The sequence below is a fragment of the Trichosurus vulpecula genome, chromosome 4, assembly GCF_011100635.1.
Source record: "Trichosurus vulpecula isolate mTriVul1 chromosome 4, mTriVul1.pri, whole genome shotgun sequence".
Taxonomy (NCBI): domain Eukaryota; kingdom Metazoa; phylum Chordata; class Mammalia; order Diprotodontia; family Phalangeridae; genus Trichosurus; species Trichosurus vulpecula.
In genome coordinates this window covers 40,505,935-40,794,292 of record NC_050576.1, presented here as the reverse complement: position 1 = coordinate 40,794,292, position 288,358 = coordinate 40,505,935, and the positions used below count along the sequence as shown (strand labels likewise).

The 288,358-nt window shown below is 38.6% G+C and overlaps 1 protein-coding gene across 2 annotated transcripts; it reads left to right on the top strand.

Moving 5' to 3' along the window:
* Positions 1–93,576: 93,576 nt before the first annotated feature.
* PKN2 (protein kinase N2) lies at positions 93,577–261,428 on the top strand. 2 transcript variants are annotated; one of them, XM_036754897.1, is made up of 22 exons: positions 93,577–94,053; positions 159,587–159,887; positions 173,629–173,783; positions 184,510–184,627; positions 185,188–185,333; positions 185,425–185,638; positions 196,984–197,169; positions 206,062–206,171; positions 217,801–217,944; positions 218,278–218,353; positions 218,651–218,825; positions 219,063–219,189; positions 220,080–220,210; positions 220,312–220,387; positions 220,542–220,633; positions 233,697–233,873; positions 235,719–235,781; positions 236,889–236,965; positions 242,432–242,574; positions 257,791–257,898; positions 258,586–258,666; positions 258,758–261,428. In XM_036754897.1, the coding sequence occupies exons 1-22, from the start codon at positions 94,006–94,008 to the stop codon at positions 258,959–258,961; spliced, it is 2,952 nt and encodes a 983-aa protein (XP_036610792.1). In that variant the 5' UTR covers positions 93,577–94,005; the 3' UTR covers positions 258,962–261,428. The 2 variants fall into 2 exon arrangements, with proteins under 2 accessions (XP_036610792.1, XP_036610793.1); XM_036754898.1 differs by lacking the exon at positions 93,577–94,053 and adding an exon at positions 152,793–152,816.
* Positions 261,429–288,358: the final 26,930 nt, after the last annotated feature.

Here is a 288,358-nt window from a genome sequence, read left to right as displayed (position 1 = left end):
AGAGACTATTAAACTATTAAAAAGGGCAAGGGACTAGTCCCCTTTGGTCTATGTTTCCCTAGAGCGTAGCACAGCATCTGGCACATTCTAGGCACTTAATAAGTCTTGATGATTGAGTGCCAGAAAGTTTAGGTCCGAACTATAATAATTTGCTCATATCAGGTGCCTGATAACATCTACTTTTTCTTCTTCCTGATATTATCTCTGTTCTGTACTGTGTTAACTCAAGAGGAGATTGTTAACAAATAAAACATTGGATTATAGGATTATAACTCTCAGCAGGCCATCTAGTCTAATCTCTTCATCTTACAGAGGAAAAGGTTATGTGGTTTGTCCAGGTCACATAAGTAGGGAGCAGCATAGATACGATTCAAATTTGGGTCCCTTGACTCAAAATCCAGCTCTCTAGAACAAAAACAATCAGTTAATTAACTAGCATTTTAAGTACCTACTGGGTGCCAGGCAATATACTAGGTATGGGGGATACAACAAAAGGCAAAAGACAATCCCTGCTCTCAAAGGGGTCACAACTATGCACAAACAAGAAAGATTCAGAATAAAATGGAGATGATTAACATAGGGAAGGGAATGGTATCAAGCAGGATCAGGTATGATTTCCTGTAGAAGGAGGGATTTAGCTGAGAAAATAGGTAAAAGAGAGGCAGCAAAGAATTCCAAGCATCAAGGACTTCCATGAATACACCTGGAGTCAAAAGAACGAGTGTCTTGCCATGTTCAAGAAACACCAAGGAGACCAGTGTCACTGAAGCACAGATTATGCTGGGGGTAGGAGGGGAGGAGAGATATAAGAAGACCAGAAAGGTAGGAAGGGCCCTACTTATAAAAGTCTTTATATGCCAGACAATTTTATATTTGATCCTTCGGACAACAGGGAGCCAATGAAGGGAGTTGCAGGGGCCTACTGTCTTTCAACAGGGTCTACCTGGGGAACCTTTGGTCTCAAGGCCACATGTGGCCCTCTGGGTCCTCAAGTGTGGCCCTTTCACTGAATCCAAACTTAACAGAACAAATCCCCTTAATAAAAGCATTTGTTCTGTAAAACGTAGACTCAGTCAAAAGTCTGTACCCAAGGACCTAGAAGGCCACAGTGGCCTTGGTGCCACAGGTTCCCCACCCCTGGACCCTATCTCTCTAAGATTCTTTCTTCTAGTCCACCATATGACAAGACTTCTTTTGCTTCTAGGCTAAACCCAACTTTAGCTCCCCAGGCCTTGTTGGACTGGCTGAAGAGAGAACCCATAAACCCATAGGTTGTGTAAGATTAGAGCTGTGAGAAATAACTTTTTATCTGAGAATAATTCTCAACACCCATTCAGTGACATCGCATATCTCCAGTATCTCAAAGGTGTCATAAGATTCTTAAGTTAAAATTGTTTTTTATTCATTAATATAGATTTGCTATAGGATACCTTTTTTAAAAGGAGGAAGACATTGTAGTATCAAATTAATAACAACAGGGTCTCCCATCTCAAAGAAGTTTAAAATACCCTAGTCCCCCTCCCTGGGATGATGGGAGGAAACCACAATGATTAAAAAAAGACACTGCTTTTTGTAGCTGCTTGATCTGGCCTTCATGAATAGAGCTGTATTTGCTTCTGAAATCTGATTACAATCATTACAAGCTTACCGTCCCCTTATGAGTTTCTTTTTCTAAATGGCTTTTCAAGGATTCATAGAATCATAAAATCATCTAATCTCATCATTGAAAGTTTTCCAATCTCTATGTGAGAAACAAGGGGTTAGTAGCAAAGACAGAGGCCTCCTCCAGTGATAAGGTTTAGGGCAAAGGGAAGTGATCAGTGAAGGAAATTCTCGGGAAACTTATTTCCAACACCATGATAGGGTTAGATAGTCTATAAATGAAGTGAACAAATAGTCCTGGGTGAGAAACTAGAGATTACAAAAAAGCAGAGGCTATCGCATGAGTCCAGGGTGGGATTCAGAAAAGTGGGTCAAATGCTTCAGAAGAGTGTCCCTACAGGACAAGCTTCCCCTCTCTACTTCCTTCTGAGCATATAGATTACTGGCCTCTGCTTAACCAACCTCCCCTGCCTGCTGTGATTATCCAGGGGTCTGACACGAGAGTTTTGAGCTAATCAAATGCCACCCCTTCCATTCTCATTCCCTCCTAAGAGTGAAATGATATCCAGTTCCAAATGTGTTCTGTATGGCTTGAACATTTCCCAGCTATGAACATTTTTACCATCTTGTGGTTTGAGGATCTGAAAACTAAATTTTAGAAACCATGAAGACTTATGATGTGCCCCAGTCCACTATTAAATTACTAGCGCCCTATTCCCTATTGTGGATTTACTTTTCTCCTGTAAATCAAATAGTATGATCATAGTATGGGGTGAGGGGAAGTTGGGCTGTGGGTGTGGGTGTGGGTGTGAGTATGGGTGTTGCTAGTTGGTAACCACAAACACTGAAGTCCTGCTTTTCAGTTAATGGTTGGGGGTAACATACTAGGGGACCTCAAAATACCAAACCATTATAGTATGCTGCCTATCTCACTCTGATTCTCACTCTGAAGGAAAGAAAATATATTGAATATACAATTAAAATATTTTATGCTATTTTAGAAATACTTTTGCTTCAGTGGAAAGCATTTATCTCCTGGTATTGATAATCAAATGGTCATTGAACAAAGTTGTCTCTGATGTTACATTTTCAAATAATCTTATGTGGATGTAAAGTCTTTGGTGGGAGACATCACGCTAGGGAAGGATCTCCAAGGCAAGGGGTCCCAAACTTTGTTCAGTCACTGTACCCATTGGTTTTTAGTATACATTCACATGCCCTCTATTCCATATGGAAATAAGAGCTTACCAGGCATCTGAACACAAATTTTTGGTCATTCCCTAAGTCACTGCTTCCTCAACCTCCACTATCAGCTACTGTCAATTCAGAGGTCTGACAGAGGGCATGTAAAAATAAAAGAAAAAGACTAATTTTTCATAAAGAAAACTTTAATCAGTACATAACAACAATTTTTAGTATCATGAAGGAAGAAAACAGGCATTTATTAATTTACCTACTATGTGCCAGACACTATGCTAAGAACTTTATAACTATTATTTCATTTAATCCTCACAACAACCCTCAGAGATAGGTGCTATTATTAGGCAAATTTTACAGTTAAGAAAACTGAGGTAAACAGAAGTTAAGTGACTTGTCCAGGGACACACAACAAATAAGTTTGTGAAGCTGTATTTGAATGCAGGTCTTCCTGGCTCCAGGCTCAGAACTCTATCCACTGTGCCACCAAGCCACTTCTAGGCAGTTATCATAACTGTCATAAAGTTATTCTGTCTTCAATCCATTATTTTTTTTCACTAGCAGGACTACTTCTTGATTATTTCAATAGGATAATACTGTTATTTACCAAATGTTCTCCATATCCCCTTGACAAGCTTCTCCTTGCTCCCTGGGGAGGGGGAATGTGGGAAGACAACAACCTCACTTGAATCAACAAGCTGCCCCTGTAAATATTGTCCAAGTTGAGAAGCAATAAGTACAGTGCAGAATTACATTCTCAGTACCTTTCAACCAACTCTGAGACTATAAAGAGGTGATTTGATATAAAATATTATATGTAAAAGTCTGCCTCCTTCATTCTCAAGTCTTTATCAAGGATGCATGTGATATCTGTGTAAATTATTCTCATGAAGATTTTGGAGATGAGAAAATTAGCACTTGGATTGGTAGTTATGAAAGTTTTCTTGGGCACCTAATTTTGGTAATAAAGTCCATGATTTTTCCAAATATTTATTATTCTCCCCTTTTTCAGGTTATCTTGTGAACTTATCTCTCAATACTAGCATGGACTTACTCTTTCTATGCTTGGTCTAGTCTGCCTGGTGTATTTTCTTTAATGTTATTTCTTCTTTCTTACTGAGGAGACTGCCCCTTGAAAACTGTGATATTTTATTCTGGATGAGGTGGTTCAATCATCATTGATGGAAAAAAGAGTTTGTGCTTGAAATCATCACATCTTTGGCATGTTTTATTTGTTCATCTCCCTCCACTCAATGCCATTCTCAATGCCTTCATTTTGCTTAATTGGGTTTCTCATCAAGCTTTCTGTAAACATACTTTTTCTCTTCACTTCTCATTGGTCTTTGGGGCAATAATATTCATATTATTCTATTATTCTTCTCTATAAGATATTACAAACAAATTTATATTCTAAACCATTGTTGCCCTTTGCTGCATTATCTCTCCAGTTGGAAATGATGTTGAATGTTTGTTAACTGAGGCGGTGCTTTCTAGGCTTTTTTTGGTTTTCATTGTAATAATTGATTTATATAGGTTAAACTTAGGAAATTGTAATAGTTGGTGTCAATGACCGTTCTTTTATCCATTTCTCTTTTTTCAGCATCAACAGCTTATTTAAATAGGTTAGGATGAAGTCATCTCTATTGTGTCTGTCCTGTATCATCATACCATGTCATCATCTCAATAATTTTATTCTTTGTTCAGATTTAGTGTTGATTTTAACCTTTCCCATAACAAGTTGGTTTGCTCTATGAGGCCGCTAGGTGGTGCAGTGGATAGAGTTTTGAGCCTGGAATTAGGAACAGCTGAATGTAAATCCAGCCTCAGGTTACTGGTTATGTGACCTTGGGCAAGTCACTTAACTTTGTCAGTTTCAGTTTCCTCATATATAAAACAGGGATCAAATGAGATAATGTTTAAAAAGCTCATGGCACATAATAAGCATTACACAAATGTTAGTTATTATGATGGGGCAGCTAAGTGGCATAATGGATACAGCAAATATATATTCAAATCTGAACTCAGACACACATTAGCTGCATGACCCTGGACTTAACCTCAGTTTGCCTCAGTTTCCTCAGTTGTATAATGAGGATAATAATAGTAGCTACCTCCCCAGGAGGTTGTGAGGATGGAACGAGATAATATTTGTAAAAGCACTTAGCACAATGCCTGTCACTTAAGTGTTACATAAATGTTAGTTATTATTATCATTAATATTATTAGCTCAGAGGTTATGTGACATACCCAAGGTCACACAGCAAGTTAATGCCAGAACTGGCCTCCTGACTCCAATTCCAGTGCCTTTAGACCCCTCCTCTCAGATGCTGACCCTGCACGTGGGCTCCAAGTGGGAACACCCTGGGAGACCAACTTTGAGGAATGTGAGAATTCTTCAAAGCCAAAAGTGTGTTAGTGAACATCAGCCCTACCTCAGTGGTCAGCAGAAGCAAAATCAGGAGGAGCTAATTATGTTATTGTGTGAGTTGTCGGCGGCACAATGGAGAGAGTGCTGGATTTTGAATTGGAGGACATGAGTCCAAATCCACTCCTGCTACTTACTACTACCCAGGTAACTTTGGGCATCACCTATTCAGTCCTCAGACTCTGCCCAAAACCTATAATTCTACTGTAACAGTCTTTCTGGTCAAACTCTAACCTGGCATGACCCCAGGGTGTTACTCTAGCATCCTGTGAGATCATACAAGTTTATTTCCCTCCAGACTCCAAAGTGGGGCTCAGGGCCTAACCTCCAAGGGTACACAGCCCACCAAATCTCCCCACGTTAGCCAATCTTGAGGCTTATTTCCAACACAACCATGCCTAATCTAATATGCCGACACTCCTCCATTCCATAGGCTCCCTCTGCTGTGCAAACTTCCTCTGATATTGACCCCTCAGAGCAGTCATAACTGTCATTCAGGCACCCACATTATAGCTATGTTAGTGCTATTAGGAAAATGCCCCCACCCCACCCTTAAATCACCTCCTAACTTTGGCAGGCACCCCTGGAAGGGTGGGCTCTGGGTGCTCCAGGGAAGTGGCTGGTGAGTAAGAGCCTGCCTACTCTCATTTTATTTTGGATGAGACCAAGTGAGTCACAAAGTATGTGCAGAAATGGATGGCTTGTAATTCACACTGTATCTCTCATCACATTTCATGTCCCTTAAAACCGATCTCTCTTCCAAAGTTCTCTATTACTATTGAGGAAATGGTAATAATAGCTAAAATTGATAGCACTGACTACATGCCAGGCACTGTGCGAAGCGCTTTACAATCATTATCTTTATAGATCCTTTCAACAACCCCAGGAGGCAGGTGCTACTATGATCCCCGTTTTATAGCTGAGGAAACTGAGGCAAGCCAGAGTTAAGTGGCTCACTGAGGTTCGTGCAGCTGGTAAATGTCTGAAGCCAGATTGGAACTCAGGTCTTCAGACTCAGCAGTGCTCTACCCACTGCACCACCTAACTGCCCCCATCATCTCTCCACTCACCCAGCTTCGCAAGCTCAGTGTAGTCTGATTCCTCATCTTTCCACCTCATATCCATCCAATCAGCTGCCAAATTTGGTCATTTCTGCCTTCTTGTCTTTTGTGTCTGTACCACTCTCCCTATTCACACAGGCACCCCACCCTTAGCCTTTGGACTTCAATATGACCCTAATTGACCCCCTTGGCTCATGTCTCTCCCCTCTCCAATCCATCCTCTCCTGCCAAAGCTATTTTCCTATATCCTAGATCAGATCATGGAATTTTCCTGCTCAACAGTCTTCAATGGCTCCCTACTGACTCTAGGATAAATACTCATCTTCATCTCATCTTTTTCTGATGCCTTTTTTGGTGTGTATTGTAATGTACATAGTGACCAGCACGGTAGTAGATTTATATAATATATATGTATTATATATATAATATATATGTGTATATAACTACATACAGGCATAGAAGAAATGCATGCTCAAATTTTCCTTACTGATAGGGCGACACCAGTTTAAAAAGCTTGGAGACCTCCCCCCTTGTTGGTCAGTCACTTTTCAGTCATGTCTGACTCTTTGTGACACCATCTAGGATTTTCTTGGCAAAGATTCTGGAGCAGTTTGCCATTTCCTTCTTTGGCGTATTTGACAGATGAGGAAACTGAGGCAAACAGGGTTAAGTGACTTGTCTAGGGTCACACAGGCTAGTAAGTGTCTGAGGTCAGATGTATACTCAGGAAGATGAGTGTTCCTGACTTCAAGCCTGGTGCTCTATCCACTGCACCTCCTGCTGCCCCTAGGTGACTAGATACCCCTGATATTCCTAAATGCCAATCCCTAAAATATCTGTGTACACCATCACTGCCTCTAGAGAGTTCAGGATGGGCAATGTAAAGATGGGCAAAGTAATGGCTGCTCCTTGAGAGAATCTAGGACAACAAATATTTCTTAGGCACCTACTACCATTGAGGCAATGAGGTGGCTCAATGGTTAGAGAGCTGTGCCTGGAGTCAGGATAGGCCTGAGTTCAAATCTGACCTCATACACTTACCAGCTGTGTGGTCCTGGGCAAGTCACTTAACTTCCATTTCATTTTCCTCAACCATAAAAGGAAGGAATTGCTGCAGTAAAAGACACTGAGGTCCCCTTCCATTCCAGATCTATGATCTTACAATTTCACGGCACCAGACAGTAGCTTTTCAAAGCCACTGAAACCCAACATGCTGGCAGCAGAGTGAGGAGGCATTGGATAGAGTTGTAAGCAAAGAAGAGTCTTCCTCCCTTAAAGCCTCCAACCCCATACTGAGCACACACACACACACACACACACACACACACACACCACACCACACCACACCACCACCACCACCACCAGCAACAGCAGCACCACCATCACCACCAATGCCACCAACACCAGCAGTACCAGCACCACCACCACCAGCACCAGCACCACCACCAGTACCACCAGCACCAACAACAGCACCACCACCAGCAGCACTAGCAGCAGTACCACCAGCACCAGCACCACCACCACCACCACCATCACCACCACCACTACCACCACCCAGCACACTGTCTCTGAATGTGAGTCATCCTAAGGAGGGAAGGAAAGGAGATATGTTATCACTCCTTGTTTAGCTAGTTCAGGGTCTGGGGAGAGGGAATGAAAGGTTTCTGTTTTGTTTTGTATTTCGAGAAAGAATGATTGCCTACTCTGTGACCTGGTTGTGCTGGAATCCCAGAAACTCTGGGTGGGACTCCAAAGTAGGCAGACTTTGAACCACAAGTAAAGCAGCAAACCTGGACCTGAAATTCCTGAGAGAGGGTGTCACCCAGGAAAGAGGGTTACCAAGGGAAGTTGCCAAGAGTTCAAACCCAGAAACTAAACAGTACCTGCCCTGTGTCCTCTATGAGAGGTGTACGTCTTTTCTTTAAACATTGCCTTGCTCAGAATCTTCTGCCTGATCCAGAGAAAGAGAGGCTGGCAGGGACTGGAAAGGCCATTTCATCCTGTTCACTGGTCAATAAGCATTTATTAAGCAAATAGAGGGCAGGGCCCAGAGTCAGGAAGACTTGAGTTTTATCTACAATCTCAGACATTTACTAGCTGTGTGACCCTGGACAAGTCACTTAATCCTGTTTGCCTCAGTTTCCTCTTCTGTAAAATGATCTGGAGAAGAGCTTGGTAACTCACTCCAGTATCTCTGCCAAGAAAACCCCAAGTTGGGTCAGGAAGAGTTGGATACGACTGAAACAACTGAACAACAAAACAAAAGCACCTACTATGTGTCAGGCACTATGCTAAGTACTGGGGATACAAAGAAAGATCAAAAATACTTGACTTTTAAAACCCTTCATAATTTGAGTCCTTCCTACCTTTCCATTCTTCTTACGCCCTACTGTCTTCCACATAATCTTCGATTCTCTGACACTGGCCTCCTGGCTCTCGCTTAAACATAACCCTCCTTTTCCTGACTCACTGGCTGTCCTGTCATTCCTGGCATGTTTTCCCTCCTCCCACCTCTTAGCTTCCCTGGCTTCTTTCAAGTCCCAGGTAAAGCCCCCATCGTCTTCTGTAAGACTTTCCCAGGCCTTAAGGCTGGCACCTTCACTCTGAGATTATCTCTAATTTATCCCGTCTACGACTTGTTTTTACATAGTTGTGTTCATGTCGTCTCCCTCATCAGACTGTGAGCTTCTACCTGGGGCTAAGGGTTGGTTGGTTTGTTTTGCTTCTATTTTGTATCTGTATACTTGGTACTTTTGTCTGACTCATAGTGCTTAATAAAAGCTTACTGACTTCACTTGAAATCCTTATTCAGTCGATTTTTCATTGTATCCGACTCTTCATGACCTCATTTGGGGTCTTCTTGCCAAAGATACTGGAGTGCTTTGCCATTTCCTTCTCCAGCTCATTTGACAGATAAGGAAACTGAGGCAAATAGGGTTAAGTGACTTGCCCAGGGCCACATAGCTACTAAGTGTCTGAGGCCAGATTTGAACTCAGGAAGATGAGTCTTTCTGACTCCAGGCCTGGCATTCTATCCACAGCTCCACCTAGCTGAAATCTTGTCCATCATTTAAGACTCAATTCTGGTACTACCTCCCTATCTCATCACAGATCTTTCCCTCATCCCCGTTCTAGCTAGAAATAGTCTTGGCCACCTGCAAAAACAAAACAAACAAATAAACAAAAACCAGAGCTTTCTATTTCTAACTCTTTAAAAGTATCACATTCTATCTTGAATTAATAGCTTGTGTGTGTAGTTATGTGGATACGTGTGGATATGTGTGTACATCCATATGTATATATACATATATGTGTGTGTATATCCTCTCCTAGATTGAGAGTTCATTGAGAGCAGGGACTGTGTCTTATCGACACTGCTATTCCCCATAGCCCACTTAGAACAAAGCCCTTGACAAATATTTCTTTGATGAAAGAAGGCATAAATGAATGAATGGTAGGCAAGTTGATGGACGAAATGATGAAGGCAGTGCAACAAATATGAGAGTGGGATGACCCTGAGTCACTATCACAAAGCTCCCTCTATGACTGGCTCCCTCTAAAATTGACTCAACGTCATTCCTGAACACAAAGAAAAAATAGAGCTAGGAGGGACTTTGGAAGTCATTGAGCCTATAGGTGTCATGGCGGCTGGCCACAAGAAGCCAGTAGGGTGTGGCCCAAACTGGACCAAATGTAATTAGGAAATGTTTTTAAAAATAAATAAAAATACAATACAACCTAGATAATGTTAATTTGTGGTTTTCTAAATCAACGTGCACCTATAGGTTTCCATTTCTATGTGGGTTTGACACCAGTAGTTCAGCCCAATCTCCTCATTTCACAAATGAGAAAACTGAGGCCCCAGATCTTTCACTTACTATTTTTTCCCCTGTGGTCCAGATCTGGGATTTCATCAGATCACATTCTCTAGATTGTAACCTAGAATTTTAGAGATACCTAGGTGCACTGAGTGATTGAGTGAGTTGCCCAAAATCACACAGAAAGCATGGGTCAAGGTAGGACTCAAACCCTGGTCTTCTTAAGTATGCTGCCTCCTTCATTGACTTGCCCCACTTCAAAATCTTCAAATAATGAAATTTCCAAATAAGGAATTAAAGTTATTTTAAAACAATATTTTTAAAAGCAATAATAATATTAAGCGATAACAATAAATATAACTTTTCAGGCCTTACCTTATTTCTTTCTGGTTTTTTTTTTCTATTTCTGTTTCTTCTTTGTGTTCAGGAATGAGTTTAGGAGGGACCCAATGGAGCCACTGTGATGGTGACTCAGAGTTATCACTCTTCCCTCAAACTTGCCACACTACCTTCATTGGAGGCCGCTAGGTGGTACAGTGACTAGAGTACTGGGCCTGGAGTCAGGAAGACCTGAGTTCAAATCAAAACCTCAGACATTCACTAGCTGTGTGACCCTGGGCAAGTCACTTAACTCTGTTTGCCTTAGTTTCCCCATCTGTAAAATGGGGAGGATAATAATAGTGCCTACCTCCCACGGTTGGTGTAAAGATCAAAAGAGATATTATTTGTAAGGTGCTTAGCACAATAGCCATCACATAGTAGGTACATTATACCTGTTAGATGTAATTTGACAATTTACATTTCTTTTGAAAAAACTCATGTTCTCTCATTGCAGGGTGGAAGTGACCCTGGTTCTCCAAAGAAAGGGCATGCAAACACTGGCAGATTTTATACGATGCAAAGGCTCCAAATACAAGCCTTCAGAAGAATGCTACTAGAAGAATGCCTCCCCTTAAAAAAAATTAACATGTTTTTACTTAATGTATATTTTTGCATACACTTATATGTGTGCAAAGCCAGTGTTTAGCCCAGCGCCTGGTATTTAGCAGGTGTTTGACAGATGTTTATTAGTGGATTGATTGACTGCTATGCAGTTTCCTGTGCTAGAATGTAAGGTCCCTGAAGGCAGGGATTGCTTTATTTTTGCGTTTGTACCCTTAACATCTAGCTGAGTGCCTGGACCAAGCAGACTCTTCATTCATTAAGCACTTAATAAGTAGCTGCTGACTGACTAGCTGTCTGGTGCCTAAACACTTGCCCAGCTAAGTCTGCAGATTGATGAATTGACAGGTTGGCCGAACAGTGATGAATTTTTCAGACTCAGCAACTCTCGGAGACCATAGAGAGCCTGCTGCCTGCATCAGCTGCCCACAAAATTACAGACCCTGAAAGTATTGAAATCAGTCACATGATTAGTGTTTTCTTCCCCTAATTTTATTGATGTGTAGGTTTGGGGGTTTTGTAGTTTTTTTTAACAAGAAAGTTTTCTTCTGCTGTTGGAGAATGACAAAGTTCCTGGCATAGAAAAGGCCTTGAGGAATTATGATAATAACACATTTACAGCAAGCGTTCTCAAAAAGTGTTTTCCTCGAATCCCTATGAGATAGCTAGGGCAAATATCTAATCCCATTTTACAGAAAAAGAAACTGAGGCTCTCTGAGCTCCCACATCTTGCCCAGATTGGCATCACTGGTAAGTACTTGGAACAGGATTTGAACCCAGGTGCCCTAGCTCTGAGTTCATCACACTGCCTTTCAATCATCCTGACCTTGCGGCTCATCTCCCCAGGTTCAGTGAGCATTCCACTTAACACCGTCTCACAGGAGATGAGGAGCTGTGTTATTTTTAAAGACCTCCAAATGAGAGGCTTCTTCTAGCTCGCTCAATAACCATCCCGTGCTTAACAACCCTCCCTGTCAAGAACTCCTTCCATGTATATAACCTAAATCTCTCATGTCACAGCTGAAATCTGTTTCCTCTTTTCATTTCTCAGTTGATATTGAGAACAGCAGTTCAGCGTCCTCTGGACAGGAGTCCTTCATAGCCAGTGTGAATGTGAAGTAATGAGGCAGATTGTCCCACGCGGCCTTGTAATAGCCTTGGGCCCTTTCTTCGCCAGCCTGATTTGTAATCCCGGATTCTACCACTTAATCATGTCTATGGCTCTTCTCTGTGTCCTACAGCTCAAGTGGAGGATTTTATTTAAAAATCTCAGCTCAAGTTCCCTACATGGGCACAGGGAGTAAAGACACTTCCCAGTCCTGGGATGGCTCCCCAGGTGCCCCTTTCTTTTATGTCCTGCTTCCACTGCCCAGAATTCATTAGATTCAATTTAATAAACATTGATTAAGCAGCTCCTTAGAGGTCATCGCATCCAACCTTAATTTTTTACCGATAAGGAAAATGAAGAAACTAGGTGAAGTAATATTGCCACCATCTTGATACAGGCCCTCATCACCTCATACCTGGACTACTGAAATAGTTTGCTGGTTGGTCTCCCTGCCACAAGTCTCTCCCTACTCCAGCCTCCCCTCCAACCAACTGTCAAAATGTTCTTACTAAAGTTCTTACACATCACCTCTACTGCCACCACCACCATTCAAGAAACTCCAATGGCTCCCTGTTATCTCAAGGAACAAATATAAAATCCTCTTTCACTTTTTAAGTCCTTTATAACCTGGAGCTTTCCTACCTTTCCAGTCTTTTTACACCTCCTCCTTGGTCTGACTTTGCACAGCTCTGCCTCACTTAAATCCAATTCACATACAAGTCATGACATCATTCTGCGAAGTCCTTGGGTGCTCTGGGAAACAAAGGATGAACAACAACCCATGTACTCTTATCATACAGTGAAATTAGCCTCCCTACTGTTTCTCATACAAGACACTCCATATCTGGGCACTGGCCACGTTCTCTGGCTGCCCTCATGCCTGAAATGCTCTCCCTCCTCCTCTCTGCCTCCCAGCTTCCTCCAAGTCTCATCTAACACCCACCTTCTGCAATTAGCCTTTCCTGATCCACTTTAATAGTGTTACCTTCCCTCTGCTTGTTACCCCCAACTTATTGTTTATATCTTATTTGTACCTGGTTTTTTATATTCTACCTCTCCCATTAAATTGTGAGCTTCTTGAGGGCAGGAACTGGGTTTTTTTGCCTTTCTTTGTATCTCTATAGGCAATTCAACAAGCATCTATTAAGTATCTACTATGTGCCAGGCACTGTGCTAAGTACTGAAGACACAAAGAAAGGCCTACAGAGTAGGAGTTTAATAAATGCTTGTTGACTGACTGACTTATCCGATGCCACACATGCACAGGAAGGGACAGAGCTGAGATCTGAACCCAGGTCCTCCAACCTAAGGCTTGGGAGAACGAAGACAGAAACTCCTGCAAGGCTTACATTCTACTGGGGGTTAGCTGAAGGCATGAGAGGACAAGCAAGTACACAAATAAATAAAATACCTGATAAAATGACAGGGAAGAGAGAGTATTAATAACTGGGAAGACAGGGAAATATTTTACATAGGAGTTGGCACCTGAGCTGAGTCCTAAAGGAAGCTAGGGATTCTGAGGGGAAAATGTGGGGAGAGCATACATTTCTGGCATGGAGGAGGGGGAGACAACCTGTGCAAAAACACAGAGATTAAAAATAGAATATTAAGCTCAAAAGACAGCTAGGAGGCCAATTTGGCAAGAATATAAAATGCACTAAAGTGAAATGAGTCTAAAAAAGATAATCCAAAGAAGGGTTTGCATGTTTGCCCTATAGGGATTAAGGAGCCATGGAAGCTTTGTGAGCAGAAGGGTGACAGGGTCAGACTGTGTATAAGGAAGATTAATTTGGAAGCTATATCGGAGGTCAATCAGAGAAGGGCAAGACTGGAAGCAGGGAGAGCATTGAGAAAACTATAGCCATAGTCCAAGTAAGAGGTGATGAGGACCCAACCTAAAACAGTATTTGTATGAGTGGAGAAAAGGGGAGACTCTCTGCTGAATACCATTCTCCCATCACCACCACCTGCTAGGCATCTCCACCTGGATGTCCCATAGGCATCTCAAACTCAAGATACCCAAAACAGAACTCATGATCTTACACATACCCCCCCCAACACACACATACACACACACACACACACACACACACACACACACACACACACACACGCCTTTTGCACCTAGACTTTTTTTTTTCTGTCACTATCATCTTTCCAGGCCCCTGGGTTTGCAACCTGGGAATCATTCCTGGCTCTTCTCTTTTCCTCACCATTCGTATCGAATCAGTTGCCAATTTTTATTGATTCTGTTTCCATGTTTCTCATATGCATTCCCTTCACTCTATTACACATGACTGCCACTACCTGGTCCAGGAGTTCTTTACACCTCACCTGAACCATTGTCACATCTTTCTAATTTCTCTCTGCCTCCATTTTCTTTCTGCTACAACCTCTGCACAGCTACTAAATCAATATTCCTTTTTTTCTTTCATTTACTTAATTTTAACATTTAGGATTTTTTTATTTTGATTTCCAAGTTCTCCTCTCCCTCTCACCCACTGAGAAAGGCAATCACAGGAGAGGCAGAGCCAAGATGGTGGAGAGGAGAGAAAGGCAGTCAATGTATAAATCAATATTCCTAAGGAACAGATCTGACCATGTCACTCCATTGCACAAAAAGCTCCAGTGGCTATCTTTTACCTTTAGGATCAAATACATAAACCTATGTTTAACCCTTCAAAGTTTGGATCCAACCATATCTTTCTTTGAATATCTCATATCATCCCCTGGCACACACTTTATGTTTCAGGCAAACTGTATGGTCTTTCCACCTTTGATATTCTGCCTTCCACTTCCATGACTTTGAACACATTGAAATCCCTACAAGGTTCAGTTCAAGCTGTTTCCTGTATTGGTCTTTTTGGTGTCACCTTGGTTGATAGCCCTTTTCTTAATCCCCTGAGTTAATTTGTTATATATTTTATATTTACTTTTATGGACACATGTTCTCTCCCCATAGAATGTAAGCTCCAGGAGGGTAGGGATTGTTTCATTTTTGCCTTTGTACCCATTGCATCTAGTACAGGAACTGACGTGTAATAGTTGCTATGCCTGTTGGATAGAATTCAGTTTCTGTTTATAACCTCGGCACCCCTTTTCTAAGCCTTCCTAAAGGCAGGCTGTCTTAGATGTCTATTGGTGGAAGTTCCAAGCATAAAAACTATAGATGTCCCTAGACAGAACTGAAGATGCCTACCTATGGGCATAACCCAGCTGAAACCTCTTCTTGAAAATCAGTCATTGAGAAAACATCAGCTTCTGGACCAGGCATCTGGAGAACACATGGTGGGAATTAATCCACTGAGCTTTGAAATTCTGCCCTGGGGCTGAGCTATCCTGATTGTGAGTAGGTGAAAGCAAACTCGGAGTGTGCAAAAGCCAACTCCGAAGGGGAAAGCTGATTATTAAATTTTCAATGTGACATTTACACCTCCTAGATGAGCAAGCACAATAATAATTCAGGGCTTGATTTATTGTTTTGTTGATTGTGTAGCCTTAAGAAAGTGATGCAGATTAAACTTAAAAGTGTGTTCATTCCTGGGGTAAACACAAGTAACCTAGCATATTTAGCCTCATTTCTCATCCAATCATTGGCTATTTGTTTCCACCTTTCTTTGAGAACAGATCAGTACTGCCATTGATTCTATAAAGTATCACAACTAATTGCCTTCCACTGACTGAGTATCCGTATGATTCCTCCAGACCAAAATTTCCTTTCCTGGCCACAACTCCCCAATATTGGTTGCCTCTATGAGAATAGAAGTTCCTATTTTTGTATTTGTGTCCCCAACATCTAGCACGGTACTCAGCATACAGTAGGAGCTTAATAAATGTTTTTTTCATTCATTCATTCGTTAAGAAATAACAGTCATTCTTTATAAAAATAATGCTGTAATAATTACTTATACTGGCAATAACATTTATAACTTTTGCACCTAGATATTCACAATTAGCAAATATTTCTTTAAGAGTTTTTCTAGAGAATTGAGTTATGATATGCCTGGGTCTGGACCTTATACCAAAAAGGAGTTTTTGCCTTTATCTGGTTCCTTAAGTGACTATCTTTAAAAAAAAAAATTTAAAACTATTTATTCATCAGAGTCATAGTCTAAAGTTTTGAAGCAATTCATACATTTATCCCTTTGCTCTTTTAGGGTGGTTCCTATTGGCTAGACAACTTAAGATACTCAGGCTTTCTATAAAATCTTTATGGCTTAGGTCCATTTTCGATTCTCTTTGCTCTTCTCGCATCATTTACTGAGAGAATAAAACTTATCCTTACTGTGTTTCAAGTTCTGTTCAATGCTCTCTCCTCCTGACTGAGTTATCTAAAAGTTAACTGGGTAGCTGAAATCTCTCTCCCATCTCCCTGGATTGAGAGATTAGACCTTGTTCCACTTCATCTTCTCTGACTTCCTGATTTGGAGATCTGTCACATCCCCCTGCTGTGAGATCCTTTATTCTCTTCTCCTTTTATCTTTACCCAGAGACTTTTAAGAATTTTCCTTTGTTCCTCCTATTTCCATAGTGACTTTGGCGCTTGAATATCCTCCTATCGCCTTCTCTGGCAGACCTTACACGGGGATTTTACAGGAGTTTAGTTTGAATCGAAAATGAGAGATGGGCTACTTAATAATTAGTGCAAAAGTCGTCCTAGACATCTCCCTAGCTGACCATACTATATACCCTTCTGTATTCATTATTTTCACTATGCTTTTCATATCATTGTGTTTCTCAAAGACTAAACTAGTCAGTTTCTTGTAAAAAAAAAAAGAATCTCGAGTCATATTCATTTCTGATGCCTTTGACTTTGATTTATTTTTCATCCAATATCTTTATTGTTTTTGCCTACGCTTCTACAACTCTTGGTCTTTTCTATGATAATTACTGAGTTTTTCTGTGCCCTCATTACTCCAATCCCCTCTGACCAAATTTCAGCTTTCTTTTTTTCTCCAAAGAACAGGTAGCAATCCCTTATCCCTACAACCAATCAATCAACAAACATGTATTAAAGCTAACTATGGAGCTGGCTTTGTGCCAAGCCCTGGGGGCACTGTACTAAGCACCGGGACAAACAGCGGGCAAAAGACTGAACTCTCTGAAGCAAAAGTTGGGACACATCTTTCTCAGAGTTTCCTTAGATTCCTTCCATTTCTTCTGGCACGAGCCTTTCATAGGCCCAGCTGCCACCATTCAGTATTCACCTCACAGCAGTCCTAAAAGAATGCAATGGAGGACAAGGCAGAAAAATGTTAGGCAAGAAGATAGGGGGCCCCAATAACTGAAGACAGGAGAGAGAAACTTCAATTTTTTAAAATATAGCTATTTGAGTCAAAGAAAGGAAACAGGAAGCATTTTGTCCCGCTTCAGTCAATAAACAAATTCAAGGCCATTAGTCTATTCAAGCTACTATTTGGTTACTGGGTAAACAAAGAGATGTGTAGGAGTGAATTGGATGCCTGCCTTCTGGGAGCTTATAATCTAATTAGAGAGAGAATAAATATTTAGGATTGTGAATTTTTATGGAAGGGACTTAGAGGCCACTGAATATAACTCCCTCATTTTACAGATAAAGAAACTGAGGCAGAGAAACATGAAGTGACTTGCCCAGGGTTATGCAGCTAATAATTGTTTGAGGCAGGATTTGAATCCAGACTTCCTGATTCCAAGTCCAGTGCTCTATCCACCACATAATGCTACTTTGTATCATTCATTAAAAGATAACTGACAATACTTCCACATTCCAAGGATCTGTGATTTCATTGACATGGGGATTTCATCCAGAGATACAGATCAAAAAACTACTCTCTGACTAGGTGGACGATCTTTGGTAATTGCTGGGGATGAAAAAAGATACGTCATACAATCAACATGGAGACTGGATTGGCTCAGGGAGACTAAAGACCTGGTTCTTGACATCAGTTCCTGGACACCTGAGCAATTGCCAGTGCCCTCACTCATGACTGGCTGATGAAAAAGAATGGGCGACACAGGCAATTAAGTCAATTGAAGATGCATGTCCTTGTGGAATATCCTTCTCCTGCTATGGTGAAGTAAATCTTCTTTGGTTAACTGTTGGATGATTTTCTTCTAATAGTGGACATAAACTACCAGGTGACTGGCCTGAGTCAGGTCTAGTCCAGAATAGCAGTCCTGAGGTCAGTTCATTGTTGGGCCTATACTCAAAGCCTTTACCAGTGGCTTGGTATAACCCAAAAGAGCTTTTTTGTGCCCTTTTAGAGCAACCATCAAGAGACTAGGGGTCACCTTCTGCCATGATGAGGCATCGGAGGACTTTGTTTCGATTTAAGATTCAAAGAAGCATAAGACAAGTGCCAAAGGAAGCAGAACAAAGTCTTTAGGAGGATTTCAGGGAGAGGAAACAACATTGTGAACTGGAAAGTTTGGGAAGGATTTGAGGAATGAAGACTTGAACCAAGGCTTAGAGGGTAGATGGAATTCACAAAAAGGAATACTTCCCCTGTGGGTAAAATAATCACATCTCTTCTTACAAATCCCAAACCTATCTCTGCAGCCTCAGCCTCTCTCCAGGGAAACAGTACATTTTTCCAAATGACTGTTCAATTTCTCCAACTGGATAGCCTGCCAGTGCCTCAAATTCAACATCATCTCCCTCCAAAATAGCTACCTTTCTCACCAAGTTCCCTCTTTCTGTTGATGACAATAGCCAAGCTTCATAGCCAATCAGGTTTAAAACCTGGAGGTCATCTTTAACTCCTCATCCTAATCCCCTCCATCAATTGCCAAATCCTACCTATTCTACCTTTCCGTTATCTTTCTTCCTTCTCATTCCCATTGCCTCATTCATGCTCTCATGATCTCTTTAACGATCACAATAAATAACCTTCTAGGATGTCTATCAACCTTAAAATCCTGTCCTCTCCAATCCACTTTTCATTCTACTGCCAAAATGAATTTAATTAATATTATTACTATATTATGGTATAATATAGTAATAATAATAATTTATATTAATGAATCCAAAATTTAGGGAACACACTTGACCATCTCATTCTTTCACTTAAAAGTGTTCAGTAGTTTCCCATTGAATCTTGACATTCAAGGGCTGTTCTTCCTCCATAAACTAGCTCCATCCTCTCCTACCTTTCCAAACTACTCAGCATCACATAATCTATACTCCAGCCAGATTGAACCACTCACCACCCTATAACCCAACATCCCCTATTCTTAACCTTCCAACTGCCATCTTGGAAAACTATGCTACACTTTAAAGTTGTAAAGGACCTCAGAGGCCATTTAGTCCAATCTGTGCCTGACAAAGAATCCTCTCCTTGACATCCCAACAAATGGTCATCGCTTTGCTTGAAGGTCTTTAGTGAGAGGAAACCCACCCACTATTACACAAGGCAACCCACTTCCCTTTTGAATAGTCCTAACTGTTAGAAACATTTCCCTAAATCAAGCCTTGATTTGCCCCTTGTAACTTCCACCTTTGTTCCAAAATATGCCTTCTAGGTTATGCCAAACAAATATGAAGCCTCTTCCATATAACCATCCTTCAAAGGCTTGAAGATCACTATAACATTACCCTGAACCTTCTCTTTTCTAGGCTAATGACATGACCACCTTGGACCAAGAGTCAGGAGACTTGCATAAAAGTACAAACTCTGACCTAATTGGCTGTTTTTCTGTGGTAAGGACTGCAGCCTCTCTGCGTCTCAATTTTGTCATCTATAAAAAGGTGGTCAACAAAAATTAACCTAGCCTACCTCCATGGGATTGCTGTCTTTGTAAACCTTAGAGTGCTATAAAGATGTGAGCCATCATTGTTACAGGAAAATAGTTTGAGCCCATATTTTGAAGTGCCTTCAGTGTAAGGAAGGGCTTGAATTCAATGCACAGTGAAGCGCCTACTGTGTGCAATTGTAGGGAGCATAGATTTTTTTTTTTGTAGGCAGTGGAAACTCACTGATAGTTTTTCAAGGGACTGATATTATCAAAGCTGCAATTTGGTAAGGCTAATTTCTCTGTACCGTGCAAGATGAATTGAAGGGAGAATAGACTAAAGTCAGAGAGATCAATTGGGAGACTATTATAGTCATCTCAGCAAGAAATGATAAGGGACTAAACCAGAATAGCAGTGAGAAAGCAAAGGAAGGTACAGGTTTATAATAACTAAGTCCTTGAACACTCTGGGAACTTGGGCTCTGGAGCTCCTAGACACTTTTCCCAAGTTCATTGTGGCCATTATGGATGATCAGTCATGCAAATCACAGCTTAAGCCCCCATCCAGTAGAGCACTCTTTATTACCAGGCTATGCAATAGACACTAATTCAATAGCAAAGACAAAGGGGAAAAAAACATTTAATTAAGACTTCAAAACAACAATGTAATTAGGAATGTAAATAACAAGATGAATCCTTCTCAGCCACCAGACAGTCACTTAAATGGATGGAATGCTACCTCTCCTGAAGTGGTGATTGGAATAGAAAATTCCCAGAGAAAATTTGAGTAGTTAAAGTCCATTGCTCCCTCTCTCTTCTCATATTTTCAGGGGCCATTATGGAGATCTGCAAACTTTTCAGGACAAGTAGAATTGGTTGAAGCCTCTCTGCCTTTGGTTCCAGGACTCCTCGGTTCCAGGATCCATGATTTCTTCACTACAGGTTCTCCCTCCATTGGTATATGTCCTAATTCCCTATAACTTTTTAGATATTCAAAAATAACTGTGGCTGAAAAAATTCATCACCCTGAAGTCAACCTGGTGATGAAACTCTCTAAACTCAGATAGGGGAGTCCTCAGGCAACATCCAGTCCTCAATCTATCACTAGAACTGTACTTAAAGATCTTATAGGCAATTGGATGGCACAATGGATAGAGCACTGGACCTAGAGTCAGGAAGGCCAAAGTTCAAATCCAGCCTCACACATTTACTAGCTGTGTGACCTTAGGCAAGTGACCCAATCTTTGTCTGCCTCAATTTCCCCAAATGTAAACAAAAATATAAACACCTACTTCCCAGGGTTGTTGTGAGGATCAAAATGAAATAATATTTGTAAAGCACTTAACTCAGCACCTGGCGTATAGTAGCCAATTAATAAATGCTTGTTTCCTTCCTCCCTTCCTTCTTTCCTTTCCAATTTAGTATGACCATCCAGAGGTAGTGATCCACTTAGTCTAGCTTTCAAGAACTCAGGACTGCTCTTGACGAAGCTTTGGCCAAAAAACGCTACTATGACTTTGATAATAGAAGTCAGAGTAACCAGAAGGAAAGAAGGTATATGGAAGCCAAGTAAAATAACCAATGAGGCACTGAAGGAAGACTTTATTGGAGGTGAGAGATATTATAAAGCAAAAATCAAGAGGTCTGAATGAATTAACTTATTCATTCCTTCCTTTAATAGACATTTTTCCAGTATATTCTGTCTGTAGAGTATTCTTCTAGGAGACTATATACCAACATTGGCATATATACATATATATTCACACACATATATATGTGTATATATATAATATTATATTACGTTTTTGTTTATATTTATCATAAACCTGTATCTTATTTGTTTATTATATTGTTTATTATTTTATTTTTATTACATATATTAATAGAATATACATTATATATTTATATTTAATATATCTTCTTAATAAAACAGAAATATAGAAGATATGTTTTATATATACATATGTATATACACACATGCATATATATAGCATATGCATAGTAAGTAGGGGCTGGATGTGAGAGATGCTGTTAAGGTAGAAAAGAACAGAATTTGGCAACTGATCATGTCCATCAGCGCAATCGACAAGCCTTTATTTAGCAGTTTTTGTATGAATCAGACGCTGTGCTAAGCTCTAAGAGTATAGAGAAAAAGTAGAAATAATCCATGACTGATGAGGCCGAGGTGGCAAACCTAAGAGACCAGAAGGATGGTGGCTCCCAAGAAATAAGAACATTCAGGCTTGGAGGGGGTGGGGAAGATAATAAGTTCTATTTAGGACATGTTGACTTTGGGTTATCTGTGAGATTCCCAGTTTGAAATGTCACTATTCAGTTAGTGATACCAGATTGCAGCCTTGTAGCTGGGGAGGGAAGTTACTTCACTTTCATTCTATTTGTTGTTAAGCAATATAATTACCAGATCCAGCTGAGAATAGAACTCAGATTTCAAAAAATAAAAGAATCTCCAAATTGGAAGTGATGGCAGAAACCTCTAAACCAGAAACCTCTGGTTCTAAACCTCTGTCTGAAGTATGAATCCCCTTTACAGAAATCCTGACAAGTGGCCGTCTTGTCTCTGCTCGGAGACCTCCAGCACCAGCAAACATATGACTTCTGGGTGGGCAGTGTGTTCTCTTTTGGGATAGCTGTGATTGTAAAGAAGTCCTTCTCTGTACTGATCTGAAATCTGCCTCCCTGTGGCAAAATAAGGAAAATTCCTCTTCTCTGTGACAGTAGAGTGTATTAGAAAGAACATGGAATCTACAGTTAAGAGAGCCGAGGGATTGAATCTTGCCTGGATAAAGCCACCATCTATGTGGCCAGAGACCTGTATGAGTTTCAGTTTTCTCATCTGCAAAATGGGGGTAATAACGGCTGTAGTAAATCACCCAGGGTTGTTATGTGGCTCAAAGGTTAATAGGACTATAGACATAGGGCTAGAATGGAGCTTAGTCCAACTCAACCTTGTTTCACAGATGAGGAAATGAGGTATCTTAGGCCAAGTACTTTCAAAACATAAACTGCCATACAAATAGTAGCTGCTATAATTATTATGATACCATTTCAAGTATTTATAGTCAGGGGTCTTGTCTCCTATCAGCCTTCTCTCCTTTTAGGCCAAATAAATATTCCTAGTTCCTTCAGATGGCGTGGCTTTGAGTTCCATGATCTTCCCGGTAATCTTTCTCTGGATAAACCCTAGTTTTTAAAAGATTCTTCCTGAAATGGGACTCCCAATGCTGACTCCAGATGTGGTCTGACCAGGGCAGAGTTAGAAGCATTGACACCTGCTTCCTTCTCCTATTAATTTTTAGTATAAGTCTGCATTAGATTTTCTTTTGGCTGTGGCTGCAAACTCTTAACATCACATTGGGATTTTCAGAATCCTAGTGAATGATTTATCTTGATGTCAACCCCTTAAAATTTAGGGCTCGTATTTCAGGTCCCAGGAAATAATAATTCCTGGAGACAAGTGCCTCTCTTCCCCTGGACAAGTCACATGGCTCCAGGCGGTCTCAGCTTTCTCATCTGCAAAATGAAGGCATTCAGACCAAATGATCACTAAAGTTCCTTTAGGCCAGGACTTGTTTTTTGTATCATGGACCCTTTGGGCAGTCTGGTGAAGCTAGAGGACCCATTCTCAGAATAATGCATCGAAATGTATAAAAACAATACATAGGGTTACAAAGGAATCCAAAGGTTAATGAAAATAGAGGTGTAATTTTTCTGATTCAAATTCACAGAACCCCTAAAATTTATCTAGGAATCCCAGGTTAAGAAACCCTACTTAAACCTCTAAATCCTATGTTCTTATCCTAAATGCGGAAGGAATCCAATACATAATGGAATTTCAAGGATATATTCTTTCAATTTAACAAACATTTATAAAACACTTATTACATGCAAGCCTTCCCAAAGGATACAAAAATGAAACAAGACATAATATTTGCCTTCAAGCAGCTTATAACCAAATGGAGGAGAGAAAATAACTGAACAGCTAACTAGAAGAAAGGGCAGAATATGAAGTCTGTAATTTGGGAGTAGGCACAGGGTTTCTCCCATCTGACTAACTAGTTAGGGTTTGTTGAGACAGAAATTGATCCAAAGGGACTATGTAATTTCTACATAAGGCAATCAGTAGCCACTTGAAGCATGAATGTGATCCCTTGCTAAAATGCTAGGCTGTATTTGGAAGGAGGGGAGTGGGCCAGCTTCAGTGATTATCCCACCCCCACTTAGAGTAAGTGATGAGATGCTATGCCCTGATACATTTATCAGTTAAGAACCCATGCAGATTATTTACTAGGTATGACTAAGGCCTAGACCCCTCATTAGGTTTGCTATGTACTCTCTTCAGATTGGCTGAGATATTTGGTCAGAGCTCTCTGGAACCTGTTTAAACCCATTCCACTAGCTGGAACTGAAGAGAGGAACAAGTTGCTCCTGCTTTGTTTCCAAGAGGACCAATGATATCACGAGTTGATGTCTTGACTTCCACATGAACTGGATTTAAATGAGGCAGAACTGCACAAAGCGTCAGGCTTTCTCTCTCCCCCAGAGTCATCAAAGCCCAGTAGTAAGACAAAAGTCAGGATAACTGGCGATGGTCCTGCATGCAGTGGATGACCTTGGCTTCTTCTACACCTGACCAAGCAGTTCTTTGCAGTGTCTGCATCAGGAGCTAAGAATCGACTGGATGAGATGAACAAAAGAAGATCCAAAGCTCTGTAAGGATCCCAGAAGAATAGCTACCCCATGCCTAAGGGGGACATTTTGAGGAATCCATAAAAGGATTTCCAGGAACTCTTAGTGACCCCTTGCCACACATGCTCTTTCAACTGGAGTCTACTTTCCCCTGAATTCTGGTGGGAGAGTGGGTCCCAGACTTTTTGGAAGATATTTGTGCCAACTGCCCTTATTATACCACCTTAGAAAATGTACTTTTAAAAAAAACCATTATATTATCCAACTGACTGATAATCACAGCAGGAAGCACACAGATGGGAGCTTGTGGGGTGCTGGCATTAAAAAAAAGCTTCCAACCCTTCATGGCTTATCCTAGAGCCCTGACTAGAGCCCTAAGGGGATATAGAAACCATATTCTTTTTTAAATATATTTTCATTTATTTTGTTAAACATTTCCCAATTACATGTAAAAAAAATTAATGTTCATCTTTGAAAATTTGTAGTTCCAAATTCTTTCCCTCCATCCCATTCCTCCCCGCTCCTTGAGGAGGCAAGCATTTTGATATCAATTATACATGTGAAGTCATGCAAAACATATTTCCATATTAACCATATTGTAAAAGAAAACAGAAAAAAATAAGAAAAATTTAAAAAGTTTTAAAAATCTGCTTCAATCTGCATTCAGATTTCATCAGTTCTCTCTCTGGAGGTAGATAGCATTTTTCACTGTGGGTCCTCTATACTTGTCTTGTATCATTGTGTTGATCAGAAAAGCTAAGTTAGAAGCCATATTCTTGAGACCCAACACATCAGTGGGAGTGGAATTTGGAAGAATAGCTTTGAAGCATTATGATTTTTTAATTTATTTTTTATTTTTAGTTTAATAAATATTTATTTCCATAAGCCACATACTGTGTATGATGTTCTCCTGCTTCTGCTCCCCTCACTCAGCATCAGTTCATATAAGTCTTTCCAGGTTGTAATGAAGTCCATTAGCTCCTCATTTCTTATAGCACAATAGTATTCCATTATATTCATATACCACAATTTGTTTAGCCATTCCCCAATTGATGGGCATCCCCTTGATTTCCAATTCTTTACCACCACAAAAAGAGCTGCTATAAATATTTTTGTACATACTGGTCCATTTCCCACTTGCATGATCTCTTTGGGATACAGCCCTAGAAATGTTATTGCTGGGTCAAAGGGTATGCACATTTTTATAGCCATTTGGGCATAGTTCCAAGTAAGCATTATGATTTTTAAAGAGGTAGTTTCTGAGCATTTAGAAAGAAAAGCCAACATGGGTTTAAGAAGTCATGCCAGAATATGATGTAAATACAGCATATGTGCAATTCACCAAGTTATTTGACAGGGTCTCACAAACAATATCAGAATATGGATGAATTTGAGCTGAATAGTATTTGACCAAATACTGAACAGAGTAGACGACTAGACTGAAAGAATATTGATCAGGGTCGACCCTCAGGAAGGTCTATGATAGAGTGCTGCAGAGTTCTACACTCTGCTCAACATTTTTATTCATGACCTATATGAAAGAACAAGTGGCATGCTTATCAAGTTTGTAGATGACACAAAGTTACGATATCATATTAAAAGACAAGTTGGCCCAGAAGTTTTAGTGTGGTTTTATGCATTAAAAATGTGATTCCAAGAAGGGGTCCATAGACTTCCCTAGAAGGGACCCATCACACACACACACACACACACACACACACACACACACACAAACACAAGATTAAGAACTGAATTAGAGGAACTGGCGACTAGAAAAGAGAAGACTTAATAAGAAAATATTAACTATCTTCTAAAATTTTAAGGGCTGGCTTATGGAAATAAATATTCATTTAAAGTGACAGACAAATATTATCTCTTTTGAACTTCAAAACAACCCTGAGAAGTGCTATTTTATCCCTGTTTCTCAGTTGAGGAAGCTGAGGCTGACAGAGGCCAAGTATCTGAGGCCAGATTGAAAGTATACAAGGGTATTAGGAAGTTTCATATATCTGTTTGTTTTTCATTTTTAAATGTTTCTTTCGGTCCCTGCCTACCCAGCACTTGCTGGAATGAGTTGGAAGATAGCAAAAGTCCCATGTCTTTAAGAAGAATGGAGTGAACTAAACAATTCCTAAGATGCCTTTTAATTCAGAAATTCTATGGTCCCATGTCTCATAGGGGAAGGCAATGCAGACAGAGTAGCTAAAGAGTTGGCCTTGGAGCCAGAAAGACCCAGCTTCTGGTACAAACCAGGACCTCGGACAGATCGCTTAACCATTTGGCTTCTCAGGCAACCCTTTAAGACAGCTCCACACAGTCTACATTAGTGGAGGGCATTTCCAAAACAATAAAATCATGAATGCAGGCTGGCAGAGGGAGAAGAGGGAATGAGAAATTAGTAGGATGATGGTGATGTCAAGGGTAACATTCACGGGGAGGGGAAGAGATTGGGAGGCTGGAAGAATAGCTCTGTTTTGGACACATTCATTGAGTTTGACTTACTGGTGGAAGGAATATCCAGATGGAGATAGTCAACCTGATAGAAGATGAGATATATGGGCCTGGAGCTCAGGGGAGAAGGCAAGGTTGAAGATATAGATTTAGGAGTCATCTGCATGAAGGTGATGATGGAGAAGATATCACCAAAGAGGAAAAATATATACCAAAGCAATAGAGAGAGCTAATGGTAGCACTCTGAAAGAAAAGCTATTAACAGATGGTCTTTCTTAGTTGTATTGTAATAGAAAAGAAGGGCAGCTGGATGGCACAGTGGATAAAGTGCCAGGCCTGGAGTCAGAAAGACCTAAGTTCAAATCTGACTTCAGACATTTACTAACTGTGTGACCCTGAGCAAGTCACTTAACCTTGTTTGCCTCAGTTTCCTCATCTGTAAAATTGTAGACGGAAATGGCAACCCACTCCAGTATCTTTGTCAAGGAAACACCAAATGGGGTCACAAAGAGTCAGACATGACTGAAACAACTGAATGACAATAGAAAAAAAATATTGCCTTTGGAACATTAGTGAAAGGAAATTTGTGGTGGGGAGGAAATGAGAGCTTAATAAGATGCCACTTAGGAAAAATGAAGAGTATCACATTGCATCCAACCAGCCGGGGTGTGCTGGAGCTGGTGCATATGGACTCTCTAGATCTGATTGTTAAATTTTTTAGGGTGAGCATGCATACCTTGGAAATTAGAAAATGCTATAAATCAGGGCTTGATTTATTGTTTTGTTGACTGTCTAGAGCCACCACGGGTAGAGAAACAGTCATCGAGGCCACGTGTGCCCCCCCAGGTCCCCAAGTGGGGTCCTTTGATTGATTCAGTCAAAATTCAAGTTCCCCACCCCTGAGTCTTAAAAAAACAATAGAGAAAATGTGAATAATGAAGATTAAATTTAAAAGTATGTTGGGAGAGGAGCCGCTAGGTGGCATAGTGGATAAAATACCAGCCCTGGAATCAGAAGAACCTGAGTTCAAATTTGACCTCACACCCTGAGCAAGTCATTTATCCTAGATTTCTTCAAAAACAAAAAAAGCGTGTTGAGAGTATACTTTTCCCCCCAGAGAGTTGGCCATTAAGTATTTATTAGCACATCACTGGACCCAATTCAAACAGAAGCCCTTTAGGGTTCTCTCATTCTCTAGCTAAATTGTTAGAGAGGCATCCTGGCATACTGGAAAACAAGTGGATCTGACCCATAATCAATGACCCTGGGTTTGAATCCTTCCTCTGTTACTCCCTAGCCATGTGACATTAACTGTGTCTCTCAATCTTTCTGGGCTTCATTTTCCTCACCCATCAAATGAAGGGGTGTCCCAGGGGATACAGCTCCATGACTCCCACATTGAGCATGTGGTTAAAGTAATAGGGATGGTCATTCACTTCAGGTGAAATGTTCCCCTTCCTAATTTGACAAGACATGTCATTTAGTTGACGCTTGTCTGGTTCAGATTCTCAGGATCAGCAGAACCCTCTCTAAGGTAGTGTAACAACTGACCTGGCTATCTGTCAGCCGCTGGCATATCAATATCCATCCCATGGCTCAGCAATGCCAATGACCCAACTGGGCTTCTGATGGGTGGGATTCTTAGCCTGGAGAGCAATCCTGGTGAGAGATTCAGCAGGATGTGTGTGGTCGGAGAACCTGGAAAGAGGATTTTTTTAAACAAAACTATCTCCTTTCCCCAGGTGCATTTTTCACCCATTAATTCTAGCACTGGCCTAAATCTCTTTGTTACCTGAAAATAAAATCATCTATTCAACTCAACTTTCAAATGAAATAGTGCTTTAAAATTTGCAAAGTTCTGTACATGTATTATATTATTTGATCATTCCAACAACCCTGGGAGGTAGGCATTATTATCATAATAGTTATTATTAGCCTCATTTTACAGATGGGCAAACTGTAAACTATATTATATTATTATAGCTATTATGATACCCATTTTACAGTGAGCAAACTGAGGCAGACAGGTTAAATGATTTGGCAAAGGGGTATATAGTTTGTATCAGAAGCAGGATTCAAACCTAGGTTATCCTGCCTCCAGGAAGGAACAAGAATTTATTTGTTTTTGTTGAATCGTTTTCAGTCATGTCTGACTCTTCATGACCCCATTTGGAGTTTTCTTGGCAGAGATGCTGGAGTGGCTTGCCATTTTCTTCTCCAGCTCATTCAACAGATGAGGAAACTGAGGCAAATAGGGTGAAGTGACTTGTTCAGGGTCACATAGCTAGTAAGTGTCTGAGGCCAGATTTGAACTAAGGAAGATGAGTCTTCCTGACTCCAGAACTGGCACTCTCTCCACTGTACCACCTAGCTGCCCAAGAATTTATTAAGCACCTACTATGTTCTAAGAGTTTTATAAGCGGTATCTCATTTAATCCAGGAACAGCACTTGCCAAGACACCACATTGTCTCTCATATATGTATGCAGCACCAGAGCCCAGGAGAGAGGTCACCATCGAGCCCCAATGAGGGGATTTGGATACTGGTGAGCTGACCCCCAAACAGCAAAGCAAGCTAACTTAGGGCTTCTCATCTTGCAAGAAAACAACAGGTGTTTGTACCCAGAGACCTTTAAAGGCAAAGGGCTCATTTCACAATGATGAGCCACTTGGGCCCTACCAAAGCGGGATAGAATTGCTGACCTTCCTTTTAGCTCCAAATCTACAATGCTATTAAAAAAATTAAAGGAAACCCGATTAAAATCATTTCTGACTTCCTAATTCTCCTTTCCCCATCTGCACTTTTCATCCACTAATTCTAACACTGGCCTAAATCTTCTTATTGCCTGAAAACAAAATAATCCACCCACTTCAGCTCTTAAATGAAATATGGCTTCTAAATGTCCATATTAAATGCCAAAGTGGATTGAGGAAGAAACCACCATTGTGCCATTAAAATGTGATTTGGCAGGGGACCTCTTGATAAACCAACTCCAGGTCTCTAAGTGATCGTTTTCATTTTCCTTCTACAAAAATGAACATTTCCGATTTACTTAAGTAGAACAACGTTAAGATATAAATAAAGAGCTGTTTCTAACTCGAATACTATCTTTTGATAGAACAAAATCAGCTTCCCGCAGTCATACAACTCTTCACCACTGGGTGGCGGAGCTAAATTCTAAAATGCAACCAGGCCAGTTCTTAGGTGGATTTGTTCAAAAGTTACTGATTGCAAACTTCAGCACATTATTTGCCAAATCCTTTTTTTTTTCTTTATGGGATATCTGGAAATATTTTATAGACTCCAGCAGAGACCAGTTAGTTGGAAAGTGACATTATGAATAGTATTATCTAATCCATCCAAATAGGTAAAGTTTAGTTGAGGCTGAGATTAAATTTTGGAAAGTGACCAAACAGATAGTTGACCTCGTTCCACCCACCTCATACATATATATGTCTGTATATGTATATGTGTATATGACAATACTAAAGAAAATCTAACTATTTTAACTAGATTGCAGTAGCCTTAGGAAGCTACAGTCAGATTCTTTCTAATAAGAGCTAACATTTCTATGGCCCTTTAGAATTAACAAAGCTTGGGCAGAACCAGGAGAACATCGTACACGGTAACAGCCATACTGTGAAATGACTGACCTCGATAGACTTAGCTCTTCTCAGGAATGCAAGATCTAAGACAGCTCCAGAAGACTCAGGATGGAAAATGCTATCCACATCCACAGAAAGAACTCTGGAGTCTGAATGCAGATGGAAGCATACCATTTGCTCTTTTTTGTTGTTTTTTTGTTTCTTCTTTCTCGTGAAGGAAACTCCCTTTACCATTGCAGGTTGGCACTTTCCCTACAACTAAGAAGCAGTGAGAGGTTCAGTGACTCACCCAGGAGTTCTAATTCTTCTTTACATCATGACTAATGTGAAAATACGTTTAATATGAATGTATAAGTACAGCCTATATCAGATTGCACACCATCTTGGCAAGGAGGGAGGAGAGGGTGGGAGAGAAAGTCCAAAACTCAAAATCTCATGAAAGTGAATGTTAAAAACTAAAAATAAATTAATTATAAAGTTAGCAAAGCACTTTACAAATATTAATTCATTTGATCCTTACAACAACCTTGCAAAGTAGGTGGTATTGTTATCCTTATTTTAAGAAAGAGGAGGGGGAAACTGCAGTAAACAGAATTTATTTGCCCAGGGTTACATGGTTACTAAGTGTGTAAAGGTGAATTTAAGCTCAGGTCTTCCTGATTCCAGGTCTAGCTTTCTAGCTATTACACCAACTAACCACCTGGTAGTTCCTACGTGGAACTCAAAATCTAGGTTACGGCCTCATACATTCTGGGCGCTTAATAAATACCTGTTGAATTGAATCGCACTCAATTCAGCTATCTGGCAACCTCACTACCAAGGAAGATAGCTGAGTACCAGGAAGTTGGGGGGAAAAGACCACTGAGCAACTAAAATGAATGACATAAAAGCCAATATATTTTATTTAGTTTTCACTCCAAACTTTTGACTCTTTGTATACACACAGCTCTAACAAGCTTAGTGACCTACAGTTATCCCTTCCACATCTCTGGGGTTAGGAGTGTAGAGACCTGGGATCTGGAAAATCCTCGTAAAATATTTTGGCCCTCCCTTCCTGCCAGAGAAGTCTGAATTTTTTCTTTTTCTTTTATGGAGTTTTTACAGTAGCTTATCGTAAAATTTACATATATATTTACATATAAAATATATATATTATGCATTACTAAGTTTCTAAACTTTTTGTGCCATCTGCGGCTTCCGCAAAACTCCCCAAAAACTCCCATTTAACTTCTTATGCCAACCCACAATATATCAAAACCATGATGAGGAAAGTCGTGATGTGAAGGGTTAACTGTAGTTTCTAAGCCCATAGCATGATGCAGTTAGCAAATCAGAAGAGAAAGTAGAGCTAGTATATCACTCATTTCCATTTTTCTTTGCTGTGAGTTCCAGCCTTGGGTAGTGGAAAGAGCCCTAGCATTCAGATATGATAGTGGTAAAATGTGCAGATGGCAACCTCGAGGCAAGGGAGGGAAGAGAGGGAAAAAATGATAAAAAGTAAACACAAGAACTTAACAAATATAGTAATCTAGGACTGTGGTAAATACTCCTCCACACCTCCTTGGGTGTGTTAGTGTTCAAAATCATCATCTTCAAGAAAATATTACATTAAGAACCAGCTATTTCTGTTTAGGCAGCTAGATGGTGCAATGGATAGAGAGCCGAGCCTGGAGTCAGGAAAACTCATCTAACTGAGTTCAATTCTGGCTTCAGACACTCACTAGCTGTGAGACCCTGGATGAGTCACTTGACCCTATCTGCCTCAGTTTCCTCATCTGTCAAATGACCTGAAGAAGGAAATGGCAAAGCACTCCAGTGTCTTTGTCAAGAAAATTCCAAATGGGGCCATGAAGAGTCAGACATGACTGAAACAACTGAACAACAAAAATTTCTATTGAAGAAAGTAGGGTGTACATGATATATTTCAGAAGAATTTCTTTCAATGTTTTTAAAGCTACCTAAAAAAACTTGCCCATCATCATCAACAACAACAAACATTTATTAAGCACTTGTTGTTGTTGTTTGGTCATGTCCGGCTCTTCGTGACCCTGGGGACCACACTGTCCATGGTGCTTTCTTGGCAAAGATACTAGAATTTGCCATTTCATTCTCCAGTGGATTACAGAAAACAGGTTAAGTGACTTGCCCAGGATCTCACAGCTAGTAAGTATCTGAGGTCTGATTTGAACTCAGATCTTCCTGACTCTAGGCTCAGCACTCTATGTACCACCTAACTTCCTCTTAAGCACCTACTATGTGGCAGGCACTGTGCTAAGCACTAGAGATACAAAGAAAGTAACTCACTGCACAAATATCATATGTCATATGAGAATGACTTATAGCCCAAAGGATTGATAGGATCACAAATGTAGAACTGGAAACAACCTTACAGGCCATCTAGTCTAAACCCCTCATTTTACAAATGAAGAAGCTGAAGCCACAAGCAGTAAAGTGACTTGGCTCTAAAGTCAGTCAGTCAGCCAACAAGCATTTAGTAAGCACCTACTATGTGCCAGGCACTGTGCTAAACTCTGGAGATATTTTAAAAGGCCCCTCAAAATAGTCACATGCTTCACAGTTGGCAGGCAGGATTTGAAACCAGTGCCTCTGCATCCTATCTTCCTTGGTTACCTTCAAGTTCCAGCTAAAATTTCACCTTCTACAAGAACCTTTGCCCGATCCCTCCTTAATTCTAGTGTCTTCCCTCTCTCTATTGGTTATTTCCAATTTCTCAGGCATTTATCTTGTTTGTATGATATGTTTTGCATGCTGTCTCCCCTATTTGACTGTAAGCTCCTTGAGGACAAGAACTGTTTTTTGCCTTAACTTTGTATCCCTAGTGCTTAGCACGGTGCCTAGCACATAGTAGGCTCTTAATAAATGTTTATTGACTGACCGAATAATGCTGTCTCCCCATTAGACTGTAAGCTCCTTGAGAGCAAGGCCTGTCTTTTGTCTTTCTTTGGATCCCTAGCATTCAGCACAACGCCTGGCTCATAGCAGACTCTTAATAAAATATTTATTGACTGCCTTCAAATCTAGAAGAATTCTTCTTTAAGGAAAAAAAACTATATTGAATACATGACAGATCCATCTTTATTCACAAAAAAAGGAAGGAAAACCAGAAGGAAGTTTAGTTGGCCAAATAAGGAAGTAAACAAAGTAATGATTCCAAACAAGGGAATGTTTAGAAATCAGAAAGTAGGGCAGGTGGCCAAGAATACAGAGAAGTCACAAGTTAAATCAGAAAAGCCAGTGAACAAAAGGAATGACAATTTGCAAAAGACATAAAGTTAAATAGAAAACAAAACCTTTCACTTTTATCAGATAAAGGACAATGAGCTAATAACAAAAAACAACAAAAATACTTGTTTTTAAAATAAACAGAACTGAGACCTAGGAACAGGCATGGGGCATCAGCCAAGGAGACCCAGCCTGGAGGGTTGGCAGTCCTTGGTTTCCCCTTCTTGTCCCCCGTAAGTGGCAGGCTGTCTCAGTTTAAGTCCCAGATTAGGTCTGTCGGCTTCTGCCAAAGCACAGGAAGTCATGCTCCCTCCCTGAAAAATAGGCAACTCAAAACAAAGGCAGGAAGAAGTAGACAAATTGCAAAGAAGTCAATTGCATCTGCAGACCTGAGGTCAGATTCAGCATCTCCCATAAGGCAGCATGGTGCATTTAATACAGAGCTGGCCCTAGAGTCCTGCCTCTGACTCAGACTGACCATGTGATCCTGGATGAGTCACTGAACTTCTCACTGCTTCTCAGTTGTAGGGAAGGTGCCAATCTGCGTTGGAAAAGGGAGTTTCCTTACCTGGGAGTTTCTACTATAAGTGAAATCACATGTCCAGTCCCTATCACCTATCATAAATTCTAACAATATTGGGTCACTTAATTATCTATAGCAAATGTTCTTAACCTATGACACATGGACTTTTAAATATTTTGATAAACCATATTTCAATATCATTAGTTTCTTTTGTCATCCTATGTATTTTATTTTATGCATTTAAAAACATGATTCAGAGAAAGGTTCTGTTAGCTTCACCAGACTTCCAAAAGGGCCCATTGCACAAAATAAAGATTAAGATCTATAGAAATAGTTGCTATTAAGTTGTTGCTTGGGATGAATAAGGCTTAAATGAATTAACATTGATTCATTTTTTTGTATCAACTCACATGGATAGGATCTGTTTTTCACGCCTTCTTGATGAAAACTGAATTTACAGCAATGGTATATTTGAAGAATTGGTTTTAGTTTCAAGGTCTCTCAGTGATTGTTTAAAGATTACATATGAAGAAAGATGGTATCTGTATCCAGAGAAAGAACTGATAAATATAAATATGTATAGAATAATTATATATTCTATACATGTGTGTATGTATATACATATATATATATACATATCTGTGTCTAATAGTAGCCATCTCTAGGGTGGAGTAGTGGGGAGAGAGAGGAGGAGAGAAGAAAAAAAAAGAAATTTACATGATAATTTTATTATATATTTAAAAGGAATACCAAGTTGTACATAACAGATTTCATGTACAATCATCTTTTTTATTATACTATGTTATGGATATGCTTGTTTTATTCCATAACTTAAAAATAAAATAAAAAATAATTCTAAAAAAAAAGATTATACTGCAAGAATATGCAGAGCACAAGGGATGAGCCAAGATGGCACTGGCTCTGAGCACAAAATAAAAAGTCAGATCTTTCTGTGATGGTGAGGAAACTGAGATCCAGGCCCTTGGCTTACTTGCCCAAAATCATTTAGAGGATATAGGAAATTCCTACTATGAGGACACTCACCAAATAAAGTCTCACCAAATCTGAATGACACATACCCTGCTACTGAACCATGGCCTCTACCAGAAGTTGGAAATTTATAGTCCCCAGAAATTCTCACAAAGCCAGAGATGACCAGATTTGATGGTGATGACTTCATTAAGTTCTTACAATCCATCTACCCTGACTTGCAAACAGAAACTAAGATTCAGTGCTGGCAAAAATCTCCAATGTCTGAGGGTCCATCTGAGTTCTGTCAATTATCCAACAACAGATTGGTGGTGAGTATGGTGGAGCTTAGTAAGCAGCAGATAGATAGAACCTTAAATTCACTTCGGGAACTACACCAAGCCAGGTCTAAGCTTCTGATTTCTATTACAGCAACAGCATTGAGCTGGCTATCTTGGAACTTTTAAAGTACCACCAGAGGGTGCTGAATATTGATACTGACACTCACTATAAAGATGATATGGAAGAGACTCTATACTACAGATCTGAACGCTATAGTTGCCATTTGTAAGGACAGAGTACAATTCCTCAGGAAGCGGCTAGGCAGGACATCGGGGCAGGCAAAGGTAAATATGTGATGGGATTACTAATGAGTCTCACAAAGTTGTCTTCGAGCTGGTAATATCCAAGGTGACGAGCCCCTTTAGCCAATAGTCTTGTCGGTGTGGTTCTGATTCCCCATCTGAGGACCAATTATGTTGTTTTAACCTGATCATCAAAGGTCACACCAATTATGTGGAGTTTGTTAAGAGCTTCAATCTACCTATCCTGACATGTCCACCATGTACTGGGGGCAGCTGGTTAATAGAGTGAATAATGAATAGACCACTGAGCCCAGAGTCATGATGAACTGAGTTCAAATCTGGGCTCAGACTCTTACTAGCTGTGTGACTATGGGCAAATCACTTAACCTCTGTTTGCCTCAGTTTCCCATCTGTAAAATGGGAGGGTAATAATGGCAACCTACTTTCCACTGTTGTTTTAAGGATCAAATGAGATAACATATATAAAGCGCTTTGCAAACTTTAAAGCACCATATAAATACTGGCTATCACCATCATCCTGACTGGAATAAAGCAATGGAAAGGTAGGCCTTTTTCAAAAGGAACAGAGTAGATAGATGGCACAGTAGAATAGTATTGAAATTTAAGACCAAGTATTCACATGAGGAAATCCAGGGCCTGAGAGGGGAATCACGATGGAAAGCATATTGAGGAGGAAGAAGGGAGAGACAGAAGCCATGTCATCACAGAAATATATAACAGGGTGTCCCAAAAGTCTTAGTGCAGTTTTAGTCTATTAAAGTCTAAAGCTGCATGAAACTTTATACAAACCACATGGACAGAAGGAGGAATCAGATAAGGAATTCATGAAATTCAGGAAACAGATCAAAAGCCTGGTCCTACCCAGAAGATTTCAAATATTGGTCATGAGCTGGAGCTCCCTCTCAAAAGCAAATTGCCTAAGAAATTCATGATTGGCCCTAATGATGCGCTCAGTTCTCCAAGTAACAAGGACATAATGGAGGAAGTAGCCAAGGGAACTGCTCTTCTGGGCTTAATTCTAACCATCAAGGAAGAACTAGTTACTAAGACAGATGTGATTGGGAACTTTAAGGACCATTCATCACTGTATCATACAAAGCATGTCAGAGAAGAAAGAAGCCAAGTATATTCATAATCAAATGTGTACCTGAGATTATGGGAGAATGAATCTCAAAAGATTCAGAGAAAGAATGGGTAGGATCCCATGGCCTAGAATTCTACGGGGGAAATTGGCTCAAGAGATCTCAAGGATGATATCCTGAAGACTCAAAAACAAACACTTCAAATGAGAAATAAAAAGGTGCAATTGTATAAAGAGATGCTGTTTGTCCTTCATTTTCAAAGGGGACCAATGACATTATGGGGTGATGTCTTTGTGCATAAATTGGATTTAAGTGAGGCAGAATTGCACAGAATTGTCAACCTAACTCTCTCTTCCACAATCACTGAAGTCCAGTGGCAAGACAAAAGTCAAGATGACTGGTAATGGCCTGGGATGCAGTGCGTTACCTTAGCGTCTTGCTATCTGACCAAGTTCTAAGCACTCCAGGGTGTGGCCACTGCCCAGGCTACAGCTTCTTGGAGCCACAGGTGAGGGTTGAGTACCAGGTAGACACCAAAGGTAGATAAGCAGCCCTGAAAAGGGCTCAGCAACCTTCACACCAGAGGTGCTACTCCTCCTTCTGTGTAAAAAGATAGACATACCAGGAATTCATTGACCAAATTACATCTTTAAAAGACATGCACAGAAGCAAGAGTAGGTAACAAATATAAAAGAATGACAGCATCATCAGAAGTGTGAAATCTCAAAATGAGACTTATTGCCATTTGACTGAATGGTGCTTTTTTTTCAACCACAGCCACTCTCAAAGATCATCTGAGTATACCCAGAATGAAGATGTAGGACCCTCATTTTCATGCTTTGAGCTAGTTTACACGCCCAATCCTATTCTCACACCGACAGGTATGAGTTCCTGGAGAGGCGCCACAAACACACAACTACTCCTTACTACTATTATCTCCCATAGCACTAAGAGCAAGCTTGATGAGAAAGAGATACATTCCTAGTACTTGACACTAAAGCTCCTGAGCCCCAACTGGTGTGCTTCCCATTTGCACAAAATAGGTCACCATGACACTATTAAATCTTAATCATTAAACATTTAATAATAAGGCATTAACATTAGGCACAATAACATTAAACAATAAGGCAGAAACAAAAATAATTATTACATTTATTCATTAGAAGTCAAACACAGAAATAAGTATGCCTTTTATTGAATAGAAAGCAAAAGTATGAATAATCAAAACATTACAATTTACTCATAAACTTGGGTCACCAATGCATACATGATCCATGAGGGAGAGTGGTCACACACTTATAGAAATCAAGCAGAGAAACACATAATTGTGAACACCCAGGTGCTCAAGGCAACTTGCAACTCTGAACTATAGGCATTGATGTCTTTGGTCCTTTCAGGAACAATCTGTACCATATGAAGCTGCTTCTCCACTAGCTGCTCCCCTTGTGGTCTTCATCATTCTCCTATTGGGCAAAGCCATTCCCCTTCTCATCTTGATCCAATAAAGCAGTGACAAGATCTTTCCACTCACAGATATCCTGAACAGAGTTCTGATAAAATATGTTATGCCCTTTCCCTTAAGCCAGAGAACTGCCATGCTTTTCAGATCTGCAAATAGCAGGGGATTCTGCTTTATACAATTGTATCCAATCCTCTTTTCACAGCAAAACACATATTACAACAAAATGGATGCAAAGCCTGCCTTTCCCCCTCTGTTTCTCTCTATGAAACCAGACAAGGCGGTACAAAAGAACAAAGCACCCCTGAGAAGGTTCCCCTTTTTCAGCTGTAGATGACACTGGGGGGTAATGACCCCAATAATTCTGCATAAAGCAGTAAGATTCAGCTTTCAGCCAGTGAGTTTCCAGAAGCTATTCAGGCCTTTCTCCATCCTAACAGCAAAGTTTATTCTCCTGTTTCTTCTTTCTATCTCTTCTTTAAGCTTCCTCTATGGCTTCTATTGGAACTTTCTGGTATTAAGTGACTCACCTTTACCTCATGAGATAAAACTCAAGAATCCATCATTCTATGAGATAGGAACCCAATAATTTTTATATATTCTTCCCAGAATTTCCAAACAGTTATTTGATTTATTTTTTCAATTATAAGCTTCAAAACTCTAAAAAAAACACTCCAATGCAAATTAACTGATGAACCAAAATGCTCTGTAGTTTTCATTACTTCAGTCATTACTCTCCCTTCTAGCAGGTCCTCTAAATATATTCATGTAAGAAGCAGTTTTCTATCCAGTTCTCAGGACAATAATTGTCTCTCCTCATAGTTTATCTGAGAGATTGTTTCTTCCCAAGTAGATTTTATCAGTTTCCCATACACAAATGTTCCTTTTTTGGCCCTCTCAGCAGTCAGACAGTTCATATATGAAAGGAGCAGTGCCTCATGTAAGTCATAAGGATTATGAGTTGCTCTTGGTGGAAAGAAAGTACTTAGAGCAAAGCTCCTCAGAGGACTGAGGTAAGCAGAAGCAGAGTGATTAGCAAATATTGGCTGAGGGAGTGTGATTCAGTGCATGTGAATGGAGGGAAAGAGGTAAGAAGTATGAAGGTAAATTTTGGTCCTCTGGATTCATATCCCTGGAGAGTCTTGGAACATGGAGAATAGGCAATGGGACTGAAAGAAGGCTGTCATACTCACCTGAAATTAAATATGTGCTAAGACCTCAAATCCTACCTTTTCAGGGACCCTTTCCCAATCCCTCCAAACTCCAGCTACTAATGTCACCCTCTCTCAAAGTGCCTTTCATTTTTTCTGTATTTATCTTGTATTTACCTATTATAGGGCATGGGTTCCCCATATAGGTTATGTGTATGTCCACCTGGGTTGGCTAAATGTGGTTTACAGGAATTTGTAAGTAAATAACTCTATAATCTCACCCCCAAAAATGCTAGTCTATGGGAAATGATTTTTCAGTCTAAAGCACTTTCCTATGGCTTAACAGGGAAGGAGTGCTCCAAGCTATTTTGGAAGACCTGACTCTCTTCCCACCGAATGCTAGTTACACAAAAACCATCACAAATAGTGAATACCAAATAACCGCACTTATAGCAAACAGAAATAAGAGAAGTTATACAGATCAGTATGTGCCAGACAGTACACAGAGTGAATAAGTTTTACCCCTGGGCACAAGATATCTCAGCTCAACCAAAAGAGAGGGCCCCCATCTCACCCAATGGTAAATTCCTATAAGTCTCTAGTATAGCAAACTGGAAATTGGGAATTTGTCAAGGTACTAACCCCTGTATGTTTATTTCTCCTCAAAGCTTCCTCTCCCTCCAACAGCCTCTCCATAAAGATATCCTGGAACACCATGTGTCCTCTCTCCTCCCCCAAACTCTCACCAACATAGGCATGGAGCATTAAGTAGCAGGTCTTTACGCAGAAGCTGTATGACCAATTGTGAGGCAAAGGATTCAACAAATACAGGTTGAACAATATGGTTTTTTCTTCCATCCCAGAGATTCCAATGTAACATCTTTCTATGGCAAAAAAAAAAAAAGTTAGAGGCCCAATGAAGTGAGTGATGGAATGCTGCAATTGTTTTTATCTCGACAAAGCTTTCAAGTTAGTAGTATTCATAGTAGGCAAGTGAAAGGTCTACAGTTCTTTGATATAAACAGGTGTACGTACATCTACTTGACTAAAGAGTCATAGCCTGGGGAGGTTATCGATGGATTAATGTCAAGTGGTTGGGCATCAAACAAGTGGTACTCTTGCAAAGGCTGGCTCTTTGCCCAGTGTGAAACAATCTCATTGAGAAGCTAGATGATGGAATAGAGTGCAGGCTGACTAAGATGCAACCAGCTGAACTATGAAAACAATGTAGACAAGAGATCAAAATCTGAGCAGGTAACTGAGGGTGAATGGGGGAGAAAAGAAATAAGAATGCCCTATGAGAATAGATTCAGGTGGGCTGAAAGCTGAGCATCAATACATTTGATAATAATAACGATTAACATAAAGGACCTACTGTGTGCTAAGCATTTTATACTTATTAACTCATTTTTGATCCTCACAACAACCCTGGGAGGTAGGTACTGCTATTATCTCCATTTTAGAGTTGAGGAAACTCAGGCAAGCAGAAGTCAAGTGAGTTGCCCGGGGTCACATAGCTAGTAAGTGTCTGAGGTTGGATTTGAACTCAGGTCTTCCTGACTTCAGGTGCTCTATCCATTGTGCCATCTACCTAAGTGCTACAAATGCTAAAGACAACATAAAGGGCTTTCTAAATTTTGTTAAAAGAAAGGACAAGATTAAAAAAAGGTTAGGTGTCCATGGAAACGTGATAAGAAAGCAGAGAAAGAAGACAGAATCTTATTTTGCTTGTTTTCTGTGCCAGGGATAGTGATCCACAGTGTAAAAAGTTTAGAACAAAGAATGATTAACTGAAAACTAGGTCCCGCAAAAAGTTAGGAGTTGATGAGAGCACCTTGATACCCTCAGCTAGCTCATATGTGGTTGAATTATATCCTAGCTTGATGAAAGAATTTTTAGCCTGGATTGTAGAACAACAATCCTTTGAGGAGTCATGATAACCAAAAGCACTATTGTATCAGAAATGACAACAATTTCAATTTTCTTTAATGAGATTAACCCTTCATTCCTGATAAAGTTATAGAATGCTTAGAGAAGGAGGAGAAGATGGAGGAGAGTCTAAGAATCAGCATGGGTTGGTTAAGAACAAGTTATACTAAACTAATCTCATTTATTTTTTTAGACAGCATTGCTAGGGTAGTAGGAAAGAGGGATACCTTGTACATAACACACATTTGATGAAGTCTCTCAGAGCAAATTCCTCATGAACAAGACAAAGAAATGTGACTTGTAGAATAGTATAGTTAGATTGGGTTAGCACTAAGTTATCTAACACAAGTCAAAGAGTATTGATTAATAGAACAGTGTTACCTAGGAATGAGTTCTCCTAAGAGTTTCTCAGGGATCTTTTTTTAGCCCTATTCTGTTCTACATAACTTAGATGAAAACATGGGCAACATGTGTTTCTCATATTCAGGTGGCACAAAGTTAGGAGGGAAAGCTGACTTCCTGAATAACAGAATTGGGATTGAAAAAAATCTCAACAGTCGAGAACAGTAGGCTGAAGAATATAAGATGAACTACAGTTTAATGAATAAATGTAAATTGTTCACTTGGGTTCAAAAAATCAACTGTATGGGTACAGGTTAAAGGAAACATGTCTAGAAAGCAGTTGGCGGGGAGAGGGGGGTGGAGAAGAACTAAGAGTAAACTGCAAGCTCAAAGTAAATCATCAGCATGATTTAGCTGCCCAAAAGTTAGGCTACATTAATGGAAATATTGTTGTTCATTCTTCATTTTTGAAAAGGACCAGTGACATCATGGGATCATGTCTTGCATGAACTGGATTTAAGAGAGGCAGGGTCGCAAAGTCATCAGCCTCTTTATCTTTTCCAGAGTCATTGAAATCCAGCGGCAGGACTAAAGTCAGGATCACTGGCAATGGCCTGGGTTGTAGTGAATGACCTTAGCATCTTTGATATCTTACCAACCTCTAAGTGCTCCACAGCATCTCCTTCAGCCACCTTCATAGCCATGGAAACAAATTGTTCTTAACTACCCATTCTGCCAGGAATGCATGTGTCAGACATTCCTTTAACTTACCAGTTTAAGGTCTATCAGTTACCCTCATCCTGGTTTAGCTCGTCTGCTGAGATGGTTTTACTGGGGTGTGAACACTGCACATGCTCCAGCTTCTTGTAGCCACAGGTGAGAGTTGAGTAACAGATGGACACCAAAGATGGACAAGCAGCCCTGAAAAGAGCTCAGCAAGCCTTCACACCAGAGGTGCTGGTTCTCCCTGAACACCCAGATGGAGGTATAATGTTGAGAATAAGAAAGGTGACAGCCCTCTTGTATTCAGACCTAGTCAGAGCACATCTGGAGGACCATGCACACAATTCTGGGTGCCACATTTCAGAAAGAACATTTATGAGACAAACATCTAAAAGAGGTTGACAAAGATGGTGAAGGAACCAAAAACCACACCATATGAAAATCACTTGAAGGAAGTGAGGATGTTTCACCTAGAAAAAGAGAGCACATGGGAGCCTTAAACTATTTTAAGATTTGAAATGCAGTAGAATTACACTGCTTTACCCCAAAAGACAGAATTAGAACCAACTGGTGGATGCTATAGGGAAGAAGATTTGAACTTAGAATAAGGAAAAACTTTTTAACAATTTGAAATGTCCCAAGATGGAAGCAGCTGCCTCTTAGGATTGTGAGTTGCTCATCATACAGAATGTCAAGTAGCATCTGGATAATCATTTGTTGAGAGTATGTTAGAAGGGATTCACAAAATCTTCTATAAACTCACCCAAAGTAAAGTCAGCAGAGCCAGGAAAACAACTTGGGAGAGAACAACCACCACAAAACAATTGGAGATCTATGTTGTTTGGCCCCAAGGAAAAGATATAAGAAGATGAGAGGTGGGATAGAGGAAGGTGGGAAAGTCCGCAGCTGTGGATAATTGCATAGAACATCAGATTTTTTCAATGTATTGATCAGTTTTGAGGATTTTTTTCCTCTTTTTTCTCTCTAAAGATTCTTTATTATAAGGGATGGCTCTTTGGAAGGGAGAGGTGGTAAAATACAGAGGGAAATATAGATAACATAAAAATAAAATATATCAATATGACTATTAAAATTTTATTGTAAAAAAAATAAAGGATTCATGATTTGGCTAGGGATTGAAAGAACCGACCTAATTCTATATGCTACTATAGTAACAGGATGACAAACTGTTTTCCATTTCCACTGAGGGCAGAGTCAGTGATGCACCCTTGCCCCCAAAGCAGATGGCAAATCCAATATTATTCATTCAACAAAAACCATTCTTCACACATAAGGATGAACAATAGAAGGAGCTTTCAAACACACTTGGACCAACAAATGGAAAAAAAATGGATGGAGGATGGAAAAATAATAATAATGGGAAATTATTTAGTGCTTTATAATTTATAAAACACTACATAAAATCTTATTTAATTCTTACAACAACCCTATGAAGTGGGTACTACAGGTATTATGATACCCATTGTCAGTCAATAAGCATTTATTAAGTACCTCTATATGCCAGGTGCTGTGCTAATTGCTAAAGATACAGGAAGAGACAAAAGACAGTCCCTACCTTCAAGGTAGAGTGCATCTAGGCGGTGCAGTGGATAGAGTACCGTAGGGCCTGGAGTCAGGAAAACCTGAGTTCAAATTCAGCCTCAGATACTTGGTTGCTATGTGACCCTGGGCAAGTCACTTCACTCTGTTTACCTCAGTTTCCTCATCTGTAAAATGAGCTGGAGAAGGAAATGGCAAACTACTCCAGTATCTTTGCCAAAAAAACCCCAAATAAACAACTGAATGACAACACCTTCAAGGCACTCACAATCAAATGGATCTGGAAGCTGAAATTCAGAAAGTTTAAGGGACTTAGTCATAGAACAGAGTTACAAGTCAGTGTTTTCCAGATTGTTGTCAAGGACCCCTGGAGAGCCATGGAGTAGTTTCATTTATAAGGGGTGTTTGTTTATTTCATATGTTTGTTTTGAGGCTATTCTCCCTCTTTTGCCCAGACTGGAAGCATGGCAGCCAGTTACAGCTTGGCTGTAATCCCACTGCTGTTCGGCAGAGAAGCTTTAAACTTGCTCTGTTTTTCTGACCTGGGACATTTCTACCCTCCCTTGACAGCCTAGTGGTCTCCGGTTCCTAGGGGATTATCATATATTGCTGCTGGATTTAATGTGAACAGCTAAACAGCTTTAGATCTACTTCAGCACAAAACTCCGAAACTCAAGAAATCCTTCAGCCTCAACCTCCTCAGTAGCAAGGACTGACTACAGGTCTAATCTATCATCCCCATCCTGACCAGGGAGTTCTTATAAAAGGTCTAAGAATCCACATGTTCACCAAGCACTGTCATTTTGTTTTTATTTAGCACCAACATTCTATAGACTGAGGACATTTCTCACATGTACATGTATTTCCATTTTCAAATATATGTAGATGCTGTTGTGACTAATAAGATACAAATTAATTTTAAAGTGTCATTAAATTTATGTGTAGCCATCATCAACATATATTTTCTCAATGGTACTAACAGTACAACTCCTGTCATGCAGAGGTCCTCATAGAATCAGTTAAGTCAGTAGGCATTTATTAAGCAACTAGTACATGCCAGGCATTGTGCTAAGTGCTAGGGATACAAAAAGAGTCAAAAGACAGTCCTTGCCATAAGGTGCTCACAATCTAATGGGGGAGATGATAGGCAAACATAAAGGAAAAATACATAAAGGAAAAATAGGAAATAATTAGCAGTGGGAAGGCACTAGGATTAAGAAGAGTTGGGAAAGGCTTCCTGTAGAAGATGGGAATTTAGTTGGGACTTGAAGGAAGCCAGGGAAGCCAAGAGGTAGAAATGAGGAAGAAGAACTTTTCAGGCATGGGGGACAGTCATTAAAAATGCCTGGAGCCAAGAGATGAAGTGTCTTGTTTGTGGAACAGCAAGGAAGCCAAAGTCATGGGACTGAAGGTACATGGTGTGGAATGAGGTATAAGAACGTTGGACAGGTAAAAGGGTTCAGGTTACTAAGGACTTTGAATGCTAAACAGGGGGTTTTGTATTTGCTCCTGGAGGTGATAGGGGGCCACTGGAGTTGATTGAGTAGGGGCTATGGGTGACATGGCTGGACCTATACTTTAGGGAAATCACTTTGGCAGCTGAATGGAGAATGGACTGGAGTGGGGGGAGAATTGAGGCAAGGAGACCCACTAGCAGCTATTGCAGTGGTCTCAGAGTGTAATGATGAGTCAGAGGAGAGAAGAGGGAGTCTTCAGTAGATGTTACAAAAGTAGGATGAAGAGGAACAGGTAATAGATTGGATGGGGGTGTTGAGAAATAGTGAGGAATTGAGGGTGACACCAGGGTTACAAACTGGGGGATTAGGAAAATGGTAGTGCCCTTGACAGGAATAGGGAAGGTAAGATGGGGGAAGGGAGGAGAAGAGAAAAGGGAAGGGAGGGTTCAGGAGGAAAGATAAGGAGTTCTGTTTTGGATATGTTGAGTTTAAGATGTCTACTGGACATTCCGTTTGAGATATCTGAAAAACAGTTGGAGATGAAAGATTGGAAGCCAGCAAAGAGAGTGGGGCAAGGTAGTTAGATTTGAGAATCATCAGCATATATCCATAGAAGCTGATGAGATTACCAAGTGAAGTAGTATAGAGAAAATGAGAACATCAGTATCTTGAGAGTTAGGATAAATTCATTCTTCGCATTTGTATCTCCAGCCCCAGCACAGTGCCCAGCACATAGTAGGTACTTAATAAGAGCTTACTGATCTATTGAACCTCTGGTATAAACAGTTAATCCCATACACAGAGTGTGGATCTTCAGTTTATATACCTTTGATTATCTCTTGTCCAGGGGTACTGGGAGGCTCAAATGAGATAATGGATGTAAAGCAATTTGCAGACCTTAAGCACTATATAAATGCCAGTTACTATTATTACTGTCATTATTATTATTATTATTAGCCTATGGTCACCAGACTTCCTATCTGGTGATGACTTCGTTAGAGCAATATAGGGGTATGCTGGTAATTGTTTAACAACCAGCATCTCTGGAAAGAAAGAAAAAATTGTAGGCAAAAAACATTATAAGTTTAATCTGCATTATTAGCACTTTCTTAAGTCTAAACAATCAACAAACCAATAAAGGAAATCCAAATTTGTGGCAATCACCAATTTCTGAGGCGCAAATGTTCACACTGGAAATTCGATGTTCACCTGGCCCACCCAGCTGGAGATGGGTCAAGCATGCCCCTGTCCCTCTTTGTCCTAAGGATCTCCCTGCAGGCCACTATCTAGAGTGTTTGATTAGAGGAATGGCCTATGGGAAGGCAAGTGTTTTTAACCTTCTTCATGTTAGGGAACTCTTTGCAAAGCTGGGAAAACCAATGGACCCTTTCTCATTATAATGTTTTTAAATGTATAAAATACATAGGATTACAAAGGAAACCAATTATATTGAAATAAAGATACAATTTTCCCCATCCAAGTTTATGGATGCCCTGAAATCTATGCAGTACCCCTTGGGGGTCCATGGATCCCTTATTAAGAACCCCTGCTAAGAGTTGTGGTGGGGGGAGGAAGGTGAATAGAAGCAACTATTGAAAAGGATCTTTGCTTTTTTAAGCAGGAGTGGTTGACACAATCAGGTTGATGTGGGAGGGTAATCATTTGCTAACTTTGTAGAGTAAAAATTTTAATTTGATTTGGGAAATAATTGGCAGCTACTGTAGAATTCGAAGAAAGGGATTCAAAGATTCTAACAAACAAAAAAATCCCATTGCCCAAATCAGAAAAATGAATTCATTCTCCTATATTGGTCAGTTTCTTGGAATTTCTTCTTCCTCTTTCTTTTTTTCTAGCATCCCATGATTTGGGGTCTCACAGTGAGAGGTTAGCCAGAAAGCTAGGAAGGCCAGTCACCGGATTTACAGCTGGAAGGGGCATTAGAGACAATTCAATCCACTTCCTTGTTTGACTTGTAGGGAAGGAAGGAAGTGATGTTTTGCATTTGAAAGAATATAACACAAAAGCTAGAAAGATTTCTCTTGCCAACAGATATGCATATTAAAGGCTGGAATGTAGACCAAAAATCTCCAGTGTAATGACTTTGATTTCTTCACTTAACTTTCCTTCCTGTTCAACTCCATTTCCACACCAATCAGAGAAGATTTAGGGAGCAAAGTGGGCTCCAGGTTCCATTTAGCTCCTGTGGGTACTTTTGGGAGAGTTCCCAAAATGGATTTTGCAGGACGTAGGCTTCTCATAAGATGTTGATCATCAACCAAGAAACATTTTAATCACATAGTTAACTTGGATGAGAAACTTTGAATCAGCACCTGACACAAGCAGGTAAAAGAATATACAAAGTCTTAGCGTAGAGGCATTTGGGATGGTTTTTGTTCAGATGCCCTTAGCGAGGTGTGATGCCTCATAGGCTTCCTTATGGATTAAATAGAATGAGCCTGACCTTGTGGATAGAAACTTTAAAAGTCTCTGTACATAAGCAGATGGGAGCTGAGATGACAATCAGATGATCCTGAAGAGACAGAGCCCAGAAGCTGGTAGAAGAGAGAAACTCAACAACCAACCACAAGACCAACAAAACATCCTGAGAAAATCCTGAGACCAACTGAGGTGTGCTCAACTGCGACCCTGGGTCTAATAAAGTACAGACAGAAACACAACTTGAAGTTAGAAAATTCCTTTTAATTATTGGCAAACCTCTGATTTTCAATCTGCATTCCCTCGAAACTTTTTGGTGATTCCACCCAATAAAACTGCTGTGTGGGTCTAGGGCAACGGAGGCTTCCCTCAGCCCTTTTAAAGCTTTTAGTGACAAGAGAGAGAGGCCTCTGTCTTTGGTCCTTTGTTCTAAATTCATGCCATTATTATTCAAGCTGCCTGTGACAGAATCAATTTTTTTTTCTTTAACATTCTTGACAGTGATAAAACCTCCAAGCTTTCTCTACAAATGTCTCACAATCATACTGTCTCATTAGATTCAAAAGTTCTGCTAAAATAGAAGCAGAGATTGCAGCATTCACTGTATCTTCTGCTTTTTTGTGACACAGTTTTCTATTGATAATAGACTACCCTAAATTTGGACTATTAAGCTTAAATATTTTTTAAAACAAGTGCAGGGGCCTTAACCATAGATACGACTTTTTATAGTTGATGAAAAATAATGTGATGTTTTGATGTGTTCAATTAAGTCTAAAATTGGTTGGTCTTTGAATCATGAAATTTAGAACATAAATATACATACTTCTGAAAGTAAAATGAAAATTGGGTTTAGATAAAAGCAAGTTTCTAGCATTTCTAAATACGATGCAAATTTAAAAAATAAAAACTATCTCCACAAGAAAATAAAGCTACAAAGCACAAGACCCTAATACATTGGACATTTGACAAAAATTTGTTATTGATTTAAATTGGATTTTGTTTCTGTGGGCAACTCAATAATTCAATTTAGCAAATATTCATTAAGTGACTACTGTGGGCGAACCACTCCAGTATCTTTGGCATGAAGAGTCAGACATGATCAATCAACCAAATACTAACAACAACATCGTGTGAGGCACTGGGGTAAATAGTAAGGATATAAAGGTTAAAAATGGTAGCCAAGATGACTGAGCAGAAAGAATGTCAGGGGAATGGATTTTTCCCCAAATGCTTTTAACAATCATGAAATACCACTGAAATACCACCTTCCTCATCCCACCAAGAATGATGAGGGAAGAGGCCACAATAGAAAGACCAAGAAGCAAAAAAAAAAAAAAAAAAACCAGAGAGAAGGGGAAAGGTCTTAACTATAGCTGCCATGTGGTCTGCAGGCTAGCCTGGAAGCCTAGTGCTATGGGGTGGAACCTCAAAACTGGACTTCCTCACACTAAGGTTGGACCTAGATCTCAGGTATTGCTTCCTTGATCACCTTCATTCATTCCCTCCCATTGCTTAGCTAGATAAAAAGAAAGGGCATGAAAGGAAACTTTGCCCAGTCGGCCCCACCCTGGTCTGAGCTCTTCAGCCTAGGATGCCCAATGACTAGCCTCTGAAAAGCTCTATCTATGAAAGGCCAAAACAAAAATTCCTCACCAGGAGGACAGCTTTCTGGTGATGTGTCTCTCCATAGCTAGGTTGATACTTGGAAATGAGACTTAGTCTGTTTCCAAGGGCCATACCTGAAACCTTTCTAACATGGTAGAATCTTCATAGCTTACACTTCACTGACATAAACTTCAAGAACCCAAGGTCAACTTCACACCAATACACTTGGAACAATAACAAAAAAAATAGAAAAGTTTCATATCAATTTCAAAAGACAGAAGTTATTTATATTATATTTTTAGATAATAATGCAATAAAATTAGGAAAAAAATAATCCATCAGGGGATGGTAGAAATGGTATGTGCACAAATATAAAACAGGCAGATAATAATGGGGACAAAGTCAAGATGCAGATAAAGTGCACACAGAAAATTTAAGATCAAATGAGATAACAGGTATAGGTCTTAGCCATCCTTAAAGCACTATATAAATGCTATTATTACGGGAGAAAAATGAAGGCTATGCAAAGAAGGTAGCACCTGGACTAACCAGTACAGATAAGGATTCTGAAAGGCAAAGGAAGGAAGGAGTTTAGCACTAGGCATGGAATAAGTGCTTAATAAAAGCTTATGACTAATGTTTGCTTAGTTGGGCTGGGGAGAGTAGAAATTGGGTGTCCCTGGAACGGTACTAATGACAAAGTGATAACAAGAGGGGAAGAATTTGGAGCTTCTCCGAGGCCTCAAGGCAGTTTTTTATGAAGTTGGTACATAAAATGTATGAGCAAGAATGGAAAAGGATTAAAAAAAAATTTACCTGAAAACAGGAAAAATTGTGTAGTGACCAGTATAGGGTACACAACATTCATCTATATGCCACAGCCAAGTAGTTATTATTTAAGTTCAAATGTAGGCTGGGTACTTTAAAAGACAACATAAGCTACAAGAACATTTCATTGATCTCCCAGTTATCAGGGAGAATCAAATATGTCTCCTTTTTAACTGTAAAAGGACTTCACTATAAAAATGGGGAGGAGGAGGAGGAGGAGGAGGAGGAGGAGGAGGAGGAGGAGGAGGAGGAGGAGGAGAGGAGGAGGAGGAGGAGGAGAAGGAGAAGGAGAAGGAGAAGGAGAAGGAGAAGGAGAGAAGGAGAAGGAGAAGAGAAGAAGAAGAAGAAGAAGAAGAAGAAGAAGAAGAAGAAGAAGAAGAAGAAGAAGAAGAAGAAGAAGAAGAAGAAGAAGAAGAAGAAGAAGAAGAAGAAGAAGAAGAAGAAGAAGGAGGAGGAGGAGGAGGAGGAGGAGGAGGAAGGGGGGAGGGGGAGGAGGGGGAGGAGGATGAAAAGGACAAAGAGGATGAAGAGGATAATGAGGAGGAAAAAGAGGAGGAGTAGGAGGAAGTGGAAGAAAAAGAAAGGAAAGAAGAAGAAAGAAAGAAAGAAAGAAAGAAAGAAAGAAATAAAGAAAGAAAGAAATAAAGAAACAAAGAAACAAAGAAAGAAAGAAAGGAGGAAGGAAGGAAGGAGGGGAGGGAGGGAGGAAGAAAGGAAGGATTTCAATTTGTTTCAAGAGGTTGGAGAATATAAGAAGATCACACAGAAGAGAAAGGAAAGGAAAGTTGAGTATTTGTAGCTAAGTAATAGATATGAGTTTCTTCCCCAATAGAAGGAAACTGGATCCTTAGAGGAGGAAGCAACCCCCTGTCCTCCAAGGAATAATGAGGTAGATCCACAGTGCCATCATCTGAGGCATTATCCAGTAAGGGTCAGAGTAAGATGAGATAAGTAGTGATCATTGACTCCCTGATTTACAGATACTGAGGCTGTTATTGGCTGACCTGGTTAGAACACACCAGGAAATATTGTTTCCAGTTCTGTGTCCCACACTGTAAAAAAATAAAAATAAAAATAAAAGGACACTGATAAGCCAGAGAGAGCCCAAGGATACAATGAAGAGAGTAAAGGTCATACCATATTATGTATGTCTCAGAGTCCTATTGTGTTATCAGATGCTTGTAGATACTAGATACCATCTAGCCACTCCCAAGAGGTGATAATCAAAAGAACATCTTGGAGGGCTAAGCACTGAGTTCCTCCCAACACATTCCTTTTTTAGAGGGTAGCAACTAGACTTTTGGGGGACTCACTCCATTCTGCATCTGCTGCCCTGCCTGGTTGCAATTCCACGGAACAAGATACCACCTGATCTCCCCCATTCCCACCCCTCACTTGTATATTGTCTCCTCCCATTAAATTGTTAGCCCCTCGAGGGCAGTAACTGTTTTTCTTTTTATTAATTATATGCTCAGGGGCAGCAAAGTGCTACAGTAGACACATTACCAGTCCTGGAGTCAAGAGGACTTGTCTTCCTGAGTTCAAATATGGCCTCAGACACTTACTACCTGTGTGATCTTGGCCAAGTCACTTAACCTTTTTTGCCTCCATTCCTCATCTGTAAAATGAGCTGGAGAAGGATATGACAAACCACTCCAATATTGTTGCCAAGAAAACCCCAAATGGGGTCACAAAAGTTAGACATGACTGAAAAACAAGTGAACAGCATCCTCATTGTAGTGCCTAGCACATAGTCTGCATTTAATAAAGGTTTATTAGACTGGAACATCTGAGCTAGGATATGGGACAGGGTTTCTCCTATTGAGAGTAAGTAAATTAGACATGTCTCAGTTCTCTGCAACCACCAGGGGCCCAGACCCTAGTCCTCTTGGTAGTGATGACCTAGACCCAGACTAGCCACCCCCTGCCACTTGCTCAGGAGAGAAAATCAAACAAGCCTGCTGGAGTCACAGGCCCAGCTGCCTTTGCTACTGGAAAGGATGCCTTATGGTTAGCAAACTGTCTCCTTCTCATCTTTGAATCCCTGTGACTCAGAGTTGAGCGCTATCTAGGTGAAAGCTCCTATGTGCTTGGGAGCTCTTCTCCCAAGTCCGTATCCCATTCTATCCCTCCCCTCCCAGTGGGCTTCTATAACCCCTGGTCTTTTGTAAACAAACTGCCCTTTGGATTGGAGCTTCTCTTCTTGTAGGCCATCTTTTCATCTTGTAATCATAGAAACCTGGCTCCCTAAGAGTAAGACACGGCATCCCTGGGTCTCCTTTTCAGTACTGAATGTACCTTATTTCAAACACCCATACACACACAGGTGCAAACATGTGCCTGGAGGAGGCCTAGGAACATTCCTTGACCCTCCTGGCCACACCCTTCCTTTGTTGCCATCACTCAGCAACTTCACCTCCTTGAAGGTTCACTCCATCCAATATACCATCCTATCCAGAGAATAATCTATTGACCCCCAGGTTATTTCCCTTCCTTTCTCAAGGACATAAGTATGCAATTTGCATTCTTCTCCAACCCAATCCCAACCTTTAAAACTTTAGGACTTCAGTATAAATAATGATGCCACCTCAGAAATCCTGGCTTCCCATTTCATCAACTTCCTCAACTCCCATTCGGGTTTGGACCCAGTGTAGCACCCTGGTGTGTCATCCAATGTGGTACTCAAACTGGGACTGGCTCACTTTGTCCCAACTTGGCACCTACACTGGCAGTTCTGGGAGAGTTTTCCCAAAGGTGAGGGCCAGTCATTCTATAATTCACACTGAGGGTCTGTAGGGTTAATGGAATATGAAGGTCTTCCCTGTCCATTAATAGGCCCATGTGACCATACCCTACCAATCATGGACTTTTTTGACATCCTGTGCCGAGGCTACCCACGTGGGTTCTCATGCCTTTTCACAGTGTGCTTACGTGCCTCTCTGAGCCAATCAGGTACATGCACATGGGCTCTCATGCCTTTGTGTGTTTGGGCTCTAGCCAATCAGGTACCATGTAGAACTGTTTTTATAGAGAGCCAGCATTGGGAGAGCTGGCATTGAGAGAGCAGGCCTTAAAAGAACCAGAATTGAGAAGGTGAGCTGGCATTGTGAAGAAGAGGAAGAAGAAGGGAAGCCTGGGGTACTGAGCCTTGGGCTTTGAGAAGGCAGCAGCAGCAACAGGGGAAACTCGCTGAAGGGGTGGAGACTAGCCAAAGGGCAGGAACTCCCTGGAGGGAGACCCTGCCCACCGGAAGGATGATTAGCTTCAGACCTTCTTAAGAGCTGTCATCCAGGAGCCTCTCTCAGGGCTGTGAAAGTGAATTAAGATGAATTAAGAAATTGAATTAAGTTCTGGAGGGCTGGTAATCTGCGTAAATACTCTGGATGCCCCGTTAAGCTTTTTTGTCCGGTATCTTCATAATGATGTTTTATTTGGTCTTAGTGTACAAAGTAAATATTATACTGGTTCAGTTTTAAGTGAAGAGTACTTATTATACCTTATGATTAGATCCTTAAAATATATGTGTATATTCATAGCAGTTGCTCATATCCCATTGGCGATACAGGGTCCTAAGGATAACCCTGGTATTTGGGGATTGACGGATGGAGAAGATAGACTACTAACCCCTGTAGCTCCTGAGCCCCCACCAGTGTGTGTCCCATTGATATAACTCAGTCATATTGACACTATTGGTGGCTAAACATGACACATTTATCAAAAAAAAAAAAGACAAAACCGAGAATAATTATAAAGTTATTAGAAGATAGAAGCAAAAAAAATTTAAAAAGCAAAATATAATAGCCTACTCATAAACCTGAGTCACATCAGGGTCCCTAACTCAAGTTGAAAAACCTCAAATTAACCCTTTTATCAAGTGTAGCATGAACAATTATACAATTTTCCCATTGTCCCCAAATTGTGTTTTGATTCATAGTTTCTCAGCTATATCCTTCAAAACTCTGAAAATAGCTAGAATATGCAAATAAGTTGGTGAACGCTAATGCCAATAATGTGATGTAGCCATTCCCACCTTCAGGCAATGCCTCTGAGCTGCTTTCAAACAGGTCCTCTAAGTACATTTATCCGAAGAGCTCTTCTGTCAAGTCCTCAGAGCCATCCCAAGCTGCTTGGCTCATACGATAGCCTTTCCTGACCCTTTCAAAACTAAAATGTCCACATACAAAGACCATATCTTATGTATCCTAATCCCCTCATTATACTGATGGGAAACTAAGACCCAGAAAAATGAAACAACCCGCCCAAAGTCACATAGATAGTGAGGGTCAGAGCCAGGGTTCAAATCTAGTTTTGAAAACTGAGATTGAATATTGAATGTCACATCCCACCTTACATGTACAAGAAACCAAATTCAGGGAAGGCAGAACTACCCTCACAGTTCTCTTACAGTTACAGAAAGCACCTATGGCTATGCTTAATTATATACAAAATATCCTGCAAATGCTTGTCTGGAAAAGGAATGAAGTAGTAATTATTAATTATGACTTATGAATGTAATTAGAAATGAACAATTAGAAAAAGTTTAATAATAAAGGATCCATCTCAAAAGTGACACATAAGGGTACGAAAACAAGTCCTTAGTCCTTTATATGCCAATGATCCAAGTATTATGTTCCTACTAGTGAAAATTATTGCTCATAAAAGACAAAAGAATTAAAAGGTCAGACTGTGTTTATTGTTTCTTTAACATGACTATCATTTTTTAAAAACTTCATTGTAAAAATAGTTCCATGTTACATGGATTTGGCTATAACATGGGTCAAATTATGTTCCTCCAGCATATATTTGCCCAGTAGAAAGCAAATGCTAAACTTTTAAAATAAGAAACAAATAATCAACCAAGAGATCTTGTACTCTCTATGCTTTTTTTTACATTCTTTTTTTTTATTTGATCTTTTTTTTTCCTTTTCTTTTTTTTTTTTTGGAGGGGGGAAGGCAGGGCAATTGGGGTTAAGTGACTTGCCCAAGGTCACACAGCTAGGAAGTGTGTCAAGTATCTGAGGTCAGATTTGAACTCAGGTCCTCCTGACTCCAGGGCCGGTGCTCTACTCACTGCGCCACCTAGCTGCCCCCATTCTCTATGCTTTTTAGGCAATTGTGTGACTTATGAAGATGGGGTCTATTGAATAGCATTGATGAAACCCTTTTCATACTTTCATTAAGAATACCTTCAACAAGGGAATATGCATATATATATATGCATATATATATGTTTATGTATATATATAAGTGAATGTGTATGTATGCATGTATCTATGTGTATATGTATGTATGTGTATGTATGTGTATATATATATATATGTAAAAGAAAGAGAGCAGACACAGGGTGAGTTGAGGATGAAGGGAAGATAGCTAAAAGAAATAAAATGAAATTAAGGGATGAGAGAGTAACTTACTGAGAGAGGGAGATAGGGAGAGATAGAATGGGGTGGATTATCTCCCATAAAGGTGGCAAGAGGAAGCAGTTCTATGGGAGGAGGGGAGAGGGCAGGTGAGGGGGGAATGAGTGAACCTTGCTCTCATCAGATTTGGCCTGAGGGGGAATACCATACATACTCAGTTGGGTATCTTACCCCACAGGAAAGAAGAGGGAGGAAGATAAAAAAAAAAATAAAAGGCAGGGGGATGATGGAGTGGAGGGCAGATGGGGGTGGAGGTAATCAAAACAAACACTTTGGAAAGGGGACAGGGTAAAGGAAGAAAATTCAATAAAGCGGGATGGGTTGGGAAGGAGCAAAATGTAGTTAGCCTTTCACAACATGAATATTGTGGAAGGGTTATACATAATAATACATGTGTGGCCTAGGTTGAATTGCTCAACTTCTCAGGGAGGGTGGGTGGGAAGGGAAGAGGGAAAGGAATTTGGAACTCAAAGTTTTAAAATCAGATATTCAAAAACAAAAAAACTTTTTGTATGCAACTAAAAAATAAGATACACAGGCAATGGGGCGTAGAAATTTATCTTGCCCTACAAGAAAGGAAGGGAAAAGGGGATGAGAGGGGAGGGGGGTGATAGAGGGGAGGGCTGACTGGGGAACAGGGCAACCAGAATATACGCCATCTTGGAGTGGGGGGGGAGGGCAGAAATGGGGAGAAAATTTGTAATTCAAACTGTTGTGAAAATCAATGCTGAAAACCAAATATGTTAAATAAATAAATTGCATTAAAAAAAAAAAAGAATACCTTCAACATATTTGTAATTCATTTTCATAAAGCTTAGCTAAAGATAAGAAAATAGTCCATGGGTCAGATGCTATTGGTTTCTTCCCATCTACCTTTTCTGGAGAAATAATACTGTGTTGTTTTTTTCAATCATTTTGTATCTTGCTCTTATTTAGGTATCTTGAAAAATCCATCCTTCCATTTTTTTCTTCATAATTGCATTAAATGGAGGTCCTGTCCTACTGAGGAATTCTGTGACTGTCTGGTATATTCAATACAGATTTCTTCTGCATATGATTTATCTTGTCCTTTAGGTCTTTCTATCTCCATTTCCTTTGGTGCCATTTCCTCTTCCTCATATAACCACATTTTTGTCCATGTCTTTCTATAAATCCTCTATAGAAGAACATTCCACCTACTGGACGTCTTCTAGGTATTTTAGTATTTGCAGAGGCTGAAACAACACTCAGACTGCCTGCCTGTTATCTGTTGTTCGTGCTACACAACTGACCCATCTCTTTTTCTGGTCACACCTATTGCACAAACACATTTTTTAGGTTTCTTAAAGAGTTTCCCAATGTACAAATTATGAGACTTTTGTAAAGCTTCCAAGCCCACGTCTTTTTGTAGAAGGTGAAGAGAGTGGACAGACCAGTTCAAGGACAGAGCCCTGAGGCACTCCATTAAAGATAGGCATAGTTTCTACTTCGGGCCAGAGGTCAAATCAAAAACTAAAGTGTCCTGCCTATGGTTAGGAAGAGAGCAGGCTAGATTGTCTTTACCTTTAGGAAATTGCTAAGGCCTTTTAATAAGCCCACCTTTTTTTTTTTCTGAAACAAATCCCCATCTTTATAACACCAATATTTTACAGATGACATAGGTCCATGAGTATAGTCTCTGGAGAAATGAAAATGAGAATCACACAGAAGGCAATGAAGAGAGGCATGGAGAGAATAACTAGGCTATGATACATTATATGCAGAAATGGAGTAAAAAATGTTTTGATCAGACATTGGAGGTGGTTCCATGGTGAATGCAAAGTATAGCCATTCAATAGATAACCTATGTGTTATATTAGTATCCTCTCGACTTCATCAGAAAACAGGAAAGGGTCCTGGCATGTTGAGGGAAGTTCCTTTAGTGAGTTTATGGGAGGATATGGACAAGAGTCACACAGAATGAACAGGTCTAGATGCTGTGTGTTTCGCATGGCTGGAGGAAATAACCGTAGCAATGAAATCATAAATCCATTTGAGGATAGACCTCAATTTAGGCACATGTAAAATATCATATTATTCTAGCACTATCTGGATTAACGAGAAGTCCTTTCTAGTCCCATGGTTCTATGATTATCACAAATATCTATAAACAGTTTCTTAAATACAGTAAAATGAACCTTTTCACTAAGTTAAAATACCATAAAGGAGCAGCTAGGTGGCGCAGTGAGTAGAGCATTGGCCCCGGAGTCAGGAGGACCTGAGTTCAAATGCAAACACTTGACACACTGGCTGTGTGACCTTGGGCAAGTCGCTTGACCCCAATTGCCCTGCCTTCCCCCCCTCCAAAAAAAAAAAAAACCAAAGTACCATAAAAGTAAGAGAGAAAATGTGTTGAGCTGGACACATGTCAAGCTGGATTTTCTTTAAAGTCTAAACTGTGAAATATGATCTTCAGTCTGTATGTCTTGCTTCATCAAGTAGTTCAAGTAATTTCTAGCTATGGGAGAGGGGAGAGTGTCAGACAGAAAAGAGAATGATAGTGTATTGAATAAAGTATTTTGCCATCCACACATTATGCTATTTCCCATGATGATCCCATCAGCTTCATGGATTCAATTATCATGTCTAAACTGATTCTCTCTACTTATGCAGCCCTAACCTCTCTGATGATCCCCAGTCCTGCAGCTCCAACTGTCTATTAGACATCTTGAACTGGATGTCCTATAGACACCTGAAACTCAACATGTCCAAAACTGACTTATCATCTTTCCCTCCTAAACCCTTCCCCTCTTTCTAATTTTCTTATTACTGTCAAGGGCACTACCATCTTCCTAGTCACCGAGACTCAAAATCTAGATGCCATCCTTGACTCCTTGCTTTCACCTCCCCATGTCTAATTATTTGCCAAGTCCTCTCATTTCTACCTTCATAACATCTATCCTATTTGTACCCTTCTCTCCTCTGACAAGGACACCACCTTGGTAGAAGTCTTTATCACCTTACAACTGGTCTCTTGAAATAGTCTTCTGGTTGGTATCCCTGCCCTATCTCTCTTCAGTTCTGTCCATTCTCAACTGTCAAAGTGATCTTCCTAAAGATCGAGTCTAACCATGTCGTGTCTCTCCCCTTCAATAAATTCCAGTGATTACCTGTCACCTCCAGGATCAAATACAAAATCCTCTAGAATTCAGAGATCTTTATAACCTGGTCCCCTCCTACACTTTCAGTCTTCTTAAATCTTTCTCTTCTCTGTGTACTCTTGATTCCAGTGACACTGGTCTCCTTGCTGTTCCTCACACAATACACTCCATCTCTGAACTCTATGTGTTTTTATTCTCTCCCTCTTCATCTCTGTTCTCTAGCTTCTTTGGTTTTGTCTCAGAAAAAGTCTTATTTTCTTCAAGAAACCTTCCCCATCTCCCTTAATGTTAGTGACTTCCCTCTGGGATTATCTTCGATTTATCCTGTCTATATTTTATTTGTTCATAGTTGTTCATATATTGTGTCTCCCTATTAAATTGTGAGTGCCTTGAAACCAGGTACTGTTTTTTTCTGGCCTTTCTTTGTCTCTTTGTGCATAGCACAATACCTGGCACACGTTGTTGTTGTTCAGTCTTTTTGGTCATGTCCAACACTTTGTGACCTCATTTGGGATATTCGTGGCAAAGATAGTGGACTGGCTTGCCATTTCTTTCTCCAGCTTAATTTATAGATGAAGAAACTGAGGCAAACAAGGGTGAACTGAATTGCCTAGAGTCACACAGCTAGTACCCGAGGCCACATTTGAACTCATGTCTTTCTCACTCAGGGCACTTTGTTCTGTCCACTGGGCTACCTAGCTGGCACATAGTAATGTCTCAATAAATACTTGTTAACTGACTAAGGTTGCATCCACTTTTTGTCTACAAACTACCTCAGGCCAACGCCACATCAAGAGGAAAGGTGAATTATTATGTAGAAAATCTTGGTCAGCCCACTTCAGACCTTTTGTAAGAATGTCTTAGTCTTCTATTAACAATTTCTCAGGCTACCTACAACAACATAAACTATATATGGATAACAGGTCAGATCCTTAATGTCTTTAGTTGGATTTGCTTTTAAAAAATATTCATGTCTTCTAACCTCTTTACTTTGAAAAGAAAAGCAAATTAGTCAAGTCATTGTAAGGGAATGTATCTAACGTTGTTGAGCATTTGAGTCACAAAGAAAGGCCAAAATTGTGCTCAACTTTTCATATGAGAAACAAAAGTGCCAGTGAAAAATGATTCATTCAAAAAATGCAGTGTGGAAAATTTTAGTCTTCATCAACAACCAATTAGAACAGGGGGAAAAATGTTTCGAAGGTTAATCATTTTAAGAATTTGGTTCAAAAGTAAAAAATTGAAGTAATATGCTGTATAAAATCCATTAAATGCACAAAAGAGTACAATAAATTATGTTGCTCATTACTTTAATAAGCTACATCTGAGACACTAAGGCCAGGGGTTGAAAAATGAAAAATCAAAGTTAATTCGTTGGCTATACTATATGCATGATGTCCAAAAACCCCAGGCTCACAGATTAACCATAGAATAGAATAACATTTTTGCATTGTATAGACAATATATTGCTTACAAAATACCCATCTATACTTTCTAGTCTTGAAGACACCAGTGACTTTTAAAGGACAAAGGAAAAAAAATCACATAATCATATGAAATCACACAAATAATCATACAAAAATCCTACAATAATCCACTTACTGTTTAAATAAATGTTTATGATTTATGGACTATGCAATATGTTTTAAGGTGTATATTTTACTTATCTAGTTCCAGAATGTTGGGAACCATGAATTTTCACCAAATTACAAATTTAATTTTGGTTTTTGTAGCTAGCAAGAAACATTATTACAGTAGTAATAGTACAAGTAGTAGTAGCAGCAGCACCAGCAGCAGCAGCAGCAGCAGCAGTAGTAGTAGTAGTAGTAGTAGTAGTAGTAGAAATAAACCACAAGTTTTTATGAGCAGACTCTGTACAGAGAATTCTTTTTTTCAAATGTGTCTCTGACCCAAATGGCAGGAAAACTTCTTTCTAAAGTGAATAATTCAAATGTAATCTGCACCAGAATGAGAAAACGTGATGTGCAGAAAGGAAATACTTGAGAGAGGAAGCAGGTTTGGTGACATTTGTGAAGATAGTATTTGAAGCAAAAAGATACGGGAGAAAATTTTTAATGCAAAGCAGATAAAAACCATCTACTAGGATTACGTTAAAAAAGACATCTTTAATTTATCGCTATCTATATAGAGGCCAGTAATGTGGCCAGTTTATTAAAAACTCAGAAATAATCATGTTAATGATTTTCTCTCTCTCTCTCTCTTTTTTAAGTTTTGATTCAAATTGCTCCTAACTTTCCATTCTTAACATGGAAAGTATCTTTCTCTCCCACAAGTGAAATCATGTGAAAACTCTTGAATAGCTTCCCCACCCCACCCCAATTTCAAGTCAATAGATTAAGTGTCTACATTTGTTTGGGACTAAGTCACAGCTGTCTAAATTGCTTCAGAAATGTGTAGCAGATCGCTTTATACCAGGATAACACAGTTTGAATCATAGTTTCTTGAATATATCTTGCTGAGAGCTTATCTCATTCAAATGATGAAGGCAGCTGAAGCATAGTATTTGAATCATCTACATTTTGCTCTAATAAAAGAGGGCTTTAGGAAGCTCTATTTGAGATAGAAGGGAAAGAAATGAAGCAATTGAAATGCAGATCTGATATTTTCGACCACTCATTTGCTTGTGTGTATGAACATGTGCGAGTGAGTGCCGCGATAAGAGACTTTAAAAATAAAATTTCATTTGGTGGGAACTCGTACTTAAACTGTGAAAGCAATACACAGATCATATGAATTACCAGCAATAAAAATAAAAATGCAAATGAATGTTAATAGTCCCTTCCAAAATAGTAACATTAATAGGAAGCCCTTCATAAGACTCTTTATAAAGCAACACGATTTTAACTAGATAGTTTTATATTTTATAAGTACTTAAAACTAGCAGTGCTTATTTTCAACTAGAGAATATATGCCTCCCAAGTGTCTAGAGGAAGCTAGATGGCGCAGTGGAGTCAGGAAGACCTGAGTTCAAATTCTGACTCCAACATTTACCAGATGTGATCCTGGGCAAGTCACCTAAGCTTCATCTGCCTCAGTTTCTTGCCTATAGAATGAGGATAACAATATACCACCTACCTCCCAGTGTCAACAAGCATTTCTTAAGTACCTATTATGTGCTGGGCATTGTACTAAGTTTGGAGAGATACAAAGAAAGGCAAAAAATAGTCTCTGTTCTCAAGAGCTCACAGTTTATTGGGAGAGACACCATGCAAACAACTGTGTACAATCAAGGTATAGGCAGAATGAATAGGAGATAATCTCTGAGGTAAGGCACCAAGATTAAAGAGGATTGGGAAATACTTCTTACAGTTTATTTGAGACTTGAAGGAAGCCAGGGAGCGCAGCTAGGTGGTGCAGTGGATAGAGACCCAGGCCTGGAGTCAAGAAGACTCATCTTCCTGAGTTTAAAGACACTTACTAGCTGTGTGACCCTGGGCAAATCACTTAACCCTGTTTGCCTCAGTTCTTTATTTTTAAAATGAGCTAGAGAAGGAAATGGCAACCATAGGGAGGGCAGGAGGTAGGGAGGATAATAAGAAAGAGCATTATAGACTTGGAGGAAAGCCAGTGAAAAATGCACAATGGAGTGTCTTGTGAAAGGAACAGCAAGGAGTATATTGTCACACATGATCAAAGGATTTAAATAAGGTATAAGAAGAGTGGAAATGTAGGAGAGGGCTAGGTTACAAAGGGCTCTGAAAGTCAAACATGGGATTTTATATTTGATCCCAAAGGTGATTGGGAGCCACTGGAGTTTATTGAAGAGGGCAGTAACATGGTCAGACTTCTGCTTCAGAAAGTTCAATTTGAAAGTTGACTGGGGGATGGACAGGAACAAGGAGAGACCTAAGGCAGAGATGCTAACCAGAAGGCTTTTGCTATAGTTCTAGGCATGGGGTGATGAGGGCAAACTTCTTATCTCCACGTTCTACTTTTTCCCCAAAACTTCTCCATGGTCATGTCTTGATAGCTCATCAGTAGTCAAAACTGTTCTCTCTGAAAACACAACTTATCCCTAAACCACCTCTACTTTTAGTCATTCCTACTGAGGGAGAACAGACAATAAATATTTATTAAGTGCCAGGCACTGTATTAAGTGCTGAGGATACAAAGAAAGGCTCAAGAAACTCACAATTGAATGGGGAAGGTAACAGATTAAAAAAAAAAGGAGGGGGAGATTACCAGCAGAGGGGTATGACAACATCCTGCAGCTGAAATGACCTGAGGAGGTGAGAGAGTTTCAGCATTTATTTCAGTTTGCAGAATGATGTTCCTAGAGATGATGAAATCCAGGAGAGTAGCCAGTAGCAAAGGATGAGAATTCCCTGGCTTCCCTCCATAAATGGCAGAGGATCTAGGAGGACTTTTCTAATGTCTAGTCAGAAGGAGAGAGGAGCCCCAAGAGCAGGGGGTGCTGAGGAGGTGAGAGTTTCCAAGCTAATTTCAAATAAATCAAAGAATCCCAGAGAAAGAAAGGATCTTGGAGGTTATTTAGTTCAACTCCTATTATACTACGTGTTATACTGTGCTATGGTTTCCTTTTCTTCCGTACCATGAATTGTAAGAGCAATTTACAAAATTAAGAGGAACCGAACAAAAAATCTACCCTGCACTATCTCTGAAAAGTCCTTCAGCTTCCACTTGAAAACTTCCAATAAAAAAGAACCCACTCCCTCCTGAATCATCCCCTTTCACTTCTGGACAGCCTGAATTGTATGAAAGTTTTTCCTCACTTCAAACTTAAACCTTCCTCACTGCCACTTCTACTCATCCATTGTAGTTCTGCCCCATGGAGACAATTAGAACAAACCTGATTCCTCTTCCATGCTACAACTCTTCAAAAACTCAAAGACAGCTATCATATCTTTTTTAAATTTAGTCTTCTTGAGGTTAAAAGTTTCCGAAGCCTTTGACAGACATTTACATGGCATGATCTAAATGTCCCTCCTTATCCTGGTTGCCCTCTCCAAGATGTGCTCCAGTTTTTCAGTCCTTCCTAGAATGAGGCAGCTAGGTAGTGCCAGATAGAGTACCAGGCACTGCACCACCTAGTTGCCCATCTCCATTATATATCAGTCTTTTTTTAACCTTGTATATGTCATCTTTTTAGTTAAAGCTCTTTAATCACACACACACACACACACACACACACAGACACACACACCTTTTGGGATCCTAACTCTGTCATTCATTGAGTTCCTTCATCCCTCCCAGCTTTGTATATTCTGAAAGTGTAATGGGCAGGTCAACAATACCTTCATCCAGGTCACTGATTAAAAAGAAAACAACACAACAACAACAACAAAAACTCCTGCTATTTAAGCATGAACCCAGGTCGGATCCCTGTGCCACTCCACTAGAGAACACACTCAAAGCTGGCAATGATGTATTAATGACTACCTTTTGAGGCTAGTCACTCAAGCAATTTCAGATTCCTCTAAGTGTACTCTCATCTAGCCCATCTCTCTCCATCTTGTCCATCAGGGTGGCATAAGGGATATTGTCCTTTTCTTCATTCTCATCTTCCTCTTTCAAAAATGTTGCTATTGCTTTCTCCTGTCTTTCAGATACTATTTCCTCTCTTGACTTTAATGACAATACTTTATTTTGGTTTTCCTCCTACTCTGACTACTCTTTATCTATCTTGTTTGCTGTATTATTCATCTCCTATAAGCTAAGCATGGGTGATTCCCAAGGCACTGTCCATAAGCTTCCTATCCTCTTTCTTTACAGACTCTTGTCATCTTTGATTTAATTAATGCCCATAGATTCAATGATCATCTCTACACAAATGACTTCCAAATCTATGTAGCTAACCCTAATCCTTCTTCTGATCTTATGTCCATTACCAATTTTCTTCCATGTATTATCAACCTGGATATTCCATCAGAATCTCAAATTCAATGTGTCAAATATAGAATATGCCTTCCCCATCTCCTGTACCCATACCTCCTGAACCTAAACATTCCTATTTTTATTGAGGGCATGATTATTCTCCCAGTCACTCAAATTTTAAATCCCAGAGTCACCCTCGACTCTTTCCCTCACTTCCCTATTGCTGATCGGTTGCGTCTGTTCTATCTCCACAATATTTCCCACATCTGTCCACTTCTCTACACTCACTATGCCAGTACCCAAGTTCAGATCCTCATTAATTTTTATCCGAACTATTATAATAACCTACTAGGTGGTTCCCCTAACTCTAGTCACTGTCTCTCCAATTCATCCTTCAAACAATTTCCAAAATAATCTTCCTAAGGCATAGATCTGACCATGTCACTTCCAAGCTCAAATATTACCTCTCGGATAGACTGTTTCACTGTTTTCTTACCTTCCCACCCAGCACCTTAGTACAAGTGCATTGAACATAGGAGGCCCTTAATAATGTTTGCTGTCTACTAAGTTTGTCCGAAAGAGATTTGGAAAAAAAAAAAAACAAGGACCTATATGTACAAAAATGTTTATAGCAGCTCTTTTTGAGGTGGCTAAGAATTGGAAATGAGGGGATACCCATCAACTGGGGAATGGCTGAAAAAATTGTAGTCTACGATTATGATGAAGTACTATCATGCTATAAGAAATGACAAACAGAATGCTTTCAGAAAAACCTGGAAAGACTTACATGAATTGCTGAAAACACTGTATGCAGTAACAAAAAGGATTGTACAATGAGCAACTGTGAATGATCTAGCTATTCTCAACAATACAAAGATCTGAGACAATTCTGAAAACCTATGACGAAAAATGCTATCCACTCCAAGATAAAGAACTCTTGCAATCTGAATGCAGATCAAACCATACTGGGTTTTGTTTTGTTTTGTTTTTACTTCATTTTTCTTTAGGTTTTTTGGTCTATGTTTTCTTTCGCAACATGACTAATATGGAAATATGTTTTGCATGACTACATGTGTATAACCTGTATCAAATTGCTTGCCTTCTCAATGAGGGGGAAAAAAGAGGGAGGGTGGGAAAGAATTTGGAACTCAAAACTATTTTTTATTAAAAGGTTAAAAAATTGTTCTTACATGTAGTTAGAAAAAAATAAAATATTAAACATTTTAAAAAATGTTTGTTGTATTTATTTGAAATGCTAAATGATTTGCTCAAATCTAGATAGACTAGGTCAATAGCCTTTCCTGATCTACCAGTCTCTCAATCTTGCCAAAAGAGGAAATGAGTTTAGTTTGCCATTGCTTTATGATGCTACCCCCCACCCACGTAGTAATCACTACTTTCCTTTCAAAATACTCGCCAGCCATCCCTTTGAGAATACAACCTAGAATATTGCAGGGAATAAAAGTTAGACTCACTAGCCTAGAGTTTGGAGAACGCACTCCATTTCTTTTCAGAAATTGAAACATTCACTCATCTCTGGTCCTTCAGCACCTCTTTCATTCTCCACAGGTTTTTCAGGTTCAAGTCTACAAATCCTTCCACCAGTTCTTTCAGGACCCTGGAGCCTGATGATTTGAACTCATTAGAGATAGGCAGGTGCTTTCTATCACCTTTGGTTTTATCTCTCCATTAATGATTTTTTAATCTATTTTGAGTCAGAAGATCATTCTCCTCAGTAGAGAAAAATACTCAAAATAAGAGTTCAATAGCTCTTCCTTGAGAGTTTCACATCCCTCTTAGATTGATTTGCCCCATAGGGAATGATCCACATGGAGAAATTTAGATCATGTGAAAACAAAAGATATCAATAAAAATTTAATTTTATAAAACATCTCCAGCTCATTTTATTACCCATACGATGATCATTTATATATAGATGACTGAGGTCATGGGTTTTATTCATGATTTTCCTTAGATACTATCTCTTCTTATAAATTAATGATTCTTCTTACTGATAATTTTCTTCCTCTATTGTGGCTACTATTTTTCATAATATCTGGTTTCATATTTTCTCCCTCCTTTTCAGTTCAAAGTCCTTTCGACCAGATTTACAAGAATACATCCAAATATATTTTTTTCTTGTCCTTATTAGTCATAATCCAGTTCTACTCTGGGAGCGTTCATATTCTGGATAAATTCACCCCGGCTTTTATAATTAATGCTAGATGTTGACCAACCATAGCCAGAAAGATCAGGTGCATCAATATCATCAATTACGGCAAGAATTTTTTCTACATTTTAAATAATTTTCAGTAATTTACTACAATTTCTCTAATCTGTGCAAACACACTTAAAATACAAATGATTACATGGAGATACTATAATTTTACTTTGAAACAAAAATTTTCATACCATAATTCTAGTAATTGACACGGCTACACCCTTTGAGGTAGTCTTCAATTACAGTCTTTTTTATTTGTTCTAGAATTTTCCCAGGGATGAAATTCAAATTCACTGATTTTTTTTTCTTTTTTAAGAATCTGTTCTCTTCCCTCTTTTTGAAAACCAGGATATCATTTGTCCTCCAACCTTGTGGTACCTCTCTTGTTTTCCCCAATCCTTCAAGTATCACTGATATTGGGCTCATCAAGCACATCTACTGGTTCTTTCAGTACCTGAAGGTATATTTCATTGGGCCAAGTAGCTCAAATTCAACAAAGATAACTAGAAGTTGTTTTTTACTATTCCCAAACTTATTCTAATGGGGCAGCTAGGTGACACAGTGCAGGGTGCAGGGCTTAGAATCAAGAAGACCTGAGTTCAAATCCAGCCTTGGATGATTTCTAGATGTGTGACCTTGGGTAAGTCGCTTAACCAGTTTGCCTCAATTTTCTCATCTGTAAAATGGGCATAATGAAAGCACCTGCTTCCCAGAGCTGTTTTGAGGATCAAATGAGAGAGTAACTATAAAGTATTTAGCACAGTACCTGGCACATACTAAGCACAATATAAATCTTGGTATTATTGTTATTATTATTAACACTTTTTCTTTCTCTCCCCCCTTCCTTGGAACACAATAAGTTGGTTCTTTCTTAAAGAGTTCAGCTAAACCCCTTATGGTAATGATTCTTATCCTGGAGTCAATAAATTTCGGGGGTTTTTTATTTAATACATTTTAATAACTGGATTTCAAAAGAATTGATTTCTTTTGTATTCCTGTGTATTTTATTTTATGCATTTAAAAACATTATTCCAAGAAGGGGCGGATAAGCTTTTACCGTAATTCCAAAAGGGTCCATGACACTAATAAGCTTAAGAACTCTTGCTCAATAGGAGAGGTCACATATTGATTACAGTTACAAATATTCTATACTACTCCTTTTTCTTTCTCTTCTCTACTTTAAAATTCTTCCATTCTGCCACCTCCAGACACAGGTTTGGATTTCTCTCTGCCTTTCCAGATTGTTTTTCATTTTTTTGTTTTCCCTTTGAAGCACTTCTCCCATCATTTGAAGGAACTATTCATTCTCTCTGATAACCTAGAGAGACACATTCCTCTAGGCCCTTCCCTTAGTAGAGAGAACCACCTGAACTTTAAATATATATAGCTGTTTTTTGTCCCTGGCAAAAACACAAAATTAGAACATTCTCTTCAGGCCATTATAAAATACTGTTTGCCCTCTATATTTGCTGGATACAAGATTCTCTGTCTTTTTTCACTCATATTGGTTGCTCTTGTGAGTAATTAACATGGCAAAACTGTCATGGCGAACTGCCTGTTTGCTTCATTTGTTCATCCCACTGGGAGCCCAGTAGCTAATGGCTTTTGAGTAAGATCTCATTTATAGAAGACTTCCTGTCTTTTTTTAAAATATGATGCTAGCTTGCTCAACTGCCTTCGATCATTAATAATCAGACTCCAATTAAGGCCCTGATATAAGGAGAAGCTGCCTTTAGGTGCTGTCTGTAAGAAATAATAGCTTTTCGAACCCAGTTGGGACATTATGAATATTTGGTTATGCCTTTCAGGTTACCTAACACGCCTACAACCTTGACTATCTCTCAGCAACTGAATCTGGTAACATGATCTAGGACTTCTGTGAAGGTGGAAGATTTAACCAGTCTTTCACATTTCATCAATAAGTCAGTAAGCATGTACATAAGCTCCTACATGACTACTGTGCCAGGCTCTAGAGATACAAAGACTAAAAAAGATCCAGTACCTGCCCTTAAGAAGCTTACGTTCTAGTAGACAGAGACAGTAAGTGACCTTGAGAAAATGCTTGCCTAAGCCAGAGTGCCTGGGGCACTTGCCCCTCTGCCCTTTCTCAGCAATGAAGTTTAGGCCGGGTTTAGTCTTGGGGAGCCTAGCCTCTCATGGGGGTAAAGGGTGGGGGTTACCTTTTCTCAAGTTCATTGGCTTATAAAGTCCTCTATCCCAGAATCCTGGGGATTTTTCCAACTCTAATAAATTAGATTATGATCCATATAAAAGCTTCCACTAAAAACAAGTAGTAAAAAACAGTACTCGAGTTAGAAGAATGTTAGGTATGGGATAGGGAATTTATCCTTACATATACGGCTAAACATCTTTAAAAAAAAAAAAACCTAAGAAGCACATATTAATGAAACAAAATTTAGGAACTTAACTCATAACTACCGTTATAATCTGCTGGGACGTTAATATTTAAACCTAATGAAATTTTTAAGCATGATGAGATTTTTGCGAAACATCTAATCAGATATTTTACATTTTAGTAAGTCTCTTAATAAATTAGCATTTATTAAGTTAATAAGGACAGCTAAGTGGCAGGACGGATACAGCACTAGGCCTGGAGTCAGGAAGAATTGAGTTCAAATCTGGCCTAAGATACTCACTGGCTATGTGACCCTAGGGAAGTCACTTCACCCTATATGCCTCAGTTTCCTCATCTGTAAAATGAGCTGGAGAAGGAAATGACAAACCACTCTGGTATCTCTTCCAAGAAAACTTCAAATGGAGTCATGAAGAGTCAGACATGACTGAACAACAACAAAGTTAATAAACTAATATTTAAGTGTTTTGTATGTGCCGTGCACTGTGCTAAGCAGTGGAGGTACCACGCTAAGGCCATTTATCTCTCTATGCTCAGCCACTTCTCCGGGCGTTTCAGAGGATACTACCGTTGTCCCTCCAGGAGTTTTTGCTGTCACGATCACAGACTCGGAGCTTTCGAATTCATAACGTCATCTTGTGGATATCTCCATCCCAAAGCTGCTGTTCAGTGACCTACTCAGAAAATAAGACACAAAAGAGGCGCCCAGCATCCTATACCCAGGCTCAGGATCGCCTCGGTGTGACACGTGCCCAGCCCCGCAAGCAGGCTCGGTGGGAGACAGGAACGATCAATGGCTCCTTCGCTGGCCCGACTCTCAGAGAAACAGTCCTTGCACACGTCCAGCCAGAAAGGAAGCAAATGATGGGAGGGTGGACAGATGCCTTTGGTGTATCCACTCAGCTCAGTGGAAAAGAGTGTTGTTCTTAGAATCAGAAGACCTGAGTTCAAATCCCAAATTAGAAATTAATAGCCAAGGTGAGTCATTTCACAGTTCTCAGCCCTAGTTTTTCTCATCATAGAGCAAGAATAAATAGCGCCTACTTTAAGGATTTGTCATAAGGATCAGTGAGACAAGATATGTACAGCACAAGACAAAACTTGAAGCCATGACATAAGTGCTATTATAATTATTAGCTCCTCTAGCTTAATAGTCAGAGAATTCTTCACCATTTCAGAGTGGGAACCCTGGATTCCTGAGCCATACATAGCTAGAAGCCATCCCCAAAGGTCCCAGTGGACCAGGACCAATAAAAGTGACACTGAGCATGCTTTAGGCAGGGTACAAAGAGGGAATGAGCCCCACTGTATAAAGATAGGTAAAACATGAAAAATAAATATACAGGATTTAGGGGAAGGGGGAGCTGGCAGCTGGGATGATCAGGAAATGCCACATGGAGGAGGAGTATTGGAGCTGATCTATTCAGGAAACTAGAGCTTCTCCAAGGTAGCAGTAAGGAGGGTGTATATGTCCAGACAGGGACCAGTCATTGTAAAGGCACAAAGATGGGTGAAAGACAACTCTGTACGAGAAACCATAGCGTGTCTAGTAGACTGCCAAGTATGTGAAGCAGAGTAATACATAAGACTGGAAAGGTAGATCATTGTTAGGTTGTAAAGGGCCTTAAATACCAAACAGAGGAGGCTGTATTTGATCCTGGAGGTCATAGGGAACCACTAGAGTTTATTGAGCTAGAGAGAGAAATGGTTACACCTATGTTTGAACAATATCACTTTGGTAGCTGTGTGGACGATGGATGGGTGTGGGGCAAGATTTGAGGCAGGGAAAACCAACTTAGCAGGCTATGTCAATAGCCTGGGTTAGAGATGATAAGGACCTGAATCAGGGTGGCATCTGTGTGAACAGAAATAAGGGGACAGTGGTAAAAGATATTGTAGAGGTCCACAAGACTTGGCAATCGACTGCAATTTTGGAGGGGGAATGGGTTAAGATGATTGCACATTAAGAAGCTGGGTGGTGCTGTGAGGATGGTGGCACCCTTGATAGAATTTCTGGAAGTTCAGAAAAGGAGTAGGCTTAGAGTGAGGACAGGCTCATGTTTTGGACATGTTAAGTTTAGATGCCTATAGGCTATCCATTTCAAAACATCCAGTAGGTAGTTGGCAATATGGTCCTAAAGCTCAGAAAGAGAATAGAGCTGGTTATGTAGATCTAGGAGTCTTTCCTACTTCCCAGCAGTATATCCCCTTTAATTCCAATTGCGATGATAGAAACAACTCACTTTTGGGTGGGTGAGACCTAGAGACAAAAATGAAGAAAGAGAAATTGTGGATTTCGAATAGAAACAGAGGCAGTTGGGGTTATTTGGTTGATTGGAAGAGATAAGGCCTTAAAGAAGGCAGTTGCTATAATTTGACTTATTGACCCAGAAGACAGCCTAGGAGGCACCCATCCTAACCTGCAGTTTTTGTCAGAAGTATCCAGAAATACCCTTAACCAACTTCACCAGAGGACTGAGACAAGAGTAGATCGTGTAATAGGGGAAGGCCATCAGTACCACAGCTAGAGACAGGTACAGAACCAAAGAATTAAGCCTGGTCAGCGCCATGCCTATGAAAAGCAATAGAATAGGTAGGTCTAATTTTCACTCTGAGTAGCTGAGAGATTTAAGCAGTAGAAAATTAACTAGCTACAACTGTAAAATCTCTTAGCATATTTGGTGATTGGCAAAGCCAGAGAGCCAGGTGGGCTTCCGAGGCTCAGGAAGGGCATGGGTGCATTTTATTGACTCCACTGAAAACCTCTCCATTGTGGTTATGTCTGAATGTATCTTTCCTACCATTCTGAGACTTAAAAAGCTGGCCAGAGGAACACTGTTCTATGTATGTAATTTCCCTCCCACTTAGACATCTCATATATCATAAAGGCAGGTTGGTTAGTTTCAGTTGTTTTTCAGTTATATCTGACTCTTTGTGACCCCATTTGGGGATTTCTTGATAAAGATACTAGAGTGGTTTGCCATTTCCTTCTCCAGTCATTTTATAGATAAGGAAACTGAGGCAAATGGGGTTAAGTGACTTGCCCAGGCTCACACAGCTGAAGGTGGATTTGAACTCAGGTCCTCCTGAATCCAGGGCCTATGCTCTAACCACTGCAGTCACCTAACTGCCCTAAGTAGATTGTAGCCTGGTTGTAAAGTGTTCTAAATACCAAATGAATGAGTTTGTATTTGATCTTAGAGATAATTGGGAACACTAGAGTATGGAGCAGGAAAGGTAACATTCCCATGGTTTTTATCTTCCCTGGTGGCTGCAGGCATAATGAAACAACCTAAATTGGGTTTCTGATAAGGGCCCCTATTCTATAATTCTTGCAGCATGTTTTATTTTCAATCAAATCAATCAGCATTTATTAAGTGTCTACTATGTGCCAGTTACTGAGGTTACAGAGACAAAAATGGAATCTTTTCTGCCCTCAAAAAGCTTACATTCTAGCAGGGGAGAAAATTCATACACTTGTAAGTATATGTAAAAAGGAAAGAATCTTAAGAGTTGGCGTGGTGTGGTGAAAATCTGGGGGCATGTTTAAGAGCCCCATATGTAACAGAGAAGAGGTTGTATTTAGGAGTCATCATTTGCCAAGAGGTAGTAATTGCAACCACCAGCACCAATTTCAGATTGCCCAGGGAGAGAAGTAGTGTTAAAAATAGAAAAAAAAAAGCCAAGTACTCAGCCTTAGGGGTAAGCCCACATTTGGAATGAGGAAGAGAGGTGGAAAGATAAGCACATGGTCATGAAGACTATGATGTTATAGAAGGCGTGACAGGAGATTTAGGAGAATGAAAAGAATTCACTGTTACGGAATCCCAAGGAGGAGAGAACATAAAAAAAGAAGCAGTGGTTGACAATATCAAATGCAGCTTTAAAAAAAAGTCAAGGAGAATGAGGATTGAAAAAAGTGCCATGGATCTGGTGATAAGGAGATCAGCAAGCTCCTTAGCGGCAAGACTACATCCAACCTGGGATGTGGGGGGTGTTCAGGAAGGACCAGCACCTCTGGTGTGAGCCCTTTTCAGGGCTGCTCATCCACCTTTGGCGTCCACCTGATTCAACTCTCACCTGTATGAACAGCAGCTAAACCACAATAAACAATCTCAGCAGAGGGGCTAAACCAGGATGAGGGTAACCAATGGGCTTCAAACTGGTCAGTGAGTTAGGAGGATATTGTCCACAAGCATGTGAAGACTTCTCCCAGCAGAATGGGCAGATGAGAGCATGTTGTTCCCACAGCCATGAAAGCTGTTAGAGCTTGGTCAGGCATCAAAGACACCAAGGTCATCCGCTACATCCTGGGTCATCGCCCAGTTGTCTTGACTTTTGTCTTGTCCCTGGACTTCAATGGCTCTGGAAGAGAGAGTGAGGCCGATGACTTAGTGCAGCTCTGCATCACTGAAGTCCAATTCTCACACGAGTCAATACCACCCGTGGTATCACTGGTCGTCTCTGAAAATGAATGCTGAACAACAACATCCAACTTGTTTTCAAATCCCTGCCATGTCTCCTTCTATATCTCTTGTATGTGACCTATTTCCACAATCACGGTGCTCTTATTCTGCTTCAGGCTCTTATGACTTCTCCTGTGCTAGTGTAATAGCTAGCGTTGCTATGGCCTCTTGAAAGTGAGGGCTTTGCATATGCTAATTCATTGGATCCTCGCAATAACACTGGGAGGTAGATGCTACTATCCCTATTTTACAGATGGGGAAACTAAGGCAGACTGTAATTTGCCCAGCGTCACACAGTTAGTACGTAAGGCAGGATTTAAACTCACATCTTCTAGACTCCAAGTTTCATGCTCTATCTACTGTGCCACTTAGGTACCTAAATGCCTTTTAACTGATCTTTCTGCTTTTTTAGACCCTCCCCTCTCAAGTCATCATTCACGCAGTCTGACCATGTCCTTCTGGTTGAATGAATGAATGAAAAGTGAAAAGTGCATTATCATGTACAAAGCATTATGTTAGTCACTGAGGTTAAAAAATAGAAAAGTGAGACAGTTCTGACTTTCAAGGAACTCACCTTCTAATAGAGAGACAACACACATTGATACGGATTTTTCTCTGGTACCCACTGAAAGACAAAGTTGTTATATTTGGTCCCCCTCCTCACAATTTGCCAGTATCCTAAGGAGATTGGGAGGTCATCTCCTTTCTGCCATTGACTAGAATCCCACCGATTGTGTTTTCCCCCTTCTCATTTTTATGAGGCACAATGATTAGCAAACACAGATTAGCTTTTACAAAGGAATATTTACTTCAAAGTTGTGACAGAAGCAAAAAAAAATTACTCCAATACCTGAGTGGTATAATCCACATCCCCACCATAGGACTCTGGGGAGGGATTAGATTCATTGCTTAACTCAGTTCCTACATAGCATTAGTCCCACCTAGTTCAAGGCCAAATTCTCATTGAGCTGGTGGCCTCAATCATTGCTTCTCAAAGCTTCCTTGCAACATTCAGCCTGAAATCTTAGCCTGCATGATTCCCATGGCTTGAGATTCTAGGCTGAGGACTTCATTCCTTGCACCTAGAACTAGAAAGGACAAACAAAAGAAAACCAAAACTCCACGCCCATTTTTTAGGGTGGTGATGGGGTGGGGGTAGGGGTGTCACATGGCCTAAAGGGAGAGGGTGATTGCTGTCAGGCCCTGCCCTCTTATCTCATATCACTTGCTGTAACTGAATAAGTCATTCACCCACCCCTAGAAGAAAACACCAAAAAAGAGAGCTATGTTTAGTCAGATAGCTTGAAAGACACCTTCAGTTCTAGCTATGTAGATAACGGAAAAAGTGTGCTCCCAACCACGAGGTAGGCCAATGCAGTATGGCCACACATGTACCAGTTCCGCAGTCTCTCAGGAGCAAGTTCCAAGCATCTCCTATGTGGGTGACACCACTGTGTATGGCCTGGAAACATTCTAACCTGTGCATAGGTTTCAACTGAAAGTCAGAAGGAAAGGCCTCATGGTCCTCTGGGTATCTCAGCAAAGCATACATCTTTTTTAGTATCATTTCTGTTGAAATCATATCTGATTCTGATGTTGAACCATTTGACAGTGCCAATTACTTTGATAGTAAGAACTTTTCTTTTGGGCTCTTAGTAGCTGTGGCTACTAAGGGGGCTGTACTACCTGCAGAAGCCAAGTCCAGGTCACATCTTCACAAGAGTTGCTCCCTGAGGTTATGATTGTGGTAGCTGGGCTGGAAGCAGGACTGGAAGTGTAGGGGATGCCATTTCCACTGAGGTCCCTATTGCCAGTAGGATAAAATAGTAATTCCTTAGGTTGGCATTTTAGGCTCCCCATAATCTAGCTCCAACCTACCTGCTTTCATACTGCCCTCCTGCATTTGGCAACAAGATAGCTAAAAGCAGTAACAACAAGCATTTATTATCTACTATGCGCTAGGCACTGGGCAAAGCACTACGGATACAAAAAGAAAGTCCCAAAAAGTCCCTAAAAAATAGAGAGCTACATCAATGGAACAGACTAGACAAGGGAGAATCAGATACAAAACAGTCCCTACCCCCAAGGAGCTTACAATTTAATTCATTCTATATTCTAGCCAATCTTGGGTACTATATGTAGCCTGTGTGCTCTGCCCCAGTCTCCCAGAGCCAGACCTGTTCATTAGCCCCTTGGGGCTCCAAGCCATCCTAAGGGCTTGAAGGATTTTGTTTTCTCTATTGCCATCAGCTTGAGCCCCCGCTGGCTGAGTTACCCAACACTGTTAGGTACTAGTAACCAGTGCTCCTTTTCCATTTAACCACTTAACATCAATTAGCTTTTACAAAGAGAAGTGCTATTAATTTCTCAAGATTTATTTTGTTGCCTGTAACTTTGCTAGAGCTATTAATTATCTCAATTAGTATTTTTACTGATTCCCTAGGATTTTCCAAGTATACCATCATATTGTTAGCACACGGGGTTAGTTTTATCTCTTTTTTACGTATCTTTATGTCTTTAATTTCTTTCACTTGTATTATTACTGTTGCCAGTTTTTCCAGAATGATATTAAATAATAGTGGGGAGAATGGGCATCCCAAGAAGTAATAACAGGAAGGGAAATCCCATTGCACACAGCTACAAAAAACACAAAATATCTGGGAATCAACTTCCAAAAGCACACAAAAGACTTATTTATTTAGATTAAATTATAAAGTGCTCCTTAAAGAAATAAAGAACAACTTAAATAGCTGGAAGAATATTCAGTGCTCATGGGTAGGCTGGCAAGCTTGCCAATATGATAAAAATGATAATACTATCAAAGTTAATTTATACTTTTAATGCTATACCAATCAAATTATTAAGAGGTTACTTTATAGAACTTGGTAAAATAATAACAAAATTCATTTGTAAAAACAAAAGATCTAGAACATCAAGGAAAATGAAGAAGAGAAGTAGAGATAAAAGGGGAATAGTGTTTCTTGACTTCAAACTATATTATAAAGCAGCATTCATCAAAACTATCTGGTATTGGTTAAAAAATAGAGAGCTAGATCAATGCAACAGACTAGACAAGGGAGAATCAGAAACACTAGACTTCAATAATCCAATGTTTGATAAAGTAGAAAACATAAATTACCTGGGGAAACATTCTTTATTTGGCAAAAAAACTGGGAAAACTGGAAAGCTGTCTGGCAAAAATTTGGCTTAGACCAACAACTCGTGCCATATTCCATAATATATCCTAACTGAATATGCAACCTTAATGTTAATGATCACACTAAAAAAATCAGAAGAGAAACAAATCATATACCTCTCACAACTATGTGTAGAAGATATATCTTAATCAATCAAGAGATAGAGGTAGTGACAAAAGATAAAATAGATAACTTAATTACTTGAAACTGAAAAGGTTTTTTCACAGAAAACAATAATGCATCTAGGATAAGAAATAAAGTGGCTAAATGGGAAAAAAAACATCTTGATATTAAATTTCTATGATAAAGGTTTGGTATCCATAGCCATTCTTAAATAAATATGTGATCAAAGGATGTGAACAAATAGTTCTCATATGAAAAACTGCAAAATGTTCACAACCACCTGAAAAAATACTCCAAATCATTAATAAGAGAAATGTAAGTTAAAACAACACCTCACACCCTGAAAATTGGCAAAAATGACAAAATGGTGATAGTCAATGTTGGAGGGGGAATAATAGACACACTAATACATTGTTGATGGAACTGTGAAATGGTACCTACCACCTTTTTGGAGAGCGATTTGGAATTATGCAAAGAAAGTGACTAAAAAATCCATATCCTTTGAACCAGAGATTCCATTCCTGGGCTTATGCCCCAAGGAAGCCAATGCTAAGAAAAGAGTCCCCATATACACTAAAATATTTATAGTTGCACCTTTTGTGATAACAAAAAATTGGAAACAAACTAGATTAACATCTTTTCGGGAATGGCTAAACAAATTGTGACACATGAATGCAATGGAACACTACTGTGCTTTAAGAAGTGGTGGATGTGATGAATACTGAAAAGCATGAAAAGATCTGCATGAAATGATGCAGAATGAAGTAAGCAGAGCCAGAGAACAGCATTCACAGTAGCTAGAATGATGTAAATGGAAGAACAATCTCACACCAAAAAGAAAAAAGTGAATGTAAAAAATTATAAAGATCAATTATTACTTAAACGAAGAAATATGAGAAGCCATCGCCAACCCACTCCTTTGAGAAAGTGGGAAGTCTATAGATATTAGATGTTGTACATGTTTTTGGCCTTTTTCAATGAACTCATTATTCATGCTGATTTTTTCCTCTTTAAGAAACATTATTTGTTATATGGGATGGATCTCTGGGAAGGGGAGAGAGGAAAAATAATGATGATGACTTTGATAATGTAAAAACTAGAACACATCAATAAAAGCTTTTTAAAAAAAATACACAAGATTGATAGATCCTAAGCCAAGGCTACTTGATCTACAACATTGATGAGATTAGGGATAGGTATGATAGCATTATTCAGCTCCCGTGTAGTCCACTGTAAGCTACCAGTTGCTATCTGTCTTCCTCACAGGTAATAGAAAGTTGTTGTAAAGGAGTCTGACATAATGAAGTATGCCAGCATCCTTCATCTTTACCACTACAGAAGAAATATCTTTTATCCCCTAGGGGACCCAATATTGTATGATGTTAACTACAGGAGATGATTGGGTAACTCTAATGGTTTCCATTTGGCCCTATCCCCAGTAACATGCCTAGAGCCTATACAAATACTGAACTTATAGGTCCCCTTCCCTCCATGGACTACTCTCTATAGACTCTCCTGAATGATCCAAGTGGGGCAGCCTTGGGTGGAGCTGGAGGGCCACTATTGTCCTAGTACTTAAATTCCCTCTACAGTTTTACTAGCACCCCATGGGTTGGCCATTAATTGCTTTCTTTCCATTCCCAGGTGTCAGGAACTACACTCAAACTTCTTTTCTGGTGATGGTCTCATCTGTCTCTGCCCACCTAGGAGGGCAGAGATAGACTCTACTGGGCCTCCCTTCCCAAAAATCCTATTTGCATTGACAATAGTTTTTAGCCAAGCCACAGCTATCCTTGCTTAGAGCTCAAATTTTGCCAATCGATGGTACAGCCACAACTGTGGCCATACAGTTAGGTGGTACTGCAGATCCATAGCTAAAGTCTGAAGCTATTCAGGTGGGGCTCCTCCTAGGAGTGGGGCTCCATCCAGAAGGTGTGATCGAATTACCCCCAAAACTGTCTGAGCTTAGCCTGTGGCAAGCCTTGGGGTAGGGGAAGGCAAGAATCAAACCCATTTTCTTTAGAAACTTTAGCTTCTCTCTTGCAGATCCCATCTGTAAACTGGTTTTTAGAGGAATACAAAGCAGAGTATGAATAACTCTCCATTTCAGCCATCTAAAAAGGAACAAACAGATACCCACTCTGGAGGTTTTGACAAATTTAGATGGATCTGAAAAAGCTCACCTTCAGAGAGTCCCTCGGACCAAAGCAGAAAGCCTCTCAGCACTGGTTCTCTTAAACCAACCATCAGAAGTCATTGGCCCAGGGACTCCTTCGGTTTCTGTTTGAACTTCTGCAACCACCTCAGCTCCTTGGTGGAAAGTGTCCATCCACAGCCTACTCCCTCTGGGCAGGGAGTCACCTCCCTCCTCCTCTGAACAGTAGGAAAGGCCCAGGGGCTTAACCCACACCGTGGGAGTCCCTAAGTCTGTCCCTAGTCTTCTCTCTCCTCCAGTCTCATGACTCCTATCTCAGCAGGAATCATAACCTCTGGGTCAGAGCTCATAGCATGGGGTTCTAGCCGCATTCCTTCAATCCTCACCCCCAACAGGAGAAATCTCATCACTTGGCAGTCACCGGCTCCATCAGCTGTCCTTCTGCTTTCATTGTATGGTCCCTGAAACCTAAGAGCTCTTTCTCTAGCTGCTGAATATGCTATTGCAGTTTTCTTTCAGCCTGACTATGATGGCAGCCCAATTTTTGCAGCACAGTCAGCAACAGCTGAGGAATGTTGGCCTTGGCTCATTATTTATCTTCATGGGCAGCCTCCCCCAGCATCCACAGAGCTATTCCATCTGCCCGAGAGGGAAGTGGGTCCCTAATCTCCATACAAGATCAGGAAGTCATTGTCAATAGGAAGCCAGCCAATGCCCCATCATGAGACTAAGTTAACCTCCTCTTCTGTATTTGCAGGACTTTCCCCCTGACTTAACCACGACATGAGCCACAAGGTCATCTTGTCCCAAATTGCTGACTCTGCCAAATGTTGTAGGTGTGGCTCTAGCTAGCACCTTTTAGCTTCGATATTAGGACAAAATGAGGCACTTGTAAGTCACTGAACATTTAACAATGGAAGTATCCTTTGCCCTCACATAGCAAGAATATGTGCTTAATTTCTCTTGATGCATCCCTCCTTGTCTTCATCTGGAAATGCATCTGGTCAGCAAGAGCTCAGGGTTTGGTGACTTGAGACGCTGCCAATGTGGGACTGGGACCTGTGTCAGGAAAACCCTGGTCCTGTCACAAAAGGGGTCTAAGCACCAGAGCACAGCAGAAATAACAACAGCTAAAAGTTAGACCAAGGTTGACAGGAGTTTTGAATCTCTCCACAGCCAATCAGAGAGCTTCTCCTTCATTGCATGATCATCTTGTCAGAACCAATTAAAGAATAGAATAGAATAGAAGGATGCTTCATAGACTAACCAAAGCATTTGCCTTATATGTTATCATGACTTTTCAAGAAGTGGGCCACCAGCTTCTCCACAGGGAGAGACACCATCTGAGGCACCCTGAGCATGAGCTAGACCCCACTTCCTCCCATTACATATATATCACATAATCTTGCCCACGATTCTCCCACCTATACATACAGAGGCCCTCCTCTTCTTGGAATATACTACCTCCACATCTCTACCTATCAAAAACTTTCTCTTCCTTCAATGCCCTTTTCAGATGTGACCTCTTCCATGAGGCCTTCCATAATGCTAACCACCTGAAAGTGATCTCCCTCTCTTCAGATTTTTCTATAGCACTTTGCCTTGATCTCTTCATCGCCTTTATCCCATTCCACCTTTATTATACTTAGTTATGAAGAATATGTTCCCTTCATTAGTGTGCAAGACTCCTGAGGGCAGGGACTGTTATTTTTCATCTTTGCTAGAGACTTGCATAATTCCTTGAGAATTCTCATTGCCGTTGAATCGTTTCAGTCGCGTCTGAATCTCTGCGACTCCATTTGGGGTTCCTTGGCAAAGATACTGGAGTGGTTTGCCATTTCCTTCTCCAGCTCATGTTACAGATGAGGAAACTGAGGCATATAGGGTGAAGTGACTTGCTCAGAGTCACACAGCTAGTGAGTATCTCAGGCTGGATTTTAACTCAAGTCTTCATGACTCCAGACTAGGTGCTCTACCCACGGAGCCACCTCGCTGCCCCTTTGAGGATAGTAGATTCTTAATGTTTGCTGAATGTTCATCCTGGTATATCTCATAGCAAGTATCATTCGCCTCACATATGGAATGTAATGATAGTATCCTGGTGACATCTTCTTCTCAAAATATAATACATGGATCTTGCCCTCTAGTAGCTTACAGCCTAGTTAGAAAAACAAAAATTATAGGCATAAAATATCAGCAAATGATACAAGATAGTATATATTTAAGAACTAAATCATGTAGTATGGATTCTAAGCTACAGAGGCAACTAGATAGCACAGTGCATGGGTGCCAGGCCTGGAGTCAGGAATACCTGAATTCAAATGTGGCCTCAGAAACCTACTAGCTATGTGACCCTGGGCAAGTCGCTTAACTTTTGTATGCCTCTGTTTCCTCATCTATAAAATGAGGGAATTGTACTAAATGATATTGACTTCCTCTCCATATCTATGATGCCTTATCTATTGGAGAATGGCTATTAGTCAGATAACCAATTTCTGGGCCTCAGTTCCATTACTTGTAAAATTATGGAGGTGGACCAGATGATCACTAAAGTTCCTTCCAGCTCTAAATCTATGATCTAATAGCAAATGTTAAAAAAAAAAAACTGGGAAGGAATACAGAAGCCTAGGAGTCAGATTTCCCTTATTCACATGCCATAAAACCTTACTAATTCAGAATAATCAGAACAATATGAATTCGTGAAAAGTCTGAATTATGGGAAATGTTTCTTCAACAAAGATTTATTATACTAAATTAATAGAAAATGCAATGAACGAATTGTCAAGCAGAGTTTCCTACTGGACTTAACTTTCTTAAATGATTCAACAGATCTGTGATTTCATAATGGTGCTATGTCCTCCCCCAAATCACACTTTTTGCAGTTATATTTGTGAGTTGCAAGTGGCCAAAAAATTTCACCACCGGGTGGCCACCATTGCTGCTCTCTCAGCTCACAGTAGCAGCATAAAGTGGACTTTTGAAAAATCATTGACCTTTGTTAGAAGAGCTGGAGGGCTCCCTTTTCGGACATCTTGGACAACTCATATACCTCTCTTGGTTTCCCCATTGCAAAATAGGGACAATATAGTACTTGTACCATTCACTTCCAAAGATTGTTGTCTGAGGATTGTGCTTGAGAAATTTTTAAAATCTATATGAATTATTATTAAACAGATCACAACCCCGTACTCACAACTTCTCCAGCTTCATATGCCTGCCAGACCTAATATTCTGCTAGCACAACCTAAAAATACTTAAGGCCAGGGTCAAAAGATGCATGAGTCAGACATCAATATAAACTTTAAACAGTCCACGAATGAATGAATAGGCATTTAAGTACCTCCTCCTCCTCCTCCTCCTCCTCCACCTCTTCCTGCTCCTGCTCCTCCTCCTCCTCCTCCCCCTGGGGTTCTTAGGGGACAGCAGCAAAGCAAATGGTAATACATCTTTTAAAAGGTAATTTCCATGAATAAAACCATGTCATCTCTGATAATGAACCACTTACAGGGCTAAGAAATTCAGAATAAAGAACAGACTTTTCTGGGTCTTCAGTAGCTGTGGTTCCTGAGGAATTGGGAGTGGGAAGGGGTGCTGCAGCATCTACAGAGGCATAGACGGTTGCTTCCCTGGACTCCAGCTTTGGGGATCAGGCTGGGAGTGCAGGCAGTGATCCAGGAAGTGCTGCTGTTGCCAGGGATCTTGGGCTTACCTGACCTTCAGTGACAGTTCATTGGAGGTTGAGATAGTGATGGTAGGAGGGGGAGATGTCCTACAGTTTATAAACAGCACTCCTTAGGACTCTATGTAGAAACAGATGGGCTGAGCATAGAGTCACAGATTTTCAGAGGCCAGCTAGTTCAATCTGTATCTGTGTTCCATAGACAACATCCTTGACAGATGGTTGTCCAGCCTCTGAGACTCAAACACTTACTAGCTGTGTGACCTTGGGCAAGTCACTTAACCTCTGCCTCAGTTTCCTCAACTGCAAAATGGAGATAGTAATAGTTCCTAACTCCCAGGGTTGTTGTGAGGATCAAATGAGATAATATTTGTACAGGGCTTAGCAGAGTGCCTAGAACAGAGTGATGCACAAATGCGAGCTATTATTATATTTTTACTTGATGACCTCCAATAGAGAGGAATCTACTACCTCCTGAGACAGCCCATTCTAATAGCTAACATTTCTCTTGCCCTCAGGCTAAACATCCCTATTTCCTTCAACTGACCACATTATACAGCATAGTCCACAATTCCCTCACCATCCTATTGCCTTGCTCCTCCAGTTTGTCAGTGTTCTCCCTAAAATGCCACACCTGGAATTTAACATGGATCTGACCAAGACAGACCATAATATACCTCAATGCATTACCTTTCAGTACACCACATCCCACTGTTGCCTCATGCCGAATTTGTGGTAGACTCAGTTTTCTAGATGTGCTTCCATGAAAACTGTTCTCTAGCCAAGGCTTCCACATTCCTGTCCAGTGGAAGGGAAAATAACCACCAAATGGAGTTAATGTCACAGGCATTTTCCCACTTACTAGTTATGAGAATCTCTGGTTCTACTCTGTGAGCCTAGACCAAAGTTTCTGATACCTCTTCCAGCCTGGATTCTGGTGTTTATATTGCTTTAATGGGATTTAACACCCTGCCTCTAAGCTATTATGGTTCCAATTTTGGCTTTATAACATGATTCTCAGGATCATTTTGGAAGCAGAAGGGGTGAAAAGCCTTTACAATCCCACTCCTTTTCAATTTTTTTTTGTTATCTGAACTTCCACGTTCCCCAGGGCCAAGCAATGTTACTCCTACATACAGTAGGCATTTAATAAATGTCCGTGTGTTATTAATAGAGGTACTTTTTTGATAGAGGTAGAAGGTGGCAAGAAATTGTGGCTATTGGAGGGAAGGGATGTTATTTTAGCAAGGGAAACATGACATTGGTTTCTATCTTATTGACTGTCTCAGTAGATGAGAGTGTAGGTCTAGAACAATAGGTTCAATTTGCTACATCCTAGGTATGGCCTGGGTGATTTTATCTCTTGCATTCCTGATGTTGGTTTCTTTCACTGACATCCTCTTCAAATGCCTCATCATGGCATAGAGATGATCCCAAGTTATCAAAGGCTTAGCCAACAGAATGTGAGCTTTAACTGGTTCTATGAAGTTGGAATGTGAGCCTTGGGTGTGAGCCTGGTGTCTGGCTGAGAGTGAGCCTAGTTAAGTTCATAGAGGTTAATTGCTCCTAGATTCACTAGCAAGTTATGAGAGCTTGTATTGGTGAAATGGGTCCCCCTCCTCACACACACACACACACACACACACACACACACACACATCAGTGACATCATAGACACTCCAAACATTGAAGACATGTTTCTGTGTTTGGGCTTAGCAACCTGACTCTGCCGTCTCCTGCGTTATTGGCCTTTCTCCCTATCCTGCTGCCTTACCCTGATCTCATTGGTCCTATCTCAAGGCTGGTGACTAGGCCTGGATTACGGATTATTTCCTTTGCTTGATGATTTTGTTTAGCATTCTGAACCCTTGACTGCACCCAGGTTCTGACTAATTCTGTCATAGCAGCCCAGCAGGAAAAACTTGAGTCCCTTCTCCTGACAGTTGGCATGCAAATGATGCTGCTATTCATGTAAAGTATTATTACTGTCAATAATAACTTTTGATCATAATATTATGATGACCAAACTTTGACCTCTTATTAAACACTTGAGAATTTTTTTGACCTTTTATTAAGCTAGACCTTCCCTTTTGCACTCTTGCTCACTCTATTAATTTACTTAGAATTTTTTCCAGGAAGAAATATTGCCAAAACACAGCCCAAAGACTTATTTTCATACATCCAATTAGCGGAGGGAAACATCACAATCATGGATAAGTACATAGAAAACATATGCAAAGTAAAGACAGTAGTTTCCAGGAAGAAGATACCTTCCAATAATCAAGAATTGGGAAGTAGAAATGCCCCTATTACTCCATAGTTATGGTGTATGTGATTTTCATCAAAACTTCCTCACACTCAAGAGGAAAATGCCTTGAGCACTACATTTTCAGTTATCTGAATGCGGATTAGCGTGGATTACCTACACAAATATTCATCAGAGGTGGTTTGCAACCTGCCCCCTAGGCAGCTCCTGGCTCACCTTCCAATGGAGTTGGGGTGAAGATGTCAGTACTGGATTTGCCAGCTCATTCCAATATTAATCTGCTGTCAAAAATTATGTTATGCATGTCAAAGACAAAAAGGGGGTGTTTCTATTATTTGCCTGTCTGCTCTCCTTCATTTTTCAAATAACTAAGAATGCAACTCCAAGTTAAGCCTATTAATATTTTTTCTCTGAAACTTTTAGTATTAGCAAGGGAACGAAAAATAAAAGCCTTCATTCATTACTGATTATAATCTAAATAATTGTTCTGTTATTCATCTTTCCTGCCTCCTAAAAGCTTCCCCAATAAGCAGGAAAACAAGCTGATAAAGCCTAAACGTTCAAGGTCTTTAGTCAATAAATCAGTCAATAAAAATTTATTAATTATCTAATATGTGCCAAGCACTGTGCTGAGCACTAAAGATACAAAAAAGGGCAAAAGACAGTCTCTGCCCTGAAACAACTTAGATTCTTTAACTTCTTAATGAATCCTAGAAGAAACCTTGCAACTTTTTTCTTACTCAAAAATAGAAAAACTTGAAAGGAACTTAGTTGTGGATTTGTCAAAGTAGGTACTTAACACAACTAACCTAAGTGAACAGGACCTGGGTTTTCTTAGAAAGTTCTACCAGGACTGATGTGGATGCCTCTCGTCCTTCCTCTGCTAATCCTGTTTTTCCCCCTAAACAGAGATGATGAGCAGGATGGTGGCTTTCACCTAAACCCTCTGGGTTGTATGTTCCAAATATTCCATATTTGCAGTTACTGAGTAAGCCTCTATTTCACTTGGACTGTTAATAGGGCTTTTGGACAGTGCTTCCTCACTCAGCATAATTGGAATGATTTATCCACAATTATATTTACAATTATAAAACCCAAAAAGTTCTTTACTATTTTTATGTTTATGTATGATTTATGTTCATATGGGATGGCATATAAAATAAAAATTATTACAAAGTTTGGAAGTATTTTGTGCTAGAAAGGCCTATAGAGATCATGTAGCCTAGTCCCTTAATTTTACAGAAGAAATAACAGGCCAAGAAAGGCTAAATAACCCCTCTAAGACATCATAGGAATTAGTGGCAAAGGTCAGTTTCAAATTCAGGTCTTGTGAGCTCAAATCCCAATAGCCTTCTGTATCTGCTATGTAGTTTTATTCTATGGGAGGCAGAAATATATGGAGGGACTACTAGGTTTGAAATGCAAATTAAATATGAATTGTTTTATAAATTGATAGGAGGCAGCGGGGGAAAGTGAACAGGGAGTGAATCTTGGCACTATCACCAATTAGCTGTGTCCTTGGCCTGTGCTTAACCCCTCTGGCATCATTTTCTTTCTCTAAAACAAGGGGCTTGGACTAGATGATTTTTAAGTTTCCTTCCAACGATGAAATTTCTGGCTATCCCCTGAGCCTGGAACTCTCTCTTCATCTTCATCTCCTGACTTCCCTGGCTTCCTTCAAATCACAGCTAAAACTCTGGCTTCTGCAAGAAGCCTTTCCCAATCCCCCTTAATGGTAGTGCCTTCCCTTTACTGATAATCTCTCATTTTACATATGTGTGTGTGTGTATATGTATATGTATGTGTATATGTATATGTATGTGTATGGGTATATGTATATATTTTTTTTCTTTGTCCATAGTTGTTTGCACATTGTCTCCCCCTCCCAACCCCAACCCCACCCTAATTGGACTATGAACTCCTTGAGAGCAGGAACTGTCTTTTGCCACTTTTTGTATCCCCAAGGCACAATGCCTGGTACAAAGTAAGTGCTTAATACATTTATTTATTGATTGACTGGCACATAGAAGATACATAAATGCTAATTGACTGACTATAATTCTAGAATCTATATATTTCAAATTTTTAAATCTACTTTTAAAAGATATTTCACCAAATATCTTCCTTGTATGACAGAAGACTGGGACCAAAGAGGGTCTAGTGTTTGGAGAATGCTTGGATTTACTCTTCTTAGTAGGTTTTACAGAGTATGCCCAGATATTCCCTGATTTCAATCCACATGAAATTTTGGGAGCCAATTCCCAGCTATAGGTGTCTGAGGGATTGGAATGGTGTCATGATGAAAAGTCTTCGGACAATTCCATCTCTGGAAATTCTTCTCTTTCATGGTGGTGAGGTAAGAACTTTTGTGCATTGACAGGATGAGCTAAGGGCAACCGACCTTGTTAACTTTGAAAGGTCCTAAGAGCCATCAGAGGTCCTATGGGGAACCTGATTCTATAGCCAAGTCCAATACTGGCTGAAATAGGAAAGCATCTGCGGGCCTCCAACTATTGTTGTGACTTCTGATTTCCCAGATGGAACTTCAGGATCTCCTAAACTTACAAGTTTGCTGCCTCATCTCAGGATGAGCATTTTCCCAAGATCAGGAAAGAGTAAACAAACAAAATGTGCACTCTCAGCCACAAAGTGGATGGGTAGGAGATGATGACCATCATTCAGCACACACCAGTTCTTGACATACTCGAGGCCCGGAAGAAGAAGTGACTAAGAGATCAGCAGGTCATCCTTTTTGTAGGAGAAATCAATTCTAGTTAAGCACCTCATGAGTCAATTAGAAGACTTCCTTATCACACCCAGCAATTCCTCAATCACTCATGGCTGGAAACCAGCCCTCAAAGTTCCACTTGTCAGATTGGAATATCTACACATTCTCTGTATAACCTACCAAGAAGGGCAAATTCATATATACCCTATAGACTGGGCCCTCACTGGCCAGTTCCCCTTAGAACAAGAATACATTTGAATTTGTACAACATTAAAGTGCTTTCACGTAAATTATCTCATTTGATCACCACAAAAGCCTTGTAATATAGGCAGAATAGGCAATATAGTCCCTATTTCACTGATGAGAAAACTAAGACGGTTCAATAACTTGTCCAGGGTCACAGCTGGTAATAATACTTACAATTGACATTTATATAGTGTTTTAAGGTTTGCAAAGCACTTTATATTTATAATCTAATTTGATTAGTGGCAAAGCTTAAACCTGGGTTTTCTACCTGCCAGTGTGAAACTCCTAAATTTCTTAGTTATCATGGCAAGTAAATTAGATGATGCATTTTTCTCAGTGAATCTCTACTCAAATAGCATCTAACACCACCGTAACAAATACCCTAACAAATCAGACCCTATCATTGTGCTGTAACCTAATAAATGCCTGTACTTATCCTACAGAGAACTTAGTAGCTGTGTGATCCTGGGCAAGTCACTTAAATGCTTTGCCTTAATCCACCAGAGAAGGAAATGGCAAACCACTCCAATATCTTTGCCAAGAAAACCCCATGAGCAAGTATTGGGTGTGCTGTGGCTCATGGGGTCAGGAAAAGTAGCACACAACTGAACAACTACAACAACAAAAGTTAACCACTGCCCCCCATCAGCTTTCTATGAAAACAGCCTGGTGTAGTAGATAGAATAGAGACTTGTATTCAAATGTTGCCTCTAACATATACCTAGTCAAGATAAATTTTTCAGTGTCCCAGGAAACGCTTTAGGAGTGTAAATTGCAGACAAGTTGCTCTTTGTAGAGGGTGCTTTTAAATTTGTTTTTATGATTTTTATTGGTTTTTTTTCTGTATCACTTTCCTTTCCCAATAAATCTATTTTGTTCTACAACCCAGAGAGCCATCCCTTATAACAAAGAAGTTTAAGGGGGTGGGAGGAGGAGAAACAGTTTTATAAATAAAGTGTTCCGCATCCATAGTGCCCCATCTCAGCAAAGAAGGCAGGGATCATCATTCTTATACCTCTTCTTCTAGGCCAAGCTTCTTCATTACAATTATATATTGGTTCTGTTGATCTTTCCCTTTACATGGTTGTATTCAATGAGTATAGTATTTCTGGTTCTGTTTATTTCATTTTGCATCAGTTCATATCTTCCTATGCTTCTCTGTATTCTTATTTTAAACTAAATGTATTAAAAGCACATATGCCATAATTTCATCATTTCCTAATTGATGCATATCTTTGTTTCCAGTTCTTTGCTACTACAAAAATATTTCTACGTGTGTGTGTGTGTGTGTGTGTGTGTGTGTGTGTGTGTAATCTTTGACCTCCTTAGGGTATGTGACTAACAATAGAATTTCTAGGTCAAAGGGTATGTACATTTGTCACTTTCTTAGCATAATTCCAAATTCCTTCCTAGGGTGGTTGGACTAGTTCTCAGATCCATGAAGAACTCCGTTCCAGTGAAATAATAGGTTCTGACTGAGGGGAGAAAAAGAATGCAAGCTCTTTGTGACCAGTGACTGTTTCTCTTTAGTCCTCTTATTCTTGGTGCCTAGCAAGGTGGCTGGCCCATAGTAGAGACTTATTAAATTAATTAATTTACATGCCCTTTGAACACAAAATATAACTGAAACAAAAGAACTAACAAAAGACTGACCAACAATGTGTAGTGGATTTAGCATCAAAGGATCTAGGTTCCAATCTCCATTTTGTCTGTCATTTCCTGGGAAACCAGGGAAGTCACTTTACCTCTATGGGCCTCAGTTTCCTTATATATAAAATGTTCTAGTAAATCAGGGGTCAGCAAACTCTGTCCAAGGACCAAATAGGACCTGCCCCATTTGAGACAAGAATGGTTTCTACATTTTTAAATAAATGTAAATTGAACCCTGTATTAGATGACCTCTAAGACTCCCAAATTGAACATGGAACCAAAGTACCTGAGTTTGAATCCTAGAGGATCTGGGCTTTATTCCCTGTGCATCTTGAGTAAGTCAGTTCAGTCTTCTAAGATCTCAGTTTTCTTCTCTATAAAATGAAGGGGGTTTGACTAGATGGCCTATAAAACTCTTAGTTTGAAATCTGTAATTCTATGAAAGCAAAATATCAGTTTTGAATGTAAGAACTCATCAATTTAATCTGCCTTTTTTAAAAAAAGAACCTCTCAAAACAGAAAACAGTTTACAGTACAAAGAAAAGTTGTTTCTCTGCTATTTGCCATTTCTGACATCTTTTTATTTTCATAATTCAAAAACCAAAGGCAAGTAATTATTAAGGACTATGTGCCAGCAAAGACAAAAAAGAAACCATCCCTGCTCTAAAGGAGCTCAGATTCTATGATGGGGAGACATTATGCAAACACCTAACAAAACCAGTCATCATTTCTAGAGTGCTTTGCAAAGCATGTTTATCTCATTTGAGCTTTTCATCAACCCTGTGAGGCAGGTGCTATTATTCTCTCTACTTTAGAGATGAGGCCAAGGGCACTTATGGAACTTGCTCAGAATTTCAACTTAAGCCTTCCTGACTTCAAGTCCACCACTTTACCCACTGTGCACCTGGATGCCAAATACATAAAACACACACACACACACACACACACACACACACACACACACACCATAGAGGTGTCTCAAAAGTGTTAGTAGTTTTAAACTGCATTAAGACTTTTGGAATACTATGTGTGAATACCATGTGTACTGTGTATACCAAATATATATATATATGAATATATATATATGAAATGAATACAAATACCACATATATGTATGCATGTATGTGCATATTAAACATCTATAAAATGAATAGAAATGCCTTATATATGGAGTGTATATGTATATGCCATATATATATATACAAAAGAGATACAAATACCCTATATATACCAAATATGTATACATAAAAACAAACACAAACATCCTATATATACCACATATAGTGAATAAATACCCCATATAAACCACATATATAAAATATGTATGTATGAGTACAAATGCCTTGTTATAGGTGCCATATTTTATATACATAAAGTGGTATATATGTATATACATATATAAACACAAAATGAATACAGATACCATATATGCAATGAATACCCTATATTTACCATTTACATACACCAAATATATGAGTACAAACACCCTGTCATACATGCTTCTTTAAACATAATATCATACATGCATTTATGTACATGCATATATGTAGCTATGTATAAAATGCAAAATGAATACAAAGCAATAGCATATATACCACAGAGAATATCCTATATATTGCATATATACACATCTCAAATATATACATATATGTAATGAATATAAATGCTACCATATATGCAATATTATATCTCTATAAACAAGACGGTATATGTGAATACATGCATATTTACATATAGCATGTATATGAAATGTATACAAATACTATATATACATATAATATATACAGAGCAAATATACTACATATACCGCATATATTAAATATATATGCATGAATACACTGTTATATATGCCATGATTTATATACACAAACAAAATATATATGTATATACACATCTATGTAAAAAATACAAAATACTTATGAATACCATATGTACAGTGAACAAATATCCTATATATGCCATATATGTAAAATATGACTACAAACACCTTGTCAAATATGCCATTTTTCATGCAATGCTATAGATGTAATATGTACATGCGTATAAAAATACAAAATGAATATAAAGTAAAACCCTATCTATATCACATGTATAAACAAATATTCTATATGCTATTATATAATGAATAAAATTCTGTCGTATGTTTCATAAACATGATTTTACATATGCATATGTGTATATGCATTTTTACATATAGCTATATATAAAATACAAAATGAATACAAAAGTAATAATACCACATATAGAGTGAACAAATAACCTATGTATTACAAATGTATACATATAAATGAATAAAATGCCATCATATATGCCATGTTACATATATATGTGTGTGTGTGCATACATACATGCACACGAGATAGCCATACTTACATAGGTGTATTTGTACATGTGTATATACATATGGCTATGTATAAAAACACAAAATAAGTACAAATACCAAAAATATACACAAACTACAGTGTCAAAAATACCCTATATACAATATATGATGACTATAAATACCCTGTCATATATGTCATGTTCCACACACATATAAACAAGATATATAGACATGCACATATACATATAGCTGGGTAAAAAAATTAATGAAGTAATTCCATATATATACACTGTAGAGAAAATACCCTATATATACCATTTATATATGCATATACATAATGAATAAAATACAGTCATATACGGCATGTTTCATAGTTGTTGTTTAGTCCTATCCTACTCTTCATTACTCTATTTGGGGTTTTCTTGGCAAAAATACGGGAGTGGTTTCTTAGCTCATTTTACAGATGGGGAAACAGGAAAACGGTAAAGTGACTTGCCCAGGGTCACGCAGTTAGGCAGCCTCCGGGGCCACATTTGAACTCGAGCCTTCCAGACTGTCCCTGGGCTCTAATTAAACACGTTACCTAGGCATGTATGTTACGTACATGCACATATACAAATAACTATGTATACAAGCACAGAATGAATACAAAGTAACTTGGAGGGGGCAGTAGCAGCATAGGTGGGGGAGGGGGATGATAGGGACAGGGCCTCTAGTGGGCGGTGGCCGTTCTCTGCTTTAGGACGCTGGCGTCCAGAGGTGGAGGAGGCTCCAAGCAGGGTCTGTGCGCGCTCTCGGGGCCTGGCCGGGTTGGTGCTAGGATCTCATCCGTAAAATGGGTCCAACAGCAGGCCGTCCCGGAGAGGGTGACGTGGGTGAAGCGCTTCGTGGACCTCAAAGCGCTACATAAATGCTAGCTGCCCCGGCTGCGGGATCTCTTCGGTGAGCCCGAGTAGGCCCCGCCCTCGACCCTCCAGCTCCCGGGCTCGCCACGCTACAGGCCGTTAAAGGTGGAGACGAGGGGGGCGTGTCATCCCCTGGGCGTCTCTTCCTCCTCCCGCCTCCCTCCGGAAGCCCCGCCCCACTCCGGGTCCCGCCCCAGCCGGCCGGGAGGTGTCGGCCCCGTCACGTGCCCCGGCAGCCGCCAAGCGAGGGCGCTTTTGCGACGCGCTGACAGCCAAATGGTGCGACAGGAGGAGCGGCTGCCGCGGCCGCAGCGCCCCGCACCGAGAGACCTGAGGCGCCTCCTGCCTTAGCTCTGAGGAGGAGGAGGAGGAGGAGGAGGTAGAGGAGGTAGAGGTGGAGGTGGAGGTGGGGGAGCAGCAGCAGCAGCACCGGCAGCGGCGGGAGCTGCAGAAGCTGCAGGAGCGGCGGCGGCGCCGGGGCCGAGCTGAGCGCAGCTTCGGCGGCGGCCGCCACCCCGACTGACCGTCCCCCCCACTTCCCCCCCGCCCCAGCTGCCGCCGCCGGGCCCTCCGCGGCCGGCCGGGCTGCCTCTCAGATGCGGCGGGCGGAATAAGCGCCTCGAGTCGGGGCCGCCCCTCCATGAAGCCTTCCTCGCCTTAGCACGCCGGCCGCCTCTCCTCGCCCTCCTCCCTCCGCGAGCGGCGGCGGCGGCGGCGTCCGGGCCCCGAGCCGAGCGCCATGGCGTCCAACACGGAGCGGGGGGAGATCCTGCTCACCGAGCTGCAGGTAAGCGAGGCCGCGCCCGCCCGTCCGGCCTCAGCTCGGCCCCGCTCCCCGCCCCCCCGCTGGGCACAAAGAGCGCCCCCCGCCCGCGCAACCCCGCGGGGAGCCGGGGGGCGTCCCGCTTGTTTCTGGCGCCAGGCCCTCGGAGGACGGGCGATCCCAGCCCGCTGCCTGCTCGGGCGGGAGACGGCTCCCGAGCAGGAGGACAAGGAGGAGGAGGAGGATTGTTTTCCGCGAGCGGGGACGCCCGGCCCGGCCCGACCCGGTCCGATCCGGAAGCTCGGGTGCTGGTGCTGCTCAGACTTTCATTTTCCCTCACGTTTGTCTGAGCCACGGGGAGAGAGCGGGGAAGGCAGGGGTTGTTTACTAACCGGGGAGGGGGAACCACTACTCACTGCAAAGGGTGCGAGCAGAAGCTGGAGCCTGGCTCAGGAAGCCATGCCTAGATCCCCCAATTTGTCCTCTCTCCATCGCTTGTTTGTCTGCCGGCTCCCACTGGAGACTGAGAGCTCCTCGAGGGCAGGGACTCTTGAGCCTTTCTTTGTGCGGCCCTCGCTTAGCACCTAGTAGGCGCTCCATCAATGCTTATTGACTGAAAAATCAACAGACTGAAGTCTGTCCAAAGCCTAAGTCGCTCAGTCAGCTAGCGTGGATTAAGCACCCTGCGTGTCAATCAAGTGACACTTATTAAGCGCCTATTTTGTGTGTTAAGTGTGCTGGGAAAGCGTACCTGATTAAGCCCCAGTGTTGTTCTTTTTCATTCTATACTAACTAGTTGGTGATGGAGGTGACTTTTGTTGTTTAGACCTCATTCACAGGGTTTTTAGTGTTCAGGCCTTTTTAAGTGTCTTGGACCTCTTTGGCAGCCTGGTGAAGCCAGTTGGACCCCTTCTCAGGATAATTAAATTTGTTCATTTATTTGTTTTAAACATTCACGACTTATAATTTTGAGTTCCAAATTGTCTCACTCCCTACGGCTTCTCCTCCACCTTTGAGGCAATACGATAGAATAATATTTTTTAAATGCATAAAATAAAATACAGAAGATTATAAAGGAAACAACTTTTTGGCAGTCTGGTAAAGACAGTAGAACTCTTTCTCAGGATAATCTCTTTAAATTTTATTATTTATTTATTTCTAATGTTCATTCAAAAAAAATTGAGTTCCAAATTCTCTACCTTACCCATTGAGAAAGCAAGCAGTATGATAGGATAATACTTTTAAATGAATAAAATACAGAGGATTATAAAGGAAAGCACACCCGTTGGCAGTATAGTAAAGCCAATGGGATCCCTTTTCGGGATAACTCCTTAAAAATACTTTATTTTTAGCATTTTGTTTTTCATTTTGAGTTCCAAATTCTCTCCCTCCTTCCAGTCCCTCCCCCACCCGTTGAGAAAGCAAGCCGTATAATAGGATAGTATTTTAAATTGCATAAAATAAAATACAGAGGATTATAAAAGAAACTAAAGGTTAGTGAAAGTAAAGATGTATTTTTTTCCACCCAAGTTCACGACCCCCTGATATCTCTCTCCAGTGGTATACAAACCAAACTTCTGGGTTGACTTCTACATCATTCCAGTGTCCTTAACTTGTTTGCATCTAGATTGAAAGTATGTTGCATTTTTGCTGTAAGATGACTATTCATTTGAACCTCTCTTAGGTTACAGAGGATTGGGGGTGGGAAGGTGGAGGAGAGAAATTATGTACAACTTGTGTGTAAGGTTAAATTTTTATGCCTAATCCAATAGCTGACTTAGAAGAAGCAAATAAGAAATATTATTTTGATGCTATTAGGATCTTATGTTTTTAAAATTAAGAACTACAAAAGTGGGTATAAATTCTGACTAAGCTTAAACAAATGTAACTTTTCCTATATAGTATGTACCAGGATGAACACTTATTAAGAGGTATTGATTTACTACTTGGATTCTCCATTTTTTTTCCCCTAAAAGAAGAAATGCAACAAAATGCTTTTAGGTAATGCTGCTGTAGTTTAGACTTTGTAACATTGATAATGTTTCTGCATGGTAAATACCAGTTTTTAGAAGCTCTCTCTTGTATACCTTGAGTGCATTTCGCCTACACTGAACTGATAGACATTTTTCTATATGTATTTCAAGAAATGGCAATATGTAGTGAAATTTTGAAGATAAAAATGGGTTGAAGAATAAACAGTGAGGAAGATATGGAGTACATGAGCTAATTTAGCATTAATGTTTAAAGTTTTGAAACCTTAAGAAAAGTTGTACTTTTAAGTCCTGAGTGAAAAAGATATTAAAATATTACAGGAATATATCTTTTGTAAATAAGAGGACTAAAGTGTTCTTATTTTATTATTAGGAAAATGTACTGAATTTACATTTGTATACTACTCCTAATTAGAAAGTCTTTATAAATATAAAAACTTGAAAAGGGAAACCAGAAGGAAAATCCAGTACTTTGTCTTGAAGTTTATCTACATATATATGCATATACATATGTATATGCATATATATGTATATGTATTGCTCTTTAATGCTCTTCTTTCAAATTAAACATTGTCTCCAAAAGAGACAAGATTGATGAATGGCATCATTATTTTCTTGATTGTGTCCTTGTGTATCAGGTATGCTTTTTTTTGGATATTTTGCTTTAATATGTAATTAGTTTACTAATCTTTATTAGTTGGAGTGTGGGAACACTGATTCGGTATTGTGTCTTAAATTTAGTAGCAATAGGATGTCTTAATTTTTGCCATGTTCCTCTTTTCACATTTTTGAATTATTATTATTCACAAATTATATTATAACCAGAAATTTAGTGGATTTTGTTTTACGTCAAATTATTTTAATTTATTGGATTAATTTTAATTGGAATTGGAAAATTGTTTACTTTTAAGGGCCCCAGATACAAAATACTGAAGAAGAGTGATGTGTTTAGGGACCATTGTAATAATGTGAAGTTATATGGAAAAGGAGATGGGACTGGACTTGTGGTTTCATTGGTGTAGGGAACTCCCAGATCAAGAAATTCAGTTTAGCAAGGCAAGTTAGGATCTTTTCTGCATCTTAGCATCTGAGAGCTGCTTGGATCACTGAGAGGTTCATTGACTTGCCCAGTCACACAGCAGGGGGTGGGGGTGGGGTGTCTGAGGCAGGACTTGAACTTAGCACTTCCTGGCTCTCAGGTCAGCCCCACTGTCCACTGTGCCATGATGCTTCTCATCATTACAATAGCTAATGCTTATAATCACATTTTAAAGTTTGAGAAATGTTTTGGGCACATTCTTGGATTTGATATTTAAAGCAACTGTGATTTAGGATACTACATTATTAGTATTGAATATTACATTGTTAGTAGTAGTCCCATTTTACTGATATGGAAATTGAGGCAAATAGAGATTGCAACTTCTCCATAGTCAGATAGCTAGTAAATGTTAAAAGTCAAGATTAAACTGAGGTCCATCATTTTTTCTAATACAAGATGCTGCTATTGCTATTATTTCTTTGCCATTTGGGAGATAAATGTTTAAATATATAGGTTATATGGCAAGTTTAAAAGCACTTTTTAAAAGACAAGTGTTTTTTTTTTTTTCTTAATTAGGAAATGTGATTTACTGTTTGACATATCCCATCTCAAGTATACTTGGGTTCATTTATATGAAGTATGAAATAGCAAATGTTGCTGTTACCTCATTTCAAAGTTAACATGTTTTATATTTAGAAACATTGCAAGTTCTTGTGGCTAATAGCCTGTAAGATCAGAATATAAGTTTTTAGCTATAGGAACCTAGTCATTCTTTAGTCTTTGAGTATGAATTGGTTTTGTTAAAGAACATAAGAACATCTTGGCATTGGTTATGGAAAGAAAGACTTGAGAGAATCTGTGATGGTAGTATTTCCTGCTTTACCAGTTGCAGTCATGGACAGTATAAACCAATACATCTAATTTTGCTTGTAATACTGGAAACCTACTCAGCTTACCAGGAAGCAGGAATAAAGAAAATTCATTGGTTAATGATTCAGACTTTTAGGCAGAACTTTTGCTTCAGTAAAAACGGTCATAATCAACAATTTTAGTTTATAAGATTAGTTTCTAATTCATTGTACATTGCTCTTGTTTATTTAAAGTATAGTCATGACACTTGTTTGTGAGATAAGTGACACTAAGGGGTCATTTTTAGGTACACTGGATTAGTAAAAGTTGATGAATCATTAAATCAAAGTGTGTGCTATTTGTAGTTTTGTAGGCAGAGAGAACTGAACATTGAGCAGCTTGCTTAACAAGGTTATAGGTTTTGGTCACTGTAATTTTTATGTTTTCCATCCACGTACCTAATAAAGCCTTTGCCTTGTTGTGCAGTTATTCACTTGTGTCCAATTCTGCATGACCCCGTGGACTTTGTCCATGGGGTTTTCTTGACAAAGAGACTGAAGTGGTTGTCATTTCCTTCTTCATTGTGTCCCCATTTTTATAGATGAGGAACTAAGGCAAATGGCTAAGTGGCTTGCCCAGCCCAGGGTCACACAGCTAGACACACAGTCTGAGGTTGGATTTGAACTCAGATCTGGCTAACTCCAGGCCTGGTGTTCTATCCACTGCACCTTCTAGCTGCCCCAGACCTTTGCCCTATGAGTCCTAATTTCATTTTCCAGTCCAGTTTACTTTGGGCAAGGCTTCATATAAAATCGAAGACTGAGACTGAGGTAATTACCTTGGCAGTTGAGTAATTTGTTTCTTTCTTGAACTACAGAGATGATTTTTTAAGCTTCCCAAAATATGTGGGCTGATAAATGGTTTTTCACAGTAACCTCCATGTTTTGTAGAATTTGTAAATATCTGTGCTAAAAAATTTAACCTTGAATCAAATATTAATATACATATTAAAACATGTAACAGATTATTGTCATAAGAAATGTTTCTAATTCTAGATTGGTAGCTGTGTTAACAGTGATTTATTGCTCTGGTTATGCTGAACTTTTCTTAAGGAAATAGTCTAATACGTCTAATTCAATCTAATTTTTCTTCAGTCCTCATTCATATTGGAATTCTCAAAAATGAAGGATGAAGAATACCAATTCTGAAAGTTCTGGCTAAATCATTTAGAACCGTGATGTTTCTCTAAAACAGTTTTGTAGACTAGTCTCCATTCAAAATAGAAAAACACATTAACATTCTTAAAGACATCTTGGACTTAGTATTGAAGAGCTGCAATATTCTGTATTGTGTCTTTTAAGAAAATAGACTTTTATATCCTTTACATTGCAGATTTGCTTGATTTCTGGGGCATAGTGACTACTTTTACTTTATTTTAAGCTTGTTTTAGGATTGTAATTAAAATATGACAAATACCTTACATTATTTTCCTCAGTCTACACTATCCTTACTAGTTTCCCCCCTTACCCTTCCAAATCCCCAAAGTGTCTTCTTTTTTTCATACTCTTCCAGAGTTTGCAATCATTATAAAATAACTAATTAATGTTTTGATCATTTGACTGAAAGTTGTTGGGGTGGCAAATAGAAGTTGTGTTGTAAAAAGGGTTTTTGGAATGTGATGGCAGGAAAGGAGTTAGTTTTGGCAGTTTAGAATTATGTGAAGCTAGTCTTTCTCATTCTCTCCCTCTCTCTCCCTCCCCCTCTCCCTCTCCCCCCCTCTCTCCCCCCCCTTCCCCTCTCTCTCCCCCTCTCATTCCCCCCACCCCTTCCCCACCCCCTTTCCCAAAATGGAACTATCCATAGGTGACAGTACTGGATCTTCGGGTAGTATTAGGTGAGTGGTCTCCTTTAGAACGATGGTCTCAAACTCAAGATAAAAAGGGATCCCTCTGGCCACTGTATATTGACTTTAAAAACCACACATTTACATTATATATGTTGTATTATGCTATTATTTATTTTGTTAAGCATTTCCCAATTACTGGCTGCACTTAGCAGTTTTGCTGTGAGTTTTCACAGTGGTAGTGGGTGGGTATGATATTTGACTTTTCTGTATAGGATTTGTTTTTTTTTTTTCTTTTGATTTCTTTGGTTTTGGAACAATGATTTAAGATACTCAGAAACAAAATGAGACTACAGTATATAAAATTGTGAACTAAGCAAGCTGTTGCCTGGCCGTCAAGGCTTTTCATAATCTGCCTTCTCCTTTCTTATCCATCCTTTCTCAGTTTACTCCTCTCTGTAATTTCCACCACCACCAAACTGGACAACTCTGTGCTTTCACATCTCCACATCTATGATTTTTGTTGTTCAGTTGGGTCTGACTCTTTGATTAGCCTATTCTTTATTTCTTTAACGTTCTCCTTCCTTGTCTATTTTTCAATAAATTCCGTTCATTCCTTAAAAGTCTCTTTAAGTGCAAGGTGCTGTTTTAGGCATCTTGAACTCAAAGATAAGAACAAAGCTTTCTGCTCTCTAGTCACTTCAAATTCAATACCTGTTGCTCTGGGAGACTTTTCCTGGTTCTGCCAGGTTGGGAAAGTCTCCTCCTTCTCCCAACCTTTGTCTTTTAGTTTTCTAATACACAACATTACATGATAGTTGTTTTGTTACTTTATTCTGCTCATAATGTAAATGCTTTTGATGGCAGAAGATCATTTTTTGTACCTTCTGCAGTACTTGAGTCCTCTGTGTGCAGTAGGCATTCAATATATGTTTGTGGATTGATTGATAATATTTCCAGCAGTGAGTCTTTGGCATCCTTTTAACTTTGAGTACTTGATAGTGTTATTCTAAAGTACTATTGATCATTAAGATGACTTATTTATAAAATATATTTTATCAAACCAAAGCATATCAATAAACACCAAATATTTGAGTGCCTGTTGTGTATGCTTTAATCCAGAGGTTCTTAACCTTTTTTTTGTATGGTGGATCCCTTTGGCAGTCTAGTGAAGTTTACAGACCCCTTATCAGAATAATGTCTTTAAATGAATAAAATATGTGAGTACAAAGGAAGCCATAGGTTCATGAAAATAAAAATGTAAAATTTCCCTCCATTCAAGGCCATAGACCCCGTGAAATCTATCCCTGGCCCTAGGGTCTATAACCTAACTTTTCCAAAAAGTTAAATAGAAAAGGGAATAACTTTTTTTTTTCTTGTAACACTACAAATGTTTCAGTTTTACTTCTGTTTCTACCTTTCAATCATGATAGCACAAGTCTAGGGAGTAGGGCAGGTAGGAGCTCCTGAGTATCTACTTCAAGCCTTGGCATATGATTCCTTGAAGACCTGCCCTGCCTTATTTTCTTGTGATCATTTTTATGCAGTGAATGATAGAAATTACTTAGGCGCAAAGATCATTGTAAAGATCAGTGTCACATGCAGTACATTATTGCTGTAAGCATAAATGGCATTTGTTTATAGAAAATTAATGTTGCATCACTTCCTAGTAAAATGTACTGTCTCAAACAGTTGTCACACGTCTGGTCTTTTGGAAAAACATCTTTAATTCAACTACTGTATAACAGAACCATATGACACTTAATATAATTAACTTTCATTACACAACCGAATCCAAACCTGGCAGCAAAATTAGAAGGCAGTCCATTCTTTAAAAAAAAAAAACAAACTTAAAAGCTTTTTCAATTGAGAAAAGGTTATGCTTTTAAGAAAACCATGCTAATGCTTTGAAAGTAGAAATGTGTGTCTTCGTCTCACTGAAGTTGTAAGCTAATGAAACACTATTTGAAGTTAACTCAATTATCATATTGTTTTTATAGTCCTCATAAAAATAAATTTGTGCAGGATTGTATATTAAGCATTTCATAGCTTAATGTCCTTAAAGAGAGTAATAAACAAGGACTCCTGAGAATGTATTTGTTAAACATACCTTTGAAATTAAATATTGCCTTCTTTCCAATATAACAGAGTTACTGAACAGGAAAGTACTTAATAGACTCCATGTTTGTATTTTTAATAAATTAGCCTTAAATTTATTTGTCTAAAAAGCTCAGGACTTAGTTTCTTCAAAATATTGTTTATTTCTGAAAGAACTTAATGGACTCAGGTATTTTTTTTCCCAAATTTTAGCAATATCCTTTTGGGAGATGCAGGACTTAACTTGAATAGCACTTTCTTCAGGAGGCTTTTTGTGGGCCCTCTGGCTGCTGTTTTCCCTCTAAGGTTCCCTTCCTTTAAGTTTCTTGAGGGCAGGAACTATTTTTCCTTTTTCTTTGTATTCCCAGCACAGTGTCTGGTACAGAGTAGGCCCTTGTAAATGTTTATTGATGGGTTAAAAAAAAAATTGTCACCTTATACATATTGTAGCCACTCTACAATTTGAATAGTATTTTATTTTTTCCCCAATTATATATCAAGAAAATTTTTAGCATTCATTTTTACAAGATTTTGAATTCTAAATTTTTCTCCCTCCCCTCTTCTGAAAATGCTTATATAGTTTATACATGTGCTATCATGTAAAACTTACTTCCATACTTGTCACAGTTGTGGAAGAAGAAATAGATCAAAAGAAAAAAAAAACACGAGAAAGAAGAAAATGAAAAAATATACTTTAATCTGCATTCAGAGTCTATTAGTTCTTTATCCGGATATGGATAGCATTTTCCTTCGTGAGTCCCTTGTGCTTGTCTTGGATCATTGTGTTGCTGAGAAGACCTGAGTCATTCATAGTTGATCATCACACAATGTTGCTGATATTATATACAATGTTTTCCTGGTTCTGCTCTTTTCACTTTGTATCAGTTCATACAAGTCTTTCCGGGTAAATCTGCCTCTTCATTTCTTATTGTGCAATAGTATTCCATTACATTCATATACCACAGCTTGTTTAGCCATTTCCCAATTGATGAACATCCCCTCAATTTCCATTATTTTGCTACTACAAATAGAGCTGCTATAAATATTTTTGCACATGTTGGTCCTTTTCCCTTTTTTTATGCTCTCTTTGGGATAAAGACCTAGTAATGATATTGCTGGATCAGAGGGTATGCACAGTTTGGTTGCTCTTTGGGCATAGTTCCAAATTGCTGTCCAGAATGGTTGGATCCGTTTATAACTTCACCAGCAGTGCATTAGTGTCCCAATTTTCCCACATCTTCTCCAACATTTATCATTTTCCTTTTTTTGTCACATCAGACATTCTGGTTGGTGTGAGATGGTATTTCAGAGTTGTTTTAATTTGCATTTCTCTAATCAAGCCATTCTGCAATTTGAAAACAAAATAAATCACATTCTTAAAATGTCACTCATTGGTCACTTATTACTTATGAAAAGAGAAAACTTCCTTCAGAGGTCACTTCTGCAGTGGTCTAAACATTGATCAAATTTCTCTATTAGTATTTTTCTGGACCTATTGTAATATATGGCACTACTGACTTTATCTTTTAATTAGGATCATTGATTTAGAGCTGGAAAGAACTTTAAAGGCAGTCTAATTAAGCTAAGGAAACAGGCCCAGGGAGATTTAAGATTTACTCAAGATCATAAACATGACAAATGGAAAAACAGAGATTTGAACCCATGTCCTTTAAGTCTAGCCTTCTTTCTTTTTGCCCTTGACTTCTGTGGCACAGTGCTATGCAAAATCTCCTTAGTCTCCATTTGCTCTTTGTCAATTTATTGCCTAAGAATAGACATCACTCAGATTTTTTTCCATAAGCCTTTCTCTATCATTATCACCTTGATCTCATCTACTTTCATAGCTTCTACTATTATTTCTTTGCATATCACTCTTAAAATCCTTATTTTCAGCCCTAAATTTTATCCTGAGGTCCAGTCCTATATTTTCAGCAACCTGATAGATTTCTACATTTGAATGTCTGGCTGTTATCTCTAACTTAAACTATTTCTAAAACCAAGCTTATTATGATTCCTTTCCAAAGGAAAAAAGATTCTATTTTCCCCTCTGAGTGACCTCTTTCAAGTAAGAATATCCCATTATCTTAGATATTCAGCCTCAAAATATCAGTGATCTTTGACTCTTCTCCCAACCCCACCTCCAAACACAAATATAATCAGTTGTCAGATCTTGTTGATCCTACTACTACTTCTATTTCTCTGCCCCCTCCCTTTAAATTTAATACTACCCTAGTTTAGGTCCTTACTATCTCTTTTTATAAATTTGTTTTTGTTTTGTTAATTTGTTTTTTGATGTCTTAAATCAATTTTTATGTGTATACATGCCAATCTAAACCCTCTTAGGATAAAGAGAAAGAATTACAGAGAAACATCCAATACAAAAACTTGGGAGAAACATCCAATACAAAAACTTGGGATGTGTATTTATATCATATTAGTCATATCACATAACATGTCATTCTGTCCTGGTAACACTCTCCCTCTGCTGTGAAAGAGTCCTGTTTCATTGTCTTTTATCCAGAACGTTTATTCATTGATTTTTCCATTAGAGTTCATTAGTTATCTTTTCATTTACATTGTTTTAAGAATTGCTTATACTTTCCTGGTTTCTTATTTCGCTTTGTATACAGTTCATACAAAACTTGCTATGTTTCCTCATTTTTATTTCCTATTCAGTATTTTATTTCTTATTTCCAATTTGACAACAATATTCTGTTGCATTTGTGTATCATAGTTTTTTTCAATCGTTTTTCATCAGTGGATGTTGCTCCACAAAGAATGCTGCTGTGTAACCTGGTATATTGGACCTTTGTTTTTATATGTTAACTCCATTAAGTACATGCCTAGTAGCTGGATTGTAAGGTCAGTGGATAGATTTTTTTTTAATTTTTCATAATTCCAAATTGAAATTCAATAGCTAGACTATCTTGCATTTCCACCAACAATATACCAGTATGCCTGTCTTCCCACAGTCCCTCTCCTACTGACTGTTCTCATGTTTCATCTTTATCATTTTGCATGGAATGAGGTGAAAGCTGAATGAGGTTGGAGCTGTTTTAATTTGCATTTCTCAAATATGATTTGGAGCAAATAGTTATTCATAGTTAACATCTTATTTTAAAAGTTGTTCATGTCGTTTGACCACTTAGCCATGAGAATGGCTTCTTGTAATATATTTATGTCAACTCCCTGTATGGTTTTGTGATGCTGTACTACAAATATTTTTCCTCATTCTACCATTTCTCCTTTAATTCCATCTTTTTTGATTTTATTCATGCAAAATCTTTTTAATTTTATATGTTTAAGATGTCTGTTTTATCCTTTATAATTTCCCCTTTCCTTTGTAAGAATTCTCCCTTTAACCGTAATTGTGAAAGGTACCGAATCTTGTTATCTTCTAATTTTTTAATGACGTTATTTGACTCATCCATTTTGAGTCTGTTGTGGTATTTGGTGTAAGAAATTGGTTTAAATCCTATTTTCTGCCAAAATTCTCAACATTTTTTCGAGCAATTTTTGTCAGAAAAGGGTGTCTTTCCCCACTAATTTATGTTCTTGGGTTTATCAGGCAGTGGATTATTGCTTCTTGTTTCTCTAATTTGTTCCACTGGTGTACTTTTTTATTTTTTTAATCACCATCATAGTTTTGATGCCTACTACTTTATAATCTACTTTGATATCTACTCTGATAAAGCTTTCCATCCTTAATCATACTTTTATCTCATTATTTTCTTTGACATTGTAGGTATTTTGTTCTTACAAATTGATTTTGTTACCTTGTCATTCTTTTTTAAAAATATCCCTTAAATAACTTGGTGTAGTTCAAATTCCATAGATTAATTTAGGTAGTAATATTGTATTTATTATAGTAGTACAGTCCATGAACAGTGGAGTATACACATGCGAATATATGTGTGTATACATTTAAGTATTATTTAAGTATGTCGTTCTATCAGGAGTGTTTTGTAATCATATACAAACACACACACACACACACACATACACGTATATACCATGTCTGTGTCTTGCTTGGTTAACATAGTTTGTGATATTTTGAATGGATTTTAATAGGTTTTTTCCTCATTTATGTTTGTACTGTATGTAAATGCTGATAATTTTTTGTGGATTTGTTTTGAATCATGCAACTTTGCTATTATCTTAATGAGTTTTTCACTGATTCTCTTTGTTCATCATTATGTTCTAAATGTATTTCCCATGAAGATAGGGAGTTCTTTTTTATCTCTACTAATGTTTATACTTTTGATTTTGTTCTCATCTTTGGACTACAGCTAATATTTCTAGAACTATGCTAAATAATAGAGAGAAGTGGTTCATTCTTGATTTACTCATTTGTACTAGGGTACAAAACTCATCTTCCTGCATTGCAAATAATGCTAGCTATTGATTTTAAATCTGCTTTTGGTTATATCTTAAGAGGGCCTTTCCATAGATTCCTAGCTGATAGTCCAATTCTGCTCTGTCGTATGCAGCCACTAGCAACATCATTCATTGTGTAGTCTAGAATAGTGGTGTCAAACTCAAATAGAAGGGGCCACTAAATCATACGTTAGGATCCTTGCGCAGCTGCACATTGACTTAGAAAGCCACATAACAGCATTTTCTCTGTTCTATTGTATTTTTTTTTTGTTCTATTAAATATTTTCAAGTCACATTTTAATCTGTTTGGGCCTCAAGTAGCATGTGTTTGTCACCTTGTGGTCTAGACTATGTCATTCCTGTTTAAAACTTCCATTGTTCCACCATTGCCTGATGAGTGAGGTCCTCAGTCTGGCATTCTAGGCCCTTCCCAGTCTGACGTCAAACTGTCTTTCCAGCTTTTATCTCTGGTTATTTCTCTTCATCCTGTTTTATTTTATTTTATTTCTTGGTCAGGACCTATCATTCCATATACTTATATGGGTAGATTTCTCCGGATCGGCTTAGGTGCTGAGAATTCGAGTGTGCATCAGGGTTAGGGTTTGAAGCCTGGTTTCCTGATTTTAGAGCAGTCCCTCTGTCAGCAGTGTTCTGCTGTGGCATTTATTCTATCTAAGACACAAGTTATGACACATGAATTAACCCATGAAACAGAACGTTGTTGGGATTGTGCCTCTCCCCCCTCCAGGTCCTCTGACACTGGCCTCCTCATTCCCTGAACGTGGCGCTTCATCTCCAGACGACGGGCATTTTCACTGGCTGCCACTCAGACAAAAACGCTGTCCCTCTTGGCTTCTTAGCGTCCTTGTATTTTTGTTTTGTTAAATATTTTAAGTCCCAACTAATACCCCATCTTCTACAGGAACCCTTTCACAGCCCCTCTCTATTCTAGTGCCTTCCCTCTTCTGGTTATTTTCCATTTGTCCTTTGTTATAAGTTGTTCACCTGTAGTTTTTTGTATGTTGTCTTTCCCATTACACTGTGAACTTCTTGAGAGCAGGAAATGTCTTTTACAAACTTTCTTTGTATCCCTAGCACTTAGCACAGTGCCTGGCACGTAGAATATGTATACAGAATAGAAGGAAAGTAATGAGTGAATAGGATTCTAGCAGTTGGGTGTGTGGAGAGTCAAGGAAAAGCCTCCTGCAGAAAATGGGACTTGAGCTAAGAGTCTTGAAAGAAGGCATGAAAACCAAAGATGAATAGTGGTGCCATATACAAAATCCTGTCATGACATCTGAAGATCCTTCGCTTCTACCTTTCAACCAATAGGTTACCAAGTCCTGTATGTTCCACTTTTGTAACATCTCACATACAACTTTTCTGTTCTCACTGTTAACCTCCCTAGTGTGGAACCTCGAAGCCATCCACTTGATTATTGTAAAGGCTTTCTAACAGCTACTTCTTTCCTACTCTCTCCCTTCCAGTCTGTCTTCACAGCACTGTAAGATTCATCTTATGTGGATGTCTTCCACTTCAGTAGCTTACTGCCTACGGCATAAAGATTGGCCAGGTTTGCCTGACATCCAGGGGACTCTACAGTCTAATACCATGCACAAACAGCAGCAGTATGGTATAATAGAAACATTTCTTGATTTAGAGTAGGGAGGTTTTGGTTTGATTCCCAGTTGAGTTACATGATCTGTGTGATCTTGGACAAGTCACTTGACTTAAGGCTATATTCCCCATCTGTAAAATGGGAATGATGATTCATATTTTGAGGAAAGTACTTAAATGAGTTCGTATGGTTGATAAGGAATAATAAGTAAAATCACTCAGCCTTATTTTCACGTCCTTTTCTCTCACACATCATGACTCTACCTATTGTCAATCAGTTGCCAAGTTTTGGTTGTTTTTATCTCAACATTTATTGAATTCATCCTTTTTCTCTAATCACCCACCAGTACCCTACTTCATTACTTCATAACCCCTCACCTAGCCACAGATTCCCACTTGGCTTCTCTACTTCCATTCTAGTCTCTCCTACCTCATCCCTTTGCCACCCCCAGTTCATCCTACGAAACTGCCAAATTGATGTTCATCAATGACAGGTCTAATTATGTCATCTTCCTACTCAAGAATTGCCATTATAAACTAATAACAGTAATGGCTTGTCTACTCATCTTCATCCACTGTCGTTTTAAAAAATTTGTAGTGTAGAGACTGCTCTTCTATTTTCTCTATTTTCTTTGTCTTTCCATATTTATATTCATTTATCATTTTTAATAGGGCAGCTAGATGGTACATTAGATCGAGCAACTGAGCCAGGAATTAGGAAGATAGGAGTTCAGCCCAACCTCAGACATTAGCTTTATGACCCTGGGCAAGTCATTTAACCCTGTTTTGCCTCAGTTTGCTCATCTGTAAAATGAGCTGGAGAAGAAAATGGAAAACCACACCAGTGTCTTTGCCAGGAAAACTCCAAGTGGGGTCATGAAGAGATGGAAACGACTGAACAACAAAAAAACCTTTTTAATGGCAAAGTATTAATTCTATTACATTGATACCGTAGTTCAACTTTTCATCAGCTGTTGGATATATGATTTGTTTATTGATATTATAAAATGCTGGGGAAGAGAGAGACAGAGAGCTTGGCTAAATTTAAGGAAAAATATCCTGGCTGTTATCTAGAAGTAGAATGGGATGATACATAAGGAAATATAGCTGTAACTTAAAGTCTTTAAGTAGAGACTTTTTTGTTATGATTGTTACTAAAGAGATGTTCAGGTATGTTTTGGGTTAGTTGAGCTCTTGAGATTTTATGAACTAAAGCATCTATGAATGGATCTTTTAAGTTCCTTCCAATTATTTCTGATTCTGATTTTTATATTTTTAGTAATAGGTCACTTGGGTCAAAGAGTATTATTAGTTTTACTAAATCACTCTTATTGCCAAATTACGCATCAAAATTATTTTTCCCAGTTTAAAGCTTCTTTAGACTAGGAAATGTGATTTTTTTTAAAAAAAATTCTGTTTATCCCCAGTGCCTAGGGCAATCATTTGTGGTCTTTGAATTGAATTGCTTTTACTCTTCTGCCAGCTATATAGTGGCATTCTTATTTCTCTGATGCTCGGCCAATGCTGAGTTTTGTCACCATTCTTATTTTGGTTGTGTATGTTGTGCTGTGTTATTATTCCAGTCTTATACTTTGCATATCTGATGATTAGAAAGGATAAGCACTTTTCCAGTTAACTACAGTTTGTGCTGATTCATTTGTAAATCATCTGCTTTTATATGTGTATATATAATGTATATAATTTATATAAGAAATACATATATAGTATATCTATTTACATATTATATATAAATATATTATATAAATGTAACTTATATAATAAATTATATATATATATATAATTTTATCATAGATCCACTTGAGAATGGGTTTTATTCTTATCAGTTCCTTATATTCCAGATGTCAGATTTGCTGTTTTCACCAGGCTTTTCTTTTAAATTGTTTAATAAATTTTTGGTTTTCGTTATAATTTTTTCTTGATTTTTCAGTAACTTCATTTGTTTCATAAATATTTATCCTTCCACCTTCACTTCAGTAAGCCAATATAGATTTGATCTCATCAGATGTCATCTCATGACTTTTCTATAAAGGATCTACCCATCATGTTTGAGACCTTAGCATGTTTCTTTTAATATTGAGATAATTTGTTATCACTATTGAGATAACTATATGTTTAACTTGTGTTTTCTTATACTGTTTAATTCATTGAGTTGCAGTTGGAAATAATTGTAGTGTAATGCATGATGTTGTTTTTTTAATTTACACTGCCATCCAACTTGCATATCCCTGAGTTTGTTGAACATTTTTCACTTGGCCTTGTGAGTCCAAGTATAGGAGGTCTACTTTCCTTGATGGGGAGGAGTGTTATAAAAGTCTTTGCAGATCTCTTTCCATTTTTCTTTTTGTCCTCCAATTTCATCCTTAAATGCCTGTATAGAATGATTTTGATTAGTTAGGTCTCCTTCCAAGCTTTCTTTAAATTGATCCAGGATTTGTCGTGTGAAGTTTGGATTCAGTCAGATGGCTGTACTTGAGGATTTGGAGGGCTATGTGTGGCCTAGAGGCCACAGGTTCCCCATCCCTGGATTATACCCTGATTTATGAGTCATTAATGTTCATTGTCTTCCATCACCCTCTTGTTATACAAAAAAAGTTAATGGTGTCAGCCCCGAACTTTTATCTCTCTCTGCTTGGCAACCTAAGTAAATCCTTTGCTAAGAAAGGGGTTTTGTTGTGAAAGCAATTCATGGAATACCACAGTAGCTGAAGAACTGAAGCCCATTACAAATCTGGACTTTGAAGAACTGAGGACTAAAAGATATCACCAGGAAAGTGATCAAAATGAGCAGCTATTCAGTCAATATATACATTGTGAGAACTAGCAATAACAGGTATTTGTATTTGTATGCTTCACTGGTGTCCTCGCAGTGTCAGAAAAAAATCAAGGAAGGCCCCCACTATGTTGGGGCAAGCCCCGATGGTGAATTTACAGAAGGACAGCAGCAGGCATGGATGGACTACAATCTTATCTTTAGAGAGAACATCTACATCAGTCAGTCAGTAAGAATTTATTAAGTGCTTGCTTTGTGCCAGGCAAAGCACTATGCTAAGCTCACATCACTGAAATCACTGCCTCTTGACAGTTTTGTACAATTTTTATACATTTTATGATTGTATCAAGTTCAATGAAATGACCCACATTCTTAAAATGATGTATAGAAGTATTGGTATTTATACTGTATTGGCTCATCCTAGTCATGTGTAGGATTTATAGTCTTCCAGCTATTGCATTCCCTCTTTATTTCTGTATAATCTTTATAAAAGGTTCATGTGTGTGTTAGGATATGTTAATGATGAGTGAATATTTCCATGATGTTCATATAAGAATTGCAAATTCACCTATATAGATTTCTAAAAATACATGTTAAGAGTTAAAAATATGTGCATTATAAAGGGGTTTTGGTCTTTGAACATTGTCAGCCTTCAGTTTAATCCCCACTTTTTCAGTTCCTATAAGTTTTAAGTTTGATCAGTGTCACTTTTCACTTTTCCCTGAAGCCTTTGGGCTCCTTACTAAATGGGGTTAATGAATATGACTTGAAAAGACAAAATGAAAAATGCATTTCCATCCCGGAGAAACAAATTTGTGGAAATGCACCTCTTGAGAATAAATAAACTAGAGCATTTATTAAGCACTTAATATATGGCAGGCCCTATCCTAAGTGCTGGGAGTACAGAAACAAAAAATAAGGTGGTCCTTATTCTGAAGGAGACTTATTATTCTAATTGGTGAAGATAACACATACAGGTGCTAGGGTGGGGAAAGTAATGTAGGAAGTATTAAAGCAAATGGTCTCCAGAGGTGAGCTGGGTGACTAAAACATCACTGGCAAATTATTTTACCCCTTTTTGATAAGAATTACCTGTTTTGCGGTGGTGTTAACTTTTTCTGTGAATTCTCGTCAAAATCAGGAGAATAATCATTTTATTATTAAATTGTATTTTTTTTTGTATTTTGAATATAGACTATTATTTTGTTGAAACTGTAGAAGCAGTTTTTGTCTGTGCTATGTAAAAGCAATCTCGTACCTTGTAAGTTTGCACCTAGAGTTGCGTGTGTGTGTGTGTGTGTGTGTGTGTGTACATGAAAGATAAGGTCAGTGATAAATTTTTCACTTTCTCAGAATGCCCTTAACTACTGTGTACCATATATAGTACAATATTTTGGATTATAACATGCCCTTAATCTGAGGTCTCTTTGAGAGGGAAAAAAATAAGCCCTGATAAACCACATTCAGATTTATTTCAGCCAGGTTAAGGTGGGGCAGGAGATGCAGTTTTGGACTTCTATTTGGACTAACGTTAAATACAGTTTTTAATCTGTCTCTTGTATAGAGTGGCATATACCTGTACTTGCCACCTAACTTCACATAACAACATACCCTTAACAGAATTTAGATGTTACACTAGAAAACTAAGAAAAGAATTAATCCAATACTTTGAAGAATAGTAGACAGCCTCTGTCATTGCAGCTTTCGGTAGAAATTTTGTGCTTCATCATTGTAACACTGGAGTATTAGATAGGAGTTCTCCTTTCTGGTTTCTATCTCAGGGGAAGATGCTAATGAAAAATGATAAATATAATTAAATCTCATTTACTTATTTATGGATTGTTACATTATTAAAGATCATTCTTACCTGCCCTGGGATCTGTCTGCTGCCATTAAAGAGGAAGCAAGGCTCCACATATTTGTTCATGGGATTAGACAGAATTGACATCAGGAATAAGATTGACCTCAAGCACATCTGATTTGGATATTAGTGCTTCCCTTCCGTGGTAGATGATAGAGATAATAGGATTTCATGTATGCATATGTTTTATCCATTTCAGTAGAATATGAACTTCTTGAGGGCTGAAACTATTTGCTAGGGTCTTAGATTTAAAGCTGGAAGGAACTTCAAAGATCATTATCCATCCAACCTAACACTCATCATTTTACAGATGAGTTTACAAGAAGCCCAGAGAGGTTAGGTCACTTGCCTAGTGTCACATAGGTAGCAAGAACTAAAATTTGAACCCAGGTCCCTTCACTGTAAATTCAGCATTCCATGATGTCTCCATTTCATTTTTGTCTTTGCAGCCCCAGCACATAGCAGATAGTAAACTCTTAATGTTTGTTGAATTGATTTATATTTGGAAAGGAATTTCAGGTAATCTAGAGTAGTCCCCTCAGTCAATCAGCAAACACTTACTGAATGCCTGCTATCTGCTAATTTTGTGGTGCTAAATAGTGGGGATACAAAGAAAAAGCCAAGGGGAAAAAAAATCCTTGTCCTCTAGGAGCGTATGTTCTGATGAAGTGACACCCATTTGTTGCTACGACTCCAAGGTAATCTAAGCACTAAGGATCTGACCTGGCATTTGAAATCAGTCAACACGCATTCAAGCATAACTACCTCTAGTTATATAAAATTCTATACTTATATACATGATAAATATTCAGAGGGGGAAGGATTAAAGGATGATACAGATAGCTGCAGGGAGCTCATATTTTCCTAAAGTATTTGTCGGGCTTTCCCCTTTACTCCCATTATACCCTACTTTGTATTCTTATGATAGATGGATCAAGAATTAAGCGTGTATATGCCAGTCTCTGTGCTAAGCAAGGAAGCATGCTCATCCTTTCCATCAAGGAATTTATAGCCTAATGGGTAAAGAAAACACTTGGGGAAGGGGACCTGGGACAAGTGCCTGGGCAAGGGGGCATGATGAGGAGATAGGAGATGTTTTGGAGGCCTACGTAGAGGCCTAGGCAAGATAGGACAAAAGCTCAGGTGTCTGAGCCCGAGGAGCCAGAGGGGTGAAATACAAAATCCCAGTCCTGGGAGAGAGATGGGGGGAAGATGACGGAAGGAGATACCATGCCAGGGCCAGGAGATAGCTAAGAAGTGGCATGGAGGTCACATAGGTAATAAGTGGCAGAGCCAGGATGAAAAACATGTAGATCCCTGTAATTTTTCTGTTGTACCAAGAGATTCCATTCTTAAAATCTGCAGTATGAAGCATGTCACTGAATTGTAGAACTGTAAGGAACTTTAAAAATCTCACCTAGCCTCTGATAAAGTAAAGAAATAAAAGCCCAGAAAGAGAGGTTTGTGCACGGTCACAAAAATAGTTTCAGAATAGAACTACTGTAATGGTCAGGTCTTCACCATTTTACCTCGTTATGGTAAATATAGTTTTCAGTGTCTGGTGGGAAAATATTTTCTAGCATATCTGTATGTTTTGACTACTTGTAACTTTGGCATAAATATCAAGCCTTCTGAAAATACCACTGTGAAACAACTGTCAGAAGTTTGAAACCTTGGAGACATCTTACTTTCCTCCCATATCCATATCCAATCCCTTGCAAGTTTTGTTGATTCTTCCTCCACAGTATCTCAGATTCTTTGTCTTCTCTCTACTCATGTATATTCTTCCTAGTTCAGGCCCTCATTGTCTTTTGCCTGGACTATGGCAGTAGCCACCTGCTAATAGTGACCCTGTATCTAGTCTTTTCCCTCTTCAATACATTCTGCACACAGCTGTCAAATTGATATTCCTAAAGCATAAGCCTCACCAAGTAAGTAGCTGTCTTACTCAGATCTCTTCAGTGGTTTCTGATTGCCCCAGGATGAAACACAAACTCCTAAATCTCATGTTAAAACCCTCTACAATTTGACTCCCACCTGTTTTTATAGTATATTTTGTCTTACTCCTCTGTTGCCATGCATTCATCATTTGGGTTACACTGGACTACTAGCTGTTCCCTGTACTTGAAATTCTATTCCCTCCCTCCCACCTGTGAGAATGCCATCTCTCACTTTGTCCAGGTGGTTCACCCCTGTTTAAAATTCACTCCTTCCTTATCTCTACAATGTAGAATCCTAGACTTCTTTCAGAGCACAGCTCAAGTGCCACTTCATATGTGGAGGCCTTTTATCATGCCTCATTTTCCCCAGTTAATAGCATTTTCTTCTTGAAATCCCTTGTATTTATATACTTGGTTTTTGTGTGCACAGTATATTTCTCTTTGAGTTGCTTTAGCCCCCAGTAGAATTTAAACTCATTGAGAGCAGAATGTAGTAGACCCTTATTGTTTGGGTTCAATTGAATTTTTGAAGTTGATGCTCAGGTAGTCTTATGGAATTATCTTTGGCATGACTACTTTTCTTTGGAAGTAATTGGTCCAGATTCCAGTCAAGAACTGACTACACTTTTTTTACTTATTCATTATCAAATCAAATGATTTGGCATTTGGAGGCTGAATTATGCTTTTTAAACTATTCACTTGATTTCTTTTATGGTTGCCTATGCTTATAGGGTGTTTTGTTTTGAATTTCTGAAAATATATAAAATATGTGAACTGTTTTATTGGTAATTAAGTTGTTTATTTAAGCTGATGTGTTTGAAGGAAAAAGTTAAGATGAATTCTAAGTCAAAAGCTTATCTTTCAGAGTATAATAGTCTGTCATTGCTCAGTGAATGTTTAAAAAACATAGCTGTGTTATGTAGAAAAATGTGTTTTGTATTATCTATGTGCATGCACATAAATATGTATATATATGCCATATATACATAATGCATTTGACAGCAGTATGCCATTATACTTGAAATAATTCTTCCCTTATTCTCAGAATATCTCACGCTTGACATATGAAGCATATTCTTCTTTGGTTTTTATAATAAGAAACACAGGAAGAACAGCTAAACTGGAACAAGTATATGTAAAAGAAATCCAGGATAATGGCAAAATTGAAAGCATTGTAGGGTTGATTCTTTTTTTAGTCTTTTTTATCCTGAACTTAATGAATAACAAATAAATGAGTATTAAATAAAGTGAGTATTTAAATATACATTGTGGATCATAAGAAGAGGGTCATACAGGGTTTTCCTAAAGTCTGGACACATAGACAAAAATGCACATTTTCAAGAAATGAAAGCAATGAAATTTTCAACCACATTTTGGAATTAATTGGAAAATATCAACAAATAACATCTTCAATATGATTTCGATCATTTGTGTTGCAAAGGTTGATGTGCTTTGCAAGATTCACGTGAACTTGATGGAATAACTCCACATTGCCATCAATTTTCCTATGCGTCCAGACTTTAGGGACACCCTTTACATGAAACTATGAATCTAATGTAGAGTTTACTTTTCAAGTAAAATTCAAACATGTAATTTTCAAAGCTATCTTGCTTATTTGTGATTTCCATGTGGCCTTTTTCATTTTTGGGAGGAAGGGGAGCCTTGTCCCTAATCTTCCCTTCTCCTACTTCCATCTCCCATTAAGGAAAAAAAAAAAAGAAAAAGAAAACCCTTGTAACAATGCAGTCAAGCAAAACGAATTCCTATGTTGACCATGTCCAAAAAGTGTATGTCTCATCCTGTACCTTGATTCAATTGCTTCTGTCAGGTGTTAGGTAGCATGCTTCATCATTGGTCTTCTGGAATCATGGTTGATCGTTTCATCAATCAGAGTTGAAGGACTGACTCTTGAGGTGTCTAAAAGGAGTTTGAGATGATACCTGATTGTAAAAATCAAAATTTAATTGCCCCTTCTCTCCATCACCCCTGAGGAAATTGAGCATAGTCAACCTATGTGCCTACTTTCTCATCTCAATAAAATCTTTTATTAGAATGAACTTTGCATATATTATGATAACCTTAATGAAAATATGAGAAGAAAAAAGGTAGACATTTGTGAATTATTTTCTACAGTAGTCTATATCTCAGTCACAAGGTTAATTGACAGGTATAAAACAACATTTAACAGTTTTGTTGTTGTGATTATTTTTTTTTAAAATGGGCATTTTCTATGTGGCAAACACTGTTAAATGAAGTGATTTCCTGTTGCTTTTATCAGAGGAAACTCATGATTTTAACAAATGTGTGTTACAAGGGAACCTTTGTCTACTGAGTTAAAACTGTTTTGATACTCAGAATATCATCCCTGGGCACCCATGGAAATTTATGGGAAAATGTGGTTAAAGGGTTACATGGGGTTGGATGTGGATGGGTTTCAGTGTATATTGGTAGAGGGAGCACCTACACATTGATGAAATCATGGACTGATTTCATTCAGGTATGCTTTGAGCAGAAAATGAGTGGAGAGGCACATCTACCTTATGTTGCATGAATTTTTTCTTTCAATTTGGGAATATGGGAAAGATTTTTTTTTAAACCAACTTGTGATTCGGATGACTTGCTTTTTTTTTAAAGTGTATAATAAATTTAACTTGTAACTTTTAAGATTATCTCCCTTGTCTTGATTCCCTAACCACTAACTCATTAAAATCTACCCTAGCTTCTGATTTTCTTTCCCCTACTTCACTGTAATAATATGATTCCTATATCTTCTTTGTATTGGGGAAATGTTTAATGATTATAGTTGAGTATTATACTTTGTCTAAAGTTTGCTGGTGCTTCATAGACCTTGGACACATTCTTGCTTGTGGATCCATGATTATAAAAGACATTAGTACTATAAAAAAGTAATTTAATCTTTAATCCCTTCCAGTCTTAATTCCCAAACCCTCTAATTCCATGGACACTCTCTGTAGTAGAAGGGACTTCAGAGGTCATTTACTTCAGTCCTTCTTGAATAAGAGTAACCTGCTATGCTATCTCTTTAAAATGATCTGATAGCCTCTGCTTAAAGAACTATAGAGATGGGAAAGCCACTACCTCTTGAGGCAGCCATTACAATTTTAGAAAATTCAACTAATATTTAAGGAGCTTTTTCTTAAATTAAGCCTAATCTGCTTCCCTTTCCCCTCTTAAAACTTTGACAGATTACTCTTAGTTTTGTCCTCCAGAGCCAAGTAGAACAAATCTAATATTGCTTTCATAGCTAATGTTGTAACCACCATACATCATTTTCTAGAATGGCTTCTCTCACATGGCTTCCTCTGTTTTAGCCACCAAGGAGTGCTTGTTGCAGTATGAAGCAGCTGTGATGGCAGTCTATTTCCCATCAAAGGACCTGGGTTTTAATTTTAACTCTACTAATTAATTTTGAAAAGGTTGAAAACTCACCTAACCTTGAAGTCTTTGTCCTAGTCTAGAAAGACTAGTGATACATATGCTGTCTACTTCACAATGTTGTTGTGAGGATCATATGAAAAAGTACTTGGGGATGCTTTTTACTGTGGTCTATAAAAGTGTCAGTTATTGCCATTCTGGGTGAATGCTCTCATTTGTTACGGACCATTCTATTAGGATTTTCCAGCGCTTTTGGTAAAAGATGGCATGTTAAAAATAGCACACTAATAAAATTATTTCTGTAAGAAGTATTTCCTAACTTCACATCAAGTTTATAATGGCCTAAAATTAATATAATATTTGAAATTGGTGTGAATGTCAATAGCTGATATTTCTGATGTTGGAGATGTTATAATCCATTTGAGAATTATTCACATCCAGCATGTTATATACCATGCAAATGTTGATTCTTATAGAGGCTATTTTACAATACTGTAGAATAGAAAACACTGATCTTGTTATAAATGTAATAATATCATTCTAAACCTAGTTTTTTTGTTTTTTTTTCCAGTTTTCCCATTACCAGAATATTGGCTACAAGATGACAAATTTTTCTGACCATAGCAATTTATAAAGATGTTTAACTAAGATATGGAAGTGTTGTGATCTATATCTGTGCAAAGGAATTACCCCACATCAGTTAATTGATTGGATCTTTTGAATTGTTAAATTATTTTGGCTATTTGGGGACAATAAATAACATGTTGGCTTGCCTTACTGATAACTTTATCCTTCGAAAAGTAGAGGAACAAACAAGGGGAAATTTTATTTTGAATAAAATTCTGAATAACAGGGAAGTACTGTAGGAAAGTTCTGACTTTTTCTTAGTATTTGTGATGATGAAGAGATCTAAAGAATATAACATGTACCCTAGATTTTGGGTAAATAGATTTGAAAGGAATGATAGAAAAGATCCCATGGAGTAAAGCTTGAGAGTAAGTTAGGGAGATGCTCAAGAATGAAACTTAGAACAAATAATTGCAGTGGGGAGGAAAAAGCAGAATTGTCTCAGATGAAAGTGGATTCATAACCAACTTAGATTTTAGAGAGATGTATAGAAGTTGAAGCAAGGGCAGGTAACAGAATGAACAGACTAGTATGGCATGATCCTTTAAAAAAAAAGTGTTAGAAATACTAAAACTCAGAATAAACTGAGGCTGGCAAAGGAATGGAAGGACAATAAAGAGAACTTTGTTAGTTATTGGTAGAAAAAGGAAGATCAAAGAAGAAATAGTACCTTTGCCTACATGGGACAAGAGAGGGAAGTCAGAACTGTTCAGTTCTCTGTTTTCTCTGGAAAGGAAAACAACCTTTACACCGGAAGTGACAGATGAAATAATAGTACTGATAGAGTTTGAAATCCAAGATATTTAAAGAGATAGTAAGAAAGCCATGAGCTGCCCTTGAATTCAGATCATCTGGATGAAAGTAATGGCCTCTTGTAGTACTGAAAGAACTGGTAGATGGGATCGCTGGACCATTGTCAGGGATATTTGAGAGATGGTGGAAAACAGAGGAGGTACTACAAAAAAGAAGAAGTGGCAATCTCCTGATTTTCAAAAAAAGGAAGAGAACAGTCTGCTAACTCTAGACCAGTGAACCTGACTTTAATGATCTGTTCTAGAATTTTCCCAGGAATCAAATTGTTGCTGGATATTTTGCACGCCAAACTTAACCTCATTTTTTTTTTCTTGAGAGAATTACTAAGCTAGTAGCTGAAGGGTATGTTATGGGTATAGTTTGTCTAGATTTTAGTAACACTTTTGATAAAGTATCTCATATGTTATTCTTGTGAAGACAGTGGAGATATATGGGTCAGGTTAGAATTCAGTCAGACAGCTTCAGAATTGCTTGGATGGTGGCCTTAAAGCTATTAATGGTTCATTGTCACCGTTTTAGGAGGTCTCCAGTCTGGCCAGATTCAAAAATGCAGGAGAGGTAATAGTGACCATTGGGGCTGGAAAGATAGATTGGGGCCAGATCGTGAAAGGGCTTTAAAAGCTAAACAAAGAAGTCTCCAGGGGAGCAAACCACAATGGTTTTTGTTCTTGAGTACTTATCATATGAGGATCAGTTGAAGGAACTGGGGATATTTAGCTAGAAGAAAAGAAGACTTGGGGGGACATAACTGTCTTCAGGTATTTAAAGGCTTGTCAAGTGGAGGAGGGATTAGATTGCTCTGTTTGGCTCCAAAGGGCAGAACTGGGAGTATGAGTAGAAGTTGTAAAAAGGTTTTATGTCAGGAGAAAATTTCAAATAATTAGAGCTGTCCAAAAGTGGGATGGGCTGACCCAGGAGATCGTGGGTAGTTTTCCTTCCTTGGAAGTCTTTAACAAAGGCTGGATTACTACTTTTCAGCTATGTTATAGTTGAGGAATTCTTTTTGTGTCTGGGTTGGACTAGATGAACCCTGAGCTCCCTTCCAGTTCTAAAATTCTGTGATAATAAAATGATAGGGCTTTAACAAAAATAACAGAATAAAATATATTTTATATGTTTTCCAACTCTACAATTGAAAATTTTTTTCCAGGAAATCTTTACCTTCCAGAGAACATAACTAGAACAATGGCTTACCCTTTCATGTTTTTAAGTATTGTCAATGCATGCTAAATCTATAGTATTTTAAGCTTTTTTTTCTTAAAGAGTTGTTCTGTATCTTAAAAATCTAACACTTTTCAAAACAGTATTTTGCTGAACTCTTATTGAGTATATTAAAGCTTTATTATCTTATTTTCAAATTTGTGAGGAAGAAATAGTCTTTTGCTTTACATCTATAGACACTGTCTTTTTTTATTGCAAGCATTTGTTTTAGTGTTGTATTCTACTCCTTTTTTCTTTGTTCTATAATTTAGCAACTTGAGAGCTAGGCTTTGATCCAGGCCTCCCAGTAGATTGGACAGTTACCCTTCTCTTTTTCTTGTAACTGAATGCATTTGCTTCTTCTTGTTTCGAATTTCTCAATGTGTAATATCCTCAAGGCCAGCTGTGTTGCCATTTCCTTATACCAGCTTGTTACCACATTGTTTAGTATTGTGGCTTTTAGAAAATTTGTAATAATGTATATCTTCTTTTCTTAATATTGTGACATCTAGTAACAAAATATCTATCACTGCTGTAGCAGTATAGTAAAATTTGTCTTATTAGGAGATGCATAAAATTACTTCTCAGGAAAATAATTATTAAAAGCATTCATTTGCTGTGTCATGCAGTTTTATTGAAGATTGTATATAATAATAATAATAGCAATTATATAGCCCTTAAAAATTTTGCAAAATGCTTTACATATTTGTCTCATTTGATCCTCACAACAACCCTGTGAAATAGGTGCTATTATTATCCACATTTTACAAATGGGGAGACTGAGGACCAGGAGAACAAAGAGTAAGTGTATGAGATAGAATTCAAACTTAGATCGTCTTGAATCTGAGGCCAGCACTGTAACCAGTGAATCACCAAGTTGCCTCAGTAATCTTACTTTCTAGTAAATAATTATTTCACACACCCTCTCCCCCCCCCCCCCCCCCCCCCGTAAGTTACTTGGGCAGCTAGTGGACAGAGTGCCAGTCTGGCCTCAGACGTTAACTTTGTGACCCTGGGTGAGTCACCACAGTTTCCTCATCTGTAAAATGAGCTGGAGAAGGGGATGATAAACCACTCCAATATTTTTGCCAAGAACACCCCAAAACCTGATGGAGAATCAGACACTACTGAAAAAAGGATTGAACAACGTAAACTATTTGGTAGCTCCATTTGAAAATGCTATGGCCAGTTTAAGAACATTAAAGAATTGTGTGTGTCTACCTGAAATAGAATAAAATAAATAAAATAAAGAATATAAATAAAGAATAAAATAGAATTAAAAATTATTGTAGCTTGTAAGAAACCTGGGTCAAAGGCTCTTTTTGGCCAGTCATTTATTTGGATTGTAAAGCAGTTACACAGTAGTACTAAGTGGCTTCCTTAAGGAATGTACTTAGCAATTAGCACTGAGAATTTTGTTCCAACTTTCACAAGGCAATTGATAACACCTGTTTGAATTTTGAAATTTTTGATATTCAGATAACTCATAGAATGAGATGTGGTAGGTATTTAGTGGAAGTTTAATGTAGTGAAAGTACTACAGGCATACCTGGCTTTATTGTGCTTTACAGATACTGTGTTGGGTTTTTTTTTTGTTTTGTTTTGTTTTGTTTTTACAAATTGAAGGTTTGTGGCAGCCCTGTGTATCAGCACCATGTTTCCAACAGCATGTGCTCTCATTGTGTCTCTGTGTCACATTTTGATAATTCTCAACAATATTTCAAACTTTTTCATTATTCTTATATTTATTGTGATCTGTGATTAGTGATCTTTGATGTTACTATTGTAATTTTTTGGCGCACTACTAACTGAAGGCAAAAAATTTAATCGATAAATGTATGTGTTCTAAATCTCCACTGACATTCCCCTATCTCTTGGCCTTTCTTTAGGGCTCCCTTTTCCTTGAGACCCCCAACAGTACTGAAATGAGCCCAATTAATAACCCTAAAATGGTTTTTAAGTGTTCAGGTGAAAGGAAGGTGAAAGGAATTGATGGGACAAATTGGTTTTTAAGTGTTCAGGTGAAAGGAAGGTGAAAGGAATTGATGGGACAAACTTCATTCTTGTCTTATTTTAAGAAACTGCCACAGCCACCCCCAACCTTGAACAACCACCACCCTTACCAGCATTGAGGTAAGACTTTTCCACCCGCAGAAAGATTACAAACTTGCTGAAGACTCAGATAATAATTAGCATTTCTTATTAATAAAATATTTCTTAATTAAAGCATGTATATTTTTTAGACATAGTATTATATACTTGATAGACTATGGTATAGTGTAAACACAACTTTTATATGCACTGGGAAACCAAAAAAATTAACGTGACTCGCTTTATTGCATTATTTGCTTTGTTGTGATGGTCTGAAACCGAAATCACAATATCTCCAAGGTATGCTTGTATCCCTACCTTAACCAGTTCTTATATCTCATGCTCCTCTGTGTACTCTGTGACCTGGCAACATTGGCCTCTGAGCTATTTCTCACACAGGATACTCTATGCCTTTTCACTGGCTTTTCCCCATTTGTGGAATGCTCTCTCTCCTCATCTTTGCCTCCTGGTTTCTCTGGCTTCCTTCAAGACTCAGCTCAAATCCTATCTTTTTGCAAGAGGCCTTTCCCAGTTTACTGGTAGTACCTTTCGTCTGAAATGTACATAGTTGTTTGCATGTTGCCTTCCTCATTAGAATGTGAGCTCCTTGAAGACAGGGATAGTGTTTTTGTCTTTCTTTGTATCCCCAGTGCTTAGCCTGGCACCTAGTGTTTAATAGATACTTGGTGGTGATCATGATGAGGCACTTAAAGATTAAGTCCTTGGTCCAGGCTCACACAACTGTTAAGTGTCAGGTGAGATTTGAATCTGTCTTTCTGACACTACTCCCAGCACTCTTTCCACTGACTATCTACCTCTTATCTGTATAGTTCCCATCACTGAGATTTTCAGATGTGCCAATCATCCCTAATTTAATTTACTGGGAAATGAAGGCAAGTGATTTCACTAGTCTCCCCTGATCCTTTTTGTTTGCTTAAATCCATTAATGGATACATTATCTTAAGTATTTTAAGACATTTTAATAGCACCATTACAAAATGTTACCTTTATTTTTAAAGTGTTTTTGATGATGCCTTCTGATTTTAAAGAAATCATCTCTAGATATTTTTTCAGATAGCAAAAATCCACCTCTTTTGCCCGCTCCCCCTCTCAGATTGAGAAAGAAAAAAAGAAAACACCAGTTAAAAAACATATATAATCAAACAAAACAAATTTCCTGTCCAAAAAAATAACTATTTTTACTCTGAGTCTTTTACTTTTCTGTAAGGAGGTGGGCAGCATATTTCGTCATTAGTCTTCTATTATCCTGGTTGATAATTATGTTGATCAGAGTTCCTAAGTCTTTCAAAGTTATTTGTACAATATTGTATTTGTGGAAATATTTCTCCTGGTTCTGCTCACTTCATTCTGCTTCAGTTCATATAATTCTTGAAGGTTTCTTTAAAACCACCACCTTCATCATTTCCTTCAGCACAATAATATTCTATTATATTTCTGTACCAATAACTTCTTCAGCCAGTCCCCAATTGATGGGCACGCCCTCAGTTTCAAATTCCTTGTCACCACAGAAAGAGTTATAAATGTTTTTTGTACATCAGTTTGTTTTGTTTAGTGCTGATCCCTCCCTTATAATGCCCTCCCTTCCAGTCAATCAGTAAACATTCATTAAATGCCTACTATGTGCCACAGACTGCACTAAGCACTGTGGATGCAAAGGTAAAAGACAATCCCTGCTCCCAAGGAGCTCATAGTCTAATGAGGACTCAACATGCAAACAGCTATATACAAACAAGCTATATACGGTATAAATTGGGAGTAATCATCAGAAGGAAGGCATTAGAATTAAGAGCGATTGTGAAAAGTTCCTGTATATGGTCGAATTTTAGGTGGGACTTGAAGAATTTCATCAGAGAAACCAGGAGGTAGAGATGAGAAGAGTATTCCATGCATAGGTGACAGCCATTGAAAGTATCTGGAATTGGGAGATGGGAGTGTCTTGTTTTAGGAATAGTAAGGAAATTAATGTTCCTGGATTGAGTAGTACATGAGGGATAAAAAGACTGGAAAGTTGGGGGAGGGAGGTTAGGTTACTAAGGCATTTGAATACCAAAGAGAGGATTTTTCTTTTTGGAAGCCACTGGAGTTCTAGTGGGGGGAGTAGGTGAATTGGTCAGACATGCACTTCAGGAAGATCACCTTGACAGCTGAGGATGTACTGGAGCCCGGAGAGCAATCAACAAGCTGTTGGAATAATCCAGGTGTGAGGTAGAAGGACTTGTACCAGGGTCAGAGGGGAGAAAGGGCATGTGCTCCAGTTACATTTCAGGAACTGTCTTAAGCATTGGAGATACAAATAAAAAGAAAGATCGTCTCTGCCCTCATGGAGATGTTAGAAAGGCAAAATCAGCAGAAATGAGCTGTATTTCTTGCTACTCCGCCATCTGGCTCTGCCTTTATTTCCAGACACTCTTCTACCACTCTCATGGAGCCCCCGTTCCAGAAAAAAACGATATAGCAGCTCTGTCTTGGGAGATATCTTATAATGATATTGTTTTATGGGTTTTTTTAATTTATTAAATATTTATCCTTATGCCTAAGAATTATTATGGATGCATCTTGTTTTTTATTTATGAGGTTATATGAATTCTTCAAAAATGGTTTTTGTGTGATAGTTTTGTATTATTGTTAGTAGTATATATTTCATTGCCTTCTACTAGATTGAGGTCCATTAGAGCTGAGACTAAAATTTCTTAAGTTTCCTCTGCAGGACATACATGAGTGCTCCGTAAATGTTTGAACGATTGTGGTAGGATTCTTTACCACAAGCTATGTAATTTATAGTTCAAGATGTATAGGTTTATTTTATGTGTTTTTTTTTCCCTAGGGGAAGAAGGAAGTTTTTTTCCTTATCATGGATGCTTCTACTTGGATACTTGAATGGCCCTGTGATCTCATCACTTCCACTTCACTTTGCAATCCTTTCCCACCATACATTTCATATTCATAAGATTATAGGGATGGGACCTTAGAACTTATGTAGTCCAGTCCCCTTATTTTAGAGATGAGATAAGTGCAGCCCAGATAAGTAATGTGATTAAGAAGCAGCACAGGTCCTCTCAATCAAAATGCATGCTTTTTCATATTACTCTGCTGCCTGTCCAACCTCTCATTTTACTGTTTGAGAATCTGACACCCCATGGAAGGGAAGCAGCCTGCCCAAGGTTATAGAGCAAATTAATCACAAAGTAGTGGCTAAATCAAGGTCTCTGAACTCCCAAGCCAGTGCTTTTTCCGTTATACCACCTTGTCTCTCTATTTACACCTGCTATCTATCAGATATAGGAGGAGGTGGTACAAAATGTACATACGTGCTGAGGGGACTTTAGAGAGTTCACCCAAGATACTGGACTCCTTCCTCTGGACTCTTTAATATCTTAGGAATGCTACTTAACCGTTCCAGCCTTAAATCTTTTATCTCTTGTTCTCATTTGGGAAAAACTTGTGTGCCTTCACATATGCGCGCGTGTGTGTGTGTGTGTATGTTTAATGTAGTTAAATAAGCACCTGCCACACACAAATGTAGTGCATAACAATAAGTTTAACGAAACTCAGGAGGAATGTAAGGGAATTGAGAATGTTAAACATAGAAAGTTAGAATTTGGGGGAAACTAAGGAAGAGACAAAACCCAGGTTGTTCCCTCTCACGTAAATTCCTTTTTTCTACTTTTTTCTTTTTCTAAGGAGAATAGATGTAGACTGGAAAGAGACTTTATAAACCATCTAGTCCAGCCAACCGCTCTATTTCTAAGAACACTGAGTCTCAAAGAAATCATGTGACTCGCCCTTGGTCACACAGTAAGCCAGGTAGTAGCTAGGTTTTCTGACTCCAAATCTGTCACTTTCTCTTGTAGCATATTGCCTCTCAAGGATAACCCTTCATCCATTCTTCACTTGCAAAGCTGTAAATCCCACCTCTCTGTGGGGTGCACCATACCCATATTCCTTGCCACTGACTTTTATGTGCGATGATACTGACCTTGAAGATCCTTTATGGACAAGTTGCAGGCATAGCAGAATGGAAACCTTAAGAAATACAAATTCTTGCTCACTTGACCGTTGGCATTCCTTCACCCCCATTCACTCACAATGATATTCTCTAGCCTTGGCATGAGCAGCAAGGCAGCTTTCATTCTGTATTGAAAGCCAGTGAGAAAGCTGCTGTTGGGAAGACTTAAACTTAAGGATAAAATGTATAGGCTGAGATTTTACACCTGTAAAATTTAATGGGGAAAATCAGACCTGTATTCAGATCGATACAGTTCAGAGAGAGACTGAATTTGAAGGTGAAGTTCTTCCAAGTGTGTGTTGATCCTGAAAAATGGTATAATGCTGAACAATAATTTGGTAAAAGTGAATAAGAAGGAAATTGTTCTGATAATTGTTTGATTAATGTAAATAACACATTGAGTTTAAGGAAAGGCTACCAAATAAAAATTTTAGGGTTTATTGTTGGTATCATATATGAGAATGAAATTTTTCTTTTCTATGTAGCAGTGCAGTCAGACCTTAAACATAAAGAATCTATCAAAAAATCAGTGAACAAGCATTTATTAAGCACCTAGTATGTGTCAGACCCAAACCAAACTCTGAAGCTTGCCAGACTCAGACCAGGAGGGTAGCAATCAGGCTTCACCCTAAATCATACCATTTGGGCATGCACTACAAGTACTTGTCCTAAGCCACTGGCAGTACCCCAGATAGTGCAGATCAGGACCAAACAAGATTGATTCTTTCTCCAGAGGAATATAGAGCCTAGCACCAGCACAAAGTCCTAATTCAGGTTGTACAGCTGGAAGAAAGAATAAACAAACAAAAAAAAAGACTTGATAAAGATTATAGAATCAGGGATGCCCAAGACACAAATCCAGAAGTAGGGGAAATACTCTCCAATATGTATAAGAAAAGGCTCAAAGAAAAAGACTTTGCCTGCAAATTCAGCTAGAACATCTGGAGGGGAGGGGATTAAAGCAAGAAAGATATCATTGGGGGCCAGGCATGGAGGTGCAAACCTGTGATCCTTGCTAATGGAAAGGCTAAAATACAGAGACTTGAAAAGAGTTGAAATAAGGCCTGAAGCAAAATCTGTATGCTTAAAAGCAGAGTTATAATCTCAAACAATGGAATGGCAAAAATAGACTTGGTCAGAAGGAAAACAGGGAGACTACATTTTGTTAAAAGGTGCAATAGACACTGTCAAGATAAATGTTAACACATTTATCCACCAAATGGCACAGCATTTAAACACTTAGAGGAAAAGTTAAACAAATTGAAGGCAGAAGTACTTTAAAGTTGAGAACCCCCCCTTTTAAACACAGACAAATATAATGCAAAAAAAGAACTAGAAAGAAGTTAAAGATTTGAATAAAATTTTTAAAAAGTTATATGCAACAGATACTTGGTGATTACTAAATGTTAATAGAAAGGAGTTCTAGCCACTGTATGGCACCTCTGCAAAAGATGACTATGTAAAGCAGAAAATTAAACACGTCCCTTTATTGATGATGATGATAATACATCTAAATTATATTCAATAAAAGGTCATTAAAGAAAGGAATAAAATTAACCAAAGATGCTTAAGCTATCAATCAATAAACATTAAACATCTACTGTGTACCAAGCATTGTGCTAAGCACTGGGGATACAAAGGGACCAAAGATAATCCCATCCTCAAGGAGCTTACAATCTAAGGCGAATAGCTTGCAAATAAATACACACACACACATACATATATATGAAACAAGATATATGCAAGGTAAATAGGAAGTCATTAACAGAGGGAAAAGGGGTTGAGGAAGGTTTCCAATAAAAGAAGAGATTTTAGTTGGGATTTAGAGGAAGCCAGAGAGATCAGTAGTCAGAGCAGAGAAGGGAGAGCATTCCAGGCATGGGAGACTGCCAGAAAAAATGGTGTGGAGAGATGAGTGTCTTATTCATGGAACAGCCAGGAGGCCAGTGTCACTGGATCAAAGAGTAGGTGTCTGGGAGTAAGGTGTAAGAAGACTCGAAAGCTAGGAGAGGGATAGGTTATAAGGGGCTTTTAATGCCAAGAACATTTTGTATTTGCTCCTAGAGGCAATAAGTAGTTACTGGAGTTTAGTGAGTGACGGACATGATCAGACCTGTACTTCAGGAAAATCACTTTAGTGGCTGAATGGAGGATAAATTGGAGTGGGGAAAAGACTTGAAGCAGGCAGATCCACCAGCAGACAGTGAAGGCCTGCACTAGAATTGTGGCAATGTCAGCAGAGAGGAGAAGTGTTCAAGAAAAGTTGCAAAGAATTATCTCAGTGGAAATAATGGGGGAAAAAGTGAGAAGGAATGGGGTTTAGCAGTACTAAATGTCAAACTCTACAACAAAGATATAGCCAGAATGATTTGGTACTAGTTAAGAGGTTGATCAATGAAACAGATTAAGTACACAATGTACAATAGCACTCAGACCTATTAATGTAGTGTTCAGTAACCTAAAGACCCTAACTATGAAGTAAAGGTACAGAGTCATGCCATAAACATATTAGAGGAGCACAGAACAAATTACTTTTCAGATCTGTGGATAGGGAAAGAATTCATGATCAAATAAGATAAAAAGGATCACAGAAGGTAACATGGGCAATTTTGATTACATAAAATTAAAAAGGGTGTTGCATAAACAAAATTAGTGCAACTAAGATTAGAATGGAAAGAGTTAACTGGGGAAAATATTTGTAGCTTATTTCTCTGACAAAGGTCTCATATCCAAGATATATGAAGAACTAATCCATATATATGAAAACAAAAGCCATTTCCCAACAATCAAATGGTCCAGGGATATAAACAGGCTCTTCTCAAAGGAAGAAATCCAAACTATCCACAATTATGTGAAAAAAAAAATGTTCCACATCACTAATAGAGAAATGCAATTATTAAAGCACTTCTGAGATTCTACCTCACACCCATCTGATTTTGCACAGTTGACAAAAAAGGAAGACATGAATTGGGCCGAGGATTCTGGAAAACAATTTATACATTCCCACTGATGTAGCAATATAACTTGTACCCCAAAGACATTAATGAAAGAGGAAAAAGAGCCTTATCAGTCAATTAGTAAATATTTATTCAGCACCTACCATGTACCAGGCACTGTGCTAAGTCGTGAAGATACAATAAGGGACATGACATTCACTCCCCTCAAGGAACTGCCAATCTAAAATGGGAAAGACAACATGTAAAAAGCAGAAGGGATGGGAGGAGCATAATGAAGTCCTGTAAGACTGTTGGTAGGTGATGAGATGGCTGCCCTGAGCTCCCTCCCTTGGATCTCTGTGATGTTTACCCTTTACCCTCTCCAGTCAGAGGGAGGGAGGGTCCCCAGGGGAAGGGAATGCTGAGGTATGAATTTCAGAATTGATGTGATTGACTTTGAAGGAAGATGAGTTTTTGGAGATGCTGATGAAGTCTAGGTGAACACTGATTACATTTATGTGTGTATATATACATAAATCAAAAGTGTTCTTACCTAGTTAAGATATCCTAGCTAAAATGAGGTGGTTTCAACCCCACCCTTAAATGTACAAATATATTTATAATATTTCCTTTTATAGTGGCAAAGAACTGGAAACTGGAAATTAACAGAGTGTCCATTTATTGGGGAATAGCTAAACAAATAGGCTATATTAGTATAATGGAATATTATTGTGCTGAAGAAATAATGAGGGTAATAGTTTCAAAGTTTCAGATGGGAAACTTGCATGTACTGATACAGAGAAAAGTGAGTAGAACCAGAATAATTTATACAATAACAATAATGTAAAGAAAAACAATTTAAAACATTTTAACTATCTGATCAGTGAAATGACCAAACACTATTCTAGAGTATTGACGATGAGGCATCCTTTCCCCCCACCAGCAAAGAAATGGTGGACCTTTGGTACAGAATGAAACAGTCATTTTTGAATATGGCCAGGGTGGAGTGATTGGGGTTTTTGTTGTTGTTGTTTGTTTTTTCTCCTTGACAAGTGTATATTTGTTACAATAATTTTTTTTTAATCATGGTTGACTGGGAGGGTAGGGAAAGACTAAAGACAAGAGAATAGAAGGTAGGCCAAAAGGACTCATAGACAGGATAGCTTCTAAAATTATATGTTAAATTTATTATATACTTAAAAATACAAGCAAACTCTACATAAGAGAATTTTGGTTTCATGCATAATCCTCTCCTGTTCCCTAGTGTATATAAAATACTAATTTTATTTGGTCTTTATTTCAAAATAAAAAATACAATTAAAAAATAAAGTGGAGGGAAAGGGAACCATGTTCACATGGCTTGGAAATGGTGTTTGGGAAGTGATATGTAGAGACCTAGTTCCAGGAAATATCACCTGTCAGAGCCCAATGTAGTTCTAGGGTCAAAGTTCAAAATTCTGGTAGGGGTAGAGATTAGGATGATATCCAGAGCATTGGCAGCATGACTTAAAATGGTGGCTGGAAAGCTCATAATAAGATCTCATCATAGATCTCAGAGGTGCATTTAACAAGAGATGTTCTTTAATACAGTATGTTATGTGCAGTTTTTGCTAGATGAACTTTATAATTAAGTGTTAGGTTTTTTTTTTGGTCCAGACCTGTTTTTTGTCCATCTACTAAACTCTGTGAGGGGAAACTTTCTGTTGGTACAGCTTAGCAGTTCATCTATAACTTAGTCTTGCAGTTATCTGAGACTCTGAGAAAAATTCGTGGTATACTTTTATAAAAGACTATGATATTTATGTTACCTAATCTCTTGCTCATCTTTTCCTACTAAGTTAATGATTTCTGTGCATTGCTGCCTTTTCATGATTTTAAGTCCTTGAAATCTAGGGTTGTGGTTGGTAGTAGAGGGATAGATTTAAGTAGTGATGATTGTCATAGACGTCTGAGGCATGGGTAACGTAAGGAGAGAATTGGCTGTTTAGCTTAGACTGAGGTAATTCTGTTTTCCTCTTGATTTCATCAGCAAGGAGCCCCACATGAGGAACTTCCTCTACCATTACAGATCTATACCTTCTCTTCAGTTGAGAATCTCAGAATGGCCTAGGACTCCCAGAGGCCAAGTGTCTGAGGTCATCCAGCCAGGATGTGGCTAAAGCAAGACTGGAAGCCAGGGCTTCCTGATGCTGTGGCCACTCTGTCAGTCCTCTAGAACTCATTGTTGTCTTCCCTAAAGTGCTTTCATACCTATGGAATTAGGAAGACCTGGCTTCAAATTCTACCTCCGGCTCTTGTTAGCTCTGGGACCTATCTCAGGCAACTCCCTAGGATTTAACTGAACTAGTGTCCTTTGCATAACATTCCCAACAGGTTGGGCTAAGAGTTGTCCTAAAAGTTGGCCAAGAGTGTCTGGTTGAAGCCCTGGGGGACTGAAAGGAAAAAGGGGGAAGAAACTAGTTACAAAGGTAGCCCAGCCTACATTTGTGTAACTGTTGTTGGGAAGTTTCTTTTCACATTGACCCTAAATCTGCCTTGCTGTAGTTTCTACTCACTGTTTCTACATCTGGATTTATGGTGCCAAAGTAAATTTAATGATTCCTCCAAGCTTTATTCTGACTGGGTTCTCTTTTCTCTTTACATTCCTCTTCTTGGTGATCTTATCAACTCTTATGGATTGATTTATCTCTAAACAAATGGCAACTCTCCCACATCATCAACTGCCTGCTGTTACAGCTTTACCTGTGTAGGCATATCATATCTAGGCATCTCAAAATAAGCATGTCTAAAAACAGAATTATCTTTACCATGAAACTTACCTTTGTGGCTAACTTCTCTGTCAAAGGCACAAACAACCAGAAAAATCATCATCTACTCTTCATTCTTTAGCTGTCCCTCAACCCCACCTACCCTATCCAATTAGTTGCTAGGGTTTTGTCCCTTTTATCTCCATAGCACATCTCATATTCCTACTTTCTCACCACACACTCTCCACCCTAACTCAGGTCTCCATTACCTATCCCCTGGATTTTTGCAGTGGCAGCCTAATTTGTTTTATCTCAAGTTTCTCCTCTCTTCAGTCTGTTCTCCACATGGACCCTTGATCAAGAAGCTTCACTGATTTTGTGTTGCCTCTAGGATAAGTTATAAACTTCTTTATTTGGCATTTAATGTCCTCCACAATCTTCTGACCCTATCTTTATAGGCTGATAAAACTATCATGGCCAAACCCTTGCCAATTCTGTGCCTTTGTTTATACTGGTTCTTCTCCATACCTGGAATGCTATCCCTCCCCACCTCCGCTGCTTAAAATCCTTAACTCCCTTCATAATTCAGTTCAGATGTCATCTACTGACAGATATCCACCCCTCTTAGTGTTCTCCCTGCACCAAAATTTGAATCTGCTTTGTATATTTTTGGTTTACTTGTCTGTATACATGTTTTCCTCTCAGAGAATGTGAGCTCCTTTTAAAGTAGGGCCTGTTTAATTTGTATTTGCATCACTGTGCCTTGGTGTAGTTCCATGCTCACAAACAATAAATGCTTGTTGTTGTTCCATATAACAGCCTTTCACATACCTGAAAGCAACTATCACATATGCCTTTCTCCTTTCCCTTTTCCAAGGCTTCCCTTCTCTAAATGAACCATCTCCATATTCTTTAAGCAATCCTTATATCACATATTCTCAGGAACTCTCACTTTCTTGGGTACTTCTCATATCAGCGTCTTCCAGCTTATCCATATCTTTTCTCTGTTCAGAACTGAATACAGTTGTAAAAATTACATGGTCTGCCTTGTCTTTGGTGGTATGGCCCATTTGAGAGAATTAAGCTAGTTATGGGCATTGAAGGATGAGAAGATAATTTAATATGACTTAATATTTCCTGATAGCATTGCTTGGTCTGATAAGGAGCCGCTCCTTTTGTAGTTTTAAATATAAACTGAGGAGACAGAAGATGAAGACAACGTTTATTATATTATTTATCCCTTTAGAAATCTCTTTAAGCATCAGAAACACAATCATCGTGAATGATTACTTATTCAGTATTCAGCACACACATTCATAGAATATTACAGCTGGTAGTAAGTGACCTTTAAGATCAATGCGGCTCAATGGTCAATGAAATGACTTTGAATACTTCTGCTTATAATAAGAAAGGTTTTAAGCAGTTTAAACTGACATTTCAAACTTCTCTAGACATCTTTCTATTATTATATTTCTATGTTTTAAAGGGATCTAGACCATCCTAATGTGGACAGTTGTGTGCAACAAATTGGTATACACTGATGATAGGACTTTGTCTACAATTATATAAATATTGAGTCATTTCTTCAATTTTTTTCCTCATCCTTAACCTAAATTTACCTCTGAAACTTGTTCATTTTTTTTTCCCTAATTCTTCCTCTTAAGATCCAAGGAAAATGAATATTCCTGCTTCTCCAAGAGAACTTTCAAATACTTAAAGACAGTTATTATGCCAAAAGACAATTCTTCTATTTCTCCAGGTTAATTGTTCTCGGTTCCTTCAACCATCTCCTCATATGAACAGTAAGGCCTTTCACTACCCAAGTTGCCTTCCTCTGTACAATTTCCAGCTTATCAGAATCCTTACTGAAATTTAGCTTTTAGAACTATGCGTAAGATTTAAGATATGGTGATGGGGATTCTCTCAGTCACCTAATTCTGCAAGGCTAGAAGTTATCCTGGATTCTTTCTTTACCAGTATTATACTAATAATCTAATCAATTGCGAAGTGCTGTTCGGCTCCACATCTTTGATCCGTTCCTTTTCTTTCTTTTTCATTTTGTCACAACCTGATTATCAGGTCTCTCATCACCTCCCAAATAGACCGTAATAATAATTTGCCGGTTCTTTCTGTAGTCCATGCTGCAGAGGTGCCTGAGTAACCCACACAGCAGAAGTCAGCCATGTCAGCCCCCATTCAGAAACTTTTGAGTGGCTCACTTCTAGATCATAGGACAGTAGATTTAGGGTGGGAAGGGACATAACAGCATTTAGTTGGAGTTCCTCATTTTACAGATGAGAAGACTGAGTCCCAGATAGGCTAAGAAAGCCAGGACTCGAACTCAGATCTGAACAAAAATCTGCTTCTTTCTAATTGCCACACTGCCTCTAAGGGATGGGGGGTTTGAGAGAGCAGCTCCTTAGCTTGTGTCTTTGTACATAGGCTCCCAGTAATGGCCACTTGGATAACCATTTCCTGAAATTTTCATTCATTGTCTCAGTGCGTTCATACATACCTAAACCCTTTGCCTGTAATGCATTCCTTCATCTTCATTTCTTGTAATCTTTTATTTTACTTAAGTGTTCAGCTCTGGTGCCACTTGTAAAATCTCCCCAGTTTCTAATGTTCTCTGCCTTCTCAGATTAACTCCTGTTACTCTTGGCTATATATAGATTGTATTCTCTGGTAGAATGTAAGCTAGTTGAGGGCAGGGACTTTTTTAAAAAAAACCTTTTTAGCCCTGTTTATTGTTATATTATCAAATGATATATTTGTGAAGCACTTAGTGCAGTGCCTGGTACATCGTAGGCACTTAATAAATGCTTGTTTCCTTCCTGCCTAGTGCCTTGTATGTACTGTAGGCGCAACAAGCATTTGTGGTTTCTTTTGTCTTTATTGGAGTTGGAGAGTTTGGAAAAGTGGGGAAACTTTTTCTTATTTTTTCTGGCACTACTAAAAGCTACTCCATGAATTACTTAATCACGAAGGTTCTGCTGTAATTGTTGTTCTTGTCCTCTTTTTTTATTTCACACTGTAGGAAATAAGAACAAAGCTTGTTTAATTCATGAGTTTCTTAGTGTGTGAGAAAAGAGTTTGCTCTTTTTTTTTTTTACAGCAACACTTTATTTTTTTAGGTTTTATTGATATCTTTTGTTTTCTACCATTCACTTCCTGACGTAACTCTCTTTCCCCCACCCACATAGAAGTCTTACTTGGAACCCACTATTTGCCTGAATATGTAATATTCCATCCACTGAGTTGTCAATTTAGACTTAATGGGATAACTAACATTTTCCCCTAGTATGGCAGGTATCATTAAAATTAAATTGTTCTTTATGAATTGCCCCTCTCATAAAAGGTGTCTTAGTGATACTGTATTGAACAGCAACTACAAAACACATGTTATCCTCTAACTAGTTTAGCTGAACCAGAAGAACCAGTAGTTCCTGTTATGTGAATGGAATGAAGGTACCTAGTTATGGGTATTAACTGATTTTTTGTGGAATTTTTTCTAACTCTGCTCTCCTTATAGATATTTAATTTTATAAACTTCATTTTGCTTAGATTGTTTTATCTTAAGTTCTTGAATGCATTATTAGTATTACCTTAGGATTTTTTTTTTACACTGGCCGCAGTTGGTTTATATGAACTGACAGGTTTCAGTAAAAATGACCTTTTCTTAAATCCATGTGCAAAGTTGGGGTTTTTTGCTTATTTTTTATCACTGAATATTCAGTGGTATTATAATATTTAATTCTTGGGGTATGAGATGTTCCCTTGTCCATGAATTATCCAAATAACTGATGGCTAGCCTACCCTTTTAATAACTAACTTAAAAAAAAAACTTAGAAAATTGAAATCCGTGTGTGTGTGTTTTCTTTTTCACTGCTAATATAATTTAGCTTTTTCCCTTGATGTATGAACATTATACGTAGATGTTTAAGTCTCTGTTCCTACACCAAATGACCCAGAGTGATGACAATAATAATAGCTAACACTTACATAGTGCTTTAAGGTTTGCAAAGCACTTTACATATATATATATATATACACATTTGATCTGTTGTCCTCTATCGATATTATTATATAATATGCTCAGTATTTTATGCATCTGACTTATCTCTGATATGGTTCCTTCATTATGGAAAAATAGTGTTATTTGCTTATTTTAGAAATAGAAATATTGGAATTTGTTGTATCAGTTTCTGAATGATTGAATTTCACATTCCACTATCCCAGCCTAGCTCTGAAAAGAACAGCTCTGTAATACTGATCAGATGGCATGTAATCTGTCTGGCAATGTGGCATTTCACAAACTGACCTGAGTACTTAAAGCTATAACTTTAGACAAACTTGTCTATGGAAGGTATGTAGAGAGACCAGTATATCTTTACATATCGTGGCAATTTTTGAATTGTGAATTTACAGATTATAGTTTGGAAGCTCCAAACTGCTATTGGATAGTTGCCACAGTTACCTTTTTTTTTTTTTAACAAGTTCCCCAGTGTTTTCCCCCGCATCTTCCCCCTTTCCCAATCTCCATTTTCTCTATTATTTAGTAGATGTTGGGGAATATAGTACAATCCAGGGACCACATGTGGCCCTCCAGGTCCTCAAGTGCAGCCCTGTGACTGAATCCAAACTTCACAGAACAAATCCCCTTAATGAAAGGATTTGTTCTGTAAAACTCGGCCTAAGTCAAAAGGCCGCACGCAAAGACCCAGAAGGCCACGTGTGGCCTCAAGGCCACAGGTTCCCCACCCCTGGCTACAATACTATATTGGGTAGTGGTGGGATAGTGTTAGAGAACAAAGAGTGTAACTGATCTCTATCCTCTAGGAACCTTGAGTCTAACTTTAGGAGACCAAAATTATACACAGATGGTAAGTGAAGAACTGTTTCAAAGGTACATATCAATGAATGGAGTGCAAACAGGCAAAATAGGTAATATTTGTTTTCAGTGCCTTATAAAGCATACAGCTTATGCCCTCTCTCCTCTACCCCCTCACAATATTTTCCCAACACAAGGCTCTAGATAGAGTCCTCTTTAGCACTTCAACTATTAATCACCATTTTCTTCTCTCTAGTGTTTTGTAGGGACAGCTAGATGGCACAGTGGCCTGAAGTCAGGAAGACTTATCTTTGTGAGTTCAAATGTGGCCTCAGACACTTATTAGCTGTGTGATCCTGAGCAAGTCACTTTACCCTGTTTGCCTTAGTTCTTCATCTGTAAAATAACTAGAAAAGGAAATGGTGCACCATTCTAATATCTTTGCCAAGAAAATCCCAAATGGGGTCACTTTCAGGACTGAAAATGCCTTAACAGCAACAAGCGTTTTGTGACACTAATCTCTTCTTGTTCTCCTTTTATCTGACCCATCCTTCTCTGTTTTCTTCACTTGTTCTTCATCCATGATACATCCACTAGCTATGGGTGTTCCCCAAGGTTTTATCATGGGCCCTCATTACTTTTTGCTCTGTGCTGTCTCACTTGGTGATCTCATCAGTTCTCTTGGGTTTGGTTATCTCTGTGTAAATGATTCCTAGATCTATCCAGTTCTAACCTTTTCCCTGAGTTTCCGGGGCTCTATCATCAGGTACTTTTTGAACATTTTGAATTAGGTATCCCTTAGACGTCTCAAATTCAGTATGTCTAAACTATAATTTATTGGGCAGCTATGTAGCACAGTGGATAGAGTACTGGGCCTAGAGTCAGGCAGACTCATTTTCCTGAGTTCAAATCTGGCCTCAAACACGATCTGTGTAACCCTGGGCAAGTCACTTAACTCTGTTTATCCCAGTTCCTCATCTGTAAAATGAACTGGAAAAGGAAATTATTCTAATGTTTTTGCCAAGAAAATCCAAAGTGGGGTCATGAAGAGTTGGACACAACTGAAAACCACTGGCAACAAAAATAACTCATTATCTTTCATCACAAATTCTCCTATTAGAGAGCTCTTGTAAGATCCCTCCACTGTTTTAAGGATGCCACCCAGAGGGTTCCCTTCATCATTTCCTACTCAGATATTTTCCTAGACTTCATCATCTCCAGAAATTCATCCTTTTACAAGATGAAATCAGTTTAGAAACTCAAGCCCAGCTGTCCCTGCCCTCTGGGTCCTTCTCTCCAATTCAGGGGAGGATGGACATTGGAGAGCTTCTTCAGATCCTTCACTTTTTAACAAGAGCACCTAGGAAATTCCCTTGATCATTTCCTTCCTGACTGCTTTCCTGGACTTCATCATCTCCAGATCATTCTGCAAGATGAAGTCAACTCAGAAGACTCAAACTTCTCACATCATCTTCCACCAGGGCTACATAATATAAACTCCTTCATCCCACTGCTTTTTAGCTTCTTTTTATGTGTTGTATTTCTCATTAGGTTATGAGCTACTTGAGGACAGGGATATCTTATGCCCCTCTCTGCATGCAGTGCCTGGAACGTAGATGCTTAACAAATGTTTATTAGCTCTGATTCTGACCCTCTTCTAAACTTCCTCATTGGTAAGGTAGGCACCCCCATCCTTCCAGCCACCTGGGCTTGGAACCTTGGTGTCATCCTTGATTCTTCATTTTCAGCCCATGTGTCCAATCAGTCCATTGCCAAAATTTTGTTATTTCTACCTTCACAGAATTTATCACATTCTGAGGTGGTTTGAAGAGAAGAGAGACTTGAGACAGAATGACCACTGAGTAGGCTGTTGGAATAGTCTCAGTGATGAGGTCCTAACTAGGTTAGTGTCCCTTAAGTGCAGAAGAAGGAAATGTATGTGAAAGATGCTGTGGAGTTGGAATCAAGGAGAGGGCAGCCCCGTTACCTAAAACTTCATACTAGATGTATGCACACAGTGATCTATTTACAGTAGGCATTTAATAGCTTATGTTGAATTTGTACCAAGAAATTTTTTAAGACAATAGCTTACATCAAAATTATCTTAATCTCACTGTGAAATTTGTATTTTGTTATGATAATTTCAATTCCTTTTTGTTCATGGAATAATTTTTAGTAAAATGTGATTTTATAAAACATTTACAAACATGGGTAGAATATTATGCTAGTTTATGATTAAAAAATAAATGTAAAATTTTGAACTTCTGAAGAGGTGGAAAGCCAGTTTGCAGGGAAAAAAATTTCATTTATTTGCAAATTTGTAATACTTTTATGCCCCTTGTGAGTTTACTCATAATTTTTGGTTTAGTTAAAAACAGAGTTCAAGAAAACAGTTTTTGCTTCTTCCTAGCACCTCCTTTTTTTTCCTGCCCTTTGGGAAACCAAAAGGTTCTTGGAAAAATAACCCACCCTCCTTCACATATGGTCTCTTAAAGAAAAAGACAACACTATCTCTGTGTTCTCTGGGCCTTCTAACATCTGAACAATTTGATTTCGTTTGTGCAGTAGCTTTTCAGTTTCGAGGAATCAAAGTTACCTATTTTATCTTTTGTAAGTGCCTCTGTCTCTTGTTTGGTTAAGAATATATCTACCCAGAGCTGTAAGAGGTATGTGACTTACTTTTCTTCTGTTTTGTTTTTAATAGTATGATTTTTAATATTAAGGTTGTATATCCATTTAAATATATTGTAGAATGTTGTATAAAGTTTAGTGTGAGCCTAATTTTTACCAGTTTTCCCACCATTTTTTATGAAATAAGTGGTGTGACATTGGATTATTGACTTCCATTGTTTCTGATTCTCCCTTGTCTAGTTTGTACCTATCTATTTTTTAACCAGTTTTTATCAGAATATTGCAGCCTGTCCCACAGTTAGATACTTGTGTTTCCACTGTCCTTCAGCCTAAAAGTAGAGAGTAGGACTTTCTTATCCTTGACATAGGGATGTGTTTACATTTTCATACTTTTATTTATCATACATTTTGAGCACAATATTTTCAAGTTATAGAAGAATAGTTTGTATATGTGAGCTTTTCATGTGAGTGAGGAGCCAGGATATGTGTAAATACTTACGTGTAGAGAAATGAAGGTTGTTTGTTGTTTAAGTGACTTTGAAGAAATCATTAACTTCTTTCAGCCACTCAATCAAACAGGCATCCTTGCTCTGTAAGGAATTACTTTTCCCTGAATTACTTTAGCTGTACTTGTAGCAATAGAGAATACCTGGTTGCCGTATTTGGTATAATCTGTCGTGTCACATAGTATTAACTACTATTTCTCTAGTGTTTTAGGGTTTATAAAGTGCTTTCTTCAATAGCTTCGTTAGGTAAGTAGTACAAGAATTGCCAGTCCCATGTTATAGATGAAGAGTGACCACACAGAGCTAACAGATATAAGAACTGGGACTTGCACAGTTTTCCTGATTTCTAGTCCAGCCTTCTATCCTCTTATCAAAATGCCTTTCATATGGAGCAGGGTTGTCCAAAATATGGCCTGCAGTGCAATTTATGCAGCCTCCTACAAGCATAGAAATTTACATAAATGCTTTAGTAAATGAAGCTGAGCTACCACAGAGCTCTCGCTAAAATGGCAAATCAAAATGTACTGTCTATTGTTTCAATAAAAACCTAAGGTTGGACAGCCCTGACATAGAGTATTAGACCGTAGAAGGCTGGAACGAAAAAGGATTCCAGAACGCATTTTAGTGCAGCCTCCTTCCCTTGCCCCCTCACTTGACAGAAAAGAAAGCTAATACTTACTGGATTATTGCATCATTGTGTCCAGTAAAATCTTGAGTTCTTTGGTGAAACATTCCCCAGCCATGTGGTGCCTGTCCATTACACTTGAGCATTCTGCCGATAAAAGAGGTCCTTGCTTTTAATAAAGGTATTAGTAGGGCCACTCACAAATAAGAAAACCAAGGCAGGGATGAAGTAATTGACTTGCCCTTTGCTACATAGCTCATATTTATCAGAGGTGGAAGTTAATCTACAGAATTACAGAAATTTGAGTGTTAGAAGGGACCTCAGCAACCCTAGAATCCAACCCTGGACAAGAGTCCATACGTACTATGCTACTCAGTAAGTGGTCACAAAACATTCTTTGGAAGACCCATTCCACTTTTGGACAGCTCCTGTTGGGAAGTTTTTTCCTGACATCAAGGCTATCTTGGATTCTTTGCAGTTTTTACCCCTCACTTCTTTTTGGGCCCTCTGGGGCCGAACAGAACAAGTCTCATCTCTCCTTCACATGACACTCCTTCACATACTTGATCATGGCTACCAAGTACCCCGTCGGTCTTCTCTTCTCCATGCTGAACATGTTCGAGTGCTTCAGCTGATCCTCATAGTTCATAAACTCAAGTCCCTTCACCAGCCTGGCTACATTTCTTTGGACACCCTTTGTTTGTTAGTGTCCTTCTTAAACCATGGTACTGAGAACTGAACACAATATTCTGGATGAGATCTGACAAGGTCAGAGTCCAGTGGGATTGTCGCTTCTGCTCCTGGAAGCTATGCTTGGAAGTCAAGATTGCAGTAGTTCTTTTGGCTGCTACGGCACACCATTGCTGACTACTATTGAGTATGCGCTCCACTCAGACCCGAAGACGCCCTTCAGAACTGATGTATTCATGCCTCTTCCATCTTATATTTTTGAATTGATTTTTTGTACCAAAGTGCAAGATTTTATATTTATCCTTATTTAATTTCATCCTATTAGACTCAATCTAATGCTCAGCCTATCAAGAAACTTTTGTATCCTGACCATCATCCAGCTTGTTAACTTTCCCTCCCAACTTTGTGTCACCTGAAAATTTGATTAGCAGTCATCTATGCCTTTTATCCAAATCATCAATATAAATGTTGAATGGCAAAGGGCCACATAGAGATCCCTGAGGGACTGATTCCTAGAAACCTGTCTCTTTGAGTCTGGACCCAGCCATTTCTGAACACATCTGATTTTATTATCCATATCTGTCAATTTTAATATGAGATACTTTATTAAAAGGGTTTTTTAAAATTGTTTGTTTTTGCAAAAGTTGAGGTAAACTAAATGTAGAGTATTCCCCCTGTCTTTTAGTTTAGTTACCCTGTGAGTCACAAGGAACTTGAGTTCAAATGCAGCTTTAGCCACTTACTAGCTGTGTGACCTTGGGCACATCACTTAACCTTTGTTTTCTTTAGTTTCCTCCTTGGTAAAATGAGGATAGTAATAGCACCTACCTTTCAGGGTTGTTTTGAGGATCAAATGAGATAATTGTAAAACACTTAGTACAGTGACTGGCACATAGTAAGGGCTATATAAATGTTAGCTATAAAATCTAAATGAGGTTTGTCTGCCATGATCTGTGTTTGATGAAGCCATGCTAGCTATTTGTAATTACTGCTTCCCTTTCTGTCCCTTTCTAGGGATTCTCTTTTATTGATCCTTTCAGGAATTTTCCCTTGAGGCCAAGTCAAGCTCACTGGCCTGTACTTTAAATAGACTTTTCCCCTTCCCTAATGTTATCATTGTCTTTTGTTCTGTAATCACATGTGCAAATTTTTTTTTCTGTACTGGAGGACTTAATTCATCTGGGCCTGGTGACTTGAATTCCTTAAGGGTGGCTAAGTATTCTCTTACTACCTCAAGTCTCTTGCCTCCAAATCCTAGCTCTCCACTGTATCAGGCTGCCTCTTAAAAGCGGTTGCTCTTTGTTGTGTTTCAACCAGTTTACCGCTTTTGTCTCTCAAAAGTGAAAACAGTATGTACTGCGAACACAGGATTCCATTTTATTGGTTAAATAGTTCCACTGGAATAAAAGATTTAAGTTGACTTTATCCTCCTTGGCATTTATAGGATCTAGGGCACAGGTGTCAAACTTGGGGACTGTAATATTCCCTAGTGCTGCCCAAGCCAGATTAAAAAGTAATTTGAGAAATGTTTAACAAAATAAATAAAAATACAATATAGTATAGATAATGTTAATTTGAGTTTTTCTAAGTAGGTGGCCAGCAGGGATCAGTTTCTATTCCAGTTTGACATCCCTGATTTATGGCATATTATGATGAATTCAGAGTGAGAAAACGTTTAAGAATATTTATGATTAAATTCCACTTTAGAGATAGGATCATAAACAAAGGGGAAGAAATAAACTGTCTCTATTATTAATATAGAATACGCCCACTGTTGTGGAATACCACCTGCCTCTATTATATAATTTGAGCCCCAAAGATATTGTAAGTCATTTATTTGCTTATATATAAGATAATAGACAGCTAGGTAACACAGTGAATAGAGAGCAGTGGGCCTGGAGTCTGAAAGATCTGAGTTCAAATGTAACCTCAGATACTTACTAGCTGTGTAACCCTGGGCAAGTCACTTAACTTATGTCTGCCAGGTTTCTTTCATTCTACAGTGGAGATAATAGTAACACCTACTTCTCAGGGTTGTTGTGAAGATCAGATGAGGTAACTGTAAAATGCACTGGCACGTGTTAGCTGCCGTTATTATTGTTATTATTATTTCTCCTACTTTTAATACTCAAAGATAGAATTTTTTTTTTTTTTTTTTTTTTTTTTTTTTTTACAAATTTTGCCATGTTTGGGGCTGCTGCTACTTGTCTTCAGTGATGGAAGTTTCAGTTTGATAAGAGTAGTCAAAGTGTAGAAAAACTCTTAACCATTTCCTGGGTCCAATTAATGGGGCCATCTGGGAATCAAAGTAAAGGAGACATTTCTAGATAGGGTGGGCTGTGTACCAGTGAGGACTCTGCTCTTATGCCCTACTCTGATATTTCCTGGCATTTATTAGAATGAGCACATCTTGTCTTGTGTTTTAGAATGTAAAGGGGGTGGGGAACGATACTTTTTTTTTCATTTTTCTAGGAATGTGGCCTGTTGGGGAATAAACATCTTTTTCTATCCCTGCCTATGTAAAGAATATGGGCTTTAGTAACAAGCTGTTGTCTGTATTTAAAAAAAAATCTTGTATCACTCATTTTTCTTTTTTTTCTTAACTTCACTATGAATTTGTTAGAAGTATATTAGTAATAGTATGGCTGTAATCTCTTAGAAAACACTAACAGTGGTTGTACTAGAAATTAGTTTTCACTTGGGAATTAGATGATTGCCTCATAAAATAGAAATAGTAGTTTTGTCACATACATATTAACACATTGATGTATTCAGAGTATTTGGCTGCCAAACATAGTGGTTTAATTAGAGTGGAATGTGTATTCTCATATCTTGCAGTAGAACTTTGCTTGGCTAAAAATAGGTTAAATAGCAAAAATGTTGTAGCCCACAGATGACATCATTTTAAAACTTTTACATTTGCCAAAATTAAAATGGAGCTCTAAAGTGCTTTTAATAATCATACATGCTGCTTTTCATCTTCAAAGTACAGAATTTAACAAATACCTACAACATGCAAAGCACTGGGCATTCAAAGGTAAAAAGAAGAGTTCCTGCCCTGAAGGAGCTAAGAAAATTATTCTAATTTTAAGTTGAGAAGGTTAAGTGCTGCCATGCTTTGCAGTTTTTATCAGATTTTTCACCAGCCATTCACAGGTATGCTTCACATTAATGTGGCTTTGGCTATATTGTGACATGTACATTGTATGAGTTCAGTCATTTGAAAGAATGATGAGATTTGGTATAAATAAGACTGATAATTTTTCTATAATTTTTGCCTTGGCAGTGGATGAGTTGGGAATGTCAAATGATCTGTAACTCTTTGCAGCAGGGATTGTTATTCTTGACCATTTTTTTTTTTTTTTGGTGACAAACCATGTGGGAGTCTTGTGAATGAATCCTATCAACCCTTTCCTGATTATTGGGAGTCTTGTGAATGAATCCTATCAACCCTTTCCTGAATAATGTTTTCAAATGCATAGAATAAAATACATAGGATTAAAAGGAATCCAAGGGATAGTAAAAATAAAAATGTAATTTTTCCTCATACAAGTTCACAGACCCCTGGAACCCAGGTTGGGAACTCTTGCTTCAGAGAAAATGGAGATCTGTACCTAGTTTTTAAACATAAAAAAGGGGAAATTTTAAGGGCTCAGTACAGGTCTAAAAAACTAAACTTCCCATATAAACTTTCTGTTGTGATTTTTTTAAAAAAGCTTTTTCCCCTCTTTTTTCTCTTATCCCACTGGCTCCTCTTCCCCTTCCACACCAAAGAAACCCTCTTTTAACAAATATAATCTAGCAAAACCAGTCAACACATTGCTAATGAGTACCTCATTCCACACCCCACTTTACCATTTCTCTGCGGAATGGTGGGAGGCATGCCTCACTCTCCATCTTCTGAAGTCATGATTCCTCACCTAAAATTTTCTTCACCCTGGCTTAGTTATTTCTGCCAGTGGTACCACCATATCACCTTGTTTTCCATGTTTTATAACCTTAGGCTTCTTACTTGACTTTTTTCCTCCATAACTGCTCATATACAATCCCTGCCCATTCCACCTCTGGCATTCTTCTCTTCTTCGTTTCCAAAGTCTCATGATCCTACTATAGTTCCTACTGACATCTAATAATGATGCATGATATTTAAATAACTCTTTAAAGTATGCAATGCCCTTTACATTATCTCCTTTGAGCTTCTAACAGGTTTCTTCCCTTACATCCTTTATTTTTTCCAATCTGTTCTTTATACCACTGCCAAGATAAGCTTCTTTTGTCTGTAGTCTGGTAATGATCACTCCTCAAAATCTTCTGTAGCTTCCTGTTGACTACATTAAATAAAGTTCAAACTCTTTGCCTGACATTCAAAACTCTCCACAATCTGTTACTACCCTACCTTTTCTTATATTACTTAACATGTCTTTTGTGCCCCAGCCAAACTGTACTGGTAGCGTGCATTGAAAACACAGCCAATCCTTTGTTTACACTTTTCAGGTTAGAACAGTTCCTCTAGAAACTCATCCTCTTGTAAGATTCACATCAGCTCTGAAACTCACCCCCTGCTCATTGGACCCCTCCCTCCTCTGATCAAAGATGGTGGGGAATGGACACTGGAAACTCCTCTTAGATTTTCTGTTTAAGGAGGGGATCGAGGGCAGTCACCTCTTCATTTTCCACCTGGCTGCAGGACTCTAGCATGCCGCTAAATTGGGTGCCCTTCCTCTTACCCTCCCCTATTCCTTATGTAAATCCACATCAAGGGGAAGTAGGTAAGCTCCTTTCCTTTTGTGTAGTAGGATATATACATAAGAAGGAAGCTGCTTTCCAGTGAGGACGCAGTAGGCCATAGAAAGCAGAGACAGATGGTAACCAGAGCAAAATGGAGATGCCAAGTTAAATGTGGACATGGAGGGAGGCCTACATTGCTGCCTTTCTGAAGCCTCTAGAGGACAGAAGCTTATGCCATATGGGGACACTGAAACAGCAGGAAGGTAGAGAGCTGATACTGAAAGAAACACATCAGGGAACTGAGGAGCAAGTGGCACAAAGCCATGACATGAAAGAGCAAACCCAGATGTTGACATTCTCTAATACTTTGAGCCATAAGAAGGTTGGTCCAGGACAAGGTTGAAGGTGGAGTCTGTGGGTAGCAGTGTGAGAAAGGGCAGCACCCTTGGAACTCCAGACTTCACAAGTAATAAATACTAAAAGGTAGAAGGATACTAAGGATCCTGTAGGAAGAAGTAGGAGAGGGTTTTTTTTTTTCTTGACTGGCTGTTGACTTGACTCTGAATCCTTTCTGTATTTTTATTGGGTAATTTAAATGTTTTCTGTATTCAATGCTCATGTTAGCCTGAATGTTTGCAGGGTAACTGAAGGCATTTGGAAGGAAGGAGAATGAGTTAGGATATTCTCAGTGGGGATGTAAGAGGTACCCAGAAAACAATTCTCATGTCAAGAGGAATAGTCTGATGTTAGAATTATAACCTGAAATTTTTTCCCTATTTTTTGAATACCTGTCTAGTTTTCATGTCATCTCTTTCATGAAACCTTCCCTGATTGATAGTGATTTAAATCCTCAGGTTTCACAGTACTATTTTGCAGCTCTCTAATGAACTTATTATATATAATGTGTATTATAGTTACTTGTATTTGTCTCATTTCACTACTAGACCGTAGATCCCATGAAAAGGGACTGTATGTTAATCAAAAATTTTTACCTCCTCCTGCATCCAGTGTAGTGTGACAATGGCCTCGATACTTTTCTTCCCGTATGACAATTCATCTCTTAACCTGGAAAATTTTAAAGTGACTGTGACTCTTCCTCTTCACCTCCACTTTCTAGCTTGCGTGGTGGCTTTCCTTCAAGTCTCAGCTAATTCCCCACCATCAAAGCCTTTCCCAGTCTTCTGGACTCTTCCCTCTAAGACCACCTCCAGTTTATTCTTTATGTGTCTTACTTTCACATAGTTGTTAACATGTTGTGTCCCTCATTAGATAGTGATCTCCTTGAGGGCATGGACTGTCTTTTACCTTTCTTTGTATCCGCAGTGCTTAACACAATGCCTGGCACGCAGTAGTGGTGTTAGTTGACTACCTTAATAAGTGTTTGAGTGAGTGAATGTTGCCTAGGCTCTGGAAGGTCAACTTTTCAAATTCTTTCCTGAATCTGAAATAAAATTCTACCAGTCAAGATCTTTTTGGGTCATCACTGCTATCCAATGTGTCAAATATCCCTTCCATCTTTGTGTCATCTGCAAATTTTGACAAATATACCATCTATACTTTTATCTAGGTCATTCACAGAAAATATGAGCAGATTGCCAGAGACACTCCACTAGAAACATTCTTTAGTAAGATGACCTTGAACCAGTATAGCCTATATTTTTCCCATCTTTTCCAAAAAGATAGAATGAGAGACATTTAAGTTTTGTTAAAATCTAAGTAAACAATACCTGCAACATTTTCCTTAGCTACTGGTTTAGTAATCCTGGGAAGGGGAGGCGGGGAATTGAAATAAGATTGATCTGGCAAAGCAATTCTTCACAATCATTTCCTTATCTAGATGTTCACTAGTGATGTCTTTTTTTTTTTCAAAAAATTATTTAATTTTGATATTCTTTTGAAATTTTTAGTTCCAAATTCTCTCTCCCTACCACTCCTCCCCCACTCGTTGAGAAGGGAAACAGTATATCAATTATACATGTGAAATCATGCGAAACATTTCCATATGAGCCATAAAGCAAGAAAATTATACTTCAGTTGGCATTCAGAGTTCATCATTTCTGTCTCTGGAGGTGGATAGCATTTTTTCAACAGGAATCCTTTGGAATTGTCTTGAATCATTGTATTGATCAGAATAGCCAAATCTTTCACAGTTGATCATCTTCATAACATTACTGTTACAGTGTCTGATGATTTCCTGGTTCTTCTCACTTTACATAGCATCAGTTCATATATGTCTTGTCATGTTTTTTTGAAGCCACTCCACTTGTTATTTCTTGTAGCACAGTAGTACTGCATTATACTCATCGGGCACAACTTGTTCAGCCATTTCTCAATTTCTAATTCTTTGCCATGACAAAAAGAGCTGCTATAAATATTTTTGTACATACAGGTCTTTTTCCTTTTTCTTGAATCTCTTTGGGGTACCAACCTAGTGGTATTAATAGCTGGTCAAAAGATATACCTAGTTTTATAGCCCTTTGGGCATAGTTCCAACTCCACCAACAGTTTTATTAGTGTATTATTTTTCCTCATCTCCTTCATCATTTATCATTTCTGATGGGTGTGAGGTGGTACCTGAGGGTTGATTTAATTTTCATTTCTATATTAGTGATTTAGAGCATTTTTTTCACATGACTTTAGATAGATTTGAATACTTCTTCTAAAAATTGCCTGTTCATATCCTTTGACCATTAATGAATTGGAGAATTGATTGTACCTGTTGGGTACATGCATCTAAATTTTCTATTAATCATGCCGTGACTGCCCTTTCTCATTAAGAAGCTTTAAATGATGAGTCTTCTTGTGTATCAAAAATGTTTTGTAGACTGTTCTTGAACTTTTAAAGTAGGTGAGTTAATTTATGTAAAAGGTTATATAGTATGTTTTCCGTCCTTTAATTACCCCTCCCCTAAAGTTAATGACTGTAAACAATCAATTGAGGAGCTCATGGAAATTGATGATCATTTAATTTCTAAGCAAATTTATCTACATAAAATGTACTACATTCCTATTTGCTATAATGTGATCCTTTTTGTGTTAGGACTGAATTTGATTTCTTAATTTGCTATTTGTGGTTTCCATTTTTCTACATGTCACCATGAGTAACTATTTTTACTTAACATTGGCTCTTTTTTTTCTTTCTGTTAGGAAGGAAATAGAGTAAATCAGAAATGATTTTAATTTCCTAAATGGCTTTGGGGACAATTAATAAGAGCTTATCAGGTCAGAAAAGAGAAGCAGGCTGGGAATCAGAATACCTATTTTATTTGTTAAACACTGGTTTAACTTTTTTGCTTTGGACAAGATAGAAATGAGATCAGGTTTTTAGCAGTTTCATTTACTTCTGCAGTTTCATCATCTTCTATATAGGTAAGTAGTAAAGTGGAAGAAGGGAAGAGGAGGAAATAAGCAATGTCTGTCGTGCCTATCATGTGCTGGGCTCTGTGCTCAGTGCTTTACAATTGTTATCTCATTCGATGCTTATAATAGCCCTTTGAAGTGGGAGCGGTTATTATCCCCAATTCACTATTGAGGAAACTTAAGGCAGATAGAAGTTAAGTGACTTGCCCAGGGTTACGCAGCTGAGAAGTGTCTGTGGCTCTACTTGAACTCAGTTCTTCTTAACTCCAGATCCAGTATTCTGCCCGCTGTGCTACCGAGCGGAAAAATGAACACATAAATATTAAATATGGGCAGAGCACTACTGTGCTGGAGCGCACCTGAGGAAAGGGTTAGCATGTAAGAGAATCGTGCATTCAAGGAAGAGAGAGTTTGATTAGCAGTGCGAGATACAAACATGCTAAAAATAGCTCATTAAAAGGCTGGAATTACAAATTTTAATTTGTTCTTTGTTTGAATTTTATTTGACACCTGAAAAGCAGCTATGTGTTTTGAAGCAAGTTGAGTATCATCAACAGGTTTATTTTACCCTGTTCTATGAATTTACTGCATGCGGCGTGCTGAAAGACAGAGAGATATGATAATACTCTGGGGTTGGGTGTAGATAAATATTTTAGGGGATCTGTAGTCAGTACTCCAGTAGTACTTTCGTTGTTAATTAGCAGGCACTTATTAAGCATTATTATGTTCTAGGCACTAGGGATGTAAAGGAAAAAACAGAGCTTTCCAAGGGATTCTCCTCAGGGCTTCCCTGTTTCCTGAGACCCAACAATATTGAAATGAGGCCAATTAATAACCCTATGATGGCCTCTAAGTGTTCAAGTGAAAGGAAGAGTCAATCAATGGGGCAAACTTCACTGTTGTCTTACTTTAAGAAATTGCCATAGCTACCCCCAACCTTCAGCAGCCAGCAACATGGAGGCAACACCCTCTGCCAGCAAAAAGATTACAGCTCATTGAAGGCTCAGGTGATGATTAGCATTTTTTTAGCAATAAAGTATTTTTTAATTAAGGTATGTACTTTTTTTTTAGGTATAATACTATTATGCACTTAAGAGACTACAATATAGTGTAAACGTATCTTTTATATACACTGGGAAACAAAAAATTTATGTGACTGCTTTATTGCAATATTTGCTTTATTGTTATGATCTGGAACTGAACTCACAGTATCTCTGAGGGTGTGTGCGTGTGCGTGTGCATGTGCATGTGAGAGAGAGAGACAGACAGACAGACATGTTTAGACCATGTTATGGGAAATGATGTAAGATGTTAGTCCAAACCTACTTCCATACAGCATTCCAGTATTCGAGTTTTCCCAGCACTTTTTATCAAATGGGGGGTTTTTCTCTAGGTAATTTATGTTTTCTACTTTATCAAACACAGGTACTGAGTTCTGTTATTTCTCAATCTCCTTTGTGCAGTCTATTCCATTTATCTGTCTCTCTATTTTTTAACTAATGTATCTGATGTCTTGAATACATGATGTCTTCTGCTTTATAATACAGTTTGATGCCTGGAAGTGCTACTTGCCCTTCATCCTTACTTGTTTTCATCATTTCCATTGACATTCTAGATCTTTTGTTTTTTTAAATGAATGTTGTTATTTTATCCCCTTGGTATTTTGATTGGTATGAGATTTAAAATGTGAATTGATTTTGGTAGTATTATTTTTATTGTATTGGCATGGCCTGTCTAGCCCTTAAGCACAGACTATTCCTATCCATACAAGTTTTTTGTGTGCTTTGGGAGGTTGATCCCCAGATTAGTTGGGATGAGATTTCCTTTCTTTTATTGTTTCTTGTGTTTTGTTATCATTATATAGAATTATTGTATACCATATAAAAATACTGTTGATTTTTGAGAATTTATTTTGTATTCTGCATCTTTGCTGAAGCTATTGTCTTAATTAGTACCTTTGCTTATTCCCTAAGGTTTTCATAGTAAACCATCACCTCATCAGCAGAGATGGTTTATCTCTTCTTTACCTGTTATGTCTTTAATTCCTTTCTCTTATTTTATTGGTATTGTTGTTATTTCCAGAAGTATATTAAATAATACTGGGGAGAGTGGGCATCCTTGCTTTATTCTCATTTATTGGAAAAGTTCTAGTGTATTTCCATTGCAAATAATGCTTGATTTTGATTTTTGATAGGTGGCGTTTTATGTTACAGACCTTCTACACCTGTACTTTCTGGGGTTTTTAGCACAAGAGAGTGTTGTACTTTTCTGCATATATCATGATGATCATGTGGCTTTGGATGTTTGGGTTTTTAATATCATTAATTATATTGATTGTTTTTCTAATGTTGGACCATTCTTGCATCCTTGGTATGAATCCCACCTGATGGTAGTGAATGATTTCTTGGATAAATAGTCTGCGTGATATGATTTTGCTTAAAAACTTTGGTTCAGTGTTCATTAATAATATTGGTCTATAGTTTTCTTTTTGTGTTTTATCTTCTCTTGGTTGAGGCAGTAGGATTATATTTGTCTCATAAAAAGATTCTTGTAGAGTGCTCTCTTTCTCAGTTTCTGAGAATAATTTGCGAAGTATAGGTACTAATGTTCTTTTAAAAGTTTGATAGAATTCTCCTGGGAATCCATCAGGACCAAGAGTTTTTTTTTTTTTCCCTTTGCTAATAATTCCTTTATAGTTAGATCTAATTACTTTTCTGAGATTGAGTTATTTAAGATCTCTGTTTAGTCTTATGATAGTTTGGATATTTTATGTTTCTGAAGGTATTCCTCTTTTTCTTTTGTTTTCTCAGTATTGTTAGCATATACCTGTGTATAATATGTTCTGAGTACTCTTTTTATTTCTTCTGGTTTTGCCGTATTTTACTTTATTTGTTTTATTGATGTGATTTTCCCCTCTGTTTTTATTCAGATTAGCCAAGGGTTTTTCAAAGGCTTTTGGTTTTACTGAGCATTTCTATGGCTTTTCTGTTTCTGCTTCATCTATTTCTCCTAATTTTTTATATTTCTTTTGTGCTTATTTTAGGTTTGTTTTTCTAAGTTTTAAAAATACATATTCAGTTTATTAATCTTCTCTTTTTCTATTTTGTTAATGTATGTTTGTAAGGATATGATTTTCCCCCTGAGGACTGCTTTAGCTGCATTCCAGAAATTTTGGTATGTTTCATAATTATCATTTTCTTTTACATAGTTATTGTGATGTCTTTGACCCACTCATTATTTAAGATTTTATTAGTAAGACTCCATTTCAATTATTTTTTGTTTGTGGTCCATGAACCATTTTTTAAAAAAAATTTCATTATAGTGTGTAAAGGATATTAACTATTTCTGCCTTTTTACGTTTGTTTGCAATATCTCTGTGCTATAGCACATGGTTGTTTTTTTTTTCTGGTAAAAGTTTCATGTGTTGCAGAGAATTATGTATATTCTTTTGCTGTCTCATTTAGAAGACACTATGAGTCATTTAACTCTAGTTTATCCAGAAATTTGTTCAGTTCAGTATTTTTCCTTTTGTGTATCTTTCTGTTAGACTTACTCAGAACTAATCGTGATGTTGAAGTATATCACTATTGTTTTCTGTCTGTGTCTTTTTGAAGTTCAGATAACGTTTCCTTTATGAATTTGGATGGTAAGGGAGTTTATTACCAATACTGGTTTGTCATCTATGGTTCCTTTCAATATAGTTTCCTTGTTTGTCTCTCTTTATATTTTGAGTGTTTTTGGTTTGTCATCACAATGGCACTCCTGCTTTTTTGGATTCCCTTGACTCATAATACATTTTTCCATCCCTTCAGTTTTATTCTATGTATGTCTTTTAAAATGTGTTTCTTTTAAGTAACGGATCGTAGGATTTTGTTATCTTATCCAGCCTATCACATTTTCATTTTATTGAATTGTTTAATCCAGTCATATTTAGAATAATAAAAAGTAGATTTATATTTCCTCCCTCTGTCTCTGTTTCCACTGGCTCTCTTCTCTTCACCCCTAATGCACTCTTTTTGCTTCTTATCCCTTTCAGTTTTTATTAGTTCCTTTTTCTCTCCTGCTTTTGTCTGGTTATATATTTCTTCCCCCTCTTTTTTCTCTCAGTTAACCAAGTAGATTCCCCCTTCTTCTCCACCTCTTCGGCTGATCTTGTTCATCAGTTTAAAATTCCATTTTTTGTTTCTTTTCCAAAAATAATTTCTCTTGTTCTCTTCCTTATCCATTATTTCTGTCTACTCTACATCCTCACTCTCTCAATCATGACACTTTTCTCTGTATTCTTCATGCAATCGAAACTTTCAAGGTATTTGTTTTAAATGGTTCTCTCCTCTATGTACTTTCTGCCACTGCCTTCTAGGGCTTGTCCCAGGGATTCTTTTTCCATTGTGCTTCACTCCCTGAAAAATGCGCCGCACCGCCTCCACCATAGGCCAAGTAAACTTTTCAAACACCTAAACCACCATGTCCCATCTGGTGTGCGGTCCTCATCTCTCTTCATCCATAAGAACATTCATCAATGGAACCCCCTCCCCTCTTCAAAGTAAGGCCTCCTTCCCTTCCTTCTTTACCCCCCACCCCACCATGGGGTCTTTTCTTTCGAGGCTACAGAAGTCAACTTCGCTTCATTGCTAGTCCTTGATTTGATCCCAGTGCATCCCACATTCCTCTCTTTCCCTGCTCCCCACCCCTTTTGTGTACCTTCCCATGTTGTAATGTAGTGTCACAAAAAAAGCATTGATTCAACTATAGACAGGGAGTCATCGGTTTCTGTCTCTAATGCCTCATCTGCCCCTTCACTTTTCCCTCTCTACCACATTTCTACTTTTATCAGTCTCCTTGTGTATATTTAGAAAGAAGACTTTCACTGATCTTTTTGTTGTCATTCTATTGTGGCCAACATAAGACTTTCCCATACTGGAACCAGGGTCTCCTCAGCACTGAAAAGAAGGATGCAAGATGGAGTGTTGGAATGAGTTTTGTTGTAAGGCTATATTGTCCTTTCTTAGTGTGGGAGGGGTGCTGAGTGAGTTCAGTGTCATTAAGCCTCAGTTCATGTGTTTAAGGGTTTGGTTTTTTTTGTTTGTTTGTCAAACCTTCTTTTGGGTTCTGGGCAACCTAGACTTTGCAGACAGCTGAATTTGCTTTATCTTTGGCACATGATTTCTATTTTGGAGAAGTTTGAGAGTTCGTGGGGCTTAAAGAAAATGTCTAGTTCTCCATCTTCTTGTTCATGTGACCTGGTAATCAACAATAATGATTTCAAAAGATCTTGACATATTAAAGGATTGGGGTGAATCTAAGAAGATGAAATTTAATTGAAGATATAAAGTCTTACACCTGGGTTTAAATGATTCATTTTATAATATGTAATGATAGGTGTAGTTAGAAAGCATTTTGAAAAGAGGGGGTGTGTGTGTGTGTAGGTACAAGGTCATAGATTAAAAGTTGGAAGAGATCTAAAAGGTCTTTTAGTGTAACCCCATTATTTTACAGATAAGGAATTTGATGTCAAGAGAGTGATATGATTTACCTTAAATTGAATGAACACTGAGAATCAGAAAGTGGCAAAGCTGGGATTGGAATCCATGTGTCTTGCCTGTAAATCCAACGCTCTTTCATTGAATCATACTGCCTCTTAGGTCACCAAACGGGACTGATTAGGTACATTACAACATATTATAAAAAATCAGTTGACCTCACTGCAGCCAGATTATCCTTTTATTCCTCCTTAAATTGATTTTCCTTTTACATTCCCCACAAAAGTTACACTAAAAATTTTCTCCTTAAGCCTCCCACTCGTTCAGCTGAGGACCTTGCCTCTTGATTTACTGATAAAAATTAAAGCCACTAGCTAAGCTCCTCCTTTCTTCATCTTAAAACCCTTAGACATAAATAACCCCCTCCTCTACTTCTCCATTCCTTCAGTGTCAGATAGAGAGTTGGCTCTTTTCACTAAGGTCAACTCCTCTCCCTGTGCCTTTGATTCCATCTCTTCCTTTTATAACAGCTTGTCCACTCAGTCATTTAAAGATCTGTTGGAGCAACTCTATTTTCATCCTAGACTTGGGAGTGGGCATGATAGTTGTTTTAAGTATTTATGGGGCCCTTTTGGGGAAATTTTAATATTTAATATTTTTAATATTTAATAAAATTTCTCTTTAGTCCCCTGAGAGCCAAAGTAGAAATAGTTGGTGAATTTTTAGAGGGGCACTTTAGATTTGAGGTGAGGACAACCTTCCTTAAAAATGAGAGTTGACCAAAAGTCAGTTGAGTTTCCTGGAGCGGTAGTTAGTTCCCCCTCACCGGAATGTTCTTAAGCAAATAGTCCTTACCTAGTCTGATCTAAATAGGATTCCTATTTTGATACAGGTTTGGACTATATAGCCTCAGACATCTCTTTCTACTCTGAATTCCTTTGAATCATATCTTTAATATTCAATAGATGTGACTCTGATCAAGTCATTTATCATAATTCTCTGAGCTTCAGTTTCTTTATCTGTAAAATATAAGAACCATACTTGTACTACCTGCTCCACAGGTTGTTGGATTATAAACTTTAAAGTATTACATAAATGTGAATCATTGTTAATAATAATTAAAATTACCTTCAAAAAGAGTTCCCTGTAACTAGTAAAGTGAATAACTGATTATTAATAATAAATTACTAATAATCAAAAGTGTTCTTTTGGAATAAGTGATTTTTAGACCGTTGTCTCTAAGGAGGTATGGGATGTGAATTTGACAGTTCGGAATTTCAAGACACAGTAAAGTTTTTGTAAGTAGAAAGGAGGCAGAGTGGCACATAAATATACTGCTGGATTTGGTATCAGAAAGACCTGGGTTTGAATCTCGGCCCTGCCATTTACTGTGAGGCAGCATTCATAAAAATGTGTTAGTTGTGAAGCAGTAAGCAGTAGATTAGCTTGACTAGAATAGAGGGAAATTCAAAATTAAGAAGACTTGAGGCTTGTGAACTGTTATGTATGTGATGGAAGATGCTGAATATTGTGAGTTTTGGGCTGTAGAATCATGTGTTTAGAGCTATAAAGAACCTTAGAGATCATTTAGTCTAACCTTTTTATTTCATTGGCCTGTAAGTAAGGCCTGGAGAAGTTAAGTGACTTGTCCAACAACACATGGCTAATGACATTCAGGAGCCAAGCATAGACCTTCTGATTCCAAATACATTATTCTCTTTAACTTTGGGGTAATTCAATCAGGTGATGGGAATTAGTCTGGGTGATATTTGGAGATGGGTAGGTAAGGAGAGTTTGTGTTTAGGCACTTTCATTTTAGACTGGTGACTCTGATCATACAGTCTCTGTTTTGTTGTTAACTTAGTGTTTAAAAGTTGACTACAGGCTACACTCTTTTCCTTTGCCTAAGAGCCATAAAAAGTAACAGTAAATTAAAGTTTTAAACTTGTAACCATATTACCAATATGGCTTTTAGAAACTGCTCAAGGTAGGAAATCGTCACTGTCCACAATGAAATATACTGAAACAGAGAAGCACTTGCTAAGGATTATTATTATTATTATTATTGATGATCTTTCTTAGGAGAAAAACATTATCCCTAATAATTTAACTCAGATATTTAAATGAAGCTTTCAATAATTGACATTTTAAAAATTGATCTTTTATTTTTACATGTCATTTTTTGATAGAGACCCTACCGATTACCAGTGAGCATCCACCTTAAAAAAAAAAAAAACAGTGAGCTGAAGCAATCAATACAGCCACCACATCCAATAATGTTTGTAACATTTCTAACCCACAGTACCCACCTGTTTATTGACCAGAGGGAGGTGGGTTTCATAATAATAATAACTAGCATTTATAAAGTTTGCAAAACACTTTACATTATCTCTTTATTCTGCAACCTCCCTAGAGGGTAGTTGCTATTATTATCCTCCCTTTTACAGATGAAAAAACTGAGGTTGAGAGAAGGAAATTTGACTTAACCAGGATCACACAGCTAAGTATCTGAGGCACAATTTGAACATATGTCCTATTGGTACCAGGTACAGCACTAGCCACCCAGTGTGCTATTCTCCAGGGTCAAGATTGATGCATTGCAGTCACTCAGAGGTTTGGCTTTGTTTCAGTGTTGTTTTACTATGTGCTATTGTAGTTATTGTGGCAATTGTTTGTTAACTTTACCCTCCTCCAGTTCCTAAGACTTTTTCTGTATTTCTCTGAATTTCTAATTGGTAACTTATTTTTATAATGCAATGATATTCGTATTCCAGTTTGATTTTAATCATTCTGCGTGATAGGTGCCCACTTTATTTCTACCTTTTTTGCTACCACAAAAAAATTCCTTTCTGTTTATTCTGATGCATCTGAGGCCTTTCGTTTTGTCTTTAAACTCATTAGTGTATAGCAAGTAGAATGATATCTGGGTCAAAGATTTTTTTTTTGCCCTTCAGTTTAATGACTTTCCTTGCTTATTTCCAAAGTACTTTCCAAAATAATTAGCTACAAATAGTCTAGTAGTATGCCTGTCTTCCAATAGCACATCCAACGTTGATTATTCGCTCTTTCGTCATATTTGATGGGGTTTTTGGGGGGGATGGGAGGATGAGGTAAAACTCAATAGCTAGCCTAATAATCTTTCATTTAGTTGTTGAAAATTTGCCATTTTCCTCTTGAAAACTTGTTCATATCCTCTGACCACTTGTCTTTTGGAGAAAGGCTTGTTGCTGAAATGTTTCTGTCAGTTACCTACATGTCTTGAATGCTAGACTTTTATTAGAGACAATTTCTGCAAATATTTTTCCCTATTCAGCTATCCCTTAAGTCTAGCTTTATTAATTTTGTTTGTGCAAAAGCTTTTAATATTTTATATCATCAAAACTGTTTTCTCTTTGTGATTACTTCTGTCCCTTGATTTGGGTCAAAATCCTCTTTCAGCTATAGTTGTAAGAGGTATATCTTGCCATTTACTTCTTTTAAAAATAAATTATCTGTTACATATTCATTTGAAACTCATGGTATATGAGATAAGATGCTGGCCTAAATCTGTCATTGTTGAATAGAATCCTTCCCCTTTTAATTTATTCTTAGATTTATCAAACACTTGACTACTATGTTTGATTATTTCTGGTTTTTGTTTACCTAGCACCATTAATACACTTTTTAAAAATGTTAACAAATGAATGAAAAACCATTAAGTGCATACCATATGCAAAGAACTGTGCTAAGTATTGAGGATATGGCTAAAAATAAAAGAATCAAGGCAATTCCTGTCCTCAGGGGACTTATATTCTTGTGAGGGAAGACAGCAGATAAAGGGGAGTTACTGGTGGGGGACTGAGACCAGGTACTTAAACAGTGTCATGTTTTAGAAATGGCCAGGAAGGGTGGGACCCTGGTTCTGGGTAAGATCTATCAAAAGCTCCCTTTTCAGAGACTAGGGCTCTAGATAAAGATTCTGAGTTCCAGAGGGAAGAAGATAAGGAGGATGGCTAGAGTATCTGTAGGCCGTATTTGGAAATGGCCAGGAGGTGACCATTTAACCCATTGATGGTTTTGATGGATTTATTATTCATTAAAGTCTTCTTGTGCGTGTGTTTGCCTGATACATTTTTACTTTGTCTGTGAAAATTATGCATGTACCGTAGCCTAAAGATTTCTAATTGGAAGGCCTAAGATCCGCTGCTACCCCCCAAATACTACATTTAATTCACTTACCTCAAACATAAAAGTGGTGATAAAAGAATGTCACAAATTTTTAAAACTTTGTCAAGTGCAGTTTTTTCTTTGGAACTAAGAAGTTCTGTGAATCTTGGTTTTGCTTAGGCATAACACAAGCACATGGATGTAAATAGCTTATATTTAATTTAGGACTAATGTGGGCAGAAAGCCGGTTATTACACATGCTCCATATTATGCTGAGCAGTTAAGTAAAACTTGTGTTTTGTTTTGTTTTTCCTTAAGGGGGATGCTCGAAGCCTTCTACTTCCTGAGAATGTGAGCACTGGCCAAAAACTAGACTTTTCAGACACAATGGTGCAACAGAAATTGGATGATATCAAGGATCGTATCAAACGAGAAATAAGGAAAGAACTGAAAATAAAAGAAGGAGCTGAAAATCTCAGGAAAGTCACAACGGACAAAAAAAATTTGGCATATGTGGACAACATTTTGAAAAAATCAAATAAAAAATTAGAAGAATTACATCATAAACTACAGGAATTAAATGCCCATATTGTTGTAACAGACCCAGAAGATCTTACAGGTATTGTACATAATTTGAAATATTTCCTAAATGTATATCAGATAAATTTTACTTAAAAAAGTTATTAATCATTAATTTGTAATATAGTTGCATAATAGTGAAATTGTGGTAGATAAATTTTGCTTTCAGATATTCGACAGGCATTTAGGATTACTATAAGTTAGAGAGCTATACTATGTGCTGAAGATACAAAAATTAAATAAGATATATTCTTGCCATCAAATGGTTATACTTTATTATTAATCTAATTGTGTAAATCTTTTTTTTTTAAAGTACAGTGAGCTAAGTGTGTGTAACTGAGGTTAGAACTTTTGAGTAAATATTTCTCTTTCATTAAAAGTGCCTCCTACATCATTTGCACATTTGGAGGGGCCAGGGTTTTATGAAAGAGACAATAAGTTAATGAGAAATCTTTTTAGTCTGTGTGAAATAAAGTTTGAGCCTTAGAACAAACCTAATATATTGCAAAGCTCAGTTGTTTTTTTTTATTTCAAAGCTACTGAAAAGGCTTTTCATATTCAGTGTCCCTTTAGTTTGTTTTCGGTGTGTTTTTGTGTTTAAATTTTGAAAATTATTTTTAGGATTGCGCCTTGTAAGAATAATGGAATTTAGATCTTTATAGGACTTTTGAGATTACCTCATCCATTTTCATTTTACAGGTGAGAAATCTGAGATTCAGAGAGGTTATGAATTACCTGAGATCACGCTGCATGTTAGTGGCAGACCTGGGTCTAGAAGCAGTCTTTAGTTTCCTAGTCCAGTGTTTTCACTACATTTTTAGTAATTGACATTTTAAATAAAAGTTCATATTGTGAAAATACTATTTTAACAATAACAGATAAACTCAGTTTTTATAGTCTAATAATGGTCTAATCAGTTCAATTTTTTTTTTTTTTTGCAAGAGAGGGGGAGTGGAGGTGTGGCAATCACATCACTCAAGAGAGACAGCACAGGAGCAGTGGATAGAAAGAGCCAGGGTAACCTGGGTTCAATTCCCACTTTAGGCAGGTCTTTTAACCTTTCAGCATCACAAGTAACTTTAGAACTTTTGGGGAATGGTTACCAAAACTGAATGGATTAACTCTGCCACAGTTTGTCTCTGAAAAGTCCAGTCCAAATGGTTGTTATTGCTGATGGAGAGAAGAGGTACATCACTAGGGTATGGCCGCTTGGGAGTCGATGGTTAGATAGGATAGGGAGAGTGTTTATTACATTAAAGCTATGTCACATAATCCTTCATAAACTATATGTCTTTAGTTTCTCCTAACAGTCCATGCAGATTGTGAAGCATTACTGTAGTGTGCATGAGTTACTGCCTTTCCTTTAAATAGTTTTTATTGTGCTCATAGAAAATTATAGAATTTTAAATTTGCAAAGGACATTGGAGAATCAGAACTTAATCTTCCCTTTTACAGCAGAAAATACTAAGGTTCAGAATGGTGAAATAATTTTGCCCTTATTTCATGGTAAACCTGGGACCAGAACCCTCGTATCCTTAGGCCTTTCCCAGAGCGTTTGAGTAATCTCACATGGAAGCTGCAAAGATAATTATGATTGACCACACTTATGGTTTCTATCTATCTTAGCCACAGATGATATCTGAGACATCTAAAAGAAATATGTTGAGAAATACTAATATTGTGAACTTTATTCCCAAAGCATATCACCTCAGAAAATGAGGCTGAAAATGCAGTTGACATCTTCTGTCAATGTTGCCCTCATAATAGAGATCAATATTAATTTAGGTTGAATCCATTCCTTGTTCCCTCTACTTTCTCAAACCCTACAAGTTGCGGGGCAGCTAGGTGGTACAGTGAGTAGAGCACTGGCCCTGGAGTCAGGAGGACCTGAGTTCAAATGCGGCCTCAGACACTTGACACACTTACTAGCTGTGTGACCTTGGGCAAGTCACTTAACCCCAATTGCCCTGTCAAAAAACTAACAAAAAAAGAAACCCTACAAGTTGAATCAGGGTCATACCCTTTAGATAAGTCTCTGACAATAAAATCAAATGTAACTCTAGGATTTAGGAAGTTAACTACCCAGTATAATCCTGCTTTACCAGACAGTGTTCCCTCACTTAACCTGCCTTCATTCTGCTGATTTTTCCTTCACTACTTTTTTTTTAATCCCACTTTATAAAAGTGAGATGTCAGTTAATGCCTTCCAGTTGTCTTGCTGACAATTATCATAGAAATCTTAAAATACTCTTTACCTATAAATATTCTGTGTGTATATAGATAGATAGATAGCAATAAATACTCAATACCTGTGGTAGTGTGGAATTTTGGTTTTAGATTTTTGCCTCTGAGTGTTCTATGTAGTTTGCTATTAAGGTTTCATTTAGGAAGGTTTGGTAATTGTGCTTTTCGTTTGAGAGCTTGAAGAAAGAAGATTGTTAATTGCTTAAATTGATCTGTATATTGAATCATTAAATATATGTACTACCGTAAACACAGGCTTTTCATATTATTGATATATTGATATTGATATTGATATAACCAGATATTGATATTGATATAACCAGAAGAGGTTATGTCAGATCATTCAACAGCAGCATCTTGGAGAAAAGTATGAAACAATTCACTTAATTTTTAGGGGGAAAATCTGGCACAATAAGTTACAATTAATAAAAATTAAATGCTCAGTTATATATTAGAAGCAAAAGAAAGGAGCATCTCTCCTCTCTTTTGTGGCTAAATCAGTGCCTTCGTTTCCTCTTTTCATTCTCTTGTAAACTCTCTGAATTCTGGCTTCTGACTTCATTATTCAATTGAAAGTGCTTTTTCCAAAGTGACTGATGATCTGAGTTGTCAAATCTGATTTCCTTTTCTTAGTCTACATCTTTGTTGACCTCTGTACAACCTTTGACCCTCCCAATAGCCCTCTTCTCCTGGATACTCTCTCCTCTAGGTTTTCATGACACTACTCTCTCAGTAGTCCTCCAACCCGTCTGACTTAGTCCTCTGTTTTCCTTTGCTGTATCTTAGTTCAGTTTTCTCTTGCTGTGAGTACCCTCCAACGGTCTGTCCTTAGTCCTCTTCTCTTCTGCTTTTATGCTTGATGATTTCATCAGCTGTCATGGATTCAGTTGTAATTTCCATGCAGATGTTTTCTATATATTTTTGTTCATCCTCAACCTCGATTCTGGCCTCCAGTCACAAATCTTCTCCTGTGTTTTGGATATCCCAAACTGGCTATCTCACAAACATCTTAAACTCAGCTTGTCCTAAACTCAACTATGTCTCCTCTTCCAAATTTTTCTATTATTGTTGTTGAGGGCACTATCATCCCCTCAGCCACCCAGCATCACAATCTAGATGTTATCCTCAACTCACTTGCACTCACCCCACAGATTGAATCTTCTGCCAAGTCCTGTTGTTTCTCCCTTTGCAACATCTCTCATTATGTCCCATTTTCTACACTCACACAATTGCTACCTTGGTATAGTTCTTCATTACCTCAGGTCTGGACTGTTCCAATAGCCTTCTGGTTGGTTTCCGCTTTTCAAGTTTCTCCCCACTCCAGCACATCTTTACACTCAACTGCCAAAGTGATTTTCTTAAAGTTCAGGTTGACTGTATCATTTTCCCCTCCCTATCCCAATAAACTCCAGTGGTTCCCTGTTATTTTCAGGATCAAATATAAAATCTTCTGTTTGTCATTTAAAGCCTTTCACTGCCTGTTCGCTTCCTACTATTCCAGTGTTCTTACAGTTTACTCCCTCCAAATGCTCTAAATCCAGTGACATTGACCTTGCTATTCCTTCTACACAACATTCTATCTCCCGCCTCCATACTTTCTCAAAACTGGCTATCTCCCATTCCTGGAATGTTTGCCCTCATCTCTACCTCCTGGCTTCCTTCAAGATTCAGCTCAAATCCCACCTTCTCCAAGAGGCCCTTCCCAATTTCCCCCACTGCTAATGACTTCACTCAGAGATTTCCTTCGTATTTTACACTGTATCTGTCTTGTATATTCATAGGTGCTTATGTATTGTCTTCTTCATGAAAAGATGAGTGCTTTGAGATCAGGGATTATTTTGTCTTCCTTTGTATCACCTCTGCTTACTTATCACGGTGCCTGGCACACAGTAAGAACTTAATAAGTACTTGTTGTTTTGAGTAACTACATAAATAGCTATAGGATATTATTAAGCTCTTAAATATATATCTATATATATATATCTATATATATATCTATATATATATACATCTTGCCTTTGAATATATGGCAGCCCATTCCCCCACCTCCAAAAAAGTTAACTATAATCAGCATACTTAATAGTACCTATATTTATAGAATTATTAAGTAGAAGTTAAAGTGAAGTCTAAATAGTGTATTCATTCAATAAATATTAAGTGCTTGCTATGTGTATGGTACTGTTGCAGAATATTTAACCATCATGGCTTTACTGGTATGACAACTGACAAAAAGATCATATTAGAGTTTTAAAGGATTGAATCTTGATGAAAATCTGAAAGGGTACTATAAAAGGTAAATTTCTTTTTTCCTCTTAAAAAAGTTTTTAAAATTATTATTACTAAGAGGAGTATAACTGAATATTTGTACATCTGCTAATGTAAATTAAATAACTGAAGATTCACCAGGATGGATACCAAGGTGACAAGCAGCCATTCAGTGCAGTCTGACAAACATTTTTTAAGCACTAGTAAAATGCTTGGAACTATTTAGGTATTTGGGACATAAAGACATAAACAGTGACTTCATGTTCTAGGGAACCACAGGGTTAGAACATATACACAGAAAAGATATATAAAGATAAAGGGAGGTTGGTGAGAAATACAAATCAATAGCCATTGGTGCCTTATGATAAATATGAGCATAGAATTTGGCATTGAGTCTGTTTTACTCCCTGTAAATCTCAAGTCACCAGCAGGCAGCTTTGCTACATGATCTACACAGTGCTAAGACAGCAGAGGTAGATGGTACCATAGTGTATTGGAAAGAGCTGGTCTAGGTGCCAAGCTGGGTGACCTTGGGCAGATCCCTATCTCTGGATTTCAGTTCTTCTGTGGTAATAATGAGAACTTTTGGGGTAAATGTCTTTGGAGGTACAGTCAGATATGTTGATATCCTAGCACCTCCTATCATACCCCATTTTCTGAGAGGTAAATCTCTTGATTTAAGATGATTGAGGCCATAAATGACCCTTTTTTTTAAGCTTGAGAGATCAAAGAAAGCCTCAGGGCAGAAGTCATTCAGTAAATCACACCCCAGACCCAATAAAAACAAAGAAATGGGAGCCAGATTGTGCCTACCGAAGGAACAGAAGACCTAGAGAATCTGGCCTCTGCACTACTCCATCATTCTCAACACTTGATCATGGAAGCTAGTATTTGGCTGTACGCTTTAAAAAGACCAGAAATACCGTCAATACCCTTGCATGTTTTGCTCCTAGAGCTAATTACATGACATCTAAAGGGGAAAATCTCCTTGCTATCTCCATGGTGTGGCAACGTTCTATAAGGACATGAGTTAACAGAAATATTATATCTTGGAAGATTTGTCCTTTCCAAAGAAATCACCCATGGTACTTTCAGTCTGCGATTCCTAAGGACTTTACTGAAGCCAGTGGTAGGTGGTATCTTTGGGTTTATGTGGATGAATATGCTTGTGGACAGATGACTGAGTCAAAGTAATGTTTCTTGGCATTGCTGAACATTCCTGAGAATAGGTCTTATTGGGCTTGACTGAATTTGGTACATTTGAGGGATGTATCCTGTTGTAAATAGCAGGAGTTAGCTTTACCAGCTTATTTTATTTTGTTGTATTATCTATAATGCTTGTGGCTGACCAGAATGAGCTAAATTGACTAGACTAATCTGGTGGAGATCCTTTTGGCAGCCAGCAGGTACTGATGGTTGCTGTTCAGGAGGGTGGCCATGGGTTAGAAATCAGAGTATACAGGTGTGGCAGCAGGAACTAATATTTGCAGGTCTTGGGAAGGCATTTGGTCTGGCAGCTAGAAGAAGGTGGGAGGGTATATGTCAGGTCTGGTAGTGTAACAAGTGAAGCAGAGCTTTTCATTGGGATGAACCAAGTTAAATGAGAATAAATAGAGCCTTGATTAGTCAACCAAGTTATGATCAGATATAGGAAGAATGACAGGTACTACTAATAGGGTAGTACCAGTACATTGGAAGCTGTCTGCAAAGGTTTGAAATGTCTAAAGGAATCTTTCTTTGTAAAGGACAGCTATTTAAGAAGATGTCTGCATGCTTGTAAACTGAAACCATCCCTGGAATGAATAATTTGGCCCACCCTTAAGGGACCCTATCTACTGAGGTTATTCAAGCATATCTAAGATATAATTTTAGCCTTCTTATTCCATATTTCTCTTGAGTTTTATAGCAGGGATATATATCTGAGTGTTAGGGCTCAGGAGCTAGGCCATAGTGCACACTGTCATTCCCATCATTCATTTTGCTTGCATTAGGGGTACTGTGGGGGATAAGTTCACATCCTAGTAATTGTATATGAGATAACTCAATCAGTGATCATGGTGGTAACAACTCACAATTGTATAGCACTTTAAAGCTTAGAAAGAAAACTACATTATACCACTGAGTGTATTATTATAAGAAATCTTATCTGAACAAATTCCATACTCTTGTCCTCCAAGGGCTGGGAGGCATCATTCAAGATCCTTGATAGAGCTATTTGCCTTCTAAACATAGCTTTCACAAGCCAACATGTGTGTCTGGAATAGTGCTGAAGTTTTTTAAAAAAAAACTACTTATACTTGGGTGAAAGAAACATAAAATTTATTTCATCTAACCATGGCTCTTTGGGCTCTATTCTTTCCCCTGCAGATGCCATTCCTATTTTAGCCTGGAGTCCCTGGTACAATTCTTGGAGGTCTCTATCCAGGTTTCACATTCTCATTCATGCTAGCATATCAAGAGACACTCTCACACAACCTCAACTACCACTATGTTAGAGGAGATGATCTGGCTAGAATCAAAGCCATGGCCATTAACGTGGCTAAGCTGAGGTGGGAAATTAAATGTTTATAGTTATATCCTATATTGCACATTCATCCAGACTTCTGTATTAATGCTCAAGTCTACCAGTGCTCCTACCTTGTCATACCAAGACCAGATTTTCTCTCTTACTATATAAACAGGGTAAAAATAGAAAATTTGTGACATCCATAATGCTCCAAGTATGTATTTTCCTTGAAGGTCTGTAGATCCTCTAAAAGATTTTAAGAAGCATAATTAGCAGTAAAGTTGCTTAAACTCTTTCCCCAATCTCATCAATGGTGTCTCAAGTCCAATTCAAATTGTATGGTAAAAGTAATAAGCGCTTAGGAGTTCAGAGCAGGGAACGATCACGTTAGAATAGGATGATAAAGAAAAGTTTTGCGCACACGCACACAAAATTATACTTAAATTGGGTTTTAAAAAGTAGTTTGTATTTGGTTAGATGAAATGAAGGAGGGCATTCTAAGGGTATCCTTGGTTAATGGAATGGTAGATAGGAAAGAAGAAACAAGAATGCTGATAGGAAGGTACAAAATAAATTTAGGTAGGAGGTCGCAAATGAACAGTTTGACTAGAACACAGGGTCTATGTTGGCAGTAGGTAAGTAGAGGTGAGCTTCTACAGGGCCTTGAATGCCAGGCTAAGGAGCCTTGGTGAGCAGTGGGGATCCATTGATATTTTTTAACCCATGGAGTAAATAATACAGTCAAGTTAATAGTTCAGGAAAATTGGTCTGTTAACACTGGAGTCTGTGAACTTTTTATTTTGATAACTGTATTTCACTGTAATTGGTTTTTTTTGTAGTCTTATATATTTTATTTTATTCCTTTAAAAAAGCGATTTTAAGAAGGGGTCAGTAGGTCAAAGGTGGTAACTGGTTCAAGCACAAAAAAGATTAAGAAAACTTGTGCTAGTTTATACTGGTTAAACCATAAAGAGAAGAGAAGCAGAGAGACTAACTACAACATCAGTGTAATAATTCAGGTGTGTTATAAATAGATATTACAGAATCGAATACAGTATCACACTGCAAAGGCAGAATCAGTAGGACTTGATGGTTGATTGGATGTTAGGAGTAAAGGAGAAGTCAAAAATTGCTCTTTAAAATTTAGAGCCACCATGACTAGAAATGATGGAGCCATCAACAGGAAGGAAAATCAAGAAAAAGATTTTCTTTTGGGAGGGAAAAAATAATGTTTGGATTTAGACATTTTAAATTTGAAGTACCAGTGGTACATTCAGGAAATGTCACATTAAGAAGATGAAAATGTGACTTTGAACATTAAATGAGAGGCTAGATTTAGGTTAACTTTCTGCACTGAGGTGATATTTGAATAATAGGAGTGGATGAGCTCTCCAGTGAAAAGTAAATGTAGATAGAGAAGGAGGGGGATGAAAGGAATATTTGCTGTCACCAGCTTCCTACAAAACAAACACATTCTGTGGGACTTACAGAAAATTAAAAAATATATATATCTCATCAGACCTATTAGGAGTGTTTTTTATTAACACCTGGAAATGATAGCTTCCAAGTTTCATTCTCCTCCCCAGCCCCATCCCTTAGCTAATATAGTCATTTCTCCTATGATGCTTATTTCAAAATTGTGAATTTGTTTCAACATGATTGCTATATTGGAGAACATTTTGAGCATAACTCCAGTTTTGGTTTGCTCGTGCACAATTTCCTCAGCGAGAAACAGTGAGAATGCAGAAAACTGTACCACTTCATGGTAACTGACAGGCTCCAAACTTTCCGATGCCTACTTCCACAAGCAAACTAGGTCTTTTTTTTTTAAAGGTAAAGTGCCACATTTATTGTATATCTTCTGGTATGGTTGGAGCTGTGGGCAGAGGAAGGCTAGTCCAAACTCTTCCCTATCACCACCTTTACCCATGAGCTTTCCAAGGGCCATTTGCCAGGCCAGGGAATAGGCCAGGTTGCAAGTGAAGACCTCAAGGCTGTCACTGTTTATTTTAGCATTTATGTATTTCTTAACCATTTGACATGTATAAAACTACCGTTTTTGTTGGGCTCCTATCTTTTTTACATTACTGATGATATTTTGGAGCATTGTGCCCCAGCCTCATTTTCCCCATAACCCCTGTGGCTTTTATTGCGTGATTTTTGAATAGTAAGGTGCCTTTTGGGAATGGATATGTTGAATTCCACTGTCCTTTAATATCGGCAGGCCGATGCCTCTAGGATGACTAGGCTTTAGCCCCTAGAAGCTTGGACTTAGCAGCCCAGACTGGACACTGAGCTAAATATGCCTGCTATAAATAGCATTCCATTCCCAGCCTTGTGCTTTTGTACAAGGGATTCAGTTAGTCAACAAGCATTTTTTTAAGCACTTACTATGGACCAGGTACTGTGCTGAGCACTGGGGATACCAAAACTAAAAGGAAAAATAGAGTCCCTGTCTTCAAGGGGGTTTGCATTTTAATGAGGATTGCTACATGCAAAACAGGTATGTAAATACAAGCTAGACAAAGAATAACTGAAAGGTACTCTGTGAAAAAAGAAACTAGGGGATGGGATCCAGGAAAGGCTATGTGTGGAATTTGAGGTGAAATGTATGTATTTGAGGTGAATCTTGAAGCTAGTAGGGAGAGGGGAGGAAGGAGAAGATTCCAGGCATTTGGGACAGCCATTGAAAAGCTTAGAATGGGGAGATGTGCAAGGAACAACAAGAACACCACTGTCACTGGGCCATAGAGTGCTTGGAGGGTAGTAAAATGTAAGAAGACTCAAAAAGAAGGCAGGAAGGGACCAGGTTTGGAAGATACAAAGGGAAACATTTTGTGTTTGTGGTATCTGTAGTTAGAACTCAATATATTTTCCTCTTAGAAATACTGTTATAAATGGTGGCTGTTCAGTAATAATATTATGAAAGCTATTTATTCTTATCATTATTTAGGAGCAAAGACCCTACAACGTCTATCTTCCATCTTGTTATAGAAACAGACTTATAGAAAAGTGACATTTTCTGTAATATTCCTGGTTTCCTCCCAGTGAAGATTTCTAGTGACAGGCAATTTACATTTTTTCCATGCAACCCTTTAAATTGTTGGGATAGCAAAGGACAGTTAAGTGTTGTTTTGTTGAACTGAAATATGCTTCACTATGTCTTCTGTCCATTTGTCTGTGTTTTGCCTATTATAGCAACATAAATTGAATTAACAGCCCTTCCAGTATTAATACTGGAGTCTGGTTATAGTGTTGCTTAATATGTGTGTTTTGCAGGATTATATTTTATGGTTTTTGCAGACTGACTTTGGAACCTTGGTGACTATTACAACATTATTTTCATGGGAAAGTGTGTTCAGAAACTAAAATGACTTAAGGATTTACTTTTGGAACACTACCTCATTCCATAAGTTAAAGATTGCCTGTATACATGCATGATCTTCAAAACTTTCTGGTTTGGCATTCCTCTCGTGCAGCACTGACTAATAAACACCTGTAGGTCTCAGTACCCTTGCCTACTAATGTGCAGATTTGTGCTGCTGATGTGAAATATGTCTGAAAAGACAAAGCCAACAATACTTCTGTTCCAGTACCTTACCTTACAAAAGTAAAATTGTCTGCTCTCAGTTGAAGTTTATAGGAATTCATTATGTTTAAACTGCAGGCCTCTTACTTTTTAAAAGAGAGAGAGACAGAGAGAACAATAATACAATATTAAAAAAAAAAACAAAGAAATATGTACTTTAAGCTGCAGTAAATGTAACTTTTCATTCAGAGAGTTTTTTTCTCAGGCTAGGGTAGTCGGGAATAAAACTTGTTTCAAAATTATACCATATTTTTTTTATTGTTCTTGAATTCCTTTATTAACTCTTGAAATATTTCCAACTGTAGGCAGTGTTCTCTATCAGCACCTCATGGTAAGTTTTTCTTGGAACGGTTGAGAATGCTCACACATCTTTAACTTTAAACTGTTTTCTGTGGCTTCAGAATTCAAAATAATAGAAATGTCCAGTGTTATTTAATAACAGATAAAATACTAGAAATATAATTTAGATAATTAGAATGTCATATGATGAGAATGGTACTGGATGGGTTTTTGGAGGAGCTGGGTTCCAATTTTGATCTTGGCCTAGTTGTGTAACCTCCTTGAGTTTTTTGTTTCTTCATCTTTAAAATGAGGGGTTTGGAATAACCTGGGGTTCTTCTGCCTCTAAATCTCTGATCCTTTATGAATAGATGTCATACATTTTAATTGAAAACTACAGACTTCTTTTCCTAGAAAAAAAATTAGCCTGCTTTGGTGTTTCCATATTTCAAGCTATGCTATCTAAAATTAAATAAGATGTTTTGTTGCTATATGTTTGAAGGAGAAATTACTTGTGTCTTCTTTGAAGGCTTGATGAGTTATTACTAGGAACAAAGAAGTAAAGAAAACATGTTATGGTCCTAGTATTAGGAATGGTAGAGAATGAGCTAAATAGATAAAATAATATTTTTATCAAAGAGTGCTTGCTGATAATTGAATAACTAAGGAGAATGTTAAGTATCCCTTGGAGACCACAATACAGAATCAGACCTGGGTTTTCCTGTATTCTACCAAGCCTATTGAAAAGACAATATATTAACACCTAAAGGGGTGTGCACATGTGCGCGTGCGCGCGCGCGCGCGTGTGTGTGTGTGTGTGTGTAGCTATAGTTTCAAAAGCAACTGAATCCTTTCTATGCTAATTTATTTTAGGGGAGGTGGGGAAGAAGACCTGTTTTCACTAATATAAGGGTTTCTGGTGAGTTACTCCCACTATTGATGCAGATCTCTAACTGTTCTGCAATTTATACTCTTAGACTTTCTTGGAAGTATTGAGAGGTTAAATGACTTTCCCAGAGTCACATAGCCAGTGTGTGTAAGAGAACCCAGCTATTCATGACTCTGGTACTATTTCTGTTCACCATTCTATACTTCCTCTTAGTTCCTTGGCTTCATTGAACATTAGATACATTTTTTCTTTCTTTTTTTAAAATTAAGATACATTTCTAAGCATTACTTGTATAATTGCTTTTGTTATTTACACTAGGTATCCCCACCAAAAAAGAAACAAATTTTTAATCCCAACAAATAATGGAAATTATACTTAGGGAGTCCTAACATTCATTTTGATGATTGGTCTTTTTTTTTTTTTAAGGAGGTTATGCCATCCTATTAAAAAATCTCTTCTGTTTTATACTTATTTTTCTTATTGGTAATACTGGCTTATACTAAAGCTTCTGTACTTTTTTACTAAATGCAAGATTCTGTTTTCATTAGCAAGTTACACTGGGATAGTATTGAACAGGTATTAAGATTTCAGAAAAATTTAGGACTGAAAAGGGCCTTAGAAGCCATATAGACTTAATCACTTTTTATAGGAAAGCAGAGATTGGTTATGGCCTGCTTTTAAGGGACATAGCTATTTAGTGGTGGAACCACTATTTGAACTTAGTTCTTTTAATTCTCAGGTTTAGGCTAAATAATATAACTTAACAATAACAATAATAGCTTTTACTTAGCATTTTAATGTTTGCAAAGCACTTTACAAATATTATCTCAATAAGGGATCTTTTGTTGTAGTTCATTCTAGATTCTTAAAAAGGACCAATAACATCATGAAGGTGATGTCTTGACTTACTCGTGAATGAGATTGTGCAGACAGAGGCCAAGTGACTTGTTCAGAGTCACACAGCTAGTAAGAGTCTGAAGCTGGATTAAATTCAGGTCTTCCTGAATACAGATCCAGATCTCCATCCATTATACCACCTAGATGCCTAATGGTGTCAGCTGTAGAATAAACAAAAATTGGAATTTGGCATTCGTTAAGGATTTGTTAGTCGTAAGACTGAATTTGTCAAAAGTTTTTTCAACATTATAACAAGCTATCAAGGAAGATCTGAAAAATTTTTTTTAAAGTAAGGACATTAAGGTGTATCTAAAAATAGGTCCACCAACCCTCCCCCCCCATTTTTTTTTAATATTGGAACTGATCTACATAGCAGCGCCATTTGCCCTGAAAGAAATTTTTGTAGGTAGACCTTTCTACGACAGAAATTAAATGAGAAAGCCTTTGAGTGCCTAAAACTTAAGCTCCTCCCAAGTATTATATTTACAGTTAAGTGACTTCTGGCCACAAAGTGACATTCACATTGGTTTATCTAGCATTTTGTTGTGATCTGTATAGAATCAGATAAGGAGCATGATACTAGGCCAGTTGTTGACAAAAGACTCACCAAACCATTTTAATTGAAAACTGGTAGTGAAGTTCCTAAGAGGTTGAAAGTGAGTATTTGGGAGTATCAGAAAGATTTACAGAATCCTTTTTTCTTCCTTTTTCCCATCTTTCCCCCACCTTTGACCTCCCACTTTTTAAATACTTGCCAAGGATGATATAGCCTTATTTCCTAAAATCTTAGCATTAATCTTAGCATTAAATGTACTATAGTGGCTTTCTAGCTTTTTTATTTTTGATGTATTGCAGAGCCTTGCAGAAATAGTAGGTATTTAATAAATGCTTGTTGAACTGAATTTGAGGTTTCATATCTTTTTTGTGACATCCCTGATAAATAATCATCCAGTAATTCATTTGCTTGAGACTGTTTATAGTAATACTTATAGAACTGTTGTAAGGCACAGAGATACATTTAAATAACTGATTCTGTATCCTTTGAAAATGTTATCTTACAATATAAGATCTTTAGTTTTTGAGTAACTATTTACATTTCATTTCATTTGCAGATTGCCCAAGGACCCCAGATACTCCAAATAGTGATCCTCGTAGTTCTACTAGCAATAATAAATTGATGGCCTTAAAAAAACAATTGGACATAGAACTGAAGGTAAAGCAGGGAGCTGAGAACATGATACAGATGTATTCAAATGGCTCTTCAAAGGTAAGCTGCTTAAGTTGTATATGAAGTACCCTCATAGAGAACTGTTACTTTAAGATGTAGACCTAACACACCTAGCATCTTATTTGAATATCCTATATACAGTTGAATAAATTGGTAAATAATATATTTACAAAATACCATTTTCTCTGTAGTTGATTGAAATAAATCAAAAATATTCACAAAATTTACTTTAGCTTTTCAGTTCCATACTCAGGTGGTACAACCAATATTTTAAGATCAATATATTTAAATCTAGAACGTGAGTATCTTTGATCATGTCTCATTCACTTTATGAATTGAACTGTGGCGTTCTTTAGTAGTAACAGCCAGTTCCTTCTGATGCCTATATTTTGAGTATATGTATTTGAGTAGATGGACAAGACTTTGTCTTTGGTTCCACAGAGAAGGGTTGGGATAGAATAGTAGAAAATAAGGCCAATCCTACATAGAAATGTCTAATACTAGTGGGGAAAATGGCGGGGGGAGTGCAAGGAGGGGAAATGACACAGGACACTCTTATGCGCCCAATAATGTTAGGGAATTTTACTGAATAAGCTTTAAGCTTATCAGAAATTATGTACTTGAAAATTTGTTCACTTTTGAAGAAAGGGAAATTCAGAAATATTTGAGTTACCTCAGACAAGTGTATCCAGAAAACTTTAATTAGAATGGTAGAATCTATAGGAAATTACTGTTGTTGGTTTCATGATCTTATAGAAACAACATGCTCCAGGGAATAGAGAAATAAATTGGAAATTGGGAAATGAATTCCTAACATGCCTATTAGTTCATTTTGTCATCTTAGGCAAGTTGTAACCTCTGCCTCCCTTCATAAATAAAATAGTCTCCACTTAAAAGTATAGATGAAATAATTAATCTTATGTTTCTAATTTCTGAAGTTGGAGTTCAAGAACTTCTGATAACGACCCAATAGGAATTCTGACAGAGTAGAATGTTAAAAGGCAATCTTTGTCCTTGTAGTTCTTTTTTAAAATATGAAATATGTGTCCAGGCCAATTCTAGATTCATGAGGACCTACCTAGCCCAATATGGAAAGGCTCATCACCAGTAAGTTGGCCTCTTGGCGATGAATTTGTTGGAGATGGGAAGCCGTGAAATAAAGAAAAATACAGAATAGCCCCTTCTGTGCCACTTTTGCAGGCAGAAAGAGGTCTTCTTATTACAATTTTTAGATTGCTGATAAATTAGCTATTAGTACTCATAACTGTAACTTGTCTACTGGCCAAGAAGTGGACATACTACTTGAGGTACAGAATCCTATCCATCTAATTTTCCCTGTAAATAAAGTGAGAAGAAAAAAAGGAATGGAAGAATTGCTTACAGAGAGTCCCTGTACTCAGCAAGGAAAGGAGTTGGTGGAGTAGGTTTGATTGTATATCCAAATGCAAAAGTAAACATTTAATGTAACATTTGGTCACCTCACAGCAGTATTCATGATAAATATTTGTAAAAATATTACTATGGAAGTAATTGTGGCTTTTGCACCAATATTAGTTGCAGAGGATAAAGAGGTAGAGAAATTTTACGAAGAATTCAGTTCTACAGAAAAACTTGATAAGACCCTCCAAATTAAATCCATATGTACTTCCTTGAAAGAGGCAGGTGGATGGATGCTCAAAAGCATAAGACTAGTTATGAGTAGCATTATGCTAGAACAGGCATTATACTTTTATTAACCACTGTTATGGACTCTGTTCTGGATTTCTTCCAAGTTAAAGAGGAATTCCCTCAGGATGGCAGATTGTACTGATGCTCCTCTTCAAATGACTTCATGCTTGTGTCATCAGGTCCTAGAAGATTAATAAAGAGCCTCCAGAAGAGATGTGTAACCTGACCATCCACATAAGGAAGACTAAGTGAACGAAGAAAGTCAGTTGTAGGAAAAGTCTATATCAAATGGCTTATCTATCTTTTTGTACATCTGGGATAGACAAAGTACAAATGAAAAGTGAGTTGGGTCCAGAATTAAATAAAGGAGAGTTGTCTTCCATAAATTAGAAAGCTCTTTAAAGGACCTTGGACTTCCTTCAGATGCAAAGGTCCATATACTGGCAGTGTGGTGTAATCGTGAGATATCAAACACAACACTTTACAAAGAATTTTAGAATAACAATTGCATAAAGAAAACCTCAAATTAGTGAGATCAGAGATCTATCTTTTGAGTAATATTGTTTATACTGAAGGTAATCTAGAAAATGTTTTGCCAACCAAATTAAGTTTTAGCCTCCCAAAGCATACCTAATTACCTGTTTCAGTTCTTCTATTCATCCTTCTAATTCATTGGTTCTTATTTGGTCATCTTCAAGTATGCTTACATTTCAGATATTTCCCCAAACCTGTCAGTGTGCCAGTCTTCAATGAACTATCTCTAACCCTTACTTACTCCATGTGTCATTTATCCCTCAGGTCTTCAGTTTCTTCTTCATAAGTAAAATAAAGGGTTGGACGGGACCATTCTGGACTATTCCCCTTTTAAGTCCCCTTTAAATCAAATGAAGGTCTATTCTCCTTCACCTCCTCCTTCGTTATCCTCTTTATTAAAATGCTTAATGATTTTATCTCATAAGACTTAGAAATAGGAGATACTTGATAGAGGCTTGCTGATTGAGAAGTGTATATAAAATATATTCAGACTAAATAAAAAGCAGGGGAATGGGGACGGGGAGGGGGGTAGGGATGAAGAAGGACACTGAAAACTATTCCTTGTAGGAAGTGGTGCCCAAACTGTCTTGAAGGAAATGGGATTGTCTGAAGGTGTTAGTGAGAATGAAAGCATTCCAGGCATAGGGAATAGTCTGTATAAAACTTACACATGCAGTCGCACAGGAGTGGCAGATAAGGGAATGCCACATTTGAGGAAAAGCAAGTAAATCTGTTGAGCTAAAATATATAGTGTGTGGGAATCAGTATGGACAGGTCAGTTGGAGCCTTTAAATACCAAACAAGCAGAGCATGTATTTTATTCTAGAGACAATAAGGATGCATCTGACTTCTTGTGGAGGAAAGTCTCAGATCTGTACTTTAGAAATATGAATTGTGCAGCTGTATGGAGAGTAGATTGGACAAGGAGACTGGAGGCTGGGTGGACAAATTAAGAGGCTGTTTAGTAATCATAGCAGGAGGTGGTGAGGGACTGAGTTGGAGTGATTTCTCTGTTAATGAAGAGATGAGGTGTGGGTTAGTGATATAAATAAACATCTACCACATTTGCTTTTGATGTGAGGTGTGAAAGAAAGGTTAACTCCCAAGACTGAACCAAAATGACCAGAAGGATGATATTGCCTTTCACAGAAATGAGGAAAGGGCTGGGTTCTGAGGGAGGAAAAAAGAAGGAGTTCTGCTTTAGAAATGTGGCATTAGATACCTTTGGGAATCTCTAGCAGGCTGATGTTATTGTTCAGTCATTTCAGTTGTGTCCAACTCTTCATGACCCCATTTGGGGTTTTCTTGGTGAAGATACTAGAGTGGTTTGCCATTTCCTTCTCCATCTCATTTTAAAATAAGGAACTGAGGCAAACAGAGGTTAAGTTACTTGCCCAGGGTCACCCAGCTAGCTAGTAAGGCTGGATTTAACTTGGGTCATCCTGACTCTAGGCTCAGTGCTCTATCCAGAATTGCTGTTCAGAAGATAGGTAGAATTGGGACTTTGTCTCCAGAGGTCAGCATTTTTAAAAATTGAATTCTATTTTTCCTTTGAAAATCCACCTTCTTTCCCTATGTGCTTTCCCTCCCTGCTGACTTGAAAAAGCAAGAAAAGCAAAACCCTTATTGTAAATATGTATTATCAAGCACGATAAATTTCCCCCATTAGCTGTGTCCAGAAAAATATATCATTCTGTACTCTGAGTCTTTCACCTCTATCAGGAAGTGTCAGACTTTTTCATTATGAGTTCTGGAATTTTGTTCATCAAAGTTCTTAAGTTCTTCAAAATTGCTTGGTTCTTTTTGCAATATTGTTATTCTGTAACATTGTATTGTTACAACATATGTTGTATTATATTGTTATTGCATAAATTATTCTCCTTGTATTCTGCATCAGTTCATACTGGTCTTCCTAGATTTCTCCAACAGCATCCCCTTCATCATTTCTTGCAGAACAGTAGCATTCTCTCACATTTATATACTATAACTTATTCAGCCATCCATCGATCAATGTCTGCCTCCTCTTCAGTTTCCAACTTTTTGACACCATAAAAAGAGATGCTTTAAATTTTTTTGGACATACCAGTCCTTTTCTACTTTCTTTGGTTTTTTAGAGGAATAGCCCCAGTAGTAGTGTCACTGAGTCAAAGGGTATGCAGAGTTTACTAGTTTTGGGGGCGTAGCCTTAAATTGTTTTCCAGAATTGCTGTACCAGTTCACAGCTCCACCAACAGTACTTTAATGTACCTGTTTTCCCCAGCCCCTCTTGCATTCATCATATTCCATTTTTGTCAGCTTTGCCAATCTGATAAGTATAGTACGGGTCCTTGGTTATTTTAATTTACATCTTTCATTATTAGTGACTTAGAGCATCTTTTCATATGGCTGTTGATAGCTTAAATTTCTTAACTCTGAGAACTATTTGTGACCTTTGACCATTTATCAATTGGAGAATGGTTCTCATTCTTGTACATTTGAATCAGCTCCCTATAGATCTTAAAAAAGAGACCTTAATCAGAGAGTCTTGGCTGCAGGATTTTCCCCCATTTACCTGCTTCAATAGAGATGATAATTAAGCCTGTAGATGCTTAAGATTACCAGGAAAGACTACAAATAAAAGCATAGCTCATGAATAAAGTGGGCATTAACCTAAGTTTGGTATTTAGTCATTACACATCTAATACTATTTCTAATTCAACAGGCATTCCTTGAGTTATCTAGTCTTTGAAAACTAGAGGCTGTTATTTTCAAGGTGGCATCAGCTACTTTGGGAAATAATAGAGATGCCTGGAGAATAAGCAGAGTTTCTGTGTGCTTTCTTGTGGCTTTCATTCTAACTTGCTGCGTGGTTTTCTTAGTTTTAATCCTGTAATTACTAGGGTTCTCATCCTTCCAGACTTGAATACACCATCCATTACTATTAAGTATATAGTGACAGTTTCTTTTCATTTTACCCTCTAGTTTGAAAAACTGTTGTTTCAAGTGTTTCTTCTACCTTCTGAAATCTCCAGTTTTTATGGCTTTCCTGGGTAATCCTTTTAATCATTTTCTGCAGTTTGCCGGGATAGGGTTTTTCCTTTTCAGTGGCTCACCCAATATTGTACCTTCTGAATTCAAAGCTTCTCATGATATCTTAAGACAGATCTTAAGGTGGTTATATAATGCATAATCTAGTCAAGTTTTACAAAAAGGGCTATAATTGGGGCAGAGCCAAGATGACAGCTGTAAAGCAGGGACTTCCCTGGTGCTCTCCCCCAGGACCATCCAAACACTAATAGAAAATGGCTGTGAACAAATTCTAGAACTGCAGAACTCACGGAATAGCATAGGGAAGCAGGGCCCCAGCCCAGGACAGCCTGGATGGTTGCTGAGTAGGGTCTATCACACGGAGCTGGGAGCGGAGGGGAGCAGAGCTCAGCGTGGGCTGCACCCAGACCAACCAGATCAGGAGCCGGGCAGAACAGGCCCTAGCGCCTTGAATCAGTGAGCTGTGGCATTTACCAAACTTCTCAACTCACAAACACCAAAGACAACAGAGAAGGTTAGTGGGAAAAGCTGCAGAGACAGAGTGAAAGGAGTTTGCGGTTTGGCCACCACCCCGGGAAAGCAGAGGAGGTGCAGCTACAGAACTACAGCTGCAGTTGCTTCCAGCCCACCTGGTGGGAGAAATTAAGTGGCAGATCAGAGCAGGAGTGCAGAGCCTGCTTAAGATCTGAGTCTGGTCCAGGTTGGCAGTTCTTGGGGGAGGAGGAGCACTGGTGTTGCAGAGCTTGCTGTGCAGAAATAGGTAAGAAAACAACAGCGCAGCCCCTCAAGCTTGAGACAAAGTACTCTCTACTCTACAAGCAGTTATATCCCAACTAAAAACTCAAGGGTCAAGTAGTTGACTGGGAAAATGGCCAGGCAGCGAAAACAGACTCAGATTCAGACTCAAACTTTGGAGTCTTTTTTTAGTGACAAAGAAGACCAAAACATACAGCCTGAAGAAGTCAACAAAGTCAAAGAGGCTACATCAAAAGCCTCCAAGAAAAACATGAACTAGTCTCAGGCCATGGAAGAGCTCAAAAAGGATTTGGAAAAGCAAGTTAGAGAAGTTGAGGAAAAATTGGGAAGAGAAACGAGAGTGATGGGAGAAAACCATGAAAAACAGGTCAATGACTTGCTAAAGGAGACCCAAAAAAAACACTGAAGAAAATAACACCTTAAAAAATAGACTAACTCATATGGCAAAAGACCTCCAAAAAGTCAATGAGGAGAAAAATGCCTTGAAAGGCAGAATTAGCCAAATGGAAAAAGGTCTGTTTCAACAATCCAACTAGCAGCTTCTGTGGGGGTGTAAGCCCTACAACAACAATGCTACCAGCATGCTGCAAAAGCACAGGTTCTTTTGATCTGCTTAACTAAGGTAAGCTACATTAAGGGGTTTGACAAGCTTACTTTAATTCAGCATACAAATATCATTCACTTAGTTCAGGGGAAAAAGCCAGCACCCTGAACTTCAGAATAAATACAAATTACAAACGTCAGCAGACAGACCTTGTCTGATTCAAATCCCAATACATAGTTACCAGAGTTTAACAAAGTCTCAGCATCCAGGTTACAAGCTGGTGGGCTTCTTAGCTACAGCTGCTTGGAGTCTCTGCATTAGCACACCAGCACAAGTGAGAACCCTAAACAAATTACAAACAGACAGACCCAATACAATTCATAGTTACCAACATCTAGGTTCAGCTCTGGAGCTCAGAACAAGGGCTAGCCCAGAGTCACTCACGCAACCACTGCTGTGGGAAAGAGCTCCAAAGAGTAGAAGGCCACCCCCTGGTTTTATATCTTTTTCAGGGTTAGGGGTGAGTCACACACATAACCTAGAATCCTCACAAAGAGGCGACTTAAACCCATGTGGTCTAAAAGCGTCTGCTGTCCCAGACATGTAAACTAGGCCCTCCCTGGAGTTAGCCCCACCTTGGGCCCCACCTTAGTTGCCAATCCACACGCACATAGGTTTTACACCTAATAGGGGTTTGGGCCTGGGGCTTAGCACTTAGTAAGACTCAATGAAATACACTGAATTACTCAAAGCAAACAAAAGCCAAACCTCTTCAAGGGCACTTGGTTGAACTAAGTGCTTAGGAGTCCATTTTGCTTATCAACACAAGGTCCAAAAGACCACTGAAGAAAATACTAACTTAAAAATTAGATTGGAGCAAGTGGAAGCTAGTGACTTCGTGAGAAATCAAAATATTATAAAACAGAACCAAAGGAATGAAAAAATGGAAGACAGTGTGAAATATCTCATTGGAAAAACCACTGACCTGGAAAATAGATCCAGGAGAGATAATTTAAAAATTATTGGACTACCTGAAAGCCATGATCAAAAAAGAGCCTAGATAACATCTTTCAAGAAATTATCAAGGAGAACTGCCCCAATATTCTAGAGCCAGAGGGTAAAATAGAAATTGAAAGAATCCACAGATTGCCTCCTCAAAAAGATCCCAAAAAGAAAACCCCTAGGAATATTGTCACCAAATTCCAGAGCTCCCAGATCAAGGAGAAAATACTGTAAGCAGCCAGAGAGAAACAATTTGAGTATTGTGGAAACACAATGAGGATAACACAAGATCTAGCAGCTTCTACATTAAGGGATCGAAGGGCTTGGAGTATGGTATTTCAGAGGTCAAAGGAGTTAGGATTAAAACCAAGAATCACCTACCCAGCAAAACTGAGTATCATGCTCCAAGGCAAAATATGGATTTTCAACAAAATAGAGGACTTTCAAGCTTTCTCAGTGAAAAGACCAGAGCTGAATAGAAAATTTGACTTCAAACATAAGAATCAAGAGAAGCATGAAAAGGTAAACAAGAAAGAGAAATCACAAGGGACTTACTAAAGTTGAACTGTTTTCACGAGACCTCAGTATTAGGGTAGCTGAAGGGAATATACATACATACATACATACATACATACACACACACATACATATATATATATACACAGAGAGAGAGAGAGAGGGCGGGCACAGGGTGAGTTGTATATGAAGGAATGATATCTAAAACAATAAAATCAAATTAAGGGATGAGAGGAATATATTGAGAAAGGGAGAAAGGGAGAGATGGAATAGGGTAAATTATCTGACATAAAAGTGGCAAGAAAAACAGTTCTGTTGGGAGGGAAGAGGGGGCAGGTGAGGGGGAATGAATGAATGTTGCTCTCATTGGATTTGACCTGATGAGGGAATAACATACATACTCAATTGGGTATCTTACTCCACAGGAAATGAGAAAGGAGTTAATGGGGGGGGGGGGGGGGACGATAGAAGGGAGGGCAGATGGGGGAGGAGGTAATCAAAAGCAAACACTTTTGAAAAGGGACAAGGTCAAGGGAGAAAATTGAATAAAGGGGGACAGGATAGGAAGGAGCAAAATATAGTTAGTCTTTCACAACATGAGTATTGCGGAAGGGTTTTGCATGATGATACACATGTGGCCTATGTTGAATTGCTTGCCTTCTTAGGGAGGGTGGGTGGGGAGGGAAGAGTTTTTTTAAAAGCAGTTGTTCAAAAAAAAAAAAGTTTTTGCATGCAACTAGGAAATAAGATATACAGGCAATGGGGCATAGAAATCTGTCTTGCCCTACAAGAAAGTAAGGTCAAAGGGAATGAGGGGGAGTGTGGTGACAGAAGGGTGAGCTGAATGGGGAACGGGGCAATCAGAATATATGCCATCTTGGAGTGGGAGGGAGGGTAGAAATGGGGAGAAAATTTGTAATTTAAACTCTTGTGAAAATCAATGCTGAAAACTAAAAATATTAAATAAATAAATAAATGATAATTTAGGGGGGGGGGAAGAAAAGGCTTTAATTTATTGGTCTGTTTATTTTGGGGCAGCTAGGTTGCTCAGTGGATAGAGTGCCAGGCTTGAAGTCAGGAAGACTCATCCTTCTGAGTTCAAATATGACCTCAGACACTTACTAGCTGTATGATCCTGGGCAAGTCACTTAACCATGTTTTACCTCAGTTTCCTCATCTGTAAAATGATCTGGAGAAGGAAATGGCAAACCACTCTAATATCTTTGTCAAGAAAACCCCTAAAGGAGTCATGAAGAGTCAGATATGAGTGAACAACAAATTAGTTTTGCCTTCAAAGTTTTTCTTAGCTCCCTACAATTTCAAATGCCACATCTTATGGTTATCTTCCTTAGATTTAATAATATGAAGGGAAATAACTAGAAACGTTTAGATACTCTCAGCCTTATTCTGAGTTACTCTTCAAATGTACCAGTTCATTAAAATTGGACTTCAAAACAGTATTGGAGGGGCTTTGGAAAGACAAGCATACTAATGGTTGGTGAAGTTATGAATTGGTCCCACCAAACTGGAATGTAGATTGGAATTGTGCAAAGTATTTAAAATGTTAATACCATTTAACCAAGAAATTCCTCTGCTAAGCATAAACCCCAAGGATAATGACAAAAAGAAGAGCCCCTTATACACCAAAATATTTATAACAACACTTTTTGTGGTAACAAAGACTTGTCCATCAACTGAATGTAAATGAAAACAACACCAAAACAATTAACACTGGATACTATGAATTTAGAATGAATAAGCTTGGCATCAAAGAAAGGATATCAGAGAACACCTCCCCTGATTCTTTTCAGGGATGGGGAACCATGGGTATGGAATACTTCATATAATATCATACTGTAAAAATAATTTGGTATTGTGGAACTTTTTTTCCCTCTTTTATTCTTTATTATAAGAGAGGTCCAGTGGAAAATGTAGATTACAAGAAGGATATTAATAATAATTAACTTTAAAAATTGACCTGAAGGTCATAGGAGAAAAAAACTTTTCTTAATTTCAGAGCACTTTGGCATATGTTACTATATATGTTTGCATTTGACTTTTAAATTTGTGGTCCCTCCTGATCATGGAAAAGAAAAAAATGCAGTAGATTTTATGCAAATGAAGAACAGGAGAAGTAAGCAGTAACTTTATCTTCGGGTTTTTGAGAAGGAGATATGTTGTATTGAAAAGAAGGCACTTGGGATTGGGTTCATATACTACTCCTTATTAGCTGTGTAACTCTCAACAAGTGACTCAGCTCATCTGAATCTAAAGTTCCTCATTTGTAAAAGAGAAATTAAATAACTTGTACTTCCTGTGTCACATGATTGTTATGAATGAAGTAGTTTGTAAAACTTGGTATTGTAGAGGTGATAGTTGTTATGGGCTTTTTAAAAATGAATCACTTAGTTCTCCTTAAATTTTCCTCATTATTCACTTTCAATAAAGTAGAAATTTTTCCCCCCACAATTTTGTTATTTTTCAAACTAGATTTGTAGTGTTGTACAATTAAGATGCTCATGATTTCATTTTTAACTCTCTGTTTTTGCTATTGCCATTCGAATTTATTTAGAAGAATTTAATTTCTTTTTGCCTTTTTTTTTTTTTTTTTTTGGTATTCTCAGTGCTTAGCATAGTGCCTGGCTTATAGTAAATGCTTATTGATGATGGTGATGATGCTCATTTGTTGGCTTACATTTTGAAACTCTTTTTCAATAGGATCGAAAACTCCTTGCCACGGCTCAACAGCTGCTTCAGGACAGCAAGACAAAGATAGAAGTCATAAGGATGCAGATTCTTCAGGCAGTCCAGACCAATGAACTGGCTTTTGATAATGGTGATCGAGTAGAAATGAACTATTAATCTTACTAATGTCAAAGCCTTAGCTAGGGATATCCCAATATGGACATGGGGTGATTTTTTTTTTATTTAAGTGCTATTTGGCTTTTTTAAACTTTTCATTTAAAATTGATTTGGAAATTATGTGTTTATAATATATATGTTTCATTTTTCCAAAGTAAAGATTTATCGAAGTATGATAGTGAATCATTGTTTCCTATTTTTCTTGCCAGAGGAAATTTTTCAACTAAGTCGTAAAAGCACAGGTAGAAACTATTGTGATCTAGGAATGTTACACAGCATATGGTCATACTGTAGGCTTATCCTTAGTTCTAAAAAATTTTTTGGACTTATAGTTTAAATTAAATGTACAGTTCAGCTCAAATATAAAGACCTACATTTCACCTTAGTATCTATTAAGTATAACTATTTCTTAGCACTTAAATAACTACCTTCTGACTTAATCTCATCAGAATTCATTTGCTTTTTAAAGTTCTTCTAAGCTGTCTTAGATAAGCCATGGTTCTATTAAGTTTACTCAATTTTTTTGTTTTCTAGCAAAACCTGTGATAAGTCCTCTTGAACTTCGGATGGAAGAATTACGGCATCACTTTAGGATAGAGTTTGCAGTAGCAGAAGGTGCAAAGAATGTGATGAAATTACTTGGTTCGGGAAAAGTAACAGACAGAAAAGCACTTTCAGAAGTAATTTTACAAATTAAATATTTTAGCTTAATACAGTAACTTAAAGAATGTCATTATTAAAATGAAAGCATCCTCTTCTTTTCTGTTCAAGGCCCAAGCGAGATTTAACGAATCCAGTCAAAAGTTGGATCTTTTAAAGTATTCATTAGAACAAAGATTGAATGAACTTCCAAAGAATCATCCCAAAAGCAGTATTATTATTGAGGAGCTCTCTCTTGTTGCATCACCAACACTAAGTCCACGGCAGAGTGTAATATCTACACAAAACCAATACAGTACACTATCCAAACCAGCAGCGCTAACAGGTATGTGGCGGGTTAGCCATGCTTTGAGAAGGTTGTGCTTTTTTTTTTTAAATCCATTTTCATACTATTTTAGTAATTGATATGTATTTATTTAGATTACTGAAATTCTCTGAGAGAAGCCATTTTCAAATATGCCAATTCAGAGTCTTGGAATTAACTATTGCTCCTGTCTTCATCTGAAAACGATGCAGCAGAAATAGAAGTTGTTTTTTAGGAATAATTACTTACTAGAGTACTTATTTAAAATATTATTCAGGTTACTAAAGTTCCCAAAGTAAGCTATAGAAGTCTATACTGTGCTGTTACTGCCAGGATTATTTGAGCTGCCATTGTTCCATTTTGTCATATGCCAGGTTTTCTGATTAAAAACTTGAAGAAACCAACATCCTGGTTTTTAGCTGCCTCTAATCAGAGTAAGGGCATCTAGGTTGATGCAGTGGATGACCTGAGTTCAAATTTGGCCTCAGATATTCACTCTGCGACTCTGGGCAGGTGACTTAGTTCTGTTTGCCTCAGTTTCCTCATCTGTAAAATGAGCTGGAGAAGGAAATGGCAAACCACTCCAGTACCTTTGCCAAGAAATCCCCAAATGGGGTCACAGAGAGTCAGACATGACTGAAATCAGAGTAAATGTTGGGAAGCAGATTTTACTGTACCAAGGAATGAAACTTTCTTCTGTCTCAGGAAGACATCTTGTGTTTCTCATGTGCCGTGTTTTGGATCCCCATCTGTCTCTTTCCCCATTCTGGAAGGCCTCTATCAAATTTTATGCCTATCGCAAATTTACTAAAGGAGGGTGGGGTTGTGCGTGAGTGGGTAGAATACCAGATTTGGAGGACCTGAGCTCTGTCCTGGCTCTGCCTTTTACTGTTTGTGTGACCTTGGACAAATCATTTAACTTTGGACTTCACTTTACTTCTCCCTAAATAAAGTGAGTTGTAGTTGTATTGTTTGCAAATGTTATAATCATAACTTCACTTATGCAATTAAAATGTTAAGAAAATCAGGACCAAGGAGAGGTCCTGGACTGTTCTTGAGAGGCTGATTTTCAGGATGATTGGTCTTAGTTTTTCAACCAGATCTGAATCACTCTGGCTGCTTTCACCTTTGATGTCGTCTTCCCATCTTATCCATGAGAATAGTTTGAAAGATTTTGATACCTATCATCTTGAAACCCAGACATAGTATGTCTGTGACATACTTTTCTTGATTAAGCTTAGAAGATTACTTCTTCCTTTTCTAAATGCTCACAAAACCCATCCCTTTATTATATTCTAGAGTTTTGCCTGGATTAAAGTCAGGCTCACCGATTTTTGACTTAAAAGGACTTCCCTCTTCATTTGTGAATTGGATACTGTTTGCCCATCTTTACGTCTTAGGTCCATCTCATATCCATATTTCTTCATAGTTACTGACAGTGGTTTTTTAATCATTCACATATTATGTAGTCTAACAGAATTTTCTGGGCCTCGCATCTTGAAGTTGAGGGTAACAAGATATGTTCTTGCCATTACCTAGCTTACCCTTTTTTCAGCTCCCTATTAGCCATGTTTGTTCTTCCCAGTCCAGTAATTGTACCCCTTAATAGATAAAGCCAGAGCAAAAATAAGAGTTTGGCAGTTGAGCCATCTCACAATTATCTTCTTGTCCACCCTGAACCATTGACTTTAATCTCTTTTAAATCTTCCTTTACAGTATAACTATAAAATTCACTTACTGTCTTTAGCATTTATTTCCCATCTCAATTTTCTTTGAACTTTGGTGCTCCCTGACACTTTTCTCATATAACCACAGTACTCTTATCATTCATTTTCAACTATCTGCTCTTCATCTATCTCCAGTACATGTCTTTTGTTGTTACTGGTTTTTCTCTCATTTATTTTATTTTTAAAATTACTTGTTTTCCATCCCTAAAAATCCATGCTTTCTTTCCCTCCAACCCTCCCCACTCCACCTTCATTTGAGAAGAAAAAACAAAGTCCTTGCTATAAACATGTGTGGTCAAAACAGATTTCCCCATTGGCTCCATACAAAAACATACAGTGGATAGCAGGTCTCATCATTGATCTTCTGGAATCATGGTTGGTCACTGCATTGATCAGAGTTCTAAAGTCCTTCAAAATAGTTTCTTTTTACAGTATTATTATTGTTGTTGTATAAATTGTTCTCTTGCTTCTGCTTATTTCACTCTGCGTCAGTTCAAGTATTCCCAGATTTCTCTGACACCATCTCCTTCGTTATTAATTACAGCATGATAGTATTCCATTATATTCATAGGCATGATTTATTCAGTCATTATACATCTTCAGGTTCCAGTTCTTTACCACCACAATAAAAAGCTGCTAAAATTATTTTGGCCTTTGTGGGTCCTTTTCTTCTACTAAATTTGGGGGCATGGTTTCAAACTGCTTTCCTTAATAGTTGAACCAGTTCACAGCTCCATCAACAGTGCATTGATGTACCTGTTTTCCCTAGGCCCTCCAGCATTCCTTTTCCTTTTTCTTTTTCAAGCTTTGCCATTCCAGTGGTCTTGAGATGGTCATTAGAGTTGTTTTATTTTAAATTCCTTTCATTACCAATGATTTAGAGAATCTTTCCATATGAGTACTGATAATTGGGTTTCTTAGGAGAACTATCTCTTTGCGGCTTTTGACCTTTTATCAGTTGGAGGATGGTTCTTACTCTTATCAATTTCAATCACCTCCCTATATATCTTAGAAATGAGACCTTAAGCTAGGTGGTACAGTAAGTAGATCACCAACCCTAGAGTCAGGAGAACCTGAGTTTAAATCCAGCCTCAGACAGTTGACACACTTACTGGGCAAGTCACTTAACCCCAATTGCCCTGCCTTCCCCCCTCCAGAAAAAAAATGAAACCTTAATCAGAGAGACTTGCTGCAAAGATTTTTCTCCCACTTTAGTGGTTTTTTGTGCAGTCAAAATCGTTTTACCTCCTGTCTTCCTCACTGTATCTGGTGTAGTCACGAACTCTTTCCCTTTCCATAGATCTCACAGGCAATTTCTTCCTTGCTCCTTTAATTTATGATGTTACTATTAATGTTAAGTCTTGTACTCATTCGGAACGTATCTTAGTAGGTGGTATGAAGGTAGTGTTTTCTAAGTTTTAATTGGTCAGTGAGTCTTTATTGTTTTGCCCCTTTTCTTCCATATCTTATTTTTGGTTTCTATCTTCAGGATATTATTCTCAAGAGCATCCACCTTCTGTAAAATATTAGGCCACGCCATCCTACCAATCTTTTCTCAGGAGTCTTTGAAGTACTTGCAGCAAATCAGTCTGTGTCCAGCTTTCTACCTAATTCAGTCTTTAGCTGTATGAGATACGTATATAGAATCTAGAATAATGTGTTCTTCCCCTATTGAACCATTCCTTCACCACCATTTGTCTGTCCTTTCTTCTTTTGAAGTGTGCATAATCTGTTCCCTATTATTATTTCTATTATCTACCAATCCCCATCTCATTCTCTTTACTTTTTCAGTGACTTTAGTACCTAGTTCATGGTCTTCCTCTCTGCTTCATACCTTCCTCTTGTTCTTGGATGTTCCTATATTCATTTCACAATACATCTGACTACATAGTTCTTCAACCTTTTCCAGCCCTTAGATGCTTTCTTCTCCACCAAACTTCAAACATATGTTGGCATGCTTAGGCCTCACTGCCTCTTAAATTTACGTTATCTCTAAAATAGTGAAATTTGATATTCTGTAATCTAGCCTATTTCCTTTCTCCTCTTTTATATTAGACTTAACTTTTTTCTTCTCATTGGGACCTTCTCACTCTTGATCTGTTCCTTTCATTCCACTCTATATTGCCTTTACTTTTTCATACCTACTTTGGACCCAGTGGTTTGATGCTTTAATACTTAGCTATGCCACCAGGAATCCTTTGTTTCCCTTTACTTTTTGTCATTTTCATCCTGGACATCTTAATTCCTGCATAACTCTTAATATTTAGTTCATTCCTGCTCCAAGACTACTGATTATTGGTAGAGAAAAGTCATAAACACTAAATTTATTTCTTTCTTTAAAATTGATGTTAAGAGGTGACTAGACCCCCATTGCTACTCAGTAATCTATCCTGATTGATTCCTCATTTTCCACAGTGAGTATTACAAGCTTTTTCTTCTTACCTCTCATCACCAGCTGTACCCCACACTTAGAGCAGATGACCTAGCTGTCTAGTGGACTCTAGACATTTAAGTCATACAAAGAGAATTCCCTTAACTGCTCTTGTTCATTCCTTATAACTTAGCAGCAACATTGCCCTTTCCCCCTTCCTTCACTCTGGTCTCAAAAAAATTAGTAATTCTTCTCTTTACATTATCACTTCTATTTTCTCCCACCTCCAGGACCTTCGTTGCATAGTTCGTCTTTCCTACATTTTTAATCTCACTCCACTGCCTCCTTCCTAGTCCAAAAAACTAGATAGACCATCAACCTACCAGCCTGTCCCTCTTCTCTACTATTAAACTTGAAAAGTTGCATTACTTTGAACCACTTTTTTCAGTAGCCTCTTTCTCTCTCTTCCCATCCCTTTGTAATCCATCTTCTTGTAGTCTTCTAGTGAAATTGCGTCTCTGGGAGCTTTTTTTTTTTTAAACTTTTTTTTGGAGGGGAGAGGGCAGGGCAATTGGGGTTAAGTGACTTGCCCCAAGGCCACACAGCTAGTGTGTCAAGTGTCTGCCGTCACAATTGAACTCAGGTCTTCCTGACTCCAGGGTCAGTGCTCTACTTTCTGCACCACCTAGCTATCCCACTGGGAGCTTATTTGTAACCTGAATCATCAGATCCATCTTTTCCCCTCAATCCTCTTTGATTTCCGTCAAGTTTTTAATAGTATTGACCGTCTTTTACTGATTATCCCTCTTCTCTTACCTTAATACCGTAATCTCTCAGTTCTCTTACTTCTCTAACCTAACTGTTCTTTGTCTGGTTTCTCATCCTCCTCTAAACTTCTTTTTGTGGTTCTTTCCCAGAGTCTGCCCTTACCTTTCTTTTCTTTACCTGCCTTCTCCATCTGTAATCCTGTCCACTCCTGTACACCTCACCCCTGCATAGTTGTTGCTCAAATCTCTATTTCCAGTCTTGGCCTCTCTTCTGAGCTTCAGATTTGTGTCTCCAGCTGCCTATTGGACATCACCTAAATGTTTCACTGTCACTTCAAACTCAACATGTTTGAAACCAAGTTCATTATTTTCCATCGTAAACTTACTTGTTCCTCTTCCTGACTTCATTATTGATGTCTGTGACACCCCCATTCATCTGATCTCCCGTGTTCATTAGGGTCTTTTTCTTATCCCTTTTCCTTCACAGGTCTTGCGGATTCTGTCTCTACAACATCTTTCATATCATTGCCTCATCTCTGTTTACATTGCTACTACTCTGGTATGGGTTCCCATTGCCTAACTGAATTGTTATAGTAGCTCCCACCTCTGTGTACACTCCCTCTTACTTTCAGTCTGTCCTTCATAATGCTGTCAGATGAATTTTTCTGCTGTAGGCCTATTCATGTCACTCTTTTGATAAAGCATATTCATTGGTTCTCTATAGCTTCTGATGTGAAGTTCAGGTTTTTTTACTAGACATTGAAAGCCCTCTACATATGACATGACCCTACTCATCTAACTTTATTACCTTCCATATACTCTATATTCGATGCTAAGTGGACATTATGTATTGGCCTCTGACACTGCCCTGCCTTTGTTTGAACTCTTCCTTGCCCATTATCAGCTGTTAAATGCCTACCTATTTCAAATGTTGTTCTTCCAAATTACCTTTCCTGATTTTCCCTCCCTTCCTCTAAATCAATAAATCTTTCTTAATTAGACCTGACAACTTGTTGCATAGGACTCTCCAGTGATTATAATATAGTAGTGTTTTAGTTATCTTTGTATCTTATCCCCCTGATCTAGACCATCGTTTCCTGGAATTCAGTAGCTAACTGTCTTGGCCAAATTTTTTGTCTTTTCTGGTGCTTAATGAAATATTCTGCACACAGGAAATGCTTAATAATTGTATTTGTAAGGGATATAGTCCCACAGTACTCAAACTATACTTTAAATACTGTTGAGTTAAATTTAATAAATATTTTGAGGCACTCATACATAATGCACTATTATATACTAAAGATACAAAAATGAAGTGAGACACAGATCCTCCCGTCAGAGAGCTTATAATCTTAACAGGGGAGGGGGATAAGACATGTAACATATTAATAAATAAAGATAGAATGTGATCCATGTAAGAAGGAGCTTCAAAGTACTATGAGAAATTTGTGGAGATAGCTTTCCTACAGTGTTGAAAGTAGAGAAGGTGGCGATAGCTGTGGGACATGAGCAAAGGCTTCATGTGCTTCACCAGACACTGACAAAGTGGAGCGCCTGTACTATGTGGTGACCAGATGGGGAGGCATCTTGGAACCGTGATTGTGGGGAAGAGTTGAATGAACTGTGGTATTTGGCCTAGAAGAGGGAAGACACAGGGAGAGGAAGGGGAGCGAGAGGAGAGCAGTCAGTACTGTGGAATAACAGATCTCGGATGCTCTTGAAAAGCGGGCAGTTGGTTCTGCTGCTAGTCATTTGACTTTGGGCAAGTCCCATCCTCTGGCCCTCACTTTGCTCTTGTGTAAAACAGTGGTGTCAGGATAAAGCTCAGTCTCCATCTGGCCCTGAGATTCTTTGAATCTGTTCTAAAAAGTAAGTTTTGTCTCTCTGTGAAGGGGAGGGAATAAGCGTTTATATAAGGCTTACTGTGTGCCAGGCTGAGTGCTGAGTGGGGCCACCCCCAATTTTTTTTTTAAACAAACATTAACTCATCTGATCCTCACAACAACCCTGGAAGGTAGGTGCTATTATGTCCGTTTTAGAGTTGAAGAAACTGAGACAAACACGGTAAATGACTTGCCATGGGTGACACAGCTAGGTGTCTGAGGCTAGATTTGAATTCAGGGCTTCTGACTCCAGGAGTAGTACCCTTTCCACTGCAACACCAGCTGCCTGCCCCTAGAAAAGAATTTATTATTCATGAATAGAGTGAACTCTTGTTAGAAAGTCTTTCTTTTTATGTCAGTCTGAATTCTGCCTCCCTATGACTTCCACCCTCTAGTAAAAACTTCCATCCATTAGTATCTTCACATTTTCAAACAGAGACTAAATAATTACCTTGCAAGGTATTTTAGGAGGGTAGAGTACGGGATGGAAAATTGGACTCTGTGACCTTATAATTCTATACCTTTCCAAAAAATATTTATTAAGTGCTTGTTACATATACAGCCCTATTCACTGTGGTTCATCCTTCTCCCTCACTTCCCACATCCACTTAGTTTCTACGTCTTGTCAGTGCTATCTCTCTACTTTACATTTATCAGTATATCTTGTTTGAACACTTGCTTCCATCCTAGTCTAGACTCCTATTACTGATCACCTAGACTGTTATAATAGCCTCTTGATATTCTCTCTTCTTTTCCAGTGCATCTTTTCTATCACTTCTGTAATAGTGCTTTAACATTTGCAGAGCACTTTTATAAATAATAACTCATGTTATCCCCACACTAATCCTTGGAGGTAGGTGGTATTATCCCCATTTGACAGATAAGGAAACTGAGATAAATAGAAGTCATGTGACTTGACCATTTGAATTTGAATCCAACCATTGAAGATGGATTTGAATTCAGATCTTCCTGACTCCAGGACCGGCATTCTGTCCACTGTGCCACCTCCCTTTGATAAAATTTGAGGCCAGAGAGAACAAAGATCATGTCTTGTATAAACTTCATGTAGCCCGTAGACACAAATGTATAAATACATTAAGCATGTGTATATTCCTTCATAAACATGTGAATGGTTAATGTGAAAGTGATAAACAGTCTCTGCCCTCAAGGAGCTTATAGTGCAGTAGGACAAGACATATAAATAACTGTAAAAAAAAATTTTTAATGTGATAATTACATAAGAGTCATCCAACAGAAAGCATTGAGAAATTCAAGCGGGATCATTTTTCTCTGAGGGTATCAAAGATGGCATTATGGGGGAAGTGGCTCATGAATTGAGTATGCAGACGGGGAAAAAGCTTTGGCTCTCAAATTAGTCCAGTCCCTCCTGGTTACTTCCTCTGTGACCTTGGGCAAGTCTGCTGACTTCCTTCACCTGTTTATTCATCTGTAAAATAAGGGATTGGGGCAAGAAGGCTTCTGAGGCCCTTCCAGCTCTAGATCCATGATCTTGTGAGTCCATTCCAGGAATGGAGGTAGGAGAAGACAGAACAGAGTCTACAAATAGCTGCTGTGTCAGTTTGATTGGGAAGCAGCTTACATGGAGAAGTGAGTGTTGTGAAGAGACCCAGGGAAGGATGGGGAGACTGACATGTGCAAGGAGGCTACGGTCATTCTGCTTGGCTGTACAAAGCCAAACCAGGCAGATTTGGGCTTGTTCAAAATAGAAACTGCCCACAATTAAGAGCTGTCAGAGCAGGTGAATCTGTCTCCAGTGGGTGACCCTCGTTGTTGGACAATACAACAAGCAGTCTGCTTAGAAGCTGAAAACGTTGTTATTCAACCATACCAAGATATTAAAAAAAAAAAAAGATGTAATACCCACCAGACCCAATATAGGATAAACAGCACAAGCATTTCCTCATACTAGTAGTTTTTCTCGCTGCTACTTATGAACGCCAACTTTTATTCTTAAGGTTTCATTTTCTAAAAAAATTAATATTATAGGTTGTGAACATTAGATGTAAAGTAGGGATACTCTTCCATTGGAATACTCAACTTCATAAAAGGAGTTTCAGAAGCTCTGGAATGTTTAATGAAGACCTTAAAGCCCCTGAAATTGTTTTTCTAAATAAAAGCAGGTGTTGAACATTATCATGTTCTGATACATCGAAATTACTAAAATATTTAATAAGCTACCAGACTTGAAGTAGTTACCAGATGGTTTTTGTTTCCCTAGGATGACTTCTGCATAATCAACTGAGCGTTTACAGTGGAAATGATTTGATTTTGCCAGTCTCATCTCTCCTCCCCCAAAAACACACACAAGATGTTCAGTTTCTTTTAAATTAAACCACCTTTATATTTTCAGTAACAATGCATCAGAATTTTGCTTAGGGCTTGTCATTTCCTTATGATCCTTTTCCTGTATCAGTAAAGTGAGAGGATTGGACTGAATGCCTTCTTAAGTCCCTTACAGCTCTAAGTCCAGGATCCGTCAACCAAAATGAAGCATGAAGCTTAAGCAATTCTGTGGGTAATTAGGCTCTCATAAACCACTCTTTGCATTTCCTAGATAATTCCATGAAACATACTTCCCCAAATCTTCCACCACCCCACAAATCCAGCTCTCTGTCCGTTGCACCACCTAGCTGTCTCCATCGTCTCTACAGCTCATTATTTCCAGATCTGTATCTAGCCTTTTGTCTGTCTCCTAAATTCTAGTCCCTATCATCAACTGCCTATTAAACATTCAGTAGGTATTCCTCAAGTGCCTCAGACCCACACATGTAAAACTCATCTTTTGCCCCATTGCTCTTCTCAGTTGCCTTATCTCTCTCAAGGAGAGATCTCTCTCCTTGCAACCTCCGATCTCATCAGTGGACAGATGTTGTGGATTGTCTCTCCACAGCATCTCTCAGATATATTTCCTTCTCCCCAGCATATAGCCACACTCTTTGTTTAGGCCTCGTCACCTCTTGCCTAGGTTACTGTAATAGCCTCCCAGTTGGTCTCCTGGCCTCAGGTATCTTCCACACAAATGCCCAAATGATTGGCCATGTTACTCTCCTGCTCAGTAAACCCCGGTGACTTCCCCTTAGTTCTAGGATCAAATAGGAACTCTTCTGTTTGCCATTTGAAGCCTTTAGCAAATTAGACCCAACCTATTTCTCCCCTCATCTTCTACATTCCATAACCTCTCGTTTGTTTTTCAGGCTTTCCTCACGCAGTCTCCTGTCTCCATTACTTCTCACAGGCTGGTCCTCATGCCTGGAATGATGCACTTCTTCCTCATTTCTGCCTCTTAGAATCCTTAGTTTCTGCATTAGGCCCTTCAGCATTTCCCCTCAACTCATGGTACCTTCCTAAAAATACTGCTTTGTATTTATGTTGTCTGTACTACGTGACCTCTCCTCCAAGTCATGTAAGCTTCTTGAGAGAAGGGAGTTGTTCATTTTTTGTCTTTCTGTGCCTAGTGCCTGGCAGCAAGTAGACTCTTAATAAATGCCTTTGATAGATTTGTAATGAGCTATTCAGGCAAATGCTGGCATATGTCTCCTGATGTTTCTCATTTTAAATCAGTTTACTCCAAAGTATTAAATACCTTCTGTGTCCAAATTTCTCTTCTGGGTCCTGTGAATACAAAGAAAAAGTCCCTGTCCTGTAGGAGCTTACAGGCTAATAGGGAAACAAATTCACACCAAGTACAAGCAAAGTATCCCAACAAAACAATAGAAGAACATCTGAAAGATAGAGAAAGAGGATGGGAAGGTACCTCCTTCATGGAGGTAGTAGTGAAGGTGAATATTTTAAAAAGGCAAAGTTTTTTACAGGGAGTCTAGTCCGTTTTGGGGGAAACAATATGAGATATAGGGAAAAGCAGAATAAAATATGTGAAGGGAGGGCCTAGAGTAAGGTGGGAAATATAAATTTAAGATATTAGAGGAGCTTTGAATGCCAGAATAAAGTTTAAAAGTTTATTCAGTATGACATAAAAAACTACTGAAAAGTTTTAAATGAAGGAATCACATGTAATTGCAAGATTATACAGACACTGATGTGGAGAGTGCTGAGAATAAAGACAGAGGGCCTAGTTAAGAGGCTATTACAGTAGTCTAGGCCAAGAGATAAAAAACGTAAATAAGATAGTGACAAAGTAAGTTACAGACTTGAAATACCACAGCAGAGAATTAATGCATCTTGGCAACTGATTGAATAGGAGGGAGAAAAAAGTTGAGCTAAGAGCAGAGTTTTAGGTTTCAAGCCTTACTGATCAGGAGTTTTGGTGATGACAATAGAAACAAAGTTAGCAGGAGGAAAAGGTTTTGGGGAAAAGATAATTTGTACATACTAGGAGTTTAATAGAAGATGGTGTATTTGAATGATTGGCACTGAGGCGTGGTGGGATGTCTAGGTAAAGACATAAATCCCACACCACTGCTTCCTTCGTTTCATTGAATTTTCAGTGGCCTCCACTTTAATAAGTTATTATTAAGAAGTAAGGATGAAAATTGATTCATAGGACTCGTTTTAAATGCTCCTTTTTTTATTAGAATTTTTTTTGACATTTCCTTTGCAGATTGAGATTCTTATCTAACATATATGTTCATGTTAACAGGTACTTTGGAAGTTCGGCTTATGGGCTGCCAAGATATACTAGAGAATGTCCCTGGACGGTCAAAAGCAACATCAGTTACTCTACCTGGATGGAGTCCAAGTGAAACAAGATCATCCTTCATGAGCAGAACAAGCAAAAGTAAAAGTGGGAGTAGTCGAAACCTGCTAAAAACAGATGACTTGTCCAGTTCAGTAACTGATTTTCTTAATTTCCTAAAAAGTAAAAAGGCATGAACAAGGGGCTTAACTGAGGCAATAGAAAAAAGTGGGCAGATTCAAAGGCTCTGCAGGAAAAAAAATTTTAAAGTATAAAAGTAACTTGTATGCTGATTATAAAAAAAAAAATTAACCCTATTAAAACCTGCTGGTTCAGAATCTGGCAGCTAGGTCTCAAACATTAATTTCCTGCTCTGTTGCCCTCTTATTAATATCAGAAGAAGAATGAAATATAACAGAGTTTAGAATTTCCTGGTCTGAGCAGTTGGCGGAAATGACTCCTGCATGGGAGGGAGGAATCAGTGAAGTTTTCTTGATTTCTCAATGTCCAAAACGGCACAATTCAACACAAATTTTAATTTTAAAAATTGACTTTATGTGTGTAACTTGTTCTAGTAAAACTTTCTTCAAAACTACTTCAGAGGCAAGAACCAAAAAGTATGATATGCTCATAAGACAATGTGTTCAGCACCTTTTCCTGACTCTTCCTGGTGTACCCTAAGCATCATGATCCTAAATAGGCTTATTCAGTCACTTAGGGCACTGTTAAACATTCCCCTTGTCTCTTCATGTCTACTCAACCATCATCTTTTATTTGTTTTTGTTTTTGTTTTTTTGAGATTTTTTTTTAATTTATTTAACATATTTAGTTTTCAGCATTGATTTTCACAAGACTTTGAATTACAAAATTTCTCCCCATTTCTACCTTCCCCCCCACTCCAAGATGGCGTATATTCTGGTTGCCCTGTTCCCCAGTGAGCGCTCCCCTCTGTCACCCCACTCCCCTCCCATCCCCTTTTCCCTTCCTTTCTTGTAAGGCAAGATAAATTTCTACACCCCATTGTCTGTGTATCTTATTTTCTAGTTGCATGCAAAAACATTTTTGTTTGTTTTTGAACATCTGTTTTTAAAACTTTGAGTTCCAAATTCTCTCCCCTCTTCCCTTCCCACCCACCCTCCCTAAGAAGTCAAGCAATTCAACATAGGCCACATGTGTACCATTATGTATAACCCTTCCACAATACTCAATGTTGTGAAAGACTAACTATATTTTGCTCCTTCCCAATCTATCTCCCTTTATTGAATTTTCTCCCTTAACCCTGTCCCCTTTCAAAAGTGTTTGTTTTTGACTACCTCCACCCCCATCAGCCCTCCCCTCCATCATCCCCCCCCCCCCATTTTTTTTTAGCTTCTTCCGTCTTCTTTCCTGTGGGGTGAGATTCCCAATTGGGTATGTATGGTATTCCCTCCTTAGGCCAAATCTGATGAGAGCAATGTTCACTCATTCCCCCCTCATCCGCCCTCTCCCCTCCTCCCACAGAACTGCTTGCTCTTGCCACCTTTATGGGAGATAATCCACCCCATTCTATCTCTCCTTATCTCCCTCTCTCAGTATGTTCCTCTCTCATCCCTTAAATTGATTTTATTTCTTTTAGATATCTTCCCTTCATCTTCAACTCACCCTGTGTCTGCGCGCTCTCTCTCTCTCTCTCTCTCTCTCTCTCTCCATACACACACACACACACACACACACACACACACACACACACACATAGATATATACATACATACACATTCACCCATATATATACATAAACATATACGTATGCATATTCCCTTCAACTACCCTAATACTGAGGTCTCATGAATCATACTTGTCATCTTTCCATGTAGGAATGTCAACAAAACAGTTCATCTTTAGTAAGTCCCTTGCAATTTCTGTTTCTTGATTACCTTTTCATGCTTCTCTTGATTCTTGTGTTTGAAAGTCAAATTTTCTATTCAGTTCTGGTCTTTTCACTGAGAAAGCTTGAAAGTCCTCTATTTTATTGAAAATCCATATTTTGCCTTGGAGCATGATACTCAGTTTTGCTGGGTAGGTGATTCTAGGTGTTAATCCTAGCTCAGCTCCATTGACCTCCGGAATATCGTATTCCAAGCCCTTCGATCTCTTAATGTAGAGGCTGCCAGATCTTGGGTTATTCTGATTGGGTTTCCACAATACTCAAATTGTTTCTTTCTGGCTGCTTGCAGTATTTTCTCCTTGATCTAGGAGCTCTGGAATTTGGTGACAATATTCCTGGGAGATTTCTTTTTGGGATCTATTTGAGGAGGCGATCGATGGATTCTTTCAGTTTCTATTTTGCCCTATGGCTCTAGAATATTGGGGCAGTTCTCCTTGATAATTTCTTGAAAGATGATATCTAGGCTCTTTTTTGATCATGGCTTTCAGGTAGTCCAATAATTTTTAAATTATCTCTCCTGGATCTATTTTCCAGGTCAGTGGTTTTTCCAATGAGATATTTCACATTGTCTTCCATTTTTTCATTCCTTTGGTTCTGTTTTATAATATCTTGATTTCTCATCAAGTCACTAGCTTCTACTTGCTCCAATCTAATTTTTAAAGTAGTATTTTCCTCAGTGGTTTTTTGGACCTCCCTTTCCATTTGGCTCATTCTGCCTTTCAAGGCATTCTTCTCCTCATTGGCTTTTTGGAGCTCTTTTGGCATTTGAGTTAGTCTGTTTTTTAAGGTGTTGTTTTCTTCAGTGTATTTTTCAGTATTTTTTTTGGGTCTCCTTTAGCAAGTCATTGACTTGTTTTTCATGGTTTTCTCGCATCCTTCTCATTTCTTTTCCCAATTTTTCCTCTACTTCTCTAACTTGCTTTTCCAACTCCTTTTTGAGCTCTTCCATCGCCTGGGACCAGTTCATGTTTTTCTTGGAGGCTTTTGGTGTAGGCTCTTGCACTTTATTGACTTCTTTAGGCTGTATGTTTTGGTCTTCTTTGTCAGCAAAGAAAGAATGCAAAGTCTGAGACTGAATCTCGGTGCGTTTTCGCTGCCTGGCCAAATTCTCAGCCAACTAACTTGACCTTTGAGTTTTTCAGTGGGGTATGACTGCTTGTAGACTAGAGAGTTCTATGTTCCACGTTTGGGGGGGAGGTGCCGGCTCTGCCACACCAGCACTGCTCCTTCCCCAAGAACCCCCAACCTGAACTGGGCTTAGATCTTCAGCAGGCTGTGCACTCCTGCTCTGATCTGCCACTTAATTCCTCCCACCAGGTGGGCCTGGGCCGAAAGCAACAACAGCCGTAGCTGCCCCACCTCCGCTGCCCCCAGGGCTGGAAGCCGAACCGTGAACTCCTTCCAGTCCCACAGCTTTTCCCACTAACCTTCTCAGCAGTCTTTGGTGTTTGTGGGTTGAGAAGCCTGGTAACTGCCGCAGCTCACTGATTCAGGGCACTAGGGCATGCTCTGCCCGGTTGCTGGTCTTGTTGGTCCACGCTGCTCAGGCTGGGCTCTGCTCCACTCCGTTCCCAGCTCCATGTGGGGTAGACCTCACCCAGAGACCATCCAGGCTGTCCTGGGCTGGAGCCCTGCTTCCCTCTGCTGTTTTGTGGGTTCTGCCATTCTAGAATTGGTTCAGAGCCATTTTTTATAGGTTTTTGGAGGGACTCGGTACGGAGCTCACGCTAGTCCCTGCTTACCAGTTGCCATCTTGGCTCCGCCCCCTCAGCCATCATCTTTTAGTAAGCTTGTATAGGACTTCCATGAATTACTCTGTTTTAAGTAAGTGCTAGAGAGAGAGAGAGAGAGAGAGAGAGAGAGAGAGAGAGAGAGAGAGCGAGCGCGTGTTTGTGTGTGTGTGTGTGTATGTGTTGATTTATAGTAAGCCAGTTTTCCTTGAAAAATGGAATGTGTGACAGGAATGTTGTCAAGATGGTGATTGTAGTCTTACAGTTATTGAACTCAAAATATAAAACTACTCTCAGTTAAATGTTTAGTGGATGGAGGACATTTAAAGGCAATTATTAAATTTCACTTTTGTTAGGAAAACAATAGGAAGTAGGTAGCCATTGGAATAAGGAATAAGATGGCAAAGTCAAAGTAACGAGACTGAGGAGAACAGAAGTAGGAAAATATCAAATGTTTTAAAGTGAAGAAAGGCTGGAATATGGGAGACAAAAAGTTTCCCAGCATAATATTCTCAGAACTTGGACTGAGGCTTTGGCAATGGGGATTCAGTAGAAGGAACAGATTCAATTGATATTTTCGGTGGAAAAGGACATGAAAGGGAAGGGATTAAATAACTAAATCAAAAGCGTTAGCTTTTCTCTTGGAAAATATATAATTAAGTGTGTCTTTAGAGCTGGGATTATTAATTTTTTTTGTGTGTCAAAGATGCCTTTGGCAGTCGGGTAAAACCTATGGATCCCTTCTCAGAATGATATTTTAAAATTCATAGGACTACGAAGGAAATCAATTATATTGAAATGCAGTTTTCAGTTTTTTTAAAAACAAATTCACAGACCTTAGTTTAAGAACACTTGCTTTAATGCTTCAAACTTTGTGCCAGATTGAATTTGTATAGTCATGTAAGCTACTGTGAATTTATATGAATATGACTCTTGAATAGTTTCCTGTAACCTGTAAGCTGTTCTTAATTTAGAATTGAAAGGTAGGATCACTCATGAGGTCCTTCTACAGAATATTATCAGAGCCTGGTGAGCAGCAGGGAATGCTACTAAAGTATCCCTTTCATTAAGTTGGAAAAATAGGCAAGGCAAGTGCCTTGAGCTGCTAAAGGCAGCGAGAGGCATAAGATGGACCAAAGAAACTCTTTAAGGACATTTTAAAACACGGCTTTAACCATTTGGATTTAAGGAAAATGAAAGATTTCCCATCACAGTCAAGAGCATTTAGTGGAGGGCTATTTGTGGTAAAGTTTCTTGAGTTTTGGGGTGAGGGGAGTCTTTAGGCAGATTCTCTTTTGGCAAGTGTGACAGTTTCTCACACTAAGAGCTGCAGATATAAACCAAAAATGAATTTTACATGTACATTTTAAGAAAACGCCTTCTCCACAAATTATTTTATGTTACATGAAAACGTGTATGGTTAGTGGATACAAAGTGGTTACATTTTTGTGTCTCAGTGCACTCTCCACTTCTTTTCCTGAACTGAAATATCTCTTTCTTCAGTGATACTACTTCCTTTACCACTTTCTCTTTCTTTTAGCTGATGTTCATATAATGTTTCCATGTTAGGAAGACACTTTATGTTCTTATTCATTCCTCACAGCAGCCCCATGAGGCAGGTGCAAGATTAGCCTCATTCTGTAGGTGAGGAAATTGACTCAAAGAGGTTATGTAACTTACCCAATGTCCCAGCTAGTGAATGTCAGAGGCAAGGTTCAAATCCAGGTTTCTCCCAAATAAAATGTAAGCTCCTTGAGATCAGGAACCATTTTTTGTTTGTTTCTAAGGCATAGCATGATAACTGACTGCATATTGAATTTGTCTCTGTGTCTACAACTTTTCCTGCATTTTCTTGTTTCCTAATTGTTGCCATTCACCAACATCTGTACCCCTGCCGTCTTTTCTCTGTATATATGTATATTTTTTGTCAGTCTCAGCCACTCCTAAGGCTCTAATCAATAAGTAAGTTTATTCACTCTGTCTCTAGCACCAATTTCTCTACTGAGCTCTAGGACCCATTTTCCAATTCTGTCTAAGATTATATGCTTCTCACATATATCTGAAAATCAGAATACCCCAAACTAAGCTTAGTGATGTTCTTCTAAAACCCATTTATGTCACTAACTTAAACTATTTCTTATATAGGCATCACTATTTTCTGTCACTTGTGCTAAATATCTCTGGGGTCTGCTTTGTACATTGCATATGTAGGCTCTCAGCAAGTGTGATGTATATGTTATTCCCACCTCTTTCTTACCGCCCCATCCTGTCATTCACTAAGTCCTATCATTTCTGCTTTTTCAGCCTCCCCTTCTCTCTGTTATCATCACCACTATTCCATTTCAGGTACTGATTTCCTTTTTGTGAACTTTCGTAGTAACTAGCTTTCTTGCCTCTAGTGTTATTCTCTCTCCATATATACATACATACACACATATACACATACATCTCCCTCCCTCTCTCCATTCACCCCATACATAGTTGCCAAATTAATCATCTCCTCAGAAACCAAAACTATGATTATATCATCTTTTTTCTAAAAAAAAAAAAAAAATATTATATTCCAGCCAAACTGGAGTAATTCCCTTTCACGAACATGGGGCATGCTTTCCCACTTCAGCACCTTTGATCCTTCTCCCTCAAATGGCTTCTCCCAAAAACTACTTGTACAATTCCTGCTTTATCAAGGTCCAGTTCAAATGCCATCACTTTTTGGAAGCCTGTCCTAACACCACCATCACCACCACCAGTTTCCTTCCTCTAAGTCTGTATAATACTTTCTGTATCTCTTCATTGCTCTTTTGTAGTATATCTTATATTGTAATAAATTCTCTACACTTATCATAATTAAAATTCCTATAGGGCTTTAAGGTTCACAAAGTGAATTATTCACAGTAATCCTGTGACTTGGGTGGTACAAGTATTATCCCCATTTTTAAAGGCTGGAAACCAAGACTCAAAAGCATGTAGTGACTTCCTCATGATTACATAGTTATTAACTGTTCTTACATTTCTCTCACTAATCTCCACAAGAAGGCAGAGACACCGTTCTCGTGTCTACATAGTTCCATGCACGTAGTATTGACCGTTCAGTACCTACAGAAGCCTAAATATCCATTTTGTAACTTTCACTCATTGCTTCTGGTTCTTTCCTTGGGGCCCTAACAGAACAAGGGAATCCTTCATTTAAATACTTGAAGAATAAAATCACATCCCCACATAGTCTTCTCTTCTCCAAGCTAAACATCTCAAATTCCTTTAGCTGGTCCTCATGTCACCTGTTCTCAAGGCCTGTCACCATCCTAGATGTTCTCTGGCTTATCAGGATCCTTCTTCAACTCTTACTCCTGGAAAGGAACCTAGCTCTCAGATGATATTGGGCTGGGGCAGAGTCCAACAGCACTGTCATCACCTGTTTCCTAGAAGCCGTGCCTCTCTGAATTTGATTACCACATCATATCTCTGACTCAACCTGAGTTCTTAAAGTCGTGACTCGGGCACAGAGGGTCTTCATGAACTTGGTCGAGTCTCTGAAACTCCTTGGGCCCTAGTTTTCTTTTTTTTTTTTAAATGGATTATTTATTTATTTAGTATTTTTAGTTTTCGGCATTGATTTTCACAAGAGTTTGAATTACAAATTTTCTCCCCATTTTTACCCTCCCCCCCACTCCAAGATGGCATATATTCTGGTTGCCCCGTTCCCAGTTAGCCCTTCCTTCTATCACCCTGCTCCCCCCATCCCCTTTTCCCTTACCTTCTTGTAGGGCAAGGATTTATATGCCCCATTGCCTGTATATATCTTATTTCCTAGTTGCATGCAAAAACTTTTTTCTTTTGAACCCTAGTTTTCTTATCTGTAAAATGGCCCAGTAGGTCCCTTCCTGTTCTCAGTCTATCTTAGGATCTTTTTCAGAATCATTACTCTCTGATCATGCCTCCCTCACTTCGTACTTTTGAAGTTGATTATTTTTCTTTTTTTTAGCCCAAGTATAGGCTAAGTGTAAATGTAGGGATTTGTTTATTTTGAATTTCATCTTAGTAAATTCAGCCTAATGCTGCAGTCGTTGAAGATCCTGACCCTGTCATGCAGTGCGCTAGCTGTCTCTCCAAGCACCGCATTGTCTTCAGGTTTCATGAGCTTACTGTCTATGCCTTTATTCGGGTTATTGGTGAAACATTAACTAGCACAGGGCCAAGCACAGATTCCTGGAGTGTTCCGCTAGAGGCTTCCTGCCACATGAACTTCGAGCCATTAATAACCATGCTTTGAAGCCAGCCAGCCAGTGAGTTCGGAGTCAGTATAATTGTATTCTTTTCTAATCCATAGCTCCATCTTTGTAAAAGTATCATGAGAAACTTTGCCAAAACCTTTGTTGAAATCTGGTAAACTGTATCTACAACATTCTGCTTATCTATTGAGTAATGCTGTGAAAAATGTATATGAGTTTAGCCGAGCATGTTCTATGCTTGGCTATGCTGACTCTTTATAATCATCACTTTCTTTTCTACGTGTTCACCAATCATTGCTTTAATGATCTTCTCTAGAATTTTCCCAGGAATTAAGAGTCAAACTTACTAGCCTATAATTTGCAGGTTCTGTTCTCATCCCTTTTTCAAACTTGGGACAGCATTTGCCTTTCTCCAGTCCAGTGGGACTTGTCCTATTTTCCATCATTTTTCAAATAACACTGAAATTACAGTGATAACAATCACCCAGGATCTGGGTTTGACTCCTGGATATATACTTCCTCCCTCTTTGAGCTCAGGAGAGTTCACTTCATTACCTCTCTCTATGAACCATGGTATTCTGAGCTAAAAAATGAAATAGAGGGACTGGAGTCTTTGAATCCCCTCCAGTTCTAAATCTTGTGATCCTACAGTAAAATTCACCAGACATTCAAGTACCTGCTATATGGAGTACACTACAAGATCCTGAAGAGGAAAAGGTGATAAAGAGCATAGCCTCCATTCTTGAAGTAAACAGATTGTTGAAACATACATGCAAATAATTATAAAAAATTTTAAATTCAGTACATAAAAGTTTGATGATGATGAAAAACTTGAGGAAGGAAAGATGAATTCTAACTGGATATCCAAGATAGTATTCCTGAGGAGGTGGTGATATCTAAACTAGACTTGAAGGAACAAGAAGAATTCTTGAAGGTGGACATGTTTTCATATTTATTATTTGGAATGAGTGAATGTTTTAAATGTTTAATTCTTTTTAAAAAATCTTTAAGATTTGAAGTTCCAAATACCTCAGCCTTGCTTGTGAAAATAGCATTTACAAAGAGCTATAATAGTTTTGTATCTACAGAATAGTGCTGCTTTATTGCTAGAGTCAAACAATTTATCTTTTTAAACTGCATTTTCGAAATTTACTTACAGATGACATCTGTGCAGTTTTGAAGCTGGACAATACCGTGGTTGGTCAAACTAGCTGGAAACCCATTTCTAATCAGTCTTGGGACCAGAAGTTTACACTGGAACTAGATAGGGTAAGATGAGAGGATTTTTCCTGTTACATCTATTAACTATATCTTTATGTTTTTTTTATATATAGGTTCCATTCCTAAGTCTTATACTTATTAAACTTTGAGAATTTTGGTTTTCAGTCTACCCCCTGAAAGTTCATATCTGGTAAATTAGGTATAAATCTACCTTAAAATATAAGAGATTACCAATTTAGTTGCTGCGTTAGCATCAGCTTATTGGTTAACATTTTGCAGTAATGTAATTTGTATTAAATCAAGTGATTGCCAAGGGGCACCAGATAGTTAAATGAATAATATACTGTCCATTTACAAAGTTGAAGCTGCTGATCATCTGTAGGAGGTATACTTTAGGTTCTTCTAGTCAAGTATGGGTTTGAAGTTTATCGAGCACACTTTATTATATGGTCCCACATTCTACTTAGAGGTATACATATATAAGGGGGACAGTCCATGGCCATGAAATAGTAACAAAACTAACTGACCTACCCAGGAATCTAACTTATGGCTTTGATCACAATAGAATTATTTCTATTCAATTACTCCAACAAAATCTATCTTTCTCTGTCACTTTGATACTCAAGGATAAGAGTTTTGTATAAAATTGCTTTGGTGAGGTTGCATATTGCCTTATTGTTTAGTCATTTTAGGGATACTATTAGGTCATATTTCATTTTGCTTTAAAGATCACAACATCTTGCAAACACAATAGCCAGCCCTCCTGACTAAAGAAAGTTGGTCGTGGTTTTTTCCCTCTGTTATAAATTGTAAGCTACCCGTTAAAGTTACACATTTACATACACATTTTCTTCTCTCTTGCTTAATCTATCACATTCCTTTCATTTTCCTTCGGGCCCTCCTTCCCCATACGCATAAGGCTCAGAGATGATGGGGGATTTTTAAACTTTGAAATGTTTACCATTGCTGTCAGAGGTTTCTCCAAGCAGAAACATTTTGCCTCTACCACGAGAGATGAAATTAAATTTAAAAGTAGCTGGCTTCTTGCCGCTGGCTGATGTAGAAGAGAACTAGTAGTCAGCCCTAGGTATCCTACAACAGTTAAGATTTACCCGTCTCTGACACATTCTCATGTTCCTAGACTGAGAATGTAGATCTTTTTGCACCCTACAGTGTGCATCCATACTTGAGTTTAGGGATTCAGTAACTGCCTGTTATCTGAACCTTATCTCAAGCCTATCCTCTGAACCACAGATGTTTAAGTCCTAAACCTATAATTTGGAAGCTATTTACCAATGCCCACTTTACTGCCTTTCTGTCATAATAGAGCCAGCCTTGCTTAAAGTTTTTTCTCTAAGCCTGAGGGATTTTTGGCAGACAGAAGAGATGTTAGGAGAGAAATAGATTCCAATTAACTTTGCCACTTAGCTTTGATTACTCTGTAATTCTGGGTGAGTCACCAATATTTAGTAAATAGGGATGAGAATCCCAGAGATTAATGAAGCTCTGAAAAATGGGTCTAAGACCCAATTGCTGAACTAATTCTGTTCTATAATTATACTTTCTCCACCCCTTCCCTACCCTACAACCCATGAAAACATTGGAAGAAATGCAGTGAAGAAGGTTACATAAGTAAATGTAGCCCTGCTTTTTCAGTAAATATAATCCTACTTCACAACCCTGAGTTTGTGAAGGCTGCGCCAGCAGATCACAAGCTCTGGCAGGTTCTCCAAGTCTGGAAATCTTTTGAGAAAGGACAGTCTCAGCAACACACTGTGACAGCTTTCCAAGCATCAGCCTTATTCAGCACAGAAACAATGGACTGGCCACTTGGTGATGAATTCTTTGGCTGTGTCAACCCATGAGAGAAAGAAAAATGTAAAATGACCTTCAGTGCGATGTGCCCTCTACTGCTTTTCAGTGAGTTGCAGGAAAAGGATGGACAGAGCATGTTAAAAATCACATCATTTTTAAGGAGTTTTATTAGGTTGATTGTTGGCACTCTTAATGTGAGTTCCTTGTCCAGTGAACGTAGTACTGGAGCAATTGACAAGCATTAATGCTGGCGTTGTTGCTGTACACTTAAACTAGAAAACAAAAGGAAATTGCCTCTAAATTGAAGTATAGCTTACAGGCTAACCTCGCAGAGGCAGAGAAGCTTATTTTTATTGTGCTTCCAAGGGCAACAAGAAACATCATTTCATGAAGCATTAGATCATCTCATAGTGCTCATGATGATTGCTTGTAAAAAGACCACCATATAAATAATGCAGCTTATGTACCAACATTTGCTGCAGAGGATGACAGAGTAGAGAAATTCAACAAACAACTTGATAAGGTTCTCCAAAGCATATCACACATTGTTGGAAAATATGGCCTCAGGAGTAAGGAATGAGAGAGGCCAAAGACTTATGGGTAAAATACACATACTTCACGCCTCTATATCATGAATACTTTCTTCAGGGAAAAAAATCAAAAAGTGAGTACCAAATAACAGCACAAAAAAATTGAATTTGATAATATTGCAGGACAGGAAATGGTTTGCTACTAGTGTGAGAGTCATTACAGAATCAGCTCTTTATGTATGGTTGGACCACTAACTTGTTAAATCAGAGGTCAGAATTAACATAAATAGAAATAAGAATAAGAGATAGAAAAAAGAGATAATACATATAATCTGACTGCAGCCTAATATATTTAAACAAGTTATTGTTACCAAAATAGGGGAAATTACAGACAAAAGAAACATTGACGCAATACGCAATTTCATGTGGAAGTTCAACCAAGTTGACAGGGGCCTAAAAACATTAGGCTTCTTGTTAGCTTGTTATGAGGATCAAATGAGGTAATATTTGCAAAGCGCTTAGTGTAGTCCTTGGCACAGATTAACTGTTACATTACTGTTATTGTTGATGTTATTCCAAGAGAAGACTATTATTTCCTCCTCCCTCTACCCAACCCCCACCCAAAAAAAGAGAATTGTAATACTGATGATGCATATGTTTTCCATCTGTTTAGAATTTTTATAAGAACAGTCCCATGTTAGAAGGAAGCAGGTTGTCTTTAGCAACTAATATTCCACCCCACATATTTTTACCATTTTGTACAATTTACTGAAAAATGTAGAGAATACAAGGTCTCACTCTGTTTATTGACTATAAAGAAGCACTTGATTTGGTAAAGTGAAACATGACCTTAAAAGTTCTTTTTCAACATGGTATTTCCCACAAATATGTCAAATGCTTGTGCAAAATTCTCTGAAACATAAAAACATGGAAAAAACAGCACCCTTCTTCAGCCCTCTAATCCTTAACATCAAATACGGCATAAAACAATGACACAGCACACAGACCAAATTGAACAGGGATTTCCTAGAGAGAGTGAGGGTCCTCTAGATCAACTCTCCTTAAAGTGTCAGTGGCAACCCCATATGGGGTCACAAAAAATTTGGCAATGGTAAAAGGTTTCTGAACATGCAGTGACCAAAAATTAATTAAAAATTAAACATGTGATGCATCCAAGGTGTTTCTGGCAACACTTGCCCATGTTGCGTGGCACAACTTCACTGCAGCCTTGGTTCTGAACATGACATGCGCATATTGCGCATGCTGTCGTGCCCACCCAGGGTCAACAAATGCTGCTGAAATGTGTAAAGGGGTTGTGAGTAGAAAAAGTTTAAGAAGTCCCGCTCTAGATTCTTCTGTTTGTCAGTAATATTGTGTTGACTGTATAGTATCAAGCCCTAGAATGTTTTAGAGCCTCTTAAATGAGATCTATAATTACTTAGAATTTGGACCAACAATCCAAATAGGAAAAACCAAATGGATGAAAAATGCCCATTGTTTAGACTATGTTAAATGGTTAGATGGACATATACCTATCAAGATTGTCAGTGGATGTATATTTCTCAGACAGATACTGCAAGAGAACATTGAGTTGAGTCCATAATTGAACAAGAGAAAAGTAATCAGGACTTCCTTTGGCAAATTGCAAAGTACTTTTAATAAACACCAAGCTTCTCCCTGAAACCCAAGCCCGTTAAGGGTGTTTGTTATTATGTTTTGTTGATGTTCTGTTTTCTTTTGAACCACACCTGTGATTTCATCAGGTTAGAGATCTCCACATATAGAAACTCCCAGTATACATGCCGATCAGCACTCATTTCGAGTCCTGGAGAGTTGCTCTAGCACCCAGTGGTTAAGCCACATGTGGTAGCATGTGCCTGAGTAAGGATTTCGTGACCCCATTTGGGGTTTTCTTGACAAAGATACTGGAGTGGTTTTCCATTTCTTTCTCCAGTTGATTTTACAGATGAGGAAACTGAAGCAAACAGGGTTAAATTATTTGTCCAGCTAAGTAAGTCCAGTTGATTTTACAGGTGAGGAAACTGAAGCAAACAGGGTTAAATTATTTGTCCAGCTAGTAAGTGTCTGAGGACAGATTTGAACTCAGGTCTTCCTGACTCCAGGCCCAGCACTCTATCCACCTCGCCACCTAGCTATGCAGGTGTGAAAGAGAAGAGATGTCAAGTTTAAACAGAAGCAGATACTTATGGGCTACATTGACTTAAAAACATCAAATTAATATCTGTGTTGTATTTCATTTTTACTTATTTTGTTAAACATTTCCCAGTTAAAATGTAATCTGGTTTGAGCTGCAACCAGTTTGACACCTAAAAAGGATGTCATGAAAGAAATGTATGATCAGAAAAGGATGTGAACTGCTCACATAGCAAAAAACAAAGAATAAGTTTTAGACAGCTCATGTGCTCTATTAGCCTCTTCATACTGAGAGGAGATACTAGAGAAAGCCCCTAGCATATTGGGTAGACCCCATGTTGTAGTCTTTTTGTAGAGAAATGGATAGGAGTCCCAGAGAATTGACAGGGATGGATGGATTGCAGTCTGTATCATTGAAAAGTTACTCACATGGATCCAGTGGAAAAATGGAATTTAAATGTCTCAAGTTTTGCTTTTCTCCCAATAATTCAATAAAAAGCAAGCAATTAAGAGGATGCTATGTGTAAGGCATTGTGTTAGATACTGGAAATATAATGCCTACCCTCATATTTTAATTGGGTTGGAAAAGATACACTGTGCACAAATAAGCATAATACAAAGTAAGGAGCGATGGGGGCCTAGGAGAGAAGAGAAAAGGTATTCTTAGGAAGATGAGATTTGGGAGAGAATACCTTTAACTTGAGTGGTGTCAGGGGTAGGGGGCGGTGGAAGGGAATCAAGAAAAACCTTCTTCTAAGCCTAAAACCTGAAAATTATCTGGAGTCATTTTCCTTCTCAACTTTTATCAATTTTTTGCCAGGTTCTCTACCTTTGAGGTGTCTTTCACATCTGACCCTTTATGCTGTCACTACCACTCTCCACATCCAGGCCATTTTCTCACTCTGGACTACCGTAACCTCCTCTAGTCTCTCCTTCCATATCTAGCCCCCATGTCTGGCTAATCTTCACAAAATGCCATATCCTGATTCAAGAATGGCTAGTAGGCTCTTCCCCATGATCCAGATCCTCACAGTAGGTGCCCAACTTTATTCTCAATCATCCTCAGACGCTGGGCATGTCACTTAGCCTCTGCATCAGTTTCCTCTGCTGTAAAACGGGAATAACAGTAGCATCTACTTCTTGGAGTATATAATTATCCTCCGTTCCAACCAGGCCTGATACTCCCCCCATAGGTCCTGCATGTACACACAGAAGTGTATCAGAATAAATAACAGGGTAGTCTGCAGAGTTAGGGAGAGGAAAGACTAGAGGCAGTAGGCAATCCATGCTGGGGATCCAGAGAAAGTAATAAGACAGTGTCTGCCTTCTTGGAGCTCAAAATCTAATGGGAGGGAGACAGCAGGGATAGGAGAATGTTGCAGGGGCCATGATGAAGTCTTCAGCCAAGGGTGGGAAAGGATCAGGAGATGTGGAGTTTTCAGAGTTGATTTCATATTGCAGAATTGTGAGTTTCTGGAGATGTTGAAGGCCAGGAAAGCAGCCAGGTGGGAAATGATCAGATGAATTCTCTGAGTGCTCTCCTTAGACGCTGGAGGGTCAGGGAAGAAATTAATTGGGGCTACTCCAGCAATTCAGACAAGGTAGTGAGGGCCTCAGCCGGGGTGAGAGTGGTGGATTTGTGAATGGAGAAAAGTAGGAAAAGGTGAATGTGAAAAATGTTTTAGAGGAAGAGTCAACAAGATTTGGTAACTGATTGGAATGGAGAGTTGAGGGTGAAACCAAGGTTGCAAACCTGAGTTAACTGGAAGAATGCTTGTGTTCTTGACAGAAGCAAGGAAGCTCAGGAGAGATGGAATGGAAAATAATGTATTCTGCTCTGGACATGTTGAATTTGAGATGCTTTTGAAATATCAGGTTCGGGATGTTCAGTAGGTGGTTTAATAATATGGGACTGGAGCTCAGGAGAGAATCTGGAGTTAGATTTATAGATTTGGGGGAATCATCAACACAGAAATGATCATTGAACTCATGAGTAAAAACAGAAGAGGAAAGGAGCCAGGAGAGGGCCTTAGGGTCCTCCTCAAGTTGAGAGGTGTGACATGGAGGACAATCCAGCTAAGGAGACTTGAGAAGTGGTAAGACTAAGAAGAGAATGTCAGAAACCCAGAGAGGGGAAAGTATCCAGGAGGAGAAGGTAGCCAACAGTTTGAAACGCTACCGAGAAATCAAGAAGGGTGAGTAGTGAATAAAGGCCATTTGATTGAACGTTTAGAGGTCATTGGTTACTTTGAAGAGAGCAGTTTCAGTAGAATGATGAGGTGGGAAATTAGAATGCAAAGAGCTGAGAGGGAAGTGGAGGCAATAATTTCTAGGAGTTTGATGATAAAAGAGAGGAGAGTTATCAGACAATTTCTTGAGTGTGTGGTAGTGTTAAGAGATCCGTTTTGTTTGTTTACTTTTTTTAGGATAGAGGAACCCTGGGCATATTTGCAGAAAATGTTGAAGCAGCAAGTAGATAGGAAGGAATTAAAAGATTGGGAGGAGGTTGAAATGATTGTAAGATCAGTCTCCAGTTTAGCAGGGGTCATTCACCAATAATCAGAGCTAACATTTATTTAACATTTTGGGGTTTACAAAGCCCTTTTCGTATATTATCTGACCTGACCTTCACAACAACCCTGTGAAGTAGGTACTATAAGTATTACTGTCCCCATTTAACAAATGAGGAATTCGAAACTCATAGAAAGACTAGCCCCTTGTCACATCGCTAGTAAGTAACCAAAGATAGATTCTAATTCATGATTTCCCTGACTTCGATCCATATCTCTTCCCACTCTGCCATACTGCCAAAAAGGGTATTGGTAAACAGCACGTATTCAGGAACTGAACTGGCCAATTGAGGATAGAATGTTCATGCAGGTAAAAGTAGTGAGAAATCAGTGATAAAATAAAATTCATGAACATGAACACAGGTTTCCCATTTCCTTCTCAAACTGCCTTAGATATAAGCTCTGTTCACTTGCTCTCTCATCTTCCACTGTAATTTCTTTGTTCTGTGTTTTAAGACTCCTAATCTGTAGAATTTGACTGTTAGTATGTGATTCATGCACAACAGACATGTGACAATCTACCTTCTCACCCTGTGTTCCCTATCCATGCAGAAAATATATTCGTAATACTTTATCCTGAAGAAGCAACTTCAACTGAGGGGAACCATCCCCCTACCTATCTGTCTTTACACCCTGGGAAATAGTCCTAGGTGCTTCAGTAGATAGAGAGAAGGATTGGAACAATCAAAGCACTAGGATTTAATACCCTGATTATTCTCTTGCTTATCAGTAGTTAATCAGCTTTCACTAAGTACCCTTTGTACACAACACAACTGGACTAGGTCCTGTGGGAAATAACATGAGATAAGAAATATTTAAATGCTTTGAAAAAGTAGAGCACTCTGTGAGTGTACAGTACTATTGTTAAGCAAAAGAGAGAGAGGGTATGATCCTCTCCCAGTGAGAAACTTCCAGTGTAGTTGCTAGAAGGAAACAACCTACATGCATTATATGTGATATGGTTGGTTTTGGTTTTGTATTTGTTTTTGATCTCGAAGTCTTTCTCCAGTGCCTTATTATGGTGTGGAGGTGGCTCTAGATTGACAAGCCAGTTGCAATTGAAGTGCCAACGCCTACAGGTCCTGTCACCACTGAAGAGGTTTCAGGTATAGGCATTGTTACAAAATGTGTCTGGTGTCTGATGACTAGCTTAGCTAAATTTGGGGAAAGTTCCGTTATCGAGCTGATGAATTTTTTGGCCTAGGGAACTCTCAAAGATTGTCTGCCAAGTTGTGAAGAGGAGATTGTGAGTCAGAGAAATACCTATATCAGTGAAATCATAGCTCCTTGACATATTTAAGTGAATATACATTTCAGCACATATGTACATTTTATGTGTGTTTACAGTTACATATCTGTACACAATGTGCAGTTATACAGGTGAAGTATTGGCTGTGACTAAGAGCATTCCTGGGAATGACAAAAAGGTCTTAAGGGCTGGTATTGGATCCTAGGCCCTCTACAAGAATAAATAGCTAAATGACTTTTTAAAAATTGTGATAATGCTTAGCCTTTATTCTTTGAAATAAGAATATTATCAGCACCAAAACTGAATTCCCAAGCATAGGGCACTATGAAAACCATTGGAAATGGAAAAGAAGTAGGTGATATTATCTCTACCTTCCAGAGGCTTTTACACTTTGTATTAAGAGGATATTTACAAAAAAAGGATAAATATTAATAATAGCTCATGTCATTCAATCATTCTAAAACCCCCCCATAAAGGGGGATTTAGAGGCCACCTAGTCCAGCCCCCATCATTTTGTACTAGAGGAGTGGGGGCCAGTGGGTAAGTGACTTGCCCAAGAACATGCAGTTAGTAAGCTGCAGAATCTTCACTCCAGACCCAGTGCTTGAACATTGTGCAAAGATCAGATGCTACAAAAATGCAAATGTAGTGGTCATGGAAGACTGGGACAGGTACTAGTAGGGATGCTCAGAGGATTTTGGGAGAACAAGAGATAAAACAATTTGGCTAAATTAGAAGGCCCTAGAAAAAGTGGGACATAACCCTTCCACTGGAGAGGACCTTGAACACTAAGCAAAGGGATTTGGAATTATCTAGTCTTATCCCAGCATCTAGCACGGTGCTTTATCTTCAGTGTAGATGGCGGTATATAGTTAAGTGTTTGTTACAAGAAGGAATAGACATTTGAGAAGTCACTAAACATTGTTGGTTTTATGGGGGGTGGGGGGAGATTGTGCATAGCAGCACTTTAGGAATACTGATCCACCTGTGTTGTGGAGATGGATTGGAAATGGGAGACTCTGGCAAGTAATAGTTGTGTCATATGATAAAGGCCTTAGACTTTCATTCCCTAGCAGAGGGAATAAAAAGAAAGGAATGTTTCTAAATGATTTGACAATGGGAGAAGCAAATAGAACTATAAGAAAAGGGCATAATTCAGCATTGTTAATTGACCTCTATGTGCAAAACACTGTTTTAGGTGCAGAGGACAGATCAAAACCCTTTGGTTGTCCCATCCTTGCCTTCATGAAGCTTATAGTCTAGCAGGGGGACACAAATAACTATAGTACAAAAAAGAGATACAAACAGATTGTTAATGTGGGGTCCAAGTGAGGGATCATACACAAATAACTATAGTACAAAAAAGAGATACAGATAGATGGTTAATATGGGGTCCAAGTGAGGGATCATAACCCCCTCAGAAGATCCAAAGAATTCCAGGAATAAAGAATAGCATGACAGCAAAGGATGAAGCCCCCAAAAGTGCAGGGTGTTGTAACGTAGTAACTTCAGCTAAAATACGGAGTATGTAAGAGGAAGAAATATAAAAAGAGCTTGGAGGGGGATGGGATGGGAGAGAGGCAGCTGCTAGATTATGGAAGGCCTTAAGGTGGCGTGCTAAGGTATTGAACTTGACTTGTTACATTGAATGGCTTTGAGCAGAGAAGTGACCAAGATCATTGATAAGGAAGACAAAAATAATTACAATAGCTAGTATTTACATTGTGTTACAAAATTCGCAGAGTGCTATACAAACATTACTCCGTTTGATCTTCACAACAACCCTGGGAGGTAGGTTCTATTATTCTCCCCATCTTACAGATGAGAAAATTAAAGAAGAAGTTAAGTGACTTCCCCAGGGTCACCTAATAACTGTCTTAGGGAAGATTTAAATTCAGTTCTTATTTATTTCAAGTCCAAGGCACTACTAATACTGCTAGGTGCCTGTTAAGGTCAGCAGTAACGTGCAAGAGGGAAATATGTAGGAAAACTTGTGGGGTGGAGGGGAGGATCTTGAGCAGAAAGGGTTTGATGGATTGACAGTGTTTATGTGGGGCAAGGGACAGAGAAAGGGCGGGGTCAAGATAACTTCTGAGATTTCAAGCCTGGCTGACTAGAAGATGTATTATTGCCAGTTTAGGGAGAAAAATGAGTTTGTTTTTTAGATCTGTTGAGTTGTTGGGGTGGGTTTGTGTTTTAGTGAGAAAACCCTGAACTAGAAATCAGAAGGCTTGATGAAGCCTTCAGGTGAGTGCTTTAATCTCCATGAGTGCATAAAGAGAAGGTGCCAAATACCTTGATACTCAAGGTTCTCTCTAGGTCTAAGGGGTATAATTCCATCACTGTAGTTTATAAGTATACATTTTATCATGATGAAGTTACAATTTTCCATTAATATTGGAAAGATACTTAATTTTCAGTTTGGATTTTTCTTTTCAGAATGCTTTTACAACTGAATAGAGTAGTTGAAATATTGTTTTTCCATCTGTTCTGCTGAGTAATAATTGAAAGGATTAGTACATCTTATAATGTCTAAATTGTTGTTTAACATTACCTTTTTTTTTAACAATACATTTCTGAAAACTCGTTTCTAGGATATTCTATTAACTTGTTGCACTATCAAGCCCTTGTTGACACATGGTAATATAAAAATTTCTACCTAACAGGGTCATGAGTGCCAAATTAAGTAACATGCAAAGAGCTTTGTAAAATCTTGAAGAATGATATAAATGCTGGTTATTATTAGGTGGTGTTCTTTTCTTTCTCTGTTTTAGCTAAGTGTTCATTTCTTTTTCTCTTTTGAGGTCTTTGCATATTTGTGTGTGTGTGTGTGTGCGCGCGCGTGTGTGTGTGTAATCCAGTTATATTGAACATTTCCCTTATTTTTTCTGGTCAAAATAGATTTTATGTAGAGTAAGGTATAGATTTCTAAATTAGGAATTGAGGATTATGGACTTAATATAAGATATATAACTTCATAAATTGAAAATTGCTATAGAGTAATTTATGACTTGCAGAGCCTCAAGGGAAAACATTTATCTGTTTTTATAGATGCTCTGCAAAATTCTGTAAAGCAAAATAATTAGAAGAGCCTGATATTTACAAATGATTTGTAAATATAGTACCTTATATTATTGTTGGATCCAGTATGAACTAAATTCTCCTTTTGAGCTAAGTATTAAAGAGGTATATAACTTTGTTCAGTTGTATATTTTCAAAAGCTCTTTTGTTGTAAACTTTGGTCTTTTGAATAGAAGTATTTTAATTTTATGGTGTTTTATTCGAGTGTGTACCAATGATATATGTATGTTTTGTTTTTTTGTTTTTTGGTTTTTGTTTTTTTTTTTTTGCTGTCCTAGTCACGTGAACTGGAAATTTCAGTTTATTGGCGTGATTGGCGATCTCTCTGTGCAGTCAAATTTCTAAGGTTAGAAGATTTTTTAGACAACCAGCGACATGGCATGTGTCTCTATCTGGAACCCCAGGGTACTTTATTTGCAGAGGTAATAAACTTGATTGTTTCTTTTTAAAAACATAACCACAGATTTAAACCACTTAAGTAAAACATTTAAGAATGAAGATACAGTAGCATAGAAGAAAGAATTTGTAATCTGGACCTGGCTCAAATGTCAAAAGACTTGTGGTCTGGTCCCATGTGGCTCTCCCACTGGCTTTGACCTGACCTTCCTGTGCTCCCCTTGTCTCTAAAATGAGCATACTCAACCAAGCAATAGCTAGGGCCCTGTCCAGGCCTCAAAATAGAGGAGGATGCCAATTGATTTCATAGAATGGGAACCATATGGACTCCTAAATTTTCTACACTTCATTTATTACAGGTTACTTTTTTTAATCCAGTTATTGAAAGAAGACCAAAGCTTCAAAGACAAAAGAAAATTTTTTCAAAACAACAAGGTAATTATTTTACCAAAAAAAAGTTTCTATATGATGAGATACTGAAGTGCTTCATAATAAAGTCTAAATGGGGTCCAAAAAAGTAAGATCAAGGCTTTCTGTATTCATCTTGAAACTACAGTTGATATGAGGAAACTGCGTCTAGTAATGGGTAGTCTAGAACTACTAAAAAGGTGGGAAATTCAGTTTGTTCTTCATAAATTATGAACACATGAATATGATTTTTTTAATTACGGCTTTTGGTAATATATAAAGAAATTGCTTGCACTCTTGTCTTTTTATTCACAATATCCACAGGTAAAACATTTCTCAGAGCTCCTCAAATGAATATTAATATTGCCACTTGGGGAAGGCTGGTGAGAAGAGCAATTCCTACAGTAAATCATTCTGGCACCTTTAGCCCTCAGGCTCCTGGGCCTGCGACAGTGCCCGTGGTTGATGTGCGTATTCCGGAACTAACACCACCAGCAAGGTATATGTCTTAGATTTTTAAGCAGGGTTTATATAATACAGTAATTAGGGATTTTTATATATGTTGATCACAGTGAATTAGTTAAAAGTCTTATTCTTTAAGTAGGAAGGTGAAGGTAGTATTTCTGTATTCATTAAAAGAATCTGAAGCTGACATTTAAAAAGAAAAATCTAAAGACATTTTAAAATAGGTACCTTCAGTTTACTAATTTTGATATGTGATTTTCTCTTCTACAAGTGATCCTACCGTAACCAAATTGGACTTTGAACTTGAACCAGAAGCACCTCCAGCCCCACCACGTGCATCTTCCTTTGGAGAAATACATGAACTTTCAGAATTAAGAGTTTTGGATGTACCAGGACAGGCAAGACATTTTTTTAAAAAACATACCATTTAGAGAAATTTAGTGATATATTTCTCAACTGATTTAAATCGTATTTTTTAAAACAGTCTACAAACAGATTATGTATAAATGTGTATGAAATTGGGGCAGCTAGGTGGTGCAGTGAGTAGAGCACTGGCCCTGGAGTCAAGAGGACCTGAGTTCAAATCCAGCCTCAGACACTTGACACACTTACTAGCTATGTGACCTTGGGCAAGTCACTTAACCCCAATTGCCCCGTGTGACCTTGGGCAAGTCACTTAACCCCAATTGCCCTGCCTTCCCCCCTCAAAAAAAAATGTTTATGAAATTCCAACTAAACTATATATAGTAAATAAGAGCCAACATCTTTAAGAGTTATTAAAATTAGTAATTTGATGTTTAGGTGACCAATTTCAGATGAATATTTCCTCTGAGCCAGAAAGATATTAATTTCTGTTATGTGTCACCTTGTCTGAAACACACAGATCATTTTACCATCTGACTGTGCATTGTTTTTCATTGTAGCCTACATTACAGTTATCTGTCCTATTTCACACCCCTCCGCATTAGACTGTAGAACACATGAGTTTGTTTACACTGTCTCTTATACAAACTTTATGTCTGTCTCAGAGCATAATATTATTCAGCACACAATTGGTACCTAATAAATGTTTATGGAATTGCATATATTCCATTAGCTTCCAGAAGACCACTCCTGTATGAGAACAAAGTGTTAAACCTTGGTTGTTATTTCAATCTCATTAGACTATATTCACATTTTGTTTAGACTATGTTGCTTCTCAAATTATTTAACTTCACCCTTACCTAACTATGGTTGTGTTCTTTTACTTTTTGCAGGTTAATTGATTTTTTTTCTTAATATTTCATAGGATTCAGAAGCAGTTTTTAATTTTGAAAATGACAGAAATAGTATTGCTTCAAAAAAACAAGCTGAATATGAGCCTCCTGCCTCTCAGTCAGTGCTAGAGTGTGGTGGGATTCAAGAACCTGAGGATGGGAGGTAATATAAACTTATGATAAACATGAAACTTACTGATTAGATTCCCACTTTAAATTTGTGATTTATTCTAACATTTCTATTGATAATGACTCTTTTTTCAGATCTCCACAGAGGTTTCAGTTTAGTCTTCAAGACTTTAGGTGTTGCGCTGTATTGGGTAGAGGGCATTTTGGAAAGGTATGCCTTTAAAAAAAATTTCCTTGACTAATTCTAAAAGTAAATTATACTGTTTTAACTTAGAAGAAGCAGTCTCATCCTTTCTGAAAAAGGGTGAAATACAAAGCTTAAGTAAATAACTTACCTAAAAAATAATTTTTCTTTATCATTACAGGTGCTTTTGGCAGAATACAAAAATACAAATGAGATGTTTGCCATAAAAGCCTTAAAGAAAGGAGATATCGTTGCTCGGGATGAAGTAGACAGGTTAGTTAAAGAAAGCAAACTAAAATTATTTGATGTTAATTTTTTCTGGGTTAGGAGATGTTTTAAGGAGTGAGTTATTTTATGTACTGAAGGGTAAGTCTTTCTGCATACCTGGTGTAGTCTTTTCTTTCTGCATTTCTTTCTCTTTTTGGAAGAATTTAACTCGTTAATGAATTCAAATACAACATAAAAGAATTCAGAAATTAATAATAGCTACAACATTTTTGTTCTTGACATTCAAAATGATAATATAAAGAGTAGGACAATTCTCTAATTGTAAAAAAAAAAAGACATAACTAATTAATTTGCCCTCTCACCACGTTTCCTAAATGTCAGTTAATTGATGGTCACGCATTAATATGGCAGATAAGAGCCAGCGTCATTGAAAAAAAAACCAAAAACTCACTTCATCCAGTCATCTCTAACTAGCAATCATCCTTTATCTCTCCTCTTCTTCAAGGCCAAAATTCTTGAGAAAGCCATCCAAACTCAGTGCCTCCATTTCCTTTTTTGTCGCTCATTTATAAACCTTCTATAATTTGACTTCCAATCTCATCATTTAACTGAGGTTATTCTCTCCAGAATAAAAGTGATGTGTTAATTGCCAAATCTAATGGTCTTTCCTCAGTCTTAATCCTTCTTGACCTCTTTGTGGCCTTTGATGCTGTTCATTATCTTTTTCTTTGGGATATTTTCTATGACACTACTCTCTGATGGTTCTTCTTCCACCTACTCCACCTACTTCTCCTTTGCTGAATCTTCACTGAGGCTAGACCCATAAATCCTACATTTTTCCCAAGGACCTGTCCTAACATTCTCCCCCTCCCAGCCCCCCCAATGGTATTTTGCTCAATGATCTCACCAGGGTTCATTTACTTCTGTACAAATGATCCCTAGAGCTCTATATCTATTCGTAGTTTCTTGAGCTGTAGTCTCACATTATTAACTGCCTCTTGAACTTGATGTCCCATAGATGTCTCAAAATTAACATGTCCAAAACAGAGCTCGTGATCTTTCTCCCCAGAGTGTCTTATTTTCCAGACATCCCTATTTTTTTTTCCCTCATGGGATCATTAGCTTCTTTCTGATCAATTCAAAATTTCAGAAAACTTTTTTTTTCTTGGGTATAGTTTTGTACCTCTCATTCCAAGCTGTTAATTTCTCTTTCCAAATCATTCCTCCTTATAGCTCCATTTCTTTTACCATTTTTTCCTTTTATGTTTTCATTTGGATTTTTAAAATAATTTTTGCCTTTTTTTCTTTTTCTTTTTTGTTAAACTTCTTCCTGAAATTCTAGTTGAACTTGTATCCAAGCTGTGTTTTTCTTTGAGACTTTGCTTGTAGCCGTTTTTGAGGCGTTCTTTCTTTTTCCCTAGGTTTGTGTCTTGCGCATACCTGTCACCATAATAGCTATTTGTGGTGGATTCTTTTTTTTCATTTGTTCATTCTTCCAGCCTACTTCCTGGCTTTGGGCTTATGTCATGGCCAGTCTTTGCTCATTTCACTGGGGAATGTCCAAGTTGAATTTTGTTCTCTTGGACTATCTGCTGCTTTCTTGGTGTACTGAGTGTTGTATTCTAGACTCTCACCAGTCAGTGCTCCCAAAAAGCTCTGCATGTTCCTTATCTGGATTTAGGTCTACACAATCCTTCTGTTAGAAGTTCCAGTAGACTGTTGTAGGACTCATCCCCTTTGAACCAGTCAGGATGCTGTGCTGGAGAGGGACAGAAATGCAGCAGTCAAGATGTGAGGTGAAGAGGGTCTGTACCAAGATGGGGGCAGAGTCAGAGAGAAGGTGGGGAGGCATATTTGAGAGATGTTGCAAAGGTGAAATTTGCAGACCTTGGTGATAGTTTGGATATGGAACGTAGCAAAGAGGGAGAAATCCAGGGTGCAAACCTGAGGGACTGGGAGGGTGGTGTTGCCCTCTGCTGTAATGCCAATGAAATTACAGATCCAACAACTCCCACCACCACCCCCCCCCTCCAAAAAAAAAAGGAAAGAATAAACTAAAAGAGTTAAGCAGCTGCACAGAGTGGCTTGATTCTTTCATTGTGTGACAAGGAGCAGTACCATTTACTATAAGAAATGTGAAGTTGTGAGATCACCTTTCAGTATTTGGAAGGAATGTATATCTCGTTAGAATAGTATCTGTTGATGTTCATGGGAAGGTGTGTGATGCAGTGGAAACTGAAGTCTTCTTGACTCAAGTTCTGTTTTTCCCTGTACTGTCTCGATAGATATGTCTAGATAGAGTACAGGGAAGAACATGTCTATGTTGAACAGACATGTGACCTTGGATTAATCATTTTTCTGATACTGACTTGCCCAGGGTCACACAATTATTCTTCCTGACTCCAGGCCTGGCACTCTATCCACTGCACCTTAAAAATAGGAAATGATACCTTTCCAGCTCCTACCTCACGAGGCTGCTAAATTAAGAGAATGTACATTTTAAAAACAAAATAAAGCATTTTAAATTGTAAAATACCATATAATAGGTAACATTAATTAAAAAAAATACATTTCCACCATGCTTAGGAAGCAATCAGAGAAAATATATTTAAGAATTTGTTTTATCAGTGCTAAGCTCCAAGTTGAATACATCCACTTAGAGTTTCTTTGTTCACTTTCATTTTCCTTTTTCTTGTTACCTGAAATCACACAGAAGTTTTTGTGTATGTTTGCAGGATTCTCTGGAGACTGCATTCCTTGCTTGGCAGCATTTGATAAGTCATCCAGTTAAATTCTCCCATCACATTGTTTGCCTCTTTATTTGTAATGTGGAGAGTCAGGCTGGCAGAGTGGATAGAATTAGCCTCCAAAGCAGGACAAACTGGGTTCCTGTCCCATCGGTGTCTCTGGGAGAGTTACCTCACCAGGCACTGTCCCCGCAGTTTTCTAGTTACAGATCCTCAATGGCAAAGGGCATTTTCTCATCTAGAGTTACTAACAGCCAAGAAAATTGTAAGTCCAGTCCAGAAAAGAAATTGGAATGTTGATCATTTGGCACAGTAGAAGCAAATCTTTTTCTTTCCTGGAAAAATTTGACTTTATTCCAGAGGAAGAAAGTAGAAGACCTATCTATATAAAATGGTATAATGGAAAACTAGTGCTGGCCTCTGCAATAATCCTTTTCCTTTTAAATATCTTTCAGCTACATAGTACAATACTCACACCAGTTCTTGGTAGGATATACTTTTTAATTAAATAAAATCAAAATATTGTTCATAATTCAATAAAAAGGAAAATATAAGGATGGACTTCAACACAGGGCTTAGGTTGTTATTCCCCCTACTGGAGATAAATTCAGAATCAGAAAACGTGGTTGATAATTATCTATCTTCAGCTTTATCTGTTTCCTTATACCACTTAGCAACATGGGCAGCTAAGTGGTGAGGTGGATAGAGTGCCAGGCCTGGAGTCAGGAAGAGTGGCTGGGTGATCCTGGGCAAGTCACTTAACCCCATTTACTTCAGTTTCCTCATCTGTAAAATACACTGGAGAAGGAAATTGCAAACCACTCCGGTATCTTTGCCAAGAAAACCCCAAATGAGGCCATGAAGAGTCAGACATGACTGTAAACAACAATAATGACACAAAACATGACATTAATATGAATAGTTTTTATTAAATATCACACAGAGTATATTATTCATATGTTTTGGTGTAATTGAAAGGAAAGCTTATTGTAATTATAGTTGTCTGGTACCAGTATTCAGTGAATATTTATGAGTACCTATCTAGTGCTGTGCTGAGCACCTGAGGGAAGACCCAAAAGGAGCCTGGTCCCATCAGCCACTCTCCTCCCAGGTAGGGAGATAGGACAGACATTTGGTGGAGTAAGAAACAGGCTCGGGAATGAAGGAATGGGAGGAAGCAAGAGTTCCCAGCTGGGGAACCCACAGCTGGTCATTGGACCCTCTATTACTGACACAGCTTACCCAGACTTCCTCTGTCATCCCGAGAGATGATGAGGGTTGACTCACTTAGGGTAAAGTTCCAACTAATGGCTCCTGTTACTTTATATCCCAAAAAACCATCTTTCTTCTGGGCCTTTTCCAACCCTAATAGTACATGTAAACACAACTTAATAGCAGGACTTAAATGCCTGGATAATTCAGAGCTCCACTGAGTTGTAGTGTCCATTCTCTTCTAGAGGAGCCAGAGTCTGTTCAAACACACGGAGAAGTCACTCCTAGAGGAGAGAACACGCTCCCAATTCCTTCTGTAGGATGCCTACCTGCTTTGACAGCTCTCTTTGAAATGCTTTTGGGTAGGGTAGGGAGAGTGCCAGGGGTCAGGAAAAATTCATAGATAAGTGAAGTTACATAGAATAAAACAAAATACAATATAGACTGGTTCATTCAGTGTAAGTCACTAGCAGCAAAGTAAGTAATACATATAATGAGAATTTGGAATAAGACTGCTTCAAGATTTGGAGGGTTTAGTGGAGGACTTGTAAAGAAAGTGATTTGAGCTCAACCTCCAAAGACAAGGAAGGTGCAGAAGAGAAACCACGTGAGAATGTCATTGACAATTAACATGGCCTTCGAGGGGAAGGCTCACCCAAGCCAAAGCAGAATATTGAGAATTGGTGTAAAATTAGGGACAAATCATGTTGATTAACCTTGCTCTGCTTTTTGTTGAATGTTTAAAAGTTATTGATTAGAAGAATATTAGTACTTATAAAATAAAACTGTGAGGATCAATGTATATAAGAGCCTCTCCTTCACTGCTATCTGTGTACCAAAGCTTCCTAGGTTAATAGTCACCAAGCATTTCTTAAGCACTTTCTCAGTGCTGGCTACTTGGCTAAGTGCTGTGGATATAAAGAAAGACAAAAAAACAGGTTATATGCCTTTAAGAAGTTCATTCTAATAGGAGATATGTACATATTTGTAAATAGAAGGTAATCTCAGAAAGGGGGAGCAGTGTGACCAAGAGGTCCCCACCTTCTTCCTAAGGTGGGATTTGAGCTAAGTATTCACGGAATCCAGGTGAGGCTAGGAGGGGGAGCACACTTGCAGCACGGGGGCAGCCACAACCAAGGCAGACTTGGGAGCATAAGGAGCTATAAGCAGGCCTACATCACTTGGAGAGTGCCTGGAGGGGAGGAAAGTATAGACAGAGTGAATGGTAGGAAAGAACCAAGTTGCAAAGAACTTCCTTCAAATTCCAGAGGATTTCTCATGTTGGATTCTGGAGATATTAGGGAGCCACTGGAGCCAGTGATCTTTTGTTGAACAGCAAAGATGCCACTATAACTTTGAACAAAATACACTAACATTGTTTAATAGTAGGCTTTTTGTTTTAAATCATGTGAAAAACAACAGCAAAATCACTTTTTAGGTGATTATAGAGACCCTTAAATGTAGAATCTAGCCATTATTTGAAATCTTCATCTACATTAGAACAAAACATCTTGTCCAAGTCAGTCACATTTCCTCAGAATGCTTGACCTGTATCTCCCCGTAATCCAGATTTGCTAAATTTTTTAAAATGATTTGACTAAATGTTTCACTATTCATGTAAAAACTCCTTAGGATCATAGATCTGGAGCTAGAAAGAAACCTTAGGGTCATTTAGTCTAACACTTTCATTTTAATAAGATTTAAATGCTATTTTCACTTCCTTTGATCTTGATGGAGCTATGAATCTCATTTTAACATTTTCTTTATAATTTTCTAGCATTAAGTGTCTGTTGAAATTTTAAAATGAATGCACACATAAGCCTAAAGCTTTAAAAAAACAAACAAACTGGCTTTCAGATTTTGTGTTCATAATTAAAAACAGATTGTAATATGTCAGGGGTAGGAATTCATCTGCAGTGTGAAGCTATTAAATGGAGTCTAGACAATGGTTCATAATAGTTACATTTACTGTCACTATTTAAACCTGAACAGGTGTCTAATATAATCTAGATGACAACTGTATTAATATAACATTTAAAATGCCATGCTGCTTTTACCACAGCAGGTAGACTTTTGAACATTGTTATAATTATATTTAATTTTTAAAATCCTATTAGCCATGAGATCCAGGTCCCTGTATAAATACTTATCTTTACAACTAATTTTTCAAAATGAGTTCATTCAAAACACTTTAGAGTGAAATTAAGGATGATGGGCCTACATCTTGCCACATTGTGATTTGCAGTTTCAAGTTCTAGAGGGCTTTGAAAAATCTAACCAAAACCCTTTTCAGGGTAAAGCATTGCTTTTTTTTTTTCTTTTTAAGGGAAATACACTACTTTCTAATCAGAGCAGATGTGTTATATCCTGGTTGTCAATTGAGAACATAGTTATAAAATAGGCAGTTACTATAGAATTCTAAAGGGCATATTTTGATCAGGGAGTCAAATAAAGTATCAAGGTTAAATTAGAATCTGAGGATATTTTGAATGATTTTGTTTTGGTTTAATAGAGTTAGAAAATGTCTAAATTCAGTTCTACATGTAATACGTCACCACTTAAGTGTTTTATGTAAAAATAAAATTTTGTTTAGTTAAAAAAATTAACTTTGGGATTCTGTTCAAATTCAACAAATTACTGTAGTTTGTTTCAGTTTTTAGTTCAAGCTTCTTGATTTTATAATCTCTTTTTACTTAAAGCTTTGCTTCCCAATCCCAATATTGGTGACCACAAATATGAATGTGGGTAAATCAAAGCAGTTCCTTCCTGACTGCTGGAAAAAAACATAGCATACACTACCATCCATAGAAAAGTCTGTGGTATAATTGTATATTAAACATAACATTAAGTTGATAGGCATAAGATTATCAAATAGTGCTTTATTTCTAAATTCTTATTTAGAATGAATCCTATAAACTTCTTGTTTCCAGTATTTATATCTTGCATATTTTATCACTTTTTTACTCTAGAAAGAAATTGTTAACACTACTGGTAATCAAGCTTGTATAAATTATGATTTCATATCTATGTATACACACACACTAAGTGTGAACCTCCTCAGTGTTTGTTCCAATCAGATGTTTAGTGCCCTTTCTTCGGCTTTCTATTCTCTGCAGCAGATAGTCATTGTTTTCAGTTGGGGAAAGTATAACTATGTTATCACTGAGCAGTCTCCTGCAACATTATGAAAAGAGTATCACTCTTTCAGAGCACAGGATCATCTATTTAGAGCTCCAGAACAACTCAGAGGTCATTTAGTCCAGCTTCCTTTATGGTGAGGAAACAGAGGCCTGAAGAGGTCTTAAGGTTCCACAGTCACACAGGTAGTCAAATATTAGATGCAGAATTTGAATCCAGTACTCATTCCGTTGTACCCCCCAGTAGCATCTTTCAAAAATTCTGTTATAATCTCAGGATTGGCACTCCTTTGAGGGCCAGGTTTCTAAATCAGGATCTTTACAAAACACTATTTGTGGCTGGTACATTATCAGTGCATACAAACTTTATTTCAGCCATTTCTCTTCACTTCCTAGTACTAATCAGTAATCAGCCCCTGCCCTAATACCTTGTTTATTATCTATAATCAGAAGTAGTAGTCGTAGAGGAATTCTATGAAGAATTTGCCCAGATTATCTAAAGCGAATCAGTATTTATACATGGATACTCAGTGGCTTAAATGCAGAGGTGAGCACCAAGGAGAACAGCAGAAAATAGAGTTTAGGCTTAAAAAATAAAAAACCAGAGGCTTCTGTATCACTCATGTACTTCACACCTATAGAGCATATTATTCTCTTCAAGAAGTAGATGCTGAATGTGGCAGGTTATGAACAACAGCACAAAAAATGAAGCTGACATTTAACAGACAGGAAATTGTTTCTCTGGGAGTCATTTCCCGTCTGCTAGTGATATGGAACTCACTCACTGTGGGATTATGTTTAGTCTGACTAGGGAGAGCAGAGGTCAGAATGAACTAGAAGAAAGGACAAAGAGTAGAATGTATAACTTGCAGTTAGAACAGTTTAACACAACCTGTTTAAACTAGCCTTGACTGAAAAATGATTCAAGGTAAGGACACTGACTATCACCATTTCATAGAGATATCTCACCAATACAATCACCACAAAGGCCAAAAACGCCCAGAAATTGCTTCACCTATTTGCCAAATGAAGACCCAACAGCAGCCGGAGGCAACACTAATTTGGAGCACAGGTCTGTCTGTATGCAGAACATTTGTGTGAAGAACAGCAAAAGAGACCAAACATGATAATCTCAGGATTGGAATGAGACTCCTTCTGAGCATCATCAAGAACATTTATAGATAAAATAGATAATAGGACCACCACATTCATACTCAGAGTATCTCATTATTTTATGTCCTATATGAGGTCATGGAAATGGCACTTAAGACATAGCTAGATGTAGATGCAGAGGAAATTCGTGCTGGAGTTGATGTGAGTGAACGAATGAAATGAGGAATGAATGAAGTATTAAGGGCTTATTTTGTGCAAACCATTGTGCTAAGTGCTGGGAATATAAATAGGAAATTAAGACAGTCCCAGCTCATACTCTAATAGGACCTTCCCCTAGGGAACGTCATTGGTTTTTTCATTCTCTTGGGCATTAATTACCAAAATAGCTCAAAAAAGGGAGACATAAAAAGAATGGAAAAAATCAAGGACGCTGTTATAAGAAAAGGAGAATAAGAAGACATTTATAGCAGCTTGTTTGACCTCCACCATACAGCACTTTAGTATTCTTCCACATTCATATGCCACAACGTGTTCAGCTGTTTCTCAATTGATGAGTATCCTTCAGTTTCCAATTCTTTGCCACCACCAAAAAAAAAACCCCAATCTGCTATGAATATTTGTACTATGGGTCCTTAGAGCAAGCCTGTTAGATAGGCACTTACAGTATTATACCAATTCACAGGTTTAGAAAAGCTGAATGAATTAACTTTAGTTATGTAGGTGGTCAGATTTGAACCAAGGCTTCACCTGATTCCAAGTCCAATAGTGTTTACTTGAGTTTTTCTCAGTTGCCTGATCTGTTCCTGTGCGTTCAGTTATCTTTGTGCAGATGACTCACAAATCTGTATGTCCAGCCCTAATATCTACTTTTAACTCCAGTCCTATATTACCACCTGTTGGGGTGATATCATATCCTGTGGGCACCTCAAAGTCAGCATGCCCCAAACAGAAGTCATTGTACTTCATCCCAAACCCATCCCTCTTATAAACTTTTCTTTGGAAAGTAACGTCATCCTCAGAGAAGGAGGAATAGGAGCCAAAGATATAATAGCAGCTTTTTTGTGAGGGCAAGGAACTGGAAATTCCTCCTCAGTTGGGAAATGGCTGAATAGGTTATGGCCTACGAAAGTGAGGAAATACTAAAGTGCTATAAGAAATAATGAAGGCAAAGAGAAACATGTCAGAGAAACCTGGGAATATTTTTATGAACTGATGCAGAGTGAAGTGAGCAGAATCAAGAAAACAGTGTATATAATAACAACAGTATCGTAAAGACTAAGAACTCGGATCAATGTAACAATCAACTGTGATTCCGGAGGACTCATGATGACATGTACTGTCCACCTCCTGATAGAGAGGTGACGCACTCAGGGGGCAGAAAGTGGTGTATATGGGTGTATGCATGCGTATGTACACAACATGCACACATAAATGTGTGTGTATGTGTGTGTGTGTGTGTGTGTGTGTGTGTGTATATATATACACACACACACACGGATACATGTATATACATACACACGTTTTGCTTGACTGTTTATACTGTTAAAAGAATAAAAAACTGTCATCCTTCTAGTTGTCGAGTCCATAATCTCATGTTTGTCTCCCCCCAGCAGCCCTCCCAGGTGTAATCAGTTGGCCAGTCACACCAAATCTACTTCTGCATCTCACATCCAATTCATTATCTATACTCATACAGCTACTTCCCTTGGTCAGTCCCTTATAACCTCTTACGCAAATTATCATAATAACCTCATTATTGGTCCCCCTCTGCAATACATCTACCTGTTGGCAAATTAATATCCTGAAGTCACAGATCTGACCATATCACTTCTCTACTCAAAAACTTTAAATGTTTCATTATTACTTCTAGCATAAGTTATAAATTTCTTAACCTAGAATTTAAAGCTCACCACAATCTGACTGCACTTATCCTTCTAGGCTTATTTTCTATCACTTTATGACATGTAGCTCCTATTCCCACTTGTAGGAGGCTACTATAGCTCTGCTTCTTAGAATTCCTAGATTCCTTCAAGGTCCAGCTCAGGTGCTCCTTCCTACAAGATGCCTTTTTTGATCTCCCTAGTAGTTAATAATACTCACTGCTGAAAGGACTTCTTTATGTTTACTTATCTGAGTATTCCCCAGTAAATTATAGGCTCCTTCAGAGCAGGAACTTTTTTCATTTTGTCTTGCTGTCTTCAGCACTAGGGCCTTATAGGTAATGGGCACTAAAATACGTGTTTGAATGTATTAAACATTTTCTATAACAAACCAGATAAGGTTGTAGTTTTAGCGCTGGAAGCAAGCTTAGAAGCCATTTATCCAAACCCTCAACTTAGAAATATGGTCACCAAGGTCCAGAGAGGGGAAGTGACCTGCCTGAACCCACATCATCCCAAGGAGAAGCAGCAGAATTTGAATCCTCTAAGGCTGTCTTCACTTTATCCAGAATGTATTTTATTTGTGCATATACCTATGGTCTTCGCGTTGAACTGTGACCTATTCGAGGGCAGGGACTGGGTTTCTGCCTTTCTTTGTATCTCCACTGGTTAGCATAAAGCCTAGCACATAGTAGGAACCTATTAAATGTTTGCTAGCTTGATCCAGACCTTCTGACTCCAGATCTAGCATTCTTTCTGCTATACTACAGTCACATGAGCAACCAAAAGGTGAAAAGAATATAAGATTCCACTGGCTTTATTATTGCATGATTACCAAAAGCATTTGACTTAGAACCTTATCCTCTGCCTTCCACTGTGGTGCCATTGGGGCTAGAAGAACATCACCCATTAGCCTCTCTAGTACTCTGTGACTGTGGTTCTCAACAAGGGTCACAACACATCCAAGAAAACGTGATGAGGCCATGGCACTATCATCATAGTGGGCAGTGGACCAAATATACCCATTTTGTGAGAGACATATCTGATAGAGGCAAGGCATGGAATTGTTCAAGGTCTCTAAGGATGAAGAGGCTTTGAATTTAACTTTTTTTAATTCACTTTTGGTTCAAGAGTGAAAATAAGGAACTTGGCAATGTCCTAGCCACCATGGGGAAAGTTGCTGTCAAAAATGACTAAATCCCCACCAAGGCCGCTAATAAACAATTGACAAAGGACACAAAAAAATCTATCCTACAACAAGTTGTCTCCCATGTAAATGCTAAATATCTTGACGTTTGATAAATGTAACAGTAGAAGGAACTTTGTTGAATAATCCTGAAAAATGAACTCTATAGCAACGATATATAGGGTGCTATTAAGACCCTTGGGACACCACAGGTGTGTATTCATCATTGAAGATTTCTTTTACTGATTTTGAATGGAAAAGAGGAATTGGATTTACTGGAGAGCTGGGATTCTTAACCTTTTCTGTGTCATAGACCCCTATGACAGTCTGGTAAAGCCTGTGGACCTGTTTTCTTTCAAAATTCTTAATTGTAGGAAGTACTAGATTTCAGTCACTGGTTAGTGAAAGTAAAATTTTTTCCCATCCCAAATTAACAAGCATCCTGAAATCTGGCCAGTATCCCAGGTTATGGATCCCTGCCATAGATGTTAAGGAGTACTAGGTGCTCTTTTTTGATCATGACGTGGTTCTGGTTGCTTCACTCTGTATCTGTTCACGTATGTCTTTCCAAGTTTTTCCAGAGTCATCCTGCTTGTCATTTCTTATAGCTCAATAGTATTCCATTATAATTGTATACCACAGCTTGTTCTGCCATTTCCCAAATGACTGGCATCCCAGACCCTCCCTTTTGTGATGTGTATAGATATTTCATTTCAGCAGCCAGCCCATATCAGGATGCTTCCTCTGAAACAACTTCTTGCACTGTGGCATATTTGACTTAAGACAAAAGTGTGATTAGGAACACAGGTTTGTCTGGCCCATCTTCAGCCTCCCCCTTCTCATCTCAAAACCCCTTGATGTCTCACCTCCTTTCCTCCAGTTTCTGATAACAAGATGGCCCTTACCAAGATTAACTACTCTTATCATTTTTCCCAGCAGACTGCCCACCCAGTAATCCCTTCCCTCTCTCTAATATTTAGCCTCTCCATACTTATTGGTTCCTTCCCTACTACTGCCACCAGCCATACCCAAAGGCTCCTTTCTTAGCCTTCGCTATACCTTGCCATCTCCTCACTACATATCGTTCTATTATTCAGCCAAGCTCAACTTAGCCTCGTATTTCCCATGGATTTAATTGTCATCTTTATGCAGATGACTCATATCTGTATATTCAACCCCAATCTCTTCCCTGATCTTTAGGTCCATATCAGCATTGAGTGATGCCTTTTGGACATTTCAAACTGAATACTCCAAAGGCATCTCAAACTCATCTTGTCTAAAACAGAACTTGGCATCATTGTTGTCAAACCCACCCCTCTTCCAAACTTCCCTTTTTCTGTCAAAAGCTCCATCACTCTTCTGATCTCCCAGGTTCATAACTTTGATATATCCTCTCCTCATCCCATATCCAGTCAGTTGCCACATCTGTTGGCATTTTATTCCTTCTTTCTGCTCACATGACCTTCTTTCTGGTTTTTATCACATAAATTATTGTAATAGCTTCCCTACATCAGTTGTCTCCCCATTCTGAAACTCTGCTGGCTTCTCATTTCTCTAGAATAAATTATAAACACTTCTATTCGGCCTTTAAAACCCTTCACAATTTGCCCCAACCTATCCTTTTATCCTACATAGAGCTTGTTTTTTACATAGTTGTTTGCATGTCTCCCTTGTCAGACTGAGAGGTAGGGACTTTTTTGCCTTTCATCGTGTCCCCAGCACTTTGCATAGTTTTAGACACATAATGAGTGCTAGTTTGCTGACAGACTACTGTTTATCAATTGTAATTTAAATGTCCAGTGACTGAATTGCCTTTTCAATGCTCTTTTGTAGCCTCATGTGTGAAAAACGAATTTTTGAAACTGTGAATAGTGTAAGGCATCCCTTTTTGGTGAACCTTTTTGCTTGTTTCCAAACCAAAGAGCATGTTTGCTTTGTAATGGAATATGCTGCCGGTGGGGACCTAATGATGCACATTCATACTGATGTATTTTCTGAACCAAGAGCTGTGTAAGTATGCTTTTAGACTTTCTGTGCTTTTTATAAGTATTTTTCTTCCAAAAACATGAACATTAAACTATGTTTTCTTCCTGAAGTCTAGGTCTATGTAGTTAATAATAAAACTCTTCAGATGTTCTCTTTATACTTTACCTCAGCTAATGTCCTACTGTTCATGTACTCCTTATTCACTTATTCATAGTACTTACCCCCAAATAACAAATGACATTTTTGTCTAACTTTGCTTATTAATTTAAGTAGCTGAAACAAATTAGCCTTACAGGGTTTCATTTCCTACCTGCCCAGTGGAAAACATGGTGGTTTGTAGGCATAAGATCTGTGTTTGAATTCTGGATCTGATATCCTTGGACAGATCACTTGCTTGATGTCCACCACCCACTTCTGATCATTCGTTTTTTCTCCCATCTTCCATTACCATTAAAGGTCACTTCTTCCTCTAAATTTTTACCATGATTGGTCATATGTAATCCTGTTTTCCAGTGGAAATGCTAATTGCAATGAGAAAGCTACCTCCTGAGTGGGTTAAAGGTACCAGTCCTTTAGCAAAGTCCCTGCTACATTATTGGCACTTCTCTAGGTGCTGTGGGCTGCAGAAAAGAAACAGTGAAGGCCCTGTACCCCCAAGGATATAATAATCTTGTTAGGAAGACAGATGTGTTATAACTGAAATTGAGAAAAACATAAGTAAATGATAAAGTATTAAACTGATTAGACCTTAACTGTTGAAGCTGCATGTTATGGTTTATAGAGTAGTAGACTTGGAAATCAGAAGGAAATGGTTCAAATCCCACTTCTGACACAGTAATATTATAATGCTTGAAGGTTTGCAAAGTGCTTCACAAATGTTATTTCCTTCGATCCTCACAACAACTCTGGGAGGTTATAGAGGAGGAATAAAGGTCAAGTGACTTGCCCAGGGTCACACAGCTAGTAAGTGTCTGAGAGCAGATCTGAACTCAGGACTACCTGAATCCAGATCTAGTACTACGAGCAAGTCAGGTAGCCTCTCTCAGCCTCAAGCAGCTCTATAAATAAGTTATAGAAAGGTTTTTATTTCCATGCCGGGAGGTCCTTGAGCCTGATGTTGTTCAGCCATTTTTCAGTCATATCTGACTCTTCATGATCACGTTGGGGATTTCCTTGACAAAGATACTGGGGTGGTTTGCCGTTTCCTTCTCCAGCTCACTTTACAGACGAGGAGGCAAACAGTTAAGTGACTTGGCCAGGATCACAGCTCTGACTGAATATCTGAGGCTGGATTTGAATTCAGGTCTTTCTGACTCCAGGCCCACAACTCTATGCACGGTACCCCCAGCTCTCCTTAGGTACGATCCTGATAACTACACTGTAAACCCCATGAGGGCTATATCTTGTTTTGCATTTTGCACCTTCTAGCAGAGTGCTGTGTACAAAGACACTTAATATTTAGTCATTGAATTAAAGGTAATTGGGTTACATAGAGCTGGGGGGAAATGTCAAGAGATTTTAAAAATCGTATTAGAAAAAGTCTTTTTAAACCCTCAGAATGTTAAGTTAACAGAGAGATGATGGCAAGTTAAAACATCTTCAAACCCTACAGTTTCATCTGTCTTCTGGAGTTTCTTTTGTTTTCTTGATCTTCTGCCAGTTCATTTAAAGCTTTGCCAAGTAGCTATATAAAATCTAGTCTGAATATAAAGTGTATATAAATACATTTTGAAAATTCTCCAGTCTATCTACCACTTGTCTGCTCTTGACTGAAAGCTAAAAGATTTAGTGTCTTCAAAGCAGAATGTTATAAATTAAAACCAAAAAACAATGAAATGTATTAAATTTGTTTTGCTTTAATTTAAACAGATTTTATGCTGCATGTGTAGTTCTTGGACTGCAATATTTACATGAGCACAGAATTGTTTATAGGTAAGTAAATTTTATGTTCCCATAATGGGTTTGAACAAGAAATTAAAGCTAGTTAGACTTTTCATATTTTTATGTTATTTAGTATGTGATTTATTTTTTTTAAATGTGTATGTTGGCCCTTACAAGTAGCTAATAGAGCACTTCTAAATTAGAATGGCAAGTTTTCCTTCAAAATAACATTTTTTGGTCCTGATCTTTTTCTTTCTCGCTAATTAAAAGAGCTCAGGATAGTTCAACCCAGACTGTCACAAATGTAGATTGTGTTTGAATTTTCCCTTTCAAATAAGGTATTAAAAGTAAACTTGCCTAGACCAAGGTAGAGAAAGACCAATAAAATTTATGGAGTAGCTTGTGTACATTAAAAATCTCAGTACTTGGGGCAGCTAGGTGGCACAGTGAGTAGGACCTGAGTTCAAATGCTGCCTCAGACACTTGACACATTAGCTGTGTGACCTTGGGCAAGTCACTTAACCTCAATTGCCCTGTCTTCCCCCTTCAAAAAAAAAATCTTGTTACTTTCAGATAAATCCATAATTCAAACTAAGTGCCAAGGAAGTGTTCTTAAGTAGAGAATCTGGACATAGACAAGAGTCAGTTCATGATTAGCATCAATAAAATGACTGGTAATACCGTGGTAAACATATATTCTCTCAAGTAGGTTAAAGATGCTCTAACTTGGCAAATCCTTCCTTCCTGCATAATGCAAAGTTAAACTTTGCTCAAATTGAAGTCACAAATTCTAAATGAAGGAAGGCAGAATTTGATGAGGTTTTATGGCATTGAGGTTCCTTCTTTTAACTATGTTTTCTTAAGTGATAAAACACTCCTTCTTTGAGTATGCTCCTTTTTTCCTACCGTAACAGGAAAAACTGAATTCTCATTTCTCATATCTGTAAGCAAAGCAGTAAGTATTGCCAGAAGGAGATGAAAAAATATCAAAATCTTCAGTAGAGGATTTAAATCCTAATCAGAACTTGGAAAACCTTACTTGGTAAAGAGGATATTTGGCCATTTATTACTGAAGGAATTTATTTTTAAACCAGATTATATATTCATTTCATTACATTAATTTTAATTTCTTTTCCATTTCTTTTTTTCCCTACATAGAGATTTGAAGTTAGATAACTTGTTGCTAGATACAGAGGGCTTTGTGAAAATTGCTGATTTTGGTCTTTGCAAAGAAGGTAATTTACTTTTATTGAAGTTCTTTTTCAAAGCCTCATTGTTCCTTTGTATTTTGGTAGTTACCAACATTGCTTGTGGAAGAGAAGGTACATTTCAAGTGCTTACTTTTTTTCCCTATTAAAAATCCTCTGGGTTGTTCATACATTTTAATTATCATATTATTATGAATTTCACAAAAGTTCAGAGATGAAAGGATAATCAGATCCACCACTCCACGTTCAAATACTGGAAGATTTGGAAAGAGGCTCAGGGTCGTAGAGGCCAGAGCCGTATCTGGAATACAGGCTTCTTACTCCCACTTCAGTATCCTTCAGCTCTGTGATGACTCCTTAATGTCTCATGTTGACATGATTGAATGCCTGAATTTCCTGGATATCGTCATGAGAGATAAGCGTTCTCTTCATATGATATTTGTCTTTATAGAAAAGCACCCAATAAGCTTCTAATTGATTCTGTCCCTATTAAGCATTGTACAAAAAGAATTGTGAAGGCTCAGTACCTTACTTTGAGATACATAAAAATCAATTTCTTCTTAATCCACTAATTCAGTGAATCTCTGATCTTATCAATGAGGGTACTGCTTCCATTAGTGTAATTTGCAATCTCTTCATGCTTTCTCATTCCTTCTGTATGATCTTTGTGTTTTCTACAGATTTTCTCCAGTATCCACTTAACATACTAGAATCCTTCCTTTAAATCCTTTTACATTTTATGGCTACAAATGAAAACTGTAGCTGTTCGTCTGCTCTTTCTTGTTCTTGCCACATGACTAGGCTACCTCCTTTTCCTATTGTCCATTTCCTCAGTGTTTTCCCTAACTTATGAACTTCTTGGGTCATCTTTGGAAACACATCATAGCCTATTTGTCCCCATTATTCATCTCTCCGTGGCACTTTCCTTTACACAAAATTTGATTCTTCCATGGTTGAATATTCCTAAATTCACAGACATATGACATTGTCAGGAAAGCATTTCTGTGGGAGGGAAAATGGGCCTTTGTGCTAGGAAATAGCCTAAGATTGTTAAAACTAGGAGATTGATAAGATACCTAGATAAATTGTTTATTAAATGCTTCCTGTGTGCTAGGCACTGGCAGTAAGCACTGAGGATACAAATACAAGCAAACATGACAGTCTCTGCCCTCAAGAGACTTCCTATTGAGGAAAACTTACATAAACAGGAGTTGAAAAGTGGAGATTTAGGGATGGAGGAATGTTGTGGAGATGGCCAGGAAGTGGTGCCTAGAGGCCTGGTTCTAGGTGCAAGAATCAATTCTAAATGCAAGGTGAAAGTTCACTTTACAGAGCCTAGCATCAAAGGAGATAATATGTATAAAATACTTTGTAAATTTTAAAGATCTCAATATAAATGTTAGCTGTTTGCTACTGTGCACTTTTTTCAGATGTTATCTAGCCATTTATTTCCTCCTCTTCAAATCTGGGCACTGCTCATTAGTCACCTGAAGTATCTGTCCCAGATATATGTATTAATGTATTCACTCAGGGGAATGGTCTTCTAGCTATACATAATAGTCTGTACAATAGGTATTTTTCATCCATTTAACTTTCCCTACGTGGATTGTTAAAGTAGTCTCTTGAATGTGGCCCTCTTAATGTTTTGGATCTTGATACGGTCAGTTCAGTATCAGCCTCAAACAAGCATTGGAGCAATCTCACCAGCATTAGGTAATAATCTCTTGTCCATTTGAACCTTTCTACTCTCCATCATGGTGGCAAATAACTTGCTTTGTTTGATGTCAGTAATCAGTTATTAATGTGTTCCTATTAATGAACGGATATATCTGTTAACTTGCATTAAGGCTCTTGTGTGATCTTAACATCAACATGAATTATGTCTTGTTTTAAAAAAAACAAAAACCTTAAGGTTTGGCTTTATTCCTACAGAAGATGCTATTTTTTGTACTTAGAAAAAAATGGGATCTTAAATTCTTTGTACCTTTCAGTCAGCTGAGACTGTAAAGATGTGGCCTGCTAGTAGGGAATCATTTATGACAGTAATGCTATCTCCATTTCTTATTTTCACCAATGATAGCATTGATGTTTAAATTATTCCTCTAAAGGTGAGAAAGTATCTTTCTATGGAATGGTAAGTAGTAAAGTTTTTTCATTTGCCTTTTTTTTCCCAATAGTAACATGGCCTGCGGCCTTTTGTATCCTTTTGGATTCTTCGTTGCCCTGAGATAGCATGTAATGTGAGCTTTGGATACTCTCAGGGTTGTGTCACTGCCCAGCGTCATTCTCCTCACTTTGAGGGCAATCTAGGCTGCTCATCCTGCCTTGCTCAGAAAGAATCTGACAGTCATAGGAGCTGCTTTGACAATCAGTGAGATACTGAAAAGAGGTCCTTATTAAAGACACTGACAGAGCCTACCAGTTTGATTTGATGACGCTTGCTTGGCTCTCCAAAGCTTCCACTGCCCTCTTCTGTAATGTTTTCACATGAGTTTGTCTTCTGAGCTGTTGTTCCTACCGTTTTCTGCCATGTCCCTCTTATTGGCAAAGAATCCCAGGCCCATTGATTTAGAGCTAGAAGATACCACCAAGGCCATCAAGCCCCAGCTCTTCATTTTACAGATGAAGAAACTGAGGCCAGACAAGTGAGGTGTGTTGCCCAGGGCCACACAGACAGAAAGTGATGGAGATGGGATTCACCCCCAGTTCTTCTGAAGTTGAATCCAGTTCTCTTTTGCTGCATCATGCTCTTTGCTAGCTAAGGCATTTTATGGGTTCTGTCTTACTTTTTTACCTTAGGGGCTCCTTTTATAGGTCAAGTTGAAGCTGTTGCATTTGTTTGATGTCTTCTCATCATTCACCTTCTAAACTGGTATTGATTTTTCTCTTTCCTCTAATTAATGATCCAAATGCACAGAGCTGAATTCAGCGACATCAGTGACCAATTTCTTTGTTTCTGTTGATGTATTATGAATTTAATTTTTTGCTCTGATCAGTGCTTGTCATATACAGCACTAATTGACTCTCTTCTACCTATGTAAGATTGGGACAAGTTAACTAGCCTTTCAGTGCCCCAAGCAACTCTCTAGGATTATAAATTGCAGAACAGGTCTGAGATTTATAAGCAATCTATGGTCCTTTCACTTCCTCAATTTCTCAAACCTGAGCCACAAAAGATACTTGTCACCATCTTCCCCCATGTCCACCTTCATAGTTAAGGTGCCGAATGTCAAAATTATAGACTTTTTTGAAAGAGCTTGTCAAATTCTTCATGTAGAATTTTTCTATCTTTTTATCCTCTCCAACAGATGCTGGAATGTAAGCTACAGTTATCTTGATGATGATCTTGTTGCTTATTAACACAGCAAGTTTTGCCTACTCTTTGATTGCCTCTTAATTGTGAACGTACTCCTTTTTGCTTCACATTCCTTTTATCTTCTTTTTTTTTGTTGTTGTTGCAAGAAGATACATCTTGATTTGATTTAGTTGTTCCAATGATATGTCAGTTCATCGGTCATCTTGCCAGAGAGCTCCTATTTAGATAAAGTGCTCAGGTTTAAGTTAATATTGATAGACTGTCCCAGAGCTATTTGTTAATTAATTCAGTCCTTCTTCCTCTTCTGCTATACTACCACAGTCCCTTTCCAAGTAGAAAGGGGCTGGCTAGCACTGAAGTCTGGTTTTTTCTTTTGTTTCTTACTTTGATTTTTGAATTTCTTTGAGCTAGATGCAGGATTTCACTGGTATATATAAGGGAGGTCCCTCTACAAGTGAAGGTCGGTAACTTTTTGGCAACTTACACCCCTAGAGAGCTGCTTGAGGTCCTGAGAGGTCCAAGTGACTTGCCCAGGGTCTCACAGCCAGGATGTTTCAGAGGCAGACCTGGAACCCAGATCTTCTGGACTCTCCTGTGCCCCTCTACCTCTTAATGGTTTTTATTTAATGGTGAGAGCGAGCATTTACTTTATACTTTAAGGTTTGCAAAGCATTTTGCAGATAGCATCTCAGTGGTCAAAGTAGTCATCACCTACTGGCCCTCTCTACTCATTGCAAAGGAAAATATCAAGGGTGAGCTTTTTTTATTTAATACAATTGGGGTCAGAGATACAGTTTGAATATAATTAATGGAAATAATGCCTACTGGGTATGGACACGTTGAATATGTTTTCTTGCCTGCTGCCTTAACAAGGGACACAGCAAATAAGATTTAAAATACTTCCATGTTCAGTGAGCTGTCTTTCAGCTTCCTTTGGACAAATGACCTATGATAACTGTGCTCTGATACAATATACATGGACAACATATTAAAGAAAAGTTCACTGTTGGGTAACGGATTCAGAGCCAGTGGTTCATGGCCTTCCTCTGATAAACACTGTCTCTGGGACCCTCAGCAAGTCCCCTACTAGACTTTCTAAGAATTAGAAGTTGCTGAGTCAGGTGCTCATCTGCACTGATAGAGGGTATTTCCTCACTGAGACCACATTATTCTGATGAAATTACAGGTTCATGTTCTCTCTACCCTCTTTCCCCTGCAAAAAAACTATATAAAAATGTAGGCATAGATTTTATTGTTGACGAAAATAGTCAAGCCAAAAGAATGCTTTATTATGCCTTGAAAGTAATATGTATAAATTTATTGTAGTAGTGAACAGGACATCAGAATAAGAAGCAAGTGACCTATTTTTTCCCCCATTCTGTTAAATGACTTCCTGATTTTTGGCAGGGTACTTGAGGCATCAAAATGTTTATGGAGAGTTTATTTGTAAAATGTAAATATTCCCCTATAACCTATTTAACTAAGGGATTCATGAAGTTTCACTTGTTTTTTAAAACTAATAATATGAAAGGTTTTAGCCTTTTAGAAATATACATTCTGTAATAAATGCTTGTTCACTTAATAATATCACCAACTTGTACAACATACATTTGATGATTACATGTGTAAATTATAGGAATAGGCAAATTGAAAATGAATTAGACTAAATGATATTCTTGTATTGCATGACAGATTCATTCTTATAACCTTAGTCAACACTTCCTTATCCAAAAACTCACTATCTTGATTTTGGATTTTTACTCTTACTAACTTCTTTGGAATTTCTTCCATCTACTTTTTTAGTCACAGTATACGCTATATCGTCTTCCCTAGAAGAAGGAAGAAAAAGTAGTAGTCCGTTATGAAGTTAGTATAAAAGAATACTGAAACTAGAAAATAATTTTGACAACTAAATTTATTTTGGATTGAATTTGTTCTGTTTATTTATTTGATTTTGGATTGAGTTGGCTGTTATATATTTAGCTAAATTACTACTCTGTGTACTTTTACTACTCATCAGAAAATGCTGAGGCCAGGGTGGTCTGGGAGAAGGGCCAAAGCGATGTGTGAATTTTGCATCTCCCCATGTATTTTTTATTTAGGAAGATGTTAGCCCTAGAGGGAGGAAAAGAACAGATGAGGTACCTAAAGAATAATTTGGTTTTTCTGTTTTTCAGGAATGGGCTTTGGAGACAGAACGAGCACATTTTGTGGCACTCCAGAATTTCTAGCTCCAGAAGTCTTGACTGAAACATCTTACACAAGAGCCGTGGACTGGTGGGGGCTTGGTGTGCTTATATATGAAATGCTGGTTGGAGAGGTAAGCAGTGGTTGATAACGTGTCCTGGGTAGAAAAGGAGAGTCTAACCAAAAAGCTTAGGTACTTTAGGAAAAAAGGAGAACTTAGCTGCCATACCTCTTCATAGCTCCCCACAACTGCATCTGGTGTTTTTGGTGCCTGCTGTGGTCTTTGCATAGGATGCCAAGAAGAGAGCAAGCCAGTTTGGCAGGGTATAGGCAGCAGAACCAATGGAAAAGCCCTCATCAAAAATTAACACTAGCTGTCCTCCAAATCAGAAAGTCAACTTTAAGACAAAAAACTCACAAAGTAATTATTTTCTGTCTTTTATAGATTACACTTCTTAGAATTTCAAGTAAAATTTCTGGAGAAAACAAATGTACACATAGAAACTCTGGCTATTTCTAAGTGCTAGATATCCCAAATATGTCAAATCGTAGAATCCCAATACCCTGTTGTGTCATACATTTTATTTTAAAGTTGGCTAGGTGGACTTTTCTGTAATGGTTCTTTAGTTCCTGTCTGTGGGGTTTGGAGTAATTTTAAAAAAACTGATCCATTTCTGAAATGCAGTCCATCCCACTTCCCTCCTGATCAATTCCATGTTTGATTCATTTGTCCATTCTCATGTACTAATAGACCAGCTCTATGACTGTGCAGCCTACTGCTTATCATAGTCCAGAGAAGAGTCATTCTTCATTCACTTAGTATTAGGTGTGATTAGTCAATCAGTAAGCATTTACTAAGTGTCTACTGTGTGGCAGGCACTGTGCTAAAAAAAGACAAGACAGGTGCTGCCCTTAAGGAACTCATAACCTAATGGAGGAGACAACAAATATATATATATATATATATATATATATATATATATATATATATATATATATATATAAACAAACTATATGCCAGATAAATAGGAAATAATTAAGAGAGAGAAGGCACTTGAATTGAGGGGGATTGGGAAAGGCTAGCTATAGAAGATAGGATTATAGGTGGGATTTATAGGAAGCCAGGGAAGGCACTAGTAGGAACAGAGGAGGGAGAATATTCCAGGCCTAGGGGACAGTCAGAGAAAATGCCCAGAGGCAAGAGATGGAGGGTCTTGCTCAAGGAACATCCTGGAAGCCAGTGTCACTGGATTGAAAAGACACCTCGGGAGTAAGACATCTAAGACTGGACAGGAGGGGGCCAGGTGATGAAGGGCTTTGAATTCCAAACAAAGCATATGATCCTGAACACCTAGTGAAGTTTATTGGTTGGGGGGCGGTGCGGGGTGACCATGGTCAGACCTTTGTTTTTGCTAAAATCACTTTAGTGGCCAAATGGAAGGTGAGATGGAGTGGGGAGAAACTAGAGAGAGTCACACCCATTAGCAGGCTATTGCAGTAATCCAGACATGAGTGATGAGGGCCTGCATCTGCACCAGGTGGATGGCAGTGTCAGAGAAGAGAAGGAGGTATATTTGAGAGATGTTGCAGAGTTGAAACTGACAGGCTTTGGCAACAGCGTGGACCTGGGGGTGAGAGATAGTGAGGAGTTGGGGAGGACTCCAAGCTTGTAGGCCTGAGGGACTGGGAGGATGGTGAGCTACAATAATAGAGAATATTGGGGGTAGAGGAAGATTTTAAAGGGTTGTCTACTGGACATCCAGTCCACAGTGTCTGAAAAGCAGTTGGAGATGTGAGATTGGAGAATTGTCAGCATAGAATTCTTTAGTGATTACATATCTCATTTAGGAGGCTCTATTCATGTTCCAGGGCTTACTTAAATTAAGTAAATATTTATTTCTACTATGTACAAGGTCAAAAAAAATCTAAACTTCCAGCATTCTACTGAGGAGATACATTTTTCATAAGTAAATACAGTACAATTACTTTCAAAAGTAAATACAAGACAAATTATATAGAAGATAATTCTAAAAGGGAGAGACTGCTAATCACTGCAGAGAAGAGGGGCAGGAAGGAGTAAGAGAAGGCCTTTTGTAGAACGTGTTACTTTCTTTGTAGGATTTGCTTGGAAAGGAGCTAGGGGCTTTGTAAGGGGAGATTGAAAAGTGAGTGCATTTGAGACTTGAAAAAGCAGTGTGCCTTGTACAGAGGCATGGGGGGAGGGGGAGGGTGTCCTCTATGGAGAATAGCTAGAGTGGTGGGCCAGTTCAAATAGAATGGAAAGTATGTGAAGAGAAGTAATGAGAAATAGTGATGGAAAAATGAATGGGACCCAGATGTAGAGAGCTTTAAATTTGCCAGGCTGAGAATTGTGTTTCATCCTGAAAGGTCACTGGGGGTGGGTGACATGGTCAGAACTGTATTTTAGCAATATTCACTTGGAATTTGAATATAAGGTGGATTCAGGGGGGGTGGGGGACTGAGCTAATCGAGACAAGAAGTAATAAAGGCCTTAACTTAAAGGAAAGGGAAGAGTGCAAAAGCTGTCCAGGATGTTCAGCACACCTTGGCAAGTGATTAGCTGTGAGGGTTAAGGGAGAGGGATGTGTCCTATGGTGATTCCAAGGTTGAAACCTTGAATGACTAGAAGAATGCTGACTGGTACCATCAACCAGAGGTGGAGGAATGATCCTGTACCTGGTTCTCCCTTGACTTGAGGGACTTTGGAAGAAAATTAGTTATGTTTTAGACATGTAGAATTTGTGAGCTGCCTGCATGACGTTCATGTAGAGGTGGCCAACAGATAGAGGACTGGAATCCTAGAGAGAGAGGTTTGGGAGTGATGTGCATAGGGATGCTGATGGAACCCATAAGAGCTAATGAGCTCACCAAGACAGACTCCCTTTTGTAGGCAGAAGAAGGATGAGCCAATAAAGAGAGTGAGACAAAAGAGTGCAATGTCATGGTAGCCAAGAGAGGAAATCTTGCAAGAGGAATGAATAATCAGCAGTGTCGGTAACTGGCAAAAAACCAAATAAAATGAGGCCTCACAAAAGGCCATTGGGTTCAGCTGTTGAGATTGTTGATTACCTTGAAGAAATTTCATTCAAAGGGTAGGGCCAGAAGCCAGATTTAAAGGAATTGAGAAGGGAGTAGGAAGTAAGGAAACCTTTGGGCAGCAAAAGAGGGCAAGAATTAGTAACTTGGCCTAATGGCAAGGGCAAGTGAGATTTTGTTAGGATCCAGGAAGAGCTAGCATAGGCCTAAAGCTTTTGGAAAGGGACCTCAAAAGGTCATGTTGTCCAGGCAATCCACAGGTACATATTAAACTGATACTATATTCTAGGCACTGTACTAAGTACAGTCAAGAAAGGTTCAGATTGAAGATGGCGGCTGGAAAGCAGGGACTAGTGTGAGCTCCCTGCCAAGTCTCTCCAAAAACCTATAAAAAATGGCTCTGAACCAATTCTAGAATGGCAGAACCCACAAAACAGCAGAGGGAAGCAGGGCTCCAGCCCAGGACAGCCTGGATGGTCTCTGGGTGAGGCCTATCCCACATGGAGCTGGGAGCTGGGAGCGGAGGGGAGCAGAGCCCAGTGTGAGCAGTGCGGACCAACCAGACCAGGAGCCGGTGGAATGTGCCCTACCACCCTGAATCAGTGAGCTTGCGGCAGTTAACAGACTTCTCAACCCACAAACACCAAAGACATCGGAGAAGATTAGTGGGAAAAGCTGCTGGAGTGGAAGGAGTTCATGGTTTGGCTACCAGCCCTGGGGGCAGCGGAGGTGGGGCAGCTACAGCTGCAGTTGCTTCCGGCCCCAGGCCCACCTGGTGGGAGGAATTAAGTGGCGGATCAGAGCAGGAGTGCACAGCCTGCTGAAGATTTAAGCCCAGTCCGGGTTGGGGGTTCTTGGGGAAGGAGCAGTACTGGTGTGGCAGAGCTGGCACATCCCCCCCCAAACGTGGAACATAGAACTCTTTAGTCTACAAGCAATCATACCCCACTGAAAAACTCAAGGGTCAAGTTAGTTGGTTGGAAATATGGCCAGGCAGCAAAAACGCACCCAGATTCCGTCTCAGATTTTGTATTTTTTCTTTGGTGACAAAGAAGACCAAAACATACAGACAGAAGAAGTTAACAAAGTCAAAGAGCCTACAACAGAAACCTCCAAGAAAAACATGAACTGGTCCCAGGCCATGGAAGAGCTCAAAAAGGATTTGGAAAAGCAAGTTAGAGAAGTAGAGGAAAAATTGGGAAGAGAAATGAGAGTGATGCGAGAAAACCATGAAAAACAAGTCAATGACTTGCTAAAGGAGACCCAAAAAAATACTGAAAAATACACTGAAGAAAACAACACTTTAAAAAATAGACTAACTCAAATGGCAAAAGAGCTCCAAAAAGCCAATGAGGGGAAGAATGCCTTGAAAGGCAGAATTAGACAAATGGAAAAGGAGGTCCAAAAGACCACTGAAGAAAATACTACCTTAAAAATGAGACTGGAGCAAGTGGAAGCTAGTGACTTGATGAGAAATCAAGATATTATAAAACAGAACCAAAGGAATGAAAAAATGGAAGACAATGTGAAATATCTCATTGGAAAAACCACTGACCTGGAAAATAGACCAAGGAGAGATAATTTAAAAATTATTGGACTACCTGAAAGCCATGATCAAAAAAAGAGCCTAGATATTATCTTTCAAGAAATTATCAAGGAGAACTGCCCTGATACTCTAGAGCCACAGGGCAAAATAGAAATTGAAAGAATCCATTGATCGCCTCCTCAAATAGATCCCAAAAAGAAATCTCCTAGGAATATTGTCGCCAAATTCCAGAGCTCCCAGATCAAGGAGGAAATACTGCAAGCAGCCAGAAAGAAACAATTTGAGTATTGTGGAAACACAATACTCTACATTAAGAAATCGAAGGGCTTGGAATACGATATTCCGGAGGTCAGTGGAGCTAGGATTAAAACCTAGAATCACCTACCCAGCAAAACTGAGTATCATGCTCCAAGGCAAAATACAGATTTTCAATAAAATAGAGGACTTTAAAGCTTTCTCAGTGAAAAGACCAGAACTGAATAGAAAATTTGACTTTCAAACACAAGAATCAAGAGAAGCATGAAAAGGAAGGTAAACAAGAAAAAGAAATTGCAAGGGACTTACTAAAGTTGAACTGTTTTGTTTACATTCCTACATGGAAAGATGATGTGTATGATTCATGAGACCTCAGTATTAGGGTAGCTGAAGGGAATATGCATACGTATATGTTTATGTATATATATGGGTGAATGTGTATGTATGTATATATCTATGTGTGTGTGTGTGTGTGTGTATATATATATACATATAAATAAAAGAGAGAGAGAGAGCAGACACAGGGTGAGTTGAAGATGAAGGGAAGATATCTAAAAGAAATAAAATCAAATTAAGGGATGAGAGAGGAACATACTGAGAGAAGGAGATAGGGAGAGATAGAATGGGGTGGATTATCTCCCATAAAGGTGGCAAGAGGAAGCAGTTCTGTGGGAGGAGGGGAGAGGGCAGGTGAGGGGGAATGAGTGAACATTGCTCTCATCAGATTTGGCCTAAGGAGGGAATACCATACATACCCAATTGGGTAATCTTACCCCACAGGAAAGAAGAGGGGAATGGGGGGGGATGATGGAGGGGAGGGCAGATGGGGGTGGAGGTAGTCAAAAACAAACACTTTCGAAAGGGGACAGGGTCAAGGAAGAAAATTCAATAAAGCGGGATGGGTTGGGAAGGAGCAAAATATAGTTAGTCTTTCACAACATGAGTATTGTGGAAGGGTTATACATAATGATACACATGTGGCCTATGTTGAATTGCTTGACTTCTTAGGGAGGGTGGGTGGGAAGGGAAGAGGGGAGAGAATTTGGAACTCAGAGTTTTAAAAACAGATGTTCAAAAACAAAAAAAAATAGTTTTTGCCTGCAACTAGAAAATAAGATACACAAGCGATGGGGCATAGAAATTTATCTTTCCCTACAAGAAAGGAAGGGAAAAGGGGATGGGAGGGGAGTGGGGTGATAGAGGGGAGGGCTGACTGGGGAACAGGGCAACCAGAATATATGCCATCTTGGAGTGGCGGGGAGGGTAGAAATGGGGAGAAAATTTGTAATTCAAACTCTCGTGAAAATCAATGCTGAAAACTAAATATGTTAAATAAATAAATTTAAATTAAAAAAAAAGGTTCAGATTGAGGAGAGGCCATTAGTTTGGACAGTTGGAATTGTTGTTTAATTCTGGAAAGAACAGTTTCTGTTAAGTGAGATTGGGATACTGCCAGGAGAGGGTTTGGATGAGAGCAAATGGATACTGAGTATAGACAGCATCACAGAGCTTGAGTAAGAAAGGGACGATGAGAATCCTAAGAGCTAATGAACTTTTAAGGGTAGAGGAGAGTCAGGTATGTTTATAGGTAACAAGGAAAGAACTAGTAGATAAGGAGAGGCTGAAGATTAGAGAGGCGAGATGATATTGGGGACATTGTGTCTGCTGGGGAAGGCAGAAAGGATGGAATAAAGGGTACATGTAACAGAAAGCCCATCTCTTCCCCAGAAACTGGAGTTAAGATAGGAAAAGAGGAGTTGCTAGGGAGGAGGAGGGAAGAGGAAGCCCATAGCAAATGATTTTTCTAATCGATGTCAAGGTCTTCAGCTGAGAGAAGGGTGAGAGATTGCTGTGGAGGCTTGAGAAGAGAAGAGACAGTATAGATGTTATGGTGAGAGGGGTAGACAATTAGGGAAGAGGTGTGAAAAGCTTGCCTTGTTGCAGTGAGGAGCCACTTGAGATTAGATAACATGAATGTATAATGGACCCAGTCAGCACAGTCGCATGATTTCTTATGTCTCTGTTCAGCAGCATATGATTTGAAGAAGAAAGCATGGTTGATGAGAGTATGGGGTGACAAAGCATGACCAGTGATAGGACAAAAAAGCAAGAGATTTGAGAGGCTAAGACAGATGTTGAGAGATAAACTATCACACACTAAGTGGTTGAGATTGGGAAGGCAGGAAAGTATAGCCAGAGCCAGGGACATTAGCCTAGCAAATGACTGAGGAGTAAAGGGAATGGAGATCACACTGAAGACATTAAAAAAAAGTTTTAGGGGAAGAATAAAGTATAGAACAATAGGGGATCATAATTGTATAAAGAAATTTCATGGAAGTCGAGCACTTGTGGGTGTTGACAAGATCATTGGTGTTACCATCCCCCTGACTATCCCTGAAATGGCATGGAAGAGGTCATAGTAGTTGAATAGATTGAAAAATGGAATTGAAGGTGTTTGAAGGAACATAATAATAGAGGTCAGGAGTTGGGAGTAACAAGGGAGGGTATGAGACAGGAAATGAAGTTCATTGAAAAAGTAGGAATAGATAGTGTCTGAGTACAGCCTGAAGCATACAATTTTTTTCACTTTTTTTAAGTTTTTTTTTTTAGTTCAAGTTTTCTTCCACAAAATGAGTAATAAGGAATCATGCTTTTCATGATTGCACATGTATAACCTATATCACATTGCTTACCATCTCAGGGAGGGAAGAGGGAGGAGGGAAAGGAGAGAGGGATAGAATTTGGAAGTCAGAACTTTAAAAAAATGTTTCAAATGTTTACATGTATTTGGGGGGAGTGAATAAAACGTTGCCAAAAGAAAAGGGAGGACTACTGTCCTATTGGTTTTATAGATAACAGTCACCAGAATCTGGAACATGTGAAGAATTTTGGATAAAGTGAACCTCAAAAGAAGAGAGGTTACTGAGTGATTAGATATAAATAGAAAGCCTGAAAGTGGCAATGAGGAGCAAGAAGTATTCCAATTCCTTCATTTTACAGATGAGCAAACTGTATAGGCAGGTCAGGGAAGGAGAAGGAGAAGAGATGGAACATAGAAAAAAATGAGGGATCATATTGGGGGAAGGGCAAGCTCCCATGGAGGACAGGAGGGCATGGGAGCAAGAGTATACTTGGAAGAGGGACAGAAGGTTAAGAATATCAAGGAAATTAATGGGAGGGGAAAGTGGAAGGGAAGGAAGCCTGGCTGAACCGAAGTTATTAAAACTGTTTGGTACTGTGCAAGAAGTAGAGAGGCCGATCAACAGAACAGAGAAGGTATACCATATACAGAAGCAAGTGAGCATAGTAGCCTAGTGTTTGAAAGACTCAAAGATTGCAACCACTAAGGCAAGAACTTACCATTCAGTAAAAAGTGTTGTGAGAACTGAAAAGCAATATGGCAGAAAGGAGCTGTAGACCAACATACCTCACACCGTATACAAAGACAAGCTCCATATGGATATGTGATTTAGGTATAAAGCATGAGAGCACAAGTGAATTAGAGGAGCAGGAAGAAAATGCCTGTCAGATCTGTGGTTGGGGGAAGAGCTCATGACCAAACAAGATTGGAAGGTTCACAGGAGGTAAAATGGACAATTTTGATTACGTAAGATTTGTAGAAAATTGGTAGAAACAAAACCAGTGCAGCCGAAGTTAGAAGTAGAAAATAGAGGAAAAATCATTGCAGCAAGTTTCTTTGATAAAGCTTTCATATATAGGGAACTGATTCAGATTTTTAAGAATAAGACCCATCCCCTCACCCTCATTGGTCAGAGGATATAAATAGAGAGTTTTCAGAGGAAGAAATCCAAGCTGTCAGCAGCCATAAGAAAGAAATACTCTAAATCCTCATGATTAGAGAAACGCAAATTAAAACAACTCTGAGGTACTACCCCACACCCATCAGATTGGCAGTATTGACAAAAAGGGAAAATAAATGCTAGAGGGGTTGTGAGAAAACAGGCGTTTTAGTGTACTCTTGGTAGAGTGTCTTAGAACTGTACTCCAAAAGCTTTCAAACTGTGCTGTGTGTGACACAGTGATACTGCTAAGTCTGTACGCCCAAAGAGACTAAAGGAATAGGAAAAGGATCCATATATATGAAATTATTTATAGAGTTCTTTTCTTGGTGGCAAAGAATTGGAAACTGAGAGGATACCCATCAGTTGGGGAGTGGCTGAACAGTTATATGTATTATTTTATAAGAAATAAAGAAAAAATAAGAAAAAAAATTTAAAAAAGAAATGATAAAAGTGAGTAGCTTTAGAAAAACCTAGGAAGACCTGTATCAATTAATACAAATTGAAATGAGCAGACCCAGGCGAACAGTTTAATAATAATTTATACAATTTAATAACTGTAAAGTAAATATAACTATAAAAACTTTGAAAGTCTTAGGAACTCTGATCAACACAAACCAACAGTTCGAGAGAACTCATGATGAACATGCTATCCACCTCCAGATAGAGAGCTAATGGACTCAGTATAGATTGAACCTTTTTTTTTTTTTGGATGTGGCTAATGAGGGAACTTTGCTTTACTTGAGTACATATTTGTAACACACTTGTTTAATAAGACTTAATAAGTGCCTTCTATGTGCCAAGCACTTTATCAGTATTGTCTTATTTGATCTTCACAACATCCTTGGAAGGTTCGTGCTGTTATCCCCATTTTACAGTTGAGCTGAGGCAAACAGAGGATGAGTGTTTGCCCAGGGTCACACAGCTAGTAAATGTCTAAGGCCAGGTTTGAACTCAAGTCTTCCTCACTCCAGGCCTAGCACTTTGTCCACTTGCCACCTAGCTTCCATAGGTGGGAAGGAGAGAATTTGGAACCGAAAATAAAATCAAAATTTTTTGAAAAGGGTACCCATGGAGAGATTACCTTAGAAAGGATAAGGTCTTTTCATTAAGGCAGGAACAAAAACAGGAGAGAATAGAGAATGAAGAAGGATTCTGATGTGTGAAGTAGGAAAGGAGGAGGGAAGTTGCAATTCAAGGCCTCTATTTTCTGAATTAAAGAGTCAAGAAGCATTTGTTAAGTAGTCGCTTAACCAGGCACTTAAGCAGTGAGGACCATAAGAAAGGTAAGAAATGGTCCCTGCTCTCAAAAAGCTCACATGTTGGGAGATATGTAAGTAACTGGATGGAAGCTGTGTAGAGTAGATGGGTGCCATCATCTGAGGAGCAGCAAGAGAACCTGGAAGGAGCCCCTGCAGAGGGTGGAATTTGAGCTGAACATTGAAGGAAGCCAAGGAACCAGAGAGAGAGAGAGGAGAAGAAAGAGGGTTCCAGGCTTGGGGAAAGTATTAAAACAGAGAATCTGAGGACTAGGGGCAGGCTTTAATGTCAAATGTTTAATGACTTTGTATTTGATCCTGGGTTAAATAGGAAACATTGAAGTTTGAGTAGAGGTCACATGGTCACAACTGCCTTTTAGGAAAATCATTTTGGCAGCTTTGTGGAGGATGCATAATCCTCGGCTAGAAGAAAGGTCAGAGTTTAGAATAGCTTCTGCTGAGGATGTAATAGAAAATTGATCAGGGAAGAATAAAGGATCACAGTGCAGCAGTGAGGGCTCAGTACAATTGGATAAAAGAGTTTTGCATTGAGCCCAGTTGATATGGTTGTATGACTCTCTGGAAAGCCTAGAGTCAAGAAGACCTGAGTCCAAATCCAGCCTTTATGAAAGTATTTTACTCTCCTAACTGCAAGAATTTCTTTTAATATCATGCCATAAGTATAGTAAGTTATTATATTTTCTTATACTTTTCAGTCAATTTTGTAACTACAGATATAATCTGCTTTAAAACATGGTTTGTAAAAGCTACTGTTCTTAAGTCTTTATCAGAGATGTCCTGGATGTGTTTGTAGATTATTCTAAAGATTGTATAGAAATAAAAAAGTAGATATGTGACTCATTAGTTTTTTACATTTTCTTGGTTGCTTTTTTTAATGATGAGATACATGAATTTTTAAAATAAATTTTTATTTTAATCAATCAAAATCTACCTTTTTTCCACCCACCTCTCACCACCCCCTTTGAGAATGAAAAAGAAAAAAGTGTGTGTGTGTGTTTCACTCTGCATTCTGAGTTTATCACCTCTTAATCATGACCAGGAGGGTAAGATTCTTTTATCATGGGTCCTGGAATCCCATTGCACTGATTAGAGTGTTTGTCTTTGCAATATTGCTGTCATTGTGTAAGTTCTTATTCTGATGTCCAAGTATATAAGTGTTCTTAGGTTTCCCTGAAACTGTCCTCTTCATTTCTTTTTCTTTTTAGCTTATATTTTTTTAATTACTTTTTTTACTGTTTATTTTTCATTTTCAGTATTCACTTCCATAATATTTTGAGTTTAAATTTTCTCCCCCTCCCCAAGAAGTCATGCAATCTGATATAGGCTATACTTATACATTCATATTAAACATTTTCACATTAGTCATGATCTGAAGAAGAATTAGAACTAATAGGAAGAACCATGTGAGAGAAAAAACAAAACAAGAAAAGAAAAAGAGAGCAAATAATCTGCTTCTGTCTGCATTCAGACTCCAAAGTCTCTCTGGATGTGGACAGCATCTTCCATTGAGTCTTTTGGAGTTGTCTTAGATCCTTGCATGGCTGAGAAGAGTTCAGTCTGTCAAAGTCAGTCATCATATATTGTGGCTGTTACTGTGTACAGTGTTCTCCTGGTTCTCATTTCACTCAGCATCAGTTCATATAAGTTTTTCCAGGTTTTTCTGAAGTCCTCCTACTCATCACTTCTTATAGCACAATAGTATTCCATTACATTCATATACCGCAACTTGTTCAGCCATTCCCCAACTGATGGACATCCCCTCAATTTCCAATTCTTGGCCACCACAAAAAGAACTGCTATAAATATTTTTGTATATATGGGTCCTTTTCCCATTTTTATGATCTCTTTGAGATACAGAGCTAGAAGTGGTATTGCTGGCTCAAAGGGCATGCACAGTTTCATAGCCCTTTGGGCACAGTTCCATATTGCGCTCCAGAATGGTTGGATCAGTTCACAACGCCACCAACAATGCATTAGTGTTCCAGTTTTCCCACATCTTCTCCAGCATTTATAATTTTCCTGTTTTGTCATGTTAGCTAATCTGATAGGTGTGATGTGGTACCTCAGAGTTGTTTTGATATGCATTTCTCTAATCAATAGTTATTTGTAGCATTTTTTCCATATTGACTGTAGATAGCTTTATTTTCTTCCTCTGTATACTGCCTGTTTATATCCTTTGACCATTTATCAATTGGGGAATAACTTGTATTCTTATAAATTTGACTCAGTTTTTCTATGTATTTTAGAAATGAGGCCTTCATTGGAGACACTGACTATAAAAATTGTTTCTCAGTTTTCCGCTTCTCTTCTAATCTTGGTTGCATTGGCTTTGTGCAAAAACTTTTCAGTTTAATGTAATCAAAGTCATCTGTTTTGATTTTATAATGTTCTCTATCTCTTGTTTGGTCATAAATTTTTCTCTTCTCCATAGATCCAACAAGTAAACTATTCCTTGCTCTCTTAGTTTGCTTATGATATCAGTTTTTATATCTAAATCATGTACTCATTTTGAATTTATCTTGGTGCAGAGTATAAGATGTTGGTCTGTAGCTAGTTTCTGCCATGCTGTTTTCTAGTTTTTCCAGCAGTTTTTGTTAAACAGTGAGTTCTTATACCAGAAGCTGGAGTATGTGGATTTTTCAAATAGTAGATTACAATAGTCGTTGACTATTGTGTCTTGCATACCTAACCTATTCCACTGATCCACCACTCTGTTTCTTAGCCAGCACCAAGTAGTTTTGATGATTGCTGCTTTATAATACAATTTAATATCTGGTACAGCTATGCCACTTTCCCTTGAATGTCTTTTATTAATTTCCATGATATTCTGGACCTTTTGTTCTTCCAGATGAATTTTGTTATTGTTTTTTCTAGCTCTATAAAATAATTTTTGATAGTTTGATTGGTATGACACTGAATAAGTAAATTAATTTAGGTTGAATTATCATTTTCATTACCCATGAGCAGCTGATATTTTTCGAGTTATTTAGGTATGACTTTATTTGTATGAAAAGTGTTTTGTAATTGTATTCGTATAGCTCCTGGGTTTGTTTTGGCAGGTAGACTTCTAAATATTTTATAATGTCTACAGTAGCTTTAAATGGAATTTCTCTTTCTATCACTTGCTCTTGGACTTTGTTAGGAATGCTGAGGATTTATTTTGGTTTATTTATATCCTGCAACTTTGCTAAATTTGTTTATTATTTCAAATAATTTTTTACTTGATTCTCTAAGTATACCATCATAACATCTGCAAAGAGTGATAACTTAGTTTCTTCTTTGCCTATGCTAATTCAATTTCTTTTTCTTCTCTTATTGCTAAAGCTAACATTTCTAGTACAGTATTGAATAGTGGTGGTGATAATGGACATCCTTGTTTCTCACACTCCTCAATCTTATTAGAAATGCTTCTAGCTTATGCCCATTACATACAGTGCTTGCTTATGGTTTTAAATAAATGCTACTTATCATTTTAAGGAAGCCTCCATTTATTCCTATGCTCTCTAGTGTTTTTAATAGGAAATCAAAATGTCAGATGCTTTTTCTGCATCTATTGAGGTAATCATGTGATTTCCATTAGTTTTGTTGTTGATATGGTCAGTTATGCTGATAGTTTTCCTAATATTGAACCAGCCTTGCATTCCTAACATAAATCCTACCTGATCATAGTTATTATCCTCATGATAAGTTGCTGTAATCTCTTTGCTAATATTTTATTTAAAATTTTTACATCTGTATTCATTAGGGACATTGATCTATAATTTTCTCTCTCTGTTTTGGTTCTTCCTGGTTTAGGTATCAGCACCATATTGGTAGGACTCCTTTGCCTATTTTCCCACGTAGTTTATATAGTATAGGAATTAATTGTTCTTTAAATGTTTGATAGGATTCACTTGTAAATCCATCTGACCCTGGAGATTTTTGCTTAGGGAGTTCATTGATGGCTTGTTCAACTTCTTTTCCTGAAATGGGGTTATTTAAGTATTTTATTCCTCTTCCATCAATCTGGGCACAGTTTATATTTTTGTAAATATTCATCCATTTCACTAAGATCGTCTTCTATATTGGCATACAGTTGGGCAAAATAGCTCCTAATTATTGTTTTGATTTCCTTTTCATTGGTGGCAAACTCACCCTTTTCATTTTTGATGCTGGTGTTTTTTTTTTAATCAAATTAACCAAAAGTTTATCTGTTTTATTGGTTTTTTCATAAAACTAGCTCTTAGTTTTATTTATTAGTTCAATAGTTTTCTGAATTTCAATTTTATTAATCTCTCTTTTGGTTTTTAGAATTTCCAATTTGGGATTTAATTGGGCATTTTTAATTTGTTCTTTTTCTAGCTTTTTCAGTTACATGCCCAATTCATTGATCTCTTCTTTCCCTATTTTATTCATGTAAGCATTTAAAGATATAAAACTTCCCCTAAGAACCCCTTTTACTGCATCCTATAAGTTTTGGTATATTGTTTATTATTGTCATTCTCCTGAAGTTATTGTTTCTGTGATTTGTTGTTTGACCCACTCATTCTTTAGGATTAGGTTATTTAGTTTCCAATTAATTTTTAGTATCTTCCCATGGCCCTTTGTTGTACGTAATTTTTATTGCATCTTGATCTGAAAAGGCTGCATTTAATATTGCTGCTTTTCTGCACTAGATTGTGAGGTTTTTATGCCCATGGTCAGTTTTTGTATAGGTGCCATGTGCCACCAAGAAAAAGGTATATTCCTTTCTATACCCATCCAGTTTTCTCCAGAGGTCTACCAGATCTGACTTTTCTAAAATTCTGTTCATCTCCTTACCTTCTTTCCCCTTCATTTCTTAAAACCTATCATTTCATCACCTTCTGTTCTTCCAACTTAGAGTCTTAAAGAGTTTCCTGAGGGCATTGAAAAATTAAACCCAATGACTAATAAATGTCAGAGGCAGAACTCAAACCCAGATGTACCTACCTGATTCCAAGACTGTTTCACTACTCACCACACCATTGTGCCTGTCTCCATGCAGTCTTGAATATACTGAACAAAGCTAATCTTTCTGAAGTTGTGAATATCTGCTCTTGTGCCTCTCCCTAATAAATTTCCAGCAATGACTATGACTTGTGTTTTCAAGCCTGCTTTTCATAGTTTTGCCCATCATCTATAACTTGTCAGGTAAATAGAGCTGCTTCCCTCTAATTTGCTGTTTTGAATCTGCCTAAATTTAGAAACAAGAAAACCAAGCTTATTAGAATTGTGTATAAAATAAGATTAAATTGGCTTTGAATGTGAAAACATTAGTGGCTCTTTGTCATTGCCTTTTTTCTTACATCCTGGTTGTGCCCCTCTGCACAGGGAAGCCGAGCTCTAGGTAATGGCAGAACTTGTAGTCTTTGAAGTCATTTTAACTTACAAAAAGTTATTTTTTTTCCTAGTCTCCCTTTCCTGGTGATGATGAAGAAGAGGTTTTCGACAGTATTGTAAATGATGAAGTAAGGTATCCACGATTCTTGTCTACAGAAGCCATTTCCATAATGAGAAGGGTAAGAGCCAAACAGTATTCAATAAGTCTCTTAAAACTGATTTGTTTTTAAGAAAACTATTGCAGCATTTAATTTATTTATGCTATCATTACCCCCATACACATACATACTTCATTACAAATAATTAATACCGGACCAAATTCAACATAAGCATATTCCATGTATACTTCCACCAATTCTTGGGATTAGCAGAACTTCAACAGTGGATAAAAAGTTACCAGACTGGGAATTTTGTCCAGATTAAACTGAGCAACTTGCCCTAAATCACAGGATTTGAGAGTTGGAAGGGACCTTGACAGCCATCTAGTCTAACCCACAGAATGTTCACTAGTTCAAGTAGTCACAAATGTACCTTACCATATATAAAATAGTATTCTTACTGAAATGAATCAAGTGAAAATATATTTATGCATATCTAACTTAATAGAGGGTGATAATGCTATCAAGATACCTCTACGTCTGTGACAGAAGAATCATCTGATGGTCCCCTTTCCAGATTACCCACACACACACACACTTAATATGCATGGCCCTATATGTGGCTAGAATTTAGCATTGTCTAAAGAAAGGTTATTCAGTAAAGAGTGAGTCCTTTTTAGAAGGAAGGGAAGCTAAAGACAGTCTCTGGGAATTTTATCATTGAAGGTAGCTAGTTTTAATTTGACAACTTTGCATTTGTCCTGTTAGCTACTGAGAAGAAATCCAGAACGGCGCCTGGGAGCTGGTGAGAAAGATGCAGAGGATGTAAAAAAACACCCATTTTTCCGAGTAAGTAGCAAATTAAAGGGACTGTTAATTCCATTTAGCAAATCACAATAGGAAACTCATGGTGTCTGTTGTTCTTTGTTCTGTGAAACAGCTAATTGATTGGAGTGCTTTGCTGGCCAAGAAGGTAAAGCCACCATTTGTTCCTACCATCAGAGGACGAGAGGATGTGAGTAACTTTGATGATGAATTTACCTCAGAAGCACCTATTCTGACCCCACCTCGGGAACCAAGGATACTTTCAGAAGAGGAGCAAGAAATGTTTCGAGATTTTGACTACATTGCTGATTGGTGTTAACTTCCAAGACACTGTGAAACTAGCAGAATGACTCTGGAGAAGACAGACCTCTTTAGCCGAATAGCAACCCTCCACTTGCTCTCTGTGCCACCAGTAGCTTCTGATTTTTTGAAATCACATGAAGATTTGTTTTAAAGTACTAGTCTAATATCTTTTCTTGAAGAGTGGCCTCTTGCAATGTATTTCCATTTTTAATCTGTGCACTGGAAACAGTTTTATGGGGTTTAAGCTGAATACAGGCCATATAAACATCCTTCACAGGTGGACACACTTGGATCAATGTTGTCTTTTTTTCCTTCCTCTTCTACAGTGGATACCTTTGTCATATGCTTGCCTTAAGTGGAAAGAAGACCAGCTTGGGATCTAGGAAGGATAACCAGTTTACTTCATTCCACTGTGTTTAAGAATAAAAGCTGGGGATGCTAGTGATCTTCAACCTTAACAAGATTCTATCTGAATAAGGCAAATGCTGTTATTTTTTAAGGAATTACTGTAAGATTATCCAGAAGTGTCGCTTGCAGCTTGTGCACATTTTGGTGTTGAGTTTGAAAATAACGGAATGAATTGATGCCTTCTTTTGTAAATTTTCTATATTTATTAGGAGAAAATGTTTTTAATGCCTTATCTTTACCAACCATGTAAGTGCTTCCATAATAATATGGACAAGTTCTCAAAGCTACTTGCCAAACAATTTTTTGTTTGTTAAGCATTGCTGAAACAAACAGAACATCAGCATTTATTAAGAAAGTAAAGAAAGGAGTGCTTTTGGTCAGTCTGAATTGAGATACTGTATTTACTGTACGCATTCCCAAAGCCTAGATGCTCATGGATTTTCAGTCATGACTTTCCAAAATCAATGAACAGATGACCTTTTTAAAAACGACCCACCCTTGATTTAGCATCCTAGTTCTCTTGTATCTGCTGTATTAAGGTAAACGTATCATTTTTACACCATGGGGATTGTCAATTTATACATGCTATGAACATGTATATGTGCAAGTTGTAATCTATTCAATATCCTAGGCTTATTTAATTGTACCACTTTGTTACTTTGGCACAGTGGCCACGCAGACGCCTCCGACTCCAGCATTTACGTGAAGTACATTTGTATACATCTTAGGCCGCTGAATCCAGATTTTATATTGGCAGTTACTGAGGGTAAAAAGCAATATGTTGTAACAGAATGTATAAATATTTTTGATAAAACAGTGTATGTATATTTTATAAACCTATTATAACACTAAAAAACTGTACCTCAAAAGTCTCAAAGAGTAATTTGACCAAATATTTTTATAACACTTGAGATGAGAGGGCCTATTTTGGGTTATCTTAATGTTGCTATAAGAAAGTCACTTTGCCAACTAAGTTTCTATTTGCCTAGAGCCTTTTTCCTTGTCTGTGACCCTTGATATGTTTTCCCTCAATTAGGATTCATACTATAAATCTATCTATATATACATATAGATATCTTGTGATCCTGGCTCAGCCACGTAGGATCGTCATACCTCACCAATAGCAAGCTGTTGGCTAATCTAGACTGAATTAATCATGTAATTGCAATAAGCAAGCTCCCTTCTGAAAGAGAATTCATGTTTAAATCCTATAGGGAAAAATGAAAGCACACGGAGTTACAAAGGCCTAAGCTAAAGATATCTATGAGTGTTTGAAGGACCTTACGGCTCTCCGCTGTCACTTGTGATTCCTCCTCTTCAGAACAGTGTATAACCCAAGATCACTGACATTCCCATTCGAATGCCCTTTGACACTAACCAAATGATAATTATAAGCTCATGATACCATACAAAGAGGAGGGCCAACAAGGGCATGTTGGGTTTATTCCTCAGAATTCCAAATTCTTTCTCACTAGAGAGAGAAACACACTTTCTGAAGTTATTTTACGATGCCAGTTACCGTCATTGGCAGGGGACAGAGGAGGAGCTTAGTGCAGGGCTCTGGGTTTCATTGAAACTGTTCTATAATATAAGACGTGAAATACTTTTGAGGTACAGTCTGCTTACCCTTTCTGGTTCTCAGATACACCCAGAGAGCCATGTCTGAAAAGGCTTTTAGCATTAAACACTGAAGTAGCCTTTTGTAACTACACATTGTACAGAAATCTTTTTTTTAATTGAAGTAAATCACTAAAAAAAATTAGAGGGCAGGGTATGTTCACACAATTAAGCTGAAGAAAGCACTAATTTTCTCTGTAGTTTTTTAAAGTTTATTTTTAGTCAGATTTAAAATTTTAAACTCTAGATTGTAAATATATTTTGCTATACTGTATCTGTAAGTGGCTGCTCAGAGCACTTTGTAAGGAAATTAGGATATTTTAGAATGGTACACTATGCATTCATTAAAATGAGACGTGCCTTTTAACAATGTCATTCTAAAAAAAAATTTGAGTGTTTTGCAGTCATTAATTATCACAAATGCACAAATTAAAGTTTAAATAGATTGTACTTTGTAACTTTGGTTTTAAGTATGATTTTCTTTTAAAGATTTCCTGTGGCTTAGAACATGACACTGAGGCCATGTTGCAGGTTTACTTTATTTTGGGACCATTTGATGTCTCAAGGCTATGGATGAACTACAACCCCTAACCCTGTCCAGCCATATTGCAAATGCACACCCTTGGTCACCAGGGGGATGGGGGGATGGGGGGAGCAGCTTATGTGATGCAGACCACTCCCAGTATTGGAGAGTAAAAAGTAACACCACCACATTAAAGCTGATGTCACCCTGATGATAAATCAGTTAACCTGTCACAAGTGGGAGACAAAACAGTGTCATGGTTCATAATGTAGGCACAGTGTTTACATACGATTCTTTCCTTTGGAGGTCGTAGTGCTTCATTATAAGAACTACATTTGAGTCTCAGTGAATAGGCAGGTGAGTATGAAAGGTTCCTTGAGGCTTCCATAATCATCTCCAAAAATGTAAACCAGTTTTTACATGTCTGTGTTCATGGTTAGTACTCGGGGATGAAATATTACCAGTTTGCCGCAGTTCCCAAGTTAGTCCCTGGAACACCATGAGACCCCTGCCTGAATGTACTGCTAATGGAGCCTTTTTTAAGACAAAAGTGAAACTCATGTTGAAGAGGCCAAAATCAGTTAAAATGGAGTCTAGTAATGGAAAAATCTTGGATCTTCCCAAAGAAAGAATCAGTTGACCGTAAAACCGGGTGATACCATCCTAAGGCATTAGACACCTGGCAGTCAGAATACACAGCTGGGTCTCTGTGTCAGACAAGTTCTAATAAATCCATAGAATAAAGAAGTCAGGGCAGAAGATGCCAGGGCAATGTTTTGTTCTCTAGGCTTGCAGGCCGCAAGGATGCTGTATTAAGGAAGAGGAACTAGTGGCGTCTGGCTTATTAAAAACACCTCTCCTGGCCCCCCCCCCCCCCCCCATTACACGTGTGCTCTTTTGGGGTCAAATTGCTTTGCTTCTGTCCTCAAGCTACTTTCAGCCAAGTGAAGATTAAATTGCTGGCATTTATATAGCACTTTAGGGTGTGCAAAGCGCTTCACAAAGTGTCTCATTTTAGTCTCACAACCGCTCTGGGAGGTCACTGAGATAGTAAGTGCTGGGGCTGGGTTTGAATTCAGGTCTTCCTGACTCGAGGTCCAGTGCTCTGTGCACTATAGCGCCACCTAGCTGTCCCCATCGTAGTGCTTGCTTCAAAGCTATAGTGATTATTTATAAAGTTGATTTTAAGGTTTCTGTATGGTACTAAATTTGAAACACAACCAACTCATGATAATTTTGTAATTGATTGTCCAATTTAAGGATTTTTCAGGCCCCTTGCCTCTCTAATTTGCTGATTGTACTTTAATCATTCTACTAACATTTCCACCAAAGGTGATTAGGACACCAAAAAAAGTTTTATGGTAAAGAACAGATACATGTTGACTGAAATGAGATTTTTGGATTATTTTTAATTACCCACACTATATATGGTCACCTCCTTCCTACCTGCTAACTCTCTGAGGCCATTTGCTATAAATGCAATTTTGGAGTAAAATACATAACCTACGGGACTACGATTCAGGAACCCTGGATTCTAGTATTAGATATGCCCTTAAGGTACATGATCTTGATTGAGATCTCCTGGTCTGTACAATTAAGGTATTGGACTAGATGCTGTCTTCTGTGCCAGCTATGAAACTCTATGGGTCCTTGACACATGGATGGATTCTCAGCTACAGATAAATTCTTACCTTATTCGGAGATGTAAGAGATTTGTTGACTTTAGCATTAATCCTCTCAGATTTAAAATAACATCCAAACTTCAAAGTGTGATACACATGTATAGCTTTCTGCTAATGGGGAAAATTGTCTACTTAGAACAATAGAGCAGAGAGTGATTTGACAATTAAAATAATTGAAAGATTTCTCATGAAAGAAAGTTTTAACTAGCTCTCAGCTGTCTGACTCGCTCTAACTTAGCTGCACGAAGAATTCCAGACTCTTTCAGTGGCAAAAGCAAAAATGACTCTTGGCTTTATTGGCCTTAGAGAAGGTTTCATGATCTGGTAATCTTTGGTAGTAATTGGAAGCTACTTTTTAAGAGTGATTTATATTTTCACTGTGTCCTCTCAAGCTATATTGATAAATAGTGCCAGAAAATTTTCCACAAGTCTCCCAGTTATTTCATCAGATTTTGCTGTGGCTGCATAAAGACCTTGCCTGAAAAGTGAAGGAAGACTTCCTGATTATTGAACAAAAGTTTCCCTTCCCTCAGTAGCTAGCCTTGCTGAAATAAAAATAAGGCCACATCAACAGGATAAATCCCTTTGATAACTCAAGGACTGTGACGTTCCAGTGGATTGGCTCCTAATTAGGTAATTTTTAAAATTATTTTGTAATACAATTTTATGTTAACTGCAGTTGACCACACATTAAGGAAAACATGATTTTTAACCAGGACACAAGTAATTCTGGTTTTCCATCTAGGGAATCATCTGGGTGGGATGGGGCATGGGGGGAATTTGGACCGTAGGTAGGGGTCATGGTGAAGAAAGTTGCCTGTGAAAAATTGGAAGCCATTCACCAAGAGCTCCCTCTTCTCCCTTTATCTCACATCATTCCCTTTTTCCTCACTATATCCACCACTCATTTCACATGAAGAGATGGCTCTTCTTGCCAAGGCAAACCCCTCTCCATATTCAAGTGATCCCTTTCCATCCCATCTTCTCCACCAAGTTGCTCCCTCTATCTTCCTGTCTCACTTCTGTCTCTCTACTAGCTATTTCTCTGCTGTTTACAAACTATACCCATGTCTCCCATCCTCAAAAAATCTCCCAATTCGGCCACTCATCCTGTTAGTTGTCAACCTATATCCTCCCTTTTGTGGCCACACTTCTTGAGAAGGCCATCTACAATTGGTGCCTCCATTTCCTGCCCTGTCTCTCAACTTACTGCAGTCTGGCTTCCAACCTCATGATTCCACTGAAATTTTTCTAGAACTACCAGTGGTCTCCTAATCACAAAATCCAGTGGCCTTTTCTTTATCCTTCTAGAGCTCTCTGTACTCTTCCTATGTTTTTGCAATACTGCTTGCTCTTTCCTGGTTCTCCTACATGTATGATGGCACCTTCTCAGTCTCCTTTTTTGGATCTTCAGGTCATGCCCACTAACTCTGGGTGTCCTCCAAGGCTCTGACCTATGCCCTCCTCTTCTCCCTCTACACCAGGGGTCAACTATGCACATGATTCCGAGACCTACTTATCCAACCTTAACTTCCACTCTCACTTCTCCAGCTTCCTATTGAAATAAAAATGTAATACAGTCTAAGTCAATATTTGGCCCGTAGGGATCCATTTCTACTTGAGTTTGACACCACTGAGCTAGAGTATGTCATAGATGTCTAGCAGGGAAAGGGAGAAAAGGCATAGGAATCTGAATGACCTATAAATATCTTAAATTCATTCTGTCTAAAACTGAACTGATTTTTTCCCATAGTGGGAATACACACACACACACACACACACACACACACACACACATTGGTTGGTTGGTTGGGTTTTTTGTGTTGTTGAACATTTCCCAGTGTTGTTAAACATTTTGTCCTTGGCTTGCCAGTTGGACCCGTCTGCTCTAGCTCATTGTGTTCACTTCCTCACTGCTTCTCCTTAACCACTTGGGCCTACTAGCACACCTTTCCTTTTTTTCTAATTTTCCTATTACTGTAGAAAATACCACCTTCTTAATCACACAGCCTCCCAACCTAGATATCCTCAACTCCTCACTCTACCAGGGCCAAGTTCAATCTACTGTCAAGTTCTGTCGATTCTAACCTTATAACACCTCTCCTATCCCTTCTCTCTGACACTGCCACCACCACGGTACAGGCCCTCATCACCTCACACCTGGACTATTACAATAGTTGTTGGTTAGCCTCCCTGTCTCAAGCCTGTAGTGTCTCCAGACCATCCATGCAACTGTCAAAAGTGGTCTTCCTAAAGCCTGGCTCTGACCATGTGCCTCCCCATTGCCTCCAGGATGAAGTTTATGATTGTGTTTCTTCTTGATTTTAAGGCCACCTTTATCCAATCAGTGCCACAGCTGCCCCTCTCCTGCAAGTCATATATGCTTAACATTGAGAGCAGACATTGTTCTGGCCCTTTATTTTCCCAGTGCTTGCTTAGCATGATAGCTGGCACATAGTAATTGCTTAATAAATACTTGCTGATTGACAAGTGGGTGCCCAGACTTAGGGGTTAGGGACAAGAAAATAAACCAATGAAGGAGCCCAAGAGCAATCAGCCAGGTGAGAAAATCAAGTGAGAGCAGTCATTAAAGCCAAGAGAGGACAGATGATGGAGGAGACCATGGTCAACACTGTCAAGTGCTACAGAGCAGTCACTGATGATGAAAATGGGGGGGAAAGCCACTGGATTTGACAAGTGGCTATTGATGGTCAACCAATCAGCATTTAGTAAGCACCTACTATGTGCCAAGAGACCTTGGAGAAAGGACTGCAACTGTAGAGTAATGGGGTCAGAAATTGAATTGCAAGTGGTTAAAGGGAGGCAGTGGGGAAGTGAACACAATGAACTAGAGGAGAGGAGTCTGAATGGCAAGCAAAGGAAAAGGTGTAATTGGGAAATGTTTAACGAAATAAAAATGTAATACAGCTTGTTCATTTGTAATTTTCTAAGTCAATATTTGGCCCGTAGGGATCCATTTCTACTTGAGTTTAACACCACTGAGCTAGAGTATGTCATAGATGTCTAGCAGGGAAAGGGAGAAAAGGCATAGGAATCCGAAGTCGTAGGGAATGGCAGGATCAAGGGAAGCTTCTCTTGGATTAGGATGACTGAATGTGTTCATAAGCAGTGGGGAAGGGCTCAACAGAAAGGGACAGGCTGAAGGTGGGAGGTCAAACATGGCCATCAAGTAAATAAATTCTTAGAGAAGGGAAGGGAAAAGAAATATTTCGAAGCATCTACTATATGCCCGAGACTAGGCTAAGAACTTTAAAAATATTTAATTCTCACAACACCTTGGGAGGTCATAATAACTGCCAACGTTTATAGAGTGCTTACTGTGTGCAAGGCACTGTGTGCTAAGCACTTTACAGGGATCTCATTCGATCTTCCCAACAATGCTGGGAAGTAGGTGCTATTTTTATCCCCTTTTTGCAGGTGAAGAAACTGAGGCAAACAGAGGTTAAGTGATTTGCCCAGGGTCTCATAACTAGGAAGTATCTGAGACTGGATCTGAACTCAGATCTTCCTGGTTCCAGGCTCTGTGCTGTATCCATTACACCATCTAGCTGGAGAAAATAGGAAGGCATGGGACAGAGAATGAAAATGTCAGGCAAATGTTTCTTAGCCTGGGCAGGAAGTGCTGCCCTGTCTTCTGGAATTGAAGCCAAGGAGGAAGAGGATGGATTGATGGAAGAGGAGACATGAGAGGAGTCCAGAAGAGGGCCTCCGTCTTTTCCTAAATTAATAAAAGCTCAAGGATTCAGAGGGTTTGTGCATTTGATCCTGAAGGTCATAAGGAACCATAGGAGTTTATTGAATAGAGGGGTGATTTGTCCTTTAGGAAGATCAGTTTGGCAGCTGAGTGGAGGATGGGCTGGAGTGGGGAGAGACACAACCAGATGGCCCGCCAGCAGGCCATTTCAGTAGTTTGGGTATAAGGTGACGAGGACCCAAACCAGGGCAGAGGGGAGAAGCGGACACATACAAGAGATGTTAGCAAGGTAAAATGGACAGGCCTTGTCAACAGATTGGATACGAGGGGTGAAAGAGTGAGGAGTTCAGGGCGACATCCAGGCTTTGAGCCTGTGGCACCGGGAGGCTGGTAATGGGGAAGTTTAGAAGGTTGGAGGTCTTAGGAGGAAAGATCCTACATTGTGGCCATGTTGAGATTAAGATATATGTGGAATATCCAGTTCCAAATGTCCAATAGGCAGAGAGGTGAGACTGTAGATCAGCAGAGAGATTAGGGCTGGATGTGAGAATCAGCAACATAGAGACAGTAACTGAATCATGCCATCCCCAAATAAAATAGAGTAGATGGAGGAGAGGGCCCATGACAGGACTTCGGGGGACACCCACAGTTAGCAGGTGTGACATGGACAAAGCAAAAGAGACTGTGAAAAGGCCAGTCAGAGAGGTAGGAGGAGAACCAGGAGAGAGTTGTGTCCTGAAAACCCTGAGAGAAGAGAATGTCAAGGTGAAGAGGGTGACTGACTGTGTCAGAGGCTGCAGAGAGGTCAAGAAGGATGAAGACACAAAAGGCCGCTGGATTTGGCAATTAGGAGATTGTTGGTAACTGTGGAGAGGGCAGTTTCAAAGGAATGATGAGATTGGAAGCCAGAGTTAAGAAGAGAGTGAGAAGAAAGGAAATGGAGGCACCAATTGTAGATGGCCTTCTCCAGGTGTTAAAGGGGAGAGAAGGAGTGATGTGGGGCATGGATGGCTCAAGTGGGGTTTTTGAGAACGGGGAGGCATGGGCATGTTTGCAGGTAGTAGGAAGCAGCCAGTAGACAAGAAGAGATTGAAGACTGTCGAGAAAACGGGGTGCTAGAGGAGCAATCTGACCAAGATGGGATAGAATGGGATCACCTATGCATGTACAGGGAGTTACCTTGGCAAGGAGAGGGGCCCCCTTTTATGTGAGACAAGGGTAAATGGGGTCAGTGACAGAAGGCATTTGGGTGATGGGTTAAGGGGGAGGGAAGAAGAGGAAACTTCCAGCAAATGTCCTTAATTTGTTTTCAGTGAAAGAAGTGGCAAGATTCTCAACTTAGAGGAAGGGAGAAGCCAAAGAAAGCTTGAAGAGGAATGGAAAGGTTTGGAAATGCATGGGACATAGTGAGTGGGGTAGAATGGTGAATCAGTGAGGCCCAGTTGAAGTTATATAAACTAAATCTGCAGCAGATCCAATCAGCATGGTTTGATGAATTTCTGCAGTTTCAGACAGCGTACAGAATCTAGGGCTGGGGTTTGGAAGGGCGGGATCAATGATAGGATATGAGGTACGAGATTCAAGAGAAGAGGGCAGTGTAGACTTGAACTGGCTCACTAAGTGGTCAAGATGGGGAAGGGAGAAGAGCGTAGCCAGTGCAGGGGTGACGTCCTGAGAAAGAATTAGGTCCAGGGATTAAAGTCATCGTAATGATGAGGAGCAGGGCAACGGGAGAATAAATCAGTTAAGGGAATTTCCTGGGTAGCAAGGTGGCCCAGTGGATAGTGTGCCAAGCCTGGAGTCAGGAAGACTCATCTTCCAATCTGGCCTCAGACACTAGTCATGTGACATGGGGCAAGTCACTTAATCCCTGTTTGCCTCAGTTTCTTCATCTGTAAAATGATCAGGAGAAAGTAAATCACTCGAGTATCTTTGCCACGAGGGGTCCCAAAGTGGTGGATACAATTGAAAAATGACTAAACAACAAGGGAATTTCAGAGTTCATAAACATGGAAGTGGAGAATTTGTGGGTGATGGCAAGACCAAGAATCTCTGTGTGTAGCACCTAAGTGGGGTGCACAAGTAGAAGTCATACAGACAAGGAGGAAGGGATGGGGGAGCGGGCGACACTGGAATCTCACTCTTATCTAAACCAGTCAAAGGAAAGAAGAAAACATATACAATTAGGTACAGAAGTACATTTCACTAAATAGAGAAGGAGAAGGAAAAGGAGAGAAAAGAATAAGAGGAAGGGTGGAATACAGAAGGGGTTAATCCTAAGCGAAACAAACTCTAAATGTGCAGAAGCATATTTAAAGTAGGCCTTTCTTGTGGTGGCAAAAAATTGGCAACTGGAGGGTTTCCATCAATAGGGAAAGAGCTAAACAAATTATGGTATGTGAGTGTGGTGGAATATAATTATACTGTAAGAAATTATTAAGGGTATGGCTTCAGAGAAACTTGGGAAGAGTTTTATGAATTGATGCAGAATGAAGTGAACACAACCAGGAGAACAATTTATACGATGATAACAATAGCGTAAAAACAAACAACTTTTAAAGAATTAGGGACTCTGATTGGCATAATGACCAGCCATTATTCCAGAAGACACATGATGAAATATGCTACCCAGCTCCTGACAGAGAGTTGAAGGACACAGAATGCAGAACAAAACATTTTTGTGGACATACCCAACGTGGAAGTTTCTTTTGCTTGCCTCTACATATTTGTAACAGGAGTTTTATTTTTCTTTCTTTCTCAATTGGGGTAGGGGAAAGCAAATAAAAGAGAGAGAAGGCAGATTTTTGCTGCTAAAAATTTTTTTTCTTTAAAAAATTTTAAAAGGAAGATCATGGGAGATAGGAGAGGTACCTCAAGATTGGAGAAGGGCTGTTTTAATTTTCAAAAGAGAAAACCAATTAAAGTCTGAAAACTAGAGGCTAATAAACATGATATTTCTGGAAAAGATTATTAAAAAAGATAATGGTGAAGATCCAGAAATGGAAGCCATGATAACAGAGCTAGAATGCTTCAGCAACAACAGATTCTGCCCTATTAATACCATTTCCTTTTTTTAAATAGGATTGCTAAAATTTTATTTTATAAATTTTTATAGGATTTCTAAAGTAATAAAAGAGAGGGATGCTGTGGATGTCATTTACCTTGGTTTTTAGCAAAGCTTTTGATAAAGTATGTGATACTATCCTTGGGGAGACAATGAAAGACGTGTATGAATTAGATGACATTCGAGTCAGATTCAGAACTGGTTGGATGGTTGGACTCAAAGAGAGATTGCTAATGCTTCAGTGTCAGCTTGGTAGGAGATCTCTATCCTAGGGATTTTGTGTTTGACTCTGATAATTCAACAGTTATCAGTAACTTGGATAAAGGCATGGATCACATGTTCATCACATTTGCAGATGGCCTGATGCTGTGAGGGATAGCTGACTCACTGGATAATGACATTGGTAGCTAAAAGGTGGCACAGTGGACAGAGTAGGAGGCCTGGGGACAAGCCTCAATACAGTCTCAGATACTTACTAGCTGTGCATGACCCTGGGCAAGTCACTTAACCTCTTCTGCCTGAGTTGCCTCAACTGTAAAATGCGGATGATGATAATAGCACCTACCTCACAGGGTAGTTGTGAGGATCAAATGAGATACTTATAAAGCATTCAGCACAGTGCCTGGCACATAGTAGGTGCTTAATATATGTTTATTTCTTTCCCTTCTTCCTTCCCATAAAGGACTTTGATACAGTAGATCACTGGACCAAATCTAACACGATTCAGTTCATCATGAATAAATTTAATGTCTTCTTGAACTTGGTTTGTTCAATCGTTTCAGTCATGTCTGACCCTTCATGACCCCTTTTGGGGTTTTCTTGGCAAAAATACTGGAGTGGTTTGCCATTTTCTTCTCCAGGTCATTTTACAGATGAGGAAACTGAGGCAAACTGGATGAAGTGACTTGCCCAGGGTCACACAGCTAGGAAATGTCTGAGGCCAGATTTGAACTCAGGAAGATGAGTCTTCCTGACTCTAGGCCCAGTGCTCTGTGCACTATGGCACCATCTAGCTGCCAAATAACCTCATTGTGTACATGACAGAACAGCCATGGATGAGCAGCAGTTGTTCTAGAAAAAGATCTGGGGGTTTCAGCGGACTGCAAGTTTAACATGTGGCCAGTATAATGCCACAGCTCCCCAAAAGTAAATGTGACCTTGTAGTTCATTCAGAGATAACAGACATATTTTGCCCTTCTCAAAAATATCTAGAGAACTATGTTTGGTTCTGAGCATCATAGTTTTAAGAAGGACATTGGTTATTGGGAGCATCCAGAGGAGGGCAGTCAGGATGGTGAAGGACCTATGTTAATTGAGAAGGAACTGAGCCTGGAGAAGAGCAGATTCAAAGAGGACATGATAGCCACGCTTCAGTATTTGAAGGATTAGAATTATTTCTTTTGCCTATCAAAGGCAGAAATGGGAGCAAGGGCTTTAAGGCAAATTTGGGCTTGATGTCAGGACAACCTTCCAACCAATGAGAGCTGACCAAGAGTGGAACGGGCAAGCCAGAGAGATGATGCCTTCCCCGGCCGCCAGTTTTTGAGCAGACAGAGGAGAAGCACTCACCGGTTATGTTATGATGGGGATTCCTTTTGTGCTCGAGTTGGAGTAGATGGTGACCATGGTCCTCTCCAGCTCTCTGTCCAGTGTGGGCACCCTGCTCATCTCCACTCCTGGGTCACCACGCCACTGACCACTGATGGAGAGCGCATGAAAATTATTCCAATTAGGTCTATGATGAGAAGCCATCTGGGATAATGGAAGGAACGCAGGTTTGAGGAGTCAAGATACTTGGGTTTCCATCCCAGCTCTCACGCTTATTAGCTCTCTCACTTTGGGTTAAGTCGATTAATGTCTCTCAGCCTCAGTTTCGTCCCCTTGAGAGATAATAACGTCTACACTGTTTCACAGGGTTGTTGTATCAGGTTAGATAGTGTCTCTAAAAGGCTTTGTCAACTTTAAAGTGCTAAGCCATTCTTACTGGCCAGCCTGGTGTCACCAAAAACCCTGGTTCTCTGACAATGCTACCTGCCATTTGTTTAACATTTTACAATTTACGAAGTAAATTTACACAAAGTATAGTGCTTGATCCTCACAACCGTCCTACTGGACAGGTTGGGAAGGTGTGATTATCTCCGTTTTATAGAGGAGGAAGCTGAGGGTCAGAGAGGTCCAGTTACACAACTATTAGATATAGGAGTTAGGAACCCAATGGTCTTTTGATCATTAATTAATCCATGACACTTCAAAACAACTGAGGGGAGTAGGCAGGGCTCGTTCAAAGGACGTTAAGGCTGCGACCACTGAAGTGCACCGCCTAAGGTCATTCAGCTAGTTCAGTGATGGGGCTGGGATTTGGACCTGCCATCTGCCGACTCCAAGTCCACTGTGTATGTGTACCATGTTGGACTTGGTGTCCTGTTCCTTTTCTTACGGGTCAGTTTCCACCTCTATAAAATGGGGATGATGGGAATAATACCTGTAGCACAACACAAGATGCTCCAATGAGAAGGTACCTGAGATAGTTTGCAAACTTTAAAGTGTTACATAAATTTCAGTTCTTATTTCCAATGTAACAGAGTAAAATGGGAAAGACTGAGAGAAGGCTCTGAAGGGAAAATTAATGCCACAAACTGGAGTCCCATATCCACCATCCCAACCCCCCAGAAAAATTGAAGACCCTAAAACATCAACTTGAAGTGCTCGGGGCCAGAGGATTGATTGCCAATAGGCCTGTAGTAGTAAGGATGACAATGTCTAACATGGCAGGTTGGCTCCTGCAGGCTTTAAATGTCTGGAGACCAGCAAGGCAGAGCAGAGCTGTGTACTGACAAGAGAGGGAAGAATGTGTGTGTGTGTGTGTGTGTCCATCTGACCGTCTGTCCATCTGGCTGTCCATAGGGGCTGAGGAGTCTGAGGTACAGCATTTCAATGGCCCCACAATTGGCAGATGAAATTAAAACTCCAGCAGCAGGAAAAGCCAGGGCCACTGACAATTTGGGATATTGGCACAGGGTATAGCAGCCTCTTTGCTGGATTAGGACCAGATGGGTAGTAGGCTGGCCCCTTCAGCTGTTGGTTGGGATAATTAAAGTAAATCTTGCACCTGTGATACAAGATGAGCTCAGAAACCCGAGAAGACTGGGCAAAGAGTGCTGGCCGAGTAGAACACAAAGGTTTGCTGTCAAGAGGCATCCGGTTGGAGAAGCAATTAGTTTGATGGAAGGGCAAGAGACTGACTTCTGGCTTTTAACTCATTGTTACCTTAGCAGGCTGAAAATGAGACATGACTTAAGAAAATCCAGGGAAAGGACTCAACTAAGTCTCATCGGGCACAGTGAACAGACTGGCTATTCTAATCATTAGAAACAAGTTTTAATTGTGACCGCCAGGTCTGGCCAAAGGGCAACAAGCCTGTTTGAATGGTGCTGCCAACAGCACAGACAGTGTCAAAAGCAAAGGCTTGAAAAGAGTTATGAGACACACCTCCCCTGCCCCTGTGCAGAGCTGGGAGGTCCTGGAGTGTGGGATGCTCCATACATTTTCAGATATTTTCGATATATTAATCATTTTTTAAATTCTTTTTTCCCCATCTTTTTCTTTCTTTTCTTTAAATAACATTCTTTGTTATATGGGATGGTTCTCTGGGAAGGCAGAGGAATATGGGGGAAATTTAGGTAAAACAAAACATAGTTATAGCAATTTTTTTTAAAGCAAGGATTTGTATTCCAAATCTCACTCTGCCATGAGGAACTATATATATATATATATGTATTTATATATATATATATATATATATATATATATATATATATATATATATATATATATATATATATACATATACATATATATATGCTTCTGACTCCAGGCCCAGCATTCAATCCACCGCACCGCCTAGCAGCTTCTGCCTACCTGCAGAGATGAAATCACAGGTCCAGAATGCCCCTCATCCCCACATACCTGACATTAATCATCTATGTGTGCACACAGACACAAAGACACGCACACACATTGATCAATGCCATAAAAATGTTAGACCCATCACTATACATCTTGATTATTTAACTTATGTGACTTAGAAGCAATGTGGAATAATAGAAAGAACCCTGGACTTGAGAGTCAATTTGGGTCTGAATCCCACGTTGGCCACTGACTAACTGGGTGACCTTGGGTAAATCACCTTCCCTTTCTTGGTCTCTCTTCATCTGTAAAAATGTGGAGTGAGAAGCTCTTGGGTGTGGACTAGACTTGGAGTCAGGAAGATGTGAATTTGAATTCTACCTCAGACACATCTCTGGGCTGTGGGAGTCTAAGGAAGTCACTTCAACTCTCTCAGCTTCAGTTTCCTCCTTCATAATACGGGGTACCTTCCTCTGAAGGCTGTTGGAGGGATCAAATGAGGTAACGTAGTGTGAAGTGCTTTGCAAACCTTCACATACCATGTAAATGCCACCTATTGTTAACCCAAAATAATAGGGTGGACCAAATGACCACATCATTATACAACTGGAAGAGACATCCGTAGCTATTTGGTCCAATTCATGGACCAAACAATTCCCCTTACAATACACCTAAGTGGCCATTCAGCCTTTGGTCGAATGCTTCCAATAAGGGGTAACCCCCTGCCTCCCAAGGCAGACCATTCTGCTTTAGGACAGCTGAATTGGTAGGAAGTTTTCCCTTATATATACAAGCCTAAATTTGCTTCTTTGCAACTTTCCCACACAGCTCCTTGATTCTACCCTCTGGGGCTAAACAGAACAAATCTAACCTCTGTTCCATGTGATAGTCCTTAAAATAGAGATGACCATCATCCTTCCCTGCCCTTCCCTACCTTGCCTTCCCTTCATCATCCTGATTGCTTCAACGCTCTCTCAAGTCTGCTCCATCTCCACACCAGCAGCATGGTTTTTCTTCCCTTGTTAGAATATAAACTCCTTGAGAGCAGAGACCATCTTGTTTTCTCATTTTACCTATGTTGCCTTCCTTTGGCTATTCTCCTATTCATTAACATTCTTTCTAAAATGGGGTCCCCAGAATGGAATAAGTCTTCACAAGGGCTATCAGCTCTCTGTCTTAGACACGATGACGCTGTCAATGAAGCCTAGGATCTATCACACTGGCTTTTTTTTTTAGCTGCCATATATACTCTGTTGACTCACACTTAAGTTTATAGGCCTCCAAAACACCCAGATTTGATTCAGAACTAAATGCCAGATTATTTGCTCAATTTTGGCTACTCTCAATTTATAGACGTCCTTCTTAAGCTCTGACACCTAGAACTAAATGCCTTGGTTTTTTAAAATAGCCTATGTGTCATATATATATTCTCATAAAATTTTGTCTTCTTAGACTTAGCCTAATGTTCACACATTTCAAAATCTTTTTGGATCATGTCATCCAGTATAGGAAGCAGCAGACAGTAATGCAAAGAGGGTAATGGGTTTGAATTTCTCTGGGTTCTCAGTATCTTCATCTGTAAAAGTAAAGACTTTGTCCTAGAGTTTGACCTTTAAGGTTCCTTCAAGCCCTTATGATCCAATTCCAGAGATTTAAAACTGGTCTCCCCCGGGGTGAAAATCTTCCTCCCTATTTATCTCTCCCCTGATACTCTTATTCTCATCTAGTTCATTCCTACAACACCCTCTCTAGACCTTCTATACCCTTCAACTCTAGAACACCCTTTACCTTATACTCACAAGCTGCTAAAGCCCGTGGGAGAAAGTCACATCACTGCCAGCTGGGCAGGCTACACAATCATGTGATTTAATCTCATCTGGGGCCCTTACTACTGCAGGGGAAAACTTTAATTTTTTTTAGCTATATCTCTCCTCTCAGTGGAATTTTGAAATAACCTTGTCTCTCTTCAAGCCTCAATGCTTTCCCAGTCCATTTCCCTTAGCAGACGTCCCTTGATTCCTACTTTAGTGAGAAAACTGAGGCAATCCATTATGACCTCTTTCTCCTTTACACATATTACACATAACCTTTCCACCCATCCTCTTCTCTTCTCCTGTCTCTGAGAGGTGTCTTTTTTAAGACCAACCTTCTCTACCTGTGGTCTCGATTTCCCACCCCTCCAAAAATTTGCTCCATCAATCATTCTCTTTCTCATCCATTGGCTTTTCCCAAAGCTATCACACGAGATGGTCTAAAAAAAACCTTCACTTCAAGCTGCTGCCTCTTTTATAATGTCCCATCTGCCAAATGACCAGAGTGGCTTCTGCTTGTGCTTCTAAGTCCTCACCTTGTCCTTGCTTGTTAATTACCTCATACTCTACCATTCACTTAAAACTACTCTTTCCATGGGTACCAAAAATCATAAACATGAAACCCAATGACTATTTCTCAATTCTTATATTCCTTGATTTTGAGGAGAAAGGTAAATTCCATTTTGGACATGCTTAATTTGAATTTCTTATTAAGACATTCAAGTAGAGATGTCCTGTAGGTCTAGAACTTGAAAGAGGAATCAAGACTAGGGAGAGATGCAGTAATCATCTGAAGAGTCAAAAACTCCAGAGAATCCTGTGGCTTTTGATTTTGACTGCCCTTTGCCCTCTCGTCTTGGATTCTTCTACCTGGGCTTCCATGCCATTGCTGTGTCCTGATTCTCCATCTAACTGTTCCTCAATCATCTTTGCTGAATAATCCATCTCCTGCCTCTTTAATGAGCATGGTCCTGTGCCCCTTTCTCCTCTCTATAGTCTCGCCCTTGGTGATCACCTATGCTCTAAATGAGCTCATATATCATGATATAGATGATACCAAGCTAAACATTTCCAATTGCTTATGTGGCATGAGTTTAGGGCTTGTCAAATGGACTATTTGCTCAATTTTGGCTACTCTCCAATTTATAGAAGTCCTTCTTCAGTGCTGGCACACAGAACTGAACACAATACTCCAGACATTGTCTGTAAAGGCAGAATAGTAGCCTCCTTCTTCTTGGAAGAAGCGCTTTTTAATGCAACCCACTCACATTTTTTTTTTGGCAGGCAAAGCACACTTTTGACTCATCATATTGAATTTGCCATACATTAAATACTTCCAAATCCTATTCAGTCCAACTGCTTTCTAACTCTACCTCTCCTATTTTGTATTTGTGATATGGGTTGGGGGGAAGGAGAGAAAGGCTTTCCATTTCTTATATTAAATATAATAAACTGATACTGGTTAAATTTCACCTTACTAGATTTAGCCTAATGATTCAACCTGTAAAGATCCCAGACCCTACAACTCTAAAAACTCTGTGATTCTGTCCTATAGAATCAGAAAAGCATAAATGTCATACCAATGTCATGGGATCTGCAAAGTGAACAGCAATGAGGTTGATTTTGATTCCTGGGAAGACTCTAAAATGTTTCCAAGAGATGGTTAAGTGAACATGGAAGCAGAAGTGATCAAAACTCAACATGGTTTCAACAGGAAAACATAACATCATACTAACCTTCTTCCCCCTGTCACTAAACTGACCAATCGGGGGAATGCTGTAGATTTAGTTTATCTAGATTTTAGTAAAGTGATCAGTAAGAACTCTCACGTTGAAAACAGATGCATGGATTAGAAGAACAGTTGAATTCAAAGAATAAACCTTAAGTACCCCCAGGGAATCTGTGCTTCAGCCTGCTTTTTTTTTTTCTTAAGCAATAATATTCTTATCCAATTCAAAGATGACACAAAGCTTTGAGATGTAATTAGCACATGAGATAGAGTCAGGAACCAAATAAATACTAATAGGCAAGAAAACCGGACAGAATCTGATAAGATGAAATTAAAAGGCTGGTGGTGGGGGAGGGGGCGCAGAGCCGAGATGGCAGAGAAAAGGCAGAAACTCAACCAAGCTCTCCCGAATTGCTCTCCAAACAACTTTAAAATAAAACATCAAAATTAATTCTGGAGTAACAGAATCCACAAAATGATGGGGTGAAACAATTTTCCAGACTAAGATAACTTAGAAGGTCAGTAGAAAAGGTTTACTGCACCAGGATGAGAGTACGCCAGGGTAGGAGTTGAGCGCAGTCCAGTATCAACAATGCTAGCAATGCCCTGGAAGCCAGCAGACCTTGGGGACAACTGAATCAACAAGAGTGGCTTCCAGAACTCTCAGTTCACAGAAAGTAAGGGGGGTGGTGTCAGACAAATGGTCAGAAGGAGATAATAGGGGTTCCTTTGCTGGTACTGGGGGCAGGACTCAGTTGCATTGCATATATATTGATCCAGGTCACTGGCCTGGGTCACAATCCCAGGGTAAGGAGGGGTACTAGCATACCAGAGCTAGTGGCTGCAAGGGAGCAGGGACCCTTGTCACAGTTCAGGACAGAAAAGAGTGCTTGTGGTTGCTCACAGACCAGAGCACAGGCCAGGAGAGTAGTCAACACAACTCTGCTTAGATCATAACTCTTTGGAAGAACTGAAACCTTAGAGACGCCCAGAAATAGCTCCAAAAATGGCTGCACAAATGCCTGAAGCTTAGAACAGTTCTAGGAGCAGAGCCCAACTTTAACATAAAGTTAAAAGTCAAGTGAAAAAATAATAAAAAAAGAATATGCTCATAGGAAGTTCAACAGGGGATGATCAAAACACAAACTCAGAAGAAAACAACAAAGTCAAAATTGCTATATCCAAAGCCTCAAAGGAAAATGTGAATTAGTCTCAGTCCCAAAAACAAATTCCTGGAAGAACTCAAAAATCAAATAAGACAGGTAGAGGGAAAATGGGGAAAAGAAATGAGAGTGATGCAAGAAAATCATGAAAAAATAGTCAATAGTTTGCAAAGGAGGCACAAAAATATTGAAGAAAATAACGTCTTAAAAAACAGAATAGGCCAAATGGCAAAGGAGGCACAAAAATCCACTGAAGAGAACTCTTTAAAAAGCAGAATTGGTCAAATGATAAAAGATGCACAATAATTCACCAAAGAAAAGAACTCCTTAAAAAGTAGAATTGGCCAAATGGAAAAGAAGGTAGAAAAGGTTATTGAAGAAAATAATTCCTTAAAAATTAGAATTGGACAAGTAAAAGCTAATTACTTTTATGAGACATCAAGAAACAATCAAAAGAACGGGAAAAAAAACCAGAAAAAATGTGAAATATTTCATTAGAAAAACAACTGACCTAGAAAATAGATCAAGATAATTTAAGAATCATTGGACTACCTGAAAGTCATAATCATAAAAAGAGCCTAGATATCATTTTCCAAGAAATTATCAAGGAAGATTTCTGAGGTCTTCTAGAACCAGAGGGTAAAATAGAAACTGAAAGGATCTACTGATCACCTCCTGAAAGAGATTACAAAATGAAAACTCCCAGGAATATTATAGCCCAATTCCAGAGCTCTCAGATCAAGGAGAAAATATAGCAAGCAGCCAGAAAAAAACAAATCAAATATCATGGGTCCATAATCAAGATAACACAAGATTTAGCAGCTTCTACCTTAAAGGATCAGAGGGCTTGGAATATGATACTCCAGAGGGCAAAGGAGCTAGAATTACAACCAAGAATCACCTGCTCAGCAAAACTGAGTATAGTCTATCAGGGGACCAAGCCTTAAACCCAATTCACTCTGGAGCTCATAGATTGGACAACAATAGGTCCTTGCCCTCCTAGCACAGAGTGAAAATGTAAATAGTAAATACTAACTGTTTCTCTTTTGACCAGCAACCTCAAGGGTCTTCCCCTCCCAGTTTTTTTTTTTTAAAGGGACTATCCCTTGACTCACTCCTTAAAGTGGCCTAGTCACTAAATGAGCATTACCTCACTCACAGTGATTACCTTCAAAGGCCTTAGCCTAAAAGGGCAGGGGTCTCTCATTGCATCCTGGATCATCTCCAGTCATCCTGATGAATATCTGGCCACTGGACCCAGATGGCTCTGGAGGAGAAAGTGAGGCTGGTGACACTTGCTGCATAGCCTTCCCTCCCTCACATCAAAGCCAACTGTAAGTCATGTCATCATCTCCCTGATGTCATGGTCCTTTTTGAGAATGAAGGATGACACACAACAATCTATCAGGGGAAAATGGATATTTAATGAAATAGAGGACTTTCAAGCTTTTCTGATGAAAAGAGAGGAACCAAATAGAAAATTTGATTTTCAAACACAAGACTCGAGAGAAGCATAAAAAGGTAAAAGGTAAATCATAAGGGATTCAATAAGGTTAAACTGTTTATGCTCCTTCATGAGAAGATAATATAGTAGAACCTAGTTTATGAGTAACCTGGTTTACAGATGCTTTGCTGGATTAGGAAAAATTTTTCACAAAATTTGTCTTGCAGGACGAACAAAAATTCGCAGTACAAACCTCATGTTTGGACTTAAAAAAAAATCGGTGAGTCAAAACATGAAAGTGATTCTAAAAAATGAAAAATAAGTGAAGGCAGTAGTGTTAATCTTACTTTTAGTGAAAGTAGTATAAGAGGGAAGAGTGCCAACCTGAAATCCCTGATGTTCTCATGGAAGGAGATTCTCCTTCCTGGCCTGGACCTGGGGAGATGGTGTGAAGAGTGCGATTCTCAGTGGGGAGGGCTGCACTCACCCACTCTGAATGTATTTATTCCTGATTAAAAATACTGAGTTAGCTTAGACCCACGGGCATCCACAGGCGGGAAGGGCACCTGCTAGAACATGTTGCTGCTGCTGCTTTGAAGAAGATGCCCCCTCCCCTGTTTGCGCGCCCCTCCCCTTTGCTCACAGGCCATGGCCTGGGCCCTCCGGGCCACACCACCCCACCTTCCTGCCGTCGGAGTTGTGGCGGAGGCCATGTCCCCTCCCCAGCTGCTGCCGCACCTGCCTGCATGACCTGGTCTTCCACTCCAGCCCCTGCCCATGCGGGCCTCCTCCACGCCGGGCACCCAGACCAGCTTGGCGGGCCATGGTGTCACGGCCAAGTAAAGGGAACAGATGTGGGGTGCAGGAGTTTGGAGTTTTTCTTCCTTTTGTCACTTTGAAGAACAAAAATGTGTGCTTGGAGCCAGGCGACTCTCACCAGTTCAAATGTACAAAGATCCCAAATAAATCTGTGTCAGTTACAGCTGTGAAAAAAAAATGTTTTATTTTCGGTTTATATTGTATACTAATCATTGCTATTATATTTCAGGTTCATTAGGGACAAAAAACTTACTTAAAATTATAAATAATTATTTTATATGAACATTTTGGGGGATGTGGTATGGATCATCCGACTTTATTTCCTATGGGAAAATTCACTTTGCAATACAAACAAATCACATGACAAACAGAATCTCGAATTAAATTTGTAAACCGAGGTTCTACTGTACTTGTAATTCCTAAGAACTTTATCATTATTAGAGCAGTTAGAAGGAATATACATAGACAGAGGACAAGGGTGTGGGGTGAATATGATGGGATGATATCTAAAAAAAACAAAATGAAGGGGTGAGAAAGAAGAATGCACTGGGAGAAGGGGGAAAGGAGAGGTAGAATAGTGTAACGTATCTCACATAAAAGAGATGCGGAAGAGCTTTTAGAGTAAAGCAGAAGATGGGGAAGGTGGGGAGGGGGTACTTGAACCTTACTTTCACAGGAATTGGCTCAAAGAGGGAATAACACACACACTCAGTTGGGTACAGAAATCTATCTTACCCTACAGGAAAGTAGGAGGGGGTGGGGAAAGGAAAAGGGATAGGGCTAATAGAAGGGAGGGCAGATTGGGGCTGGCAGTAGTCAGAAGCAAAACATTTTTGAGAATATGCAGGGTGAAAGAAAAGAGAGTAGGATAAATGGTGGTGGTGGGGTGGTTTAGGAGGGAAATATACAGTAATTGTAACTGTAGAAAAAATTTTATAGCAAGATTCTCTCACAAAGGTTTCATTTCTCAAATATATAGAAAACAGAATCAAATTTTTAAAAATACAAGTCATCCCCCAACTGATAAATGGTCAAAGGATATGACTGGGCAATTTTCAGATGAAGTTATCAAAACTATCTATAGTCATACAAAAAAATGCTCTAAATCACTATTGATTAGAGAAATGCAAATTAAAACTACTCTGAGGTACGACCCCATACCTATCAGATTGGTTAATGTGACAGAAAAGGAAAATGACAAACATTGGAGGGGATGTGGAAAAATTGGAACATTAATGCCCAAAGGACTATAAAACCATGCATACCCTTTGACCCAGCAATACCACCACTAGGTATCCCAAAGAGATAAAAAACAGAAAGGAAAAGGGCCTATACGTACAAAAGCATTTACAGCAGTTCTTTTGCGGTGGCAAAGAGCTAGAAATTGAGGGGATGCCCGTCAATTGGAGAATGGCTGAACAAATTGTGGTATATGATTGTGATAGAATACTGTATTGTGCTATAAGAAATGATGAGCAGGAAGCTCTCAGAAAAAAAAAAACCTAGAAAGACTTACATGAACTGACACAAAATGAAACGAGCAGGACTAGAACATTGTACAAAGTAATAGCAATTCTGTATGATGAGCAACTGTGAATGACTTGGCTATTCTCAGCAATACAAAGATGCAAGACAATTCCAAAGGACTTATGGTGAAAAATGCTATCCACTTCTAGAGAAAGAACTGATGAAGTCTGAATGCAGATTGAAGCATACTTTTAAAAACTTTATTTTTATTGGGGTTTTTTTGGTGTTTTCTTTAACAACATAACTAATATGGAAATATGTTTTGCATGACTGCACATGTATAACCTATATCAAATTGCTTGCCATCTCAATGAGTGGGCAGGGAAGGGAGAAAAAGAATTTAGAACTCAACATTTTAAAAAAATGAATGTTAAAAATATTTTTATGTGTAAATAGAAAAATAAAATATTAAACAAAAGGGATAAACATAAAGTCTTACACTTGGGTTCAAAGAATCAATGTCATAAGTATAAGATAGGAAAGCATGGCTAGACAGAAAAACAACCAGATTGGTGAAAGGTTTTGAGTACATGCCATGAGGACTAAGGTTGAAGGCACTAGGGATATTTAGCCTGGAGAAGAGAAGACTGGGGGAGGTGGGGAGCAGAACAGCAAGAGGAGAGAATTTAACTGCTTTCAAGTACCTGAAACTCAATCGTGTGAAAGAATCAGACTTATTCTTCTAGGCCCCAGAAGGCAAAATTAGGAATAATGGGCAGAAATTGCAAAAATGTAGATTTAGGCTTTATGAAAAGAAGAACTTCCTAACAATTAGAGCTAGCCCAAACTGGAGGAGGATCCCATGAAATGTTTCTCCTTCACTGGAAGTCTTTCTTTAAGAAAAAAAAATGGATCACCACTTGTCAGTGACGTTGTAATAGAGAGTACTACATACAGTATTGTGGAGGGAGTCTTTTTCTTTTTTTCTCTTTTATCTATTTGTAACATTAATTTTTTTATTTCCAAAGTCTCTCTCTCTTGCCCCTCCTCCGCCCATTGAGAAGGCAAGAAATATGATATTAATTATACATGTGAAGTCATGCAAACACATTTCCATATTAGCCATGTTGCAAAAAAATAAAAAGAAACAAAGAAAGTGAAAAAAATATGCTTCAATCTGTATTCAAAATTCATCAGTTCTCTGGAGGTAGATAGCATTATTCACTATGAGTCCTTTGGAATTGTCATAGATCGTTGTATTGGTCTGATTAGCTGAGTCTTTCACAGTTGATCATTGTACAATATTGCTGTTGCTGTGTACAATTTTTTTCCTGGTTCTGTTCACTTCACTTTGCATTAGTTCATGCAAGTCTTCCCAGGTTTTTCTGAAACAATCCTGCTAGTCATTTCTTATACTACAATAAGATATGGAGTTCTTTTTTTGCAGTATGGATTGTACTAAATGACTGCTGAGAAGCATTCTAAAAGTCTATGACATTTGTTGAACGAAATAGCTAAAAATATTAAATAACTCAGGGCTAAGCACAGATCCCCAGGGCACTTCACCAGGGACCTAATGCCAAGTTGATATTGCCAAGGTCAACATCATTCTTTGAGTCTAAAAATTCAGACAAATCTGAATTCATCAAGTTGCACTTGTGTTTAGTGCACATTTTTCCATCTTGTTCACAAAAAGAGCATGAGATACTGTCTCTATTTCAGTAAAAGAAATGACAGTTTCCCTGGTCTATTAGTCTAATAACCCTGTCAAAAAAGAAAATGAGGTACCAGCACTTTAACAATATAGTCTAGCATTTTTCCAGGAGTCAAAACCAAGCTTGCTGGTCTAGTTTGCAAATCTCTGTAGTATTTGGTTCTAACTACCCTTCCCCTTCTGGGCACCTTAGCCTTTCTTAGAGATATAACTGCTCTATCTCATTGATTCCTCCTTTATCCTGCTTTTTAGCAAAGTTCTTCTATTCCAGAACAATTCCTCCATGGGCTCCAACTACCATATCTCTGCAGATGACTCCTAAATCTCTTTGGTCTTGACTCCTCTCTCCCTTTTGAGCTCTTAGACCCACAGGACATCTCTACTTGGATGTCTTAATGACAATTCAAACCAAACACATCCAAAGTAGAATTTACCTTTTCCCCCAAAACCTTTACTTCCTTCCAAACCCCATTTTCCGCCTCCCTGCAGTGGGACCATCTATTCTCATGTTTGAAATTATTTGTCTACTATATTAATAACCAATTATTAAATTAGGATCCAAGTTTTTTCTCCTGCTTCTTCACTGATGCTCAGCTCCTGTGGGAAGTCAGCCTCTGAAGAACATGGCTGACTGAGATTACCCTTAATCCTTGGAAAACATGCTCTTCGATCTTGGGCCAGACCCCACACAGCTAGGACACCTTACTTATTTCTTAAGAGTGTAAACAGAATCCAGTCTGGATTAATTCTGACCCTGAGGGAAAAAAGCCCTGTCTTTAAATAGCCCTCCCTTAGAGTTTAGGGTGACCCAGCTCATGAAGGAAACTAACCAGAGTGGTCCGGGTGGAGACGGATTTCTCTGCTCAGATTGCTGGAGACAGCCTGGTCTCACGATCAAACCATATTCTCAGCAGGAGGAGCTGAAGACTTCTAGCCCACCTCCTCATTAAATGTCTACCAATCACGGTTGAGTTTCATTTGTCAAGGGAATCCCCTTTCAAGGATTATTTAAAGCTGCCAGGCTCTCCATATCTTTTGTCTTTGGTTATCCAAAGAAACCACTGACCATCAATTTATTATTAGCTAGCCTAATTAATAAATTAATTACCTAGAAATTCTGTCTCTTGGGTTTCTTCTTCAACATATGTTCAAAATAATAGCTTACACTCATATAGTGTTTTAAAGTTTGTAAACAAAAATACCATTTTATCACTCCAGGGGATAAGTGCAATTATTATCATCTCCATTTTACAGTTGAGGAAACAGAGGCAGGAGTAGAATGACTTGCCCAGAATCACAGACCCCATAGGTATGAGGCCTTATTTGAACTCAGGTCCTCCTTATTCCAGCAGCCCCCGTGCCCCCTGGCAGCCTCTAAAATGTTGCTGGAGTTGTTTCCTTGCTCTTTTTTCTTCCCTTCCTTCACATACCATTTCCTACCTCTCACCTCTCTATGGATTCCATGGTCCAGGCCCACTGGACCCTTCTTTCTTTTCCTTACACATCCTATTCCATCTCTTATCTCCATGCCCTGGCCTTCCCCTACACCTGGAATGGGCGTTATTTCCTTTGTCTCTTCCTGGTTTCCTAACACAGGAAGCCTTTCCCAATGTTACCTTGTGACTCCTTTATACCTATTTATGTGCATGTTATCCATCCTCCACCCCAACCTTCATCACAACACAAGCTTAAGGGCTGGCACAGGGCCTGGCCAAGGTGTTTACTGACTGGTTGTTTACTGACTTGTTGATCCAGTCTCCACCCAACAAACCCCAATTCCCAACTACCTGAACTGTATAACAGCCTCCTACCTTGTCTCCCCCTCCCCACTTATCACCTCTAACTTTGAAACTGTCTTCTGCACTGCTCTTTTTGTGGCTTCCTTTAGCCTAAGGAAATTTGAATTTCTTTGCCTGAAATTTAAGTCCCTCACCCATCTGGCTCTACCCAACATCCTCCATAATCTCTATGCCAAACTGATCTATTTGTAAAAGTCTTCGAACTCTTCCAAGGTAGGCAGGTACCTCTCTATCCTTGCTCTTGTGTATGACTAAATGCTCTTGCTTCCTTAATTTTTGAATTTGTCATTTGATACCTCCCCTCTCTGCTTATAAACTTGCTTAGGTCTCCCTAGCCTAAAAGCTTGTCGTTATTATCCTGCCAGTCTCCCTTGTTTCCTTCCTCCTGGCTCCATAAAGCCTCACAATCTGGCATCCAGCCTTACACACTACTTTAATCTCTCACCTGACAGCGAATGATTGAACTGTCCCATCTTCTTCCTCAGTGATCTCCCCCCGCAACCCCAACCTTGACCTTGCTGAGAAACTGAATTGCCAACTCTCCTCCGTGTCAGCCCCTTTGAAAAAACAATCTCCTTGGCTTGTGATATTACACTGCTTATTACACTTCATGTACTTCCATCTCCTTTTCATTTTCTCTCCTCCCAAATGCTTCTATATTCTCAGTTCTCTTTTAGTGATCTCATGGCATCAATCATTACCTCTTATGAAGATGCTATGCAACTCTTTACCTCTAGCTAAGCCTCTTCTAACCTGCTTTTCTCACCATTGACTCTAATTTAATATGTCCCAGATAAAGATCTAGCTTTTCTTCTAAAACCCGGGTTAGATTAGATATCCCCAAAGGCCCTTTGCTGATCTAAAATGATCTTTCCACCCCACCTCCACAAGCATCCTAATGGTGCCATGCAAATTGGACTTATTCTCCAAATATACCCTTTCCTCTTACACTTCCAACCAGGATAACCTGCTACACTGATCAAAATCCTATAGATTTTAGAAATAACTTATTTAATATTTTACTTTTCCCAATTACATGCAAAAACAATTTTCACATTCTTTCTTTCAAATTTTGAGTTCCAAAATTTCTCCCCCCAGCCCATTGAGAAGGCAATTTCACACAGGTTACACATGTGTAGTCATGCAAAACACATTTCCATGTAAGTCATTCTGTGAAAGAAAACAGACCAAAAAACCCCCAAGAAAAAGAAAGTAAAGAAAAAGATTTACCAGTTCTTTCTCTGGACACAGACAGTACCTCTTATCACAAGTCTTACAGAATTGTCTTGGATCATCGTATTGATGAGAATAGCTAAGTTATTTATACTAGGCCATCATACAATGTTGCTGTTACTGTGTACAATGTTCTGGTTCTGCTCATTTCACTTTGCATCAGTTCATGTAAGTCCTTGTTTGTGTGAGAACATCCCGTGCTTCACTTCTTAAAGCAATATAGTATTCCATCACAATTATATACACCTTGCTCAGCCATTCCCCAATTGATGGACATCCCCTCAATTTCCAATTCTTTGCCACCACTGCTGCTATAAATACCTTTGTATGCATAGGTCCTTTTCCTTTTTGTTTTTTATCTCTTTGGGATACAGACCTAGTAATAATAGTATTGCTAGGTCAAAGGGTATGCATGGTTTTATAGCCCTTTGGGCATAATTCCAAATTGCTCTCCAGAATGGTTAAATCAGTATACAACTTCACCAAAAGGATCTAAGTGTTCTAATTTTTCCATATCCCCTCCAACATTTGTCATCTTCCTTTCTGTCACATTAGCTAATCTGACAGGTGTGAGGTTGTAGCTCAGTTGTTTTAATTTGCATTTCTCATCAATAGAGATTCAGAGCATTTTTTTGTATGACTATAAATAGCTTTACTTTGAAAGCTGCCTGTTCATATCTTTTGACTACATATCAGTTGAGGAATGGCTCTTATTTCTATCAGAGAAACACAATGTAAAAAAAATTTTTTGGAGTGATTACCAACTATGTATTTCCATCCTATTTTCCCCATTTATTCTACTTCCTCTCTCCTTTTATCCCAATCATTCTCAAAAGTGTTTTGCTTCTGGCATTTACCTCCCCCATAGTACCCTCCCTTTTGTCAGCTCTCCTCTCCCTCCCCACCTTCTTATGCCCTTCCTTTCTTACTTTTCCATATAGTAAGATAGATTTCTACACTCCATTGAGTGTGTATATTATTCCCTCTTTGAGCCAATTCCTATGAGTAACGTTCATGTGCTTCCCTCTCTGCTTCCCCCATTTTCCTGTCCACTGTAAAATCTCTTTCAGGACTCTTTTATGTCAGATAATTTATCCCATTCTACCTCTCCCTTTCCCCTTTTCCCAATGCATTCTTCTTTCTCATCTCAATTTTATTTTTTTAGATAATCATACCATCACATTCAACTCACACTTTTGCTTCCTAAGTATACTTCTTCTAACTGCCTTAATAATGAAAAAGCTTTTAGGAGTTACAGATATCATTTTCCATGTATCAAATCCCTTATTTCTCTTTCCTATTTACTTTTTTAATGCTTC

What these genes read in the sequence shown, in the direction of transcription:
- PKN2 (XM_036754897.1), top strand. Translation starts at nt 94,006, where the DNA reads ATGGCGTCCAACACGGAGCGGGGGGAGATCCTGCTCACCGAGCTGCAG. An exon ending in ATTCAAATGGCTCTTCAAAG is followed by an intron (nt 173,784 to 184,509) that starts GTAAGCTGCTTA and finishes CTTTTTCAATAG; the next exon opens with GATCGAAAACTCCTTGCCAC. An exon ending in TTACACTGGAACTAGATAGG is followed by an intron (nt 206,172 to 217,800) that starts GTAAGATGAGAG and finishes TTGCTGTCCTAG; the next exon opens with TCACGTGAACTGGAAATTTC.